General features: G+C 37.9%; 1 protein-coding gene across 1 annotated transcript; it reads right to left on the bottom strand.

Moving 5' to 3' along the window:
* Nucleotides 1-16,565: 16,565 nt before the first annotated feature.
* SPATA16 (spermatogenesis associated 16) lies at nucleotides 16,566-240,881 on the bottom strand. Its single transcript, XM_060098837.1, has 10 exons — nucleotides 240,267-240,881; nucleotides 185,575-185,720; nucleotides 142,128-142,217; nucleotides 107,206-107,290; nucleotides 86,219-86,366; nucleotides 67,083-67,229; nucleotides 65,937-66,049; nucleotides 47,678-47,842; nucleotides 44,979-45,062; nucleotides 16,566-16,796 (listed from the first exon to the last, which is right to left on the bottom strand). Exons 1-10 carry the CDS (start codon nucleotides 240,879-240,881, stop codon nucleotides 16,566-16,568), a joined length of 1,824 nt encoding a protein of 607 aa, XP_059954820.1.
* Nucleotides 240,882-288,358: the final 47,477 nt, after the last annotated feature.

A 288,358-nucleotide genomic window follows, 5' to 3' on the forward strand; every position in this document is an offset into this window, starting at 1 on the left:
AAAAAAGTAAAATATCCTGGGCTTCCCTGGTAGCACAGTGGTTGAGAGTCTGCCTGGCGATGCAGGGGACACGGGTTCGTGCCCCGGTCTGGGAAGATCCCACATGCCGCGGAGCGGCTGGGCCCGTGAGCCATGGCCGCTGAGCCTGCGCGTCCAGAGCCTGTGCTTCGCAACGGGAGAGGCCACAACAGTGAGAGGCCCGCGTACAGCACAAAAAAACAAAAACAAACAAACAAACAAAAACCCAAAAAAACAAAAAAAGCAAAATATCCTAATACTTTAAAAATACTGTTAACATTTTAGAATTATAATGTTTTGGACAGATTAGGTTAAATAAAATATATTATTAAAATGAATTTTACCTTTTTTTTTAGTTTTTTTAATGCAGCTATAAGAAAGTTGAAAATTACATGTGGTTCATGTTGTGACTCATATTGTTATTGGACAGGAATGGTATAAAGAGCAACTCCTCCTCAGAGAAGTGGTTGCTGCACCCTTCCGTCTTGGCAGTTTTTCAAGAGGGTCTTGCCTTCAGATACTAGGTGCTGTTACCAGACCGTATGTTTTCATTTTATCTTCAGAAAATATAGTCCCAGTACCACTTCATTGCTGTGGCAGTAGCCAACTCCTTGAGAAGTCGTCTTGTCTACCACCTTGTGGTACAGCCCTACTGCAGCCCTGAGAAGGCAGGAACCATGTGCTTAGCTAGTCCCTGCAATACAGCTGCACAGCTGAGGACACTGTGGTTTGAAATCTTGACTGACCCCCTTGAAAACTTCTCATGCCCTGGTGCAAACATTTATTCCCAATTCCAAGTAGGCCTTAGTCAGCTGGTGATTCTCAGTAAGCCTGGTCTGATTATTTCCTAAGACCCATGAAATCAAGGGAGACAGTGATGTGAAAGAGCACGGGACCAAACTTAGTTGCTGTCTTTGTGATTGTTAGTAACAAAATCTTATCGTTGTTCATGAGAATGGAGAAGAACAGAAGCAGAGTCCCAAATTATTTGTATTGGAATTTGCCTGTGTCCTGTGATTTGGGGAAGGGGCAGCAAAGGAAAGTGGATTGCCCCTACTTAATTAATTTTAATTTTACTTAATTTTGCTGAGGCCAGAACTAACGCTGCATTCTATTTATTTATTTGTTTTTGGCTGCATTGGGTGTGTTGCTGTGCATGGGCTTTTCTCTAGTTGTGGCGAGCGGAGGCTACTCTTAGTTGCGGTGTGTGGGCTTCTCATTGTGGTGTCTTCTCTTGTTGCAGAGCATGGGCTCTAGGCGCATGGGCTTCAGTAGTTGTGGCATGTGGACTCAGTAGTTGTGGCTCACGGGCCTAGCTGCTCCGTGGCATGTGGGATCTTCCCGGACCAGGGTTGGAACCCGTGTCCCCTGCGTTGGCAGGCGGATTCTTTTTTTTTTTTTTTTTTTTTTTGCGGTATGCGGGCCTCTCACTGTTGTGGCCTCCCCCGTCGCGGAGCACAGGCTCCGGACGCGCAGGCTCCGGACGCGCAGGCTCAGAGGCCATGGCTCACGGGCCCAGCCGCTCCGCGGCATATGGGATCCTCCCAGACCGGGGCACGAACCCGTATCCCCTGCATCGGCAGGCGGACTCTCAACCACTTGCGCCACCAGGGAGGCCCTGCAGGCGGATTCTTAACCACTGCGCCACCAGGGATGTCCCCCGTGCATTCTCTTGACACACGTTTTTTTCTATGCCTTTGTTCTCTCCTCTATCGAGTATGTCCTTTGCGCTGTCTCCATTTGGAAATGTCCTGCTCATTCCTCAAAATCCAACTCAAATAGTATCTCTGTTAAACCTGCCTGCTTGGGTCTCCTGATACAGAATTTTATTTGTACCCAAATTCCACCACTTAACAAACAGTGCTTGTAATTTATCTACTTCTCTCCCCACTAGACATATGCTCTTTGTGGGAAGGGACTGTCTCTTTATCATTTTTGTATATCCTATGCCTGTTACCCTCTCACACTGTCTAGTGCATAGTAGAGTCAATGTTTGTGGAATAGATGAATGGATGAATGAATGAGTTAATTTATTGTCTGAGAAGAGTAGTGATTGGTAAAAGAAGTGGGTGACAAGACTTTTTTTCAAATACTGCTTGCCAAATTTACATGCAAATGAAGAGCAGAGTGTACATTTCATTTACATTTATATAATGACCACAATTAGAACAACAAACAAGAGGCTGTTTATGTATCCAACTGGAATTCCTGAGGCTTCCATATTCATCATAAAGCACTGTGTGGAAATGCTTTCATGAGCTCCTAGATAAGGCACATGCGACATAATTTACCCCAAGCTTTGCAGCCTCCCAGGGGAAAATCCCCACAGATCCCAGCTGTCACCTGTGTACAAAGCCACCTAGATGAAGTTGGAGTATGATATATGTGATAGGGATAGGGGTACAATTCCATAAGATTAGGTCAGCAGGGGGCATACTACCAATTTCTAATTCTCCATAGATTTTCTATGCTATAAAAGGCTAGGCAATCTAGCTGGATCAAGAGTGAAAAAAATAATCAACACAGAGAAGAAAAATGAATGTTTCCTTTTTAATTTAGAAATTACTGGATTTTTATGTCCTTTTATGTCCTTCCTGCATTTACCCAACTGGGGGATTTGAGTAACATCTGAAAAATTGTAATCCATGTCTTTCTTTTTTTCATTTTTTTTTGCATTGGTGCAGCTACAGTTTTCCAGATGGTCACACATATAGCACGATAATACAGCTGGGTGTGCACTGTGATGGCTCTACTGTAGGCCATAATACTTAATAGCCAGGCTACAGCCCAGATGCACTGGTTCTAAAACTTTTGCATTTGTTTCTTTGCATATGAGGTTCAGTATGTTTGCACTGTATTTCATGAATTTCTAGAAAAATAGAGAATTTGGTTGCTATAGAGGTTCTTATCAATTTTATAGAAGTTTCTATAATACAAAGGAAAACAGACTGAGCTGAAAAAAAGTCTCTCCTGAGGAGTAAAGGCCATTCTGTTGTAGGAGAATTTTATAGGGAAGGGAGGGTAGACATTTCCGCCGGGCTTACTGACATATAAACTACATAGGGCCAGAAAGCATTAGAAGAAGAATGTCATTTTAAAACAATTCGGGAAGAGCCTTGCTTTGTGCCATTTCTTATGAAACAGTCTGGGACCCTGGAACAAGATATCAGAATTTAATGTCCCAGCTAGTTTATGAAAAGCACTGAGTAGCAGGCTTTTGCATTAACCTTTAAAAATTTCCAGAAGCTCATTGTCCAGACCATCTCACCCTTCTAGGTTAATGAGGTAGCTAAAAGGCCACAGTAGAAAACAGGTGCCCAATCAAGTTATGACAAACAAGCCAAAAAAAAAAAAAAAAAAAAAGAGAGGCCTGAAGTTACTGAAGGCTTTTATTGTCTTTCAAAGAATGTAAGAATGTACAGCAGCATCATCATTCTGTTTTTCCTTGTGATGGACTGCAAAATGAATCAGAAAAGACACAGCATGAATCTGCTCTCAGGACAATGCTTGTAATCAAAATAGGAAATGGTACAAATGTAAGCCATTCTCCTTGCAGTTTAAAGATTATAAATCCCTATTCACCTGTTACGATCCAGAGCCTACTTGTGATTTTTATAGTTCTTTATATGCACAGAATTTTAAAACCTCAATGTAAAGGGGCTACAGCTGTTCTTTTTCCGATTTGGAGGTTTAATCTGCGCTTGGCGCGTGGCACCCTGGTCTCCGCTCCCTCTGCCCATCTGCAGCCTGAGCCTGCTGCTGACGCCTCGCGCAGTTCAGCCCACCAGTCTCTTCCACTCCCAGGGGTTAAAACACAACACTGACTCCTCCAAGGGGCTCTGAAAAAATTTAGGAGCACTTGTCAAAAGTTTTGTTCTTTCTCAGAGAATTGAACCATCCTCATGTTCGTTATGCAATTTAAAATGGAAGTGGGAGTTACAGTAGGTTTGGACCCAGAAGACTTGGATTTTTATCTTCAGTGTGCCTCTTTCTAGGAGTTTGACCTTCTTTCTCCAAGAATTTGTTTTCTCATCCAGCAAGTAACTGCACTACCTATTGCATGGGGCTGTGTTGAAGATCAAAGGAGCTAATGTGTATGATCGTGCTTTGGGAACTACGACCAGCTTTTATTTGAAAATTTAATATTTGTTAAAGTGGTGTTCTGAGACCAGTTTCGACATGTAGGGAGGGGAGAGTTCCCCATAGCAGCAAACGTGCTCCAGACACCAGCTGGGTGTCCTCCAGTTTAACTGAATTCTGACACTGTGTACCTGGAGATGGAATCAGACTCCACAAGTGAAGCGTTCGGTCCTATGAGACTGCCCCCTACCCACCGTATCTTCAGATGCCAGTCACAAGCCCGAGATTGTTACCTGTACTTCTGACCAACTGGTTATACATCAGAGTTTCTCAAGATTCCCTCCTTGGGTTTGATTAATTTGCTAGGGTGGCTTACAGAATTTACTAGGTTATGGGTTTATTATCAAAGGCTGTAACTCAGGAGGAGCCAGAAGGAAGAGATGCTTAGGGCAAGGTATGGGGAAAGGGTGTGGAGCTTCCATGCTCTCTCCAGACTCACCACTCTCCCTGACCTTCACGTGTACATCAACCCCATAGCTCTTCAAATAACATCCATTTTGGGTTTTTATGGAAGGTTTATTACATAGGCATGATTGATATAATCATTGGCCATTGAGTCAACCTCCAGTCCCTTCCCCTTCCCAGAAAGTCAGGGGGTGGTGCTAAAAGTTCCAACCCTCTAATCACATAGTTGGTTCCATTGGCAACCAGCCCCCATCCTTTGGTGCTTTCCCTAAGTCACCTCATTAATATACCAAAAGACACTTTTATCACTCTCCACACTTAGGAAATTCCAAGCATTTTGGGAGCTGTTAGACAGGAAATGTGGATGCAGACCAAATATATATTTCTTATGAATCACAACATCACAAATGTAAAATGTTGTTAGTATTGATATTGGCAGTGTGGTGAAAAAGCCACATGGGAGATAATAGTCATAGTGATTTGTGACCGTGTAGATTTCTTAAATACACTGAAAACTTTGAGCTAGATTTTTCTTGTTTATAAAAGACTCTTAACAGTGAATGAAGTCCCTTGGGAGACCCAGTTCTTCTTCTCGTGCACTTGGGTGACGTTGGGTGTAAGAAAAAATATTTCCTTAGCTGTGTCCTAGGGGACAACAGAGGTGATACACTCTCCAAGGTGCTCAGCTTATACCCAGGAAGAATCTTTGTTGGATATTTTGTTCTCACATACATTTTTCATTGTTTTTTCAAATTGAAGCTCTCCAGGGATGACCAAGATAAATATTCACATCCCCCAAATATTTACAGATACAATGTATGAAATGTTATGCTTATTATCTCAACACTTCTCAATTTGAAGTGCTTTCTATTCATCACTATAGTCGTATCTTGAAAAAGACATCGAGGCTTGCCTATTAATACAAATTTATCAAAAGGATCCTTTTCCTATGCTTTGAGGAGCCCATTTCCCTCTGAAGTGACCATCCTTTCAACGTTATTGTATTTTTTGTCTACTGTGACTCTTTCTCATGGCAGGTACCTTGTTGGCAAGTAATTCACGTTTTTGACTGTGCTGTGATGTCACAATTCCTGTTTTCTAGTCACAACCCTTGCAGTTGTGCCTTCCTTCATAACCCATGCGGTCTTCCCACTCCAGCAGAACTTCTCATTCCCATGGTCACTGCTGACCAAGAGTCCAATACTCTGAACTGTGGGCATCTTTGAGTTGGATATCCTGACACTTCCACATTTGGAGAGCACATTTTATTTTGTGGCTATTTTGATTTTGCATTTTCTAATTTAATTCATTTCTGATTTCTTTCATTTCTAATTTCTATGGAGGGAAAAATAGTTTTAAACCTCCCTTTTACCAGGTGGTCTCGTGATTTTAAAGAATCTTCACACATTAAAATCCCATTTTTATGTAATATCATTTTAACAGAAATGCTCATTTTATGGAGGGAAAATGATAAAAATTTGAATGATTCTTAGGAGCCCCTTATACCCTTTTTATTGCATTTTGATATGGCTTAATTCATTAACAAAGGGGGATGAGTTGGAACTGTGGCATGTTTTTATCTCCTATCGTTATTAAGAGAATATTTTTTCAATAAAAATTTTAGAGCAAATTTCCAATTTTCCTTTTCTGAAAAATACATTTTTAAAAACGGAGTGACCTTGGACTCAGTTCAAAATTGGAATTTTACAGGCACTCTTTCAACTTATTTGTTCCTGGATCAGTACCAGAGAGGTAAGATCTACTATTAGTATTTGTATTTCTATTTCGCAGTTTAGGTGAGTGATAGAGAAACAATGTGGGTTGTCTTTGGTCACAGCATAGCTACTTCATCTGTAGGAACTAGGCTAAAAACCAGTTGTGTTGAATTTTAAACCCAGTTGCTAAACATCCCCCTTCTCTTTCATCACCCCTATTTTTCTCCTCTATATAAGATTTTTGGAGAATTCACTCTCCTAGACACTTTTGTGGTACGCGGGCCTCTCACTGTTGTGGCCTCTCCCGCTGTGGAGCACAGGCTCCGGACGCACAGGCTCAGCAGCCATGGCTCACGGGCCCAGCCGCTCCGCGGCCATGTGGGACCTTCCCGGACCGGGGCACGAACCCGTGTCCCCTGCATCGGCAGGCGGACTCTCAACCACTGCACCACCAGGGAAGCCCCTCCTAGACACTTTTAAAGAGCTATTGACTAGCTGCCCTGATTTTATAAGGTGATATCTTGCCCAGTCCCATCATTAAACTAGGGATAAAAAGAATCTCCCTTTCCTTTAAAAGTCCATGATGTAACTGAGAAAAATAATGTGTATACAATTCATTCTAGTATGATATGACTGGAGTTATGCTAGTGATATGAACAAAGTGTTATGTAAATGTTGAGAAAAGCGTGATAGTTTGCCGGGGGTTGGAGCCAGGAGAAGTGAATGGATGAAGGTTTTAAAAAATAAGCGACATTTTGAGCTGAGGCTTTGAAATCCAGGTAGATGAGAAGGGAAAGGTTATAGGGAAGAGTACGAGCAAGGTAACAATGGCAGGAGATTGCCAAAGTGTGGTGCCCAGCATCTCTGAAATATGGGGTGGTCCAGGGTAGGACTGTTCAAGAGGTGGGGCAGGAACTTAGGCAGGACTGGGTCTTGAAGTATGTGCAATCCAAGTGGTCTGGCTTCTGTAGAAATGAGGAGCTGCGGATGGTGGGAGAAGCAGTGCAGTGATCAACACTTGTAGGATTCTGAAAGATTGCTGTGGGTCCATTGTGGAAGATGTATTGAAGTGAGGGGGAACTGGGAGAATGGGGCCCATCAGGAACAATAAAAACTCATGAAAAATGAGAAAAAAATCTGTAACCAAGGGACTGGGATGGGGAAACTTATGATTTGGAGCTGTAATAATTAAAAAAAAGATGCCTAGTTGCAAAGTATAAGGGGAAAGACATGTTTCTATTTTACAGAAATCTAGAATTCTGGTAAAACATGAACACATTTAGCTTAAAATTGTGATTATTTAGAACACAGCTCATTAACTACCTCAAATAATTGGTTTTTCTATGCTAAACATTTATGAGAAAGGCAAATGATAAGAAAACAAGCTGAAAGCAATTTTATCTTCAAGGAAGCAATTCCTACTTTTTGTCCTGGGATCATATCAGTTCAATTTCATACATGTTCTGTGTCATATTCCTGCCCTCTCTTGCCTCTGAATATCCACTTTCTGGTTGTCTTGGATTCACAGGCACATGCATCAGTGGCCCCCCCTTTCATGTAGAGGTGCATAATTACACCTGGGCTACAGTGCTGCTCCTTTGGCTATAGTATTAATTCTTTCATGGCAGGGACTGTTTTTCGCTCTTCTGTCTCTCAGCAGGAGAGCACTGAAAGAGTCTTTACTATGTGTCACACACTGTCTAGGCAATTAAAATACATGATCAATTTAAGGCTCACAATACCCATATGAGGATTGTTATCATTTTTTCACAGATTAAGAGACTGAGACACAGATCTCATCATGAGAAAGCCAATGCTTTTTATATTATTTCACTTTACTGTCCTAATGTCTACCCCACTTCCTGTCATATAGTCAGATGTTCTCAGTAGATGTTTAATTAGCATTTAAAGAGAGGTGGATTTTCTCATCATTAGGTAGACTTTTGTCATGCTTGCTTGTGGATAGGGATTCCCCTGTCCCTGGAATATATAAATCATATTGTGCTTTAGCTTTATTCTGGGTTAAATGCAGTATTATGTCTTAGTACAGGAATTTCACTTTGCTGCCACTTATATTTTTATGGGATAATGTGACTCAGGGGACTGACACTGGTTACAGATGTAACCAGTATGTCCTTGGCTTCTCCTGTGGTAAGTACACGTGTCACATTTACAATAAGATCACACTTCCGTGCTCTTTGAGTATCTACCTTCCTATTAGCATGAAGTTCATTCTTTTCCTAGGATCCCAGGAATCCCTATTGGGCAAGGTGGGTCCCTTTGTGGTCACCATTTGTCAGGAGCCAAGCCAATTCTATAGCTCTATGAGTTAGAAAGACTTAGGGAAACTTCAAGCAAGGTTCGACGAGATGTGGTATACATGACGTCCACAGAAAGGAGCGCTGGCTGTAGGGCGTTATGCTGGACACACCGGGGGTGTACATTCCAAGAGCAGGACCTGCCTCCTTGTTGATTTCTCATAGGGCAAACATGAGAGCAAACTCATGAAAGGGGGGATACCGCTGGACTCCAGGGCTTTCACAGCCAGTTGTCTGGGAAAGCTACTTGCTCTGCCTCTGGGAACCTTGGGGGCTTACAGCCAGGGTAGGAAGGTCAAGATCCTGTTTAGCCCCTTCTGCTGGGAAAAAGCCCCTTCCTCATTCCAGCTGAGTTATTGTTCAGGCCAGTGCTGGCCAATAGAAATATGTGAGCCATATACACAATTTTAAGCGTTTTAGTAGCTACAGTAGAAAAAAACAAAACAAAAAAGTAAAAAGAAACAGGTGAAATGAATTTTTAATAATACATTTTCTTTGAATCACTTTATCCAAAATATTATCATGTCAACATGTAATTAATAGAAAATTTGTTATTGAGACATTTTACATTTCTTTTCTGAAATGCTCAATTTTAGTACAGATCCTTTTTAAAAAAATTTTTATTGGGGTATAGTTTATTTACCATGTTGTGTTAGTTTCAGGTGTACAACAATTTTTTTTTTTTTTTTCTTTTTTGGCTGTGCTGCGGGGCTTGAGGGATCTTAGTTCCCAGACCAGGGATTGAACCTGGGCCCAGGGCAGTGAAAGCACGGAGTCCTAACCACTGGACAGCCAGGGAATTCCCTACATTCTTTTATAATACTGAGTCTTTGAAATCGGGTGTGTTTTTTACACTTACAGAACCTCTCAATTTGGATGCTAATTTTTCTTTGGGTATACTTGATCTTTGTTTTGATTTCATAACATTTACAGTTAAAAAGTAGATTTTCATATCCAAATTGTTCCAACTATATTTCCAAGTTTTCCAAAAACTGAACTGTGTCCATTTTTTTTTTTTTTTTTTTTTTTTTTTTTTTTTTTTTTGCAGTACGCGGGCCTCTCACTGCTGTGGCCTCTTCCGTTGCGGAGCACAGGCTCTGGACGCGCAGGCTCAGCGGCCATGGCTCACGGGCCCAACTGCTCTGCGGCATGTGGGATCTTCCCGGACCAGGGCATGAACCCGTGTGCCCTGCATCAGCAGGCGGACTCTCAACCACTGCGCCACCAGGAAGCCCCGAGAAAGTTTGAAATATTTCAGGAATTAGTGAAAAGTGACACAGAGACATGAAGTGAGCAAATGCGTTAGAAAAATGGCGCTGATAGACTTGCTTGACACAAGGTTGCCACAAGCCTTCAACTACAATGTCAAGTCCGAACTCTGGAGTAAAGCTGCCTGGGTTTGAATTGGAGCTTTGTTACTTTCTAGCTCTAAGGAAGTACTTCACCTCCTGCTCCTCAGGTTACTTATCTGTAAAAGGAGATAATAACATTTCCTGTCTCAGCACTGTAGTGAGGACTAGAGGGCAATGCCTAGCTTATTGTGAGTTGTCAATAAAGGCATTATTGCGTCAGTGTTTAAAAATCATTTCATATTTCATTATCTTATTTGCTCCTTACTGAGACCTCATTAGGTAGGGAAAAAATTATTATCCCTCATTACAACACAGCCAGGACTGAAACCCACGTCTTCAAAATCAAAACCCGTTTTGCTTTCCATGTCATGATTACCACCATCGTCAGCTAACTTGAACTGAGCAGTACCTGTGAGAGGTACTTTTCTTAGGGCTTTACGTTTAACAGCTGTACTACACCAACTTCCCCTTCTGGTTTTAGGGAATAACCTGACATAGCTATTCATATCTGTAAACCTACTGAAGAGAAAGACTGGCTTGTTATCAATATCAGGGATTTAGTCTTCCCGTTTCTCAATGAGTATTTACCTTTCTACTTCCCCAAACACTTATTTAACAAGAAAGTTAAAGTCTTGACTATTAATGCATATTAGTTCTGCACATTGCCTTTGATCAGTAAAGGATCACAACAAAGGAGCATATCCAGTATTTAATTTTCAAGTTCCCATACCATTTATTAAATAATGTACATAGAGAGTAATTTTAATCTCTATTTCATGCAGTCTGAGTGTTTCTGGCTTCTTGAGGCACAAGCTGGATATGCTTACATTTATAACTTCTGATATGCTCTTTGGGTCTGTTTTCTGATTTTCCCTCCCTTTGATGACTTGTCAAAGATAGGTGCCTGCACCAGGTGTGTCATTACATTCTATTACATCTTGACAATCTGCTGCTTGTCAAGGCTGCACAGTAGTCCTTTGTATCCATGTCCCGAGAGCCCAGGGAACTGCTGAGTGGATCAGGCAACTTGTGAAATATCTGACTGAACTTGGACTCCATCACCCCATCTCAGTGAATCAAGCCACTATAAATCAAAGCTTTGCTCTGCCAGTGGTCTCTTAACCTTCAATATATTTTGTTTTAAAGGACTTTGGTCTGTGATCATCTCATATTTTATAGGGTGATATCCGGTGAGTACAGGGAAAGAACGAAACAAAACAATCAGGAGAAAGTTATGAGGAACACAAGCAAGGGAGATAAGGACAACTCACATGTGGTATCAGTTATTAATTAATTAATTAATGTATTTATTTATTTTTGGTTGTGTTGGGTCTTCGTTGCTGCGCACAGGCTTTCTCTAGTTGAGGCGAGCAGGGGCTACTCTTCGTTGCGGCGCCGGACTTCTCATTGCAGTGGCTTCTCTTGTTGCAGAGCACAGGCTCTAGGCGTGTGGGCTTCAGTAGTTGCAGCACGCGGGCTCAGTAGTTGTGGCTTGCAGGCTCTAGAGCGCAGGCTCAGTAGTTGTGGCGCCCGGGCTCGGTTGTTCCGCCGCATGTGGGATCTTCCCAGACCAGGGATCAAATCCACGTCCCCTGCATTGGCAGGTGGATTCTTAACCACTGCGCCACAAGGGAAGTTCCAGTTTTGTTACTTTTAAAGGCAGGTAAAACACCATAATTGGTGCTCTGTGTAATAGTTACTTCAGTGACCTTCTGGACTGTGTATCCCATGGATGTTTGGTGGAGGTAGTTGTAAAAATTTTTATGCCACAAAGAATTCTGCAAATAAAATGTTTCCACTGGCCTCTGTCTATGCAACAGCAATTATCTGAGATGCAAGTTTTCAGAGTATATAATTTTTTTTCTGTAAACAGGCAAAGAAAAGCTGATATGAATTGGTCTTTCTCTGCAGAGTGATACTAAATAATAATATTTAAGATTTTTTTCTTATTATCAAGGAACATATACTTATTGTATAGTATTAGGGAAAAGATAATAAAATCACCCAGAACTGTCTCCACTAAAGATAACCATTTAAAATATCTTATTGTATGTCCTTCCAGTCTTTTATATGCATATATTTTATAACCTAGTTATAATAGTGCTTATATAGTTTTATATCTTACTTTTTTCTTTTAACATGATAAAATTTTTACCTGTGATTAGGTTAAGCATTGGATAGACTGTCATTAATCATTTAGTCTATTACCTATGTTGGAAAATTTTGGTTGAGTTCATTTTATTTTTCTATTTAAAATAACCCTGTGATGAAATAAACTTTTATAACATGTATTTGATTATTCCTCTAGTATAGTTTCCTAAAAGTAGAAATGTTGGGGCAAAGGCTGTAAACAGCTTTAACGCTCATGATACACACTGACAAATTGCTTTCTAGAGAGGTTCTAAAATTTATCCAATTTTCTGTTCCATCAGAAGCAAATAGAAACAACATACTATCAATAGCATGTAGATACCAAGGTACACCTGGTTCTCTTCAGAGAAGTCACTTGGAAAGCTCTTCTTATTTCAGTGCAGTTGCCTTTGTGCCTGCCATTACTTCAGAGAGGCACACAGTCTTGGACACAGAGTAACATTACTCAGTTGACCATCTACTCTAGTCACCGATTTGGGTTCTGAGTAAAATTTGGATGTTTTCAAAAATCGCAACATCTGTTCTCAAAAAGGTTGGCCATCCTTGAAGATACAAAAAAGTATGAATTACCAGTTCTGAGGCTGTACCTTGCCAGCAAGTAACAAACAGCATTTGTTACTTACTTTTCGTTCTTCAAGAACCCTGCCCCTGCTGAATGCTGCTGTGATCATTAAAGCAATGCTCCAGAAAGGCCGGCAGGGAGGAGGAAGACAGGGACAGTGTGGTGTGTGTTGTCCATAGCCACTTGCCCCAGCAGTTTATAAGTAGCTGTGCTCACTTGTCTGATTTGATGCAGAGAACAAATGTAGACCTGCAAATGGGGGATTAACATAGTGTATTCATGATAAGGTAATTCTACTAAAAGGAGCAATTTGGTTTTTTATGGAATGTGTTTTACTTGATGACAGAGAGAGAGAGAGAGAGAGAGAGAGAAGGGGAGAAGGTGAGAGAGAGACAAGGAGCAGAGAGAATGCAAATGCACGTGAGACAAAATGTTAATAATTGGGGAAATCTATGCTAAGGGTATATCAGGTATATTGTACTGTTCTTGCCACTTTTCCATAGGTTTGAAAAATTTGAAACTGAAAAGCTGAGAAAAACATCTGTAGGGGAGGAAAAATAATTTTCCTTTTACCCTTCTAGGTTATTGGTTCACACCCACCTGTAATAAAAAGACAGATTAGCAGGAGAAAAACATATTTAATTTACGTATGTATGTGCAGGAGCCTCACCAAGATATGAGACTCAAAGAAGTGACCAAAGCAGGAAGCTTTTGTACCTTTTAGACAAAGAAACAATAAATTTGTTTATAATTACCAAGGCAGAGGTGTTTGGGCTGGGGTTAGTAAACAGTGAAGAAATAACAAGGTTTGTTTAATATAGCCTTTTATGGCCCTGATTTCCCTGTCTCTGGCAGTAAGGATGTCTTTTACCTCCTTTTACAGAGAGGGTACCTTTCATATGGGAGATTTATTTCCTGCTTTCGGGGGACAAAGGAAGTTCAGAATGTTCTTCTTGCATTGGCAGTTTCTCAAATACCTTTAATTCAAAATAGTAAGTATGCCAATGTTAGCATATTTTAGGATGACATATTCTGAACCCCTACACATACAAACAATACCAAAGTGCCTTGAAGGATGATGAAGGAATGACTGAGAATGATCAAGTACCTGACATTAAGGAAGACATGGATCAGAACACACAGGAGTTTCATGTGATCATAGGTGGCCTCCTTTGGGATTCCTCCTCTGGGGGTGGGACTGCTGAACTTGAACTATTTCTTACAGAATAATACCCAGTGGCAGTCTCCCCAAATACATTTTATGGACAGAATTGATCACCCTGTTGTAGACCAGTTGGAAAGAATCTGTTTAGATATTTTGAAAGATAAGTTGCCCCTAGCTCTAGAGATCAGCAGAGCTCTGCTTCCCATCTAGATACGTCAGTAAATGATGGAGTGCCATAGGAGAAATGATAGGGGAAGACGGAGGAAATGATTGAAGCATTTAGGTCATGGACTAGCTATACAGTTAATAATATTTAAATTGGTCTGATCATCAAGTGTATACCACTTCTTTTCGGCCCATATATCTTCCTTTTGTTTTGCTTCATGTTTTTGAAATGTTACAGAATAAAATCCTATCTATCTTAGAATAAAATGGCAGAGGAAAAACACATTTTCTATAATTACCGAACTTTAAATTTTTCGTTCTTTTGGTGCATAAACCTTTGCAGAAATGATCATATTAGGAAATATTTTTGGACCAAAACCTAAGAGTAGCATATCATCAGGCCCTGTGTCATGTTAACTTTGACCAGACCGGAAAATATTTTCCAATATGGTAAAAGAGCAATTCTCAAACTTTAATGGGCATATATAAATTACCTAGGGAGCTTGTTAAAAATACAGACTTTGAGGTAGTAGGTTTGGGGAGGAGTTTAATATTCTGCATTCCTCATGACTTCTCTGGTGATGCTGGTGATCCTGGTTCATGGACCACATTTCAAATAGCAAGTATGGGACAGAACAAGTCTTTAGAGTCAAGCATTAATTAACCTCTTTGGGTGTTGGTTTCTTCAATTGTAAAGGGAGAAAATGCATACATGAAGAAATTCTTATGAAGTTGATATAAAATAAACATTCTGAAAGTACTTTGTAAACTTTGCTTTCTCTGGTATTAATTTTTTTTAAACTAATATCATATTGCTTTACAAATCCTTCATCTGCATTATTGCTATTCAAGGCTCTTGACACTAATGTTGAAACAATGAGCAAAATTCATTCCTATGGACATTGCTATTATACCTATTAAGAATTCTAATTATTTGATACCTTGTTGAAGAGCTATGAGTGTTGATTAGTTTTTTCTGAAAAAAAGTTTCTTTTGAATTTTTTGGATTTCCATTTTATATCATCCTTCCTAAGACCAACTAGAACTGCCTTCCTTTCCCTACCCAAGCCCCAGCCAAAAACAACCAATGGATATTTAGTATTGGATGTGGGGGAAGTGGTCAAACAGTGAAACCATAATATAATCATTGTAACTATATTATTTTCAAATATAATCTTTTAGCACTGTGGAATGAGAGAACACTAATTTTTGAAGAACAAAGATAAAGCAATTGAACAGCTACTGAATATCAACAGGGCTTTCAGAAAACAGGCAGTGCTAAGATTCCATCCCAATTAAAAAATTAATTAAAGTATTACAGAACATAGAAATTCTTTTGGAAAATAAAATTTTAACACTGAAGTTAAATTCAAAGCTCAACAAGCTTTGTTTCCTAGAGATGTTACAAGGATATATATATATATATATATATATATATGTGTATATATATATTTATTAATAGGAAGTTCCTGGACAGTGGTCAAAAGGGATAACAGCAGAACTGGCTGGATGGGAGGCTGAGCCATTTATCTTAGACTCCCACATTTGGTTACAGACTCAAGTGTCCATAGAAAGAAATTATTTTCCAGTACTTATGAGAACAGAACTGAGATGCCTTGCTGGTGTGAGTCTAGAAACAAAAAGGAGTTTCTTAAACGCCCCTGTCTTTAACTGACTACCATTATATTAACAACTAACCTGAGGGAACATGATGGCAATGATGATGATCTCTGGGTGGAGTGGGGTAAAAGAGGAAACTATTTGATAAAGGTAAGAATTAAGCAAATGGTCCACAGGGAAATCAAGGTCGTAATTTATTTCAAAGTTTCAAAATATTTATATCTTGCATAATTACGACTACACAAATCTAACATATATGTAAGGCTAAATTATTGATTCCTTTACAATCTCACTGTATAATGAAAAATTCAGCACTGAATATTTTATTCCCTTTTTTCCTTTTCATGTTATTAATGTACTCTGAGATCTTATTTTTCCATTATTTTTAAAATTTACATTTTCTTGTTTGTTTTACTCTGTATATGGGTCCCCTCTTCTTACTCTATCTTCAGCCCTCCTTGTTGTTGTTCACTGAGGTCTTGAGTAATGGCTCTTGACTCATTATCTTGTCAAATACATGCCTTTGTGTTGAGTCATTTAAGGGGAGGGGATATGAAGGATCCAGAGGAAAGAATACAGATGTTAGTGAAATAACTGACGATATCAGCCATACCACATAGGACTGTCTCTATAAGGATTGAGAAAGTATATTATCCATTTTATAATTTTAAAAATCTACATTTATATTATCCATATCTGTATATGGTATGTGACTAATCCTTAGTGAATACACATGAATATGCACATATACTGTAAGTGGACTTGGATAGACCTGGTATACTTTAGTCAGCGTTGAAAGAGCAAGACAGGTGAAAGAGTCAGCAATGGTTGTTTTATAAGCTATTTAAGTAAGACGAATTTGAGCAAGAGTCAGGTCAGACTTGCTGAGAACATTTATTGCTTCCAGCGGAGATTAACGAAGCGTAGACCGTCTTCGCCAAGAGGAGCACCACCTCATTCTTTGGGCGCAGGCCTTTGTGGCTGGGCTGTCACAGTCAGGCTGGCGGGGTGCCATTGGCCCTTTTTTCTGGAACGTCTCGGTGGTGTCGCCTGCTCCCCAGGGACTCGCTTGGCTGCAGTTTGAAGCTGCTTCATGTTTCTTTTTTGCCTTCGAGCAGTTCTCTGTTGTTTAGTTTTTAAGAAACGATCCTCTAATTTGTATAGAAAGTCTTCAATTCGTCCAACCTAGAAGAAATAAACAGATACAACAAGATTCGTTGTTGTTTCCCCAGGTTTTGTGTGCTTAGGAAAATGGTGAGGAAGTTAAAAGTAAATGGCACATACAGGTCCATGTTGGAACAGAACTGGCGGAGACAGTTAAAATATAAATATAAAAGCCCCCTTTTTGTTTTAATTTCAGGGTCCTTTGTTTTAGGAACGTGAAGCAGACATGCAGGAATTTGCTTTACCACTCAGTCCTATGTATTGGGGATGGGACTGGGGATTATCATGACCTGCTGTCTTTACTGGTCCGTAAAACCAGGGATTTCGAAAAGGAATAAATGGTGAAAAATTATTCAATTTTCTAAAAGAATAATGAAACAAAATCTACTCCCCTCAAAACCAGAGTTTCTAGCACTGGTATACCCCTGGCCAACTTGGAAGAAAAATGAATATTCCACATTGTCTTAGCAAGAGCCATTTCTCTTTTAAATCAAAAGTTGAAATAAAATTAAATAACGATATACAAAACAGTAGTTCTTAGAAATAAATTATTTGTCTTTCTCCAAAGAAAACTTATCATTATTCAGTGACAGTTGGTTGAATGTATTATACTATTTGTCAGAGCAAAACAGTTTACATATATGCTGAGTTGGGCTTTCATGATGAAAAACAATTCATACTTAACCTTGATTCCCGAGACCTGCATATTGTATTAGTCTAAAATCACTCACTGAAGAACCTGTTGTCTTAAAGTTAGCTCAAAGCTAGAGCACTTACTCTTCAAGGTATATTAACATATCGTCTACTTAAGATAAAAGCACTTACAAGTTCAATTTTCCAATTTTGAGCTCTACTTTTAAGTCACTTGATTTATCATTCAGAGTAATATCCAAAAGATAATTCAGGTTGTCAAAAAGAGAGTAATAAATGGTAGCACTCATTTATATGTTATATTTAGGTCTTACATCACACAAGGTGATGAAAACTGTCCATTGGTTTCCTTAAGAAAATAAGATAATTTATGTGAAAACAATTCTTTTTGAAAACCTAAAATTACTTCAGGTAAATTTTTCCAAAAGTACATATTGTTTATGATATCTGATTATTGCAGCAATCATCGAAGTGATTTGACAGAATATTTTTGGATCCTGTCATGAAGTCAATGCATTATTCTATGTATTCCATCCATTTATACTATCCAACTTACACCAAAACCATAAGTAAAAAATTAACACAGAGCACAATCAAAATAAACACGATGGATGGCACTTTACTGTTACTTCGATAGAGTTGATTACTCACTCATGTTATTTGTGCTGAAAATGTATGGTTTAAATCAAAGCTCTTTACAGTGATAATGTTTGCAGTTAGTCCAAACACAGTTACAATTACACCCCTAATGCAACAAAAGAAGCTTCCTTCAATGATACAGAAAAATACTTGTTTTAAAATATCCATTAGGTGGCTGCTATCTTTTTTTTTTTCTACATCTTTATTGGAGTATAATTGCTTTACAATGGTGTATTAGTTTCTGCCTTATAACAAAGTGAATCAGTTATACATATACATATGTTCCCATATCTCTTCCCTCTTGCGTCTCCCTCCCTCCTACCCTCCCTATCCCACCCCTCACAAAGCACCGAGCTGATCTCCCTGTGCTATGCGGCTGCTTCCCACTAGCTATCTATTTTACGTTTGGTAGTGTATATATGTCCATGCCTCTCTCTCGCTTTGTCACAGCTTACCCTTCCCCCTCCCCATATCCTCAAGTCCGTTCTCTAGTAGGTCTGTGTCTTTATTCCTGTCTTACCCCTAGGTTCTTCATGACATTTTTTTTTCTTAACTTCCATATATATGTGTTAGCATACAGTATTTGTCTTTCTCTTTCTGACTTACTTCATTCTGTATGACAGACTCTAGGTCTATCCACCTCCCTAACACCATACACAAAAATAAGCTCAAAATGGATTAAAGACCTAAATGTAAGGCCAGAAACTATCAAACTCTTAGGGGAAAACATAGGCAGAACACTCTATGACATAAATCACAGCAAGATCCTTTTTGACCCACCTCCTAGAGAAATGGAAATAAAAACAAAAATAAACAAATGGGACCTAATGAAAAACTTCAAAGCTTTTGCACAGCAAAGGAAACCATAAACAAGACCAAAAGACAACCCTCAGAATGGGAGAAAATATTTGGAAATGAAGCAACAGACAATAGCAGCTCATGCAGCTCAATATCAAACAAACAAACAACCCAACCCAAAAATGGGCAGAAGACCTAAATAGACATTTCGCCAAAGAATATATACAGATTGCCAACAAACACATGAAAGAAGGCTGCTATCTTTTTTAAAGATTGGGTTTATTAAGAGCAGTGTTGACTAACTGGTTTGCCTTTCATTAAAAAAAGACAAAGAAGAAACACAAGCTATGTCGTTGGAATAGAGAGTACTGCTGAATTAAACTGGGAGGTCTAGAGTACAGACTATGTACATGTCTCACCTGGCCTAGGTGTTCACCTCCTGCCTGGTCTGTCTACATGCTATCCTTTTAACCCATTCTCCTAATAATACTGGAATGATCTTTTTAAAATGTATATATGGTCACATTTTCCCCTGCTTAAAATGCCTAAATGGATTCCCAAGCCCTTAACATGATCTACACAGCTCTGGGTGATCTGGTTACACTTCTGTCTCTAATTCTGTCTCCTGTCACTACATTTGCCTTAGCCCTGTGGTACATCTCTCAGTTTTCTAAACACAACCGTGCAGCATTCTCTGCACCCTTGATCTTCCTAATTCTATGCCCTCTGATGGAATACTCCCATTGGAACCCTTACATATCCTCTGGATTTCAGGTTCAACATCAGTGCCTCAGGGACATACTTCTTAACCCAGACCAGGTTGGGGCTCTCAGTAACATATTCCCACAGCAGCCGATTCATCTCTTTGCATATTGTAAGTTTTTACTTAATTGTTTATAATGATTTATATAATATCTATCTTCCCATCTGGGTTTGCTCCATAAGGCAGGCAGCTAGGTCCATGGTGTTCACTATTCCCAATAACTAGGATATGGTAGACCCTCACCAATCCTACTCTCTGATAATAGAGCTGAAGACATCAGTGTGTTCAGAAACCAATGTGTTTTTCCATACTCAAAGTGATGACTGGTATGAAGCATATCAGAAAGCTTTCTTTTCTCTTAAAGATCAATCACTTTCATATCCCATCATTCTATTACCATTGTTTAGCTTTGAGTCTAGGCAAGGTAATAACAAGGTGTGGTCTCCATACTTGAAACAGCCAAAAGTAGAAAGGGCACTGGGAAAAGAGTCAGGAGTGTTGAGTTCTGCTCTTGGCCTGGCTTATAATCTTGATCTGTGACACCAGAAAAGTCACTTGGCCTTTCTGAGCTTCAGTTTTCACCACCCTTTAGTGAAGAAAGGGTTAGCCCGGATAATTTCCAAGGACACACCAAGCCAAAAAATTCCATGACTTGTACTCACATCAGATTTAAGTTTGTCCAGTCTTAAGATGTGCCCTTACAATTTTCAAACCAGAGGTTATTCTCTTAGATTATACCATTATAATGACAGAACATGCAGTAAAGTAAGTCAATTTTAGCTTCTGTACTTACTGAAGTGTAGGAGAGCTGCAACATGTTTTTAGTAAAGCTGGTTCTTTATTTTCTTTTTTTAAGTCAAGGAAAGAAAAATGATGGTTGAAGAGAAAATAGATTCATATAACTAAGAAGAACAGATTGCAAATGATAGAAATTTCTATAAAGCCCTTAGGGAAATAAAACACAAAGAAATATGTAAGCATGTAAGGAAGGAAATGAGCCAGTTTTTGGAGCAGAGACCTTATTAGACCTTCTTTTTAGTATAGGGTCTACTTGCTTAACTATATCAGATATTCTCCTTGGTCCTTCTGGGTCTAATTTTCCCATTTGCAAGATGGGCAGATAACATTTTCTTGTCTGTCTATGCGCCAGTGCTGACTTGGCATTACTGAGATGTGGATATCAGACCAAATGAGTTTGTAGAGAATTTGGGGAGTCCAGATGATTGAGGGGAACTGAAGTTTTCAGTAAAAGGGCAGATTCTCACCTATCATATGGTTGTCAATCGTAATCCTCATCAAAGAGTTAGGAAATTGTTATCGACAAATTTCTGAGGATTTTTAAATTCTTATGCACAAAAGTCTGTCAGTCATGACTTACTGTGGAGTCAAAAGTTCAGAACAAAGATGACTTTGAAACCATAAAAGAGAAGGCAGCCTGAGAAGTACAGGAGATTTCAAAGTTGAAATTCTAACAGTACAAAAAAAAAAAATAATACCAATTAGGAAGAAATGTGGAGGTAACTAAACAGACCAATACGTATTACAGGAAAATTTCTAGTCAGCTCAGATCTCAAAGGAAGTACTTTCATTCTTTCATGAAAATATTTATTAAACATCTACTGTGTACAATATTTGGCACTGTACTAAGGTGATAAGCAAAAATATCGAGATGGTTGTTTATGAGGAACTCATATTCATGTAGGAGAGGCAGTTAATGAAAACATGATTGTAACAAAGCATGAATGGTTATATAAGAATTACGTACAAAAAGTTCTGTTAGCAAAAATGTCAGAACAGTGAGTTCTATCTGAAGGAATGTGGAGGTGTATTGGAGGTGATAGGAGCTGGGTCTTTGCCAGGACAAGAAACTCATTCCAGACAGAGGAAACAGCATCCATAAAAGCAAGGTTGTGAAAGAACATGGGCTATTTGATGGGGTGGGTCACATAACATAGATGTGGGCATGGGGGAACAAAGAGTAGAGATATACACAGCAGGAAATATAGATTGGGGTCAGCTTATAAAAAGTTGAAAAATACTTAGCTATGTGGTTAGGAAGATGAATCTGGTGCATTGTGTGGGGTGGAATGCAGCCAGGGAGACTAGAAGCAGGTGGATCAATTAGGGCCCAGTGCAATATGATATGAAAAATATATTGGGGCCTGCATCAAGGATTTAAGAGCTATTTGGGAAGTAAGAGCTATAGTCTTGATGAAAAATTCTGTGTTGGGGTTAGAAGGTGAGCAGAATTAGTAATGACTATGAAGTTTCTCCTTTGAGACATTGATGGTATCTTAATGAGGTAAGGAATAAAATTCAATGGACAGTTTTAGGGAAAAAGGATGAGTTTGATTAGAGACAAATGTAAGAGGTAGAAAAAGGTCCCATAATCAGTAATGTGTTAAAAAAAATGGACCTATAATAATAGCCTAGTACTAGGCTAAAAGTCAGAATGATGAAAACTCCTAATAGAAAAGAAAAAAACAACCTACTATTTTGTAGTTTACCATGTGAAAAGCATTTTGGCAGTTAAACAGTCCTAAGAAAGACAAACAAAAAATGACGCTTTCAGTTATTCAGAACAAAAAGGTGGTCATGGCAGAGAGACAGCCTGCTGGGTCGAAGTCAGATATATCTGGGTTGGAATCCCAGCTCCAGCATATTCTTGGTGACTTTGGGGCAAACTTATTTAATTTCTTGGAACCCAAGTTTCTTCATCGTCAGTTGCTTCACAGGGTCCTAATGAGATTAAATTAAACAATTTATATGAAGTATTTGCATAGGTTTGAATTGCTATTATTTAGTGGTAGTATTAATACTTGGGAAGTGTATGCCCAGTAAATAGAAAAAAAACACAAATAAATAAAACATACCTATAAAAGTAAAATAAAATTAAAAGCTAAACAACTTTATCTAATAGTCCTTGTGTTTTTGACCTCCACTCTGTGGAGATTGCTGCCTTAGTAACTGTGCTAAGTGTAGGTGTTTGACATACTTTAAAGTCTTGTGATTAGGTCTCAAAATTCTACTATATAACAGACAAAATTAAGAGGGGGCAGAGAAAGGAGTGGGAAGATATGAGTTTCTGACAGTACATATTAGCTGCAAATTCAATGTAAATCAACAGTATTCCCTGGTTACCCAAAACTGATCTCATTATAGACTACAATATTTAAAATGTGTCTCAAAGGGGGCAATAGTTTTTTCCCTTTTCTGGTCAGGTCCTGTCTCATCTGGCTATCATGCTCAGTTCTGGGTATGTCCAGGGTGTTAACTCCAAATTGTATGATGAAACGTTGGAGAATCTGGAGTTGTTTACTGGGGAGAAGAGAAAACATAACAGGAATCTGTGATATCTTTAGGTATATCAGCATTGTTATGTGAAGGGGTGATGCATTTGTTTTGTGTTAGTTTATACATTTGAAAGAGTACTATCTAGAATTGCGAGTTTGATTCCCAGTTCTTTCACTGGTGATGTGACTTAAATTCTGAACTTTAATTTTCTCATCTCTAGTGTAAATAACAAATTAATAATCAGAGTATATTTACAGGGTTTTTGTGAGGATTAAATAGCTTGATGTTTGTGGAAAGCTCTTCATAAATGTCTGTCCTCCACAAAGATTGTGTAGTGCCTGGTGATTTCATAATAGGTTCTCAATAAGTATTTGTTGAAGTGATAAACAGCTGAATGAGTAGTTAAATGAGTAAAAAAGTAGATATTATATTAATATTTTCACAACTGTATAAAAAATGGAAGGGGTTTTAGGGTAAGATATAGTGACCCTCATCACCAGAGATTGGAAATCAAACATTAGATGACTTTTTTGGCAGGTATGAATTATTTGGGTCATGTGTGAGCCAGGGGTTGGATTAAAGAAGCTTTTAATATCCATTCCAACTTTAAGGTACTACTTTAATGATGTTTAGTTTGGCCTGGATTCACTCTACAGAAATGTGCTCAGTGGAAGAAGGACACATTGCAATTTGCCTTGTACCACATTGGAGAAGCACTATGGAAATGAGAGGGATCCAACCACTTCTTTTGTAGTTTTGTATATAATGAAAGGTATCGAATTGGTTGATATAAACACCCATGGATACTAGGGTTCTCAGTACTTCGTTATATTTTACTTATAAAATGATCATATCTATAGGACCTATATCTTTTTCTCCAGATGTATCAATATTTTATCTTGCATCTAAAGAACCCCTATTACGGATTAGCTTAACACTAGAAGGTAGTTTATAGCACACTTTCTTTCTTACCCTATTAACTTCTTCAGATTCTTCAATCATCAGATTATTCGTTTTCTCAGTTAATGATTTTTTACCATATCGAAACTTAAGATTTTTCTACTAGATTCCAGGATAAAACACAACGTTTTTACAGATTAAAATGTTTTCCCACATAAAACCGCTTCGTAGTCACTTTCAGTATAGGCGTGATAAAAAGTACTTGAATATTTTCTCCAATAATCTTTTACTATAAAATTGGTTTGTATCTTATGTGTAGGTGGGAAGTATGGGGATGCCCTGAGGTCAGGAGACCCTCTGTTCACTTGAGAGCTTTCTTGTGAAGGAGGATTGCTACTGACTCACTCTCATTTTGTGGGGCTGACTGAGGCTTCATTTGCACATTTATCCAACTTATTTTCATTTGGTAATTGAAGGCATGTGAGCCAGAGGTGAAAGCAATAGTACCAGTTTCCATTTCTCATGCAAAGGCTGGCCATGAGACCAAGGGCATTGCTGGGGGAGAAACTGAGTTTTAGAACATAGAGAGTTAGAAATGGGGACAAACTAAGGAAAAAAATGACAAGAAGCTCCACACAAGCAAAGCTGATGAGAGATGATAACAGAAAGGGACACACAGCCATGGCCTAATAGAGCTTTGGAAGGGGAGTCATTCAGATGTGGTGAGGGGAAGGAGAGTCACTGTGAAGATCTGGGTGGCCCTTTCCCTCCCAGAGTCATTTAAAATGAAACACTACTGGGATGAGTTGAATTTCGTGTGCTCACAATTTCTGTATTGAGGTCTTAACCCCCAGTATTTCAGGATGTATTCTTATTTGGAGATAGGATTTTTATAGAGACCATTAAGTTAAAATGAGGTCTTTAGGGTGGGCCTTAACCCAAAATGACTGGATAATGGGATATTTGGATACAGTCACTCACACAGGGAGACTAACTTATGAAGATGAAGGCAGTGGTTGAGGTGATGCTCCTACAGCCAAGGTATGATAAAGATTGCCAGCAAACCACCAGAAACGAGGGGAGAGGCATGGAACTGATTCTTCCTCACAGCCCTCAGAAGGTACCAACCCTGCTGACACTTTGAATTTGGACTATCAACGTCCAGAACTGTGTTGATAAACTTCTATTGTTCAAGTCACTCAGTTTGTGGTACTTTGTTACAGCAGTCTTAGCAAATTAATACAGCTATAGACAGTCCCTGACTTATGATGGTTCGACTCATAATTTTTTGACTTCATGATGATGCAAAAACGATATGCATTCAGTAGAGACCGGGTTTTGAATTTTGGTCTTTTTCTGGGCTAGCAATATGGGGTCTGATACTCCTGTGATGCTGGGCAGCCGCAGTGAGCTGCAGCTCCCCGTCAGCCAAGTGACCCGAGGGTAAACAACCCATACACTTATTACCATCCTGTCCCCATACAACCATCCTAGTATTCACTTTCAGTACAGTATTCAGTACCGTAAATTACATGAGCTACTCAATACTTATTGTAAAATAGGCTTTGTGTTAGATGATCTTGCCCAACTCTAGGCTAATTTAAGTGTTCTGAGCACATTTAAGGTAGGCTAGGCTAAGCTATTATGTTCAGAAGTTTAGGTGTATTAAATAATTTCCAACTTACAGTATTTTTAATTTATGATGGGTTTATTGAAATGTAACCCCAATGTAAGTTGAGGAGATCTGTACTAAGCCATATAGCTCACTTAAGTTCTAATTTTCCCCTCATACATAACTTTGATCATTTCTACCTTTCACTTCTGTCGGTTGATGTTCCCTACTTTGTTGGTGCCCCCTGCACAGGCTTAGTATATACCTTGGGAAACAGTGTAGTTTCTTTCCAATAATGGCAATTAGAGGAGGTTGATCTCAAACATAAATGCATGGGTAAATTACACAGAGAAGGAAGACACTGGGCTTGAAATGGGACTTCCTATTGGATTTCATGTAGTCTGGATTTAGGAGAGAAGATTAGGTATGTTTGTACATGTTCATGCATCAGGAATTGGGTGCACAAAGGATTTTTTTTTTTAAACAAAGCTTTTAAAGATGTCTTTTAAGAAGACAAAAGATAGATGAAATAAGAATTGGATCCTCAGGAATAAATATCATGTTTCTATGACTGTAGTGGTGGTTACAGAACGAGGATGTTTTTCCAGCGGTTAGCAGTGTGGACCACAGTGGATTTGATAACATTAGTTTCCTTGCTCTGTTCCAGTTTAGTTTCCAGACCAAATGCTTTTAAATATTTATCATCCAAAATGGTTTGAATTTTAATTCTTATTAGAATGACAATTGTTTTCAAACAGGCTTGAAATTAATTTCTAAAATAAACTTAGTTTCTGAAACGGAGTTGTTTCTGCTATTCATAATATAGCAGTTTCCTTTAGCTTTTGGCTAGCATTCAAACAGACAAACAAGCCTCATATTTCTCCATTTAAATTTAGTGAATTTTGTATGTTAGTTGGTATTTTAGTCATAAAAAAGTACAACGTGGAAATCTAAGTCATCTACCTGTGATATGCTACAAAATGTGCGAAAAAGTTCCTGCTAAACTGTATTACCAAGTCCTAATTGAAAATTCCCATAATGATAGCACTTTAAAGAAATTATGTTTAGTATACAGTTAAAGTGCAATTATGAAACCTTGCTATCACTTCATTCATGAAACAGTGTATCATGGCTTTTTAAAATTTTAGTTTTTGGGACTTCCCTGTTGTTCTAGTGGTAAAGAATCCGCCTTCCAACGCAGGGCATGCAGGTTCGATCCCTGGTGGGGGAACTAAGATCCCACATGCCGCGGGGCAACTAAGCCTGCGCGCCACAACTACTGAGCTCTTGAGCCTCAACTAGAGAGCCCGTGTGCCGCAAAGTACAGAGACCACGTGCCCTGGAGCCCGCGCCACAACTAGAGAAGAGAAAACCCACACGCCACAACTAGAGAGAAGCCCGCACGCTGCAGTGAAGAGCCTGTGTTCCCCAATGAGCGCCGCAACGAAAGATCCCATGTCCTGCAACGAAGATCTTGTGTGCCGCAATGAAGAACCAACACAGCCAAATAAATAAATATTTTAAAAAATAAAATAAAATTTTGTTTTTCCACATTTAATGGCATAATTTATTTGAAGGTTTGAGTATATATATATATATTTATTTTTATTTTTTATTTTTTTTACGGTATGCGGGCCTCTCACTGTTGTGGCCTCTCCCGTTGCGGAGCACAGGCTCCGGACGTGCAGGCTCAGGCGCCATGGCGCATGGGCCCAGCTGCTCCGCGGCATGTGGGATCTTCCCAGACCGGGGCACGAACTCGTGTCCCCTGCATCGGCAGGCGGACTCTCAACCACTGCGCCACCAGGGAAGCCCGAGTATATATTTTTTAAACTTTTTATTTTGAGATAATTTCAGATTCACATACATCAGTAAGAAGTAATACAGGAAGAATCTGTGTATTCTTTATCAGTTTGCCCCAATGGTAACATCTTGCAAAACTTTGATAGAATATTACAGCCAGGATATTGACACTGATACAGTCAAGATATAGAACAGTTCCATCACCACAAGATCTCTTGTGTTGCCCTTTCATAGCCACACCCACTTTCCTCCTGGCTCCACCTCCTTAACCCCTGGCAACCACTAATCTGTTGTCCATTTCTGTAATTTTTTCATTTTAAGAAGGTTATATAAATGGAATCATATAGTATATAACTCCATGATTCTCTGGGGATTTATTCAGTTTGTTGTGTGTATCAACAGTTTGTTCCTTTTTATTGCTGAGTAGTATTCCATGGTATGGATGCACCACAGTTTAATGATTCACTCTTTAAAGGATATCTAGATTACTTCCAATTTTTGGCTATTATAAATTAAGTTGCTATGAACATTTGTATACAGGTTTTTGTGTGAACATTAGACTTCATTTCCCTGGGATAAATAAATGCCCGGGAGTATAATTGCTAAGTCATTTGTTAGTTGCATAATTAGTTTTTTGAAGAAACTGTCATAATGTTTCCCTCAGTGGCTGTATTGTTTTACATTCCCACCAGCAATGTATGAGTGACCCAATTTCTCTGCATTCACACCAGCATTTAGTGCTGCTACTAATTTTTATTTTAGCCATTTTGATAGGTGTGGAGTGATTTATCGCATTGAGGTTTTAATTTGCATTTCCCTAATAGCTAATGATATTGAATATGTTTTAATGTGCTTATTTGACATTCTCTTTGGTGAAATGTCTGTTCATGTCTTTTCCCCACTTTCAAATTGAATTAACTTTTTAATTTTTTACTGTTGAATTTTGAGAGTTCTTTGTAAATTGAAATACTTGTCTTTTTTTGGGCATGTGGTTTGCAAATATTTTCTGTCATTCTGTAACTTGTCTTTTCATCCTTTTAAACAGAATCTTTCACAGAGCAAAAGTTCTCAATTTTGATGAAGTCTAATTTATCAATTAGATTTTTATGGATCATACTTTTGGTGTCAAGTCTAAGAATGCTTTGCATAGACTAAGATTCCAAAGATTTTCTCTTATGTTTTTTCCTAAAAGTTTTACATTTTGAGTCAATTTTTGTATCAAGTGTCAGACTTAAGTCAAGTTTTTTGTTTGTATTTTGGTTTGTTTTCACCTATGGATGTACAAATACTCTTGCACCATTTATTGAAAAGCCTATCTTTGCTTTATTGAATTGCTTTTCTTTCAGTATTTGAAAAATGTGCCACTTATTTTTGGCCCCCATATATTTTACTGAAAAATCCACTGTCATTCAAATTGTTTTTCCCCTATAGTTAGTGAATCATTTCTTTTTTTTGCTGCTTTCAAGATCTTTCTTTGTCTTTAAGGTTTAGAAGTTAGACTATGCTGCATCCTGGTGTGAATTTGAGTTTATCCTGTTTGGGATTCACTCAAATTCTTTTTTTAAAAAAAAATAATTAATTAATTAATTTTTGGCTGTGTTGAGTCTTCCTTGCTGCTCACGGGCTTTCTCTAGTTGTGGTGAGCAGGGGCTTCTCTTTGTTGCAGTGCGTGGGCTTCTCATTGTGGTGGCTTCTCTTGTTGCAGAGCGTGGGCTCTAGGCACGCGGGCTTCAGTAGTTGTGGCTCGCGGGCTCTAGAGTGCAGGCTCAGTAGTTGTGGTGCATGGGCTTAGTTGCTCTGTGGCATGTGGGATCTTCCCGGACCAGGGTTTGAACCCGTGTCCCCTGCATTGGCAGGCGGATTCTTAACCACGGCGCCACCAGGTTAGCTCCTCAAATTCTTGAATCTATAGTTTTCTGTCTTTTGCCAAATTATGGAAGTTTTCAGCTATTATTTCTTTGGGTACTTTTTCATTCCTGTCCATTTTCTCCTGTCCTTCTGGGATTCTGTTAACATGAATATTAGATTTTTTGTTTTAGACTCACAGCTCCTTGAGGATCTTTTCATTTTTTTTTCAGTCTATTTTCTCTGTTGTTCCAATTGGATAATTTATACTGTCTTATCGTCAATTCATTGATTCTTTCCTCTTTCCCCTTCATTCCGATGTTGAGCCCCTCCATTGAGTTTCTTATTTTGGTTGTTGTATTTTGTAGTTCTAAAATTTCTATTTGGTTTTTCTTAAGTCTTCTATTTCTTTGCTGAGATTCTCTATTTTTTTAATTAAGGTATAGTTGATTTACAATATTATATTAGTCTCAGGTATACAATATAGTGATTTGAAATTTTTATGGATTTTACTTCATTTATAGTGTAAACTATTAGCTATATTCCCTGTGCTGTACAATATATCATTGTAGCTTATTTTATATGTAGTAGTTTGTACCTCTTAATCCCCTACCTCTATCTGACCCTCCCCACTTCCCTCTAGTATGTTTTCTATGAGTGTGTTTCTTTTTTGTTATATTCATTTGTTTTGTGTTTTAGATTCCACATATAAATGATATCAGACTATTTGTCTTTCTCTGACATTTCACTAAGAATAATACTCTCTAGGTCCATCCACGTTATTGTAAATGGCAAAATTTCATTCTTTTTAATGGCTGAGTGGTATTCCATTGTTTGTGTATATATATACACACACACACACACTCACACACACCCCCCATATCTTTCTTATCCATTCATCTGTTGATGGGCACTTAGGTTGCTTCCATATCTTGGCTATTGTAAATATTGCTGCTATGAACATTGGGATGCACGTATCTTTTCAAATGAGTGTTTTCGTTTTTTGGGATCTATACCCAGAAGTATGGAATTGCTGGATCATATAGCAGTTCTACTCTTAGGTTTTTGAGGAACTTCCATACTGTTTTCCATAGTGGTTGCACCAGTTTACATTCCCACCAGCAGTGTACAAGGGTCCCCTTTTCTCCACACCTCACCAACACTGAACACATATTTGTGTTCAAAAAGAACACAAATAACATTCTGACAGGTGTGAAGTGATATCTCATTGTGGTTTTGATTTGCATTTCCCTGATGATTAGTGATGTTGAGCATCTTTCCATGTGCTTGTTGGCCATCTGTATGTCTTCTTTGGAAAATGTCTATTCATGTCTTCTGCCCATTTCTTAATCAGGTATTTTTTTTTATATTAAGTTGTATGAGCTGTTTATATATTTTTGGATATTAACCTGTTATCAGTTATATTATTTGCAAATATGTTTCACTTATTCAGTAGGTTGACTTTGTTTTGTTGATGGTTTCCTTTGCTGTGCAAAAGCTTTTAAGTTTAATTAGGTCCCATTTGTTTAGTTTTGCTTTTGCTTCCTTTGGCTTAGGAGACAGATCCAAAAAAATATTGCTACAATTTATGTCAAAAAATGTTCTGCTTATGTTTTCTTCTAGAAGATTTGTGCTTTCCAGTCTTATATTTAGGTCTTTAATCTATTTTGAGTTTATTTTTGTATATTGTGTGAGAAAATGTTCTAATTACATTGTTTCACATGTAGCTGTTCCAGTTTTCCCAGCACCACTTTAAAAAAATTATTTTAAAAATCTTTATTGAAATATAGTTGATTTACAATGTTGTGTTAGTTTCAGATGTAAAGCAAAGTGATTCAGTCGTACATATATATGTATAACTTTCAGATTCTTTTCCATTATAGCTTATTACAAGATACTGAGTATAGTTCCTTGTGCTATATAGTAGGTTCTTGTTGGTTATCTATTTTATATATAGTAGTGTGTATATTTTATTTTATTCTTTTTTTTTTGCGGTACGTGGGCCTCTCACTGTTGTGGCCTCTCTTGTTGCGGAGCACAGGCTCTGGACGCGCAGGCTCAGTGGCCGTGGCTCACGGGCCTAGCCGCTCTGCAGTATGTGGGATCTTCCTGGACCAGGGCACGAACCTGTGTCCCCTGCATTGGCAGGTGGACTGTCAACCACTGCGCCACCAGGGAAGCCCAGTAGTGTGCATATTTTAATCCCAAACTCCTAATTTATCCCTCCCCTCTCCTTTCTATTTAGTGACGATACATTTGTTTTCTATGTCTGTGAGTCTATTTGTCTTGTAAATAAGTTCATTGGTATCATTGTTTTAGTGTCCATATATAAGTGATATCAAATGATATTTGACTTTCTCCATCTGACTTACTTCACTTATTATGATAATCGCGAGGTCCATCTATGCTGCTGAAAGTGGCATTATTTTTTATGGCTGAGTAATATTGCATTGTGGATATATATATATATATATATATGTATATATATATATATATATATATATATATATATCCCCCACATCTTTATCCATTCATCTGTTGGTGGACACTTAGGTCACTACCATGTCTTGGCTATTGTAAATAGTGCTGCAGTGAACTTTGGGCTGCATGTGTCTTTTCAAAGTATGGTTTTTTCGATATATGCTCAGGAGTAGGATTGCTGGATCATATGTTAATTCTGTTTTTAGTTTCTTAAGGAACCTCCATACTGTTCTCCATAGTGGCTGCACCAATTTACGTTCCCACCAGCAGTGTAGGAGGGTTCCCATTTCTCGACACCCTCTCCAGCATTTATTATTTCTAGACTGTTTGATGATGGCCATTCTGACTGGTGTGACATGGTACATCATTGCAGTTTTCATTTGCATTTTCTAATAATTAGTGATGTTGATCATTCTTTCATGTGCCTATTGGCCATCTGCGTGTCTTCTTTGGAGAAATGTCTATTTAGATTTTCTGCCCAATTTTGGATTGGGTTGTTTGTTTTTTTGATATTGAGCTGTATGAGCTGTCTGTATATTTTGGAAATTAACCCCTTGTTGGTTCCATTGTTTGCAAATATTTTCTCCCATTCTGTAGGTTCTCTTTTCATTTGTTGATGATTTCCTTTGCTTGTTATTTATTAAGTCCCGATTTTTTCTGGCTGTGTTCTTGTTTCTTTCTGACTCTTTAGAAGAGTTCTCTGCAAGTTCCTCCCCTTATTAGCCTCTTTCTCTCAAAAGAAGATTAATAAAAGGAAGTCATCTTTAGAACAGTGGCTGGCTCTCTGTGCCAGACACATCGAGGAACATGTGAGTCAAGGGTGAGGGTCGTCTTGACTCCAAATCCGGATACTAGCTCCTTAGACATCGTACCAGGGATGTGGAGTGGGTGTCTCCTTGGGTGTCAACCTCAGTCTCTCAGAGGTGGCTGATGGGCTGGAGGACTTGGGAGCTTAAAGCTCAAATCAAGTCAGCTGGGTCCAAGCCCAGATCCCATTTCTAGGGCAAGTGGTGGTGGTTATTTAGGAGACTGGAGAGATGCAGGAAGCAGAGGACAGCTGAGATGGGGGAGCTGACAAGCCTGAATGGCAGTGTGCATATCCTTCACTTGCTGAAGCCTCCACGGACTGTGACCCATGGAGACGTTGCTGCCATGAGGTCGCAGAGGCGGAGATGTGGGGAGGGGTTCACCGCTGCCTCAAGGCCTGAGCACAGCTGGTGGGTGGCCATGGTGAGGGCTCTGGGGCTCCATGGGACACAGCCCTCAGCCTGTCCCCAGACACCCAGCTCACCTTGTGGCTCCAAGGCCAGGGGGCCTGGAGGGCCTGGGGAGAAGGCCATGGTTGGCCTCTCACCCTGCTCTCTGCCACAGGGACCCCCAGCACCACTTACTGAAGAGACTTTCTGTTCCCCATTGTATATTCTTGCCTCCTTTGTCATAGATTAATTGATCATAAGTGTGTGGGTTTATTTCTGGGCTCTCTTTTCTGTTCCATTGATCTATGTGTCTGTTTTTGTTCCAGTACCATACCGTTTTGATTACTATAGCTTTGTAGTATAGTCTGATGTCATATTTTAAAATTTGTTTTAAGATGTCTCTAATTGCTCATTAGAACATTTTTATGGTGGCTGCTTTAAAATCTTTGTCAGATAATTATAATAGCTCTAACATCTTTGTGTTAGCATCAGTTGGTTGTCTTTTTTTTTTTTTTTTTTTTTTTTTTTTTGCTGTACGCAGGCCTCTCACTGCTGTGGCCTCTCCCGTTGCGGAGCACAGGCTCCGGACACACAGGCTCCGCGGCCATGGCTCGCGGGCCCAGCCGCTCCGTGGCATGTGGGATCTTCCGGGATCGGGGCACGAACCCGTGTCCCCTGCATCGGCAGGCGGACTCTCAACCACTGCGCCACCAGGGAAGCCCGTGTTGGTTGTCTTTTATTATTCAGTTTGAGATCTTCCTGTTTCTTGGTATGATGCATGACCTTTGATTGAAATCTGGACACGTGGGGTATAAATGTTATGAGAGTCTGGATCTTATTTAAGCTTTCTGCTTTAGCTGGATTTTCTGACACTGCTATGGCAATAGGTGGGAGGGACATTGCCTCATTACTGCCAGGTGGGGATAGAAGTTCAGGTTCCACACTCAGGCTCCATTGACACTTGAGGGAGGGGTTCCTCATTACTTCTGGCTTGGCATGAGCATTCAAACTCCTCACTTGGTTTCCACTGATACCTCTCCAGCAGTACCTCATCACTGCTCCCCATGTGACCTCCACTGACATCACAACGAGGAGGCAGGCTCATGATTGTTGGTGGGTGGTGAAAATCCTGACTGTCTACTAGGCCTCCTCTGACACCACACCCAGTGGGGACGAATATCTAGGCTCCCAGTTAGTTTCTTTGACACCACCCTTTTCAGGTGGGAAGGTTGAGACACCTTACTATAGCCCAGTGAGGGAAGAAGTCTAACTCCTCACTTGGGCTTTGCTGACATGGCTGGGGTTGGATCACCATCTTTTTTCTGTGGTGTTTGGCTGGAGTAGGATGATTATTGCCTAAGAGCTTTCTGTCTTGCTAGGCTGCCTTTTTCCTTGTCCTTTGGCTGGAGGGAGCTGGATTTTGTTGGTTTTTTTTTTTTTTGTCTGCACATGTCAGTGTTTCTGGGTTACCGGGTTTCGTCATCAAGAAGTGTGGAATGTACGAGGCAAAAAAAATAAGTTAAAAAAAATCCAGTGAACTCATCACCATGTTATTGCTCAGGTCCCCATGTGTCTAGGTCATTTCCCTTTTCATTCCACCTTTCAGAGTCTTATATTTGTACATAATGTCCAAGGTTTCACTTAATGTGAGGAATAGGGAAAAGCATGTCTCCTCCATATTCCTGAAAGTGGAAGCCCTCTATCACGGCTTTAAAAAATGATTTCTGACCTCTGTTCCTCAGGGAGATGTACTTTTATTTCTTGTATCTATTTTCCCAGTTGCTTCTAAAAATCATCATCAGTATGATGAAGTGAATCAATGAAGCTGAAGGGGATCTCCTCTCCATAAGAGGTATTGGGAAGTTAAAAGCTTCTCGAATTCCTTTCAATTCAGTAAGAAAGAAGCCTAACTTTATCCTATCTCTGGGTTAGGATCTCTAACATTGGTCCATATGCATCTTTTCACCAGCCACCTCATATTCTTCTCCAGAATCTCTTCTCCAGCAGAAAGCTATATTAGCAGAGTACACATATGTGTTACACATCCAGTTTTAATGATGCTAAGAGATATGGGCGTGTTGGTGCTTATGGCATTTGTATGTGTTTTTGATTACAGTCTTGTTCCCTCCTCCACATGCACCATTTTAAGAAAGTCATAATCGAAATGATAAATGACCCCATACCTTCCTTTAGGGCTGCATGTAAAGGTACTTTTATTTTTACCTTTCTCCAAAAGATGAAAGATATAATGAGTACACTATAAATGACTGAATGAGTGACAAGTCAATTGCTCTGAACTCTGTATTAATCTCACTTTCAATATAGAATGAGAAGATGTCCTATTGTTCATTTAGCTACCAAGTGGTATAAGCTGATATTTTGTTTTTCTTTAGAATTACAAAGGATTGCAAAACTTAATGTATAAAACACATGCAGTAAATTCTGGGCTGCCAAGTAAAAGAGATACTAGGTAATTTAGAGAAAGTAACTTTTAGAATGAACAGCAAACTCACTCTTTAGTTCAAAATGAAATTGAAATATATGCTCCCCTCCCTTGCCCCAGAATATTTCACTGAACTTGTGAAAGATTCATTTTGAAAAGCCTTTACAGAGAGAAAAACGCTGATAGGTTTGGAGTCATCTGAGCATTTCCAATTTCTGTTTTAGTCACCTCCCTATATTATTAGCTCCCTAGTAGGACAGGCAGGGAGGGGGTCCTGGAAATGGAGGAGTAAACAGTGTGCTGTCCAGTCCTGGCCACAAGGCCTCTGTGCTGTGAGGTAAGCTGTGGAGGGATTACAGTGATATGTGCTTCTGAAATTATGTTTTCATTGAGATCCTGGTGCATTTCAAAATACTTATTCAGATATCTCACCAGAAAGTGACCCTTGGAGCAACAGTAAATATATTACAGGAATAACGAGACTTCCAAGCTGTTTTCTTGGGGTGCTGATGTTGCAGGAAGAAGGAAAATGGTGACCTGTCAAAGCACCCTAAACAGATATGTCTATAAAGGGAGAGGTGGTGAAGGAGGACAGTAGGAGTAGCATGATCCAGGGGATAGTGGGTGCCAGGGTTCAGATTTGGTCAGGCAGCTGCTGCAAAGTGGTCTGGGTAAGTCGCCAGATGGGTCTGTGAGCTGTGATCTAGAGAAGGACAGATGCCTGCAATGCTCCTATCCCACTCACTGCTGAGAAGCAGACTCAAAGATCGTCTCTTTGGTTGTCTTATGGAAACTGAGCTTGGGTCAGGCAGTGTTCTTTGTGCCATTGACTTTTAGTAGCTGCATTTGTGGTTTACTATAAGTGTGCTAGCTAATGACTAGGAACAGAGACTTTGACCCGGACAAACCTGATTCAAAACCAAATACTGTCCCTAACAAACATAGGCTTGTTTCCTTGTTAATTCTATGAAGCTCTTTTCCTCGTCTTTCAAAGGAGAGATAATGACATATCTCTCATAGGATTGTTGCAGTCATTAAATGTGATAATTAAAAAAAAATTTTTTTTAATTAATTAATTTTTGGCTGCATTGGGTACTCATTGCTGCGCACAGGCTCCCTCTAGTTGTGGCAAGCGGGGGTTATTCGGTGTGGTGCGCGGGCTTCTCATTGTGGGGGCCCCTCCTGTTGCAGAGCACGGGGCTCTAGGTGCGTGGGCTTCAGTAGTTGTGGCACACGGGCTCAGTAGTTGTGGCTCGTGGGCTCTAGAGCACAGGCTCAGCAGCTGTGGCGCACAGGCTCCGTTGCTACGTGGCATGTGGGATCCTCCCGTACCAGGGCTCGAACCCGAGTCCCCTGCATTGGCAGGCGGACTCTCAGCCACTGCGTCACCAGGGAAGTCCTTGTGATAACTTCTTGAAGTGCTTGGCATATACTAAGAGATCAGTAGTCATCACTGATGATATTTGTCATCACATTATTAATTTTTTATCACATTAAGTTAATTATTTACCTGAAATAAATTTTTCTATAATATGTTTCTATTGTGATAGTCATTCAAAAGCAAACTTCAGACTAACAGAGTTTGATAATTTGTTGGATATCACCGTATTTTATTAAGTATATGAGCACCTAATAAATGGCTGATTAGTTTTGTCTGCCCCTTGATAGCTCCTGGTAAAAAGACACAGTTCCTGGATTCATGCTCCCTAGATGAGGGCCATGCTAGATCTGACTCCTGCACAGAAATGCTTCTGCTGCAGAAATTTCCTGCCAAATCATCAAAGTTTTAGAATAATTTCAGCCAACAAAGTATATAAAAGAGGTACTCCCAGTTTTGGAGGAGAGGCCAAGTACAGGTGGAAAGGGAGTAATTAGCAAACGCAGCTGTTGAAAATGTTTAACAAATGAACTACATATTTTTTTCCTTTAAGTCAGAGGAGAAAGATATTGTTTGGTTTAGATGGTGATTGAAATTCAGCATCGGTTTGGAGTGTTGCACAGTGGCCAGGGGACATGGCCAAAACCAAGGCTCTTGGCTTTCTCCACTCGCCAGGCTAGACGTGGCTTTGCTGTCCATGTGAGGATGAGGTCCTCCCTCCAGGTCTGACAGCCCCAGGGCTCAGCCTCTGACCGCAGTCAGGAGGTTCTGCCAGGGCTTTGGCCGGTGGCTCCTCCACTACGATTGCCGGCTTAGAAGCCTACTGGCACAGACTCATTCATCCCCGGAACCTCAGTCATTTATCCCGGCACCTGGCCTCTTAGCCCCTTGGGCCTTGCTTCCTTGCCCCTTCCCCTCGGCCTGGTCAGCAACAAGACCACTTTGGTTTCTGTGCATGATGATCTGCACCATGCCACGGATGGAACTGCTTAACAGTGCTCAGAGCACATACTCTAAAGGAATTTGGAGATATGCTAACGAGGAAACCCATAACCAGAAGCTGGGAAGATTCACAATCAAATTGCAGTAAATCTGTGGAGACTCCTTAAAGAACAAGACACACAGGAAAAGCCTGGTTGCTGGACAACCTGCTTTGCAAATGAGTGGTGCGGTTGCTGAATCTTTGAAAAGACAGCAGCACTGTCAGAGACACAACTGCAGCCCCCAACCGCGTATTAGTCAGCCCAGATGACTGGCTGATGAATGATAGTGCCACATGGGCAATCTCTCTCAGCGGAGCTCCTGGAAGGACTCAGGTTTGAATGCTGATGTGGAAAGTAAATAAAATGTTCCAATTTGTTCTTTCGTCTTCAACCAACTGCCCCAGCCCATATCTGAATTTGTACTCTCCACTTCTTGCTCTGCCTATGGCAGCAGCCTTGCACAGAACAGAGTTAAGTGACATACAGTTCTATCCCATTTTTATCTTAAAAGACCAAATTACTATATCAGTGAATGTCATTCCTGTATGACAGTGAGGATGAGTATGATTTATAAGTGAAGATTTCAAGAGATAAAGGAACCCCAAAAGCTAAATCATTTTGAATAAGTTCATATGGATGGTTTAAAGATATCTACCTTAACTCCATTCATTGGACTTATTAAAGATTATGATGTACTGTGTTATATTTTAATATTTGAAGAAATTGTAAGGTAGCATTTCTTCTCATGAAAATTCATAGGATAATGATTAGATGCTGAAGTATTTCTCTCACTACTTGTGAAGTAACAAAGTTTTATTTCTCTTTAGTCTCAAATCAGAGATCTAGAGGCGGATCAGAATAAGACAGTATTTTATGTCATACCAGATTAAATTCTGATCTTTGCAGTGTGAAATTTAGACTTTGTAAATTAAGAGCCAGCAGCTTTGTCTTCTGAGTTGTAGACAGTGTTGCTTAAATGTTTCTCTAAACTGAGTCTCTGGTGAGAAAAATAAGAATGTTCCAACTTAACAGTTGGCACGTTTTTTTTAAAAGACTCCTTTTTCTAAAGATTCCTTTTTCTGTTTCTCTTCAGGCTTAGTTCATAATGGGCCTTAGGATTCAGTGCTAAGTAACCCAAAATCATAGGCTCTATAGGTGGTAAGGGTATGAACACACTGTATTTCTCAGTAGGCTGTGACTTGCCCAGGGTCCCACAAGTGGGAGCTGAATTCATGGTCAAGATTTTGTAGATTGAGACTCTGTATTCTTTCTGGTTAGAGATGGAAAACTAAGGTACAGAGGAGGAGGATCCTATATGGGTGGATCACAAAGGTAGACTAAACCGAAAATTCTTTAGTGACTTCTTTGGCTCAGATAGAAAGAACTTTATTTTGAGAATTGAAGACAGACACACTGGGCTAGTTTATGGCCAGATTCCACTTTGCTTGGAGGCCATCATAATTCCCCATTTGGCTTCACACCTGAATGCTCAGCCATATATAAAACAATGGTGGTCAGTTGGGCTTTTTCAGGTTGCACAAAGCTTGGGCTTCTATCAAGAAAGAGATTAGTCTCTAAGGCCAGATCAAGTCCTGGTTCTACCACTTACTGGCTGTGTGACTTTAGGAAAACTGGTAAACTTCTCTGTTTAATAAATTATACCTTTTATCTTATGTGAGGGTTAGTGCGTTGGTGTATTTAAAGTGAATAGGAGAGTGTTGACCCATATTAAGAGCTCAGTAAACATTAACTCTCCTTTTGATGATCTGGCTTTCAAAAGACCCATTTATTCAGAGCTGGGAGGGGATTTTGAATCTTCTGGCTCAATATCTTTATTTTACAGATGAAAAAACTGAGGCCTAGAGAAAGGATGTGGCTTCTGAGCTAATCTGTGACAGACCCAGGTCTCTGAATCGCTAGTTCAGGGTGCTTTTTACTGTACTAGCCTCCCTGTAAATAAGTCTTTGTTCTTCTTATGGATAGAAGACAGAATCAGACCACTTCTCATGTCCACTGCCACTATCTAGGTTCAAGGTTCAAGCCACGCAACCTTGGGTTCCAGCCATCGTTATCACTCTCTGCTATCATTGCAGTAACCTCCTAACTGGTCTTCCTGATTCCACCCATGCCCCCTTCCATGTCTTCTCACCTGAGCAGCTTAGAGTGTTTTCTGTTTGACAAAACATTACCTCCTCTGCTCTCTCACTTCATCTCGTATTACTCGTGTCATTCTACTCCAGTCACCTTGCCCTCCTTGCAGATCCTTGTACGTGCCAGGCACCCTCCAGTCTCAGGGTTTTGAGTTTGCTGTTTCCTTTACTTGGAATGCTTCTCACCAGATATTTGCATGGTTTGCATTTCTTTCAGATATTTGTTCAGTTATCAGCTTGGTGAATCCTGCCCTGATTATTCTATTGCAGTTGCAGTCATCTTGTACTTTCCATTTTCCTTTCCTGCTTTCTCCAGCCATGGCATTTATTACTTATATTCCATATTTCTTTAGGTAGTTTATTGCCTACTTTTCTCTAGCAGAATGCAAACATCATGAGGGCACTGCTTTTTCACTGCTGTATGTCCAGCATCTAGGACAGTGTCTGCCCCAATCACTGAATGCAGGAATGAGCAGTGTGATAACAGGACCTGTGGGATATTCAGAAGGGTGTGTTTTCTCAGGTATTTTTGTTACAGGCTAAAACTAAGCAAAGTGTGATACTCTTATTTAAAGAGTCCTGTCATGGCATGGGACTTTCCAACACAAGAAAATTTATCCTTTTTTTGACACAATCTGCTTATTTTTGTATTTGCACAGCTAAACCAACATACATATATCTTTCTGGAATTAATTACTGGAAAGCCAATACTCTGTAAAGCCAAACAAAAACAAGAGCCACTTTCCTAAAACTCTATAAAGAATACACAGTATTTTAGTTCTGGTGAATCAGGAAAAAAGCCCAGAATTTTCTCATTCTTTCTCTTTCTGGGTTCTTAGAGAAATCTCAAAGATAACAAAATATAGACAGGAGGTCAGCACTCATGAATCAGGCTTCATCTTGACAGTCTTTTTATAGACCTGTAACAAAGTGGAGCCCTGAAAATTGTGTTAGGTAATAGGGATTGTGACAAACCCTTTAACTCCGTGGAACTAGGAGGTGCTGCTATAATTCTGCTTCAGATGAAAATTTCAAGTGTTTTCATTAGGTACAACAGCTGTTTCTATTACAGATAACAGATCTCAGAGGTGGTGATGCTGATATCAACTTCTAGTGGGCTCAGAACACGGTGTAGCTTGTACAATTAGCTTTTTATAAAAATTATTTTTTTTTTCCTGCACATGCAAATTAACTCTGTAGCAGTAAAAGGAAATTACTTACTTGCTACCGGAACCATCTGAAAGTGATACGATCATGCTTTGTAGAGTCACACTGACCAAATTAAAAGCCCTTGGGAAAAATTTGGCACCGCGTTCCTTCCCATTCACATCTTCCTAAAGACCTCTCAGGAGCTTCCATTTAGAAAGCTAAGATCATTACCAGGGCTTTTAATTTGGAAAGATTGGCTGCTCACCAGTAAGTCTTTCTAGATACGCAGTGGTTGGGTTGAGTGGCTGTGACGTGTTCCAGTCTCAGAGGCCTTGACTTGACTATTCTCCTGACTCCTGCTTGCTTGCAGTATGTTTTCCAGCCCGGGGCCCTGATCCATGGCTCTACTGCTAAAGCTCATCTCCAAGATGGATGCTATCATTTCATTCTTTCCACAAATGCACATATCACTCCTCCTTGCAGAATTGGAATCTGTTTCTCCAATCCCCTGCTTCTGGGCTGGCCTGTGACTGCTTTGACCGATAGAATATGGTGGCAGTTGCCATGCCAATTCTGGGCCTAGCCTTTTAGAGGACTGGTGGTTTTTCAATACTTCCCTTTCTCTCGAGATGCTTCCTCTTGGAACCCAGCTGTTGTGCTGTGTAAAGCCTAATTCACATGGAGAGGCCACATTTAGGCACTCCAGTCAGTGTCTCAGCTGACTAGTATCTGCTGTCACCACATGTGTGAGCCATCTTGGAGTCCAGTCCATTTTAGCCTTCAGGTGACTCCTCCAGTCCCAGGCACAGAAGCCACGAGATTGAACTGCATGAGAGACACTGAAGCAAGAACCACCTGGCTAAGTCTAGTCAACACATAGAACTGTGAGAAATAACGTTGTCATTCTAAACCACTATATCTGGGATGATTTTTAACACAGCAATAGATAACTGCAATAAGGGCAAAGCGGGAAGCTGCGGGCTAAATGCTCCTATGAATGTGGGCATCAGAACACTAGTGTAGGGTGAGGTGAAACTGGTGGTTGTCTACAAGATGCAGACAGGTATAGACGAATGTCAATCACTCTTCCACCTGTTTGGCTAGTCCTTGGAATTTCATAATTGGACTATTCTGTTATCTCTTGGATTTGCAACTATAAATATTTACTGTGCAAATGCAAATATTTCTGGGGGGGATAATGCTTTAAACCAGGGTATAAGGGTACAGAAGACTTTTTGTGTAGGGTCACATAGTAAATATTTTAGGCTTTGTGAGTTATATGGTCTTTGTGGCAACTACTCAACTTGGCCAAGGTGACATAGGTGATACTTAAGTGAATGGCATGGCTGTGTGCAGTAAACTCTATTTACAAAAATAAGTGGTTGGTTGGTATTGACCTGTGAACTGTAGTTTGCTACCCCCTGTGCTAAACAATTATTTCTATAGTCAGCAGAAATATTTAATTATATCGCTTGACTCTCATGCGCATTGGATTTCGTTTACCTCTAGCTCCAGTTCGTCTTGCCATTCCTTCTTAGCCTCCTCCTAAATTTGAAATGTGCTCCCCAAGCCTCTCTTCTTCTTATACGCTCTTTCTCTGCCACGTCATCCACTCAAATGATTTCAGTTACCACCAATTTGCCAATGACTTAGAAAACTCTATCTCTATTCAATTTTCTATTCAGAACTCCAGACTCCTGTACTTCACCTTGGATATCTTGCCGGCACCCTAAGTTCAGTGCACTTTTGGGCTAGTTATTAGCCTATTGTCTCTTAACTCCAAACCCACCCTTCTGTAATTAGCTCTTTGATGCTGGGACTGGAACTCTGGAAACCCCATTTCTGTTTTGCCAGCTCTTTGTCTCCATCAGTAGGGGTCGATTGAGGGACACTGTAAAACCCAAGGAGAAAGGAGGGACTTGCTGCTTCCTGGTTATTTGCTGCAGACTTCTGTCAGCTTGGAGTTCCTGTGAGCATCTATTCAGCAAAGTTTCTTTGCTCCAGAAACATACATTCTTTTCTGTAGTAGCAGTGGAATTTGGCTTTTCCAAAAGTTGTCAGATTACCCCCATTAAAACTGCCTTCTTTCACTCCCCATCAGCACCAGTGAGTTAGTGCCCATTCCTCAGAAGTCTAAGTCTCAGCCCTTCACGACCCCTCCTCCAAGTTCAGGGACACTAGCACCAGCTAAATATAGCACCTCCTAGTAGGAGATCTGAGTTTTGGCCCAGCCAGGTCCCTGCTCCAAGTTTCTAAGTTTTAGTAATTGCAACCTCTTCTCTTTGATTCTCCAGCCCTAGGGGGTGGTAGCTGTTTCCTTTAATTGCTTCCTTGGTGATGAATTATTGTTTTCCTTTTCAGTTACCTATTTCATACACAGTTAACCATTCTGTATATTAAATTCCCTTTCAAATACCTGGTGTGGTTTCTGTGGACTCTGAAAGAGTTTATGTTCTCAGCCAAAAGCTGTTTCGTTGAAGTATTTCCTTCCTTCCTTTGCACCAGCGAACCTCTTCCTATTCCCCGCCTAGTGGCTCAAGCCCAATGTCTGGGCATCATTCTAACCTTTTCTTTTTTCTTAACTCCCATATGCAATCGGTGAATAAGGCCTGTATATTTGCTTCCTGAATATTTCTTACATCTGTCTGCTTCTCTCCGTCTCTGTGCTCACCACTGTACATCAAGTCACCTCCTTATAACTGACCTCCCCAAATTTCTGTAGCCCCGATCTGTTTTCCCACTACAGCCCTAGCGATGTCTCAAAAATATTTATCAGATAAATATTAATACTTCCCAAAACATAGTTTTTAGGACCAGATCCTTAAAAAATCCTTAATGTAATTTTTAACACCTTCTGTGATTTGACTTCTGCCTTTGCACTTCATTTTGAAATATGTTCCTCGTTCCTTTGTCAGTTTTTGAATTTGCCATGCTTTCTTAGCATTCTTGGTACAAACTTACTCCTCTGTGTAGAAATCTCCCTTTTCATCTGGATAACTACTACTATCCTTTAAATGTTTTATAAATATCACTTTCTCAGAGATGGATTTTCTGATCTCTCAGACCAGATTATATTCCTGTCTTTGTTCCCACAGATCATTGAACATCCACTTTTTAAATATAATAGTAGACTTATAAGTAGCTGTTTAATAACTGTCTTCTTTCCTAGATGGGTAGGCCCATATAGGCAGGGGCTGTGTTTGTCTTGTCCAGCACAATATCCTTAACATACAGTGTTCTTTCAGGCACAGTAGATATCCAACAAATATTCGCTGAGCTCAGTTGATTTCTGTTCTATTCATTTATCATAGGGCCTCTGAATTGATTACAGAAGACACACATTTCTGCAGATGCATTGGAATCCCTCATGGCTGACTTTACCTCTTAAACTGAAGGCTTCTTTGGTTTGTTCTTCTCACATCTCCTGACACCAGTTCTCCCTTTGTGGATTCTTACCGTGATTGGAGGAGACTGAGTGAGGAGTAGATTGATCAGAATTTATCACCTTTAGCTGGACTGGAGACCCAACACTACTTACTCCTTCCTGCATTGCCAGAGGGGCCTGTGATATCACACAAGTCTCCTGAGTAGCTGGGGCCAGGTGCATCTCAGTGCTTGTTTTGCATAACTCGGGTAACCAATGAAGGGATGTTCTATTTCTAACAACCCGTCTGCTACTCCTTCACCCCAAACATCAATGTGCTAGTTCATTTGTAGTTCCCTGAAATGTAGCTATTATTCCTCAAGTGACAATTATGGGAGAAAGGGTTGGGGAGCAAACTAAAACATTGATGAAAGGGCTTTAAAAATATCTATAATAACCAATAATGAAGGAGCAGATAACGAAAATACAATATGAACATGAGCGTGATAAGAGACCCATAAAAGCATATGACCACAGTCAGAAAAGCAGCAGACCTTAGGAAACAGATGAAATAAATCCATATTTGATTTTGGCTACACTTCCAGGGAGAGAGCTGCATTTATTTTAAAAAGAAAACAACCAATAAAACAACCCCAGGAATTTCCTTTTCTTTTTATCTTTTAAATGGATTTGACCCAAGATGGACATTTCCTTTGAGAATAATATGTCTTTTTCCTTCAGCTGAAAGTTTTACCTTTTGAATTGTATTCCACACACGTTCTTTATCGTTTCTTCTTCCTTCAAGGGTGTCCATAGCATCTGCCATTAGTGACTGCAGCTGTGGCACCAAGATAAAAATTATCAGTGTGGAATTCACACAGAAATAACTTCTCTAAATACACAGATTAAAACCTAATTAAAAAATCATTTGTACGCTGATGATTTTATTACTCAACTTTCCGACAACGAACACTGCCACCTCATCTCCGCTTCAGTCATTACCAAGTATTATTGCAGATATAAAATACTGAAACAATGGAAAGATTCTTGAAAATTTGTAGAAAACATATAGATTTTAATGTAGTAAGTGTTGATGTTTTGTAAAAACGGATTTGGGTTATAAAGAATGAAGGTGGTAGTTAATTCTCTCAGGAAATGGCATGTAGTACATGAACACATTTTAATATTTTCTCCTGAGGCCAATGTATCATAATTCTAGGCATCATGCAAAAGCTCACCAGAGGACCATACTAAAATTGTGTTGTTTTATTGCCTCTTAAAGGATCTAGCTCATTTATGTTCTTTTACTATGCTTTTCTTTTCTAAAATTTCAAAATAACCAGGATTACTTTTTTAGGTTCCGTTTCAAAGGCAAGTTTAAAACATTCCACCCTTTGCCCCGAACTGCCATATTCCAATTTAAAATAATCCTATACACACACTTTATATGTGGCTGCAAAGTAATGAGGCCACATGAAGCCATGTGATATTCAAAGCTAAAAAAGAAAGTTCTCTAAAAATGAACATATACCAGCTCAGTTCACCATGGCGTCAAACATTATGAACCCTTAGATAATCTTTCTGTTCTTTAGATATTGCAGAGCTTAAGCAGGAGGGTAGAGAGTCGAGTCACTCAAAACTCTTTTACTGAGTAGTCAGTGTTTATATAGCATCATAAAAGGTGTTTCGAGGATTTGTATCTAGGTTAACCTATGCTTGGAAGCTGGAAAGTAAAATCTATTACTTAAGGTGATGAACCCTTGCAAGATACATGATTTTTAAATATTTGGCTTGCACATATACATCCCTATACATTTACTTTTTTTCTAGTAGGAATATAAATTATGAAAATATCCCATGAAATCCTGTTTTCCAAGGTTTCGGGTAGTGGAATGTTGCACTAACACATTAGTTAGCGATGTTAATAATGCTAGTTTTGTGCTCTTTGTGTATATTTAGAAATATAAGAATTTCCAGAAAAAAGGGGGCTGCAGATGTGTGGTTAAGAAGACCTAAGTGCAGAAAACTCTCTTGTATTTTTCATTTAAATCTTGAATGTGCTTTTCAGGAAGACAGGATCAACACTGTGCCAGCTTCTTAAATTAACATTTTCTTCGCTTTCTTTTATCTCAGAGGAGCATTAATCATCTAAAATTGGCTATAATATGCACTTTGAAAGCTCCATACTTACTGCACTCCTGAATGCCTTATGAATGGTAGGATAAACAGCCTTTTAGAAGGTGTTCTGTGCACAAAACCATACAGCTTTAGAAAGTATTATTGCCAGTTTTGACTTAGTAAATTCTTGACTAATAGACTTTTTTTCTCATAGTTTTAATGTTTAGTATGTGGAGTTTTATTATTTTATTATATAAAATATTATTTATTATATAAAATATTTTATTATTTATTATATAAAACTACTCAGTTTTATATGCTTACTTTGAATATCACTATTTATTAATATACTTCTACAGGTTCAGATGAACATTATAAATGTTGGCAGTTCATTTCTTGATTAATTTGTAACAATTCTAAAAGCTCAAAGAGGGGAGGGTTCCTTTAGTTATCTGAAAATTACAGGTGATGAGTTTGGGTTGTTCTCATCCTTGCTATGTGAATTCAATTCAGGTCTATAATTAGTTTTCGCTACATTCAATTAGAGCCTCAAAGAGCCCTTCCCAGCAACACATTAGGAGCTTTATATGGAGTGAATTTTACCTTTCCTCGAATGGCCAGCACACTGATTAATAATTGTTTTTCAGATGAGGTGCTATTGTTTCTAATATAAATTATGGTTATAATATACACACCTGTTTGGAGATTTGTTCTATAAGATATTTCTTGAACTAGTTTTTGACAGGCTCTGTTTTCTGAGTTAACTGGTAAATTCAGTTAAAAAAAAACACCCCTCCATTTGACTACATTTTCCCCTCAAGACAGCTCTCTTAACTAAATGTACGTATGCGTGCGAGTGTTGGCACTGCCAGCATATATGTGACATTAGAAGTAAATAAGAAAATTCTATGGATGATTTTGTAGGGTCAGTTTTCTATCCAACAATTACTGTTTTTTCCTCTTACTTTTCCATTGAAGAGAATCCTGTATTAACATATCTTGGAGTTAAGAAACAATGTATTAAAATTTCACTTTGCTTGAAACAAAAAAGCCTGACTCAAAATATGAATAATCAGCCCTCTTCCATATTTTCATACATCACAAGGGTCTTGCTATTAAAAAAAAAAAAAAAGGAAGCTAGTCAGGGTGGGCAAGTAAAACACATACACACACACACATTTCTACATTCTCCAGTTTCTTCATTAGAATGCTTCATGAGGGTTGGGGAGTTTGCCCTCGGACTGCATTTATTGTCACATTCTTTTTCAGACCATATCACTCTTTTATTGGCTCAGGGCTTGTGAAAGCCTTAAACAAAGAAAAACAAATGCTTACCAATTCCGCCTCCTGTTGACTGATGTCCTGTAGGTAGGGAATGGTTGCTAGCTCGGCCATTGCTTGATTGATCACCTGGGACTGCTCCTTTACTCTCTGCAGCTGGCTGAGGAGGCTGGCATATTGCAACTTCTCCATCGCACCTGAGCACGCATGAAAACTCCCCTAGTCTCCCAGTAGAAGGAAATGTTTTAGAACAAAACCACAGAAATAACCTCTCTCCGGGGATTGAAGTCAGGTCAGCTAAATAATAACATATTTAACTCCTCTGAAGTAACGGTATCTAGTGCAAATAAATGTTCTATTATTTTAGAGAATTGTCTGTACCCTTCCTTCAAACAGATGAATGTCTTGATATATAAAAGGGAACGCTTGGCAGGACTGTTGAGAAGGATTTGCAGGTGGCCCTGCCTAAGGAATCTGGGATGAGGGGAAAAGAAGGACTGAAATTGAACCTGAGCTCCCCTCTCCCAGTGGGGATCCCACAGAGCTGTGTCCATTGAGCAGGGGTGATTTTATCTATGTCACCAAGGCATCATAAGAGTTAAGAGTTGCCCACTGTCTTGTTTATACAAAGGAAGGTTTCTTATGCAAGTTGAATCCTGAAATATGTCATGCAAGTGGATTTCTGTCTAGCCCAGTGGCTTACATTAAACCTCCAGCTTTGCTTTTATCTTCAGTTCTCATTGGATGGCCATGGACTCTGGCTCCTCTCCTTGTGACATTTTAGTGATTTATTCTGGGTCCAGGACCATTCCAGCAACTGACATGATCCATCTTGAAATAGACTGTTGTGCACTTGTAAGGAACACCAACCCCCATGAACCTACTGGTATTTTGGGCTTTCTTAAAATGGGGCACACTTATAATTAAGGTGGCCTACCTCTGTGTTTGCTACTGCCAGCCATAGAGAGGTCATGTTACCTTCTCTAAAAAGTTTAATACAGATTGTACTGCTTGATAGGTGAGACAAAGTTGATCATAAAATTCTCACATTTTTTTTTTTTTTACAAATTTAATCAGTTATACATATACATATGTTCCCATATCCCCTCCCTTTTGTGTCTCCCTCCCACCCTCCCTATCCCACCCCTCCAGGCAGTCACAAAGAACCGAGCTGATCTCCCTGTGCTATGCGGCTGCTTCCCACTAGCTATCTACCTTACGTTTGGTAGTGTATATATGTCCATGCCGCTCTTTCACTTTGTCACAGCTTACCCTTCCCCCTCCCCATCTCCTCAAGTCCATGCTCTAGTAGGTCTGTGTCTTTATTCCTGTCTTACTCCTAGGTTCTTGATGACATTTTTTTTTCTTAAATTCCATATATATGTGTCAGCATACAGTATTTGTCTTTCTCTTTCTGACTTACTTCACTCTGTATGACAGACTCTAGGTCCATCCACCTCATTACAAATAGCTCAATTTCATTTCTTCTTATGGCTGAGTAATATTCCATTGTATATATGTGCCACATCTTCTTTACCCATTCATCCGATGATGGACACTTAGGTTGTTTCCATCTCCGGGCTATTGTAAATAGGGCTGCTATGAACATTTTGGTACATGACTCTTTTTGAATTATGGTTTTCTCAGGGTATATGCCCAGTAGTGGGATTGCTGGGTCATATGGTAGTTCTATTTGTAGTTTTTTAAGGAACCTCCATACCGTTCTCCATAGTGGCTGTACCAATTCACATTCCCACCAGCAGTGCAAGAGTGTTCCCTTTTTTCCACACCCTCTCCAGCATTTATTGTTTCTAGATTTTTTGATGATGGCCATTCTGACTGGTGTGAGATGATATCTCATTGTAGTTTTGATTTGCATTTCTCTAATGAGTAAAGATGTTGAGCATCCTTTCATGTGTTTGTTGGCAGTCTGTATATCTTCTGTGGAGAAATGTCTATTTAGGTCTTCTGCCCATTTTTGGATTGGGTTGTTTTTTTGTTATTGAGCTGCATGAGCTGCTTATAAATTTTGGAGATGAATCCTTTGTCAGTTGCTTCATTTGCAAATATTTTCTCCCATTCTGAGGGTTGTCTTTTGGTCTTGTTTATGGTTTCCTTTGCTGTGCAAAAGCTTTTAAGTTTCATTAGGTCCCATGTGTTTATTTTTGTCTTTATTTCCATTTCTCTAGGAGGTGGGTCAAAAAGGATCTTGCTGTGATTTATGTCATAGAGTGTTCTGCCTATGTTTTCCTCTAGGAGTTTGATAGTGTCTGGCCTTACTTTTAGGTCTTTAATCCATTTTGAGCTTATTTTTGTGTATGGTGTTAGGGAGTGATCTAATCTCATACTTTTACATGTCCCTGTCCAGTTTTCCCAGCACCACTTATTGAAGAGACTGTCCTTTCTCCGCTGTACATTCCTGCCTCCTTTATCAAAGATAAGGTGACCATATGTCCGTGGGTTTATCTCTGGGTTTTCTATCCTGTTCCATTGATCTATCTTTCTGTTTTTGTGCCAGTACCATACTGTCTGGATTACTGTCGCTTTGTAGTATAGTCTGAAGTCACGGAGCCTGATTCCTCCAGCTCCATTTTTCGTTCTCAAGATTGCTTTGGCTATTCGGGGTCTTTTGTGTTTCCATACAAATTGTGAAATTTTTTGTTCTAGTTCTGTGAAAAATGCCAGTGGTAGTTTGATAGGGATTGCATTGAATCTGTAGATTGCTTTGGGTAGTAGAGTCATTTTCACAATGTTGATTCTTCCAATCCAAGAACATGGTACATCTCTCCATCTATTTGTATCATCTTTAATTTCTTTCATCAGTGTCTTATAATTTTCTGCATACAGGTCTTTTGTCTCCTTAGGTAGGTTTATTCCTAGATATTTTATTCTTTTTGTTGCAATGGTAAATGGGAGTGTTTCCTTGATTTCACTTTCAGATTTTTCATCATTAGTATATAGGAATGCCAGAGATTTCTGTGCATTAATTTTGTATCCTGCAACTTTACCAAATTCATTGATTAGCTCTAGTAGTTTTCTGGTAGCATCTTTAGGATTCTCTATGTATAGTATCATGTCATCTGCAAACAGTGACAGCTTTACTTCTTCTTTTCCCATTTGGATTCCTTTTATTTCCTTTTCTTCTCTGATTGCTGTGGCTAAAACTTCCAAAACTATGTTGAATAAGAGTGGTGAGAGTGGGCAACCTTGTCTTGTTCCTGATCTTAGTGGAAATGGTTTCAGTTTTTCACCATTGAGGACGATGCTGGCTGTGGGTTTGTCATATATGGCCTTTATTATGTTGAGGAAAGTTCCCTCTATGCCTACTTTCTTCAGGGTTTTTATCATAAATGGGTGTTGAATTTTGTCAAAAGCTTTCTCTGCATCTATTGAGATGATCATATGGTTTTTCTCCTTCAGTTTGTTAATATGGTGTATCACGTTGATTGATTTGCGTATATTGAAGAATCCTTGCATTCCTGGAATAAACCCCACTTGATCATGGTGTATTATCCTTTTAATGTGCTGTTGGATTCTGTTTGCTAGTATTTTGTTGAGGATTTTTGCATCTATGTTCATCAGTGATATTGGCCTGTAGTTTTCTTTCTTTGTGACATCCTTGTCTGGTTTTGGTATCAAGGTGATGGTGGCCTCGTAGAATGAGTTTGGGAGTGTTCCTCCCTCTGCTATATTTTGGAAGAGTTTGAGAAGGATAGGTGTTAGCTCTTCTCTAAATGTTTGATAGAATTCGCCTGTGAAGCCATCTGGTCCTGGGCTTTTGTTTGTCGGAAGATTTTTGATCACAGTTTCAATTTCAGTGCTTGTGATTGGTCTGTTCATATTTTCTATTTCTTCCTGATTCAGTCTTGGCAGGTTGTGCATTTCTAAGAATTTGTCCATTTCTTCCAGGTTGTCCATTTTATTGGCATAGAGTTGCTTATAGTAATCTCTCATGATCTTTTGTATTTCTGCAGTGTCAGTTGTTACTTCTCCTTTTTCATTTCTAATTCTATTGATTTGAGTCTTCTCCCTTTTTTTCTTGATGAGTCTGGCTAATGGTTTATCAATTTTGTTTATCTTCTCAAAGAACCAGCTTTTAGTTTTATTGATCTTTGCTATCGTTCCCTTCATTTCTTTTTCATTTATTTCTGATCTGATTTTTATGATTTCTTTCCTTCTGCTAACTTTGGGATGTTTTTGTTCTTCTTTCTCTAATTGCTTTAGGTGCAAGGTTAGGTTGTTTATTCGAGATGTTTCCTGTTTCTTAAGGTGGGATTGTATTGCCATAAACTTCCCTCTTAGAACTGCTTTTGCTGCATCCCATAGGTTTTGGGTCGTCGTGTCTCCATTGTCATTTGTTTCTAGGTAATTTTTAATTTCCTCTTTGATTTCTTCAGTGATCACTTTGTTATTAAGTAGTGTATTGTTTAGCCTCCATGTGTTTGTATGTTTTACAGCTCTTTTCCTGTAATTGATATCTAGTCTCATAGCATTGTGGTCGGAAAAGATACTTGATACAATTTCAATTTTCTTAAATTTACCAAGGCTTGATTTGTGACCCAAGATATGATCTATCCTGGAGAATGTTCCATGAGCACTTGAGAAAAATGTGTATTCTGTTGTTTTTGGATGGAATGTCCTATAAATATCAATTAAGTCCATCTTGTTTAATGTATCATTTAAAGCTTGTGTTTCCTTATTTATTTTCATTTTGGATGACCTGTCCATTGGTGAAAGTGGGGTGTTAAAGTCCCCTACTATGATTGTGTTACTGTCGATTTCTCCTTTTATGGCTGTTAATATTTCCCTTATGTATTGAGGTGCTCCTATGTTTGGTGCATAAATATTTACAATTGTTATATCTTCTTCTTGGATTGATCCCTTGATCATTAAGTAGTGTCCTTCTTTGTCTCTTCTAGTAGTCTTTATTTTAAAGTCTATTTTGTCTGATATGAGAATTGCTACTCCAGCTTTCTTTTGGTTTCCATTTGCATGGAATATCTTATTCCATCCCCTTACTTTCAATCTGTATGTGTCTCTAGGTCTGAAGTGGGTCTCTTGTAGACAGCATATATATGGGTCTTGTTTTTGTATCCATTCAGCCAGTCTGTGTCTTTTGGTGGGAGCATTTAGTCCATTTACATTTAAGGTGATTATTGATATGTATGTTCCTATTCCCATTTTCTTAATTGTTTTGGGTTCGTTATTGTAGTTCTTTTCCTTCTGTTGTGTTTCGTGCCTAGAGAAGTTCCTTTAGCATTTGTTGTAAAGCTGGTTTGGTGGTGCTGAACTCTCTCAGCTTTTGCTTGTCTGTAAAGGTTTTAATTTCTCCATCAAATCTGAATGAGATCCTTGCTGGGTAGAGTAATCTTGGTTGCAGGTTTTTCTCCTTCATCACTTTAAGTATGTCCTGCCACTCCCTTCTGGCTTGTAGAGTTTCTGCTGAGAGATCAGCTGTTATCCTGATGGGGATTCCCTTGTGTGTTATTTGTTGTTTTTGCCTTGCTGCTTTTAATATGATTTCTTTGTGTTTAATTTTTGACAGTTTGATTAATATGTGTCTTGGTGTATTTCTCCTTGGATTTATTCTGTATGGGACTCTCTGTGCCTCCTGGACTTGATTAACTATTTCCTTTCCCATATTAGGGAAGTTTTCAACTATAATCTCTTCAAATATTTTCTCAGTCCCTTTCTTTTTCTCTTCTTCTTCTGGAACCCCTATAATTCGAATGTTGGTGCATTTAATGTTGTCCCAGAGGTCTCTGAGACTGTCCTCTGTTCTTTTCATTCTTTTTTCTTTATTTTGCTGTGCAGCAGTTATTTCCACTATTTTATCTTCCACCTCACTTATCCATTCTTCTGCCTCAGTTATTCTGCTATTGATCCCATCTAGAGTATTTTTTATTTCATGTATTGTGTTTTTTTTTTTTTTTTTTTTTTTTTTTTTTTTTGCTGTACGCGGGCCTCTCACTGCTGTGGCCTCTCCCGTTGCGGAGCACAGGCTCCGGACACACAGGCTCCACGGCCATGGCTCGCGGGCCCAGCTGCTCCGCGGCATGTGGGATCTTCCGGGATAGGGGCACGAACCCGTGTCCCCTGCATCGGCAGGCGGACTCTCAACCACTGCGCCACCATGGAAGCCCATGTATTGTGTTTTTAATCGATGCTTGATTCATCTTTAGTTCTTCTAGGTCCTTGTTAACTGTTTCTTGCATTTTGTCTATTCTATTTCCAAGGTTTTGGATCATCTTTACCATCATTATTCTGAATTCTTTTTCAGGTAGACTGCCTATTACCTCTTCATTTGTTAGGTCTGGTGGGTTTTTATCTTGCTCCTTCTCCTGCTGTGTGTTTTTCTGTCTTCTCATTTTGCTTATGTTACTGTGTTTGGGGTCTCATTTTTGCAGGCTGCAGGTTCGTAGTTCTCGTTGTTTTTGGTGTCTGTCCCCAGTGGCTAAGGTTGGTTTAGTGGGTTGTGTAGGCTTCTTGGTGGAGGGGACTACTGCCTGTGTTCTGGTGGATGAGGCTGGATCTTGTCTTTCTGGTGGGCAGGTCCACGTCTGGTGGTGTGTTTTGGGGTGTCTGCAGACTTTTTATGATTTGAGGCAGCCTCTCTGCTAATGGGTGGCGTTGTGTTCCTGTCTTGCTAGTTGTTTGGCATAGGGTGTCCAGCACTATAGCTTGCTGGTCGTTGAGTGAAGCTGGGTGCTGCTGTTGAGTTTGATATTGTGTGGAGCTGGGAGGTCTCTTGTGGACCAGTGTCCTGAAGTTTGCTCTCCCACCTCAGAGGCACAGCACTGACTCCTGGCTCCTCAATTTGGGATGATTTGTTGTCTATTCATGTATTCCACAGATGCAGGGTACATCAAGTTGATTGTGGAGCTTTAATCCGCTGCTTCTGAGGCTGCTGGGAGAGGTTTCCCTTTCTCTTCTTTGTTCTCACAGCTCCTGGGTCTCAGCTTTGGATTTGGCCCCGCCTCTGCATGTAGGTCGCCGGAGGGCGTCTGTTCTTCGCTCAGACAGGACAGGGTTAAAGGAGCAGCCTCTTCGGGGGTTCTGGCTCACTCAGGCCGGGCGGGAGGGAGGGACACGGAGTGCGGGGCGAGCCTGCAGCAGCAGAGGTCGGCGTGACGTTGCACCAGCCCGAGGCGCGCCGTGCGTTCTCTCAGGGAAGCTGCCCGTGGATCCCGGGACCCCGGCAGTGGCAGGCTGCACAGGCTCCCGGAAGGGCGGTGTGGACAGTGACCTGCGCTCGCACACAGGCTTCTTGGCGGCGGTAGCAGCAGCCCCAGCGTCCCACGCCCGTCTCTGGGCTCCGCGCTTTCAGCCGCGACTCGCGCCCGTCTCTGGAGCTCCTTTACGCGGCGCTCTTAATCCCCTCTCCTCGTGCACCAGGAAACCAAGAGGGAAGAAAAAGTCTCCTGCCTCTTCGGCAGCTCCAGAGTTTTCCCGGATTCCTTCCCGGCTAGCTGTGGCACATTAGCCCCCTTCAGGCTGAGTTCTCGCCGCCAGCCCCAGTCCTCTCCCTGCGCTCTGACCGAAGCCCGAGTCTCAGCTCCAGCGCCGCCCGCCCCGGCGGGGGAGCAGACAATCCTCTCGGGCTGGTGAGTGCCGCTCGGCACCGCTCCTCTGTGCGGGAATCTCTCCGCTTTGCCCTACCCAGGTATGTGGGGAGTTTCTTGCCTTTTGGGAGGTCTGGGGTCTTCTGCCAGCGTTCAGTAGGTGTTCTGTAGGAGTTGTTCCACGTGTAGCTGTATTTCTGGTGTATCCGTGGGGAGGAAGGTGATCTCCGCGTCTTACTCTTCCGCCATCTTACCCGGAAGTCCAATTCTCACATTTTTGTTTAGGAAAAAGTACTTCTGACATAAGGGGGCATCTAAGGGTTCCTGTCATGTTTGGAGGGTGATGAGAAATGGGAAGTCACAGGAGGATTTAGTTTGGTGTTGGCATTCTGAATCTTGGTGCTTAGAAGTGGAAGCCTGGATGAGCGGCATCCCTTTATGAGGTTGGGGAGTGGAGGTTTCCTCTTTGACCACTTGCACCAGAATTACTAGGCTTGTTGGTTAACTAGGAAGCGTTCTGGACCTTACTCAGTGAATCACAATCTCTTGATATGTGGCCCTAGAAATACGAATTTTAGCTGTACAAAAATTCAAATATTCAAATATCAAATATTCAAATATCTCAAACAGAAGTTGGAGAATAAACTACTACCTTAAAGCTTAGTATCTGCACAAGGACTATTTTAGTTTGTGCTAAACAGATTTTCTCCCAGAAATTAGAGAAGGCAGGTGTGACTTTTCCTTCTTAAAATATTCTCTTCTAAGGAGAAAGATTATTAGAAACTAGCATTACTAAAGAGCATCGAAATTTTAACTTGAATTTAGAAGGCAGTCCTTTCTGAAATGTCATACACATATCTTGATTGACACCAACCTCTAGAATTTGGCACTTTCCTAGAATCTTGGTAATAAAGAAAGTTGAGCACTGTTGCATTGTATTTGCTGTATTTCTTCCTAACATCTCTCTCTGCCATTTGACTAATGTCTCTTTATCCCTGCTAATTTGTTCTTACCAATTAATCATTTATCTGAAAACCTATAAACCTATAGGAGCAATGACTGCAAATTGTGGATTTGAGATCCCTTCTCTGAATTGAAGAAATAGCTAGCCTACCCGCTGAGTTTAAACATGTAGCTAAACAATGGATACTGTCAAATAGAGGAAAGCAAGTTGCAGGAGAAACAGTTTTCTTTCCGAAGAAAAATTACTTTCTTTGTCCTTCTTTAAAATAAACAGTGGGGCTGGTTGTAGGAAAGTGGTATAGTGACCCAACTCCAAAGTGCAGAAACAACTGCGGCCTGCTTGGAAACATAATCTATCAGTGTAATTTTCCAAAACATCAGGACAATAAAAATAGTGGAAGGCAGTGGTGCTTTGTTAGCTTGATTGTTGGATGCATAGCAAAACAGGAAGTGCTCCTTATGAATAGGACACTAGGGAAAGGATACAGTTGACTGCTAATAGTCCTCCCCCCACCCCCACCGCAAGCCAAATGCAGTTTTGGTCATCAGGAAACTAAAGATTAATATTTTACCTATACAAGATTAGGGCTTTTGAGAGATAAAGTGAACAAGAAATAAAAATTAATAAATGCCAGCAGGAATGCTTTAAGAAAATCAAGGAAATAATGAAAAATGAAGGAATTAGCTCACATCTAATGCTAGCAAGGGCTAAATCTAAAGGGAAGTAGCCCTCTCAATGAGACTTCAGAAGTGATCAAAGAGCTCCTTAGCTGCTGGAGAGAGTGTAATGAAGTGGCCAAGATTGAAGATAAAACCTCACACAGGTACAATGAAGGTTAGGTAAATAGCAAGTTCAAATGAAAGCTTCAGCCAGACAATTGTCTAGATTTAATAGCAGGTATGGATGAATGTTTGGAAAATAAGTGGCACAGCATAATACTGCTGAAAAGCAGAGCCCAAGTATTGGGAATGTATTTCCGTTTGACATAACATATAGAAACATTAATTGCAAAGAAAAGGGGTAGGAAACACATATTATTGTTCATTTCCAATGTGCATATATAAACAATTTTTGTGCTTCACTTGGAGGAAATTAAAAGTAAAATTAACAAGGTATTCAAAACCTGGTTAGTTAGGTCATTTTTTGGCAAGTCAGCCTGTGAAGGAAGCTTCATGCCTGGCAAGAGATTTTATTATTTTAACTCTTTAATACCCCAGGAAGCACAGTACATAAGGTGCAAACTGACAGCAGCCAGTAAAGTTAATGAATGGAAAAGCACAGCAGCATTCAGTAGCACGTGAAATAATTAGTACAAAGATCCAGAGAAGAAAAAATACCATTAGAGCAGAGCTACTGGTTGAATGGGGTTGATGTTCAGTGAGATTAAAAGACACCAGATAGGAAGGTGGGAGAATATTTTAGACAATAACTCTGAAAATGCCAGAATCATTCTTGTCTGGCCGTGTGCTGTGTGCCTAACAAAGGAATCTATAAAGGTAAGGAAACTGGTGTCAGAGTGTAAGGAGAATTATTTTCTGAGAGAAACATTATACCAGGAATGTCTTTGTCTCCTTCACCAACTCTTTCTACCACCTCATAGCAAGAGGTGAAAATTCATGTTCCCTGGCAAGCCCTACTGTGGGCAGTAGACCTACTCCATGGCTAGAGATGACACCTCTAATCCTGCCTTTGTGAGGAGATCTGAGTGCATCAGTGATCTAAGGAAAAGAATTCAAAATCCACAGGACACTTGCACAGGCTTCATTTTAGAAGAGTATGTCATTTCAAAGTATACAGCATTTATAAAGAAAAAGGGTCTATAAAACAGTCCTTTTGTCATAGCAAATGAAAACCAATACAATTAATTAAAACTTTAAAAATTCTTAATACTTTACAAAGTGTTTCAATGTGGATTATATACTTTTGGTCTCACAACTCTGGGAGGTGAGCATGGCAGATAACAGTTTATTTTATAAATGAGAAAAAAACAGCTCAGAGGTTAAGTGACATCCTAGGGTTACACAGCCAGAGCACAGGCTTGGACAAAAGTCTTCATCTATAGGTGTCACAAGCTAGGGTCGCAGCTAATAAGGACAATGCAATGCTTAAATACTCAAGTGGATTTTATAAAATACTTCATGGACACATAGAGATACATGCATATACACATTTCTAAGTGGCCAGAATGCCCTTTGAAACGTGAAAAGAAAATGTGTTAGAAGCATTTAAAAAGTGCATGATGCCTAGATTGGCCTAACCTGCATTCACAACACACTGGGAGATCTGAGCTGGCAACAGATGATGATGTGGCAGGTATCGCCCCAAAGAGCCAGGGCACAGACAGATTACCTCCCCAACATCCAGCATGCTGGCACTGCAAGGCTAACCATGTGCAGATGAGGTGAAATAATACTATATGGTGATGGTTCTTGCTAGTGAGGCTTCCACTGCTTGGTGAAAGAGCCTGATGATGACAGTGATGATGTGTGTGTGTGTGTGTGTGTGTGTGTGTGTGTGTGTGTATATCTCTAATTAGGATGGGGTGGTTGGTTAGAGGGTGTGTGTGTGTGTGTGTCTGAAAGAGGTTGTGAATTGGAGAACAAGACTCAAAATTTGCAATAGAGCCAATGAGATCACTATAAACTGAATGTGTCCACCCAAAATTCCTATGTTGAAGCCCTAGTGACCAATGTGACGTATTTGGAAATGGGGCCTTTGGGAGGTAATTAGGGTTGGATGAGGTCGTGAGAGTAGGGCCTGATATTGGGATTAGTGCTCTTATAAGAATTGACACCAGAGGGCTTGCTCTCTGCCATGTTAGGACACAGAGAGAGAGTAGCCAACTGCAAGCCAGGAAGAGGGTCTTTAGCCAACTGCAAACCGGGAAGAGGGTGTTTGTCAGAACCTGACCATGTTGGCACCCTGATCTCAGACTTCTAGCCTCTAGAACTGTGAGAAAATAAATTTCTGTTGGTTAAGTCATCCAGTCTATGCTATTTTGTTATGACAGCGCAAGATGACTAAAGTAGAGATGGATTTCTTAGTAGTAGTAGTATAGGGGAGATAATTGAGTGGAACATGGCTGTGAGGAAGGGGAAAGAAGCTATGTGGTAGGAAAATCAGTAAAAATGTGCTTTTGGATTTGTAATGCATAGAATTACAAATCATGCAAATAAATTAAGGGTTTTATAGCTTTTCTAAAATGCTGAATAAAGTTACTGAGCAGGTAAACTGCTGAACAGATGTTAAGTAGCTGTTTGTGATAACCCCCTTGGTTCCCCTTGTAAGGTAAGAATATCAAATCAACGATGTAATACTAAAACGACAAAAAAAGAATTCTTTAAAACTTCCAGCTTAAAGGCCTTTCGAAAAATATTTTAAAAGGGGAAATCTGCAGCCTTTAGAGCCCATTAATGAGGAGTTCCCTTTATGTACTTTCAATACAATAGCTTAAATTTTGTAAAATAGCACAGCATAAATCAGGCCTTATTTTGGGCTTTTTTAAAGACTGAAAGTAGAAAGGGCATATTTTCCCTGGGTCAGAGAAAGGGATTAGATAATTTACCTTAAGGGTATATAAAGATCAATTGCCAGGTGGAGGGAAGAGTCAAGATGGCAGACTAGGACAATGCAGGATTCGTGTCTACATACAATTAGGGCACCTACCAGGCACTGGTGGGGGACCACAGACACCTAAGGGGATGGGAGGAACCCCAGCGACTGGCTTGAAGGGCCTTGGTTCCCAAGCCAGAGGTTGGGGCCAAGCTCCTGTGGTGGGAGCTCTGAGTCCAAATTGCTGGACTAACAGAGAACCTCAGACCCCAGGAAATATCAGTTGGAGTGAGGCCTCCCAGAGGTCCTCATCTCAGCACCAAGACCCAGCTCTATCCAACTGCCTGCAAACTCCAGTGCTGCACGCCTCAGGCCAAACAACCAGTAAGACAGGAATACAGCCCCACCCATCAAAAAAAAAAAAAAAAAAAGAAACGACAAAAAATATGTCACAGATGAGGGAGCAAGGTAAAAACCTACAAGACCAAATAAATGAAGATGCAATAGGCAACCTACCTGAAAAAGAATTCAGAGTAATGATAGTAAAGATGATCCAAAATCTCGGAAACACAATGGAGAAAATACAAAAAACATTTAACAAGGATCTAGAAGAACTAAAGAGCAAACAAACAGTGATGAACAACACAGAAACTGAAATTAAAGATACTCTAGAAGGAATCAATAGCAGAATAACTAAGGCAGAAGAACGGATAAGTGACGTGGAAGATAAAATGGTGGAAGTAACTTTCAGGGAGCAGAATAAAGAAAAAAGAATGAAAAGAATTGAGGACAGTCTCAGAGACCTCTGGGACAACATTGAACACACCAACATTTGAATTATAGGGGTCCCAGAAGAAGAAGAGAAAGAGAAAGCGTCTGAGAAAATATTTGAAGAGATTATAGTCGAAAACTTCCCTAACATGGGAAAGGAAATAGTCAGTCAAGTCCAGGAAGCACAGAGAGTCCCATACAGGATAAACCCAAAGAGAAACATGCCGAGACATATATTAATCAAACTCTCAAAAATTAAATACAAAAAAATATTAAAAGCAGCAAGGGAAAAGCAACAAATAGCATACAAAGGAATCCCCATAAGGTTAACAGCTGATCTTTCAGCAGAAACTCTGCAAGCCAGAAGGGAGTGGCAGGACATATTTAAAGTGATGAAAGGGAAAAACATACAAGCAAGATTACTCTACCCAGCAAGGATCTCATTCAGATTCGATGGAGAAATGAAAACCTTTACAGACAAGCAAAAGTTAAGAGAGTTCATCCTCACCAAACCAGCTTTACAACAAATGCTAAAGGAACTTCTTTAGGCAGGAAACACAAGAGAAGAAAACGACCTACAAAAATAAACCCCAAACAATTAAGAAAATGGTAATAGGAACATACATATCAATAATTACCTTAAATGTAAATGGATTAAATGTTCCAACCAAAAGACATAGACTGGCTGGATGGATACAGAAACAAGACCCGTACATATGCTGTCTACAAGAGACCCACTTCAGACCTAGAGACACATACAGAATGAAAGTGAGGGGATGGAAAAAGATATTCCATGCAAACGGAAATCCAAAGAAAGCTGGAATTGCAATTCTCATATCAGACAAAATAGACTTTAAAGACTATTACAAGAGACAAATAAGGACACTACATAATGATCAAGGGATCAATCCAAGAAGAAGATATAACAATTGTAAATATTTATGCACCCAACATAGGAGCGCCTCAATACATAAGGCAAATGCTAACAGCCATAAAAGGGGAAATCGACAGTAACACAATCATAGTAGGAGACTTTAACACCCCACTTTCACCAATGGACAGATCATCCAAAATGAAAATAAATAAGGAAACACAAGCTTTAAATGACACATTTAACAAGATGGACTTAATTGATATTTATATTACATTCCATCCAAAAACAACAGAATACACTTTCAACTGCCCATGGAACATTCTCCAGGATAGACCATATCTTGGGTCACAAATCAAGCCTTGGTAAATTTAAGAAAATTGAAATCATATCAAGTATCTTTTCCAACCACAACACTATGATAGTAGATATCAATTAAAGGAAAAACTGTAAAAAATACAAACATATGGAAGCTAAACAATACGCTACTAAATAACCAAGAGATCACTGAAGAAATCAATGAGGAAATCTAAAATACCAAGAAACAAATGACAATGAAAACATGACGACCCAAAATCTATGGGATGCAGCGAAAGCAGTTCTAAGATGGAGTGTTTATAGCAATACAATCCTACCTCAAGCAACAAGAAACATCTCAAATAACCTAACCTTACACCTAAAGCAGTTGGAGAAAGAAGAACAAAAAAACCCCAAAGTTAGCAGACAGAAAGAAATCATAAAGATCAGATCAGAAGTAAATGAAAAAGAAATGAAGAAGACAATAGCAAAGATCAGTAAAGCTAAAAGCTAGTTCTTTGAGAAGATAAACAAAATTGATAAACCATTAGTTAAGCTCATCAAGAAAAAAAAGGAGAAGACTCAAATCAATAGAATTAGAAATGAAAAAGGAGAAGTAACAACTGATACTTCAGAAATGCAAAGGATCATGACAGAATATTACAAGCAGCTATATGCCAATAAAATGGACAACCTGTAAGAAATGGACAGATACTTAGAAAAGCACAACCTTCTGAGACTGAACCAGGAAGAAATAGAAAATATAAACAGACCAAGCACAAGCACTGAATTTGAGACTGTGATTAAAAATCTTCCAACAGGGGCTTCCCTGGTGGCGCAGTGGTTGGGAGTCCGCCTGCCGATGCAGGGGACACGGGTTCGTGCCCTGGTCCGGGAGGATCCCACATGCCGCAGAGCGGCTGTGCCTGTGGGCCGTGGCCACTGGGCCTGCGCGTCTGGAGCCTGTGCTTCACAGTGGGAGAGGCCGCAACAGTGAGAGGCCCACGTACCGCAAAAAAAAAAAAAAAAAAAAAAAATGTGGTAAAAATCTTCCAACAAACAAAAGCCCAGGACCAGGTGGCTTTACAGGCGAATTTTATCAAACATTTAGAGAAGAGCTAATACCTGTCCTTCTCAAACTCTTCCAAAATATATCAGAGGGAGGAACACTCCCAAACTCATTCTACAAGGCCACCATCACCCTGATACCAAAACCAAACAAAGATGTCACAAAGAAAGAAAACTAAAGGCCAATATCACTGATGAACATAGATGCAAAAATCATCAACAAAATACTAGCAAATGGAATCCAACAGCACATTAAAAGGCTCATACACCAGGATCAAGTGGGGTTTATCCCAGGAATGCAAGAATTCTTCAATATATGCAAATCAATCAATGTGATGAACCATATTAATGAACTGAAGGAGAAAAACCATATGATCATCTCAATAGATACAGAAACAGCTTTTGACAAAATTCAACACCCATTTGTGATAAAAACTCTCCAGAAAGTAGGCATAGAGGGAACCTACCTCAACATAATAAAAGCCATATATGACAAACCCACAGCCAGCATCATTTACAGTGGTGAAAAACTGAAACCATTTCCTCTAAGATCAGGAACAAGACAAGGTTGTCCACTCTCACCACTATTATTCAACATAGTTTTGGAATTTCAGCCACAGCAATCAGAGAAGAAAAAGAAATAAAAGGAATCCAAATTGGAAAAGTGGAAGTAAAACTGTCACTATTTGCAGATGACATGATACTATACATAGAGAATCCTAAAGATGCTACCAGGAAACTACTAGAGCTAATCAATGAATTTGGTAGAGTACCAGGATACAAAATTAATGCACAGAAATCTCTTGCATTCCTATACACTAATGATGAAAAATCTGAAAGAGAAATTAAGGAAACACTCCCATTTACCATTACAAGAAAAAGAATAAAATACCTAGGAATCAGCCTACTTAAGGAGATGAAAGACCTGTATGCAGAATACTATAAGACACTGATGAAGGAAATTAAAGATGATACCAACAGATGGAGAGATATACCATGTTCTTGGATTGGAAGAATCAACATTGTGAAAATGACTATACTACCCAAAGCCATCTACAGATTCAATGCAATCCCTATCAAGCTACCAATGGTACTTTTCATAGAACTAGAACAAAAAAATTCACTATTTGTTTGGAAACACAAAAGATCCCGAATAGCCAAAGCAATCTTGAGAAAGAAAAATGGAGCTGGAGGAATCAGGCTCCGTGACTTCAGACTCTACTACAAAGCTACAGTAATCCAGACAGTATGGTACTGGCACAAAAACAGAAAGATAGATCAATGGAACAGGATAGAAAGCCCAGAGATAAACCCACGGACATATGGTCACCTTATCTTTGATAAAGGAGGCAGGAGTATACAATGGAGAAAAGACAGTCTCTTCAATAAGTGGTGCTGGGAAAACTGGACAGCTACATGGAAAAGAATGAAATTAGAACACTTCCTAATACCATACACAGAAATAAACTCAAAATGGATTAAAGACCTAAATGTAAGGCCAGACACTATCAAACTCTTAGAGGAAAACATAGGCAGAACACTCTATGACATAAATCACAGCAAGATCCTTTTTGACCTACCTCCTATCGAAATGGAAATAAAAACAAAAATAAACAAATGGGACCTAATGAAACTTCAAAGCTTTTGCACAGCAAAGGAAACCATAAACAAGACAAAAGACAACCCTCAGAATGGGAGAAAATATTTGCAAACGAAGCAACTGACAAAGGATTAATCTCCAAAATATACAAGCAGCTCATGCAGCTCAATAGGAAAAAAACAAACAGCCCAATCCAAAAATGGGCAGAAGACCTAAATAGATATTTCTCCAAAGAAGATATACAGATTGCCAACGAACACATGAAATAATGCTCAACATCACTAATTATTAGAGAGATGCAAATCAAAAGTACAATGAGGTATCACCTCACACCAGTCAGAATGGCCATCATCAAAAAATCGACAAACAATAAATGCTGGAGAGGGTGTGGAGAAAAGGGAACCCTCTTGCACTGCTGGTGGGAATGTAACTTGATACAGCCACCATGGAGAACAGTATGGAACTTCCTTAAAAAAGTAAAAATAGAAGTACCATATGACCCAGCAATCCGTCTACTGGGCATATACCCTGAGAAATGATAATTCAAAGAGTCATGTACCACAATGTTCATTGCAGCACTATTTCCAATAGCCAGGATATGGAAGCAACCTAAATGTCCATCAACAGACCAATGGATAAAGAAGATGTGGCACATATATACAATGGAATATTACTCAGCCATAAAAAGAAATGAAATTGAGTTATTTGTAGTGAGGTGGATGGACCTAGAGTCTGTCATACAGAGGGAAGCATGTCAGAAAGAGAAAAACAAATAGCCTATGCTAACACATATATATGGAAGCTAAAAAAAAAAAGATTCTGATGAACCTAGGGGCAGGACAGGAATAAAGATGCAGATGTAGAGAATGGACTTGAGGACACGGGGAGGGGGAAGGGTAAGCTGAGACGAAGTGAGAGAGTGGCATGGACTTATATACACTACCAAACGTAAAATAGATAGCTAGTGGGGAGCAGCTGCATAGCAACAGGGAGATAAGCTTGGTGCTTTGTGACCACCTAGAGGGGTGGGATAGGGAGGGTGGGAGGGAGAGGCAAGAGGGAGGGGATATGGTGATATATGTATGCATATAGCTGGTTCACTTTTTTATACAACAGAAACTAACACAACATTATAAAGAAGTTATACTGCAGTAAAGATGTTAACAACAGAAAGATCAATTGCCAATGTTTAGAGTAGCATCCAATGTATCAGTTGATGTGGAGGAGCTAGCTTTCAGTGTTCTGAATTCTTATGTAGGCAACAAAATGGTTATATGTAATCCAAATGTATGAAATAGGGAAAGCACTGTGTTCACTAAAATATTGTTACTGATTTGAAGCAAGAGATTCAATTCAGCCTTCAGTTAGATATCAGGAAGCCACAAAGAAAAGGCTGTAGCCTGAGAAATGCTGGAAATTATGAAGGCGTAGCTTTATGATTAATATATTTTAAAGTATAAAAGGAATAAAATTATTAGGTAAACTTTGCTTGGTTTTGCAAATAAGATTTACTGTGAAAGTTTCTGAAATCCTCCGACACTTGCAATATTTACAAAATAAACTTTCCATACTTCTAGAATTGTCTGATATTTATATGTTGAAAAAATATAAAAGACTTATATACCTACATTCGATTGGGTGCTTCTAATAAAATCCAGTATTGGCAAGATTCGCTTCCCCATTGTCTCCATGTGTCTCACTGTGTCTTCTCTTGTCAGCAGACCGAAGGGAGTTTTATGTTCTAAAAATTGTAACAGTAAACTTTTATACTTTTTTTCCCCAGACTTCCATTTCAAAATGCTTTCCTTAGCAAGCTATAAACAGATATCTCAATATTAATAGATATGAAACCTTTAGCATAGAAACGAGTCCCATCTCAAAGACCAGAAGTATAACAGTGAAAGATCTATGAGGAGACACTGCCCTTTAGAGACTATCATTTATTCCTTTTGTTGTGTTTCTTGATTGAGAGATCCACGGGACAGCCTATAACAATTCATGTCTCTCTGCAGAATATGCTTTTCCTGAGTTGTGAAAAAAATGTCATCATAAATGTGTCTGATTCTTGTCTTGTTCCTCTCAGGTATTATTCAGGTGTGCAGATTGCACTGACTTTGAATGTAGCTCGAAGCTGTGATAAGCCTCAGAGGACAGAGTGCCAGACAAAACACAAATCCTTAATTATGTGGGTATAGCTGAAGGGATAAATTCAACCTGGTCATGAATTCAGCCCATAAGTATGAGACTTCAACTCCACCTGAATGTTTACTTGATTTTTGAAAGTTTCAACTAGAATTACTGAGCACCATTTAACTATAATACTCTTCAGGAGATCTGAGATCTTGTTTAATTACATAAGAAAAGAGTAGAACAGATATTAATACAGTGGCAGATAATCCAAGTGATTTAAGGTAGTCATTGGCTATATGTTTGATTTCATACAATAGTTTCGTTGCATGATTTTCTTCTGTGTTTGCTGATGGATAATGACAAAAGCTTGTAATCTTTAAGTGCTCCATGATCAGGCATGGGTGGTAGTGTGGTTGCAGTGAGATGGTTAGAGTGAGGGAGGTGGGCACCCCTGGGGCAACCAGAATTCCAGGTATTGTTAACTAACCCACAAAGAAGATTGGAAGGAGTTAAGTATGACCCAGCAAATATTTTGGTGCCCAGGCCCTACTATATGCTAGGCTTGTGATGAATAAAGCTTAATGAATAATGCACAATTCCTAATTTAAAACAGTATTGAAAGATAACAAGTCCAGGTGACTTACCTGTAAATGTTGGTAACTTCCTACTTGATACTTTTTCCAAAAACTCCCCATCCTCTTTGTTTTTGAACCCAAGAGTCAAGAGATACTGTTGAGGAGGAAAAGATGACCAGTCAGCTGTCTGAGGCAGCACGTGGAGTCCTTGAACGTCTGAAATATGACAGAAAAAGAACTAAAGAATTTATCATTTTATTGTTTTCAGGGTATTTCCCCCCCAGATTTCAAGAATTATACTCGGAAAAAATTAAGGATACAAAGTAAAAGTATGTGCATCAAAAGGTCAAATAGATGATATATCAAAATCATACTTTATCCTTCATATTTTTCTTAAAATATAAACATACACAAAATATAGCAATAGAATATGGCTAGGTTATGGGTTCCTTTTCCCCATATTCAAAATAATACAAAATTCAGGACCAGGTTGCAGGCTTAATATTTTTCTGTGTGACACCTTTCAAGAGAATTTGATTTTTCTGTTCACAGTTTGTTTAAGAAAATAACGTTATATGAAAGGAAAGAGAAAAATTACCAAGTAAGAATTAAAATATAAGGCTAATTAATTTAATTGCTATCCCTCCTATAGTTGAAGGAAATTTAAAATGATAAATGTACTAACTTTTGTAATTAGACTTGGAAATGACTCGTGTCAAGAAAATGGTTCTAAAACAAACTGTTCTTAATGACTAGAAGAGCTAATATTTACTTAGTACTTATTTTCTACCTTCCCTTGTTCTAAACATTTTGTGTGCATTCTGTTAAAAATTTTTTATTGACATATAGTTGATTTACAATATTGTGTTTCAGGTGTACAAAAAGTGGTTCAATTACATATATATATATATATATATATATTTTTTTTTTTTTTCAGATTATTTTCCATCATAGGTTATTACAAGATACTGAAAATAGTTCCCTGTGCTATACGGTAAATCTTTGTTGCTTATCTATTTTATGTATAATAGTTTATATCTGTTAATCCCATGCTCCTAATTTATCTCTCCCTTCCTTCCCTTTCCCCTTTGGTAATCATGTTTGTTTTGTGTGCATTCTCTTTAAATCCTCATGATACATTCACATAATTGGTGCTATTGTCCTCATTTTACAAATAACTGGGAGGTTGAGGTACACAGATGGAAAGTGACTTGTCTGGAAACACGCATATAAGTGGACAAAGCAGGATTCACACCTGGGCAGTCTGACTCCAGAGACCGTGGGCCTAACCACTGCACTCTGCTTTAGGCTTGCTTGACTTTGGATTACTTTTGGGACAGGGACAGATGTCAGCCATGGGGTCTTGGAGGCCAGATTTACTTCATTCATTTTCATTCTGAGTAATAATGCTTTGGTTTATTACAATAGACTTCTCAAATGAAGGATGATGAACAGAGGGTTTAATGAGCCCTCCCTATTTAACACTGCCAGAAAGGGAAAAAGATGAAATTCCAAATATCCTTTAATTATGATTTAAATGCCAATTTTTAATCTAGAATCAGAACTCAAATGGCAGTGTTTCAAATACAGTCTTTGCTATCTGTAGTATTTCTTTAAAAAATAATAGACACAGTAAACCATGAGTGTTTTTATCCACCCTCTCTGACTTCCCTGCCCTGATTTTTAGCTGCAGAACCCTTTGTTCAAACTAAAATTTACTGAGAAGCCCAATATTTAAAGTCGGTAAAGGTAGAGCTGTTCCATTTGAAGCCTGGATCACTGACCACTCACTCTCATCACTGAACCCCATTCTGTATACCCCACACACAATGGCCACCTTGAACCCCTCCACAGAATCCCAATTTTTCAAATCACAGTTTGGAAAACACTGCAGTAAGCTATTTGGCACATTTTGGTTAAGTAAATAGCATACGGCTGTCAAACAGAGAGTTAACATGTATGCTGATAATTAAAAGAAAATATTACAAAATATCTTTTAAACACAAGCACAGAACAAAAATATATTAAACATGATTTAGTCTTTGGTGACAGGATCTGGTAACCACTAAATATTATTGAGGGTTAACATTTATGTGACAGTTCTTCTGTGCCATACACATGATCAGGATTATCTTTCTCATTCAACAACAATGTAGAGCAGGACACATTATTATGACCACCTCACGGATGACCAAACTGGAGCTTCAAGAAATTACAAACTTGCCCAACACAGCAAATGAAGGGACCAGAATTGAGAGTCAGGCTGCTGAACGTTGAAGCACAGGGCTTAACTCTCAAAACGATGCTACGACAGTGACCATCACTCTGACAATCAGTGGGAAGCATGTTACAGAAGCAGGGCAACGTCAATACGTAGATGGTTTTAACAGACACAATTCTATATAGAACACTTCCTTACTCTATCTAGAAAAGTACAACAAAGGCTCAAGTGTTCTTAGAATTAATAACATAACCTTTAGGCACTTTAAAAGCAGATTGCAGTATTAGATGCTTCTTTAGTTGGTGTTTGCCTCTTTTTAAAAGGATGGCTCATTTCTAGAAACAAGGTAACATGTGATTTCTGCATCTCCATCTCAAGAGTGCAGAAAGTTTCTTTACTTTTGAAATCTGCAGATACAGACACACCCAACCAAGAGTTTACCAGTTTTACTGAAGTTGCCAATAACCAGATCATGTGAAAAGGCATTTAAGTAAAAGTAAAATGGACACTAGCTCATTCTCCTGATAATCGGTCATAACATTTTTTTTTTGATTGTGGTTATTCTTTAGCAGTCTCTAAGATGCTGGCATGTCTAAATTGTCAGTATTTTCAGGAATTAGCATACTCTGGAGGTGGAGGGCAGGAGAAGGTATGTGTTCCCTGACTATGGTTTGCTCTTTAATCTGGTTTTGCTCCCTGACCTAGAAGGCCCCAGTGCTCCTGGCCATGCTGGTGGTGAAGTCTGGGGCCATCCTCTGGGGAGAGCCTTGGCTTTCTGGGTAACTCTGGATGCCTAGAGGCCCCCTGAATGGGTATGGGTAGGCGTTATGGACCCTCTGACTTCCCCACAGACCCAGAGTATATGTAGCTTGTTGACATAGAAGCCGCTGGATCCCAGGTACCCTGAAGCCTCCTGCCAGCACCTGCTTCCAGCTCAGAGAGGGTTCCCTGTAGGACACCTCTAGGACTTTAAGGTCTACATTAAGGTGCTCTTGGAGGCCCCGGAGTCCTGAGGTTCAGAATAGTTTAGGGTGTGCTGTGCATGGGCTGGTGTTTGTGGTGAGTCGCAGGAGGCATCTTGAGATCTGGCATTTTCTGATGCCCCTCTGTTGCCAGAAGCAGCCGATGTTTGAGGGCTCTGTTATATAAATAGCACAAAGACTTTGAGAGGTTGACCGCTTCTTGCTCTTAAATATTTGATGGATAAAGAGGAGACCTATATTGTTAGTGACAGTGGTTAGACGAACTAGAGAAGCTAATATTAGCACTATAGCTAATTTGTTATAAAATTTACTTGCAAAAATGTATTTTCTGTTCCTTTTGATGCTGTATGTTTCATCCTGTTCAATCCGTTGTTCAATTCTAGTCAAAGTTTTGAAATGAGAGAGGTCCCTACATACATACTGTTAAGTTAAAAAATATTTTTAAAGTATCATTTTTATTCCATTTGTATGCAGAGTAAATTGCAGTTGTATGAACATTTAGCCTAGCAAGTGGTCTATGACCCAAAATGATGACACACTTACCAGATGTTGAATCTCATGTAACATTAATTTGAGTGCTAATTGTTCTCAATTTTATGCTCATAAACCTCTACCTATGTCCAAAAAGCCCTGTGCCTCTGATAGATGTAAAGTTAACCAGAATATATAGTCCTTTGGTAAGAAAGTTGAATTGATTAAAAATGTCTTCTTTGCTCCTGTCACGTGAGAAGAAAACTTGAGAGAAATAAATCCCTTAATGCATCATTCCTTTACAATTTATCACAATTGCAGATGAAATTTAGATGACTAGGACCAAATTTATTATTAAAAAATCAATTTGCAGGTATGATGCAGTTCCAAATTTGTACCATTAGGGAAGCAGATGTTTTAAAAAAGAATATCAAAGATAAATTATGCAGATTAAGTTTCTTGTAGAAACATGATCTTTCAATTCTTTATCCTCCAAATGAAAGATGTCCAACTCTCAGCAAAAGAGGGTAATGTTTGCCCTTTATCAAGAACCTTTTATTGTACCTCAGGAGGCTGGAGCTGACCAGCTTTCAGGTACTCAAAACATTCATACTCTGTGACCTTCTGTATGTTCCTTCCTCCCTCCCTGAAGTCACCTCCCTGGAGTTCAGTGACAGTCTCTTCTCTTTCTCTCTCTGTCTCTCTGTTTCCCTCTCTTTGTCTTTCTCTCTGCCTCTTTCTCTGTCTGTGTCTTGCCATCTCTCCTACACATATACATGCTGCTTCCTCTTCCTCCCTTTTTCTCCTGCATCTCATTCAGTACACCTCCTAGCTATCTCTGGCTCACTGATATGTTCTTCATATTAAAACTCTCGGGGGAATTTTCCTATTCTTTCTTTTTTAAATTAATTAATTAAGTATTTTGGGCTGAGTTGGGTCTTTGTTGCTGCACACAGGCTTTCTCTAGTTGCGGCCAGCGGGGGCTACACTTCATTGCGGTGTGCGGGTTTCTCATTGTGGTGGCTTCTCTTGTTGCGGAGCATGAGCTCTAGGTGTGTGGGCTTCAGTAGTTGTGGCACACAGGCTCAGTAGTTGTGGCTCACGGGCTCTAGAGCACAGACTCAGTAGTTGTGGCGCACGGGCTTAGTTGCTTCACGGCATGTGGGATCTTCCCGGACCAGAGCCCACTGTGCCACCAGGGAAGTCCAATTTCTCTATTCTTGTGGCATTCACTATTACTTCGAATCTAGCAGTCCCCAACCTTTTGGGCACCAGAGACCAGTTTCATGGAAGACAATTTTTCCATGGATGGAACAGAGGATGGTTCAGGCGGTAATGCGACCGATGGGGAGCAATGGGGAGCGGCAGATGAAGCTTCACTCGCTCTCCCTATCGCTCATCTCATTCTGTGCGGCCTGGTTCTTAACAGGCTGTGGACCAGTACCGGTTGGGGGTTGGGGACTCTTGTTCTAAATCAAAAGACTAGGCATCCAAAGCCATAATCTCATCTGCAAAATTTCCCCAATTTCAAACACAGCATTTCCAAATGCCTACTGGGACATTGCTATTTGCTCACCATTACAGACGTTACCTCAAATACAGCAAATATATTCCTTGAAAGTGATTTTTTAAATGTCCACAACATCTCTCGTCCCTACTTTTCACCAGCATATTGAAGGAATGGCCATTATTCACCCAGTTATTCTGGCTTAAAATTTTGAAGTCATTGTTAATTTTTCTTTCCTCTTATTCCCTGACATTTAGTGAACCTCAAAAACTCATTAAATCTGCCCACTGTAATACAACTCACATTAACCCTGCTCTTTGCATTATCATTGGTACCACCCTGGTCAAATTTCTGATCACAAAGCATCGGGATTACAGAAAACGTTTCCCAACAAGCCTCGCTGCCACCAGTATGATTTCACACCAATGTATCTCCACACCACCGCCCAGTGAATATTTCTGTAATATCACCTTTGTCATGGTTACATCACTCCTCAGGAATTTCAGTGCTTCTTTCCTGGTATTCAGGGCTCTCAATTGTGTGGATGTGTTTCACAGTCTATTCTTCATTCCTATGTTTTCTCCAGTATAAACCTTTCTCATCAGGTCTGCTGATTTCACTAGTTTGTACTAGCCTGTGCTCATCCTGCCTCTGAATTTTTCTTTGTGCTTTTCCACCCAGAAACATCTACCTAATCTCTCAATATTTCTTTTATTCAGTCGATTACTGTACTTCCAGATGTGCCTAATTTAAGTCCCACCTAGTCCATAAAGGGCTACCTGAGTATTTCAGTACTCCCCCGACCCAAACTCCTAAAGAACACCCAAACTAAAAATAGAACTACCATATGACCCAGCAGTCCCGCTACTGGGCATATACCCTGAGAAAACCATAACTCAAAAAGAGTCATGTGGGGCTTCCCTGGTGGCACAGTGGTTAAGAATCCACCTGCCAATGCAGGGGACACGAGTTTGAGCCCTGGTCCAGGAAGATCCCACATGCCACGGAGCAACTAAGCCCGTGTGCCACAACTACTGAGCCTGCGCTCTAGAGCCCGCGAGCCACGACTACTGAAGCCTGTGCGCCTAGAGCCCATGCTCCGCAGTAAGAGAAGCCACCGCAGTGAGAAGCCCACGCACAGCAACAAAGAGTAGTCCCCGCTGACCACAACTAGAGAAAGCCTGCACACAGCAACGAAGACCCAACGCAGCCAAAAATGAAAAACAAAAAATCCCCCAAAAGAGTCATGTACCAGAATGTTCATTGCAGCACTATTTACAATAGCCAGGACACGGAAGCAACCTAAGTGTCCATCGACAGATGAATGGATAAAGAAGATGTGGCACATATATACAGTGGAATATTATTCAGCCATAAAAAGAAACGAAATTGAGTTATTTGTAGTGAGGTGGATGGACCTAGAGTCTGTCATACAGGGTGAAGTAAGTCAGAAAGAGAAAAACAAATACCGTATGCTAACACAGATATATGGAATCTGAAAAAAAAAAAGGTTCTGATGAACCTGGGGGCAGGACAGGAATAAAGACGCAGACATAGAGAATGGACTTGAGGATATGGGGAGGGAGAAGAGTAAGCTGGGACAAAGTGAGAGAGTGGCATGGACATATATACACTACCAAATGTAAAATAGATAGCTAGTGGGAAGCAGCCACATAGCACAGGGAGATCAGCTCGGTGCTTTGTGACCACCTAGAGGGGTGGGATAGGGAGAGTGGGAGGGAGACACAAGAGGGAGGGGATATGGAGATATATATATATATATATATATATATATATATATATATATATATATATATATATATATAGCTGATTCACTTTGTTATACAGCAGCAACTAACACAACATTGTAAAGCAATTATACTCCAGTAAAGATGTTAAAAAAAAAAAAGAACACCCATACCACTCACTCTAGAGTGAATCTCCTAATGTTTCATGGAGGTATGTCTCATCTCTCCAATAAGTTTTAATCCTCTTCAAGATCACATCTTCACGTATCTTCATGCCCCAAGCACCTAGTAGGTGCTCAATCAATGCTTGAGTTGAATATAAAAACAAAGTTTTCTCAATCCTGAATTTTTAATCTTCCAAATAAGAATAGAACTTCAAAAAATCAAAGCTAATGAAATTTCAGAGCTTCTGAGATTGGATTTCTTTCTCTGTCACTAAACTTAGAAAAGAATATCACACAATCTTTGTTTTTTTTTTATTTTACCTAAACTTTAAGTGGTTTCTGTTTAATTTACGAAGGGTGAGTGAGGTAAAATAATATGTATTAGGTAACTCAGTGGAGTTGATACTCAAATGAACAGAGCAGCTTTGCCTAGATTGAAAACTTAGTTTCACGCTCAGGTTGGGCCCTTGCTGCAGCTTGTTCTCTGGGAAATATGGACCCTTAGTCACAAAGAAGATTGGATTAGCAGAGAAGCTGGCTTAATGAAACTGTCAGCAGCACCAGAAAAGCATCTGCAAAAATGTGAACTGTTGATTGTAGATCAGCGGACTCATCTCTATATATGAGGGACTGCTTATTTTTTATGAAGTTAAATATCTGTAAAATAAAATATGAGCTCTCTGGACATAAAGTAGAAAACATAGATACCACCATCATCAGTATTTTCTGTTGGACACCTCATCATAACCACAGTCAACAGACTGTGGATAAACTTCTCAAAGCAATTTTGAAAAAAGAAAAATCATAGAGGTTTTAAAAGTCTTTTAGAAATATGCAGATTTGTTAGGGTTCTCTCATCTCCTTTCTCTGTTTCATTTCCTTCTCTATTTTCCAGTGTCTATGTCATTTCTCTGCCCTTTGTCCATAACAAAATGTTCTGACATTTTGGGCTAGAGCAAAATCTCATTTCTAAAGGTCCCAGTTGTTCAGTGTGAGATGGGACCATGTCAGTTTTATATGACTTCATCTTAGTGATCAGTTTCAGAGTTTAGCTTCTCCAGTCCCTTCATAATGCCAACACTTTGTCATTACTTCTTTCCCACCCAGTCATTTTCTGTGTTTTATCTTGTTCACTTTTTAATGCCAGTACTTCTATATTGGAAGTTATCCACAAGTTCACATCAGCAAGAAAATAGCAAAAGGCAGCAACTTTGCAGCTAACATCATTATTGCCCCCATAAATAATAAAACAGTTTCCACTTTAAAAACATAGATAGCGTATTTTGATTTTTGCATTTGATGTGTGAGAAATCTATTTGTATAATGAATCTTTGTATAGTAAATTATATTTTCCCTTTGACCGTCATTATAATTTCAGAGTTATAGATGCAAGTGAAAAACATTGGTTTTCATTCCTAAGATTCCTAATTTTCCCTTCAGACTTCTGCTCTACTTCTCCAAAACTTATCTACGTATATATAAGTTGCCCCTCATAACCCATTTATAAAGTTTTGAAAAACAAATAATTACACAACATTTTTATAGATAGTTTATTTTTGTTTCACTTGGAATTCTTATTGATTCCAAAGTTTTATGTTTAATCAGCTGTATTGTATTTATTCTGGGGCAGTTCCTTAATTCCATCCCCAACAAAGTAAGTTTGAGACAAACAAACATGAAAGATACTGCTCTTCCCTTCAATATTTATTAAATTCACAGTTAGTGAAATAATATATTGTTGATCTAATGCCCTTAAGTGGCTGTATTTCTGCAGCCATTGGAATGGACATTGGTTGGTTGGATACCTAACATGCATTCCCACCTTCCCTCATTTTTTTACCCTTGGAGAATTCTCTCCTTCCCTACCTACTCTAAGAGTGAGACCTATTTGTCTTAGGCAAATCAATCCACGGCATTACCTTGACCTGTTTTGGTTCAAGTATAAGCATATAATGTAATTTGGGCCAATGAGGAAGAGTGAGTCCCAGGAATTGGGTGGAAGAGATATTCACTGCTTCTTGGGACAGTGTGATTTTAAGTGTGTAATGACATTTGGGAATTTTGCTATGACTCAAGATCCTAGCACTTGAGGGCATGGTACAGGTGATGGAATACCAGGTAGAACTTGAGAAGAAAGCTGACTGTAGAAAATAGAGCAGTGAGTGAACTATTGGATCAAGCTGTACTTAAAGGTAGTCCCCCTGTAGTTGTATTATAAATCAATGTATTTCATGCCTCCTCCTACCCCTTTAAAACTTAAATATACTGAAATCAGTTTAAGCTGTGATTCCTATTACTTGAAACCAAAGATTTCTGATAGAGGGATTTAGCTAGTAGTTTGGTATATCTACAAATACTGTGGAATCCTTAAAATATCATAGCTGAGATGTAAGACATATTACAAATTTTTCAAGTTGACTATCTGAGAAGAAGAATTGCCTTATTTAAGAAACATATTAGTTTGAGGATTAAGAATAATTAATTTTTACAGCTAGTATAAAGATACCAAAATTGACTGTCTTAGTGATGCTATTATTATAACATTATTGTAATGCTATTACTAATAACTAGACTTAAGTATATGAGATAATAATAAAAAATAAATGTTTATATTTGTATGGAAATATGTTAATATAAATGTTTCAGACATTACATGAAATTTCTAAAAATCTTATGTTCCGGTATAATGTTATAAGTCATAATTCTAGTTATTACTTTAAAATGTATATCTCAGAAATAACTAAAAAAAATAAATGTTTAGCATCATTTTTCTTGATCTATATCATAATTATGATTTTTTTCACTTTCGATTAGATTCTATATTTTGCAAAAAGTGACCCTTGGGTAGTTAACTAATACTGCATAATAAAAGTCTTACATAATCTGAAAGCCTTAGTTTTCCTTACTATCTGGACTGGTAATCTACTTATTTGTTTATATCTCACTCTGGAAGTGTGATGACTTGCCTGAAATAAATATATACAGCATAAAAAATGTGTAAAAGAGTGCTTGAAGAAAACAGATCAGAAGGAAAAGTAAGAGACCGGTGATGAAGCCATAGGTGAGATTAATACACAGAATGTATTTTATAAGCTCCTGTATACTTTCTAGAAGTAAAGAAGATCAACTATCTCATTCACAATGTTCCCAAGATAAAACAACAACAATAACAACAACAACAAACTACCATCCCAGAGAAGCACAGCAATTTCTTTTCCTGAGACCAAAGATTTTCTTTTGTTTTCTGTTGAAATTGGTTTTGGAGTTCTAAAGTTTTTAATTTTTTTTTTATTTTTATTTTTTTGCGGTACATGGGTCTCTCACTGCTGTGGCCTCTCCTGTTGTGGAGCACAGGCTCCAGAGGCTCAGGCTCAGTGGCCATGGCTCACGGGCCCAGCCGCTCCGCGGCATGTGGGATCCTCCCGGATCGGGGCACGAACCCGTGTCCCCTGCATTGGCAGGCAGACTCTCAACCACTGCGCCACCAGGGAAGCCCCTAAAGTTTTTTATTTAATAAGTGCAATTGTTGAAGACAATTAAAAAACAAAGAATTATCATGATTATCATGTACAAGAACTATTATTACTCATGAATTATCATGGCTCATGAGCAAATGATCTTATGGTAATGACTCAGTAATTTCCTATAGTTAATATATAAAATTTGAAAGTCAGCAAGGCTTTGGTTTTGTATTTGATAAGTTATTGCTTACATATGGAAATCTAAAAGAGGAGATTATCTTGATTATTAGGTATTACTCTTTACTATTCACTATTAGTAGTCAGTTTGGTTGTGGTGAAACTCCTTTTAATCTGTTTTATTCCTGTTAAACTCAGAAACAAAATGACTGCCTTTGACCACTATTATTCTCTATAGCTTTGGAATTTCAGGCCAAAGGAATAAGACCTGAAATAAAAATGAGAGATACTAATTTTGGAAGTGAAGAGACCAAATGGTCATAACTTAAGAATAGATGGTTATTTATATAGAAAATCCAAGAGGATAAACTGAAAATCTATTAGTATAGACAAGAGTTCAGTAAGGGATCAAAAAAGGAAATATACAAACCCCCAAATAAACAGATATAAGATTTAAAAAGGTCAATCAATATATATAGGGATAATAAAATATACAGTATAATGAAAATAATGGTTTAATCCATAATAGCAACAAAATGATGAAATATTAGAAAGAGTCTTAATAAGATATATAGCTTAGATGAAGAACTGATTACCTAATTTACCTGAAAAATATTTATAGGCTCCCCTTACCAGAGTCTATATAAATGTGTCAGGCATTATGATAAAATGGTAAGATAATGAATGCCATGGTGTTGCTTACCATTTGGTGCATGCAGTAGACAAACAGTCAATTATAATATAGCATGGTGCATTCTTAAACAAAGGTGAGACTGGGGTACCAGTGAATGATGGAGATAAAAGAAAAATCCAACCATTGATGAAGTTAACAAACTTGTCTGACTTATCTGGGGCCTGGAGTAGGATTCTTTTTCCTCTCTGGGAATTTTAAGTCTAGGCATAAGGTTTGAATTTATACTACCTAGATGGCCCAGGAAATCTCAGCTCTAGAAGTAGAGGCTCTCTGGTTGGTAGTACTCCATGTGGTTTGGAAAAATCAAAAGAAAATCTTCTCTGGAAGGATACAAAATCAACCCAGATTGTACTGGATTCTCACAGATAAAGCCATGCTGAATAGTGGTCTGCACCCAAGAGTAAAAAACACAAGGATATTATCTCTGATGAGTGAGAGATGGTGTGGTATCATAGAAAAATAGTTGGTCTTTGTCCCCAGTTCCTGGCACAGAGCTTCTATAACACTTGGAGTTTCCTAAGTGATAGAGGATGGTAGGAGTGTCTTTTGTTCTAATGAGGTGACTCTTGGCAGGCCCCTAGATAGCTTCTGTCAGGATGGGGGCTGGTGTCAAGAAAAACCAAGGCTTAATTAGAAAACTTGGAACTTTCAACCCCATTCCCCAAGCTCTGGGGAGGGGAGGCAGGCTGGAGATTGAATTAATCACCAGTGGCCAATGATTTAGTCAATCATAATGAAACCTCCATAAAACCCCCGAGATGATGGGGTTTGGAGAGTTTCTGGGTTAGTGAAGTACAGTGAGGTGCTGGGAGAGTCGTGCAACCAGTGAGAGCACACACACACACACCCACACCCCACCTTATTTTGCCCTATGTATCTCTTCCATTTGGCTGTTCTTGAGTTGTATCCTTTATAATAAACCAGTAATAGTAAGTAAAGCACTTCCTGAGTTCAATGAGTCATCCTAGAAAATTATAGAACCTGAATTGGGGGGTCATTAGAAACCCCCAACTTGTAGCTGGTTAGTCAGAAGTACAGGAGGCCTGGGACCTGTGACTGGCATCTGAAGTGGTGGTGGGGCAGTCTGGTAGGATTGAGCCCTTAATCTGTGACGTCTGTGCTAACCCTGGATAGTGAGTACCAAAGTTGAACCAAAGTTGAACTGAATTGTTAAAACAGCAGTTGGTGGCTGAGAGCTGGAGAAGTGGTGTGGAAAACCCCACAGATTTGGTGTCAGCAGTGTTGTGAGGAAAAGAAAATCCCAGAATCGGAGTCAGAAGTGAGATTTGCTAGAATGGTCCTGGCTTATGGAAACATGTGGTTTGGGAAGAGAAAGGATAACAGGGTGGAGGGTGAGGAATCTTTGATTCCTGGGTGGCCACCCATGGTGTGAAACTGCAGCTGTGCTGTGATCAGTTACTAAAGGTACAAATTATCGATTGTAGAGATGAATCCAACTCCTGGGAAGTTGGTTCACTGGATGCATTAAGAAGTACAGACTAACAAGAAGAAAGCAAAATAATACAATCCCTTGGTTATTGTTACCTGTTACAGCTAAAATGAAATTAAAAGAGAGTTATGCAATTAAAAGGAAGAATGCAATCATAGATGGTAAGAGACAGTAGATGAGGGAGACCAAAGGCAAATGGTGTTGTAACCTGCTACTGCAAAGGACAAGTGAGCTGCTCACTGAGACATGTTTACTTTGATTAGATAGAACAGTGCCAGAACACCACACTTCCCATTGGGAAGACCAATGTTTTAATATTTTAAGAACAGAGACTTTAGCCCCATATATGAGGAATTTCTTTTCTTTGGGAATGATTCTCTGTTTCTAAAAAGAATTCTGTGGTACAAATACGAGATGATTTGTCATCTTTATAACCAACCTAGCCGTAACACTTTCATAATGATATTGGGGATATAGGCTCTTTAATTCTATAAACTTTTCCATTTGATAAAGTGAGTTAGAAAGAGGAAAATAGTCTAATCTTGGAAACTCTTGATCATGGTAAAACTGTAACATTTTAAAGAAGAAAGAATAAAATAAGAAATTTTAACTTTATATTTTAGAGAGCATAGAATGTATTATCCTTACTGGTAAATGATGACTGAACAAGAACAAGGTTATAACTTTCAGTGAAAAGCAATTTTTAAAGGTCTGTTTCAAAACAGTATATTATTCTTCTGAACATACATATTTACTCTTGGGAGTTAAATTGCACTGGAGAGACAAAATATGACTCTATCTACCTAAGTGTTAAAGTAATTGATATCTGATCCAGAAAACTTTTCTATTAAACATTACTAAGCACAGATCCATTACTGAATATTTATTTTATTTAGCAAATAAATCTTGATATTTTCATCAAGTGGAGACAGGATATACTTATTGTATTACTTTATTATTAAAATACAATCATGCAAGAATAAGAACTGTACAGAATTGTGTTATTTCATTGGATTATATGAATAAAAATCTCAAGCAAAATCTTTGTAAATGAAAACATAATAATTCTGGGGCTGGTGAATTATTATTTGTTTTATATACTCTGACTACTCTGCATGAATCAAAGTGGATTTTTCCTTAAATAAGAAAAATGGATAGCTACACTGCTAAAAATTCAGTAATTTTTTCCTCTGTGAAACATAATACAGTATAGCTCTATTATAATATGGCTTTAAGATTTTGGTGGGTCTTACCACATCCCCAAAATAGCAAAGTATGCACAGTGAGTTCCTGAGGATATGTAAGCCTGGTTGTCCTACAAGGCAGATTTGAATTTTAACCCTCCCTTATCAGTCTTGTAGAAGTTATAAAGGCAGTATAGTCCTAGTGCCTGCCACTGAGGGTGAAGTGGATTTTTCTCATAATAAATCACTAATTTAGTTGGTCCAGTCAGTAAAAAATTAAAAATACTTAGATCTCTATACATTTCACAATGAATTCATTTTTATAGTTTTTTCCCTTTGCATCTATTTTTCATGTGGAAATCCATGATCAGGATGACTGTGAATTAGGGGCTAGCTAAAAAGAATACACTGCCTGGGGGATCTCTATCATGAATATTCTTCCTGCTCATCACCACCACCTCTGCCAGCTATTACTGGGCTCATGACACTGTCACATGACCAAGGAGTAATGAACTCAATACTATCTAGGCTTGATGAAGGTGACCTGGAGTTGGGCAGAGTTTCTGTGTTGGAGGGTTGTCTGCCAGCCTCTGCTGGGAGAACTAAATGTATTAGTCTCCAAGTTTTAATGATAATACCTACTTATCCAGCAGAACTTTGATAGGTAGGCTTTTCATCCAAGATCTTCAAGGTACAGATTTTCTGACCTTCATCTGTTGATTGTTTATTTAGATGATTTCTGTAATTCTTATTTATGGCCTCAATTTCTCTTGCTGCAACGAAAACGTAATTGTGTTCTGTCTCCCATGGGAAATCTGTGTCTATCCTCAAATGTTCCGTGAGTGGGTACAAACACATATGTATGAGAACATTTACATGTAGTTGTCCAAGGAAGGATGAGTGAACGGGAGGTAGAAGGGAATGTACATAAACTCCGAGTGTTTCTGAGGATGAATTTGACTGCACATGGAGGAATGTTTATCCGTCCTCCCCTGAGTTCACATGAATTTTATTGTGTACACTGCAGATGGAGTAGGAAGCCGCCTACTTCACTGATGTAAGGCAGTATATTAGAGTAAAGCTACCTGATTTAACAAAGAGCCTCCAAATCTTAGGGATCTAAAGCAAGAGAATTTTGGTTTTTGTTTGTGTGGGTATTCAGTGGGTTGCCTTCCACATGGTCATTCAGGGATCCAAGCTTCTTTTGCCTTGTAGCTTCTTTAGTTCCGCAGTCCTATTTTCTTAGTCAGTGGCTAGGGAAAGAGAGTTCTGCATGGCAGAGATTTATGGGCCAGGCCTGGGAGTGTCGTACTCCCAGGTTATTTCTGTCCACATTCCGTTGGCTGTTACTGAGTCACAAGCCTCACTGAACTGTAAAGGAGGCTGGAAATGTATTCTAGTTACATGCATGGGAGGGGGAAAGAGAATAGTTTGGTAAACAACTAGCCAGTCTTTGCCACTTTCGGTGGCAAGGACTTCTATTCCCAAACTGCTCCTTCATCTGTTTTCTCCTCCATCATTCTTTTAATTAGACTCAGCTTTCCATTCCACAATTAGAGCTTAGGTTTTAAGTGAAGTATTCTCTAGAAGACAGGAAAAATATAGTCCAATTTTCACCTTGAAGTATAAATTACTAGAGTCATATTCTTTCTTAGAAGCAGATATATTCTAGCACTACCTAGTATAGTGCCTGCACAATAAATGTTTGATGACTAAATGAATAACTGAATATACCACCCATCTCCATTGTAGATCCTCTTCTTGTCCTGAGGATATTGGGATTCTGAAGCATGGAGAAAAGGAGAAGAGAAATGGCAGAATAACATAGCAAGTTGGAGAGAGGACTAAAATGACTTCCAGGCTCCAGTGGAGTAGAGAGGATTTCTAGAGTAAGATCTAGAACTCCGCATTCTGGCAGGGAGAGGGAATCTTAGAAAGTAGTTCTAGTCTGGTCCAACTTGTGTGGTTGGGGTGGTTGGTGTACATGTAAAGAAGCATTTACACCAGGAGCTAGCATGGGGAACTCATATAGGTGCCCTTGGGTGACCTAATGTGTCACATAAATGAGCCCATCAGGTCCTGCTCAAGCCAACAGAGCTGTCTCAAGTTGCACTAGCCATATAATCAGCAGCTGTGCCAGCCTGCACAAGACTTCCAAGAGGACTCTTTCCTCACATGCCCATGGGCTTCTTTGGACCCTTGGGTAGGCTCGAGCTCTGTGAAAGTTGAAACCAGACTAGGAGAAGAAGAAAGTCCTGTGGAAAGGGGGAAAAAGCTGGTGAATTTGATTAGATAGTTACTGAAGACAGACTAAATTTTAGAAATGATTGGGTGGGATTGAGTCCTTTGGGGTGGGATAGAATATATTTTTGCCTCTGGACAGACCAAAGATGAATATGTATAGGTTAAAAAAAGTCTCATGTTTGCACACATTTGCTGTGTGATTGTCCAGTCACACCTGCTGCATGACTGTTGAAATAAATAACTGAATACATTTTTGGCAACACAGAAGCTTCTTAAATAGAAGGCAGATAAAAGGAGTATCCTGGTATTTGGGACGTGCCAACAAAACAAGGTCACTCCCCTCCTAGGCCCTATCTCTCTTTGTGTAATTCACTTTCTAGCTACTGCCTTTGGCTACTGATGCCTGCCCAAATCACCACTCTGCACCTCCTGTGAGAAATATCCAGAAGCTAAAGATCACATTTGACCTGCCCTCTTCCTCACCTTGGAATTACCTGGGGGGAGAAGAAGAGATGCCACTAAGACTTGCACATATAGTTAGTAATAGTGGTTTCACCGTCATTCCAGCAATGGCTTTGGAGTGACCCTTTAATCATTTGCAACAGAGGCAAATAATGTCATCAGTGTAATAGCCTGTTAGTTCAAAGTACCCATTCTATAGAGCGAAGGACCTAACGACTCCTAATGAAATCTAAAATTGGAGATTGCCTTCACTACCTCCCCTTCTCCTCCAGAAACTGTCTTTCTTCTCTCTGTTCTCATATAGCTCTGTCACACTCCAGCAATTAGTAATTATAAAATGATAGAAACAATCATCAGTAACTTATAATTATCTTCTCTTCCAAAGTATAAGATCCTTTAGCATGAATCATCTTGCCAACCGATCATAATTCATCTTGATAACAGGTTTGATGGAGTTACATGAGATGTGAATCTGGCTCATTAATGTTATTGTTTTTAAACCCTCAGTGGCAACAGTGCTTCCTAAGTATTAATTAATCTTCATGACTTCTCTGTGAAGTAGGTTAAATATAACTAAACTTACTCTACCAGTAGAGAAATTGGCAAACTGGTAATCTCCTTAATGAATCTCTCTTTATTACCAGTGGACCTGAGAGTAGATATGGAAATAGCTGAATTGGATTAATTTTCCATGATACTAGATTGACATAACTTTTGTGTGGTACTGATTCCCCTCTCTGCTCCCCCCAGAAAAACCCTTGAAGATATCCATAACAAAATGATAAATGATTTATAACAATTAGCAAAAATTGTGAGTTCTGAAACATTTTAATCTACTTCCTTATAAAATGCTGGAACTAAGTAAATCAGCATCCATGTTCATTATAGCATGCATGTGATTTCTTCTCCTCCCTTTCTCTGCCTTAAATTTTCATTGTTCCTTAGGGATTCACTATTTAATCATCCCTAGTTTTATTTTATTTTATTTTATTTTATTTTATTTTTTTGTGGTACGCGGGCCTCTCACTGCCATGGCCTCTCCCGTTGCGGAGCACAGGCTCCGGATGCGCAGGCTCAGCAGCCATGGCTCACGGGCCCAGCCGCTCTGCGGCATGTGGGATCCTCCCTGACTGGGGCACGAAGCCATGTGCCCTGCATCGGCAGGTGGACTCTCAACCACTGTGCCACCAGGGAAGCCCCCTAGTTTTATTTTTAAAATATATTTCTTCTGAAGAGCTTGAAGCATTGTGGAAGAAATAAGGATTCCATAGGACCTAAATTTAATGCTTCCGTCACATCTCGGCTTCTATCAGATGGAAATAGTGTAGTTCAATGCGAGGATATAGGTTCAAATCCAAGGCCTGCTGCCACTGATTTTCTGATTTGCTGTGTATCTTTGGAAAAGCTGTTTTCTCTGGTAGCTGTTTTCTCATTTCTAAATGAGAATCATCTTACTCACTTCTTAAGTTATGGGAGTAACAAGAGATAATGAATGTAGAGTGCCTGGTACCTTAAAAGTGATCACTAGTGGAGTATATTATTAATCATATAAATCAGTGACTTGACCCCAAAACCCTGACAAAAGGAATGCAGGGGCCTTAACAGGAGGATGTGATACTAGATGTGTGTATTTAGAGATTTTGCTTAATATGGTAGTCATTGCTGATTGTTAATTTATTCATTTTGAAAATAACAAAATACTCTTTAATATTGTTTTGACTCAGTGATTTAAAGACAGTAAAACAGAAACAACAAAAGCTTTTGACAACTCTTAGTACCTTAGATAAATGGAAATCTCCATCTCCATTAGAGATTGGCTCAATTTAGTACAAGAAAATTCTTGTCTTAATTCAGAATAACATTTGAAACATGGTAGATAGTAAAAAGTATTTGGAATGAATGAATGAAAGCAAGTGGCTTCCAAAGACAAAAAGAGAAAAAAAGGACACCACTAGTGTTGTGTTCTCTGTGTACACTTGGCTGGCTATCCAGATCTCACTTGGATACCAGTGGCCCAAGAACATAAAAAAAGAGGGACGTTTGAGGTGTGAGATAGATGGAGGAAGGAAAGTAGAAATACCAGGGATTGGAGAAAAAACATCCATATTCAGGAAAATACTATAATCACCTAGTTTACTGATGAAGTATATGGGGAAAGGTGACATTTTACTACAGGTTATTCTTCATTTTTTATTATCTTAGAGTTTCTCGGTTTTACCTCTTATCTTAAAAAAAGAAATATGATGGCACAAGGAATATTATGCTAGACCTATAGGGCTAGCTCTACTTAAAACCTTAAAATAACTTTCCATTTCAACTCATCAGATTAAAAAAAAATCCCTAAAACTGAAATAATCAACAAAAAATCAGAAACATGCCTGTATTTGTTTTTTATGGAAATAAGTTGTTAGCTGATACTTTGAAGATATTGAATCTTACCTGTGTAGATATATTTCACATATGCAGGATGAGTTTTTATGAAAACCTCTTTTACTTTTTCTATTTTATCAGCTCTCATTTCTGTTGCAAGTGGTGTGTACATAACTGAGAAAGATTCCGTCCTGGTGATGGCTTCTTCAATCATGGCCTGAGAGAAAGCAAACAACCCATTTGGCCTCAATAACAGTACATGACTTAAAGAATATAAAAAAATATGATTACCTTTATGGATGATTTAAAAATCTATATACTGTACTGCAAAGATAACGTATTTTGGTCTTGAATATTCATTAGAATGAACTTTTAATTAGTTCTGGAAATACTATTTCATATTAAGAAAACCAATTAAATGAAGAAAGTTTGTAAACAGACACTTCTAAACTGAGCTTGCTTTAAGATAAAAATAAAAATCCTATTTTCTGAGGTGTCATTTTTAACTTGATCTTAAAAATCAAATTCTTAAGTCTAACATAATTATCTTATGAACAGACACTGATGAGCAATTTTACTTTAAAAAATTGATTAAAATATCTAGATTTAAGTATTGTCTATAAATAACATGACAAACTAGACAAACTGTATATTTTTCTTCTTCCAATACATGGCAAAGCCTTTTGGAATTGAAAAAAAAAAAAAAAAAAAAAAAAAAAAGAAAACTTTCTCAACGTCCTCCTAGCAAAGCTTTCCTTCCCTCCAGATCACAAGAGCCATTTGAGATGGATTCAGCTATTTAAGAATTTCTTTAAATTTTCTTTGTTCATGCAAGATACCATTCTTCATAAAGCCTGCCATCACCCTGAACTTCCTGCTTTAACTAGGTCCATTACTATTTGAAACAGACCAAAAGGAAAGTTATGTGAAGTTTTAAAAGGAATTTATTCCTTTCCTACAACTTTTCTTTCTAACAAGGCTTGAACATTGAATAAAAAATAGAAGTGTCTATAGTTATATCATTTTTCTGAAAATAGCATAAAAGAATATTATAAAAGTCCATATTTAGTTATAGGAATGATTCTTTCCCTGACAACTAAAAGTTGTCAACAACCAATAAGGAAAAATAATAGATTCGAAGTTTCCGACAAAGAAAAATCATTTAACAAACATCAATTTATATTATTACTGGTATAGTATATTGTAAACAAGTTTTAGACTAATATTAGCAGCAATAAGGAGTTGATTTTAAACTGAGAAACTGAATTTCATATGTTGATTGCCTGCTTCATTCCTCAGTGACTTCAAATGGCCCTTATGATCAATTTTTTAATTTATAATTAAAAAAAAATTTTCTTCTAGAAACATTTTAATAAAAATTGGCCAGTTCCAAGAAATACCCACTGCATGCCCACCAATAAAAGGGAACCATAACAAAACAGAAAATTTACCATATGGCTATGATTTAAAGAAAAATAACTAGTGCACACTCAAGCACACCAGCAAAGTCCAGTATTAAAGTCACATTCTTTCTTATGGGCTATGATTAGAATTCTGAATAGACACTGAAATAAAACAATACAAATGCTGAACTATTCAGGTCAAAGGACCTCTAAAGAAGCATCTGTCCTCAAAGGCATTCCAGTTTTAATTTATAATTTAAATTTGGTGTGGGACAAATTTCTGAATGGCTGAGGGAAAGAACTTATATGTCCACAATGCTGTCCTTTCCAGGTCTGAGGAACTAGAAGGGAAAGAATATGATTGTGATGCCAAACCCGGAGCCAGCACTTAGATGGAAGTAGTCATGGATTATGCAGCAGTTGATTCTGAGGGTGCAGCAGGTCTGGGTGCTGAGGCCTGGATGCTACTATGAAAGGCAAACAGTGGCAATGCAGGCAGCAGGTTTGGAATTCAGAGATGTGGGTTAAGAACTCAAGCTGTTTAGGTACCAGGTTCTGGTCCTCCAAAAGAAAGTAAAGATCCTTTATATTGAGTAGAAGAATGTTTTCTCCATCTTGGTGCTTCATTGTTCATTGCTGGAACATGGAATATGCTAGAATACATTTATTGCTGGAACCAATCCTGGGATGGCCTGTCCAGACCAAAAAAGTAACTAGCTGTACCTGTGTGTGGAGTGAGGTGCTGAAGAAGGGAGCTGTTCTAGACCTCAGTTCTAAGGTCTTGATCTGACTTTACTGCCTTTTGTAAGCTGTTAGTTCCTGTATGAGTTTGCTAGGGCTGTCCTAACAAAGTTTCACAGACTGGGTGGCTTAAATAACAGAAGTTTATTTTCTAAACACATGGGACCTAAAGAAACTTCAAAGCTTTTGCACAGCAAAGGAAACCATAAACAAGACCAAAAGACAACCCTCAGAATGGGAGAAAATATTTGCAAATGAAGCAACTGACAAAGGATTAATCTCCAAAATTTATAAGCAGCTCATGCAGCTCAATAACAAAAAAACAAACAACCCAATCCAAAAATGGGCAGAAGACCTAAATAGACATTTCTCCAAAGAAGATATACAGATTGCCAACAAACACATGAAAGAATGCTCAACATCATTAATCATTAGAGAAATGCAAATCAAAACTACAATGAGGTATCATCTCACACCAGTCAGAATGGCCATCATCAAAAAAATCTAGAAACAATAAATGCTGGAGAGGGTGTGGAGAAAAGGGAACACTCTTGCACTGCTGGTGGGAATGTGAATTGGTACAGCCACTATGGAGAACGGTATGGAGGTTCCTTAAAAAACTACAGATAGAACTACCATATGACCCAGCAATCCCACTACTGGGCATATACCCTGAGAAAACCATAATTCAAAAAGAGTCATGTACCAAAATGTTCATAGCAGCCCTATTTACAATAGCCCGGAGATGGAAACAACCTAAGTGTCCATCATCGGATGAATGGATAAAGAAGATGTGGCACATATATACAATGGAATATTACTCAGCCATAAAAAGAAATGAAATTGAGCTATTTGTAATGAGGTGGATGGACCTAGAGTCTGTCATACAGAGTGAAGTAAGTCAGAAAGAGAAAGACAAATACTGTATGCTGACATATATATGGAATTTAAGAAAAAAAATGTCATGAAGAACATAGTGGTAAGACAGGAATAAAGACACAGACCTACTAGAGAATGGACTTGAGGATATGGGGAGGGGGAAGGGTAAGCTGTGACAAAGCGAAAGAGCGGCATGGGCATATATACACTACCAAACGTAAGGTAGATAGCTAGTGGGAAGCAGCCGCAGAGCACAGGGAGATCAGCTCAGTGCTTTGTGACCGCCTGGAGGGGTGGGATAGGGAGGGTGGGAGGGAGACGCAAAAGGGAGGGGATATGGGAACATATGTATATGTATAACTGATTAAATTTGTAATAAAAAAATAAAATAAATAAAATAGGAAAAAAAAAAAAAGAAGTTTATTTTCTCATAGTTCCAGAGGCTAGAAGTCTGAGATCCAGGTGTCTGCAGGGTTGATTTCTTCTTAGGCCTCTCTCCTTGGCTTGTAGATGGCCAGGTACCTTCTCCTGTGTCTTCACATGGGTTTCCCTCTGGGTGTGTCTGTATTCTAATCTCTTCTTATAAGAACACCAGTCATATTTGATTAAATCCCACTTAAAGACCTCATTTTAACTTAATTACCTCTTTAAAGACCCTATGTGCAAATACAGTCACAATCTACAGCCTCTGGTTAGGACTTCAGCATATGAATTTTGCTGGGGGACATGATTCAGCCCGTAACACTTACTAACATCCAAATAGCTTTCCTTGTGGTGTAGGAGGGTTCCCCTTCCTCCACACCCCCTCCAGTATTTGTTGTTTGTAGATTTTTAATGATGCATGAACAGTCTAATATGTGCAAATTGAAGATTTTAAATTTAAATATTTTTAAAAACATATTTTGTAAGAATGATAGATATTAAAATATAGATTTTAATTTACTTTTTACTATCAGTCAAAGATTTTCTTTTGAAAATCTTTGAAAATAAAGAGAACAGATGAGAAATTGCAGCTTGTAAAAAAGTAAGCTTCACTGAAAATGAAGGCAGATTTCAAATGATAGTTTTTAACTTGACAAAAATTTTCTGCAACTGAGTCATTCTTTCCCAATGTGTGAGTTTCTCTGGTGTCAATCAATGTTGCACATGTGCAGAGAATGGGGAAAGCAATCAGTCCAGGTGTCCTGTTGTTAAGTGTACATTGCTATTAATTATGCTTTCTTTGCTGCTACACAAAAAAGAGCTTTGAAATTAGGTGTTTACATTTGCAAGTCCTACTAACTCTCTATTGTTATCCTCATGTTAGCAAGTTTTAAAGCTTATAGTTACATAAACCAAGAGTGTCTGTGGGCAGCTCATTTCCTCTACAAACAGTAACATAATAATTTCTCCTTATACTTCAGCTAAGCAAAAAAGAGCCCTTTGCTACCTCAGAAATCAACTTGCCTAGGATAATTGTAAACCAGGAAAGACTGGGAGAGACTGGGGAGAGCTACTCCATTAAGAGTAAAGGAAAAGCAAAGTAGAGGGAAAAGGTGACTAGCAAAAAAGAAAAGAAACAAAATTTGTCTCCTTCTAAACCAGGGGGGTTGATCCTTCCTGGTGAATTTTTAAGAGCACCCAAAGTTCTCAGGATAAATCTTGCAGTAACCATAAACCTCAAACATTTCCAGGATGACAGGATCATGAAATTTTTCCCCTATCTTTTTGCTGGAGGATTTGGATAAATTGTAACTTTTAACAATGTGTCCAATGATGGTGAATCAGTAAGTAGAATTCCTGTTATCACTAATTAGAAAAAGTGATAAAATTATTATATATTATTATCAAATTATTCCTTTAATGCTCTCAGTATCTGGGTTGACCATAATTGCAGTAAATTGCTTTACTTACAAGATTAGATCTGGAAGCAACCTTGGGAATTTTCCAGCTCAATTCACTGAATTGCAGATGACTTAAGTGACTTGGAGAGGCATAAGTGACTTTTCTAAGGATTAACAGCTTTTTAATTTTATGGAATTTAGAATTAGGGTCTCAAATATTATATTTCACTTTCCCTTTGGAAACTTATCTTTTTACCTTCTGGGCTTTACCCTCCTGTTTAAAAACAGTCATAATAAATATAATTTTAAATTCTGAAGTATTTAATTTAGTTTTGCAGTATATGCGAGTGCTACAGAATTTTAGAACAATTTTATAATATATATATATGTGTGAGTGTGTGTGTGTGTGTATATATATATACACACACACACACACTCACACATATATATCCTGTACACGTGGTTAGGCAGTTTCCCTTGCAGTTAGGTGTGGCCATGTGGCTGAGTGAAGGCCAATTTGTAGGCAGGAATGATACTCTTTCCAGGCTTAGCCCATAAAACCCTGTCTAGAATAGAAACCTCTTCTGTTTTCTTTCCTTATCAGCTGCCTAGAGAGGAAGACTCCCAGGATATGGAGGAAGATAGAGCTACAGGATGGAAGGAGGATGGGTTCTCCTGTTGCTGACTGGAGGAGAACCAGCCAGGAACACCCACATTGGACTATACTGTGAGTGAGAAATCAACGTTTATTGTTTTAAGTTACTGAAATTTTGGAGTTGTTTGTTGTAGTAGTTAGTCTACCCTAATATACAATAATAAAGGAAAATTGGAATCTCTCATAATCCATTTTTTTCTACTAAGCCTTATGTGTTATAAAAAAAAGTAAAGAAAGAAAAGCTACTTTAAGATAAAATAACTTTCCATATAGCAGTGTGATAAATGCTTTTATATACCCTACCCTTTAATCCTCCTGAAGTCCATCTAAGTAAGTATTCCTAGTGGACAAATATGATTGTATTGTTTTATCTTCAGAATTGACATTATTAGATTCAAAGGAAGCAGTGCTATACTTGAAAGCTATAAATGATTGAATGGGAACCTTTAGCCCTTAGTGGTTAATATGGCTCTTTGTTATTATATTAATAATGATGAAAATTTGAATGATACCTAGAATTTTCTAGAAAATGGAAAAATAAAATTTTTGAGCAATATTTTTCAAACTTAATCCCTTTGAATATATATGGATTTAATTAGAAAGATTTCAATTTTCTTGAAATTTAGATTTAACCTGAAGAGCAGATTTTCCTAAGGAACAGAGTGTCTTACTTTGAGACTTACCTATAAACCTCTTCCTAGTATCATTTATGAAATAGCCTGGATTGACATTTTAATGATAATTTTATTAATATAGTGATATGTTGGAATAAAATATGTAATAATTGATTGTTTGTCCCTGCCTTGATAATCAACATTTTAATGCTGAAATATTTCCTTGGATTTATGAGAGTTCTTTTATTAAACAACCTTCACTGTAAGTTCCATATTTTTCTAATATAAAGGAATATTTTGCAGCTTTTCCATTGCATTTATTAGCCCAGTGATATGAAAGTTATAAATATTGTCATGCAGTGTAAATCAAGGTATTTAAAATTTTATTTGCATTTTCTGAAAATTACCAAATATTCTATGGACAGGTTACTTGTATGAAGGTAAGCAAATTTTTATATAGCTGTTTTGAATTCTGTACTTTGCAACCTGTCCTGTTTAAAAGTCACAATAAATACCATTTTAAATTCTAAAGTATTTAATTTACCTTAGTTTTGCAGTGTATAGAGTATTATAGAATTTTAAAACATATATATATATACCACATATTGTGTGTGTGTGTGTGTGTGTGTGTGTGTGTGTGTGTGTATGTGTATGTACTCCACTGTTCACTCGCCAATCGGGTTAGGGCTAAGGTTTTGATTATATATGAGGCTTCCATTAGCTGAATAACTTCAGCATTTAATGCCCAAAATTTACCCTGTATTAATTTTTAATCATTTAGATTTTGTAGGAGGATTTTATTTCCATGCCCCTTCAGCATGGAACTAAAGAGATAGAAGGGACCTAAGATATTATTTTAAAATCACTTAACTTTATAATCAAGGAAACTGAGGCTTGGTAGTTCTGGTGACTCACTTGAGGCCACAAAATTAGAGATGGAAGCAAGACAAGAACACAAGTCTTTGAACCAATGCTTTCTCTTACACTGAAAGAATTTTCATCTTTGTAATTAGATTGTTTCCTAGAAGTATAAGATCAAGTATTAGTTTCCATTTTCTTTTTTCATGACTGTCTAATTCCTGTCTTCAGAGACAAGGAGAATTTGACTCTAATGCTAACAAAGAAACAAATGGACCACATCAAAACTAAACCAGGTCAAGATCCTCTTCACAACAGTAATCCTAACACAAAAGAGAATATTCATCCTTCACTCCTACTGGCCATAATGAGACTGTTTTGTCCACCAGCCGCTCATAAGATTTAGGATATGTATCAATTAGCATGCCTCTCTCAAAGAGAAACATTTACAAAAATTAAACGAAAGGCTTCTTGATGGGGGAAGTTAATAATGTGCTTGGGTTGGTCTAACTTATTTAATGGCAAAGCACATATAATTTGGAAATAGAATATAAAATATATTCTTGTTCTAAAGACCCTGAATAATTTTCTGCTTGCACATTGGGGAAACACTAGCTGATAGAAACTCAGAGCTACAAGTGTGAGTTTCAACAGCCTCCAGACTCTTTAGGATGCCACAGAGCTTTTATTCTTGATGACTTAAAATGAATCACCAAAAGGTATCACAGGAATACATAGCTGTATTACCAGTAATTATTTCATAAGCACAACTGGGTATTACTAACAAGCTTTAGCCCGTGTTCAGTGGTAAATGCCAACACAGTTTAGGACCCTTTTTTTGTGGTTGTTGCGCATTTCATCTCTATACTTTGTTTAGTTATCTGAAAGTAGGTATTCCTTTTGCTAACTGTATGTATGTTGTTTTCTGATTGTATTTCTTTTTCTTTTATATTTTACTTATTTATTTATTAAAAAAATTTTTTTTGGCTGCATCGGGTCTTAACTTCTGCACGCAGCATCTTCGTTGAGGTATGTGGGATCTTTCCTTGTGGCGCATGGGGTTCTCTCTAGTTGTGGCGTGCAGGTTGTCTCTTCTCTAGTTGTGGCGTGCAGGCTCCAGGGCGCATGGGCTCTGTAGTTTGCAGCATGCGGCCTCTCTCATTGAGGCGTGTGAGGTCAGTAGTTATGGTGCGCAGGCTTAGCTGCCCTGTGGCATGTGGGAACCTAGTTCCCTGACCAGGGATGGAACCCACGTCACCTGCATTGGAAGGTGGATTCTTTACCACTGGACCACCAGGGAAGTCCCTGATTGTATTTCTTGACTGGTGGTCTTAGGATATGGATGGCTGGCACCCACAGCATGGTAAGATTGGGACAAGAACTGGGTTCCCAGGCTTGTACTGCTTTTTCTACCAAGAATTTGTTTTATCTCTCGGACTGCTATGCAAGACAACTTTGAGTGGAAAAGTCAAGGATGCCCTTGAAAAAAGTGTATATTGTAGAGAAGTTGAAAGAATCCTAGGATGTTTAATTTGAAGACAAGACATAGGTTGTATGAACTGACTCGTCACCAGAGAGCAACCTGCTCTTGCACTCTACCTATGTAGATTTTGTTTAATTCATTGATAAATCTGGAAAGCTCATTTATTAATTAAGTGTGTTCACTGGACATTGGCTAAGTGCTGTAAATAAATTCTGTTTATTTGTTAAGGCAACACTGGAAAACAAGCATTATTATCTCACGTTACAGATGAGAAAACCTCAGTGAGAATCACCTCACACCGGTCAGAATGGCCATTATCAAAAAATTTAGAAACAATAAATGCTGGAAAGGGTGTGGTGAAAAAGGAACCCTCCTGCACTGTTGGTGGGAATGTAAATTGATACAACCACTGTGGAGAACAGTATGGAGGTTCCTTAAAAAACTAAAAATAGAACTACCATATGACCCAGCGATCCCACTACTGGGCCTATACCCTGAGAAAACCATAATTCAAAAAGAGACATGTACCCCAGTGTTCATTGCAGCACTATTTACAATAGCCAGGATGTGGAAGCAACCTAAATGTCCATCAACAGATGAATGGATAAAGAAGATGTGGCATATATATACAATGGAATATTACTCAGCCATAAAAAGAAACAAAATTGAGTTATTTGTAGTGAGGTGGATGGACCTAGAGTCTGTCGTACAGAGTGAAGTAAGTCAGAAAGAGAAAAATAAATACCATATGCTAACACATATATATGGAATCTAAAAAAAAAAAGGTACTGATGAACCTAGTGGCAGGGCAGGAATAAAGACATAGACATAGAGAATGGACTTGAGGACACGGTGGGGAAGGGGGAAGCTGGGGTGAAGTGAGAGTAGCATCAACATATATGCACTACCAAACGTAAAATAGATAGCTAGTGGGAAGCAGCCGCATAGCACAGGGAGATCAGCTCAGTGCTTTGTGACCACCTAGAGGGGTGGGATAGGGAGGGTGGGAGGGAAGCTCAAGAGGGAGGGCATATAGGTATATATGTATGCATTTGGCTGGTTCACTTTGTTGTACCACAGAAACTAACACAGTATTGTGAAGCAATTATACTCCAATAAAGATCTATTAGAAAAAAAAATCCGTGAGGAAAATACAATCATATGACTTCAAGAAAAGAGGAGAATTTATTTTTAATTGGTGTGCAATACCATCAAAAAGATGGCTGAATATAAATAAAAACATTAAAAGCTTTGAGCTTACAGATTATCTTATACCTGGGTGAACACAGCTTAAAAAATTTCTTAATTTCATGGAATAGTTATTCCACATCTCCAACTGCTAAAAAAATGTGACCTCAATTTATCAGCAAGCTTGTAAATCAATAACCCATAAGTATCTGTGGGAAATATGAAAGATAACCATAAACCCCTCTAAATTTGGTTTTGCTCATAACAATTTTTGATTTTTGGATGCAAACAAAAACAAAGAAGGAGTCAACATGTTCACAAATTTGAACTGGAAGGCACAGCCTCTATGTATCAATAAATAAAATAACCTCATGGCAGCCGAGCAGAATAGCCACAGGACTTCTGGGAATCAAATAGTTATACCTAAATTTGTTCAGGTAAAAGAAGGCCCAAATTGCCTTAGATCTCTGAAACCCACATCATTCTCAAATGAAGGAAAATGAAAAGAAATTTAGAAGTTACTTTTCTTTTCTCCCGTAAGAACTGTCAGACACCCAAAAAACTTTTTAGGAGGGAAAAAAAGAAAAGGAAAAGCTGACTCTGTTTAATCACCTATGGATATTACTGCAAAAGCAAACCAGCACCATGAAAAAGATACACACACACACACACACACACACACACACATTTCTGAAGAAGAGTACTAAGTAAATATTTCTTCGGGAGTGGCTGAGGATTAATTTTCTTGCTTGGTAGATGTCACTCTTTGAAGGAGCTTGAATTATCAACTTGCAGATAGATTGGGCTGATGTACAAGTGAAGTGTGCTGCCCCCTGCAGGGCACATTCTGAGGCTCTGTCTCCACTACACATTCTTTTTTTTTTTTTTTGCGGTACGTGGGCCTCTCACTGTTGTGGCCTCTCCCGTTGCGGAGCTCAGGCTCCGGACGCACAGGCTCAGCAGCCATGACTCACTGGCCCAGCCGCCCCACGGCACGTGGGATCTTCCTGGACCGGGGCACGAACCCATGTCCCCTGCATCGGCAGGCGGACTCTCAACCACTGCGCCACCAGGGAAGCCCCTGTCTCCACATTCTTTGTTTTTTTTCTTTTTTTTTTGTCTCCACATTCTTGTATGATCAGGATGCCTGACTTGTTTTAGCAGGAGACAAAGCCGTTTATTTCTCAGTGAGAATTAGGGTTTTAAAGGCAGACAACCTCCGAAAAGGTGGCACTTTGACTAGAATTCACACTGAGGTGAAGTAATTGAGTGTTTGACTCAGTTTTCAAAGAAGGCTTTTCCTCTTCACATGTACATGTGGGACTGAGGAGGAGGGACAATGTGGGGAGAAGGGAGGGATGGGGCAGGTATAAAGCAACCTTACCTACTTGACAGTCTGGTCAAATCAATGCCATCAAATATAGAGTACTGATATGTATGCATGAATTTAATATGTGTATGGTTGAGGCTCCTTCCTCCATCCCTCCCTCCCTGTCTTCCTCCTTCCTTTCTTTCCTTACTTCATTTCTTCCTTCCTAGTCCCTGGGACACTCACAGAACATCAACAGAAAAACTATGCAAAACTATACAAACAGAAAGTAATGTCACGGTCACTATCTCCTTCACGGGAACACTCAACCTTGGATCAAATACATGCCTCAATTACATCTTTCATTTAAAAGTGAACCTCTTTTACTGGCATACTACCTCAAATAGCATCAAAGCAAAATGAAACACAGGCAGCATTTAACAACGCTGGTAACCATAGAAACATATCATTAAAGAATATATAAACAGGAATGAATAATTAGATGAGAAATTCGTTTCTACATTTATCTAAGACCTAGGAAAAAAGCTTTCTTTTACCTCTCATCTCAATTTGGACACTTCCTCTTTAGCCTGTCTTCTAACTAAAAAGTAGGAGAATTCATAAAATGAGAATTTTAATATTGCCTAGCTTAATGGACAAATCTCTTTGTAGGCAAGTGACTAAAAAATATTGCAGTGCCCATTGTTGTCCAGATGTAACACTGAATGTGGGAAAGGATCCTGATGCAGCCAAGGAGTCTACTTTCAGGATGGGAGGTGGGCAAGAAAACCTGACTGACATCATGGTGAGAGGGGCAGAGCAGTTCTTGATCTTTAAAAATGGGAAGCACAGTTTGCCTCATTTACTGGAGGCATCTATATATAGTGGAAAGACTGAGGGAGGGAAGAATCTGGGGCTTATGGATTATATCAGTTACATTGTCAGGTAGGCAGCATCACCTGTGCAGGTCATCTGCCACTCTACCTTTGCACCTAGGGAAGCCCTACATAAACTCTATGGTAGGCTAAGTTGGTTATTAGCTTAAAAAAATTATAAATGGTCTTAGAGACCATCTAGCACATGATTATGCAGCAGAATCACCTAGTAGGGGGTCAGTAGGCAAATATGATTTTCAGGACCTCACCCAACTCTAAGGATCTAATGCTTCAAATGTTTTCCCAAGTGCCTCTGATGCAGCTGGACCAGTGTTTGAGAACCATTTACCTAAGCCAGCTTCCTCATCATATAGTAGCAGAAACTAAAGTCTAGAGCAGTTGTGGTAGATTGCATTGCTGGTCTCAATTTCCCCCCTCCCTATAGCAATATCATATCAATAGCTTTGTCACGGCTTTGCAGTAAGCAGAAGAATCTATGTCCTTGGGCTTGACCACATGCTTTTCTTTGGCTAATGGAATGTTTCAAGCATGGTATGAGCAGAGGCTTGAAATGTGCTTCTGTGGTTTTGCTTTCTCTCTTAGAATCCTGCATTTTGCCATAAGAAGAACAGACATCAGGTAGCCATTGGTCTAAAGGAGGATAAGAGACATGTGGATCACACTTGGGCCTCTATGCAGATTAGAGCTAAGCCTAACCACGCCCAGCCAAGGCCAGCCTAGATCAGTCAAACCCAAGTTAACCTGATGATTATTATAAGTCACTGAGTTTTAGAGTGATTTGTTATATAGCATTATTGTATCAGTAGCTGACTAATACAGAAATGAAGTGATTTACCCAAAATTGAATCCTAGCATTGGAACTAGAAGTTATATCTTGTGAATCTGAGGTTTGACCTCATTCTACTGCTCTATATTGCCTGTTTCCTTTTGCTTCCTTTCCTTCACAGAGTGAAGCACAGATATCCATTGCTTCCATAAGATCTCTCTGCTCAGTCTACACTTCCTATATTCCAGAACGTTGTCACCTTTCCTCATCAGAGCTTACCTTTCCTTCCGCATCTTGTTCCTTCATCCTGTTTTCATGTTTCCAAAGAAATGAGGAAAGTCTCAAACTAATTCCCACATCTGTGTCTAGGGGTCACCCATTAATGAGTTAAGCACTTCTAGATAAAATTTCTTTTTCATATTACTTGGGGATGACTAGAGACTTAATGCCAAATGGTGGGAATTTAAGCATAATATATGGCAATTGATAGGGAAAATATTTTTAGGTTAGTAGCTTTGGTGTTTCTCAAATTATATCTAATCCAAATACTGTAAGCCCTAGGGACTTCCCTGGTGGTCCAATGGTTAAGGCTTTACCTTCCAGTGCTGGGGGTGCTGGTTTGATCCCTGGTCGGGGAGCTAAGATCCCACATGCCTTGCGGCCAAAAATACCAAAATATAAAACAGAAGGAATATTGTAACAAATTCAATAAAGGCTTTATTGAATATATTTATCAAAAAAATATATATATATAAAACAACAACAACAAAAAAAAAACAAATGCTATAAACCCTAGATTGTACTCAGACATGCCTTGTCCAAATATTTTATAAACTCTCTGTCTGACAGGCTAAATAAATAAATAAATAAATAAACTGTAAGTACAGGCCATTTAAGAGAAATGCTCATATGGTGTTTCTATTTTGTTCCTTCTGTGGAAAAAAATTTCACAAGAAGAAATCTTTAGAGAAAACACATTTTTTCTTCTCCAGAATATGTAGGTGTTTTGTTAAAGATAATAAAAATTTTGTGGTTCCTTGACCTTACTTTGCCTGTAATTTCACATTAAAGATTTTATTTTTATTCTAAGGTTAAGATATCATAACTTTTTTACCAGGTAAATGACTAATATTGGGATGATTTTGCAATATCAAGAAGAAAAACAAAGAACTGGAGGGTAAAGTTAAGTCTAAGAGGTCAACTTCTGTTCAGTGTTAAGGTAGCCTACATCATTCTCTGGTTAGTGCAGAGAAGTCCTTTAGCTTGCTGCTACCTTGATCACCACTTTTGAAAGAAGAAGCTAATAGCTAAGACCTTAGAATTTGCATGAAGACACCTGTGAGCACAGAAACCAATGAGACAAAAGACTCTTGGAAAACTGTAACCTTCTCCAAATATTCCTATGAATCCCAAACTCAACTAAAGCACAAAGGTTGTCTGCAATTCTGAACTTAAAACACACACACACACACACAAATACTTGTTGAATTAACATAAGCTCTGAATTTTTAAATTGCAAACAAAACAACTATACCAAACTATTCTCAATTTTATTGGTTTGAGTTTCATGTCAAACCATGATGGTTTTTGGTACTTTGACGGTATTGTGGAAGAAAAACAGATTAAGAAGTGATGTCTACTTTAAGTCCCAGTTGTTTTTCTTGGTAAGTAATTTGCACTAGAATATGTGCTTTTGAAGACAGGGTGATGTCTCTTTCTTTCACTGCTGTATATCCAACACATAGCACAGTGCTTAACACATGGTCACTAATAAGTGCTTGATAAATATGTGCTGAATGAGTATGAATGACAAATACAATTTGAAAGTAAAGAAGGCTATCCACTAACTTAAGAGGAGTCTGGAGACACTGGATTGGAAAGGTTTCAAGCTTGAATGTCTACAGTGCAGTCTGAGGAGGCACTATATGACACTAACATTCTGGGTGCTATTTTTTGCTTTGAGTGCTGGAAGCAGTAAATGTCTCCTGTTAGGCCCATTACCAAAGTGAAAAAGGGCTGTTGGAAAGAGGAGGAGTAGTGCAAGTGCCTTATCCTATGGTCTGTGAACCCCTGAAAGCCATGGAAGGGCTGTAGGGGACCACAAACTGTGCACCATCTTCCTCAAGCATGTGCCTGGGGAAAATCTTTTGTCTCTCAGGGCAGCCAGCTGCTGATTTTGTCCCTTGAAAGTAGACTAATTACACCAAAAAAGATTTCTTTTTGGTGAGCCCACCTTGGAAACCATTTAGGCCACTGATATCTTTAAGATGGTGCACATTTCAATGCCAAGTACATCTTGAATTGGATGGGAAGTCTTGGTATTCTCTGCACAGATGGAGGACCCGAGAAGTTGGCACTTCCTCAGCCTCTGCTGCTTCACTAGGGAAAGATGCTCCACATGTCAGGCTTTTTACATGGGCCCGTGTTGGTGTCAACAGCCCTTCCAACAATCCCCGAAGAGGTTCTTCTACTGCTGTGAAAGTCTTCAACTTCCTCAGAGCCAAGAACTCAAATCATTGCCTTTTCAGTAAATCTTTGTCAAGATATAAGAGCACACCATGAGATTCTTTCCTGTTAGAGAAGTGTGTTGGCAATCCAGAGAAGAGATTTAGGAGATATTTGGTTTGGTTAAACCTTTTAACTTTTTTTAAAGAGAAAAGAAACCCCTTCTTAGAACAAATTGGATGTGAGAAGTTCATTCCAGGACTAGCTTTAAAACAGCTCATATCTTAGTTACATAAATGAGGCAAATCTTTTGATCAAAATGCTGAATTTACTATTAGAGATACTGCTGAAGAATGATGACTTTTTTTGGTCGAGCTGCTATTCTGAATGAGGTTGGTGGAGTCAGACAGAAATCTGAATTTTCTAATATTGGAGGTGAGACTGATAAAGTCTGGAGAGTTTCTAGAGACAAAAATCTACAGATACTCTGCAAATGACTTATGTCTTATGAAGGTCATTTTTTGTCCAGATGACTTTAGAATGGAAACAAATTGCTGACATAGATAGCCTTGATAATATGAAGTTAACAACGATAATCTCATTGACTTGAGGACAAAGGAAATGATGTAATATGAATTTAGGTATTTCTTGACACATGCCCCATGTGAGATATTGTGAGCTACAGGAGCTCTGACTCCATTTGCTATCAGACTTTGTGAATCAGAATTTTACCTCTTATTGCCATTAAATGAAACATTGACATTGATGCAATGTCAAATATGTTATTTCAGTTTCTTATTCCAGAAAAAGTGTACAACCTTCTCACAAGTGTGAGAAAGCCATAATTCCTTGTCAATGCTGTTTTGTTAACTATGTGTAGATCAATTTCCAGTGCAATGAGATAAATAATAAGCACATTTTTTTCTGTTTATGTGTTTATGAGTATGTTTTTAAGTGGATGCTTATCAGTTGAATCAGATTCTCAGAGGGGTTTATGACTCGAAAGAAAGAAAGAGAGAGAGAGAGAGAGGGAAGGAAGGGAAGGAAGGAAGGAAGAAAGAAAGAAAATAGAAAGAAAGAAAGAAAGAAAAAGAAAGAGAGAAAGAAAGAAAATTTAAAATGAGCAGTCAAGGTAGGGAATGAACTGATCAGGCAGCTTGCTACTGTTTAGTGGGGTTCCTCTATACTCGTTTCATGGGAGTTCTGAAACAAAAGTAGCTGTTATCGCCTTTTCTCACTCCACTTTGCTGAGTGATGCAGACCAGAGTTGGCTCTGTTCCTCACATTGCAGGAGATAAAGCTGCACACCAGATAACTCACGTGTCTGAGAGCATGGCTGAAAACGAAGGCGAGAAAACAGGAGAGGGAAACAGGAGTGGAAGAGGAAGCCTTGTTTGTTTTTACATTTCCTGATGCTATTAAATCTAGCTCAGCTCCTGATGCTATTAAATCTATCCTTGGATCTAAGGGTCAGGGGGCTTGGGAGGTAGACTAGAGTTTAAAGTTCTTGGAATAATTTTATTACTTTAGGAACAATATATAAATACACAAGAGTCGTTGCTTCAAAATGGCTAATTCCCAGCCTGACTAGGGACTTCCCATTTTGCTAATTAGTTCAGAATTGTGATGAGGTCTGGGGGTGTTTGAGAAGAGGAGGCTGGCTGGTAACAGAAGATGAGTATCAGGTTGTAGAAGTATGAATGCAGGTACGGTGTGAGAAGGAATTTCCAACTCTCTCTAGCTCTGAAGAGGTGATACTATTATAGAATAACGGGTGCAAACACTTTTAATGAAAGTGATATATCCCAGTATGAGCTGTCATATAGTGTAGAGCTTTATGCCTTTTTTCCTTGCTGAGTTGCTGACATGAAAAGTATTCCTAATGCAATTAAAAGGTGTTCTTGAGCTCACCAAAGCAAAGGTCTGTTCTTCTGCATCTAAGAGATTGTAAGTCAATGATCTGTGAAAGTAGGTGTAGATTTGTTCTTAAATTTTTACATTCTGAAATTTTCCATTTCCTGTTTAACATCTCTAAGAGAATAACTGACCAGGGTGGTAGGGATTTTATGTGGTTGAAAGGCAGATACATAGTAACTTCTCCACTTACCAAAGTAGGGAAAATAGCCCCTATCTCTTCAGCCTTAATGGACGTCTACAAATGTACATGCAGACATAATTTCTAGTCTGTGATGTGTGGGGCATTCTTACATTCAACAGTGTAATTGCCATGGTGGTTTGGGTAGTGGGACAGTCCTATCTTTAAAGTTGGCATGGACTGCATACTCTCTGGCACTGTTCCAAAAACCCCTTTTGACTTAGAACAGAGTAAGGTTTGGGGGAAGATGTATGCATTTGAATTAAGATTGGGGAGAGGGTGGCTAGCAGAAGGAAGTATATAACTATTGAGATACTGGTGTGGTGTGCTGATGTTGAGGCAGGTTAGAGGGGTTTTGTTTATGGAAGTTATCTGCAGGATGTGTTTTGTAATCATGTTACTTTTTTCCATAACATGATTACATTTCTAATTATGTTACAAATTTCCTTAAATTTGTGACATCATATTTGTTTTTTTATTGAAGTATAGTTGATGTACAATATTATATAAATTACAGTTGCATGATATAGTGATTCAAAAATTTTAAAGCTTGTACTCCATTTATAGTTATTATAAAATATTGGCTATATTCCCTGTGTTGTACAATATATCCTTGTAGCTTATTTTATACATAATAGTTTGTATCTTTTAATCTCATACCCCTATATTTCTCCTCCCCTCTTCCCTCTCCCCACTGGTAATCACTGAGTCTGCTTCTTTTTTGTTATCTTCACCAGTTTATTGTATTTTTAAGATTCCACATATAAGTGACATCATAAAATATTTGTCTTTCTCTGTCTGGCTTATTTCACTTAGCATAATGCCCTCCAAGTCCATCCATGTCACAAATGGCAAAATTTCATTCTTCTTTATGGCTGAGTAGTATTCCATTTTGTGTGTGTGTGTGTGTGTATACACCACATATGTATATATACATATATGTGTGTGTGTGTGTATATATATATATATATATACCACATCTTCTTTATCCATTCATCTGTTGATGGACTCTTAGTCTGCTTCCATATCTTGGCAATTGTGAATAATGCTTCTATGAACATTGGGGTGCATGTATCTTTTCAAATTAGTGTTTTTATTTTTTTCAGATATATACTCAGGAGTGGGATTCCTGGGTCATATGGTAATTCTATTTTTTTTTTTTTTTTTTTTTTTTTGCTGTATGCGGGCCTCTCACTGCTGTGGCCTCTCCCGTTGCAGAGCACAGGCTCCGGACGTGCAGGCTCAGTGGCCATGGCTCACGGGCCCAGCTGCTCCGCGGCATGTGGGATCTTCCCGGACCGGGGCACGAACCCGTGTCCCCTGCATCGGCAGGTGGACTCTCAACCACTGCACCACCAGGGAAGCCCTGGTAATTCTATTTTTAGGTTTTTGAGAAACCTCCATACTGTTTTCCATAGTAGCTTCACCAATTTACATTCCCACCAACAGTGTATGAGGGTTCTCTTTTCTCCACATCCTTGCCAACATTTTGCTATTTGTGGTCTTTTTGATGATGGCTGTTCTGACAGGTTCAAGGTTATATCTCATTGTGGTTTTGATTTGCATTTCCCTGATAGTTAGCAATGTTGAGCATCTTTTCAGGTGCCTGTTTGCCATCTGCATGTCCTCTTTGGAAAAATGTGTATTCAGGTCTTCTGCCCATTTTTTAATCAGTTTGTTTGTTTTTTTGATGTTGAGTTGTATGAGCTGTTTATGCGTTTTGGATATTAACCCCTTATTAGTCATATTATTTGCAAATATTTTCTCCCATTCAGTAGGTGTATGGCATCATATTTGGATATACCTGAAAACTTGAGGTTTTAGAGCTAAGATGGGCTTTAAGAATAGACCTTCTCAAATGTCTTATGCTAGTTACCTCTTATTTTCTACTTGAAGCACCTCTAGAGACTAGCCTGTTTTAGGTTAGATGTTGGTGTTAGAACTTGGACTGAGTCAGATCTGACTTCCAGACGAGGACCATTTTTCAATATACCATGTTGCTTCAAATTAAAGGAGAAAAAGAGAATACAAGGGCAAATAGGTTTTTGTTATCTTTTATTAATGCAGAATAGTAAAATAATAGTATTCTTTTTATTCCTTTTTTGTGTAGCAAACATGCACGTATTTGTAAGTGGAGATTATTTTTAGTAAAAAATTTTATTTTATTTTAGGTAAATAAAATAGGGATATTAAAGCTCTTTGAAAGCTAAAGAAAACAGACAAAAATTTATTTACAAAAATTTCAAGCTCTTAACCTATCTTAGGTTGCACCAACATTGAATCTATTTTTTCCTAGTTCAATTAGATAAAACAGTAGGTACTCAATATATGTTTGTTTAATGAATGAATAAACTGAAACAAACATTCGTTTGAGAACTAGTAGATGCCAGGCCTGCTGAATATCATCTAACCCTCAAGATTCAACTCCTCTCCCACCTTTCTTCAAAAGCCTCTGAAATACTTTAATAAAAAGCCCTTTTCTTTTTACTATATCTATGTAGTAGATATTATTTGCTTATTTTTCATGTCTAACAATTTTTTTTACAACTATTTACTTACATACATAAGCAACTACTACTATTTTGCATGTTCCAGACTCCCCTAGGAAAGTCTTGCACTTATTAGCAAATGAATAATTTTTTGAAATAATAATAATTTTATCTACTTTAAGGTCAATTTACAGGTGTCAAGTATATTAGGACTAATGTAAATCTTTATTTTTAGGTAAATTGAGCTCCAAATATTTAGACAGAACCATATAAATTAATGAGAATTTTATATGATAAACCTAATACTTTATTGTTTACTGAAGACAACATGTGATATAGAAACAGAAAACTAGGGGCCAAGACACAATAGTGAAAATGTGGGAAAAATCAGGAAGTATCAGAAGACTGTTGACAATGATTTCTCACTTTCATATTAGTGTTTTAGCAGATCTTATTCTAGTTGGTTGAAGAGGTTCATGTTCAATTACATTAAACCATCTTGAAATACAAAGAAAAAGAAGGCCACACACAGTTTGGAGATGAGAAGATTTGGAGGAGGGAGTTGGCTTCTGTACTGGATTTTCAAATATTTGAAAATATTTCGTTTGGAAGTGGGTTTCCATTGGGTCCATGTGGCCTCACTGGGAACTACTTGATGGAAGTTTTAAGGGAGTAGAAATCTATTTTGATGAGGAAAACAGTTTAATAATTAGCAAATTAAATGTTGTTTTTTGGGGATAAGTGAGCTCTTCACTTTGAATATATTTCATCAGAAAGTCATTGACAATTTGTGGGGAGAGGATAGGATAAGAACAGATTTGTATGTTGCGAAGGAGACTGAACTAGTAAATTCTAAATTTTTATAATTCTAAGAAATTCTGACTCTCGTCTTGACATCTAATTGACCTTTGGTATGACTTCTTGCTGCCATTTTGAGTAACAAATAAAAAAAGATGATCTGCAGTTTATTACTGGTTAAGTGTTTCAAATACTACGTTACCCCACAAATACAATGGATCTTTGTATTTTCCTTTATTATGTAATTGGTAGTACTTCTAGCATCTGCTTTTACAGGTCATAGATTAAGAAGAATCTATGAAAATACAGTGTTCATTTTTTAAAGGATCATGTCATTATAGTAGCACGCCTGGGAAAGTAGTTCCTGGGATGTCTAAAATTTATATTGGGTTGTAAAACTGAAGTATGGGCCAAGGGTTAACAACCTTGAATTGTGCCCTTAAAATTAGTCTCAGAAAATCTACTTCATTATAAATACATTACTACTGAGTAGTGTCCTTCTGATTGATATGCCCAGAGCTACCTTTTTCAGCAGTCTTTTAAGCACCAATCCTTCATGTTGGTTCTAAAAATGAAATGGGCTCCTCCTCCCTAGTTGGGACATCAATTTTTACCTGCCAGTATAGTTTGATGAGCTTGCTTATAGACTGTTCACTTCCTCCACAGAGCCAGAACATGTAGTCAGCAATCATGGCACTCCTAAGAACAAGGACAGATTTTTAAAAAAAACAAATTTATAGGACAGAAGGAAAACTATAACAGGCTGTATATATAAATACTGAAGAAGAAGATTTTGTAATGTATAAATTTGACTAGACTAATATTAAGCAAAGCATAAGGCACATTTTAGAATGTAGAAAGTAGGTCTTTTTTTTTGGTACCAAAACTAAAACTGTAAGAGAAGCAACACACCATTTGTCTTCTACATTGCTTTTCTGTTTGTACAGTATAAGAATATTTAAAGACTATGAGAGAATGCTTTGTTTTGGTTACCTCTTATTAAGCTTCAAAGCATTTATAGAGTAACATATATTTTATAGACTCTAGAACACCTTTAAACCTAGCATAGCATATATAGCTAACTATTATACTGGTACTAAAGCATATCTCAGACTTTACCTAAGTTGAAGATTATTCACCTCTGATTAAAGTAGTCTCCTTAAAATTGAAAATAAGAATTTTCCAATTTAACAAACACTCCCCTCCCCCAGCCTTTGTGTTTAATTGAATTAGTTTTGGAATCTAGTGTGTACAACCACTGCATTAGTTTTATTAAGCTGAGGGCATATTAAAAACTATTGTGCAATGGATATTAATTCATTGCTTAGCACCCTTTGGAAAAATAGTTTACTTTTATGGCTGTTTCTCTGCTAGGCTTCTCTTTTCTCCAGAGATTCCAAATCCAATTAAATGTGACTGGAAGTAATTCCAAATTGTCACGTTGGCCAATTAGACATATAATAATCCTGTGTACCTAATCACTAGTACCAAAAGTTTATTTATTTAAGCAGATGTATCACTGTTTACCCTGAATGTTTTTCTTATCTTTGCCTGAAGATACGTGTTGTTTCCTGACATAATTGTAAATTGAATTAGAAATTTTCCTTCCCTAAATATATATGTTGTCTAAGGCAGAGCAGCTATAAATTTACTATGGTACTCCACTGAAGAATTAGAATGTTTAGATTCTCGCTCAGGACAGACATAAATTAGGACTCTAAAGGTTAACAATGGGAAAAAATACCACCATTTGAAGGATTACGCAGCTCAGCGTTTCTCTTTTTACACATGTGGTATTGGAAAGAAGCTATCCATTGACATTTCAAACTAACTGGCAATAATTTAAGAATAACTTATCTTTCAGAAATCCTTTTATATTTTTCAAAGCCCTAGTTTAATGATAAGATAAAGCGAGCTAGGAGGTTTTCATATTGCATGAACATGTACGGGGTAGAAAACAAATTATAAAAATCAGACTAGAGAGGGGCAAAGTAAATTTCAAATATTTGCATTTTGATTGAAACACTTGTAAAAATTTTCTTCCCCTGACAACCTAAAAAGGAAGTCTACTTGACATGTAGATGCCTGTCGCCTAATAGAAATCTATTTTATAAATTGGATTTGTAAGAAATCAAGGAAGAATGTAAAGTCTCACTGCCAAGGACAGCGCACACTGTATTCAAACAAGCTGGGTCCTCTGATGTGATAACTTGATTCTGCACTCTGATTCCTCCTTCCCTCAGCATTGGATATGTAAATATGACTCAAGCAAACATTGCTTAATGAGGACACCAGCTATTAGTTAAACCAGGGGTGAGCAACCTCTTTCTATAAAGGGCCAGATAGTAAATATTTCAGGCTTTGTGGGCCATGACTACTCACCTTTGCCTTTCAGAAGCAGCTGTAGACAATAAGTTAAAAATAAGGGCGATTGTGTTCTATTAAAACTTTATTTACTAAACACATGTGCTGGGTCAGATTTGGCATGGTTTGCCTAACTCTAAGATAAACAGATTATTAGGTTGAGCAACAGGTGGCAAGCATTGAAGTAAATTGTCAATCAATAGTCAGATGCCAGCTTCTATACATTCTGGTCACAGGCCTCCTTAAATATTTCAGGGACAACATACATATTGTACTAAAATTACTGAGCAGAGTTCAGAAGAGAAGCTTTACAATTTTGAAACATGCAAAAACTGTTAAAGATAATCCTGGATCATAGACACAGTATCTTGAGTTAAGCAAAATCTGAGTCGATCGTTTCTATTATATTAGTTATTGCCATACTTGGATTGGAACAATTGTGAGAGAAGAGAAGGTAGGTCATGACAGTGGGCTTCTAGGGCTTTCCTGCATTTGTAAAGCTTTTGGTGAGTTGGTTTTGAGTTCACCACTGTAAAATGAGGAGTTTTAGCATTTTTATTAATGTTTTCCAAAAGTTGCTTTTTCTATTATAATGTGTTGTCAAATTGCTTTCTTTTTCTTTAAATTTTATTTATTTGCATGATTTAAAAAAATATATTTATTTATTTTTTGGCTGCATTGGGTCTTCGTTGCGGCTTTCTCTAGTTGCGGGGAGCAAGGGCTACTCTTCTCGTTGCGGTGAGCGGGCTTCTCATTGCGGTGGCTCCTCTTGTTGCGGAGCGTGGGCTCTAGGCGTGTGGCCTTCGGTAGCTGTGGCTCGCAGGCTCTAGAGCGCAGGCTCAGTAGTTGTGGCGCACGGGCTTAGTTGCTCCGCGGCATGTGGGATCTTCCTGGACCAGGGATTGAACCTGTGTCCCCTGCATCGGCAGATGGGTTCTTAATCACTGTGCCATCAGGGACGTCCACCAAACTGCTACTTTCTGAAGTATGATTTTATGCCACCTGGGGGCTCAAGTCTTTTTCCAAAGGAACACATCTCCAAATTTATATTGAAATAAGTGAGGAATTAAGATTCATTGAAATTTGCTACCTGCCCTCAGTGAAGCACAATTATTATAATCATAAAAAGATACCTGTGTTAAATAACAAAATATGGTTTCATAGAGCTGCATGTTTGCTGGGATATTTTTCATAAGTATAGTGTATTTCTTCCAGTACCTGGCACAGAGCTGTGTTCATATTAGGAACACAATTCAGGTTGTAGTTGCTCCAACCCCATTTTATTCCCAGTGGAAATGGCAGTTATACTTTTACCAACCACGTTCCTTTGTCTGGTTCCCTACCATGGTTCTGTCCTACAGCTTAGCATTTATGTATCAGTGTAAAAATCAGTGGAAGGACAGGAAAAGGGCATGGAAATAACATTACGTATACCATGCAATATTTGTGAGGCAAGAGTAGCGGTTTTTCATCATGCTGAATTTTTAAAGGGCAAAGATAATTAATTAATTAACCCAGAGTATCTACAAGGAGTCAAGTACCTGTGGGATCCTGGTTTTGGCTAACTCACCTCATGAGTCAAAAGGAAACAGTAACCTATCACTCTTCCTACTTTTCTTCAGGTATCTTTGTTTACCTTGAGACCAATATCCTAGATGCTAGTCAGTATGATTCACTGTTGCTTCTAAATGTCCTCCTGTCATCATCTTTATTCTATTCAGCTTACTTTCATTAATCTACTGAATGTTGTAGCTGCACTGGAACTGTAAGATCACATTAGCCAACCCTCTTTTTTTTTTTTTTAACATCTTTATTGGAGTATAATTGCTTTACAATGCTGTGTTAGTTTCTGCTTTATAACAAAGTGAATCAGCTATACATATACATATATCCCCATATCTCCTCCCTCTTGTGTCTCCCTCCCACCCTCCTATCCCACCCCTCTAGGTGGTCACAAAGCACCGAGCTGATCTCCCTGTGCTATGCGGCTGCTTCCCACTAGCTATCTATTTTACATTTGGTAGTGTATATATGTCCATGCCACTCTCTCACTTCATCCCAACTTACCCTTCCTCCTCCCCAATGTCTGCATCTTTATTCCTGTCCTGCCCCTAGGTTCTTCAGAACCATTTTTTTTTTTAGATTCCACATATATGTGTTAGCATATGGTATTTGTTTTTCTCTTTCTGACTTACTTCACTCTGTATGACAGACTCTAGTAGTTTAATATCTGTGGGTTTTGAGATTTACTAAGTGCTGAGTGAGTACCATGATAAGCCCTTTACATGCAGAATGTGAATCCAGCCCACCCACAGTTCTGCACCAGATCGCATCCTGTCTTGCCCACCCATGGAAACTGCTCCAGCAATTCTCTTTCTCTTTCTCTCTTTCCCTCTTGCTCTCTCTTTAAATTTCTCCTTTTTTCCTGGGGCTTTTCTAACACACAAAAATGCTGTTCTTTCTACCATCTTAAAACAAAACAAGATAGCCCCCAAACCTCTCTTGATTCCCTTCCCTTCCAGTTAACTTAATTCTTTCTCTTAAAGAAAACCCAATCAAATGAAAGAACAAAAACTCCCCTCAAAAAAACTCACTCCAACAACTTATTCCTCCCACTTCACTGAAACTGCTCTTGTCAATGCTACTAATGGTCTCCACACTCGTAAACACAGTGGCTCAATTCTCAGTCTTCATTTTACTCATACTCTCAGGTGTAACTGATGCGATTGTTCTCTCTTCCAGTACCTGCTTCCCACTGGGCTTCCACAGCTCTGCTCTTTATGATTTCCCTCCAATCTTACTGGTTGCTCTTTTCAGTCTCCTTTGCTGTTGTCTCCTCATCTCTCTGGACTCCTAAACTTGGAGCTCCCCAGGGCCCAATGCTTGGACCCATTCTCTTTCTTTCTGTACTTAATCACTTGGTGATCTCACCAGTTTCATGGTTTTAGACACCATCCTTTGGTTGACAACTCGCACATTTATACCCTGAGTTTAATCCTCTTCTTGGATCTGCAGACTCTTACAAAAGCTGCCTTTTCAACTCTCTACTTGGATACCTAATAGGTATTTCAAACTTATTTCCATACCTGAGACCCTGATCTTCCTTTTTTCCTCTTCCCCAAGCTCTAGTAGTCTTCTCCATCTATCCAGTTTCTCAGGCAAAAAATTTTGGAGTCATCATTGATTCCCCTCTTTCTCTCACATTTCCCATCCAATCCAAGATAAAATTCTGGTCAGGTTATCTTTGACCTATTTCAGAATCCCGCCTCTTCTCACCACCTCCAGCATTACCATCTGGTCCATCATGTCTTACCGGGATTATGGCAACAGACTCCAAACTGGACTCCCTGCTTCTCCCTCCGTCTATTCTCAACACAGCAGGCAGAACAATCCCATTAAAATTAGTGCACCAGAGTAGGTCACTGCTGTGCTTAAAACTGCAAAGTCTTCTGTCTCACTCAGAGTGAAAACCAGTCTTTAAAATGGCAGTTGAGCCTCATGCCATCTGGTCACATATTACTTCTCTGATCTTATTTCCTACTTGCTCCAGACTGTCCACCTGCTTTCCTCAAAAAGAATAGGTACTCTATTGCCTCTGGGATTTTGCACCTGACAGTCCCTGTCTAGAATGTTCTTTCCCTAGACACCCCCTGACTCTCTTGCTCATCTCCTTCAGGTCTTTATCAGGTGTTATTTTCTCAGTAAGGATTACCCTGACACACTCCAATACCATCCATACTCTTGCTTGTTTTTGCTTTTTCCACAGTATTTATCGCCATTCCACATAGTGTTTATTTTATTATTTTTCATCTTGGTGGTGTTTATTGTTGTCTTCCTCTACTATGGGGGTCAGCAAGCCATGGCCTGTGGGCCAAACCTAGTCTGTCACTTGGGTTTGTTAATTAAGTTTTAATGCAACATAGCAATGCTCATTCACTTGTGCATTGTTTACATTTTGCCTATGGCTGCTTTGGTGCCGCAGTAGTAGAGTTGAATAATTATGGCAGAGACCTTATAGCCCACAAAGCCTAAAACATTTACTACCTGTCTCTTTACTGGAATGGAAGCTCCCAGAGGGCAGAGGTTTTTGTCTGTTTGATTCACTGCTCTCTCTGCAGTGCCTAGGATAGTGCCTGGCACTATATAGTGTAGTCGTCACTCAGTAAATATTTGTTGATTAAATGATGAAGCATTATTTAATTTATTTATTTAAACTAAAATCATTTAATTCTCATTACAAAAACCCTGAGGCCTACAGAGTTAGATTGTAACACAAGCAGTCTGGCCCTAGGTCTACCTCACTGTCTGTATTTAACAGAAAGCTTTTGCACTAGAGGTGACATGGGAATGGAGGGACAGACTGGGCTTTGTCAATTTAATTTGTCCAATGTAGAATGCAATGCAACATTCAGCTCATATGAGAGCTTAATAAATGCTAATGGATGCTGATGTATTTATTACATAAATTAAAGAGGAAAAGTACCAGGAAGCACAGTGTCTTAATGTGTTAGATTTAAGTTTATTATTATTTTTTTAAAAATTATTTTATTTTATTTATGTATTGTTTTTGGCTGTGTTGGGTCTTTGTTGCTGTGTGTGGGCTTTTCTCAGGTTGCGGTGAGCGGGGGCTACTCTTCGTTGTGGTGCGCGGGCTTCTCATTGCGGTGGCTTCTCTTGTTGTGGAGCATGGGCTCCAGGTGTGTGGGCTTCAGTAGTTGTGGCATGTGGTCTCAATAGTTGTGGCTCATGGGCTCTAGAGCTCAGGCTCAGTAGTTGTGGCGCACGGGCTTAGTTGCTCCATGGCATGTGGGATGTTCCCGGACCAGGGGTCAAACCCATGTCCCCTGCATTGGCAGGCGGATTCTTAACCAATGCACCACCAGGGAAGCCCTAAGATTATTTTTAACATGATGTCTTTAGAAATGTGTCAACAATTATTGTTTTTCTGCAAGCAAATCTACCATTCTTTTTTTTTTTTTGGCGTTATGTGGGCCTCTCACTGTTGTGGCATCTCCCGTTGCGGAGCACAGGCTCTGGATGCGCAGGCTCAGCGGCCATGGCTCACAGGCCCAGCCGCTCCACGGCATGTGGGATCTTCCTGGACCGGGGCACGAACCTGTGTCCCCTGCATCGGCAGGCGGACTCTCAACCACTGCGCCACCAGGGAAGCCCTACCATTCTTTTGATACTGTATTTGAATTCATTTAAAAACATTTTTTCTGAAGTCACATTTACTTAATACATCTGTTAAATGTAAAAGGGTCAGAATCTGGCTTTCAAATATATATGCATCTAAAATAAAAGATTTTTATGTCATGAACTCAGCTTATTGTGAATCAAATCCTATTTCTATTAAATAGCAAATACAATAAAATAATTTGACATGTTATTATTTATACGATAAGTATCAGTGTTCTGAATTAATACTGAGAAAGGATCACTATGTACAATATAAAGATATTCATGCCAGGTGACTTTACACATTGAATATTTCTAAACAGACTGTGCAATTCTAAAAGTATGAAAATTATTGACATTTCTCAAGGCCTATGTTCAGATTCAAAATTTATAGCATTTCTACTCAGTGTGGCCACATGGTGGTGTAAAACAGTAAGATATGGGTAAACAAAAGAAAATCATAGCACACCATCAGCTGCGTGGTCTCACTGGGCTGACTGGCTGGGACCTTGAAAAGTCATTCCGTTCAGCACCTTGCCTTTGGGCAGTATCACACTTAAACCTTTCAAATGAGACTGATGATGAGAATCTATTTGTTTTAAAGACCTCCATGGAAGGATATTACTCTGCTTTCCTCACTGATTCCAGAGTTTCACAGCCATAAACAGCATCTTCTGCAGTTTTAGTCTGAAGGCTTCAGCTTTCTATCCAGTGATACTTGCAACCCCAAGTAGACTTTATCCTCTGAATAGCAGTTTTACATATACTCACAATAATTTATTAATCTTCTCTTCCCTAGGTTAATTAATTAACTCCAATTGCTTTAATCTTTCTCTGTGGGTCCTCTTTGCTTGACATTAGTCAGTTTCATGGTTGTCTTTTCAACTTGTTTCAAATTCCTCCTCCTTTTCTTTCTTCTACAACCAGAAATTGACCTCTCTCAAGAGTCCAAGGACAATCTTATGGAGTTTGTATGCAGCTATTTCATTTATGTAACTGGTATAGGTACTTCTTAGAAATGTATCTATTGGATAGTTTTAACTACAGAATTCTTCTTTATTTTCAACATATTTAACAGGTTGTTTCCTTCTTTTTGTACTTAAAATAGCTGAAGAGTGTATGTATATACATACCATTACTTTCACATAAATTAACATTGAGGCAAAGTGCATATTCCTTTTGAATACAAACACACACTCGTATTAAAAAGATTATATTCTGTTTGGGAGGAGAGCCAAACTAGCAAATTCACTCAAGCAAACACACACACACACACACACACACACACACACACACACGATGCATCTTTTTGCAGGCTCATATATTTTCCACGCAGCAGTCAGCCACAATGATCTTTAAAAAATGTAACTGTAAGTTACATCAATAAAATCCAAGCTCCTATGGTGGCCTCCCACTCTTGTAATAGGCTGTTCTTGTTTTCCTCTTCAACACATTTTCCATCATCCTCCAGTCAAGTATGGCTTATTCAGTTGCTCAAAGCAAATATGAAGTTTCCTACCTTGGGACATTTGTGCATGTGGTTCCTCCTGCCTGGACTCTGTTTCCTCAGTTATTCATCTGGCTGCTCCTTCTCAAGAGTTAGGCCTTTAAGCTTTAGCTTAAACATTGATAACGTCTTCAGTGAGGCCTACTCTGACCATTTTATCTAAATAAGTTCTGCCCTACCTCAGCCAGAGCCTTATCCTTTTCCTGCATAAGTCTCACATTGTGTAATTACTTGTTGGTTTACTTGTTTATTACCCTCTTTCCCTAGACCTGTATTATCTGATATGGTAGCCACTAAGCCATATGTGGCTATTTATATCTAAATGAGTTAAAATTAAAAATTCAGTTTCTCAGGTACACAGGTACATTTCAAGTGCTCAATAGCCACATGTGGCTAGTGGCTACTATGTTGAATGACACACAACATCTCCATCAACACTGGAAGCAGCTCTAGACTAAACCACAGGAAACTACCATTCTAGTGCCTCTTACAGTACCTGGTAAATAGTAGGTGCTTGTGGGGTTAATTTTAAGTATCAACTTGACTGGGCTATGGTGTGCCCAGATATTTGATTAAATATTATTCTAGGCACTTCTGTGAGGATGTTTGGGGGTGAGATTAATATTTAAATCTGTAGACTGAGTAAAGCAGATTGCTCTCCCCAGAGTGGTGGTGGTTCATCCAACTTGTGGAAGGCCTGAATAGAACAAAAAAGGCTGAGTAAAGGAGAATTCACTTTCTGATTGTCTTCAAGCTGAGACAGGTCTTCTGCCTTTGGACTCACACTTGGGTTGGAATGTACATCATTGGCTCTCTGGGTTCTTAGGCCTTTAAACTCAGACTACAACTGTAGCCCTGGCTCTCCTGAGTCTTCAGCTTGCCAGCTACAGATCATAGGACTCCTCAGCCCCCATAAATGCATAAGCCAATTCTCTCACAGGCTCCGGACGCGCAGGCTCAGCAGCCATGGCTCACGGGCCCAGCCGCTCTGCGGCATGTGGGATCTTTCACGAACCCATTTCCCTGCATCGGCAGGCAGACTCTCAACCACTGTGCCACCAGGGAAGCCCTAATTGCTTAATTCTTTGAAAGTTGTCCCCAAGACCAAGTCTCTACCTTTTGCGGACCAAATCTAATTAATATATTCCTACCTTGATTATCATTCCAGATGTGGTTATTATGGAGTTCTAGCCATGCTTGCTCCTGCAAGATTGTCCAGTAATGGATGAGAGTTTTTCTTGAAGTTCACTGTCTGCCTACTAGCCTGGAATTTCAAATATTGCCTGTCTCTAGATTCTCAGTTGATAACCATCACACGCAACAACAGTAATAGTATCGTTATTTGTAACAGCAACCAATATTTCTTGAGTGCTTACCATGTATACAGTAATTGCTTTTACATCTCATTTAATTCTTAGAACCAAGCTGTGAAATGAGGAAACTGAGGTTCCTCAAATTGAGGAGACTAGTTTTCCAAAAAAGCAGTGAAAGGGTCAGAATTGAAACAGATATGTCATCAAAATTTGGCCTCTTAACTCTGGTAATGTACTATTTCCATAATGCCATTCTTTTCTTGTGCATCTTTTACAAGACTTTATTAACTTCTTTTGGAATTCCTTAATGCTAATTTCTTGCCAAATTGTTGACTTCCCTGGTGGCACAGTGGTTAAGAATACGCCTGCCAATGCAGGGGACACGGGTTTGAGCCCTGGTCTGGGAAGATCCCACATGCCGTGGAGCAACTAAGCCTGTGCGCCACAACTACTGAGCCTGTGCTCTAGAGCCCGTGAGCCACAACTATTGAAGCCCCCATGTCTAGAGCCCATGCTCCACAACAAGAGAAGCCACTGCGACGAGAAGCCCGCGCACCACAATGAAGAGTAGCCCCCGCTCGCAGCAACTAGAGAAAGCCCGCGTGCAGCAATAAAGACCCAACGCAGCCAAAAATAAATAAATAAATAAATTTAATTTAAAAAAAAAAGGTTGATGGAACAGGTTTTCAATTTTTTAAGGTTGTCTTTTACTTCATAACATTTCTTAGTCGAGACTACATTATCAAGAGCATTTTTCCTTACCGATCTTGAGCAGGATAAATTTTTGTCTCCAAAATGAAACAAAAAAGACAAGCCAGAAGAAATCTGCCCAGTGGTGGAAGAGTGTGTTCGTCTTAGAAAAGGTTCCCTCAGGTGTAATAACCTAAGCACCAAATAGTGAGGGAGAAAAGGAAAGGGGGAACGTTGCGTGTGTGGTCCTATGTGAAGGCTGAACCCAGGTCATGGGGTCATGCCTCTTACTCTTTTAGAACATGCTTGACCTTGGACAAGTCACTTAATCCAAGTCTTCCTCCTAACATTCTATGGTCCATTTCTAGAATGAAGATGATTTTTAATAATACCTATATTCTGGAAGGGTGTGTGTGTGTGCGTGTAAAAGTAATAATATTTGTAAAACGGTTTGAAATCTATGAAATGAAACCTACACATTTTAGGTTGATACCATTGTTGTTAACATTACTGTTGTCAACCAGAGGGTGAATGTGGTGATGGTGAGGGTCTCAAGTTGAATCCGATGCTCCCAACTCAGGCAAACTTGGTTTCTGTACTGAAAGGATAGGAATGGTGTGAAAGGTCAGAATGAGTTGAATGTAGAGCTGGGAGAGAGGTAGCTTATACCTGGGGAACATCTGTTTATGGTCGAAATTGTTACACAGGACACTTGTGACCCAAGGAGAATGGATCTTTAAAAACAATTTTATGTGTAGCATTCTCAGTTTAATCCAAATAGAAGAACCACCTTAACAAAACACCACTGCTAAAAACAAAACCTATTTGTGAAAACCTCACCAAGATACAATAAAGAATCTGTTCTCCAAGTGTTAACAGCTCACTGGTGGAAGACTGGCGCACTCTTCCAAGGTAGCAGAAGGTTATACAAGTAACATAAAAGCATTTGTTGATTTTTATGCGTGATATGTATTCAGCGAGCATATTAGGCAAAATTATGATGTGTTCAGATTTGCTTTCTGCACTTTTCTAGACCCCTTTAAATAGTTCATGCCTCTGTTCTGGCATCTCTTTTCTTTCCTTCCACTGTATTCTGTTTATATTTTGGCCACCAAAGATCCCCCACGATGAAAACCACCTTCCCCTGGCTTCGGGTCAGTACTATAGCATTCAGTTTCTGCCTTTCTCAATACCTTCCTTCATTCAAGCATATAATTTTTTCAAGGCAGCGGTACATCTCAAAATAAGTAGATAATTTGTGAGGCATCAAAAAATCTCCTGTCCCCAAAATGTTTCCCTCAATGACTTAAGGTACCAAAAAATGACACATTAGTCACTTCTTTTGGTTGCAGTATTAAATGGTCTTGTACATTTGTGTCTTTTCTGAAGATGAAGGCATTATCTTCATTGATAACTTTGAAGAAATTATTTTCATCAGATTAAGGGAGAGGCAATCCAGTGCAGGGATTGAGAGCTCAGATGTGGGAGCTGGACTGCCTTTGTTTGAATCTCAGCTCTGCCGTTTGTTCTCTGTATAACTTTGGACAAGTGACTTAATCTCCTTGTGCCTCAGTTTCCTCATATTACCTTGCAGATAATAACAGTTGCCAACTTCATAGGATTGTCAGAAGGTTTAAATGCGCCATTATATGTAATGCACATTGAGCAGTGCCTGATACTTGGGAAGCACTCAATTTGCAAATTATTATTCTGCCCAGGCACTAACACTAGTATTTAGGAAAATGAAATACACATTGCTTCATTGAGGAGCTTATATCCAAACTGGCTTATTGAGACTGCTTCAAAAGTGTATTGATTTTCTCATTATCAGTAAAATTATTTCTTTTTTTTTTTTTTGCGGTACGCGGGCCTCTCACTGCCGTGGCCTCTCCCGTTGTGGAGCACAGGCTCCGGACGCGCAGGCTCAGCGGCCATGGCTCACGGGCCCAGCCGCTCCTAGGCATGTGGGATCTTCCCGGACCGGAGCATGAACCCGCGTCCCCTGCATCGGCAGGCGGACTCCCAACTACTGCGCCACCAGGGAAGCCCCATATTTCTTGCACTTGAAAACCTTACAGAACCTTATAACTAATATAGGTAGTATAGTTTTGTGAGAGTGTAATGAGAGTGTCACTTTCTTCGTGCAGCCTACTTTAACCGTTACTGCATTTAAATGTTCTTTATTCTTGTCTTCCACCCTGTCATAACACTTTGCTTTTCTTAGAGCCCTTTAACTATCCCTTGTGAATTAGCTATTGGTATTCTTTAAAGGCATCTCTGATATAGTACAGTTTTGAGGAGGGCAGAGATCACATCTCATTCGTCATTATGAATTCACTAGAGACTGGCTACACGATTATCAAGTGAATGAGTTGAAATATCCATAAGGACAGAGACTTTTGAAAATTTGCTCACTGCCATATCCCCAAGCATCTAGAACAGTGACTGGCACATATTAGGTGGTCAGTAACTATTTGCTAATGATTTTGTTAAATGAAGGGAGGCACATATGTGCTGTTGAAGTTAAAATGGGATTCTACATGTGAAACCAAATTTTCCGCTGAATTACATTAAATATTTTGAGATCTATTCCTTCAGGAAAAAAATGTGCATTGGGGAAGCAAACTATGGCACACATGCTAGGATATTTGCTTGCTCCTTTGGATATTTCTGTGCAGGTAGAGGAGGGTAGAAAAGCTCTATTCTCCTGTCTCTAGGCATAGCTATCACCTCATTTATCTACTCATTCATTCAAACAAAAGCTATTGACCACTCAGTTTGTGAAAGGCACTGTGGGTGCAGTGCTCTCACCCATTATAAATAAAGTGTGATGGTCTCATCCAGTCCACTTCTAAGAGAAAATGAGCTGGATGTGCCTCCTGGTGAAAGAGCAGGTCTTGGTGATTCTGATCCTCTTTGATCCTCTTTCTGTATGGACCAGGCTGGGCAGTCAACTTTTACAGACAGTTGAGGTCACCCAGGCCAAAAAGTGCATGACTAGCAATGAGAGATATATAAGAACTAGGATATTTAAAAGAGAAACAGTCAGTAGAAGGAAGAGAATAGATTTTTAAGGAACCTCCATACTGTTCTCCATAGTGGCCGTATCAATTTACATTCCCACCAACTGTGTAGGAGGGTTCCCTTTTTGCCATACCTTCTCCAGCATTTACTGTTTGTAGATTTTTTTTTTTTTTTTTTTTTTTTTGCGGTACGCGGGCCTCTCAGTGTTGTGGCCTCTCCCGTTGCAGAGCACAGGCTCCGGACGCGCAGGCTCAGCGGCCATGGCTCACGGGCCCAGCCACTCCGCGGCATGTGGGATCTTCCCAGACTGGGGCACGAACCTGTGTCTCCTGCATCGGCAGGCGGACTATCAACCACTGCACCACCAGGGAAGCCCTACTGTTTGTAGATTTTTTGATGATGGCCATTCTGACCAGTGTGAGGTGATACCTCATTGTAGTTTTGATTTGCATTTCTCTAATAATTAGTGATGTTGAGCATCTTTTCATGTGTTTGTTGGCCATGTATGTCTTCTTTGGAGAAACGTCTATTTAGGTCTTCCTCCCATTTTTTTGATTGGGTTGCTTGTTTGTTTGATATTGAGCTGCATGACAGCAATCTGACTCCTGTGCATATACCCTGAGAAAATCAGAATTCAAAAAGATACATGCACCCTAATGGTCATTGCAGCACAATTTACAATAGCCAGGACATGGAAGCAACCTAAATGTCTATCGACAGAGGAATGGATAAAGAATGTGTGGTACATATATACAATGGAAAATTACTCCGCCATAAAAAGGAATGAAATTGTGTCCTTTGCAGAGATGTGGATGGACCTAGAGACTGTCATATAGAGTGAAGTAAGTCAGAAAGAGAAAAACAAATATTGTATATTAACGCCTATATATGGACTCTAGAAAAATGGTACAGATGAACCTATTTGCACAGCAGAAATAGAGACACAGATGTAGAGAACAAATGTATGGACACCAAGGGGGAAGAGGGAGGTGGGATGAATTGGGAAATTGGGATTGACATATATACACTACTATGTATAAAATAGACAACTGATGAGAACCTACTGTATAGCACAGGGAACTCTACTCAATGCTCTGTGGTGACCTAAACAGGAAGGAAATCCATAAAAGAGGGGATATATGTATACATATAGCTGATTGACTTCTCTATACAGCAGAAACTAACACACCGTTGTAAAGCAACTATACCCCAATTAAAAAAAAAAAAGGAAAAGAATAGAAAAACAAAGTGATCTCCACTGCTTCTAGGTCCCCTGTCCTTCATCTTCCTCTACACTTTAGACTGCCTTGATGGATAAACATCTTGAGAGCAGTATGTTTGCTTGGGAGGAATCCTCAGGATAGAGTGGTCAGCACTGTGATGCCTACGTTTTTTTTTTTTTTTTTTGGCGGTACGTGGGTCTCTCACTGTTGTGGCCTCTCCCGTTGCGGAGCACAGGCTCCATATGCGCAGGCCCAGCGGCCATGGCTCACAGGCCCAGCCGCTCCGCAGCATGTGGGATCTTCCCGGACTGAACCCGTGTCCCCTGCATCGGCAGGCGGACTCTTAACCACTGCGCCACCAGGGAAGCCCATGCCTACGTTTTTGACTCCATGCTTAAGGTGAACATACACCTGGGTTTTCCCAAGACAGTCCTAGTCTATGCCTGTTGTCCTAGGGTAATTAATAGGGCCTCTTTCACTCTCAAAATTTTCCTAATTTAGATGGTAAATGATGTGATCTCCTATTATCTCAGGGGAAATGTTTTACAGCATGAATGCATTGTGGCAGGCCACCCTCCATAGTTCAATGAACCTATTTAAAACTCTGTAGAGAGAATTGTTTACCTTTTCTCCAGTAGAATTGTAAGCTATTCAAGGACAAGAATCTCATTTTCTGCTTGTTCTATGCCTTCTTCCAGGCACAGCTGATTATATAGTAGTCTGCAATAGATTCTTTTTTTTTTTTAAGACTTTATTTTTTAGAGCAGTTTTAGATTCACAGTAAAGTTGAGAGGAAGATACAGAGATTTCCCATATACCCTCTGCCCCATTATTAACATTCCCCACTAGACTGGTACATTTGTCTCAATTGACGAACTTACACTGATATATTATAATCACCCAAAACCCATAGTTTACCTTAGGGTTCACTCTTATTGTACATTTTATGGGTTTGGACAGATGTATAATGACACGTTTCCATCATTACAGCATCATACAGAGTATTTTCCCTGCCCTAAAAATCCTTTGTGCTCCACCTGTTCATCCCTTCCCTCACCCCCACCACTGGCAGCCACTGAACTTTTACTGTCTCCATAGCTTTGCTTTCTCCAGAATGTCATATACTTGGAATCTTACAGTATGTAACCTTTTCAGATTGGCTTCTTTCACTTAGTAATGTTCTGCAATAGATTCTTATAATTTGATTTAACTTTTTCCCTGACTCAGGAGTCTATGGAAAAAATGCATATACATGTGCATTTTTTTCTATTGGATATATATTTTCTTAGAGATACCTGTATTTATCCTCAGACAGCTCGCTGTATGACTTTCTTATAGAATTTTTCAGGAGATGTAATCCATAGAAGCCTTGATTTGTGCTGAAATGGTGCTTTCCAAATGCTCATTTTGTAGCTTTTAATTTATAGATTGGAATCAGAAAGGCTGGCTAATAAACACTGATGTATTTTCACTACTTCGTAGATTATTCAACACACACAAACAACTACATTAACATAAAGTGAAATTTCTATTGACTGTTCCTTAGATAAAAAGAGAACACAGCAAGGTTGAAGGAAAATTAAAAAAAAGAGAGATTCCAGGTATGACGAACAGCATAAGGAAAGCAAAAGAGTTGGGAATTAAAGTGGTCTGCATGTTAAAAGCAAACAACTATTTGTTTATTGAGCACTTATTATGTGTCATTTAAAGTAGTATTTATATTATTGAGCTTTTGGGATAGAATGCATGGAAGACCTTAGAAGGGAGATGTTAGCTTCTAGCATGGCAGATGTTAAGTTTACAAGATGATCACCCTTTCATTTTCAGGAGAAGCTTTTGCACCCCTGAACTTGTTCATGGTATTGATTTGAAGCATTTACATTTCTCTGGGGGCACAGTACACTGTCCATCTGTTTATTTAGATGTTTGCTTGAAGGGGGTTTAATATAGGCAGAGACAATGCTCTCTTTTTTTATTCCAAACCACAGTTTGCCTTATTTTTTAAATTGTGTTTTTGCTTTTGCAAATGTGCCCATAGGTGTTAAGTAATGGTAGCATATTTATAAATTTAAAAATAAATAATTTCAGAAGGCAATAACAGCTGGCAAGTATTTTTTTCATGTGAGTTGTTTTTGAGGAAAGAAGGAAACAGTTCTGTGGGCATGGAGAACCAAATCATACCAGTTCACAGAAGAGTAGACTGTAGCAAGAACATCTTAAAATTCTAAATTTCATGAAAACCTTAAGAGAATAAGTGTATCCATTGAAGGAAGGTATGGGGCTCTAGGTGTGTTGGCAGGGAGGAGTGAGGGCCAGGGTGGTTCAGTGTGAATTATAAGCATCTAATATTCACAGTGAGTGTAGTGGAGACCCTGCTTCGTATTGCACTCATGTAATCCACTTGATTCTGGGTAGAAGAGATTTAATAATAAGCCTGTTAATGAACTTCTGAGCTGCTACTACTGACCTGGGGATGATCAAAAGGTGAGACACAAGAGGTCTCAAGGCCCTGTACAGATGGGATCCATTTCAGCTCTTCCTGTTTCAGGAAAGGACTCTTCCCATCAAAGGGTTAGAGCTTGCATCCCTGATTGAATGCATGCAGTCATTCGTGCAGGAGAGGCAGGGATTTAGGAACCTAGTGCCATGGCCAGGATTTTACAGAATTTATTTGAGGAAAGCAAAATCTTTCACAGAAATAAATTGTTAGAGACCCATGACTCAAAGATATTCTTTTGAGCAATTACACTTAGAACACAACAAACCTAGGAAAAGAATGTTATGGGATCCCTAAGGAAGTATCCACATTATGCTAGCAGATAGAGAGTTCCTTTAGCCCCTGGGGTTGGAACTTGTTCCCAGTTCCTTGGTGAGGAACCCAGAGACTCAAGACTGATATGAAACCCCAGTAATAGCAAGGTCACATTATGCGTGCATTTAACCTAGTTGGATTCCAAAATATTGGTCAAAAGATAAAAGGAAAGATGAAGATTTAAATAGAGCCCAGTGTGAGCTCACCATTTTATTCAATAAGCTTAAGCCCACAGGCAGGGAATGGAGTCAGTCAAATCAGCAATAATCATTGCAAGTTTGAAACCTATTTTTAAAATGTGAGAAAGATGTAACAGTTTCCCTCATCAATGGCAAAGAGATCAAACATCTGCCTGGCAAGTGGGCAGTCCTCCAAGCCTTACAGGAAAACCTTAGATAAATGAGGGCTAAGGAAGAGTTACATGGACTGATAAAGTCATCTATGGAAGATGGAATGATGAGGATGAAAAAGAAGGGCCAACAAAGAGAATCTTCATTAATTTGCTGAAGTACTCCAAGCAGAGATATCCTTGAGTGATGGTTTCTGAATATATTATCTCTTTGGAATTATATACTGAACATAACAATAAACATTACATATTTTGTGAGCATATTCGTATATATGTTGTATACGCAAAACCACGTACATGATGATAGTGGACAATAGACTTTGAAGGATATTTGACTTTACCTCTTTTTTTGGGGGGGTCTTAGATAACGACATTAAATGCTAACCTCTTCATATCATGTTATTCAACTGTATCCTTTTTCTGGAGAGCATGTGAATCAGTTTGTAAGAATCCCAAGTAAGTTGGGGGAGAAGTAAAGTCTTATATTATGCAGGTGGGGATATAAGCCAGTATATTGAGTTGATGCCATTATTATGGTTTGATTTGTGTTCATGAGTTGATAAGGCTTGGGGAAACTCAAGTCATGTAAGATGTAGATAAAAACCATAAAGTTTTCATTACAGAGTCTAGGTCAAATTATTCCCAGTAAATTTTTTTTTTGGCTTTTATAAAGTTTTGGAAGATGGTGCCTCTCTTTTATTCTGTATTTTTATATATAGACATCTGGTCTAAGGGGATCTTACCTACTTTACTATTAGATTCTAGATTTTGTTAATCTAGGTAAGAAGCGCCCTCTGGAAGAATTTGTTCTTTGTAATGCTGATTAAAATGTCAGTTGTTACAGCATGAATTTAAATAGCAATAATACCATTTTTCATTTCAGATCATTCTATTTGTGATATGTGCTTTCATATGCATTCTAATTTCAGTTCCACGAATATTTATACTGTGACTAATGTGATTGAGTCGTGAAGATGGGTAGTGAAGGTACGAAAGGTGAATTGGTCAGTTCTCCATCTTCAAGAAACCCATGGTCTTTTAAGATAAATTGACATTTAAGGAAATAGTTATGACATAAACTATGCACTAGTAGCTGTAAAAAGAAGGCACAGAAATAGTACAGAAAAAAGAATAATTGATCCTATTTGGAGAAAATGGAGACAAGGAAACCTTCCCAGGGGTGTGGGCCCCAAGAAGGGCTTCAGAGGTGACCAAAGAGGGAAAAGCTGTTCTGAGATAGAATATGAAAATGCACACAAGCATGAAACAGCATGCTGTGCTTGGGTACTATGTTAGTATTGAAAAGTGTGTGCGCGTGTGTGTGTTTGTATGTGTGTAAAGGGGTCTAGAGAGATAAACAGGGTCTTAATTACGAGACCGTTAATTTTTTGCCAGGATTTATTTTGTAGATTATGGAGAGCCATTTGAAGTAATTAGTCTGGAGAGAGATGTGTCCAAATTTGTTCTTTAAATAAAGCATACTACACACATTGTTTTTTAACCTGCTTTTAAAAATGAATGATATGTTGAGAATATCTTCGCCACATTAGTAAATATTATCTGTCCATTAATTAAAATGGTTGCATTGTATTCTGTGGGTATTTTCACTATTTAATTAGTCAGTCCCTTATGTTCAACAATAAAGTTACTGGAGAGGTAAGTTTTTGAGAGCAATAAAGTGTTCAGTTTTAGAGCATGTTTTGATTGAGATGCTTATAATACAGCTAAATGGGGATAACCAGAAGGTGCTTGAATATATAAATATGGAAGCTGGGAGCAAGATATGAGAATGTAGGCATGAATTTTGGAGTCATTAGTATATTGATTAGTTGAAGCCAGGAGAGGCGATTGACTGGCCAAGGAAAAGAAAATGCACAATTTTAAAAAAGAGTCAAGGGGATAGAACCTTTGAAAATACTGATTTTTAAGCAGTGGGTTTAGGAATAAGAGATTGGGAAGGAAAAGTTAGAGAAATGGGAAAAAATTTAGAGACTGTGATGTCAGGGAACCTGGGGGAAAAGAGAAAGTTGGTTCTCATAACAGCTTTTAGAGACTTGAGTCCAGATACTAGCATTATTATTATCCTCATTCATAGGGGCTAAGGGTCTTGCTGAAGCCAACGCAATTCTAAGTGATAATACTGGCTTGCTGATCCTGATTGTCTAACCCCAATTCTCATGAAGTTATTAGCACCTGATTTTGTGATTCAGGTAGTTAAAGAAAAGTATAAAAGAATAGCAGAATAAGCTTCAGAAGCTAAAATTAAGATGGATCTGTAGGAGATATAAAATGTAGAAAAAGAACATGTTCTTAAATTATAGCAGGCAAAGGATATCCCAAAATAGGCTGGGAGAGAAAGATGATAAATATGTCTTTAAAATGTTAAGTCTTGGCTTTCAAATTTGGGACTATGGTGGATAAGATGATCAGAGAAACCCTACTCAGAACAGCTGATACTCTTAAACAACACAGACTGAAAACAAACATAACAAACAGGTGTTTTTAAATTTTTTTTTTATTTTGAAAGAATTTAAAATTTACAGAGAGATTGCAAAAATAGAACAGAGAGTTAACATATATTCTTCCACCCAGTGTCCCCTAGCTTTCTCTAATTTTAACAACTTACATAACCATATTACAATGAATAAAACCAGGAAATTAATACTGGCACATTGCTATTAACTGAACTACAGACTTTTCCAAATTTCACCAGTTTTTTTCCTTCGTGCTCTTTTTCTGTTCTAGGATCCAATCAAGGATGCCACAATACATTTAAGTTGTGTTTCCTTAGTGTCCTCCAGTCTTTGATATTTTCTCATTCTTTCCTTTCCTTTTTTTTTTTTTTTTTTTTTTTTGTGGTACGTGGGCCTCTCACTGTTGTGGCCTCTCCCATTGCTGAGCGCAGGCTCAGAGGCCATGGCTCACGGGCCTAGCAGCTCCACGGCATGTGGGATCTTCCCGGACTGGGGCATGAACCCGTGTCCCCTGCATTTGCAGGAGGACTCAACCACTGTGCCACCAGGGAAGCCCATCTTCTTTTCTAATATATGTGTTCAAGACTAAAAATTTCACTCTAAATACTGCTTTTGCTGCACATACACGTTTTGATAAGTTGTATTTTCATTTTCTTTTAGTTGGAAATATTTAAAAATTTCTCTTAAGATTTCTTATTTGACTCATGTGTCATTCAGAAGTGTGTTTAACCTCCTAGTATTTGGAGGAGTTTCCAGCTATGTTTCTGTTTTTCTTTTCTAGTTTAATTCCACTGTGGTCTGAGAGCAGACATTGTATGATTTCTGTTCTTTCAAATTTGTTAAGGTGTATTTAATGGCCTAGAAGTGGTCTATTTTGGTGAATATTTCCTGTGAGAATGAGGAAACTGTATAATATGCTGTTGTTGGATGAGGTAGTCTATAGATGTCAATTTTGTCCAGTTGATTGATGGTGTTGTTGAGTTCAACTGTGTCTTTACTGATTTTCTGCCTGTTGGATCTCTTCATTTCTGATGAAGGGGTCTTAAAATCTCCAGCTATAATGGTGGGTTCATCTGTTTCTCTTTGCATTTCTCTAGTTTTTGTCCCATATATTTTGATCCTATGTTGTTAGGTACATACACATTAAGGATTGTCATATATTCTTGAAGTATTGATCCATTTACCATTATGTAATGTTCCTCTTTATCCCTGAAAACTTTCCTTGGTCTGAAGTCTGCTCTGTTTAAAATTCATACAGATACTCCCACTTTCTTTTGATTGGTGTTAGCATGATATATCTCTATCCCTTTACTTTTAATCTGTATATGTCTTTATATTTAAATTGAGTTTCTTGTAGACAGGATATAGTTAGGTATTATTTTTTATCCACTCTGACAATCTCTGTCTTTTATTGGTATATTTAGAGCATTAACATTTAAAATAACTATTGATGAGTTGGATTAATATCTACCATATTTGTTACTGTTTATATTGCCATTTTTCCTATTTTTGTCTTCCACAATTTTTCTGCCTTTTCTCTTCTTGGTTGAGCATATTATATGATTCAGTTTTTTCTTCCATTTTTAGCATATCAATTATACTTTTTTTTAAACTTTTATCAGTGGTTGCCCTAGAATTTCCAATATACATTTACAACTAATCCAAGTACACTTTCAAATATGCTAGTACACTATACCATTCCACAGATAGTGTAAATACCTTAAAATAACAAAATATTCCTAATTCATCCCTCCCATCCCTTGTATCATTGTTGTCATTCATTTTGCTAATCTGTAAGCATGCATAGGTGCCTATATACATAGACACAAGCATTCATAATTGAATATATTGTTGCTATTATTATTTTCAATAAGCTTATCAGTTAGCTCATTTGAGAGTAAAAAAAATTAAATTTTTTTAGTTTGCCTTCACTTATTCATTCTCTCATGCTGTCCCTTTATTTATGTATTATAGACCTGAGTTTCTGACCTATATCATATCATTTTCCTTCTCTTTGAAGAACTTTTTTTTTTTTTTAACATTTCTTGCAAGGCAGATCTACTGGCAACAGATTATCTAAATTTTTGTTTGTCTGAGAAAGTTTTATTTCTCCTTCACTTTTTTTTTTTTTTTTTTTGCGGTACGTGGGCCTTTCACTGTCATGGCCCCTCCTACCGCAGAGCACAGGCTCCAGAAGCGCAGGCTCATTGGCCATGGCTCATGGGCCCAGCTGCTCCACGGCATGCGGGATCCTCCTGGACCGGTGCACGAACCCGTGTCCCCCACATCGGCAGGCAGACTCCCAACCACTGTGCCACCAGGGAAGCCCCTCTCTTTCACTTTTGAAGGATACTTTTGCAAGATACAGAATTCTAGGTTGGTGTTTTTTTTTTTCTCTCAACACTTTAAATATTTCATCTACTTCCTTCTTGCTTGCATGGTTTCTGAGGAGTAGTCAGATGTAATTCTTATCTTTGCTCCTTTATTTGTAAGATTTTTTTTTCTTGTGGCTTCTTTTCAGAATTTTTTCTTTATCTTTGAATTTCTGTTATTTGAAAATGATATGCCAAGGTGTAGGTTTTTGGCATTTGTCTTGCTTGGTGTTCTCTAAGCTCCTTGATCTGTGTTTTGGTGTCTAACAATAATATTTGGAAATTCTCAGTCATTGCTTCAAATGTTGCTTCTGTTCCTTTCTTCTCCTTCTTGTATTTCCATTACATATATGTTATACTTTTTATAGTTTTCCCACAGTTCTTAGGTATTCTGTTTCTTTTTTCATTCCCTTTTCTTTTTGCTTTTCAGTGTACTATTTTGGAAATTCTTATTGTCATAGCCTCAAAGCTCAGAGATTCTTTTTTTTTTTTGTTAAATATTTTATTTATTTATTTATTTTTTGTGGTATGCGGGCCTCTCACTGTTGTGGCCTCTCCCGTTGTGGAGCACAGGCTCCGGACGCGCAGGCTCAGCGGCCATGGCTCACGGGCCCAGCCGCTCCGTGGCATGTGGGATCTTCCCGGACCGGGGCACGAACCCGTGTCCCCTGCATCGGCAGGCGGACTCTCAACCACTGCGCCACCAGGGAAGCCCCCTCAGAGATTCTTTATTCAGCCATATGCACTCTACTAATGAGCCCATCAAAGAGGTTCTTCATTTCTGTTGCATTGTTTTTGATCTCTAGTATTTCTGTTTCTTTCTTAGAATTTTCATTTCTCTGCTTACATTATCCATCTGTTCTTACATGTTTTGTTTTTTTTTAAGCCCTTAGTATATTAATTATGTATTTTTAAAAGTTCCCATTGTGATAATTCCAACATTCCTGCTACATATCCTTCTGATTCTGATGCTTGTTCAGTTTCTTCAAACTCTGTCTTTTAGCTTTTTAGTATGCATTATAAATTTCTGTTACAAGGGGGACATGAAGTATGGGTAGTTCCTTAGGTAGAAGGAACTGCAGTAAATAGGCTTTTGGTATGTAGTGGTGAGGTGTTGGGGGAGGGGAAGCATTCTGAAGTTCTATGATTAGGTCTCAGTCTATGATTTACATTAGGTGAACCTGTGCTCCTGGACTGTGAACTTCACCAGTGCTTCCCAGTTTGTAACCCCATTTAGGTGTGACGCAACGGCAAAAAAGGACTGGAGTTGGGTATTCCTCTTTCCTCATTTGGAAGGCTAGAATGAGCTGGAGCTTGGTATTTCTCTTCCTCCAGGTGTGTCAGGCTCTGGTAAAGTAGGTTCACTTGAAGGCAGGACTTGCTAAAGAGAACAGAATGCTCTGGCATATTTCAAAATGGTTTCTTTTCCCTTCCTTCTGCTGGAAGCATGGTGGAATTTTCCTCCCATATTCACTGTGAGGACCTGGTAGAGCACCTGGAGATAAAACTCACAAAAGTGTAGGGGTCTCCCTATGACTGGAGCCCCCTACACACCCTGAAATTTTTAACCTCTCAAAGTTTTCAACATTGAGCCTCCAGAAATTTGTCAGTTACAGTTCAGGTTTTCCTGTCCTAGCACTGGTTTTCATGGAGGTTTCTGCTCAGAGATTTCTCTTCCAGTAACTTAGGATTCTCTTTTTCTGTCTCTCCTATTTTGGGACAGCTGGTTTGCTTGTGGTTAATATTTACTGGTCTAGTAGCTGTCTTTTAAGAAGACATGTGCATAGGGGAAAGGAGACATAGCCTGAGGTCCAAGCATAGTGAAGATTGAATAGAAGACCATCTGCATAATGGTTTCTTTAAGAGATAACATTTTCCATGAAAGAGTTAAGAGAAACTCTTACAGAGCAAAATAGTGGAACTGCATGCCAGTCTTGACCTTGAATCCTGGTGGAGCACAAAAAAAAGTAAGAAAGTCTTCCTTGGGAATTCCTAACCAGAAGTTACCCTATCCTGGTTTGGAATTCAGATTCACTCTTTCTGCCATTTTGGTGGAAGAGTAAAAGGCCAATAATAGATAAAACATTCTTGAAAAAGAATCAGTTGGGGTGGTTTGCTTTACTAGGTATCAAGATATATTATAAAACCATTCTATGTAGGATAGTGTAGTCTTGGCAGTGCAACAGACAAATAGATGAATCAGTAGAATGCAGACCAGAAATCAGCATATTCATATGTGTAAAACTGATCTAGACAGAATTAACGTTGAAGATCAATAGTGAAAGGATTTAGTAAGATAATGTCAAGATAATTGAATGTCCATTGAGGGAAAAACATGATAATAGATTCCTACCTCACACCATACATAAAAATCAATTAGCATTGGGTCAAAACTTTAAAGGCAAAGAGAACACTTAAAAAAATTTTTGAAGACAATACAGGAGGCTATCTTGATGAGCTTGGAATAAAGGAATATTTCTTAAAACTCAAATGGTGCAAATCATAAAGGAATTTGATACATTTGACTACATTAAAACTAAATCTTCAGGCTTATTTTTTATCAAAAATATCATGAAGAGTATGATTATACAAGCCATAAGTTGGAAAAAATTACTTGCAACACATATTACCAAAAGTTATTAGTATACAGAATATATAAAGCTTCCTAAATTTAATGATAAAAAGACAATTCAAAGAAATGAGCAAAAGATAAATACACAAATGAACATATCACTGAAGAGGAAACATGATTAACCAATAAATATTAAAAATGCACAGGCTCATTAGGAATGATAATAAAAAAGAAAATGTGTATCACAATAAGGCAGTGCCATTTCAAACTTACCCAAATGGCAAATATGAAAAAGTCTGAGAATGCCAAGTGTGTTTTTTTGTGTGTGTGCAGGAATAGGCATTTGATGATAAGATTAAGCTCGAATTTCAGATTTGCTACTTATCAGTGGTGTGATCTCTGACAAGTCATTCAAACTGTAGCTTAAGTTTTCTCACCTAAAAAATTCAGAGTATAATTTCTTTGCAGAGTTGTGAGGAACAAAGATGATGCAAGACAAGCATCTGACATAAAGTTTGGCAAAGAGCAGGAGGTCATAGATGACAGCTGCTAAAATGGAGATAAACTGGGGTAGTAGTTGAGTAGTATAATGTTTATACCAAAATTTCACTCAATAGAATTAATTCAGAGTGAATGTATTAGGATTTTAAACCTCATTCTTCAAAGTTTGTAACAACAATAATTAATTGAGGACTTATTATGTGCCAGGCACTGAGTTTAGTGTTTTATATTCATTATTTTATTTAATCCTTATGCTTACTTTGTAAGATAGTATTATTATCTTCATTTTATGGTTGAGGAAATTGAAACTCAAAGAGCTTACTTAATTAACTTGCCCGTGGTCACACACAGCCAGTCATTTGTAGCCCTGGGAGTAGAACACAGTTCTTTCTGCCTTGACTGTAATTCTCTAGTGTAGATGATTCCTCTTTAGCAGACAGATACAAAATCAGAACTTTTGACTTATAATCAGTTTTCACAATTAGTGGCATCAAAATTAATTTATGTGCAAAATAGCGTGATGGACCAATGTGGGTATTAAAAAGAAGGGTGAAGAATTTCAGTTTCTGGCAGTGTTAGTTATTTCCAGCCTAAATCTTTTGTCAAGGTATTGCTATTTTTGACAGAAATGAGGAAAGGAAAAAAGGGAGAATTGGCATAAAAACCAGGTGACTGAACACTTCTCTTTCTCTGTGTGATTTAAAGTTCCACCTGCCAACCCCAGAGACCTCCACATTGTAACTCCCTTAAAGAATAATTGGAATATCACTCAGACTGAAACAGGATGCTAAAATTCATAATATATTCATACACAAAAATTTTTTAAAGTCACAATCTTGCCTCTTTTAACTCCTTAAAGCAGCGAGAATCTTGTCCTTCAACCCCTATGTTAACAGTGGTCTTTCCAAAAACACAGCTATGCTGACTCAGAGTGAGATGGGATCAACTAGTCTTGGGGTGCAAGCTCGTCTCTCATAGTGCAGTACTTCAGCTAAAGGACTGCTCAACAAATTCTGGTTACAGTGTTGAGAAACTCATTGTCTCTTGAGGTAGCTTCAGCTATCTTCAAAGAGCTCTAATTGTTAACAACAAGAGAAACAATGACAATAGCTCATTTTTTATTGAGAGTTTATGATGTGCCAAGTACTGCGCTAAGTGCACAATATAAATTGTCTCATTTATCCTCATAATAACCTCTGTGACACAGATGCTATTATTATCTCCAATTTACAGTTTAAAAACATGGAGCTTTTGATCCATTTATCATAATTTTAACATTTACAGACTATACTCTGATTCACTTGGCAGCACTTAGATATTAGAAAACAGCACAGAACTCTGAGTTAAACTGTAGCTCCTTTGGATTAAACTTTTGAATGTTTAATTGGTTTTCTACATTCTGTTATTGTAGAAAATATGGAATCAGGTGGATGTCTGATTGAAGGGAAGAAGGGAGGGAAGAGATCTTTATTTCTTCATATTTTAAACGTGACACTCTAGGGCTTTTCTGCATTCTCTCTTACATTATCTTCATTGCTTCACCCACTTTTTAAAAGATGCAAGGTTGGATCTATAGCAAAAAAGAGAAATCTTTCTCTGTACTCTGCTACATGTTTTCTAGATCAATATTTGCAGACAGTGCACACAGTCCAAGAATTGTGCATTTCTAAATTATTTTAGAAATGTTTAAAGGTAATGCAAATGCATAGCATACCATTCAAAAGAGAAAAGGGACAAAAATACCATGATAAACATCAGCAAGATGGAGAATTCACAAAATCAATGTTTATTTTTCTCTGATGGATTTTCAGATGTTGTTGTTAACAGCCTGACGTAAAATCTTTTTCTATATTTATGTAAGATTATGTGTCCTTGCAGTAATTTACTTATAACTTGGATCATGTCCAAAGCTTTTCTTAAGGCAACAGAACTTTTTAAGCCATCTGATATCATTATAGCCTTACATTTAGCGTTTTATGGTAAAATTAGACATTTATATATCTGCAATGTTAAATCCTTAATACCTAATAGATGGCTAGAATCTTGAAGCTGTAGTATATTTTCGTGTTCACTTTTTTCCTTGAAATCACAAACACTACACCTTACACATATAAAAATTGGGTGTGCTGTAGTCTTATATTTAACCTAAGTCATGTGAAATGACTAAATAGCTCTTTATTAATGTCAGTTTTAGAAATTATACATAAGGAAGCAACATTTTCACAGTGCTTAGGGTTCATGCAGCTTTGTCATATGTAGGGAAAAGGAAAGTCAATTTAGTGGTGGAATGATCATGACTAACTGTATGTTACATATGACTGACTAATGCCAGACCACACTGAAGCTGTTCTCGCAGTGGTGAACTGCCTCCAGTAAAAAGAAAGAAAGCCCTTCAGGCAGATGGCCAATTTAAGAATAAAAATTAGCCTATAGTCTTCATTTAATCTATTTGTGGGCATAAATGAGAACTTAACTTTAACCAAAAAACCCTGTGATGTATTTTTAGCATCTTGCATGGTGAATGAATGGATTTTACACTTCCAGTTGAATCAGAACTGTTAAAATAAGCTCCCAATGCTACTATCATCTCTTCAGAATCACTTGTCTTGAGTCTGCCTGTCAGTATATTCTCCTCCCTTGCAAGATAGCTAATAATCTCATTTAAAATCATAGAGTTCCATGACACCAAAAAAACTGACAGTTTCTTCCTTGTTGCTACTGTACTACCACCCCTGAGTGACTGCTTATCTACAGCAACACCACTGCTTTATGTTACCAGATTTCTGAACAAATACTTCAGTTTATTTTGGGGTCACCCTTTTCTTTTGACAGATTGTGATTTATATATACATTATTTTCCATTTCCAGTAGGACCAACTTACATAAGAAAACAACAACAAAATCAAATCCCCCAATCCCCTGCTGGGTCTCAGGAAACTTAACCTACTCCCACCTCTACTAACCTCTACTGTTTGGCTTGTCAGTGAGGGTAGCTATGAATTCATGCATCTTGAAATATCATGTTTTGATTTGGCTTAACAGTAACATACTACCTGGCAAAGAAACATCCCTAGAACATCCTGATACCCATGCAGAGCCCAGACCTTAAGTGTTTAAACTAATTCTCAAACATTGATACTCTAATGTGTCACACCTTAGCTATAGCTGACAACTCATTTCTAAAAGAATCTGTGTTTTAAGGAATTTATTGTTTGAGATTTTCATTGTACATTCATCCATAGAGCAGATTTCTTGAAAATTCAAATATTTTAATTTGTCTCAGAGTATCAAAAATAAGATAAAGCAAAAACAAATGTAACCACTAATTAGTTAAAACAATGGCAATTACCAAGGGAAGTCAAAGTCTTACAGAATGAATGAGATGCTTGGAGAATGGCTTATTAATGACCAGAAGCAAGGGGATACTCACAAAGAAGGGACTTTTATTTTTTTCAGAAAAGGTAAGCATCATGAAAGAAGAAAAAAGGCAAGGAGGATGGGAATAGCAGGTAGCCAAAATGATAAAATAGGAGTGAACTGAAAGGCACTGTCAGGGGTCAAGAGTGAGAGAGGCAAAGCTGAGAAATAGCTGTGAGGGAGAAAATTCTTAGTGTATTAACAAGCAGACAGATGCAACTCGGTGGCCTCTCACCAATTTGTTTTTTTAATCCTGAAAAGCACATGTAATATACAATAGCTCTGAAATCCAGTGTGTCATTTAGTGCAGTACTTTAAGCAGGGCAAAGATTAAAAAAAATTTATACTACATATTGTATTATTTACTCTATTTCTCACAATATTACATACATTACACGGCACTAAATAATATTATTTCAAAATATGGAGCAGACCAGATTTGTTGTAGATAGTAAACTAAAGCTGTTGAACTCTGTAAGGTAACACCTTTTTCTAACAGTGGACTGCTGTTCTTAGACTAAAATCTTCCCCCAACTGCCCTTGCACAAACTTTGATGTGGGAAGGAATCCTCATGCTGGTAGGAGGAAGCTCAGCCTTTACTGTTGAGGAATTAAACTCCAGTATTCCTTTAGAGCTGGAGAGAGGACTTGACTTCCCAGCTTCAAATCTGATGATGTGGCCCACAGCCTTCTGTGGGCTCCTGGTCAATTCATCAGATGATGAGTTTGTCAAATGACCCATTTGTTAAATTTATAAATATGCTTATCTACTAAGACAGCTTATTTTAACTCTTTAAAAAAATTGTGTTAATCCTACAGATGGATTCGAAGGAGCCAGGGCTCCAGGGTTCTGCGGCCTGTGGTTTCTCTCTGTTCTTCAGTCTCCCCTCTGTGGGATCCACAGCCCAGATTTTGCTGTGTTGCTCGCTGTTCATTTTCCCTATCTTGGCTTTTTCTAGCTTCAAGAGATAAAATAGAATGCTATTAAAATCTCCTCATTAAATACAAGTTGTTGTAAATGCTATAAACAGTTAAAAATACATTTGATCACACAGGCAAATTTGCTTACTCTCCAAAAATTGGGGAATGGATCTTAAAAATGATGAAATGTTAAAAACAAAAAAAATGGCTTTTAAAATATGAGAAGGAAATTAGTATAAATTGTTAAAATTCCATATTAAAATTTTGATTATGTTAATAAGAAGAAAATAGTCATAGAATATTCAAGAATAGTAGAGTAATAATCATACACACAAGAAGAACATATTTATGAGAATAAGTCATTCCATAACCTTAGATTTTAAAAACTGAAAATTTTCAAAAATTAACAAGATTTGCTGAATATATTCATGAGGAATATGTACATAAGAAAATGTATTCATATTAATTTGTCAGTAAGATTATTTCTTAAAATAAGGTTCTAGTAAACTTGAAATTTGGTGAATTCTGCAAATTGGTCACCTGGCCAATTGATTCTTCAGAGAATTACATTTTCATGAATGGGACTACTTCAGCTTTCTTATGATGACACTGTGTTTGAAAAACTTGAAGTAATTGCCAACATTTAAAAGTCAAGAAATTTCTTGGAAAGCTCTGAATTATTATACTATTTCTTGAAAAATCTGCAACACTGAACCTATATTTCTATACAGCAACATTAGCTGGACTTGAATAAGGCTACTGCCTTCAGAAGGGCCAGGGGTAGGGTGACCATATGGCCAGTGTGCTAATGATAGTCCTGGTTTATGCCTGTTTTCCTAGTATAATTCTTAAATGTGCCCACTTTCACTCTCACAGTGTTCAGTCTGAGAGAGAAATTGTACAGTCACTCTAGTTAGTGAGCTCCAGTCTTCTGTAGTTCATACAACACCCTTTTGTCTTATAATTCACACACCATATGCGTGGGCTTTGTAAGCATTTGCATGTGTTATTCCTGTTCTAGTGTCTCCTGGTCTAGTTCACGTATGTAGAAACACACAGCTAATTCTTCCTTAGTGATGGATAAAGAGGCTTTGTTGTGTTTTTTCACTTAGTGTTACCTTCTGTTTGCTTCCTCTTACACAGACTGGTCTTAAATAAAGATTCAGTGCAATGTCATCTGTTTTTTCCCTCATGAATCTTCACTGTAGTAGGCATGACCCTATCACATGACTTTACTACTATGTGCACACTCTTATATTTATTTTTCAACCAGGGTTGTACCAAGAAATTCATGTAATATCTCCTTACTGATGCAGCTAAATGGTTAGTAATCACAAACTCAGAAACTAGCTAGTTTAATTTGTAAACCCCAAACTTGGTTTGTGCCAAGGCCTGTGCTAGTCAGTGAGCATACAGAGATGAAAGACATTGTGCTGTTCGTATTATCAAGTTATTAGTTCCTTCATAAGATAGTCTTGACTTTTGTTTGTATGCTTTTTTACATCTCTGCATATTGTTTCTTGGCTTATCATCTTTCTTATGAAAGTAGGCCAAATGTGTGTGTGTGTGTGTGTGTGTGTGTGTGTATTGGAGGAGGGACAGATTTGAGCAAGAACATTTTATTTCAACACGTACACTTTTATAGGCACGGAAACAGAGCAATGTTAAAGAGCTAGGCTACTGGCGATTTCAGGTAAGGCCTCAAAGGTTGGCTGTTTCTTGGGGGGGGTTACAGTACTCTCAATTGAGATTTATGGTATGAAAATGTGATTTCATCAAATTAACTGGTGCCAAGTGTCTTCTCAAGGGTGATCAGCATCCCTGCAGAGCTTATATCAAAATTAAATCTCCTTATTTTTATTCAGCTTCCTACCATTTATATATTCAGGCTCTTTCTTCTGGTATGATGTTTCTGAAAAGATATTGACCAATAAAATAAAAGGACCTGCCCATTGTCGTAATACCTGTCGTAATCAGTCAATACGCCCATTGACTGATATCCTCTATTCAATCACATTTCCTATAGCCTCTCTGGTTGAGAATCTGGGATTTTGTGAAGCTGTCCTGGAAATGTTTTCTGGACTGTTCTCTACGAATTCCTTCCTGGGTAGAGCTGGTTAGGCTCAGAAAATTTTAGATAACCCAGTTTCCAGAGACTGGTTGTAAATGCACTGTCTTGGACCAGATGGAAGATGATCTACTTCACTGGGAATCATGGTTTTAAGACTTCCTAAGTTACATGGTAATGGCATTCTTTGGTAGGTGCTTCTCAATCTCAGAAACATGACTGATTGGCTTCTTAGAGGAAATAACCTTGATATGTGGGCTTTTTCAATTAGTTTTAATATAATGTGCTTGTAAGAGACCTGAACCAAACTACCTAAGTATCCAAGCAATTGATTGATAAATATGAATGCTTAACACATTGATTTGTGTTTAGTGTTTTACACTAGAAATCAAATAGCTAAGAGACACTAAGATATTCGTGTTCATGGTTCATAGTATTCTTTCCCTTGAGGGGAAAAGAGGATGACTAATACTCTGTATTAAGGATTATAATTGCCAAGGAAACCAAGATGGAAAACACTTGTATCTGCTTCTCTGTTGGAAAGTCCACACCAGTATAGCCAACAATTATCAGGAATTTTCTCAAGGATTATTGTCAAGTTAGTCATCAAATGATATTACACAGATACACTTATTGCACTTCAGGGATATACATGTCAAGGTAAATGGATATTTAGTACCAATATTACATGATAAGTACTGACAAATTCCTAATTTTCAAGTTCTCATTGTTTATTCATTTATTTTAGGAACCATAAAGAATTTTTATCACCACTTTAACTCAAGCAGTTAGGCTGATACAATTAAGTTACAGTCAATGATCTACTGGTATCTGGCTCTCCCCCAAACTCCAAAATCCTGGGCTTGTAGCATTTGCCAGTTTTCTTTTTTTTTTTTTTTTTTTGCGGTATGCGGGCCTCTCACTGTTGTGGCCTCTCCCGTTGCGGAGCACAGGCTCCGGATGCGCAGGCCCAGCGGCCATGGCTCACGGGCCCAGCCGCTCCGCGGCATATGGGATCCTCCCAGACCGGGGCACGAACCCGTATCCCCTGCATCGGCAGGCGGACTCTCAACCACTGCGCCACCAGGGAGGCCCTGCCAGTTTTCATAGTGTAAATTCTCCCAGCAATGCTAATTTCTCCTACAGGTAACAACTGGCTCTCCCAATATTCCTGAATATTTAACAGTGGGCTCTCTAGAGTCTATACAAGCTAACCCAGCACACTACTAGCAGTTTTAACTAGTTACAATCTAGTTCTGAAGTTGCATCTAGCTTTCTCCTGTTATCTTTTGATTAGAGTCAGAAGACACATTAGTGAACCACCTCTTAAAGAAAACTATTTTACAGATAACTGTATCTGTTTATGATGAGCTTATTAACTTCACTTGTAGCTTGTGACCTTTACAAAGCATGGGACAGAAGGAAGCTTACTATCATCGCTTAAATTCCCTCTCATTTGCATAGTGTGTGTGGGAAGAGAGTAAGCCACAGGGACAACTCAGTAGACAAAACGAAAAGTAGGACTTAAAAAAAAAAACAGTAGGAAGAAGTTATTTGTGGGTAATGTAAGATAAAACATTCAGGAAAAGAGTATAAGGAAAAATAGAATGTAAAAATGCGATTGATAGAGACGTATTCTAATTTGTAAAAGTGGACACTAACACACAGGTAAATAGATATTGTGTCATATTGGTTGGTTGACTGCAAAGTGAGAGTAGTTGAGATTAATTTTGCCTTCCATATCCATCATTTAATTGAGTTCAATCATAATTCCTAAGACCATCTTATAAAATGGAATTCATGTCAAACTCATAGTATCAATTTTATGGAATCATTCTCTTATCTATTTAAATTTCTTAAACGTCATTTTCCAAGAAAGTGTTATTTGCAAATGTTCTAGAGATAGTAGCCACCAGCAACCTAGGCTCCCCATTCCTATTACTGTGGCTTTCTCCCTAGGAGTTATGGTTGGAGTATGTATAGAAACCACTCACACATCCTTGACAAATTCCTGGGGTGGTAAAGTGGATGGGTAAGAAACAATAGGTACCTATACATTGAGAGATGAAGAAAATTCTTTGAGAGAATTTATGAAAGAGAAGGGGAGTCTGATATGGTGATCTTGACTCAGGAATAAAAAGCATTGGTTGTCACAGGTGCAAAGGAATTCTGAGTGTAGCATTGAGGCTGTTGCACAAATCTTGCAATTCTTTGCCTAAGTCTAGGTTCTGGGGATGAGAATATCAGCAGCTTTTTCACCAGGTTTTTATGAAACATATTGTGGGTCCGAGAGACAACACTTTAGGACACCTCTAACAACCTTTGGTGTTATAACTGATGCCGTCTTCTCTAGAAATGGGCAGCTGGTATCCTTTTTGTGTGGGTTGGATTTTATTTCCAGAACTCAAGAAAGAGATAGCCACAAAATTGTGTCCTTACAACCAGGATCAGGAATGGACTTGAGAGCAAGAGGTCAAGTTCATTTCTAATCTTCCCTGGAAGTTTTCCCATCATTATCAGTGACCTCATGGCTGGAAAGTTTGAATTTTACTAAGAGCTATGAACACAGAGTGGCTTTAATTAAAGAAAAAGATAGTCAATAATTGTTGGTTTGACATTTATAAGACAATAATTCTGGTAAAATCATATTCCATGTGAGAAATGGAAAGTTCTATTACGCTATTACCAGAAGCTGAGAATAAAATTAGTTTAACTCGAAATAATTCTTCATAAAAGTTATAACAAACATACCGGGCAGCTTCTGAATATCTCTCCAGACATCTAAACACTGCTGCCTGACGAAGATGATTTCGGAAATAGGCTGGGTTTAAAACAATGCTCCTGAAAAGATAAAAGAAATGCAAATGTTATTAAGCTGATTTCTAGATTTTTCTTTATTGCATATAATTGTTTTTCTAAATTTTTATAGCTGTAATGAAAATGTGTTAAAACTGACACTATAATACATTTTTTTGGTTGATCTTTAAAAAAAAAAAAGTCAATTACCAGAAGTGTATAGGAATGAAATAACATTCATTCAGTTTTACATACTATATATTTTAAAAGATACTAGTAAATGGATCATTTGTCTTCCTGTAATTGTCAGTTAAGACAAATAAACAAGCATTATTGAAAAATTAAGTTTGCATGATAAAAGCAATTTTATTTCTAACACAGGCTAACTTTTATAGATATAACAATGGCAACAAATTTGAATCCAACTTATATTACATGTAAGACATGGTGTTATTTTATTTGTTATATATTTATAAATCAGGCACAGATCACAGGTAGACATATTTATAGTATGTCTACCTATAATGAAGGAGGAGATTGTTAGCTGCTGAATTTCAGTTAAAAGAAAGGAACTGGAATTTGAGTGACATGTTTATTTGCACTCCACATTGGGTTCTGTGTCTTCCCCCAGCTGGACAATGTGGTGGAATGGAAGGAGCCCTGTACCATTGGCTAAGGAATCTGGTCCTGAACTTGCCACTTTTGGTAAGACCCTTGTTCACTTTGGGTTTCCATTTTCTTTTATTGAAATTACAAGGCTTGACTTTTGGATAAGATTATCTATCCTTGCTGATTTTTTCATTATCTCAGAGTTCTGCAGTCTCAGTTCCAGCTCAGATGAGATGATGATCACTCCATAGCTGCCCTCTTCCTCCAGAGATAAACTGGCAGCCATTCCTCTTCCTTGCTTCACTGAGAACCAGGCACTGTTCAAGGCATTTGATATAATGAGGTGAACTAGACAGATATAGACCATGATTCATCACTGAATGAGGAGACAGCCATTAGTTAAAGTTTAAGGTGTAGCTTATATCATAATAGAGTGTTGTGTTATTGATGTAAGATACAAATGTTACAGAACCAACACAGGATTATTAAGCAATCTTTTTGTGAGCCTGTTTTTACAAGTTGATGAGAATCACTTGGAATTAGTTCATTATTGAAGTAAGTGGTTCTTAATCTTTTGGGGAGGTTCACAGAGCTTTTTGAGAATCAGATGAAAGCTATGGATCTCTGTCCAGAAAAATGCACATAAACATGGTTGCCCAAATTTAGGTAATTCATGTGACCCCTTAAGGCTATTCATGAACTCCAGACTAAAAAAAATGCAGACAAGAATAATTCCATTCCCAGAACCATTGCTTATAGAAAGAATAAAGTAAAAAAAGAGGCATCTATCTGATGTACATAGAATCATAGAATTATATGACGATGAGATGGATTGACTGAATAATTCAGCTCACTTTAAACACAAAGGAACAGCATCTAGAGAGGCTAAGGGACCTCTCTAAAATCATAAACTAGTTAGTTGCAATGTTGCTTCAAGTTTATTATTATGTTTCCTATCTCTAGCTACAGCAATTCATATTTTACCTTACTCCTTCTCTATGATTTCTGAATTAGCGGAGCCTGAGTTAGTAAAGTTTCACTGCATTCTATGCTTAGTAGTTTGTACAAATGAATACGTTAATCTCCCAAGAACACAGACCATTTGCTTTGTTGATTTCTGATTAAAATATTGGAAATTTAAAGCCTATTACATAAGTTTATCCCACATCCATACTGAGCTATTAATATCTACTACTAATACTTTATATTAATTCAGGAAAAAGTACATTTATAAAGCATGTTTGTGTATTTTATCCGTGTAAAGGTAATCTTGTAAAATTAGATCAGAGTGAAGAGAACAGTGCTCTGTCTAGGGGCCTGGGTCTTCCGACTCTGACCAGAACTTTTTCTTCCACATTGTAGTTAATCTTTCCTTTTACTTTGTAATCTTTATTCACTTATGCATTTTTAGCAAATGTCTGCAAATGTGATGAGACAAAATCCTTACTGAATGACCATTTCTTGTCTTTGACATCTCTTTGCCCATGATGTGGTATTTTGGTTTTGCTATGCTGTTCTCCAAAGAATCTCGCTTTGCCAGATGTGTTTTGATAAAAATGGATTAGGCTGAAGAAAAGGATGGGGTGTGGTGGGCAGGAGGAGTGTGAGAGAAGGGTTTAATACAATAGAGGGAGAAGGGAGAGGAGGAATGATCAAAGTGGCCTTGGTGGAGGAGGAGATTTTTGTGGGTAGTGAGGGTTGATGAGATAAACACTGTTTCAGTGTAATTTTTAAAAAGAATAGATTTTTAAAAAATTTCTTGTAATTACAAATCCTTTCTTTGGTGCTGAAGAAATACATTAGAGGACATGAGTTTAGAAATCACTATTGCTAAACTAGACTAGGCTCTCTTAAACCATAACACCACCCTATACTAAGCCACATAAATCACAGCTTCAGAAGAGGGACCAAAAAGACCAGGACCCAGTCTACCCTGACAGATGGAAGTCTACTTATAAAAGAAAGTTTAGAAATTTGAGATGAGATATTATATTTGGCAGTTTATTACTTTTGGCTCCCTTATAATTATTGCAGCATTCACTGTGTGCTTATAATATGTGCAGTTATATATTTGGCATGAAAATGCTAGTGCTGATTGTAAAGCCTAGTTTTTATCCTTTTATTGTTTTATTCAATGCTTTCTAAAATGACATACCCTTTTTTTTTTTTTTTTTTTTTTGCGGTATGCGGGCCTCTCACTGTTGTGGCCTCTCCCGTTGCGGAGCACAGGCTCTGGACGCGCAAGCTCAGTGGCCATGGCTTACGGGCCCAGCCGCTCCGCGGCATGTGGGATCTTCCTGGACTGGGGCATGAACCCGTGTCCCCTGCATCGGCAGGCGGACTCTCAACCACTGCGCCACCAGGGAAGCCCCATACCCTTTTAAAAAATTTTTTAAATTTTATTTATTTTTTATACAGGAGGTTCTTATTAATTATCTATTTTATACATATTAGTGTATATATGTCAATCCCAATCTCCCAGTTCATCCCGTCACCACCACCCCCAACCACTTTCCCCCCTTGGTGTCCATATGTTTGTTCTCTACATCTGTGTCTCAATTTCTGCCTTGCAAACTGGTTCATCTGTACCATTTTTCTAGGTTCCACATATATGTGTTAATATACGATATTTGTTTTTCTCTTTCTGACTTACTTCATTCTGTATGACAGTCTCTAGGTCCATCCACGTCTCTACAAATGACCCAATTTCGTTCCTTTTTATGGCTGAGTAATATTCCACTGTATATATATACACCACACCTTCTTTTTCCATTCATCTGTCAATGGGCATTTAGGTTGCTTCCATATCCTGGCTATTGTACATAGTGCTGCAATGGACATGGTGGTACATGACTCTTTTTGAATTACAGTTTTCTCCGGATATATGCCCAGTATTGGGATTGCTGGATCATATGGTAATTCTATTTTTAGTTTTTTAAAGAACCTCAATACTGTGCTCCATAGTGACTATATCCATTTACATTCTCACCAACAGTGGAAGAGGGTTCACTTTTTTCCATAGCCTATCCAGCAGTTATTCTTTGTAGATTTTTTGATGATGGCCATTCTGACTGGTGTGAGGTGATACCTTATTGTCACTTTGATTTGCATTTCTCTAATAACTAGTGATGTTGAGTAGCTTTTCATGTGCCTCTTGGCCATCTCTGTGTCTTCTTTGGTGAAATGTCTATTTAGGTATTCTTCCCATTTTTTAATTGAATTGTTTGTTTTTTTTTGATATTGAGCTCCATGAGCTGTTTGTATATTTTGTAGATTAATCCTTTGTCTATTGTCTCATTTGCAAATATTTTCTCCCATTCTGAAGGTTGTCTTTTTGTCTTGTTTATGGTTTCCTTTGCTGTGCAAAAGCTTTTAAGTTTCATTAGGTTCCATTTGTTTATTTTTGTTTTTATTTCCATTACTCTGAGAGGTGGGTCAAAAAAAATCCCGCTGTGATTTATGTCAAAGAGTGTTCTTCCTATGTTTTCCTTTAAGAGCTTTATAATGTCCAGTCTTACATTTAGGTCTCGAATCCATTTTGAGTTTATCTTTGTGTATGGTGTTAGGGAGTGTTCTAATTTCATTCTTTTACATGTAGCTGTCCAGTTTTCCCAGCACCACTTATTGAAGAGACTGTCTTTTCTCCAGCCTATATCCTTGCCTGCTTTGTCATAGATTAGTTGACCATAGGTGTATGGATTTACCTCTGGGCTTTCTATCCTGTTCCATTGATCTATATTTCTGTTTTTGTGCCAGTACCATATTGTCTTGATTACTGTAGCTTTGTAGTATAGTCTGAAGGCAGGGAGTCTGATTCCTCCAGCTCTGTTTTTTTCCCTCAACATTGCTTTGGCTATTCGGGGTCTTTTGTGTCTCCATACAAATTTTAAGATATTTTGTTCTAGTTCTGTAAAAAATGCCATTGGTAATTTGATAGGGATTGCATTGAATCTGTAGATTGCTTTGGGTAATGTAATCATTTTCACAATATTGATTCTTCTAATCCCAGAACATGGTATATCTCTCCATCTGTTTGTGTCATCTTTGATTTCTTTCATCAGTATCTTATAGTGTTCTGAATACAGGTCTTTTGTCTCCTTAGGTAGGTTTATTCCTAGGTATTTTATTCTTTTCGTTGCAATGGTGAATGGGATTGTTTCCTTAATTTCTCTTTCTGATCTTTCATTGTTAGTGTACAGGAATGCAAGAGATTTCTGTCCATTAATTTTGTATTCTGCAACTTTACCAAATTCATTGATTAGCTCTAGTAGTTTTCTGGTGGCATCTTTAGGATTCTCTATGTATAGTATCATGTCCTCAGCAAACAGTGACAGTTTTACTTCTTTTCCAATTTGTATTCCTTTTATTTCTTTTTCTTCTCTGATGGCTGTGGCTAGGAATTCCAAAACTATGTTGAATAATAGTGGCAAGAGTGGACATCCTTGTCTTGTTCCTTACCTTAGAGGAAATGCTTTCAGTTTTTCACCATTGAGAATGATGTTTGCTGTGGGTTTGTCATATATGGCCTTTACTTTGTTGAGGTAGGTTCCCTCTGTGCTCACTTTCTGGAGAGTTTTTATCATAAATCGGTGTTGAATTTTGTCAAAAGGATTTTCTGCATCTATTGAGATGATCATGTTTTTTCTCCTTCAGTTTGTTAATATGGGGTAGTACATTGATTGATTTGTGTATATTGAAGAATCCATGCATCCCTGGGATAAATCCCACTTGATCATGGTGTATGATCCTATTAATGTATTGTTGGATTCTGTTTGCTAGTATTTTGTTGAGGATTTTTACATCTATATTCATCAGTGATATTGGTCTGTACTTTTCATTTTTTGTAGTATCTTTGTCTGGTTTTGGTATCAGGGTGATGGTGGCCTTGTAGAATGAGTTTGGGAGTGTTCCTTCCTCTGCAATTTTTTGGAAGAGTTTGAGAAGGATGGGTGTTAGCTTTTCTCTAAATGTTTGATAGAATCCACCTGTGAAGCCATCTGGACCAGGACTTTTTTTTTTTTTTTTTTTTTTTTTGAGGTATGCGGGCCTCTCACTGTTGTGGCCTCTCCCGTTGCAGAGCACAGACTCCAGACACATAGGCTCAGCGGCCATGGCTCACGGGCCCAGCTGCTTGGCAGCATGTGGGATCCTCCCAGACCGGGGCACAAACCTGTGTCCCCTGCATCGGCAGGCAGACTCTCAACCACTGCACCACCAGGGAAGCCCTGGACCAGGACTTTTGTTTGTTGGGAGATTTTTGTTTGTTTGTTTTGCGGTATACGGGCCTCTCACTGTTGTGGCCTCTCCTGTTGCGGAGCACAGGCTCTGGACGCGCAGGCTCAGCGGCCATGGCTCACAGGCCTAGCCACTCCATGGCATGTGGGATCTTCCCGGACTGGGGCACGAACCCATGTCCTCTGCATCAGCAGGCAGACTCTCAACCACTGCGCCACCAGGGAAGCCCTGTTGGGAGATTTTTAATCACAGTTTCAATTTCATTACTTGTGATTGGTCTATTCATATTTTCTATTTCTTCCTGGTTCAGTCTTGGAAGGTTATACCTTTCTAAGAATTTGTCCATTTCTTCCAGCTTGTCCATTTTATTGGCATAGAGTTGCTTGTAGTAGTTTCTTAAGATGCTTTGTATTTCTGTGGTGTCCTTTGTAACTTCTCCTTTTTAATTTCTAATTTTACTGGTTTGGGTCCTCTCCCTCTTTTTCTTGATGAGTCTGGCTAAAAAGGTTGATCAATTTTGTTTATCTTCTCAAAGAACCAGGTTTTAGTTTTATTCATCTTTACTGTTGTTTTCTTTGTTTCTATTTCATTTATTTCTGCTCTGAGCTTTATGATTTCTTTCCTTCTACTAACTTTGAGTTTTGTTTGTTCTTCTTTTTCTAGTTCCTTCAGGTGTAAGGTTAGATTGTTTATTTGAGATTTTTCTTGTTTCTTGAGGTAGGATTGTGTTGCTATAAACTTCCCTCTTAGAACTGCTTTTGCTGCGTCCCATGGGTTTTGGATCGTCGTATTTTCACTGTCATTTGTCTCTGGTATTTTTTGATATCCTCTTTGATTTCATCATTGATCTCTTGGTTATTTAGTAAGGTATTGTTTAGCCTCCATGTGTATGTGTTTTTTACACTTTTTTCCCCTATAATTGATTTCTAATCTCATAGCGTTGTGGTTGTAAAAGATGCTTGATATGCTTTCAGTTTTCTTATATTTACTGAGGCTTGATTTGAGACCCAAGATGTGATCTATTCTGGAGAATGTTTTTTGTGCACTTGAGAACAAAGTGTAATCTGTTGTTTTTGGGTGGAATGTCCTATAAATATCAATTAAATCTATCTGGTCTGTTGTGTCATTTAAAGCTATTGTTTCCTGTATGACACTCTGCATTATTAATTTTTTGTCTGGATGATCGGTCCATTGGTGTAAGTGAGGTGTTAAAGTCCCCCACTATTATTATTATTATTATTATTATTTTTTGTGGTATGCGGGCCTCTCACTGTTGTGGCCTCTCCCATTGTGGAGCACAGGCTCTGGATGTGCAGGCTCAGCGGCCATGGCTCACGGGCCCAGCCGCTCCGCGGCATGTGGGATCTTCCCAGACTGGGGCACGAACCTGTGTCCCCTGCATCGGCAGGAGGACTCTCAACCACTGCACCAGCAGGGAAGCCCCACCCCCCACTATTATTGTGTTACTGTCGATTCTGTCTTTATAGGTGTTAGCATTTGCCTTATGTATTGAGGTGCTCCTATGTTAGGTGCATATATATTTATAATTGTTATATCTTCTTCTTGGTTTGATCCCTCGATAATTATGTGGTATCCTTCTTTGTCTCTTGTAATTGTCTTTATTTTAAAGTTTCTTTTATCTGATATGAGTATGGCTACTCCAGCTTTCTTTTGATTTCCAGTTGAATGGAATATCTTTTTCCATCCCCTCACTTTCAGTCTGTTATGTGTCCCTAGGTCTGAAATGGGTCTCTTGTAGACAGCATATATATCGGTCTTGTTTTTGTATCCATTCAGCGAGCCTGTGTCTTTTGGTTGGAGCATTTAATACATTTACAATTAAGGTAATCATTAATATGTATGTTCCTGTTACCATTTTCATAATTGTTTTGGGTTTTTTTTTTTTTTGTAGGTCCTTTTCTTCTCTTGTGTTTCCCACTTAGAGAAGTTCCTGTAGCATTTGTTTTAGAGCTGGTTTGTTGGTGCTGAATTCTCTTAGCTTTTGCTTGTCTGTAAAGTTTTGATTTTCCAAAGGATCTGAATGAGATCCTTGCCCGTAGAGTAATGTTGGTTGTAGGTTCTTCACTTTCATCACTTTAAATATATCATGCCACTCCCTTCTGGCTTGTAGAGTTTCTGCTGAGAAATCAGCTGTTAACCTTATGGGAGTTCCCTTGTATGTTATTTGTTGTTTTTTCCTTGCTGCTTTCAATATTTTTTCTTTGTCTGTAATTTTTGTCAGTTTGATTACTGTGTGTCTCGATGTGTTTCTCCTTGGGTTTATCCCACCTGGGACTCTCTCCGCTTCCTGGACTTGTGTGGTTATTTCCTTTCCTATGTTAAGGAAGTTTCTGACTATAATCTCTTGAAATATTTTCTCAGGTCCTTTCTCTCTTCTCCTGCTGGGACCTCTATAATGGGAATGTTGGTGTGTTTAATGTTGTCCCAGAGGTCTCTTAGGCTGTTTTCATTTCTTTTCATTCTTTTTTCTTTATTCTGTTCCATGGCAGTGAATTCCCCCATTCTGTCTTTCAGCACACTTCTCCGTTCTTCTGCCTCAGTTATTCTGCTATTGATTCCTTCTAGTGTATTTTTCATTTCATTTATTGTATTGTTCATCTCTGTTTGTTATTTAATTCTTCGTGGTGTTTGTTCTTTAATTCTTCTTGGTCTTTTTTTTTTTTTTATTTTACAAATTTAATCAGTTATACATATACATATGTTCCCATATCCCCTCCCTTTTGCGTCTCCCTCCCACCCTCCCTATCCCACCCCTCCAGGCGGTCATAAAGAACCGAGCTGATCTCCCTGTGCTATGCGGCTGCTTCCCACTAGCTATCTACCTTACGTTTGGTAGTGTATATATGTCCATGCCGCTCTTTCACTTTGTCACAGCTTACCCTTCCCCCTCCCCATATCCTCAAGTCCATGCTCTAGTAGGTCTGTGTCTTTATTCCTGTCTTACCCCTATGTTCTTGATGACATTTTTTTCTTAAATTCCATATATATGTGTCAGCATACAGTATTTGTCTTTCTCTTTCTTTTTTTTCTTTTTTTTTTTTCTTTTTTTTTTTTTTGCGGTATGCGGGCCTCTCACTGTTGTGGCCTCCCCCGTTGCGGAGCACAGGCTCCGGACGCGCAGGCTCCGGATGCGCAGGCTCAGCGGCCATGGCTCACGGGCCCAGCCGCTCCACGGCATATGGGAACCTCCCAGACCGGGGCACGAACCCGTATCCCCTGCATCGGCAGGTGGACTCTCAACCACTTGTGCCACCAGGGAGGCCCTGTCTTTCTCTTTCTGACTTACTTCACTCTGTATGACAGACTCTAGGTCCATCCACCTCATTACAAATAGCTCAATTTCATTTCTTTTTATGGCTGAGTAATATTCCATTGTATATATGTGCCACATCTTTATCCATTCATCCGATGATGGACACTTAGGTTGTTTCCATCTCCGGGCTATTGTAAATAGGGCTGCTATGAACATTTTGGTACATGTCTCTTTTTGAATTATGGTTTTCTCAGGGTATATGCCCAGTAGTGGGATTGCTGGGTCATATGGTAGTTCTATTTGTAGTTTTTTAAAGAACCTCCATACCGTTCTCCATAGTGGCTGTACCAATTCACATTCCCACCAGCAGTGCAAGAGTGTTCCCTTTTTTCCACACCCTCTCCAGCATTTATTGTTTCTAGATTTTTTGATGATGGCCATTCTGACTGGTGTGAGATGATATCTCATTGTAGTTTTGATTTGCATTTCTCTAATGAGTAAAGATGTTGAGCATCCTTTCATGTGTTTGTTGGCTATCTGTATATCTTCTGTGGAGAAATGTCTATTTAGGTCTTCTGCCCATTTTTGGATTGGGTTGTTTGTTTTTTTGCTATTGAGCTGCATGAGCTGCTTATAAATTTTGGAGATTAATCCTTTGTCAGTTGCTTCATTTGCAAATATTTTCTCCCATTCTGAGGGTTGTCTTTTGGTCTTGTTTATGGTTTCCTTTGCTGTGCAAAAGCTTTTAAGTTTCATTAGGTCCCATGTGTTTATTTTTGTCTTTATTTCCATTTCTCTAGGAGGTGGGTCAAAAAGGATCTTGCTGTGATTTATGTCATAGAGTGTTCTGCCTATGTTTTCCTCTAGGAGTTTGATAGTGTCTGGCCTTACATTTAGGTCTTTAATCCATTTTGAGCTAATTTTTGTGTATGGTGTTAGGGAGTGATCTAATCTCATACTTTTACATGTCCCTGTCCAGTTTTCCCAGCACCACTTATTGAAGATACTGTCCTTTCTCCACTGTACATTCCTGCCTCCTTTATCAAAGATAAGGTGACCATATGTCCGTGGGTTTATCTCTGGGCTTTCTTTCCTGTTCCATTGATCTATCTTTCTGTTTTTGTGCCAGTACCATACTGTCTTGATTACTGTAGCTTTGTAGTATAGTCTGAAGTCAGGGAGCCTGATTCCTCCAGCTCCGTTTTTCGTTCTCAAGATTGCTTTGGCTATTCGGGGTCTTTTGTGTTTCCATACAAATTGTGAAATTTTTTGTTCTAGTTCTGTGAAAAATGCCATTGGTAGTTTGATAGGTATTGCATTGAATCTGTAGATTGCTTTGGGTAGTAGAGTCATTTTCACAATGTTGATTCTTCCAATTCAAGAACATGGTACATCTCTCCATCTATTTGTATCATCTTTAATTTCCTTCATCAGTGTCTTATAATTTTCTGCATACAGGTCTTTTGTCTCCTTAGGTAGGTTTATTCCTAGATATTTTATTCTTTTTGTTGCAATGGTAAATGGGAGTGTTTCCTTGATTTCACTTTCAGATTTTTCATCATTAGTATATAGGAATGCCAGAGATTTCTGTGCATTAATTTTGTATCCTGCAACTTTACCAAATTCATTGATTAGCTCTAGTAGTTTTCTGGTAGCATCTTTAGGATTCTCTATGTATAGTATCATGTCATCTGCAAACAGTGACAGCTTTACTTCTTCTTTTCCCATTTGGATTCCTTTTATTTCCTTTTCTTCTCTGATTGCTGTGGCTAAAACTTCCAAAACTATGTTGAATAAGAGTGGTGAGAGTGGGCAACCTTGTCTTGTTCCTGATCTTAGTGGAAATGGTTTCAGTTTTTCACCATTGAGGACGATGCTGGCTGTGGGTTTGTCATATATGGCCTTTATTATGTTGAGGAAAGTTCCCTCTATGCCTACTTTCTGCAGGGTTTTTATCATAAATGGGTGTTGAATTTTGTCAAAAGCTTTCTCTGCATCTATTGAGATGATCATATGGTTTTTCTCCTTCAGTTTGTTAATATGGTGTATCACATTGATTGATTTGCGTATATTGAAGAATCCTTGCATTCCTGGAATAAACCCCACTTGATCATGTTGTATGATCCTTTTAATGTGCTGTTGGATTCTGTTTGCTAGTATTTTGTTGAGGATTTTTGCATCTATGTTCATCAGTGATATTGGCCTGTAGTTTTCTTTCTTTGTGACATCCTTGTCTGGTTTTGGTATCAAGGTGATGGTGGCCTCGTAGAATGAGTTTGGGAGTGTTCCTCCCTCTGCTATATTTTGGAAGAGTTTGAGAAGGATAGGTGTTAGCTCTTCTCTAAATGCTTGATAGAATTCGCCTGTGAAGCAATCTGGTCCTGGGCTTTTGTTTGTTGGAAGATTTTTTTTTTTTTTTTTTTCTCTTTTTGCGGTATGTGGGCCTCTCACTGTTGTGGCCTCTCCCGTTGCGGAGCACAGGCTCCGGATGCGCAGGCCCAGCGGCCATGGCTCACGGGCCCAGCCGCTCCGCGGCATATGGGATCCTCCCAGACCGGGGCACGAACCCGTATCCCCTGCATCAGCAGGCGGACTCTTAACCACTGCGCCACCAGGGAGGCCCTGTTGGAAGATTTTTAATCACAGTTTCAATTTCAGTGCTTGTGATTGGTCTGTTCATATTTTCTATTTCTTCCTGATTTAGTCTTGGCAGGTTGTGCATTTCTAAGAATTTGTCCATTTCTTCCAGGTTGTCCATTTTATTGGCATAGAGTTGCTTATAGTAATCTCTCATGATCTTTTGTATTTCTGCAGTGTCAGTTGTTACTTCTCCTTTTTCATTTCTAATTCTATTGATTTGAGTCTTCTCCCTTTTTTTTCTTGATGAGTCAGGCTAATGGTTTATCAATTTTGTTTATCTTCTCAAAGAACCAGGTTTTCGTTTTCTTGATCTTTGCTATCGTTTCCTTCATTTCTTTTTCATTTATTTCTGATCTGATTTTTATGATTTCTTTCCTTCTGCTAACTTTGGGATGTTTTTGTTCTTCTTTCTCTAATTGCTTTAGGTGCAAGGTTAGGTTGTTTATTCGAGATATTTCCTGTTTCTTAAGGTGGGATTGTATTGCCATAAACTTCCCTCTTAGAACTGCTTTTGCTGCATCCCATAGGTTTTGGGTCGTCGTGTCTCCATTGTCATTTGTTTCTAGGTATTTTTTAATTTCCTCTTTGATTTCTTCAGTGATCACTTCGTTATGAAGTAGTGTATTGTTTAGCCTCCATGTGTTTGTATGTTTTACAGCTCTTTTCCTGTAATTGATATCTAGTCTCATAGCATTGTGGTCGGAAAAGATACTTGATACAATTTCAATTTTCTCAAATTTACCAAGGCTTGATTTGTGACCCAAGATATGATCTATCCTGGAGAATGTTCCATGAGCACTTGAGATAAATGTGTATTCTGTTGTTTTTGGATGGAATGTCCTATAAATATCAATTAAGTCCATCTTGTTTAATGTATCATTTAAAGCTTGTGTTTCCTTATTTATTTTCATTTTGGATGACCTGTCCATTGGTGAAAGTGGGGTGTTAAAGTCCCCTACTATGATTGTGTTACTGTCGATTTCTCCTTTTATGGCTGTTAATATTTCCCTTATGTATTGAGGTGCTCCTATGTTTGGTGCATAAATATTTACAATTGTTATATCTTCTTCTTGGATTTATCCCTTGATCATTATGTAGTGTCCTTCTTTGTCTCTTCTAGTAGTCTTTATTTTAAAGTCTATTTTGTCTGATATGAGAATTGCTACTCCAGCTTTCTTTTGGTTTCCATTTGCATGGAATATCTTATTCCATCCCCTTACTTTCAATCTGTATGTGTCTCTAGGTCTGAAGTGGGTCTCTTGTAGACAGCATATATATGGGTCTTGTTTTTGTATCCATTCAGCCAGTCTGTGTCTTTTGGTGGGAGCATTTAGTCCATTTACATTTAAGGTGATTATTGATATGTATGTTCCTATTCCCATTTTCTTAATTGTTTTGGGTTCGTTATTGTAGTTCTTTTCCTTCTGTTGTGTTTCTTGCCTAGAGAAGTTCCTTTAGCATTTGTTGTAAAGCTGGTTTGGTGGTGCTGAACTCTCTCAGCTTTTGCTTGTCTGTAAAGGTTTTAATTTCTCCATCAAATCTGAATGAGATCCTTGCTGGGTAGAGTAATCTTGGTTGCAGGTTTTTCTCCTTCATCACTTTAAGTATGTCCTGCCACTCCCTTCTGGCTTGTAGAGTTTCTGCTGAGAGATCAGCTGTTATCCTGATGGGGATTCCCTTGTGTGTTATTTGTTGTTTTTGCCTTGCTGCTTTTAATATGATTTCTTTGTGTTTAATTTTTGACAGTTTGATTAATATGTGTCTTGGTGTATTTCTCCTTAGATTTATTCTGTATGGGACTCTCTGTGCCTCCTGGACTTGATTAACTATTTCCTTTCCCATATTAGGGAAGTTTTCAACTATAATCTCTTCAAATATTTTCTCAGTCCCTTTCTTTTTCTCTTCTTCTTCTGGAACCCCTATAATTCGAATGTTGGTGCGTTTAATGTTGTCCCAGAGGTCTCTGAGACTGTCCTCTGTTCTTTTCATTCTTTTTTCTTTATTTTGCTGTGCAGCAGTTATTTCCACTATTTTATCTTCCACCTCACTTATCCGTTCTTCTGCCTCAGTTATTCTGCTATTGATCCCATCTAGAGTATTTTTTATTTCATTTATTGTGTTTTTAATCGATGCTTGATTCGTCTTTAGTTCTTCTAGGTCCTTGTTAACTGTTTCTTGCATTTTGTCTATTCTATTTCCAAGGTTTTGGATCATCTTTACCATCATTATTCTGAATTCTTTTTCAGATAGACTGCCTATTACCTCTTCATTTGTTAGGTCTGGTGGGTTTTTATCTTGCTCCTTCTCCTGCTGTGTGTTTTTCTGTCTTCTCATTTTGCTTATGTTACTGTGTTTGGGGTCTCCTTTTTGCAGGCTGCAGGTTCGTAGTTCCCGTTGTTTTTGGTGTCTGTCCCCAGTGGCTAAGGTTGGTTTAGTGGGTTGTGTAGGCTTCTTGGTGGAGGGGACTACTGCCTGTGTTCTGGTGGATGAGGCTGGATCTTGTCTTTCTGGTGGGCATGTCCACGTCTGGTGGTGTGTTTTGGGGTGTTTGCGGACTTTTTATGATTTGAGGCAGCCTCTCTGCTAATGGGTGGCGTTGTGTTCCTGTCTTGCTAGTTGTTTGGCATAGGGTGTCCAGCACTGTAGCTTGCTGGTCGTTGAGTGAAGCTGCGTGCTGGTGTTGAGATGGAGATCTCTGGAAGATTTTCGCCGTTTGATATTATGTGGAGCTGGGAGGTCTCTTGTGGACCAGTGTCCTGAAGTTCACTCTCCCACCTCAGAGGCAGAGCACTGACTCCTGGCTCCTCAATTTGGGATGATTTGTTGTCTATTCATGTATTCCACAGATGCAGGGTACATGAAGTTGATTGTGGAGCTTTAATCCGCTGCTTCTGAGGCTGCTGGGAGAGGCTTCCCTTTCTCTTCTTTGTTCTCACAGCTCCTGGGTCTCAGCTTTGGATTTGGCCCCGCCTCTGCGTGTAGGTCGCCGGAGGGCGTCTGTTCTTCGCTCAGACAGGACAGGGTTAAAGGAGCAGCCTCTTCGGGGACTCTGGCTCACTCAGGCCGGGCGGGAGGGAGGGGCACGGAGTGCGGGGCGAGCCTGCAGCGGCAGAGGTCGGCGTGACGTTGCACCAGCCCGAGGCGCGCCGTGCGTTCTCCCAGGGAAGCCGCCCCTGGATCCCGGGACCCCGGCAGTGGCAGGCTGCACAGGCTCCCGGAAGGGCGGTGCGGATAGTGACCTGCGCTCGCACACAGGCTTCTTGGCAGTGGCAGCAGCAGCCCCAGCATCCCACGCCCGTCTCTGGGCTCCGCGCTTTCAGCCGCGACTCGCGCCCGTCTCTGGAGCTCCTTTACGCGGCGCTCTTAATCCCCTCTCCTCGCGCACCAGGAAACCAAGAGGGAAGAAAAAGTCTCCTGCCTCTTCGGCTGCTCCAGAGTTTTCCCGGACTCCCTCCCGGCTAGCTGTGGCACATTAGCCCCCTTCAGGCTGAGTTCTCGCCGCCAGCCCCAGTCCTCTCCCTGCGCTCTGACTGAAGCCCGAGCCTCAGCTCCAGCGCCGCCCGCCCCGGCGGGGGAGCAGACAAGCCTCTCGGACTGGTGAGTGCCGCTCGGCACCGCTCCTCTGTGTGGGAATCTCTCTGCTTTGCCCTACCCAGGTATGTGGGGAGTTTCTTGCCTTTTGGGAGGTCTGGGGTCTTCTGCCAGCGTTCAGTAGGTGTTCTGTAGGAGTTGTTCCACGTGTAGCTGTATTTCTGGTGTATCTGTGGGGAGGAAGGTGATCTCCGCGTCTTACTCTTCCGCCATCTTCTCTTCTCGGTCTTTGTTAAACCTTTCTTGCATCTCCTTGATCTTTGCCTCCATTATGTTTCCAAGGTCCTGGATCATCTTCACTATCATTATTCTGCATTCTTTTCCTGGAAGGTTGCCTAGCTCCATTTCATTTAGTTATTTTTCTGGGGTTTTATCTTTTTCCTTCATGTGGTAGATAGCTCTCTGCCTTTTCATTTTGTCTGTCTTTCTGTGAATGTGGTTTTCATTCCACAGGCTGCAGGATTGTAGTTCTTCTTGCTTCTGTTCTTTAATTCTTGTCATTAATCTCTGGAACTACCTAATGATCTCTTGGTGAAAATATTGATCTAATATGGCATATTTATTCTTTGATGAACTTTATAATCTTCATTTTTTAAAGTTGCAACCCCCCCACATTTAGTGGTTTTCATTGGTGTTAAAGGCATTAAGCAATTTTAGGAAGAACACACATTTTTATACTATTGTCTTCCAATCCAGGAACCTGACATTCTCTTCATTCAAATATTCTTTTATGTCTTCCAGTAATATTTTAACCTTCCTTTACCTTTTTTAAAATAGAGGTTTTATGTAAAATAGATAGCTAGTGGGAAGTAGTTGCATAGCATGGGGAGATCAGCTAGGTGGTTTGTGACCACCTAGAGCGGTGGGATAGGGAGGGTGGGAGGGAGGGAGATGCAAGAGGGAAGAGATATGGGAACATATGTATATGTATAACTGATTCACTTTGTTATAAAGCAGAAACCAACATGCCATTGTAAAGCAATTATACTCCAATAAAGATGTTAAATAAAATAGAGGTTTTATAAATTTCTTATTAATTCTAAAGTTTAAAAATTATCAATGGGAATTATACCTGATAATATTCGTGTGTGTGTGTGAGCGTGCACGCACGCACCTGGGAGCTCACTAGAAATGTAAAATCTTGATCCCTAAACCTACTGAATCTGCATTTTAACAAGACCCTCAGGTGATTTGTATGCACAGTAAAGTTTGAGAAGCACCACACGTATGTCTGATAAGAATGGGATTTTTTCTATTATACTTCCTAACTTCTTATTGCTAGCATTTAGATATGTATTTTAAAATTACTTAGTTTTGTATCTCTGTTTTTTAATATTGCAGTAATTTAGTTTTATTCACATCATCTGCAAATAATGAAGTTTGGTACTGCTTTTCAATATTTACATTTTTTTTCCTTCTCTTACTCCATAGGCTAAAATTTTTTTAAAAGGAATTTAAATAAGTGAGGTGATCTAGGGATGCTTTAGTACTTCACTGATAATTATGATTATGAATTAATTTGAGAAAAAGCATTATTTTCCAATTATCAGAAATAAATGCTTAATTTTTTTCATATATCCTCTGGATCTATCAACATGATTGTGGCCTTTGTCCTTTTCTTTTGTAGGGATGACTTGGATTAATTACTGATTCAAAAAAAGCATTAAATTGATAAACAGAATGTTAAAGTCAAGGATTAAGATAGATACCTTTACTTCACTCAAGTTTCTTGGGAGATCTTTCTAGACCTAAGTTTTAATGGTGATTATTACCATTTCAAAATTCAGTTTGTTTTTAAAGGCAATATTGATTTCATGTTCTTTTTTTACATCTTTACATTTATTCTCTAATTTTTAGAAAATTAACTTCTTATTTTAATGTACTTTTATTTAAGTCAATTTTATTGAGGTATAATCTACATATAGTAGTATTCACCTTTTTTAAAGTGTACAGTTTGATGCATTTTGACAAGTTTATAACCATCACTACAATAAAGTTATAGACTTTTCCCAACCACATCCAAAAGTGGCAATGGAGGCAGGAGAATTTCATACCTGTTGCCCCAGAGAAAGATGTGTTTTGCTTCTACATCTCAATCAGAAGCCTGAAATCTGTGAGTGAGAACTTTAGTTATCACTACTTCAGGGGCTTAAGGCTTTAGCCTTTTTATGAGATCAGGGATCAGGGAAGCAATTTCTTATTTAGGCGAAGATGCCTAAGTTCAGTTTCCTTTACCTTGCTTAGTCATTAGCAAAGTAAACTAGCAGTGACTCATTCTCCTGAATGATATTCTTTTTAATATATTAGTGAAATGCTGACATATTCTTTTAGAAATAGTTGGTAGACCTAGAGAACGCCAGGGATATGAAACATTTTTATTTCCCCAAAGCATATCATTGTGGAATAAGATGGTGATATTTATGCTGGATAATGGCATCATTCAATAGATTATAACTTGTTGAACAACTGATCAGTACTATTAAAGTATAGTTAGATTATTATGAAAGTTTAATGGCTTGTCCTTAGCCCTTTTTGTGGATAATATTTCCATTAGTGACTAAGATTAAGAGATTGAAAGGATGCCTATAAATTTTTTAGATGGCATAAATTTTACCTTACAAAGAATAATATCACTGATAACAGAAGGAAAATTCAAAATGATATGGGCAGGTTAAAAATCTTATGTTATGGATTCTAAAAATCAGTTTTACAAATATAATCATGGCTTGAGTGTGGCCATGTGGAAAAAATTTGAATATTTTAACTAATCACAAGCTAAACATGATAGGACAATATGATAGAGCTATAAAAACTGTACATAAAATTTATGTTAAATAAATCAAAGGCATTCTGTACAAATGATAAATGATATTTCCACTGAATTCTGCTTTAGCTATATAGACACATCTGTGGGAATCACCACCATTTTGGGTTGTGTCTAGAGTGTCCAGTGGATCTAGAGAACATAGTGTGTGAAGAATATAGAATGAAATTGATATGTTTAGAGAGTAAAGTAAGATTAGTGGAGACTAAGTAAGTACTTTCAGATACAAAGGCCTGCCATGTGGAAGACAGAATAATTATTCTATGTGAAAACAGATGAGATCTGGCCAAACCCAGTATTATGGAGTTACAGATGGTTCAGTTCAAGATAAGGAAGGACTTAATAACCAGTGATGCAATAGGTTTTGAGAAGAGTTTCCGTTTACTGGAATCATTGAAGTGATATTTAGAATGCCATCTGTCAGGATGTGTAGAAGAAATTCTTGACTGAGTGGGAGATTAGGCTAAATGACTTTCAAGGATATTCACAAAAAATCTCTTAGAATACATTGTTGATCACTGTGAAGCCTCTGAGTTTCCCCCCACTTCCAGGCTCACAAGTTAACATGACATAGTTTCATGGGTACTTGTAGAAGACCTGAACCTCCAAGGCTAGAGACAAAGGACAGTTTCTTACTCATAGCAACAGCAGTAGCCAATGTATCAGTCTTTTGTTGTACTGGTTCCTTGAGCTGAAATTCCCAGATAGCAATGCAGAGAAGTCCAGGTGCAGCCTTCATATTTCAGTACGTTGCATTATAGGAGAGGAATCCTGAACTTAGAGAATACAGATGTTTTATAATGGATTGTAAGCATGCCTGTTTACAGGTCTAGAGGGAGACACTATCTTCATCGTTCAAGCCTATAAGCAAACTTGCCTTTTCTTCCAAGGTTGTTTATCACACAGTCCTATTTGAAACGATAGTTCAGAGCAAAGGCTAGTCAATGCCTTGTTTACAACCCAAGGAGAATTGTCTCCCTACATAGATAATTTTTGTTCAGATAGGCAAGCAGTGTTTGTTACATTCATACCATTAACAAATAAAAAGAGTTCATAACAAGGTCCAAAAAATAAAAGTATCGTAGAAAAATCTCAGAATATCTAATATTGAAGAATGAGTGATTATTTTATTATCTATTTATGTTCTGCTTTAGGTAGATTTTAAGGCAGCTTATAGAATATTTATGAAGTTAAGTCAAAATAAATGTACATTTAAAGAATGGGTAAGATGGTAAATTTTACATTACATGTGTTTCATCACAATTAAAAATAAAACAAAAAAATAACTGAATGAGGAAAGCAAGATTAAATGTAGGGAAGTTAAGCTGACACCTAGATGACGTTAGTACATAAAAGATGTGTCACAAGATTCTAAGAGTTTGGTTGACATGGACTACATGTTTTCTTCTAGGTTTGCTGGTAGCTAATGGAAAGAAGGGCATAGAGTTTGTTTTAAATAAGCCAGTTGCTCACTTCAAATATTTTTTGTAGCACAACCGGAAAGATCACCTTATCCAAAGATGTCCTATAATGTAACAATCTGTGTTCTAAGTAACGTATTTACAGAAAGATCAACAATTGTTCTATGTGGTTGCTTCTTAGAACTTCTTTCCCCATGGACTGTTGGTATAGTACCAAATCTCAATCTAGTAACCAGAATTCCTGGGTGGGTGAAAGGAATAGGAATGTAAAGGAAACTTAAGCAATAGTGCTGTCACTACACAAGGATTCAATGAAATCTTAGTGGTTGTGTTTTATTTGGTCACTTGCTTCACTACAAAAGATTGATAATTAGAATTAAAAGCCAAAATAAAGTATAACAGTCCTTAACGAATTGAGAAGAATCGAGAAGACCATGTACTCTCTTTAAATATCTTACATTGACAAGCAAGACAGAACAATGAAATGACCCAATTTAATTTACATGGGAGAAATGGAACTATTTTATGAAGTATTAGAGCATAAAATTAGAATTAAAGGCATTGGTTTTTGAAATAAGAAAATTACAGTAGATTGTTGTCAAATAATGCATATAGCTCTGCCAAATTAGTGGCAAAGCATGTTTTTGCCAGAGTATGAAAGCAAACTTAACTCTTTAGGGAAACAACAACAAGAAATCATTCTCAACTATTTCTAGAGATCCCAGAATGTACATGGCACAGCAGAAGAAAACAAATTTAAAGAAGAAGCCAAATAGGGGAGTAACTTGAATATCATCCCTGATGTTTTACCCCCCAAATTACAATTAATTATATGTGGAAAATATTGAATTATGGAATTACTCAAGTGAGCAACAAATACCTAATTTCTTGACCTGACCAAGAGTCAATAGGATAAATATCTTAAAAAATTGCTATATTGTCACAGTTCTGAAAAATATATAGTTAGAAGGGAGATGTTATATTGTATGTCCTCTTTATAAAGCTAATAGTGAATACACATTAAATAATGACTAGGATCAATGTTTAAGTATATTTTACTTTAGAATTTGAGAATGAGATTTCCTTGTTTAGAAAACTAGAGTGAAGATTAAGGGAATAAAATAACAGATTTAATGGGTCATCAATACCAAGAAATAGGAACCTTTAGAAGGAGCTTTTAGGGCTTCCATATTTTTCCATATTCATTTTAGTCTTCCATATTCTTCATCAACATGAATATCATCAGCTACCATATCAAATAATCATCAAAAATACGGCACCCTATTGGATCTTTAGAAGTGTGCAATGATACGCCTTTTTTGACCAATGGAGACCATTCCTTTTTCTCGCTATTTCTTTTAGTTTTCTCACTCTATTATTTACTCTGTATTGGAGACCGCTAGCAAATTCATGACACATAATGGGCATTCAATGAATGTTTGTGGAATAAAGCAATGTTACTGAGTGACTGAACACAGTCTTCCTCAGGAGCCACCAGAGAACCCAATCTTATCTAAGATTCGCTGGGAGATCTACATGTGTTTTGACCTGAATATACTCAGGTCTTCTCTCCACTGACTTTTGCACCTATATGCCATTTGAATGTCAGCTTTACACAATTTCATAATCCCTACCTGTATGCAGATGTGATGGGGAATGAAAGGCAGTTTATGTAATAAAACAATGTAGAGATATAGATAACTAGACCCTTTGAAAAAAATTCCCACTACAAAATTAGTTTTCATAATTTGAAAACCTGAAAAAAACCCCACATTTTTGTAGACTGTAATTGTGTCTTCCCATTTTTTCCTCCATCTGTCAAATGCCTAGATAAAGTAAACATGAAACGGATTCCCATTTATTTTTCATCTACATTGTAAGCCAAAGACTGTCCAGTAAAAGCTGTTAGTAAATCACTTGGTCAGTTCTCCCAACAAAACGGTCTTTAAGTAATACAATATATCAACCTATCTTTTGACATTTTCAGTTTTTGTTCTTGATGTTTTCTCTTAAAAAAGAATACGGTATTGGCCCTATTATCTTTTCTGTAGGGTTCATGAGCCAAATACCAGCTATCAACTCTCTTGTAGAAAAGCTATCAAGATTCAGAAACCAACGTTGTAGATGTAAAGCCCTGTTCATCTGTCTGTGTAATATAGAGTTGGAGTAGTGGTGGCGGTGGTTCAAGAACAGCATGACAAATAGCACATGTTTTTTTCTATTCTCTGTGTTACTTGGGTGGGCTGCATTTTAGAATGATTGCTTTGAAAAGTACAATTACTAAATTCCCCTCTGTTCTAACCTACCAGAAATTACTTATGATTCATTCAGCAACAATTATTGAGAGTAAACCATGTGCCAGACACTGTACAGGTTCTAAAGAAAAGAACCAGAAGGGTAAATACATACTTAAACTAATATTTTGAGTAGACCCATTGTATGGAAATAAATGTCTGCCTGCATTCTATTACTTTTCATGCTGTCTTCAGCCAGCAATTATGCAAGAATCTTTAAAATGAACTGAAATAAATTATAGTGAATTCTACTATATTGTTTTACTGGATAATGAAATGGGATGCTTATTTCTTTTAAAATATGAGAATTAGAGGGATTTTTGATAGCACAATCAAAACTATTCATCTATTAAGTATTAAAATTGTTCATATTGACATCATGATTTTTTGATCTGGAGACTAATAAATGTCTTCCAGGAACAGTATTTTACCTACGATAAAACCCCCTTTTGCTCCTATACCAAAGGATAAATATTAATGGGACTCATGCTTGATGAAACATTTGGACTTCTGACAATTGCATGTGATTTTCCTTTGTTGAATTAACAAAATTAGTGGAAATGTACCACAACGAGCATTGCATTTATGTATAGGGTGACCATTCCAGCCAAACCCTTAGTTTATATACTGTATTATAGTTTACAAATTGAAAGCCGAATTTGAATTGGATATGGACTTTGATTATGGGAAAGCCTCTTGATTTTGGATACAATGTTTATTTATAGACCAAATAAGTGGAGTCACCACTCAAAGTGACTCCAGTTAGGGAAGTCTACTAATTACTAATACTGTAAATGAGAATGTTAATGGTTTCTCTTTGAAATTCAAAGAGGTTTTCTAATATGTTTATTAACTCTTTGTTGACAAAGGTGACTAAATCTCCTGTCTTGATATCCAGTTCTCTTTGGCTGGAAGTACTGTGTCTCAACCTGTTGTGACCTGTGCCAAAAAAGGTGTCATCTCACATTACTTTGGAAAGAATACATTTTCCAGATATCTTTAAAAGTGCTGCCATTTCTGTGAATATAATACAACAGTATATATTTGTTTGTTTGTTTGTTTAAAAAGCTATGTTAGGTTCTAAGCAACTAGCCTCCAAAAGAAGTCTTAATCCAATTGTGAACAATTATAGAAATACACACATAACCAACAGTAAATAAAGTGAAACTTGAAACAGTTGTGGGCACATGAAAGCAATGGAAAAAAACCAGAAGGTTTGTGTAGAGGATCTAAAATGACAGGAAACTGCAAACTTTGGAAAGACGTCAGGACGAAGTGAGTCTTGAGCTGCACTTTGAAGTGATCACATCTAGGGAAGAGAGGTAGAAAACCCAAATTGGAAGAGTGGCCCCCAAATGACTTGGTGATAGAGTATGGTAAACTGTGATAAAAAGTGCCATGTAAATTTGCTTAGCTAAAGTAATAAATTCACTCAGGGGAAGGCAGAATCCTATTAAGGATTTGTTCATTCGTTAAAAGATTTTTAATTTTATGGAAGAAATTACTAAGGCTTTAGGGATTACTAAGCAAGCACATGATAGAAACTTTTTTTTTTTTTTTTTTTTTTTTTTTCTTTTTGCTGTATGCGGGCCTCTCATTGTTGTGGCCTCTCCCGTTGCGGAGCACAGGCTCCGGATGCGCAGGCCCAGCGGCCATGGCTCACGGGCCCAGCCGCTCCGCGGCATATGGGATCCTCCCAGACCGGGGCACGAACCCGTATCCCCTGCATCGGCAGGCGGACTCTTAACCACTGCGCCACCAGGGAGGCCCTAGAAACTTTTTTTTTAACATCTTTATTGGCGTATAATTGCTTTACAATTTTGTGTTAGTTTCTGCTATATAACAAAGTGAATCAGCTATACATATACCTATATCCCCATATCTTCTAACTCCTGTGTCTCCCCTCCCACCGTGATTATCCCACCTCTCTAGGTGGTCGCAAAGCACCGAGCTGATCTCCCTGTGCTATGTGGCTGCTTCCAACTAGCGATCTATTTTACATTTGGTAGTGTGTGTATTTCCATGCCACTCTCTCACTTCGTCCCACTTTACCCTTCCCCCTCCCTGTGTCCTCAAGTCCATTCTCCACGTCTGTATCTTTATTCCTGTCCTGCCCCTGGGTACCTCAGAACCACTGTTTTTTTAATTCCATATATATATGTGTTAGCATACGGTATTTGTTTTTCTCTTTCCGACTTGCTTCACTGTGTATGACAGACTCTAGGTCCATCCACCTCACTACAAGAAACTCAATTTTGTTTCTTTTTATGGCTGAGTAATATTCCATTGTATATATGTGCCACATCTTCTTTATCCATTCATCTGTTGATGGGCATTTAGGTTGGTTCCATGTCCTGGCTATTGTAAATAGTGCTGCAATGAACATTGTGGTACATGACTCTTTTTGAATTATGGTTTTCTCAGGGTTTATGCCCAGTAGTGGGATTGCTGGGTCACATGATAGTTCAATTTTTAGTTTTTAAGGAACCTCCATACTATTCTCCGTAGTGGCTGTATCAATTTACATTCCCACCAACAGTGCAAGAGGGTCTCCTTTTCTCCACACCATCTCCAGCATTTATTGTTTGTAGATTTTTTGATGATGGCCATTCTGACTGGTGTGAAGTAATACCTCATTTAGAAACACTTTTAAAGAAGACAGTCATTGCAACTATTCTGAAGAAAGATGAGTGATACAAAGGCTGGGAGGATCCTAAGTATGTGTGCTATAAACTGGTATAGTGGTTCTCAAAGTGCGGTCTTCAGATTGCCAAGGGGGGTGTTACAATATTATTATTATTTTTATAATAATGTTAAGATATCATTTTCCTTTTTCACTGTGTTGATATTTGCACTGATGTTGCAAAAGCCATGGTGGGTAAAACTGCTGGCTCTTTTGCAGGAATCATATCAGTGATAGCAAACTGTTGTAGTAGAAATTGAGTGTATTCTTCACCATTGTATGCACTTGCCACCCCCAAAATTACATATCTCAACCCTTGAGTATGTGTCTTCTTAATATTTGGTGTGATGAGATGGGACATATGCAGAAAACCCTTCTGTCCAGCATAACAAGCTATGATGGCTGCCTTGAGGAAAAGCACTTGTGCACTCATGCCATTGTTTGCATCTGTGAGTTGACCTAGATGCTGTTTCCATGGAACATCATGTTTTAGTTGGAAGAACAACTAGCAAACTATGATTATCAGACTTGGAATTTGGCAGACATTTCTTGAAAATGAAATGAGTGTGCCTGTCACTTAAAGGAACACAACTGACAGTATTTATTGCCAGTGCTAAAAGTTTGAGCTTTCAAGCAAAAATTAGAATTTCGGAAAACTTATATCTGTCACTGTGAGCTTGACAGCCACCCAATGCTTAAAGACTTTTCTGATGATACTGGTGATATTAACATGTGGGATTTTTTGAAATTTACTATTGCATAATAGAAATCTGCAAGTGATGCATTATTTCCCACATAACCAATGTATGATGTTACTAACTCATGCATGGGTAAACAACCCATTCAAAGTGTAAGGAAGACCAATGGCTTTTAATGAAGCAGAGTACAAATTGATCGATATGATTTCAGAATCCTCATTGCAATTAATTTTTAAGAAACTACTGCTTGTCAAGTCTTGGTATAGTATCAAAGAAGAATATTCAGGATTATCTGAAAAGTCTATTAACATTCTCTTTCCTTTTCTAACAATACGTCTTGTGTCAGACTGGATTTCTTCATATATTTTAACCATACTGCAACAGATTGAATGCAGAATCAGATATGAGAACCCAATTTTCTTTTATGATGCCATATATTAAAGAGATTTGCAAAAATGTAGAACAATGCTACTCCTGTGAGCATTTAAAAATATACTTATTTTTTAAAAAGTAGGCATTTTATGTTAGCATATAATGGGTTTATTGTTATTAAATTAGTAACTATATATTTTTAAGCTTATAATTAAAATTTTATTTTTTAATATGATAAGCCTTTCTAAATATAACCTACATAAAGCAAAAAAAATCTCTGGGATCCTCAATAGTGTTTAAAAATATAATGGGGTCAGAAGACCAGTTTCAGGACCACTGTATAAGTAAAATTTGCGTGAAGGCTTTAACTACAAGAAAGAAGACGAAGAGGCAGATGGGACATACTTGTTTAATAATTTGCATTATATCACACTATCCTTTTGCCCTCTGTCTTAAAACCAAATACCTTTCCCCCTTCTTTTTTGGGGTCTGTATATGTGATTTATCAATGTTATTCTCAGTTTCTTGCAGCAAAAACCAAAAACTGCTTTCTCAAAGCCTTCATATATTGAACAGGTTCTATAAGGAAAGTTTATGGGAAATAAAAGTCTAAAAAATCAAAAAGAATGAGGTTAAATACATAGTAAAGTTATATTATTAGATTTCTTTCTTTTCCTAATCTCTTATTGTGAAACACTAAAAAATCCCAAATACTGCTGTGAAATTAACTGTCTTCTGTGGGAAAGTTATCTTTCCTATTAAAAGCTTAATAATTGTTAATATCATAAGACCATGTATATCTAATTACCAAATTATTTTGCCTCAGGTGACCTAGGAAAGACACATGTTCTGCATTTCCTCCAGTGAATAAGATTCTTAAGAAATGTATATGTCACAGCTCTGACCTGTGAGCAGAGCATAGGCAGTGCCACTAAGGAGTCATCTCTTCTTTAATGGTTGTAACTTAACATATGTCTGCTCTTCAGACTTCTATGAAAAATCAGGAAAGGTCACAGGATGAACATGAGGAATTCTTGCTATAGCAACAAAAGAGGAAATGGAAAGGGTTTGGGTAAATATAGCAGTAACAGTACAATCTCAGAATCTGCAAAATGCTTGTTGAGGCTAGTACTCTGTTGTCAATGATATAAAATATTAATGGAATATCCATGAAAATATCCATATCCATGAAATACACATTTGTCAGTTGTGAAAGGTAAGATGGATAGGAGAGTTGTACTTTTATTTGTAAGGTAGTCAGCTCTTTTAAGGTAAACTGTGAGAGTGAGAGCAAGTCAGGCTCACCCAACACGAGATTTCTATCTGGAATCCAAAGAAGTAAAGAGAAAATTTTAAATATCAAACACAGGCTGGCAAGAGCTGTGAAATGAATAGGGGTAGGCATCTAGGCTATGTTTTTCACCTTCTCCAACAGAAACTGGCCTGTTCCAGGTTTCTGTCTTGCTACTTGTAGCCCTATGTGTAATGGCCTATTTTGTGACTTCCCCAACCAAGGATCCCCAGAAAGACCTTTGGGACTGAGAGTGTGAGAAAACATTGAAGGAAGTTGCTTTGAGAATAAGATCCAAATGTCAATTTTACATTTTAGTCTATGGGAAGCAGAATCAGTAGGGATAAGCTTTAATCCCTTAAAATGGTGTTGGTTGAATTTGGAAATGTGGATAGTCCTCCATTTTCCCTCAAAGTTAATTATTTCTAACATTTTTTGGAGATCTAATATTCACCAGGAGCTTGTATTTCGCTAGAATTCCTCCCTTTTAGTATTGGTCTTAAACTAGTCCATTTTTTAACGACTTGTGTGGAAATCATTTTGCACATAAAGGCAACAAATTAGGAGGCTAAAAACAACCACATGAGGACTATCAAAATAGTTTTCACTTTGTTGATGAACACTCTTAACTAGAGCAAATGTGCTCATGAAAAAAAGTTTGTGAATTCTAGAATCCTGTAAAATTTTAGGTTAGTCACGTGATGTGTTTGAAAATAAAACACAATGGTGACTTTAAGGTTAAGATTTGCACAAACAGGAGGAGCTTCAAGATGGCAGAAGAGTAAGACACGGAGATCACCTTCCTCCCCACAAATAGATCAGAAATACATCTACACGTGGAACAACTCCTACGGAACACCTACTGAACGCTGGCAGAAGACCTCAGACCTCCCCAAAGGCAAGAAACTCCCCACGTACCTGGGTAGGGCAAAAGAAAAAAGAAAAAACAGAGACAAAAGTATAGGGACGGGACCTGCACCAGTGGGAGGGAGCTGTGAAGGAGGAAAGGTTTCCACACACTAGGAAGCCCCTTCGCAGGCCGAGACTGCGGGTGGCAGAGTGGGGAAGCTTCAGAGCCCCGGAGGAGAGCACAGCAACAGGGGTGCGGAGGGCAAAGCAGAGAGATTCCCGCACAGAGGATTGGTGCTGACTGGCACTCACCAGCCCGAGAGGCTTGTCTGCTCGCCCGCCGGGGTGGGTGTGGGCTGGGAGCTGAGGCTCGGCTTCGGTCGGATCCCAGGGAGAGGACTGGGGTTGGCGGTGTGAACACAGCCTGCAGGGGGCTAGTGCGCCACAGCTAGCTGGGAGGGAATGTGGAAAAAGGTCTGAACTGCCGAAGAGGCAAGAGACTTTTTCTTCCCTCTTTGTTTCCTGGTGTGCGAGGAGAGGGGATTAAGAGCGCTGCTTAAAGGAGCTCCAGAGACGGGCATGAGCCGTGACTATCAGCGGGGACCCCAGAGACAGGCATGTGGAATACCTGAATAGAGCAAGAATCACCCCAAATTGAGGAGGTGGACTTTGGGAGCAAAGATATATATATTTCCCCCCCTTTTTCTTTTTCTGTGAGTGTGTATGCATATGCTTCTGTGTGTGATTTTTGTCTGTATAGCTTTGCTTTTACCATTGGTCCTAGGGTTCTGTCTGTCCGTTTTTTTTTTTTTTTTTTTTAGTATAGTTTTCAGTGCTTGTTGTCATTCGTGTATTTGTTTTCTGGTTTGGTTCTCTCTTTCTTTCTTTATTTTTAATTACTTAAAAATTTTTCCTTAATAATTATTTTGTTTTTTATTTTAATAACGTTTATTTTATTTTATCCCTTCCTTCCTTCCTTCCTTCCTTCCTTCTTTCCTTCTTTCCTTCCTCCCTCCCTCTCTCCCTTCCTTCCTTTCTTCCTCCCTCCCTTTTCTTCTGAGCCATGTGGATGACAGCCTCTTGGTGCTCCAGCCAGGCGTCAGGGCTGTGCCTCTAAGGTGGGAGAGCCAAGTTCAGGACACTGGTCCACCAGGAACCTCCCAGTTCCATGTAATATCAAATGGCAAAAATCTCCCAGAGATCTCCATCTCAATGCCAAGACCCAGCTCCACTCAACGACCAGCAAGCTACAGTGCTGGACACCCTATGCCAAACAACTAGCAAGACAGAAACACAACCCCACCCATTAGCAGAGAGGCTGCCTAAAATCATAATAAGGTCACAGACACCCCAAAATACACCACCAGTTGTGGACCTGCCCACCAGAAAAACAAGATCTTGCCTCATCTGCCAGAACACAGGCACCAGTCCCCTCCACCAGGAAGCCTACACAACCCACTGAACCAACCTTAGCCACTGGGGGCACACACCAAAAACAACGGGAACTACGAACCTGCAGCCTGTGAAAAAGAGACCCCCAAATACAGTAAGTTAAGCAAAATGAGAAGACAAAGAAACATACAGCAGATGAAGGAGCAAGGTAAAAACCCACCAGCCCTAACAAATGAAGAGGAAGTAGGCAGTCTACCTGAAAAAGATTTCAGAATAATGATAGTAAAGATGATCCAAAATCTTGGGAATAGAATGGAGAAAATACAAGAAACGTTTAACAAGGACCTAGAAGAATTAAAGAGCAAACAAACAATCATAAACAACACAATAAATGACATTAAACATTTTCTTGAGGGGATCAATAGCAGAATAGCTGAGGCAGAAGAACGGATAAGTGACCTGGAAGATAAAATAGTGGAAATAACTACTGCAGAGGAGAATAAAGAAAAAAGAATGAAAAGAATTGAGGACAGTCTCAGAGACCTCTGGGACAATATTAAATGCACCAACATTCGAATTATAGGGGTCCCAGAAGAAGAAGAGAAAAAGAAAGGGACTTAGAAAATATTTGAAGAGATTGTAGTTGAAAACTTCCTTAATATGGGTAAGGAAATAGTTAATCAAGTCCAGGAAACACAGAGAGTCCCATACAGGATAAATCCAAGGAGAAACACACCAAGACACATATTAATCAAACTATCAAAAATTAAATACAAAGAACAAATATGAAAAGCAGCAAGGGAAGAACAACAAGTAACACATAAGGGAATCCCCATAAGGTTAACAGCTGATCATTCAGCAGAAACTCTGCAAGCCAGAAGGGAGTGGCAGGACATATTTAAAGTGATGAAGGAGAAAAACCTACAACCAAGATTACTCTGCCCAGCAAGGACCTCATTCAGATTTGACGGAGAAATTAAAACCTTTACAGACAAGCAAAAGCTAAGAGAATTGAGCACCACCAAACAAGGTTTACAACAAATGCCAAAGGAACGTCTCTAGGCAGTAAAAACAAGAGAAGGAAAAGAGGTACAATAATAAACCCAAGACAATTAAGAAAATGGTAATAGGAACATACATATCGATAATTACCTTAAATGTAAATGGATTAAATGCTCCAACCAAAAGACACAGGCATGTTTTATATTCCTTTTTAGGGCTGAAAGGAAAACTTGGAGTGTTTAATACAATCTTCAGTGAAAGCATCTTTTTATTGCATAGGTAAGTATATTTTTATGGGGGTAAAATAGAAAGAGACATAAATGTACTAATGATTCATACAGTATTTTAATATGCCTAACTTCTCAAAGAGGCAAAGTGCCTACTTGCTAAAAGTCCAACCAGATATCCTTAAAATGGCATGCCATGATTTCCCCTTGTTTTCTCCACACTTGCAAGCTCATGCAAACATACAAGCATCCATGGGCACACAAACACATACAGACTATGCTTATTTCATTCAACTGAAAGAAACAACCTGTAATTTAGGGATCACAGAGGATAGGACTAGGAAGAGCAGGGATATTTAAACTGAAGCCCTTTCCTTAAGAGTTTAGAAAAACAGCATGGATAATGTAATGTCTTTTTATGAATGGCAATGTCATCAAAATAGTCACCCATATGTTTTCTCAAAGCAAAGCATTGTGAGGTACCCAGGGTTTTGTATATTTCAGGTAAGATCACATCTTTTTCTTTTGTGTTTCCTATTATTATCCTCCTATAAGCAGTATCAACACTGATACTTAGTAGCCTAAACATTTTTTTTCATATCAAGAAACTGGCTCCAGCAATGTCCTCTTTTGTTTTACTATTAGTATTGTGGTTTTAAGTTCACCTAAGATGGTGAGAATTGTTTTGTTTCATCGAATGCTGTTGACTTGTTGAATTTAATGGCCACTTTTTTTTCTTTCAGCTTAGCTATCTTAATTTTAATTTTCCCCTAAGTTATATTGAGGCATTCTTGCCAAAAACTGTATGTATTCAAGGTGTAAAATGTAATAGTTTGATACACGTATACATTGTGAAATGACTACTACAATCACTTAACACACCTATCACCTCACATCTCACATAGTTACCTTTTTTTCCCCCCCAGTGTGGTGAGAACTTTCAGCATCTTTTTATCAAATTTCAAGTATACAATATACTATTATTAACTATAGTCACCGTGCTGAAAGTTTATGCCCTTTGATGAATATCTCCACATTTTTCCCACCTTCAGGCCCTAGCAACAAATATTTTACCCTCTGGTTCTCTGTGTTAGACTTTTTAGATTCCACATATAAGTGAGATCATACAGTGTTTGTCTTTCTGTGTCTAGCTTATTTTACTTAGTTTAATGTCCTCCAGGTTCATTCATATTGTCACAAATTACAGGATTCGCTACTTTTTTATGGCTGAATAATATTGTGTGTGTATGTATCTATTTCACATTTTCTTTATCCATTTGTCTGTCAACAGACAGATTGTTTTACATCTTGGATATTGTGAATAATGTTGTAGTGAACACGGGTGTGCAGATGTTTTTTCAAGATACTGACTTTGTTTCTTTGGCTATATGTCCAGCAGTGGGATTGCTGGATCATATTGTAGTTCCTTTAACATTTTTTGAGGAGCCTCCATATTGTTTTCCATTTTGGCTATAGCAGTTAACATTCCCATCAGCAGTGCACAAGGGTTCCCTTTTTCCGCATCGTTACTAATACTTGTTATCTTGCCTTTTTGATAATAGCCATTGTAACAGGTCTGAGGTGGTAATTCATTGTTTTGATATGCATTTCTCTGATGATGAGTGATGCTCATATATCTGTTGGCCATTTTAATGTCTTCTTTGGAAAAATGTCTGTTCCAATCTTTTGCCCATTTTTAAAATCAGGAATTTTTTTTTTTGCTATTGAATTGTAAGAGTTCCTTATATATATATATATATTAATTTTTTAACATCTTTATTGGAATATAATTGCTTTACAATGATGTGTTAGTTTCTGCTTTATAACAAAGTGAATCAGCTATACATATACATATATCCCCATATCTCTTCCCTCTATATTTTGGATATCTAGCTCCTTGCCATGGTTTGCAACCCCTAATATATGGTTTGCAAATATTTTCTTTTATTTCATAGGTTGCCTTTTCATTCTGTTATTTTCTTTGCTGTGCATAAGTTTTTAGTTTGACGTAGCCCCACTTGTTTATTTTTGCTTTTGTTGCCTGTGCTTTTGGTGTCATATCCAAAACATCACTGCCAAGATCAATGTCAAAGAGATTTTCCCCTATGATTTCTTCTAGGAGTTTTATAGTTTCAGGTCTTAATTTAAGTCTTTAATCCATTTTGAGTTGATTTTTGTGTATGGTATAATATAAGGGTCTAATTTCATTCTTCTGTATGTGGATATCCAGTTTTTTCAATGTCATTTATTAAATAGACTATCCTTTTCCCATTTTGTATTCTTGACATCCTTGTCTTAGACTCATTGACCATATACATGTGGATTTACTTCTGGGCTCTTTATTCTTTTCCATTGGTCTGTGTGCCTGTTTATATACCAGTACCATTATGGTTTGATAGCTTTGTAGTATAGTTTGAAGTCAGGAAGTTGATGCCTTCAGCTCTGTTCTTTCTCAAGATTGCTTTGGCTATTCAGTTTTTTTGTGGTTCCACATGAATTTTGACTGATTTTTTTCTACTTCTTTGAAAAATGCCATTGAACTTTTTTATATTTAGTGTATAAATCTATACTAAATCTATAGATTTCTTTGGGTAGTATGGAATTTTAACAATATTTATTCTTCCAGTCCATGAATACAGGATACCTTCCTATTTATTTGTGTCTTCTTCCATCTTTCATCAATGTCTTACAGTTTTCAGTGTACCGGTATTTCATCTCCTTAGTTAAATTTATTCCTAAGTATTATTTATTATTTTTGATGCTACTGTAAATAAGATTGTTTTCTTAATTTCTTTTTTGGATAGTCACTGTTGTGTATAGAAATGCAAATAATTTTTGTATATTAATTTTGTATCCTGCAACTTTGATGAATTCCTTATTAGTTCTAACAGTTTCTTTGTGGAGGCTTTAAGGCTTTCTATTTATAAGATCATATCATCTGAAAATAGAGACAGTTTTGCTTCTTCTTTTCTTATTTACATGGCTTTTATTTCTTTTTCTTGCCTAATTGCTCTGTATAGGACTTCCAGTACTATGTTGAATTAAAAATGCCAAGAGTCAGAATCCTTATCTTGTTCCTTATCTTAGAGGAAGAACTTCCAGCTTTTTACTGTTGAGTATGATGGTCATATGTTGTCTTTATTATGTTGAGGTACATTCCTTTTATACCTAATTTGTTGAGAGTTTTTATCATGAAAGAATGTTAAATTTTGTCAAATGCTTTTTTCCTGCATCTATTCAGATGATCATATGATTTTTATCTTTTATTTTCTTAAGGTGATATATCATGTTTGTTTATTTGTGTATGTCCTGGGAACCTTGCATCCCAAGAATAAATCTCACTTGATTATGATGTGTGATCCTTTCAATGTGCTGTTGAATTTGCTTTGCTAGTATTTTCTTCAGGAATTTTGCATCTATGTTCATTAAGGATATTGACCTGTAATTTTCCTTTCTTGTAGTGTCCTTATTTGTCTTTGGTATTAGAGTAATGCTGGCCTTGTAAAATTAGTTTGGAAGTATTTCCTCCTCTTCTATTTTTAAAAGAGTTTGAGAAGGACTGGTGTTAATTAAATGTTTGGTATAATTCACTAGTGAAGCCATCTGGTCCTAGTCTTTTCTTTGTTGGGGGGCTTTTTATTGCTGCTTCAAAATGCATACTTATTATTAGTCTGTTCAGATTTTCTATTTCTTCATGATGTTTTTCATGGCAGGTTGTATGTTTCTAGGAATTTGTCCATGTCTTATAGGCTATCCAATTTGTTGGTGTATAATATTTCATAGTAGTCTCCTATGATCCTTTGTATTTCTGAGATATAAGCTGTAATGTCTTCTCGTTCATTTATAATTTTGAGTCCTCTCTCTTTTTTTGGTTAGTCTAGCTAAAATTTTGTCAATTTTATTTATCTTTTCAAAACATCTTCTAGTTTTGTTGAGTTTTTACATTGTTTTTCTAGTCTCTTTTTCATTCGTTTTGCTCTAATCTTTATTCTTTCCTTCCTTCTGCTAAATTTGGGCTTAGTTTGTTCTTCTTTTTCAAGTTCCTTGAGGTGTAAAGTTAGGTTGCTTATTTGACATCTTCCTTTTGTCTTAATGTAGTTGTTTACTGCTATAAATTTCCCTCTTAGAACTGCTTTTGCTGCATTACATAAGTTTTTGGTATGTTGTGTTTTCATTTTTGTTTGTCTCAAGATATTTTCTGATTTCTTTTTTTTTTGATTTTTCAGAGTATGTTGTTTAATTTACATATATTTCTGAATTTTTCAATATTCCTCCTATTATTATTCCTAGTTTTATATCATTGTGGTTGGCAAGGGATACTTTATAGGATTTCAATCTTCATTAATTTGTTAAGACTTGCTTTGTGGGCCAACATATGATCTATCCTGGAGAATGTTCTGTGTGTGCTTGGAAAAAAAGTGTATTCTTGTGCTGTTGGATGGAATGTTCTGTATATGTTAATTATATCAATTTAGTCTATAGTGTTATTCAAGTCTGTTTTTTCCTTATTGATTTGCTGTCTGGGTAATCTATCCATTATTGAGAGTGGGGTATTGAAGTTCCCTACGATTATTGTATTGCTGTCTATTTATTCCTTCAGTCTGTTAATATTTACCTTAAATATTTAGGTGCTCCAATGTTGGCTTCTGTTGGTTTCCCAGGCTGATGGGATTACCTGCAGAATTACAGAATTACAGCTGAGATGGATTAGAGCTAGGTTACTTGGCTGTTGCTGTGTTCACAATGGGCTCTGTGTTTGGTGAGCCTGTTACCAGGGACTTGGGCTGGTGTGGATCCTATTTGGTCCCTGGATGGACAGAACTGCCTCTAGAACCTTGAATAGTAGGGCTGGTGCTGGGACAAGGTTCCACTTCAGGGTCTGCGGTTGGGTCTGCAGACAGTGGTCCTGTTATCAGGTATGTGGAAAGATATGCCTCTCTTTGAGTCCTTGGGAGGGCTTCTACTGGCCACTGGGTGGGTCCCTGGACAGACTGGCTGGCTCTGGACTATGGTTGATAGGAGCTGGAACGGAGGCCCAAGATTGCTTCAGGGTACACAACTGGAAATGAGATCTGAAGTCATAGCTCAGAAGGCATGGATTGTCATGTCTCCCACCAGATCCCTAGGTGGGTAGAACTGTTCCTTGACTGCAGTGGGGAGGGGCTAGAGCTATGTCACAGGGACATTTCAGGATCTCTGGGGATGCAAATAAGTATGTCTCCAGCCAGGTCCCTGGGCTGGTAGGACTGCTTATGGAAGGTGGCTGAAAGGGGATGGAGTCAGATCATGAGTTACTTCAGTGTCCATTGCTGTGGGTTTATTACTGAGGCATAGGCAGGCATGGCTTCTCCTAGGTTCCTTGGCATCTTGTGCTGGTGGCAGGACCAAGGTCAAATGGGGCTATAGCCAAATCCACAGGGGTCAGAACAGTTTCTGAGTCTTGCTAGGGACACTATAGGGGTGCCATCCCCCTTGGTTTGGGCCTGCTTTATTAAAACAGACTTCCTTGGTCGTGGGCCCCCCTGAGGTTTCACAGTGTCCTACCTGGATTCCAAAGCTACCACAAAGACACTTTTTGACTATGAATGGCTGCCAAGTTATTGTTGCCAGGGGATGATACAAGCTGGGAACCTCCTGTTCTGCCATATCTCTGATGTCACTCCTGGCCAAACTTTGAACATTCAGTTGTGGTAAAGAGGAGCATGTTGTATTTAAAATATCTCATTTCATGAGATCTGCAAGAAATTTTTAAAATTTCTGTTACTTCTATTATGAACCAGTTTATTCTAAAACTCATGAATATCTATAATGCTTTAAGCTTATATCACCTCTGAGCATTTTAATTATCCTCAAAGTTATAAATAATGATGCCCCCCAAACTTGTATTTTCATAGAATATTCCAAATTGTCTACTTTATTGAGTATATCTTGGGTTCAAAAAGGGTATTTTATTTTATCTTATTTTTTATTGAAGTATAGTTGATTTACAATGTTGTGTTAATTTCTGCTGTATAGCAAATTGATTCAGTTATACACATATATACACTCTTTTTTTAATATTCTTTTCTGTTATTCTTTATCCCAGGCTATTGGATATAGTCCCCTGTGCTATACAGTAAGACCTTGCTGTTTATCCATTCTATATGTAATAGTTTGTATCTACTAACCCCAAACTCCCAGTTGATCCTTCCCCCACCTCGCCTTCCCCTTGGCAACCACAAGTCTGTTCTCTCTGTCTGTGAGTCTGTTTCTGTTTTGTAGATAAGTTCATTTGTGTCATATTTTAGCTTCCACATATAAGAGATATCATATGGTATTTGTCTTTCTCTTTCTGACTTACTTCACTTAGTATGATAATCTCTAGTTGCATCCATGTTGCTGCAAATGGCATTATTTTGTTCTTTTTTTAATGGCTGAGTAGGGTTCCACTGCATATATGTACCACATCTTCTTTATTCATTCGTTTGTTGATGGACATTTAGGTTGTTTCCATGTCTTGGCTATTGTGAATAATGCTGCTATGAACATAGGGTTGCATGTATTTTTTTGAATTATAGTTTTGTCCAGATATATGCCTAGGAGGGGGATTGTTGCATCATATGGTGATTCTATTTTTAGTTTTCTGAGGAACCTCCATATTGTTTTCCATAGTGACTGCAGCACATTCCCATTACCACTAATGGGAATGTAGGAGGGATCCCTTTTCTCTGCACCCTCTCCAGCATTTGTTATTTGTAGACTTTTTAATGTTGGCCATTGTGACTGGTGTAAGTGGTATATCACTGTAGTTTTGACTTGCATTTCTCCAATAAGTAGGGATGTTGAACATCTTTTCACATCTAATGGCTATTTTAAAAATAATAGTGTCCTCTATGCATATATAGAGTTTATTGCTGTTATTACCATTGAAAATAATCTGCATTTGTTATTGGGGTGGGATTGAAACAAAATACAAATCTGATATATTTTAAGATTTAGGAGTGATTTTAACCAGTTTACTTAGATTTAAAGATGAGAAAACTGAGGCAAAGTGAAGTTAAGTTACTTGTGAAAGTCAAAGCTAGTAAGTGATGAAGCAGAAATTCAAATCCATGCTTTTGTTATTTTATTTTCTTATATTTTGACTGATGGGTTATTTAGATGTGTATTGTTTAATTTCCAAGTATTTGGAGGGGTTTTTCTAGATATCTTAATGATTTCTAATTTAATTGCCTTATAGTCAGAGAAAAAGCTCTGTCAGATTTCAAATTTTCAAAATTTTGTTTAGTCTTATTTTTATCCTTGGTAATACTCCTTTTCTTGAGACCTACTTTGTCTGTTAGTAACATAGCCAAGCCTGACAGAATAACAGATTTTCATGTTTACTGTATGGTATATCATTTTCCTTCCTTTTACTTTCAAACTGTGTCTTTTTGTAGATAGAACATAGTTGAATCTTGTGATTTAATCCAGACTGATGACATCTGCCTTATAATTGGATTGTTTAGTCAATTAGTGTAGTATGTTTAATGTAATTATTAATGATTTTGTTCAAACCTGTTGTTTTGCTATTATCTTCCAGTGTCCCATCCATTATTTGTTCTTCTCTTCCTCCTTTCTTGACTTCAGTTAATTAAATATTCTTTAGTATATAATTTTAAGTCCATAACTGGCTTTCTAGCTATACTCGTAATATTTTTAATAATTACTCTAGGGATTATAACATGCATTTTTAATTTAACACAGGCTACTTAGAGTTAATATTGTACTACCTCATGTAAAAACTTTAGTAATAAAATTCCATTTATGCCTCCTCCCACAGGTTTTTGTGATACTGTAGTCAAATATTGCACGTCAAAATATGTAATCTTATTATTTATTATTTTTGCCTTAGATAATATGATAGAACACTATTTTTTCCTTAAATAGTCATTCATCCTTAAATAAATTTTGAGAAGAAATATAGTGTTTTATGTTTACTCACTTATTTACCATTTCTGATGCTCTTCATTCCCTTTTGTAGATCCAAATTTTACTCTGTCATTTACTTCAGCTTGAAATATCTTATTTATCATTTCTCAAAGTGCAGATCTGCTCAAGATTAATTTTTAACTTTAGTTATTTAAAAATGTATTTATATCTCACTCTCATTTTGAAGAATTTTTTTGCTGTTGTTGAATTCTTGTTTGACATCATTTTTCTTTCAGCACTTTAAACTTCCTGTTCCATTGTATTTTGGTCTCCATTATTTCTGACTAAAAGTCACCTGTTATTTGTATCATTGTCCCTGTGTGTAACATGTTGTTTTCTTTTATCTGCCTTTAATATTTTCTGTCTCGAGTTTTCAAAAGTTTGCTTATGCTGTTTCTAGATGTGGTTCTCTTTGTATTTATTTTAGTTGGGGCTAACTAGATTTTACTTTTTAAAAACCAAATTTGGAAAATTTCTACTAATTACTTTTATGCCCTTTTCTCTCTTTCTTTTCCCTTTGGGACAGTTACATGTATGCTAGATTGCTTGTTACTGTCTCTGAGGATAGGTCACTGAAGCATTGGTTAATTTTTAAAAATATCTTTTGTTCCTCTGTGTTCATATGGAGTAATTTCTACTGATTTGTCTTCATGTTCACTAATCCTTTCTTTAGTATTAAGTCTTCAATCTGATGTCAAGGTCAATCAGTATATTTTTATTTTAGATATTTCATTAATCCATGCTAAAATCTCCATTTGGTTTTTTTCTATAGTTTCTATTTTTCTGTTGAGATTCTCATCTCTTCACTTATTATGATCATCTTTGCCTCAAGATCCTTGGATCTATTTTTTGTAGCTTCTTTAAAATCTTTTTCTACCAATTCTAACATCTGGGTCATCTTGGGGTCTGATTGTACGGACTATTTATTTTCTTAAATATGAGTCTCATCTCCCTATTTCTTTGAATGTACAGAAAGTTTTAGTTTTATGCTAGACATTTTGGATGAAACTTTGTAAGGAATTGAGATTATGACATCATCCCTGCAAAGTTGTTGAATATTTTTCCTATCAGGCAATTAAATGGAAAATACTCTTGTTCTTGTCATGCATGGTTTTAGTCTCTATTAAAGCAGGTCTGTTTTGCCTTTGAGTTTAATCCTAAGGAGTGGTCCATTCTGGGGATCATGGTACTAACTCTTAAAGCATGGGTCTTTCTGGGGTTTGAGCTGAATGCCTTAGGTACTCAGTGAGGTCTCTTCACACTGGTACTTCAGTATCTCCCATCACTACAGGTCCTCTGGTATTTTCACTTAGCACTTAGTCCCATAGCAGGCAGTCTCTGCTACATGACGTGTCACTTCTTATATTGACCAAGAACCTGCAGCAAATCCTCATGCAGTCTTCTAACCCCAACCCACTCACAAAGCTATTTCTCCTTTGGTCACCTGCCCTGTAAATTACAGCTTTTTGGGCAGCCTCGTATTCTAATCTCTGCTTCCTCAGCCCATTGAGATTTCAGTTTAACATTTAATGTGATCTCCAACTCCCTGAGTGAGGGCAGGAAAACAACCCCAGCAAAAAGCTAAGAAAACTGTGGGGCTCACCATGTATACTGTCCTTCTCTCAAGGATCAAAGTCCTGCTATGACCATTTTCCAGTGCCTAAACAGAGTCGTCTCATATATTTTGTCCAGTTTTATACTTATAGCAAGAAGGCAGTCCCAGTACCAGTAACTCTATCATGGGTGGAGTAAAGAATCTATGGGTTTATGTTTAATTTTCACAAAACCTTGTGATATAGTATTTGTGAAGTAGGTAGTATTATTATAACCTAATTTTATAGAGAATTAAACTCAGGCTAACTGGTGAGTGGGGGAGTCAGAATGAAACCCTGAGCAGTCAGATTCAGACTCCATGCTCTGATTTAACATACAATGCTGCCTCTGCAACTTGAAATTATGTTATTACCTTCATTGCATTTATACACTCTCTTTTTTCTCATATTTATTAGTATTTGTTTGTTTTTTAAACTTTGCTACCTCTTCTAATGTGCATAAACACCACATATTTCCTGTTTACAACTGCCACCCCCACTGCCTAGCACAAGCTCTTGGTCAGCATTCACCATATTTATTGAATGAATGAGTGAATGTAGATGACACCATTACAATTTTGAAAAGAGGCTCATTTCCACATATTTGCTATTTTAGACTTCATCTTGCCTGCCACCTTGTGGCATCAAATTTCTGCAGCAAAAACAAGCAAACAACAGCAATATAAAGGTGGGAAATATGCAAAAAAGTTGATGCGCATCATTAGAATCTTTACAATTATACAAATAAACATATAATTATATGATAGGAAAAGAGTTATAGCAGGATTTCTATTCTTGATAAGATAGCAGTAATTAGAAATCAGTCTTAGGAATGTTCAAGACACCACTGATAAACAATAATACTAGTTTGATGAAGTGAGCAGAGTTGATATGTTTGACTGATGAGTCTAGGCATCACTTTTGCTGGAAGCAAAAAAAAATGATATCCATATTTGCCACTTTGGATATATTATTAAAGAAAAGAAAAACTTGTTAACAGTTGTTTCTAAAGCCTTTGTATTACTTATTATCATATTTTAACTGTCAACACTTGCCTAATTAATTTCAAAATGTATCTTTGTTGAACCTAAAACCATAAAGTTATGGTTCTTTTAGTCTTCTACATGACAGAACAATATGAAGTTACTTTTTATCAGAAGCAAAACTGTGTGATGGTTTTCAAGCTAATTTTTGTGTTAACAAATCTCCTAAAGATATGCAGTAGACCTCACATTTACATAAAATTAAAGAAAGGATGCTTCAGCAAATGCAAATAAATGCAAAAAGGGAATATTTTAATTTTGATCCATGATTAGTATCAAACATCACAATGTGGTAATAATACAAAAGCAAGATTCTGCATTCAGTGTATAACTGAATGTATAATGGTGTATAATGGTTGTAGGCTATTTATAGACTGAGTATCCTGATTAATTAATTTATTTTGAGAAATATATTTATGTTTCAGGCTCTACTTTAAAATCTGAGATCTTCAAAAACATTTAAATACTAGAATCGTATGCACTGTCTTCTGCAGTTCTTCAATATGACATTTTGCTGGGTAGCAAAATGATTTATTTCAGTTGGTGCATTATTAATTGTATGAATTGACTGTTTAACCTCTATTGATTTCCATTTCTTAATGTTCAACTTAGAAAAAGAAGCAAAAGTTATTTTACAATAGAATAAAAAGGATACAAAAGTTAATCCTAGCATAATGAGGAAGATTAGTTTACTATTCATCATTATATATCCTCTCTTCAGTAATTTTCAAGGTCTTGAAAGAGCATGCTTAATTTTAAAATAAAAGTTTCTAAGCCTAAATAGTGAATCTATTTGAAACTAATCCTTGCATCCTTGTTTCTTATAGTATAATTTTGATTAATGTTCATTACTTATTTTTATAACACTGAATTAAATATTGACATGACCATACCATTTAGAATCCTTTCATTATTAAAAATGACTTGAAAATCCATCAAACCATTCTAATATCCAGGAGATAGTTTCCTTAGTGTGCTGGCCATTTTGGTGGCACTTTTTATGTGTAGTGAAAACCGTGGAGAAGGTGATAAATAATTACTTTCAAGTGCATCTCAATTCAGTATTGTTTATGTATGCCTATAGATTTTCTGGGCTATTCCCAATTTTAAATATTTTTTCCATTGAGCTCACAAGTCACCCAAGTGGCTTTTTCCTTTCAAATTGAAATGGAATGAAATTCTTTGACATAACCATATGTCCTGATATTGGGTTTGAAAACGATGGTTGCATAAGGTGTTTCCAGAAACTATAGAGTCTAATTTTCTTTGTTGTCAAAGAGAATCTGTGTTTAGGTTCTGCAGTTTACTTAAAGCAAGAAAATTTCTTTCAAGCAGGTTATCTTATGAATTTAAAAGTGGTTTTGTTGTCCTTGATGTCAAGCTTAAGCCTACAAGCTTGAGGTCTCCTTAGAGCCATGAAGAATCTTTGGCGGAACTTTTACATCATTGTGGATGTAGAGTTGTAAATGATTTTTAGCATGTTGGCAGATCTCCTGCTCACGTAATGAGTATTAATATAATTGATAATTGTGTTTCCTCGTGGTTATTAACAGGGCAGGCATTATGTTTTCACATTGATATTAGTTTTATTATTTATATCCAAAAGAAGTACAGGATGTGTGATATCAGAAAATGAACAAGACTAAATATTTAGGTCAATCACTCTAAGCCAGGCAGGGAGGGGAAGAGGCATCATAGTTCTAAGAAAAGAGTTATTTGAAAGACATAACATAATCACTTTATCTTTGCTGTAGATTAAAGTGAATATTACCCATGATAAGAGCAAGGCCTTTAGGAAACAGGACATTTTTATAGAAAACAAAGATAGGGCTGGGTAATCCTGAGGATTCTAGGAAGCCACAACCTAATACAGAGTTCTGAAGAGGGATAGAAATGTATAAAAGAAATCTTTAAGGACATAGATTAAAAAGTGTTTTACACCTTTGGACAGCTGTCACACTCACCCCTGCATAGCATCCTTTGAATCAGCTATGCTATCTCCAAATAAGCGATAAGCTTTCGAGTCTTTACTCATGTTTCACAGTTGGAATTTCCTTCTACCATTCTCTGTATTTTGGGCAATTTTGGAAATCCTTCTCATCTTTTTTTCATCCCTTACTTAACCTTATTTGTTCCCTCCTTTCTTCCTGCTGTAATTTGCTACTACAGTTATCTGCCTTTTTATTTTGTCTGGCTTTATGGATAATTATTTATGGCTCTCTTTCTTCCATTAGGTTTTGAGATGCGCTTTGTGATCTCTATGATTGCCTAGTTTAACATAAATCGAGTAGTAAAGAAATGTTTTTTGTTTTGTCTTTACATTTAAATGGAATCTAAGTTAATCATACAAGCTCACATAATACCCTCTGCTTGCATGGATAGTACTTACTTGTAGTTATTAACACTTCATTTTACCTGTGCGCATGATTCAGGGCAAGGTCAGGTTTCCTCATCCGTAGATAGCATGTAACAAGCTTTGTCTCAATGAAACTTGTCACACTTGCTACATCTTCAGCAGACGCTTCAAATGGTTTTCTCAGAGCTGCTCCTTTGCCGCAAAGCTTTAAAAAAAAATACAGTGCTTTAAATTTTCTAATAATCTTGACATATAATTGATCTTTTAAACAAGCAAGACATATATATGTACATGTACTTTTTCCAAACTACAAGTCAAATATTAACATTTTGATTGTAAATTAAATAAATTGTTCCTGTTCACTATTAAGTGACTGTAATATAAGTAACATATTTTACTGTAAAATGCTTCCTGTAAAATATTTTTAAAGTATGATATATTTTAAAGGGGTGCCATTAGCTAAGAATGTCTTTTAAAAATAAAGCACACAATAAACAAAGATATTAGCAGAAAACCAGATATAAATCATATTAAATATCAGTGCTTTTATGAAAACCCAGCTGAGCAATGATCTAGCACACTATCAAGTTGATTTAATATAATAAGAGGTATCGGAAGTAAACTCCTAGGAGCCATTAACATGATCAGTGATTAATTTGAGTCTGAATCATATTCTCTAGGATGTTATTGAAAGAAAAGAAGTGAAAATTTATTAGAATTTATTGGCGGAGGCCACAGTATCTGAAAAACATGGCAGGAATGTGGAATTCTTAATAAAAATTCCAGGAAGTCAGTGGTTTCTGGGCACCACAGATAAACTGTAGAAGAAGAAAATAATTAATTTTGGGAGGAGAAGCCCAAACATTAAGAAGTGTCAATAATATGACAAGGATAGATCGGCACTTTTTTTTTTCCCCTCAGAGTTTTCTACTGTGTCTTAGAATCAAGGCTGATGGGGGAGGAGAAGCTCCACCTCTGTTTAGTGACCTTATTCAGATAATCTGCTTCTTTGCTCTTTTCTATATCCTCTATGCTTTTCTTACCAGGGATAGTAATATTTGGAGTTAATATCCATTTATATATACCTTAGTGTAAAATTTCTTGTATTCTAAATCCTTTTTATTTAAATGATATTATTTAAACTAATTTTTCTGTTTTTAAATTTTCTTGGTTGCGTTGGTTCTTCGTTGCTGCGCACGGGCTTTCTCTAGCTGTGGCGCATGGGCTTCTCATTGTGTTGGCTTCTTTTGTTGCAGAGCACGGGCTCTAGGCGTGCGGGCTTCAGTAATTGCAGCACACCAGCTCAGTCAGCTGTTGTGGCTCGCGGGCTCTAGAGCACAGGCTTAGTAGCTGTTGCGCATGGGCTTGGTAGCTCCGGGGCATGTGGGATCTTACCTGACCAGGGCTCGAACCTGTGTCCCCTGTATTGGCAGGTGAATTCTTAACCACTATGCCACCAGGGAAGTCCCCTAATTTTTCTTTTATAGAGTAAGTTGAGGTTGCCTTGCAACCTCATTTACATTAACATTGTTGTCAATTATATTTTAAAGTGCAAATGGGTTGAGAATGACTACATTCTGTTCAAAAATGTATTTCTCTTCTTAATTTTATCCAACAACTATGAGCTGAAGGTGAATCTAGATGCTTAACATCCCTAGTTTGAATTGGTAGTTACCTGGTGCTACTATCTTTTGCCTGGATATCCTGTCAAGTCTGAGAATTCATATCATTTTTAAAAGTCTTTTCCAATTTGATGGGAGAAATTTGTTACTATAATACATACATTCAGTCAATATATAGTTATTGAGTAATTACTAGTAATTGTCAGACAAAAATTACTGCCCTTACATTTGAATTTGCATTAGATAGGTCTTTTAAATAAATTTTGGCTATTTTTAATTCCATGTAAATTCCTGGTTTCTATTCCTTGCCTATTTCCATAATCTTTTTCTTACTAATTATAAGAGCTCTTTAGATATGTAATCTATTATTCCTTTTCCTGAACAACTATATGCCCACAATCAAATGTAAAAGTTTTTCCCCTCAAATTATCCTTAGAAAAGAGTCAAATTCTATTCATGTTCTTATGAGGATCCTCAGAGTACAGTTCTCAATTATTTGGAGGGAAAAAAAAGCAAAGACTCTTGTGGAAGATACAAAGGAAATGACCTCAGTCAATGTTGTCTGGTTGCTTTATAAAGATTACCTGATAAAACTGATAATAAAAGAGACAAAGCATTTAACACTGATTTAGTAACTATTCCTGAGAGTCTGACCTCACGAATGTCAACATAGTTGGAAACAGACCTTAAAATGTCATTTAAGAGAAAGTGTTATAGTTTGAACATGACAGCTTGAGACCGCACCTCTCCTCTGATCCTGTAGGGCCAATCTGATCCTGTAGGACCCAGAGATACCTAAAGCAACAGTTTTTCAGGGGGAAAATAAAAAGGTTTTTGGATGACATAGCTCTTTATAAAGCCCAAATCAGTAGAAAACAAAATGAGTAGAAATTACGTAGTTTTATTTGCCAGCATATCATCATACTAAAATTCTAGAACCTCTTGATTAATTTTATCCTCTAAATTAAATCAGCATTTTTTTTCAAGTCTTAAATGCTCACATCTCATGGATTTTTCACATAAAATCTTAAAGAAACAAAAGAGAAACAAACAAGCCCCACAGTGTATGTGTCCTTTGCCCCTTCCTCCTCTGTGTCCCTCTCTGTTGCGGTGGAGCAGGCATGTCTCCTTTCTCAGGCACACTTTTTGTGGGATGAATATGTGGGCCATTCAGGGAGTAGTGTCTACAAGGACACTCAGATCCTACGTGGTAAGAGGAAGCTGACCTTCAGATTTAATAATATTAAAGACTTCGTCTATGAACATTGAGATAAAGTGAAGAATAAATGCCTGATCTAATGTCTTCAATATTCTCTACTTCTGTGAGATTCAAGGCCAGAAAAGGAATAAAATGATCAATCTTAACACACTAAAGAGTATACTTTATGAAGCTAAACTATAAGAAAGCAAGGAGAGACAGGGATAATTTTTCAGTTCACATTAAAATGGGAGAACAGGCAGCCTGCTGGGTAGGCTTATGTGTATTTGTGGTGATCTTGGTTTATCAGTCAAGTACTCTAAGATAGAGTACTTTCTGATTTTATCAAAGGTTGCTTTATTTGTTTGCCAAAGTGGGGCATCTTTGAAATAAGCTTTGCAAATTGTTATAAATATGTTGAAGTTAAAGGTAGAATTATAGTAAATATAGACAAAGTACTGGTGTCAGGATTATAAAGAACATTCCAGATATTTTGCTGAATTTTAAAATTTTCATGCAGACATTTGTAGAGACTGAGAAGTTAATTCTCTAGAAGATGAAGAACTTTAATGTGAGATGTATTTGTTTGAATGTAGGAAGGGTGACTTAGTTCAAATTATATTTGTCTAAAGCTATACACTTTACCTTTTTGGTGAAATAACTCATGGAGATAAGGCAATAAAACCTTTTAAACTACCTGATATAGTATATCAGTGAGAAGACTTTGAATTAAGAAACAAAAATTATGTGTTAGTTTTTTGTTTTGAAAAGAAGCCTAAAATATTTTTGAATGAAGCATGGACAAGTTAAAAGCATAATATTTAAGGGAAAGTGCAGTGAAGACTCGTATGTGTATTGTTGTTTTCATGAGAAGGTAGATTAAAATGAAATTTCAGTAGTAAATTAGAATCACAGATCAAATTTTAATAAAAAATACATATTTTACAAAATATATTTGATAGTTTTCTGAAAAGAGGATGGCAATACTTCAGAGTTATAAAACCTTTTTCTAAGGTATCTCAAAGTTCTTTTAAGAAATAAATATCAAACCTATTTTCAGAAATTGTGGCAAAAAGGAATTTCAAGTTTTGTTTAAAAACAGATAAAACTAATATAAAGCCCAATAATAGCAGAAATAACCAAGGTTAAATATTGCATTATGGGTCCCATTCTTAAAAATACAGCCACACATTTTTCTTTAATTTGTATCATCATTAATAAGATTGATATTGCTAATAGATTCTCCCTTATTAGAATATTGTATGGTGAGTGTTTGCCCACCATATTCCTGAGACATAATTTTGAGTGATCCCTGAAAGTCTAGGAGAGAACAATAAATCTTGAAATATGTGGCATTATTTGAGTTATCAATTAGCTACAAATAAGAGTATATATCATTCATCCAATCAGAAATTTTTAAGCTTTTTATATTGCTTTGGAAATTACAAAAAAATCTAAAGATGGAGAGTAAGTTACCCATAACCCTATCACCATGTATAATTGCCATTAATTTTTTACATATTTCCTAACATCCTTTTCATGTTTTTATAATAAATTATGTATCATATATAATCTTTGCATTTCTTTTTCATATGCTCTGCTTCTTTTTATGTTTTCAATTAAAATCTAAAACATATTAAAATATACTCATGTTATAATTATAGTTGGATATTTCAATATCCCACTCTCAGCAAATGATAGAAATACCAGAAAGAAAATCAGCAAAGATCATAAAGATCTGAGCAACACAATCAACCAATGGTAATTGACATATATGTAAAACACTCCACCTAACAACAGCAGAACACATATTTTTCTCAAGCACCCATGGAAAAGTCACTGATATAGAGCATATCATGGGCAATAAAGTACACGTCAACAAATTGAAAAATACTGAAATCATTCAGAGTATATTTGCTACCATAATGGAATCAAAACTCAACAGTTAAGAAAAAAAAAAAGACTCCAATTTGAAAGTGGGCAAGGACATGAACAGATTTTTCACTGAAGAGGACATGCAGATGGCAAATAAGCTCATAAAAAGATGTTCGACATGTTTATTGTTTGACATCATTAGTCATCAGAGAAATGTAAATTAAAACTACAACGAGGGGGCTTCCCTGGTGGCGCAGTGGTTGAGAGTCTGCCTGCTGATGCAGGGGACACGGGTTCGAGCCCTGGGCTGGGAGGATCCCACATGCCGCGGAGCAACGGGGCCCGTGAGCCACAACTACTGAGCCTGCGCGTCTGGAGCCTATGCTCCACAACAAGAGAGGCCGCGATAGTAAGAGGCCCGTGCACTGCGATGAAGAGTGGCCCCCGCTTTTATAAGGGAACAGATTCTCCTCATGAGGGCTCCACCTTCAAAACCTAATCACCTCCCAAGGGCCCCACCTCCAAATACCATCACATATACGATTAAGTTTCAATATATGAATTTGAGGGGGACAAGCATTCAGTGCATAGCACTCATTACTCATTTTACAGATGAGAAAACTGAAGTTTAGAGAGTTATGTAATCATCTCAGGCTACACAGTAATTTGGATTCATACCTAGATGTCTGGCCCTAGAGTCTGCGTGTTTAATCACTACACCAGTGCTACAGTGTCAGTTCATGAGCTACTGATCCATGATGAGATAAGCACAGAAACAGAGTAAGCATTTAGAAACTTTCATAGTAGTTTGATAGAGAAATATTATATTTGTTGAATTATAATAAAAATTAGCTTTTGTATTATTATTATTTTTTTTGTGGTACACGGGCCTCTCACTGTTGTGGCCTCTCCCATTGTGGAGCACAGGCTCCTGACGCGCAGGCTCAGCGGCCATGGCTCACGGGCCCAGCTGCTCCACAGCATGTGGGATCTTCCTGGACCAGGGCACGAACCCGTGTCCCCTGCATCGGCGGGCGGACTCTCAACCACTGTGTCACCAGGGAAGCCCTAGTTTTTGTATTTTTATGTCATATTTTTACTTCATTGTTTTCTAGTAATTTATTTTTACTCTGTTTAATAAAGTATCATTCCACAACAGATTGGGACAAAACCAACACCAAAGAGAATTGGTTCTTTAACACAGATAATGAAAAGAACTGTACTAAACTGTTAGAAATTTAGATAATTAAGAAATTATAAAGAGAACAAAATTCACAATTCTATTATTAAAAAATGACCACTGTGTTAGATATTAGATGTTGGTGTGGATATATCTATCTTAGCTAGTTCTCTGTCTATCTATCTATCATGTCTCTGTCATCTATCTATGTCTTTCTCCTTCCATTTACGAAAATGATATTATTCATTATCCATACTATTATGTTTCTTTCTTTGACTGTATCTTGGACATTAATAAATATAGATTTATACCATTTTTTAAATGGCTGCATAATTTTACCAGATCCCCATTTACTGTTTTTCCTAGTGAGAAATTTCTCCAGAGATACTGAAAGTTCTTAATGTCATAAATAAGGTACATTGAACAGCCTTGTATATACATCTTTGCCCACACATTTGATCCATTTCTAATTTTTCATATTCTATCTGTTATAATGTACTCTTACATATCTGAATTGATGAGTCAGGCATATATATTAGAACCCAAAAAACGTATTTTAGAAAATATACATCATGAAAGTGGTCTCCAGAAAAGTTTTACACTTTTACCAACAAGGTATTTAAGTTCTTGTTTTTCTATATCCTCACGCACACTAGGTATTAGCAATCTTTTAATCTATTTATTTTTTGCTAATCAGATGAGTAACAAAGGCACCTCACCTTAATTTGATTACTAAATCAACGGCACATGTTTATTGGCCATGTGTATGTGTATACTGTTCATGAATTTTATTAATTTTAAAATTGGGCTGTTCTAATTCATATTGATTTATTTTCAATTACTAGATATATAATTAGATTTTTTCCCAAATATATAATTTATTTTGAGTTATGTTCATCACGTTTTGGTGTCAGGCTTATGCTAGCTATATCAAATAAATTGGAAAGATCCCCGTCTTTTCAATACTCTGGAACACTTGGAAATAAATAGTTAAAAAAAGTTTCAGCCCAGCTCATTTCACCTCTTTTGTTTTCTTATTTGATTATTGTACTGTGTAGGTTTTCAGTGTTTTGTATCAGTTTGGTTAATTTATATTTTCCTAGAAAATTACCAGTTTCATTCAGACTCTAAAGTCTGTCATTACAGTGAAGAACATTATATTTTTAGAACATTTTAAATGCCTGTTGTACCCGTGGTGTCATTCCCCTTTTCACTCTTGGTACTGCAGAGTCTTGTTTTCTCTCCTTGTTTCTTAATTAGAAGAGCAGGGTTCTGATTATTTTGTTTTTTTAAAAGCAACACACTCTTAGATTAATTTATTAATTCTCCTATTCTGCTTCCTAATTCATTGATTTTGGTTTTTATGTTGGCTTTGTTATTTTCCCCCCCCTTCTTTCCTAAGGGTTTTTGGGTTTTTCCTTTGTTTCTCTGTAATTTTTTTTTAAACTAGTATCTTTAGTTAATACTTAATTCATTTTAGTTTTTCTTTTTTTAACATCTTTATTGGAGTATAATTGCTTTACAATGGTGTGTTACTTTCTGCTGTAAAACCAAGGGAATCACCTATATGTATACATATATCCCCATATCCCCTCCCTCTGGGGTCTCCCTCCCACCCTCCCTATCCCACCCCTCTAGGTGTTCACAAAGCAATGAGTGGATCTCCCTGTGCTATGCGGCTGCTTCCCACTAGCTATCTATTTCACATTTTGTAGTGTATATATATCCATGCCACTCTCTCACTTCATCCCAGCTTACACTTCCCCCTCCCTGTGTCCTCAAGTCCGTTCTCTATGTCTGTGTCTTTATTCCTGTCCTGCCCCTAGGTTCTTCAGAACCATTTTTTTTTTTAGATTCGATATATATGTGTTAGCATACAGTATTTGTTTTTCTCTTTCTGACTTCCTTCACTCTGTATGACTGACTCTAGATCCATCCACCTCACTACAAGTAATTCAATTTCATTTCTTTTTATGGCTCAGTAATATTCCATTATATATATGTGCAATATCTTCTTTATCTGTTCATCTGTCGATGGACACTTAGGTTGCTTCCATGTCCTGCCTATTGTAAATAGAGCTGCAGTGAACACTGTGGTACATGACTCTTTTTGAATTATGGTTTTCTCAGGGTATAGGCCCAGTAGTGGGATTGCTGGGTCGAATGGTAGTTCTATTTTTAGTTTTTTAAGGAACCTCCATACTGTTCTCCATAGTGGCTGTATCCATTTACATTCCCACCAACAGTGCAAGAGGGTTCCCTTTTCTCCACACCCTCTCCAGCATTTATTGTTTGTAGATTTTTTGATGATGGCCATTCTGACTGGTGTGAGGTGATACCTCATTGTAGTTTTGATTTGCTTTTCTCTAGTGATTAGTGATGTTAAGCATCCTTTCATGTGTTTGTTGGCAATCTGTATATCTTCTTTGGAGAAATGTCTATTTATATCTTCTGCCCATTTTTGCATTGGCTTGTTTGTTTTTTCGATATTGAGCTGTATGAGCTGCTTGTAAATTATGGACATTAATCCATTGTCAGTTGCTTCGTTTGCAAATATTTTCTTCCATTTTGAGGGTTGTCTTTTCGTCTTGTTTATGTTCTCCTTTGCTGTGCCAAACCTTTGAAGTTTCATTAGGTCCCATTTGTTTATTTTTGTTTTTATTTCCATTTCTCTAGGAGGTGGGTCAAAAAGGATCTTGCTGTGATTTATGTCATAGAGTGTTCTGCCTATGTTTTCCTCTACAAGTTTTATAGTGTCTGGCCTTACATTTAGGTCCTTAATCCATTTTGTGTTTATCTTTGTGTATGGTGTTACAGAGTGTTCTAATTTCATTCTTTTACTTGTAGTTGTCCAGTTTTCCCAGCACCACTTATTGAAGAGGCTGTCTTTTCTCCATTGTATATTCTTGCCTCCTTTATCAAAGATAAGATGAACATATGTGTGTGGGTTTATTTCTGTGCTTTCTATCCTGTTCCACTGATCTATATTTCTGTTTTTCTGCCAGTACCATACTGTCTTGATTACTGTAGCTTTGTAGTATAGTGTGAAGTCCGGGAGCCCGATTCCTCCAGCTCCATTTTTCATTCCCAAGATTGCTTTGGCTATTCGGGGTCTTTTGTGTTTCCATACAAATTGGGAAATTTTTTGTTCTAGTTCTGTGAAAAATGCCAGGGGTAGTTTGATAGGGATTGTATTAAATCTGTAGATTGCTTTGGGTAGTATAGTCATTTTCACAGTGTTGATTCTTTCAATCCAAGGACATGGTATATCTCTCCATCTGTTTGTATCATCTTTAATTTCTTTCATCAGTGTCTTATAGTTTTCTGCATACAGGTCTTTTGTCTCCTTAGGTAGGGTTATTCCTAGATATTTTATTCTTTTTGTTGCAATGGTAAATGGGAGTGTTTCCTTAATTTCTCTTTCGGATTTTTCATCATTAGTGTATAGGAATGCAAGAGATTTCTGTGCTTAATTTTTGTATCCTGCTATTTTACCAAATTCATTGATTAGCTCTCATAGTTTTCTGGTAACATCTTTAGGATTCTTTATTTAAAGTATCATGTCATCTGCAAACAGTGACAGTTTTACTTCTACTTTTCCGATTTGGATTCCTTTTATTTCTTTTTCTTCTCTGGTTGCTGTGGCTAAAACTTCCAATACTATGTTGAATAATAGTGGTGAGAGTGGACAACCTTGTCTTGTTCCTGATCTTAGAGGAAATGGTTTCAGTGTTTCACCATTGAGAACGATGTTGGCTGTGGGTTTGTTATATATGGCCTTTATTATGTTGAGGTAAGTTCCCTCTGTGCCTACTTTCTGGAGGGTTTTTATCATAAATGGGTGTTGAATTTTGTCAAAAGCTTTTTTTCTGCATCTATTGAGATGATCATGTGGTTTTTCTCCTTCAGTTTGTTAATATGGTGTATCACATTGATTGATTTGCGTATATTGAAGAATCCTTGCATTCCTGGGATAAACCCCACTTGATCATGTTGTATGTTCCTTTTAATGTGCTGTTGGATTCTGTTTGCTAGTATGTTGTGGAGGATTTTGCATCTATGTTCATCAGTGAAACTGGCCTGTAGTTTTTTTGTGACATCTTTGTCTGGTATTGGTATCAGTGTGATGGTGGCCTTGTAGAATGAGTTTGAGAGTGTTCCTCCCTCTGCTATATTTTAGAAGAGTTTGCGAAGGAGAGGTGTTAGCTCTTCTCTAAATGTTTGATAGAATTCACCTGTGAAGCCATCTGGTCCTGGGCTTTTATTTTAGTTTTTCTTATATAGAAGTGTGTTTTGTGCTTGTGTGCTTTACTCAGGAAAAGAATTCATGGCTTTTACTTCCATCTTTCTTGCCAGTAACTCTTTAAGAAAGTGTGGGCTTCTTATTATTCTTTAAAATGTTACCACCTGCTTTTCTTAGTTGCTTGTAAGACTAGACCTTTTTTTGCATATTTGTTAGTCATTTATATTTCATTATTTATGGATTATCTGCTCAGATCCTTTACCATTTGTCTTTTATACTCTTACTCTTTTTCTTGTTAATTTCTATGAGATCAGTCATGGATGCCTGGTGTTTTGGCATGTTCTGCATTTCTTTCCCCATCCTAGTACTGAATTCTGAAAATGTTCCCTTGAATCAAAATAGAAAAGATAATTTGTAAAGGTAGTATACATTTGTTATTTTGAAACAGTGAGATTAGGGAATTGAAGAAAATAAATTATAAAGAAATCAAAAATTAAATTGCAGCATACTTTTAAACTAGAAGCAATAAGAATCAATAAGTGATAGTATCAAATCAGAAATACAGAGGGCAATCTGTAAAACAGGAAAGATATTAAAGACTCCATTACTCATGAATTTAAAAAATTTTTAAGACATTTTCATGTATATAATTACATCTAACTGTTTAGTATCTCCACAAAGTAGATAAAACAAATTTTCCCATTTGACAGGTATTAAAACCTGTGGGTAAAGAAAGTCAACTGCATGGTGATGGATGGTAAATAGACTTGTGCTGTTGACCACTTTGTAGTATACAGATGTTGAATTATAATGATAACCTCCTGAAACTTATATAATTAAAAAAAAATCTTGTGCTAAGAGAAGTCTAGTGATTTTCCCAGTTAACAGGGGCTAAAACTGATTTTTTTAAAATGGAAAGTCCTCTTTCCTCCATATCAGGCTCATTGTCCTAAATTATTCTGTTCCCGAATTTTCTTTTTTTTTTAAATCTTAGTACCTAACACCTCTGTTGGACATTCAGTAGAACTGCTCATGAAAACTTCCAGTGGTTTTCTCTTGGAAAACATGACTTCAGTATTCCACCTGAGTTTAATGCTTCCTTTTTTTTCTTTTTTTCACGATGTAGAATCTTTCTTTCTTTTTTTTTTTTTTTTGCTGTACGCGGGCCTCTCACTGCTGTGGCCTCTCCCGTTGCGGAGCACAGGCTCCGGACACACAGGCTCCGCGGCCATGGCTCGTGGGCCCAGCCGCTCCGCGGCACGTGGGATCTTCCGGGATCGGGGCACGAACCCGTGTCCCCTGCATCGGCAGGCGGACTCTCAACCACTGCGCCACCAGGGAAGCCCTAGAATCTTTCTTAAGGTCCGACTGCACAGGAGCCTGGTCCATGCCAAATGTTTACTAGAGACTGGGTTGGTAGCTTCTTCTTGGTTCTCCTTGCAGCTCACCTCTGTACTGTTAGAACTTACATATAGAACTTTCTTTGCTGGAACAATTGTAAGGAGAAAAAACCAAAAACCAAAGAAACTTCAACCTCCAGAGTTCACTGCTCTTTCTTTCACCACCTCTTCTTCTCATTAACTTCATATCTCAAGGTGAAATAAACCATTGCTTGTCCATTTCCATTTCCTAAATGTTGAAAGGATTAACATTTATGCATAGATACAAAAAGAGAGTACTAATACTGGAATTAGGGGATGAAATAGTACTTAGAGCCCCAGAAATGAGTCCTTGAACATGAGTCTCTGAGTTGGGCATGCAGTAGATATAGGTGATAATCTACTTTTCATCATCTGTTCTTCCTTGAGGGTTTGTTTTTTGGAAATTCTACCTGGTGTCTGGCAGGACTTTGCGATGATCCTACTTTTTAGAAACTTCTTCCTGTGGGTTACTGCAAATAGAGGGTTGGGCTTTAGGCACAATGGCTAACCACCATCCTATCCTGCAAATTTTTCAATGGGATCTTTACAATCCCTTTTTAGATACGAAACTAAATGTTCAGACTGCAATGGTCTCATAACTAATAGTTTTCAATTTTAATAAATATCTTTTTATACTCCCTTAACAGAGTGGAAAGAATATCTCCACCATAGAATAACACCCATTGGTTTTAAATTTTCTCTCATCTTGTTACATGAAAGAGGAAAGAATCAGAGAGCTTATCCCTTGTAACTTTCCACATGGTGCCACATAGATCTACTAAAGTGTCTCCCTGGGAGAAACAGAGTATGTGGAGCTAAGAGACACAGAGAATTATGTTCACACATCAGCGGACTTAAAAGTGCCATCAGGGTTTCAGGAGCAATGCTTTTCAGCCAAGTAGGCCAAGATGTGACCGCTATTAAATTTATAGCAGAATTGGAGAAATGAGGTTGCTCCCTGGGTGACACACTGTTGAATGACAGTAAAAAGTAATTAATCACTTCTACTCCTATTTGTTAAAAGAGCTATGCTTCAATCTTTTTTTTTTTTTTTCCTTACAGGTAGCCTTAAAATAGAGGCGTGGCCATAGTGAGTTCATTCCACTGTGTTTCACCTTGATCTCACCAGCCAGTAATTTGCTTATGCTCTGAAGCATGTAAATGATACACATTAACCTTCAGGTTTTTTTTTTTTTTTCAGGGATACCCCTAAACTCTAGCTATCTGATGTGTAAAGCAGATTAGAAACATGGTGGGAGTGAGATGAATTAATATAATAAATCTTCCTTCCTTCTTATCTCTGCATTTCAGCTCATAAAGGTAGTGATTTTAAAATGAGGATAATGTTAATAGTGTGCTTGTTTCAAGGTATTTATATTATAAAGTAAATATACTATCACTTACAAACTCAGCTCTTGTACAATAATTATAATAGCTAGCATTAATTGAGTGCTGGCTGTGTGTTTGGCATTGTGCTAAGCTCTTCATATATAGTATTCCATTAAATATTATCTTTTATAGATGGTATCCTATTAAATATTATTACTCCCCATTTTCAGGTGAGGAAATTGGGTTGAAGAGAGGGTACTAACTTATCAGACAGTAAGTTCTTTTTTTTTTTTTTGCGGTACGCGGGCCTCTCACGTTGTGGCCTCTCCCGTTGTGGAGCACAGGCTCCGGATGCTCAGGCTCAGCGGCCATGGCTCACGGGCCCACCCGCTTCGCGGCATGTGGGATCTTCCCGGACCGGGGCACAAACCCGCGTCCCCTGCATCGGCAGGCGGACTCTCGACCACTGCACCACCAGGGAAGCCCCAGACAGTAAGTTCTGAAGCTATGATTCAAATCCAGATCTGCTGTCTCACCTAGATCCTGTTTTTTTTAGAGAGTGTGTTCCTCAGCTGGCCGTTAATGTGAGTCACAGTCAAATCCTAGAAGGACAAATGTGAATCCCAACAGTTATCGTTCATGCTGGTTTCTTATTTATGACTACTTCTTTCATATTTGTATATGCAGTGAGACAGATTATATAGTAGTCTAGTGAGATACAGATATCTGTGTATGTATGTATGTATCTATCTATCTATCTGTAGCTTGCTGGACTACCATTAAGGAATTGGTAGGATAGGTAGGATAGTCAGGAAAAGAGAGAGATAGATCAATATTTGTTGAGCAACCAGGTAAGGCACTTTTACATACAAGAATCACTTAATTCCTACAATCACCCATTTTATAGACAGAGGGATGACTAGAAGCAGAGGAGTCTAGAATGTGTAGAAATGGAGAGAAGAAGGATGAGAGATGATGCACAAAAATGAAAAAAAGAAGAGAGAATGGAGGTGCTCTGGGGAGAAAAAGAGCACAGTTCTTTTCAAGAACACAGGGTCTTTGCCTGGGGTCCAGGGATGAAGGCCTCGCTGGTAGCAGTGAGGAGCCTGCTGGGCCAAAGTTTGTCATGTCAGAATGACTAGTTCCTTAGGCAGGAGAGTTTTTGATGTACTTCTTCATCCCCTTTGCTGAATAGCAGTAAAACTAAAATTAATATTTTGAGGACATTTGATAATAGTTGGGGTTTCTGTGGAATCCTTGGTTTTAATATATTAAACTGCAGATGTATTTCTTTTAAAATTTATATTCATGTCAATTAAATGTTTTTCATTACTTCATTTTGTTTATGTGGGGAAAGCTGAGCTGTCTGGGAGGGTATATTTTCTTTAAAACTGTTGGGATAACCATACTAAGAGAAATAAGATATCAAAAAATTTTATGCTTTTGACAGGACATCATTTTCAAGAATTTAAGAATAAAGGGAATTAATAAAACAATGATCCACAAATTCAGTGCCCTATGTTACATCACTTGATTTCATTACTGTGTTCTCTTTTAGCTATTATGGACATTTATAGCAGTACTAATTATTTTGGAGCAAACTCCTATGGAGCAGTATATAATTCAGCAATGCCATGAAAACACTGTAGAACAAACTGCCCCTAAACTCACTGGCATACAACAATATGCAATTATTTTTTGTCCACACATCTGCAAGTTGGCTAAGGTTGGCCAATCTAGGCTGTATTCAGCTAGGCTCGGCTCTAAGGTGGTAGTTAACTCTAGGTTAACTAGGGCTTATAACAGCAGCTATCTGAGACATGATCTTCTCACGGAAAAGGCAGGAGTAGAATAGAGTAAGACAACTGGACAAGCACATTTAAAGCCTCAATCATTTCAGGTCCACTCCCATCCCATTGGCCAAAACAAGTCACATGGCCAAGCCCCATGTCAAGGGCTGAGACTGTGGTGGGATGTGGATGAATAATGCTATGACTGGGTGGGGGTGGGAGAGAAGAATTCGAGCCAATAGTTTAATCTACTACAAGGAGAGAAATAGATTTCCTTCTCTAAATTCTAAATTATTTTTTCAAATTCCTCATCCATTCACCCTCATGTGAAGGTGTGCCCCATGGTTTATGATACAAGATAAAAATCTGGGTCTCTACTACCACTCGTTTTTTCCTTTTCTTTCAGTACCACAGGTTCCTTCAGGACAGAAACAGTTCTGAAATTGTATGTTCCACAGAAAGTTAAGGAGTTATTAGATCAAAAATGTTTCTCAGATCAAATAAGCAGGTGATATGTTAAGTAGTTTTAGTAGTTTAGAGCTATTAAAACTACTTAACATGCTAATGTATGTATACTAAGACATGCAAATATCTAAGAGGAAGATATGGCATACAATATTTTACAAACTTATTTGTCCATAGAATTCCCTTCCTGCAGCAAACTCATTTTTTTAAAAAGAACATCTTGAGGGCCTACAATTTTGTGAAATTCATTTTGGGAAATGCTATCCTAAGGCAACTTCCATCTTCCTTACTTCTTAGTTCAAGTGGGGCTGGCATCTGGTTAATACCTCAATTTTGAGATAAATGTTTCTAAAAAGAATTTGAGGAGAGGAAGAAGCAGGGTTAGCACATCTGATCAGAAGGCAATGTAGTTATATTATTGGTGTGAGCTGGTATACTCTATTTCAATGTATATGTTACTCATGTTACTATTAAGTTAGTCAAATCCAGGTATGTCTCACTGTCTTTTAAAATTCTCTTTTTAAACATTCAGAGATGTTTATGTGCATATTTAAAGCATACTAGAAATTAATGTTTGTGGATGTCAAGAGATTTTTTTTTTTTAGGCCCAGAAAGAATGGAGCTCTGGGGTCATTTAATCCGTACTGTTATATCAGGTGTAAAATTCTGGTTAGTATAAAGTTTGTTTTTTTTCTTAAATTAGCAATACCAGTGGATATTTTCCTTCTCAGAATACATGTTTAAACTAACACCTTGATGTTAGGCTATGGAGAATAAAGCTTTTAAAAAAATACCCATGAGGCTAGGCCAGTTTTAGCTCAGGAGAAAATATTTTTTTGTACCTAAAATTTTTATAGAATGTTATAAATCTGAAAAAAAATCATTTAAAATAGCTGAGATTTTATAGCCAGTCAGGGATAGTAAAAAGTTTGAAGAATATATTATATTATGTAGATGAGGGGATTATACTAATCAGTATTGTGACTTTTTAAGAGTTTGCTCTTAAAAATAGGATAAAGGAAAATTATTCACTTATCTTTCAGGTAAAATGTCAGTATGTTTTTGCATAATCCTTCTCTTATCAATATATTCGAATGTCAAAAGAAAGATTATGTGGTGTATGATGTTCTGGCAGTAGCGAACATGGCAGGGCAGTGCATGATCCCCAGTTATGAGGGCAGCAACTCTTCGGAACTTTTCAAGGGGGTTTCTGGAGAGCAGCTGAACAGTTAATCCTGTACTACTAAAAATATTTGCATGGGGATTTCGAATTTATATAACCCTTGTATACATTATCTCTTCACCGAAGCTCTAAGAAGCAGGTCAGGCAGCCACTGAGTCCCATTTTGTGGGTTATAAAACTGAGATTCAGAGAAATCTAGTAACCTTCCCAAGGTCACAGGGTTCATAAATAGCCGAGGAAGAAACTAAAAATAATTCTCATTTCAAATTCAGTGTGTTTCCCGTCTTCGTATGTTTCTTTCTGAAATGTTTTGTTCACAAGGTTTGTTTGCTGATTCCAAAGTATATAGTTCATGTTACAAATTAGACTTCATCTCTCTCTCATGACTTCAGTTGAAAAAAGGTAGAAAGGGTGAGAGTTTAGGAAAAATAGTATCGTCTCCAAGTTTAAATATTTTAGGGGAAAAAGAGGCATAAAAGCAATGATAAGAGGATCTGAATTCCTGAAAGGGACTTTAAAGCAATATTTATGGATCTATGCAGAGAAAAGTTTTTATAGTACACTCAAGTCATTCCTCCATACAAGGATAAAACTTTATTTAAAGCACAACCACTGAAGTTTCAGCGTAAAAGCAGGCATGCTGTTTCCCAGAGCAGGTGGTGAGACATTACAGAAAAGAGTACTTTTGCTAGAGAAGTTATCAGGATTTCAAGGGATGTGAGAACAGGTGATAACTTACTTTGATGGCTCTCAGTCCAAGTGCACAAGAAGGGAACGATTACTTTCTCTCTCACCAATAATACCCTTGCATCAGAGTCTCCTAAAGGCTCTGTGAAAATGTTTTCCATTTCTGAGAGGAAGGGAAAGATTCACCCAGACAAATAGGAAGTGGGGAACCTTTAACCTTGGGGAACCATTAACCATTAACCATTAACCTTGTTTGGGAAATATAGGTTTAACACAAAGACAACACTTCCCATCTCCTGTCTGTGTCTATATGCTAGCTAATAGCAGGAACCCCTAGGAGAAAAATGTACGAAGGAGAAAGTATATTTCTACCTCAATATTTTAGCTAGTCATTTGTGAGGGGAGAAAATTCATGAGGAAATGTGATAATTATAACACTTCTGTAGTGACTTATATTATAATGTAACTTATATTTGTTAATAATATTCTTATAGTAATAAATGAAATTTATTTCATATGCCATGAATTCTGCTAAGCCCTTTACTTGTATTACCTTATAAGATAGATACAGTATTATTTTCACTTGATAGATGAATTCAGGTGTAGGCAGTTTAAATAACTTCCTGAAGGTCACAAAGCCATAGTAAACAACTAAGCTTGGATTCAAATTCACATAACTGAGAGCCCAGAGGGTGTTCTCTTAACTACTGCGTTTTATTTATTTATTTAAATTATTATTGGAGTCTAGTTGATTTACAATGTTGTGTTAGTTTCAGGTGTACAGCAAAGTGAGTTAGTTATACATAAACATATACCTACTCTTTTTTTAGATTCTATTCCCATATAGGTCATTACAGAGTATTGAATAGAATTCCCTGTGCTATACAGTAGGTTCTTATTAGTTATTTATTTTACATATAGTTAAAGTACTGCATTTAAAAATAATCTAGTACTATTTAAATGCTGGCTACTACAGTGCTGGTACTATAGTGCTGGGTCTCAGACAGGAAATGTGTATATCTTTCTATAGGAATCTGCCCCTTATCAGTCATGGCAAAGTTAAAAGGACAAATGTATTGAGGGAAAAAAAAAAAACAGTTAAAAGCAACACATCTTTAGGATGGGGAGTTCTCTGTATAAAAACACACCAGTTGGTTAGATATATTTGAAGGCTGAACCAACTAGAAACATGCATTGATTCTGATTTTCATTGTTGACACATCATATTTACTGTGGACCGTACCTGAGTGATTCTGACCATGTAAAATCATTTCAACACTGAAAATAATATTCAAAATAGCACAGACACCAGATGACCAGAAGGGAGAGATGATATCAAGTACTACTTTAGCTCATCGACTTCCCAATTGTCAGATTTGCACATTATCTTAGTCTCTTTTTACTGCCAAGAAATGATATCAGAACAAGCCAAATGAATGAGAACTGCTTTTCCCCGAATTAGTATTGCAGATCTTCCTTCAGGGTCCTGGTGAGCCCTGATGCCACATCACTTTCCAAAAATACCCATTGAGCAGCTGCAGACTCTCCAATGCCCAACCTTTAGGCTATCTTTCACGCTAGCCTTTGGTGATGATGAATAGAAGGAAACAGGTCTGCAGATGAGAAGAAGGAAATCTTGCCATTATTTTCCATCTACTATGGTCACACTAATTACAAGAACTTGGAAAAGTTTGCAGCACAAACCCATTTTGCATTTCTGGACTACATGTGATACCTAAAAATGTCTATCGTTAATGTCAGCCTGAAAATGTTTTAGTTTGTTGAAGAATTTCTCTAGGTGTCCAAATTTATAAAGTTACTGTCTGAAATATAATACTGTCAAAAGATCGACAGTGAGTTGATATACATAGGGCAGAAGTTCAGGTGCAATTCTCTGTATTTCTGGTGAGCTTGACAAGTCACAGATATCTTGTATGCAGTCCTCATTATGACTTGAAATCACTTCTAGGTTCAAGGAGTGCATTATTGATAATATTAAGGTGAACGTAAAAAAGAAAAAAAACATAACCATGATGAACTTCCCATTTAAAATAAGCCCCCAAATTTTAAATTAATAAAATAATCTCTAAGCTCCATCCCTAAAATGAAACCCCATCATTGATAAAATAACATTTTTTTTACCTTTGTAGAAGGTTACAAAAATTGTGTTTCTCACATTTTTAAAAATACATTAGGGAAGAAAAAGCAATGATGTTATTATATGTTTTCCACATGAATTTATTTCTTCTTTGTATGATATTTGTCTGGCAACTTTATCATTTATTTACTTTTAAATAAAAGTCTTCTTTCATCACTTAGTATTCAGAATCAACAGAAATAATTGGTGTATACAGAGATCAAGTAGTTAGTACATGTTGAAGCTATAACTCCCAATCAGTAACATAAAAGTGTAAACTAAAATCTCTCTCCTTTTCTTCATTAACATACTACTAACCAATAAAGGAAACAATTTTTCCACCCAGTGCATGAGTAGCAAATGTTATCAATGTCCTGGGCAAAATTACTACTGAAACACTATTTTAGTGAAAATGTGAAATTATTGGTCAGGATTTATGTGAAGGAAAACAAGCCTGTTGGGATTAGAGCTGTAATAGGGTTTCCAGATTTAGCAAATAAAAATACATGACACCTAGTTAAAACTGAATTTTATATACACAATGAATAATTGTTTAGTATAATTATGTCTCATGTATTACATATTCTATACCATACCACATCACACCATACCATGCCATACCATACCCTAAAATATCAACAGTGTTTATCATTGTTGAGTTATGGAATTATTTGTGATTTTAATGTTCTTTTCATTATTCATTAGGTGTGTGGGGTTGTATGCAACTTGATTTTCTAGAACAGAAATCTGGGAGGGGACAGGACACAAGCCTTGTATTTTGGCAGTGCCCTAAGGTAAGAGATTCCCTTAGGCTCAGGCCAGGGCTCCTTTTACCAGAATCCACTGAAGCACCCTGCAGAGGGGAGGGGTCAGAAAAGAAATTCCTCAGAGGATCAAGTAGTTAGTTAAAGCCTAGGCAAAGGCTGGAGAGTCAGAAAGCAGGCAAGCGCACTGCAGAGGTGAATGGAGCCCTCTCCTTCAAGGAGGAGAAACCAAGAATGGGCTTTTCATGTTGAGACTCCAAAATGCTAGGTGAAGCCACTTCAGTGCCCTTCACTTGTCATTTGATGGTTCTTACTGAGACCCGGGGCTGTAGGGGTTAATGGGAATGGAGAAGAAAGGAGGATGAGGATGGTGGGAAGTGAGGCCCAGTGGAGACATATGGGGACGCCACCATGAAGAATTTTGTTATTTTGTGGAAGCAGTATCTTGGAGATCACTTTTGTTGTCAAAACTATACTTGATGAATAATGGGAGAATCAGTTTTAGGCAATTTCTGATCTTGCCAAGATTTTGAATTTAAGCAAACAGGGTGTCGCTAGACAAATCCTGAGTGGATTCCCTGATTTACGAACTTATAAAATGGTCCTGCAGGGATGATCAAAAGCATATATCTTCAAGTCCTGTCTTCTCGTTAAAGTAGAAGAGTTTTGCAAAAACATGCTTGATGTCCAGAAAATTATCATGGGTCCTAAATTGTAGGGGAGAAGAGAATTGTATCTCATACAAGCTCGGAGTGAGATAATTTCTCTGAAAATACACTTTGAGAATAGGCAGCATCCCAGTTCTCACGTGTTCTATTGTAAAATTTGAGAGGGAGCCAGAAAGGAACACCCAAACTGCTGCTTCGTGAAGATGTCTTGTCTTTCCTTTAGTCACTGTTTAAGAACAACAATCCTTTATCAAGTATCAAAAATCAAAATCTTATCTGGGAATTTATAGTTCAGAAATACAAGAGAAAGAGACATCGGGAAAGAGAAAGACAGAGAGAATGAATCTGTAAACACAGTAGCTAACAGATGCCTGGCAGTGACCAGGCAAACAACTTTAAAAGAGACCTGTATTCTTACTCAAATTAAACATGCCATATGACTTGTTTCTATTCAATTAACCGCTTGCTCCTTGTAGCCAGCCAGGCCAGAACTTCCACCACCACACTTTTCCTGTGCCAAGTTCCTGGCTGTGTGTTAAGACTGGAGGGTAGAGGGAATGCCATTGCCTCCAGCTGATACGGGTTAATAGCTGAGACACAGGAACCATTTGGGAGAATAATGAGTCGCTTCCTGGTCTAAACACCAGCTCCAGGCAATGGCTGACCAAACAAATACAAAATCATAAGGAGGAAAATGGAGGCTTCCACTGAATCTTGAAAGAGGAAAATTTGAAATAAATAAAAGTATATTTTAACAAGCAGGTAGTAATTTTATGGAACTCGTGCCTTCAAGAGGGTATATAGACTAGCAACAACGACAAACCAGAAAAAAGGTAAAGGACTTTAAAAACGTGGTGGGGTAAATGATACAGCACAGTTCTTCTCACTTAGAACTGTTCATTAAACCACTGGAAAAGGGAAAAGAAATTAACATCTGCCCAAATGAATGAGCTAGAGATTTAACATCCATGTGAAAGAATTGAGTGATAGTTGAAATCTTGTCTTTGGTTAAATTTAAAGGGAACACTGTTGGTACTTAACATTTATATGTGATGTCAGTGTTTAATTTCATATAGATAAAGCATTTATTATGCTACCTATGTTGTTATTCTAGGGTTTTAAGTGTTAATTTGAACATGACTGTCTCTTGCATTCCATAGAATACAGTTTTGGCATTTATTAAGATGAGCATATGACTTTCCCAGCTTTAGCCTATAAATGTAGTGGTTACATAAGTGGAATATCATGTGGCTGAGCCTAGGCTCCTGAACCATGGTTTACTCTGAGAGGCCTTCTATGACACCCCCATCGAAGGTTAGATCCTCCTGTTAGGCATCCCCGTGGTACCTTGTACCAAGCCTGCCCCAACATTTGTTAAGGCCTGGGGCAAGAATACAAATGAAGGCTTACGTCCCATATGTCTAAATATTTTAAAACTATCAATCAGGCTAAAAAACATTAAATGAAATATGTTCCATCCTCCTACCTTGACAAATATATCCTCAAAACCACCTGGAAAACAGGGTTCAAATTAGAATTTTCAGAATCTTCAGAGCTCTGTGCTGGAACATGACTTTGGGGAGGAGTGGCCTAGCCCCTTGTCCTCATTCTGTGGCCACTCCTCTTTCCCTTCCCATTCCTGCCTCTGACCAGAGCTGCCAGGGGCTTCTTCTGCCTGTGTGTGGGCAACCCAGACCACACATTCAGTCCCTGTTCACAACCTTCCCCAAGCATTGTGTTTTACGCGTTCACTGGTAGACACATAAGCACAGGCTCCACATTCAGCAGGTGGCTCTAGAGAAGTCTGCTCTGGCCCTAGGAGTGAGTTTGGACCTTTTGAGCAGGGAATTCTGGCATCTCTGCTATTCACAGGAGGTTTAGTGGTTGTTGTGGGCTCCAGATGGGCATATCCAGGATGCCCCACAGATGCCTGCTGTATCTTTGCCTGGTGAGAAGGGGCATGGCTGGGGAAGGGCCAGAGTGGGGTTCTCTGAAACCTGGGGCCGAGGCCAAGGGCCCTTTTTGCCTGGGTCTAAGAGTAGTAGCGCCTTGAACCGTCCTATCATAACACTTACCACAGTTTATTCTCACTTCTTTGTTTCTTGCTAGACCTTAAACTCCATAAGGGCAGGGGTCTGTCTTGTTCATTCTTGCATCACAGGTTCCTAGCCTGGTGCCTGGCATCAATTAGGTATTTATAAATATTCTTAGAATGAAAAAAATGCTAATCATTTTTAAAAGGGGCTATGCTATGTCTTTTAAAGTATATCTGTGAAATTTATAAACATTATAATGTTTTAGGGCTTAATGAATAATTTTAATTAAAAGTGAAAATTTTACAGGCTTTAGCTTTTAACTACATTGATATAAAACTGGAAATAAATAGTATACATATAACCAAAACTCATATGCATAGAAACTGAAAAATCCTTTCAAATGATAATAGAGAGAAGGGAATATTTTTAAATTTGACAAGATATTTAGGAAGAAAATCTATATGTATGCAATATTCCTAACAGCATTTTCTATAAGAAAGAAAACTGGAAACATTTAAAATCAGGACTAATTGGGAAATGGTTATAGTATATCAAATGGATGAAGTACTATAAGCTGATGAAATTAAAATAAAGATTAATGATAATATGAAAAATATGTGCAATATAATTTTAAGTGAAAAAAGTACAATGCAAAATGTATACCATATATTTACAATAACAAAGTTATTTTTATATATGAACAAGATGGGGGGAAACAGAAGAATGATAACAGCTGCAGCAGGGTGGTAGAATTGTGGTTCAAATTTCTCTTTTAAAAATAGTTTAATGTTATTATAACAAAGCCTCTGTATAAAACAAAAACTTTAATAATACTAAATAAAACCACTTAGGTGTGAGTAGATTTTGAGTGCCAAAGTATATTTTTTCTCAGTTAAGAGAGTGCTTTTAATTAGTTTTTGTTTACTCATGCTCTATACATTGACATAACTTTATTTAGAAAAGTAGATTAACTGAATTTTATACTCACACACACATGATTATATACAGTCATATACATAAAATGTATATTTAAATGTAATTTATATCTTTACTATAATTTATCTTTTTATGTAATTTATATTTTTTATTTTTATATAATTTACTGAGATAAATTTCGACACACTGGAGAAAGCCCAGAGGAAAGGAAATGTAACTTGAATTTGAAACTTTTCCTTTTGAAAACTAAGGACTTCTAGCCTGAAGAAGACCAAGATTATATTTCATGAATGTCTTAGATACAAATTGCAGTCCTGTAGAAAGGGCCACAAACATTCATTCATTCAACAAATGTTTCTTAAGAGCCTGCTATGCTTTGGGAGCCTATGTTAGATGCTGGAGAAGCAGTGATGAATAGTACTAGACAGGCGAGTGACCATGGAAGCTACTGTGATGTCCTGATGGGAGAAAGTATAGCCAGAGGATGTAACACTCAGGAAGTCAGATTTCAGTGAACTCAGTTAAACACTTCTCCTGGTCAGAGCTGTTCAAGGATGGACAGATCGCCTGCGATGAAGCAAATTCCCTTCAGCCTGCACAACCCACTGGCGGTGATGGTATTTTTAAAAGTAGATACGTAATTGGACCAGAAGACTTTTGAACTTTGAGATTCCCCCTATCTCATGCCCAAATCATAGACAAGTGCTCCAGAGGAGACCAAAGAGGAGAAATAAGACTCAAACTACCTTGGTAGAGAATTGGTTTGGATTTAAGGGACGAACTTGCTTTCAAAGTAATAATTCACTTCAGGTTGTGACTAAAAGTTAGAGGAAACACTGACAGAGGCTGTGAAAACACCCATCTTGTACAGAGCATTCTCTTCTCCTTCAGAGGCAGGAGGCAGCATCTGATGGCCGCTGCAAATTTGTCTTGGCTTAGCTATTGAAATGTTCTTATCTGTGGATGGCTGAGGAAATCAGTACCTGAAAGGAAGCTTCAGGAAGGAACTGGGAGGGAGAGGAGGACGTGGAGTTAACAGCTGAGGAGACGGAGAGCATGATTGCCTGTATCAATGACAGCCGTAGGGGAGACAAGGATAGGGCCCATTAGTTTCTGCAGGAAATGAGGTATCTGTGAAAGTCTCTGTGACTTGAGGGGGCCTTTAGAAATGGTGGTGGCAGTTTGTGTCAGGACGTGAAATGTGAGGATGAGGAACTGTCACCGTCAGGCGTATAGCATGGTAAGCCGTGTTGCAGTCGGGAGTGAGAAAGGCACCGATGGGTCACTGATGAGCGCCAGGGAAGAGATTGGGACTCCAGGCAGGAGAGAATGGGAAGATGCCGGTAAATTGCTCCTCCTGTACTCAGTACATGCAGCCCTTTCCGCACAGCAGGCCCTAAGGCGTGGGTGCGATTGTGAGACCTGCTTGGAGATTTCTGACTTGAGCGGGTCATAAATTGTGGATTATAATCACTGATTTAAATGTACTATTTACTAAAAATATACTATTTTTACTACGTTTTTCAAATGTATTATTTGAAAATGATTTTTAGTAAATAGTACTATTTACTAAATATACTATTTTTCAAATGTACTATTTAGTGATTTTTCAAATGATTAAAAAAATTTACAAAGGTACTGTTTTTCAAATGTACTATTTACTAATGTACTATTTTTCAATGTACTATTTTTCAAATGTACTATTTTTCAAATGAACTATTTACTAAATAGTTTCAAATGTACTATTTACTGATTTTTCAAATGTACTATTTACTAAAAATCCTGTTGTTAACAGGTGCTGCTGAACTCCCTCAATGAAAATTCCAAAACAAAAATAAAACAAAGAGAATGAAATCCAGATTGAAAAAAAAAAAGTTTTACCCTTATGAGTTAAGGTGCTTCCACAAACGCCACATCATGTCACCCTGAGATCAGAGACAGGGCGTCACACTTTCATCCTTTCTTTGCAAATGAGGAAACTGAGGCTTAGAGCTCACAGAGGTCTGATGGGGAGGAGCCAGATTTCCAATGCAGGTTTTCTGACTGTGGTTCCTAAATGCCTTCCACTGAATTGCTGCAGCGTTTTACCTGTCAAGGAAAGCTGCTGCCGTTTGTCGTGCTCCTTGGCAATTTGTAAGTGTTTCTTTTGTCAGTATAGTACACAAATTGCTGACTTTAACCTGAGAGCAATGAACTAGTGAAGCACAAGGATATGGTAAAAGTAGGGATGGTGATTTATTTCAGTTTTTCAGAACCATTAATAGGATAAAGTATGAGTGGCAAGATTGTAATCACTACATATGTAGAGTATAAATATGTATATATGTAGAGTATAAATATAATATAAATATATAATATAAATATAATATATATAATATATAATATACAAATATAATCCAGTGGCTTCTCAGCAACTCTCTTTTGGGAAAAAAGGCTGCCATCTTTCCCTTGGTCTGATATCACAGTGTTGGTCTCAGGACAACTAGACAGGAGGACACTGACAACTTGCCTTATGTATTACCACTTCGAAGAAAAAGTTGCTCAAAGAGTATGTCTTATTGATATGCATCTACTACCATCATTTCTGCACATATAGGATAAAATGTATTTCATTTCCTTTTTCTTCTGATCCAGCTCATTTTTATCATTAGATACTTTAAGATTTTCCTTGTAACCTTCTTTGCCCTTAAAACTAGAAACCTATCTAATCAGTAGTTTTAACTTAAAAGAATGTCAGAAAAAGAGGGAATAGACACATTAGCAAATTCATGAATGTTGATACTTCTAATATCAAATACAATCATTTGTTTATTTAACTGGGTCTCTAACTTTGCAGCCATCTTTTGCTCCCAGAATGGGTTTGGATTTAATATGTAGAAATGAATGAATCTGTTTGTCTTCCACTTCTTAGTAAAGGCCCCCTCTCAAGTCACTCTTGTCATAGAATGACATTTCACATTAAGGTCATATTGGCACCTGGTTTTCTTCATAATTACCTGTTTGTATCAGGGCCCTCATTAGTAAATTTGCTAATATTTATTTCCTCATTATGAACTGAAGTCAAGCTGTCTTTTTGCATTTGTCATTTGTTTATTAAACTAGCCAAAAAGTCAACATGTTTTCATACAGAATTATCTGACGATAAGGCAAGGATAACAAGGAACGTATTAGGCACTAGAAAAATATTTCAATGCAAATGTATAAATAGAGGTTGACTTGAACAAGTAAAAAGTTGAAAAAATTATATTTGAAAAGAGAAAACCTTTTCACTTAAAATGTATTGATTTTAAAATGTTTTTCAAAGAACTAGTCCCTGCATTTCAGAAGCTGCAGACCAGGTTATTAAAAGCAGATGCAGTGTAGGGATATTTGTGGACAATTTTCCCAGGTTCTCTAGTTTTTTCATACATCTTGCAAACGAGGCAGTAAACACTCTTTGTTCTGGATCATCTTTTTAAGGATATTTGTATATTGAACAGCCTTGGAAAAAAGAGGTAGTGTTTCCCTCTGAAAAAAAGGGAAGGCATGCTTACTGCCCATTATAAATGATCCGGCTTCCCTAAACTGAGGTTCTTCTCCTATAACACAGTCCATAGTGGGTGTAGGTATCCATCAGGCCTCATCTGTATCACTCCTGTGGGACTTGGAGATAAGGGGAGCCGAGGCAAATGTGATGATGCTCATGCTGCTTGCTCTGCCACAAATAATAAAGTCCTTTGTCTGTGACCCAGGAGTCTCATGCCTTCTACTGCCATCCACAAACTCTGGCAGGCCATCCTATTAGCTTGCAAGCAAAGTAATATCTCATACTCCACAGTTCTTCACAAGCCAGCAGTTGATAAGGAAGCAATTTAGCATATACTGTGTTCTCCATGAGTCAGAGGGTGTGGTAGGCAGAACACAGGCTTCCCAAAGACGTTTACATCCTACCCCTTGGAACCTGTGAATATGTCATGCAACAAGGAGAGGAGGAACTAAGGTTACAGATGGAATGAAGGTTGCTAATCGGCTGCCTTCAAGATACAGAGATCATCTTGGATTATTTGGGTGGGCTCAGTGTAATCACAAGGGTTCTCTGAATGTGGAAGAGAGGGGCGGAAGAGTCAATGCCAGAGTCAGCAGGGATTTGAAAATACTACACTGTAGATATGGAGGAAGGGGCCACGAGCCAAGGACTGCAGGCAACCTCCTCTAGAATTGGGAAAAGGCAAGGGAACAGACTCTCCTGTTGAGCCTCCAGAAAGATGCAGTCCTCCTGCCAGGGCCTTAATTTTAGTCAGTGAGTCTCATTTCATCAGTGAGACGAAGGTAATAAATTGTGTTTAAGCTGGTGGTACTGTTTTAGGGCAACCACAAAACACAAATAAGGAGGGGAGAGTGTTAAACCTTCCTGACAGGGAATGTTTTGGTTTTTTTCCTCCTTGCCTGCCTGGCTTACGCTCATCCTTTGGGCCTCAGTTGAAATGTTCTACCTTTTCTAAGGAGAGCTCCTCGTTCTCCTTTTCTGAAGTGGCTACTCCTGATACTTCCTTTCAAAGCACTATGCTTCTTGTAGCACTTTCTACAAATTACAGTTAAAATCGTGTTTTGTTTTGATTTTTCTGCAGCTAAAACATTATATATACCTCAAGGTGAGATTGAAATTTCTCTTTGTCTATTTCCTATTTTTGGTGAAAGTCTGCCCTTAATTCTTCATTTTTTTTTAAACATCTTTATGGAGTATAATTGCTTTACAATGTTGTGTTAGTTTCTGCTGTATAACAAAGTGAATCAGCTATACATATACATATATCCCCATATCTCCTCCATCTTGCGTCTCCCTCCCACCCTCCCTATCCCATGCTCTAGGTGGTCACAGAGCACCGAGCTGATCTCCCTGCGCTATGTGGCTGTTTCCCACTAGCTATCTATTTTACATTTCGTAGTGTATATATGTCCATGCCACTCTCTCACTTCATCCCAGCTTACCCTTCCCCCTCCCTGCATCCTCAAGTCCATTCTCTATGTCTGAGTCTTTATTCCTGTCCTGCCCCTAGGTTCTTCAGAACCATTTTTTTTTAAGATTCCATATATATGTGTTAGCATACAGTATTTGTTTTTCTCTTTCTGACTTACTTCACTCTGTATGACTGACTCTAGATCCATCCACCTCACTACAAATAACTCAATTTTGTTTCTTTTTATGTCTGAGTAATATTCCATTGTATATATGTGCCACATCTTCTTTATCCATTCATCTGTCAATGGACACTTAGGTTGCTTCCATGTCCTGGCTATTGTAAATAGAGCTGCAGTGAACATTGTATACATGACTCTTTTTGAATTATGGTTTTCTCAGGGTATATGTCCAGGAGTGAGACTGCTGGGTTGTATGGTAGTTCTATTTTTAGTTTTTTAAGGAACCTCCATACTGTTCTCCATAGTGGCTGTATCCATTTACATCCCCACCAGCAGTGCAAGAGGGCTCCCTTTTCTCCACACCCTCTCCAGCATTTATTGTTTCTAGATTTTTTGATGATGGCCATTCTGACTGGTGTGAAGTGATACCTCATTGTAGTTTTGATATGCATTTCTCTAATGATTAGTTATACTGAGCATCCCTTCATGTGTTTGTTGGCAATCTGTATATCTTCTTTGGAGAAAGGTCTGTTTAGGTCTCCTGCCCATTTTTGGATTGGATTGTTTGTTTTTTTGATATTGAGCTGTATGAGCTGCTTGTAAATTTTGGAGATAATCCTTTGTCAGTTGCTTCATTTGCAAATACTTTCTCCCATTTGAGGCGTTGTCTTTTCGTCTTGTTTATGGTTTCCTTTGCTGTGCAAAAGCTTTGAAGTTTCATTAGGTCCCATTTGTTTACTTTTGTTTTTATTTCCATTTCTCTAGGAGGTGGGTCAAAGAGGATCTTGCTGTGATTTATGTCATAGAGTGTTCTGCCTATGTTTTCCTCTAAGAGTTTGATGGTGTCTGGCCTTACATTTAGGTCTTTAATCCATTTTGAGCTTATTTTTGTGTATGGTGTTAGGAAGTGTTCTAATCTTATCCTTTTACATGTAGCTGTCCAGTTTTCCCAGCACCACTTATTGAAGAGGCTGTCTTTTCTCCATTGTATATTCTGCCTGCTTTATCAAAGATAAGGTGACCACAGGTGTGTGGGTTTATCTCTGGGCTTTCTATCCTGTTCCATTGATCTGTATTTCTATTTTTGTGTCAATACCATACTGTCTTTATGACTGTAGCTTTGTACTATAGTCTGAAGTCAAGGAGCCTGATACCTCCAGCTCCGTTTTTCTTTCCCAAGATTGCTTTGGCTATTCAGGGTCTTTTGTGTTCCCTTACAAATTGGGAATTTTTTTGTTCTAGTTCTATGAAACATGCCATTGGTAGTTTGATAGGGATTGCACTGAATGTGTAGATTGCTCTGGGTAGTACAGTCATTTTCACAATGTTGATTCTTCCAATCCAAGAACATGGTATATCTCTCCATCTGTTTGTTTTTGTTCTAGTTCTATGAAACATGCCATTGGTAGTTTGATAGGGATTGCACTGAATGTGTAGATTGCTCTGGGTAGTACAGTCATTTTCACAATGTTGATTCTTCCAATCCAAGAACATGGTATATCTCTCCATCTGTTTGTTTTTGTTCTAGTTCTATGAAACATGCCATTGGTAGTTTGATAGGGATTGCACTGAATGTGTAGATTGCTTTGGGTAGTATAGTCATTTTCACAATGTTGATTCTTCCAATGCAAGAACATGGTATATCTCTCCATCTGTTTGTATCATCTTTAATTTCTTTCATCAGTGTCTTATAGTTTTCTGCATACAGGTCTTTTGTCTTCTTAGGTAGGTTTATTCCTATGTAATTTTATTCTTTTTGTTGCAGTGGTAAATGGGAATGTTTGCTTAATTTCTCTTTCAGATTTTTCATCATTAGTGTATAGGAATGCAAGAGATTTCTGTGCATTAATTTTGTATGCTGCTACTTTCCCAAATTCATCGATTAGCTCTAGTAGTTTTCTGGTAGCATCTTTGGGATTCTCTATGTACAGTATCATGTCATGTGCAAACAGTGACAGTTTTACTTCTTCTTTTCCGATTTGGATGCCTTTTATTTCTTTTTCTTCTCTGATTGCTGTGGCTAAAACTTTCAAAACTATGTTGAATAATTGTGGTGAGAGTGGGCAACCTCGTTTTGTTCCTGATCTTAGTGAAAATGGTTTCAATTTTTCACCATTGAGAATGTTGTTGGCTGTGGGTTTGTCATATATGACCTTTATTATTTTGAGATAATTTTCCTCTATGCCTACTTTCTGGAGAGTTTTTATCATAGATGGGTGTTGAATTTTTATTCTTCAATTTGTTAATATGGTTTATCACATTGATTGATTTGTGTATTGTGAAGAATCCTTGCATTCCAGGATAAACCTCACTTGATCATGGTGTATGATTCTTTTACTGTGCTGTTGGATTCTGTTTGCTAGTATTCTGTTGAGGAATTTTGCATCTATGTTCTTCAGTGATATTGGTCTGTAGTTTTATTTTATTGTGACATCTTTTTCTGGTTTTGGTATCAGTGATGGTGGCCTCGTAGAATGAGTTTGGGAGTGTTCCTCCTTCTGTTATATTTTGCAAGAGTTTGAGAAGGATAGGTGTTAGGTTTTCTCTAAATGTTTGATAGAATTCACCTGTGAAGCCATCTGGTCCCGGGCTTTTGTTTGTTGGAAAATTTTTAAATATTTAATCACCAATTTAAAAATTTGTCTGTTTATATTTTCTATTTCTTCCTGGTTCAGTATCAGGAGCTTGTGCTCTTCTAAGAATTTGTCCATTTCCTCATGGTTGTCCATTTTTTTTGTATCTAGTTACTTGTAGTAATCTCTCATGGTCCTTTGTATTTCTGCAGTGTCAGTTGTTACTTCTCCTTTTTCATTTCTAATTATGTTGATTTGAGTCTTCTCCCTTTTTTTCTTGATGAATCTGGCTAGTGGCTTATCAATTTTTTTTATCTTCTCATAGAACCAGCTTTTAGTTTTATTGATCTTAACTACCATTTCCTTCATTTCTTTTTCATTTACTTCTGATCTGATCTTTATGATTCATTTCCTTCTGCTAACTTTGGGGTTTTTTGGTTCTTCTTTCTCTAATTGTTTTAGGTGTAAGGTTAGGTTGTTTTTCTGAGATGTTTCTTGTTTCTTGAGGTAGGAGTGTATTGCTTCCTCTTAGAACTGCTTTTGCTGCAGCCCATAGGTTTTGGGTCATCGTGTTTTCATTGTCATTTGTTTCTAGGTATGTTTTTATTTCCTCTTTGATTTCTTCAGTGATCTCTTGGTTATTTAATAGTGTATTCTTTAGCCTCCATGTGTTTGTATTTTTTAAGATTTTTTCCTGTAATTGATATCTAGTCTCATAGTGTTGTGGTCGGAAAAGATACTTGATACAATTTCAATATTCTTAAATTTACCAAGCTTGATTTGTGACCCAAGATATGGTCTATCCTGGAAAATGTTCCATGAGCACTTAAGAAGAAAGTGTAATCTGCTGTTTTTGGATGGAGTGTCCTATAAATATCAGTTAAGTCCATCTTGTTGGACTTGGACTTGTAAGTCCCAGTCTATCATTTAAAGCTTGTGTTTCCTTATTTATTTTCATTTTAGAAGATCTGTCCTTTGCTGAAAGTGGGGTGTTAAAGTCCCCTACTATGATTGTGTTACTGTCAATTTCCCCTTTTATGGCTGTTAGCATTTGCCTTATGTATTAGGTATTCCTATGTTGGGTGCATAAATATTTACAATTGTTATATCTTCTTCTTGGATTGATCCCGTGATCTTTATATAGTGTCCTTCTTTGTCTGTTGTAATAGTCTTTATTGTAAAGTCTATTTTCTCTGATATGAGAATTGCTACTCCAGCTTTGTTTTGATTTCCATGTGCATGGAATATCTTTTTCCATCCTGTCACTTTCAGTCTGTATGTGTCCCTAGGTCTGAAGTGGGTCTCTTATAGACAGCATATATATGGGTCTTGTTTTTGTATCCATTCAGCCAGTCTATGTCTTTTTGTTGTAGCATTTAATCCATTTACATTTAAGGTAGTTATCGATATGTGTGTTCCTATTACCATTTTCTTAATTGTTTTGGTTTTGTTATTGTAGGTCTTTTTCTTCTCTTGTATTTCCTGCCTAGAGAAGTTCCTTTAGCATTTGTTGTAAAGCTGGTTTGGTGGTGCTGAATTCGCTTAGCTTTTGCTTGTCTGTAAAGCTTTTGACTTCTCCATCGAATCAGAATGAGATCCTTCCTGGGTAGAGCAATCTTTGTTGTAGGTTTTTCTCTTTCATCACTTCAATATGTCCTGCCACTCTGCTGGCTTGCAGAGTTTCTGCTGAAAGATCAACTGTTAACCTTATGGGGATTCCCTTGTATGTTATTTATTGCTTTTCCCTTGCTGCTCTTAATATTTCTTCTTTGTATTTAATTTTTGATCATTTGATTAATATATGTGTTGGTGTGTTTCTCCTTGGATTTTTCCTATATGGAACTCTCTGTTCTTCCTGGACTTGATTAACTATTTCCTTTCCCATATTAGGGACGTTTTCAACTATAATCTCTTCAAATATTTTCTCAGTCCCTTTCTTTTTCTTCTTCTGGGACCCCTATAATTCAAATGTTGGTGTGTTTAATGTTGTCCCAGAGGTGTCTGAGACTGTCCTCAATTCTTTTCATTCTTTTTTCTTTATTCTCCTCTGCAGTAGTTATTTCCACTGTTTTATCTTCCAGGTCACTTATCCGTTCTTCTGCCTCAGTTATTCTGCTATTGATCCCCTCAAGAAAATGTTTAATGTCATTTATTGTGTTGTTTATGATTGTTTGTTTGCTCTTTAGTTCTTCTAGGTCCTTGTTAAACGTTTCTTGTATTTTCTCCATTCTATTCCCAAGATTTTGGATCATCTTTACTATCATTATTCTGAAATCTTTTTCAGGTAGACTGCCTACTTCCTCTTCATTTGTTAGGGCTGGTGGGTTTTTACCTTGCTCCTTCATCTGCTGTATGTTTCTTTGTCTTCTCATTTTGCTTAACTTACTGTGTTTGGGGGTCTCTTTTTCACAGGCTGCAGGTTCGTAGTTCCTGTTGTTTTGGTATCTGTCCCCAGTGGCTAAAGTTGGTTCAGTGGGTTGTGTAGGCTTCCTGGTGGAGGGGACTAGTGCCTGTGTTCTGGTGGATGAGGGTGGATCTTGTCTCTGTGGTGGGCAGGGCCATGTCCAGTGGTGTGTTTTGGAGTGTCTGTGACTTTATTATGATTTTAGGCAGCCTCTCTGCTAATGGGTGGGGTTGTGTTCCTGTCTTGCTAGTTGTTTGGCATAGGATGTGCAGCCCTGTAGCTTGCTGGTCGTTGAGTGGAGCTGGGTCTTAGCATTGAGATGGCGATCTCTGCGAGAGCTTTCGCCATGTGATATATCGTGGAGCTGGGAGGTCTCTGGTGGACCAGTGTCCTGAACTTGGCTCTCCCACCTCAGAGGCTCTGGCCTGACACCCAGCTGGAGCACCAAGACTGTCAGCCACCCTGATGGTCTTCCTAAAGCCGGGATGCCTGCAGCAGCCTGACCAATGGAATATTCAGATTGGAAATGTTGCCTTAGCACTGCATGCTAGAGGTGATCTCCATTGCTCCATACCAGAAATAAAATGGATGGACAACTCCTCTAAGCTGGGGTTTCTGTGAAGCTAAAGTGGCTCGTCCACTGTCTCTTTCCTTTTCTGCCAACTGACGCAGAAGACTCTGAGGCTTTAGAATAGGGCAGTACTCCTCAATGTTGTTGAGGTCATGAAAAATGAGGAAAGTATGAGAAACTGTCACAGCCAAGAGGAGCCTATGGAGACATAAAGACTAAATGTAATGCTGCATCCTTGGCTTCCTGTGGCCGCCTGGGCCCGCATCCCTGGCAAGCTGCCCTTCATTGTAAGACTATGTTCTCCCCTTTATTTTTAATTTAGAATGTCCTTTCAATGAAATGATGTTGTTAGAAGGCAGTACCGTTGACTCTTGAACAACAGAGGCTCCAACTCCTGCGCAGTCAAAAATCCTCATATAACTTTGCAGTCAGCTGTCCATATCCTCAGTTCCACATCTGCGGATTCAACCACCCATGGACTTCGCAGTACTGAAGTACTCATTTAGTGAAAAACATTCACATACAAGTGGACCTGCACAGTTCAAGACCATGTTGTGAAAGGGTCCACCGCAGTGCCTTTTTTTTTTTCTATTTTAAATGACTTTTCTTGGCTAATAAAATATTGGCAACCTTTATTGACCCCCATTTTAAAAACATTTTACTCATTCATGAAATAAAAAATCTGGGAACCACAGCTTTAGATGCTGTCAGATGCCATAGCATCTCATTCTTCCTTCACTGGAACACACACCACATTTTTTTTTCATTGCTTTTTTATTTCTGAACAAGAATCCTCATGAAGGGAGAGAATATGACTGTTTTGGACTGCATTCCCAGAGCCTAATGTACCTAGAACAGGCACATAATAAAAATTTGTTGGGCTTCCCTGGTGGCGCAGTGGTTGGGAGTCTGCCTGCCAATGCAAGGGACGCGGGTTCGTGCCCTGGTCCGGGGGGATCCCGCATGCTGTGGAGCAGCTAGGCCCGTGAGCCATGGCTGCTGAGCCTGCATGTCCGGAGCCTGTGCTCCGCAACGGGAGAGGCCACAACAGTGAGAGGCCCGCGTGCAGCAAAAAATTAAAAAAAAAAAATTGTTGATTGACATTGCAATCCAAAATAAAAATTTCCCAGAGGTTAATATGTATATGATGATACTCTAAGTATTAAGATTATATTAAGCATGCAAATGCTACAAGGTAAAAACCTTCAGAAGTTATGCATTTTGAGACAAAAACAGAGCCATTGCTTTTGCTTGTTCCTAAAATTATACTTCCAAATCAATGATCTCAAAAGATATTGATACTCCTCATAAAGATTCCTACATAACAAATTTCTTTTAGAACTCAGTAGTAATAAAAAGACTATCTCTTCCTATGGGTTAGTATTACTTAAAATTAGTAAATGTGAGCTAGCTAAATGAATTCCTTTTCCCTTTTCACCTTGGCTCCTAGTAAGCACAGAATAGGTGTTCTGATTTACTTTGTTTCCTGTTTCCCATCCTACTTCCTCTGCCCCTCCCTATTTGATTCCCTTTTTGACTTGTGTTCCTTTGCTTTTATTTTAGCTATGTTTCTTTGTGTAGTAAGCCAGCACATGTGCTTTCTGAAAAGAAATTAAGGTACTAACTGGCTCAATCACTGATGTATTGAGGCTCCAATACATGAATGTTCATGATTACTAGGCTTGTCTTACACTCTTCCCTCTAATACTTGTCTGATTTTCTCACAGTAAGAATAACATCCAGTTTCCCACTGTGCAGTTTACCTGGTAACTGTTTAAATGAATGAATCAAATGTTTAAAAGCCACATCCCCTCTTGGACATTATACTCTCTACATAACATTTTAAAAAGGAAAGTAATCTTGAGCTAAAGGGGAATTGTAAGTATACAGTTGTGAACATTCAGTAAATGACCATAAAGGAGAGACATGTATTTCCTAGCAGGTATATGTATTTCCAAGCTGAAATATACAAGGACAGGTTTCCCTATGAAATTATACTAGAAATATTAGACTTAGGTCTAGTCAAAAGATTTTTTAAAGGGATTAATCTCTAGTTACGAAGAGTACAAGTAAAAGGAATATAAGCTTTTCTGTTGGCTCATGTTTTAATAAATACAGTATGTGGCTTCATGAGAGGTTTTTTTTTTTTTTTTTTTTCATTATTACCAAACCCCAGTTTCTGTGAGGTGGGAGTTGAAAGGGGAAGTGAGCATGGAATGAGCTTCGTCCTGCGATGGGCAGGCCACAGAGGTGAGTCATAGGCCCTCCATAGCCGCCTCAGAACATTTCCACTTTATTTGTCTAAATTTATTGAGCTCATATTCAGCTGTTCGTTGTAGGCATCTGTTCATTAGTGTGTGCCCTTTTTATGATTATGCTGTGATTTGGCTATGTTGATTATAAAATATTTTGAATATCACTCATCGTTCTATTTAGGATTTTATTTGAAAAGTGGCTCCACTACTAAGTAGGCAGCATTACGTAGTGGTTATAGTTACCATATGTTTGGAATCACATAGGCCTAAGTTCAGACTCTAACTCTACTGCTTACAGGTAGGGTGATCTTAAGCAAGTTCTTTGACTTCCCAGAGCCTTAGTTTCCTTATCTGCAAAATGGAGCTAATGATAATCCTACTTCCTTGGGTGGTTGTGAGAACTGAAAGAGGTGTAGTCAGTAAATCGCTGGCACACACTGACCACTTAATAAATGCTGACTTAAGCACACAAACAACAGAGCAAATCAGAGCTAAGATTATACCTGTAAGTATTTGAATGGAAGCAATTTTAGGACAATAGAAAACTACTGGTTTTTTTTTCTTTTTTTTTTTTTTGGCTGGGAAGTGTTTTTTCTCTCCTTTGTATCTTAGAGATGGAGAATGAATAAAGAGAATTTTTAAATCTACCTAAGTATCTGTAATCCATCTATGGATTTCAGGTATTTTTTTAAGAACAGTAATTCTGGAGGCAGTTGCTACTCAAAGTTCAGCACTGATGTCATGGAATAAAAACAGCCTTTCCATCAAATCACTCCCGCCAGTCAGAGGGAATTCCAAGTTGGGTATCATTATTGACTTAGCCATTATTGACCGTCTTTTTGTTTCTTGTTCTAGAGTAAATACGTAATAGGAGGAGTCACATTATTTTTCTATCTGAAATCAATGGTTTATACCAGACAGTAATTAAAATGTAACACTTTCAACAAAATTTAATACTGAAAAATTCATCCAGAATTAATATGACTGCATTACCATATGCTACCTATAAAACACATTATTAGATGAATATTCCAAGTGAAATCTACATTTAGGTAGCTGTTAACCTCTACCATGTTTATTTTTCCTCTAAGGATTTTCTAGGAGAGAACAATGCTAGACTTGATGCATTAGAAATGACATCAAAATCTAAAACGTTACAACCTCAAATAATACACAATTCCTAAAGTGCCAAAGATTTTACAGTCTCTAAATAAGAGAAATTATGCTTTTATACAAGAACCTTGCTACTAATAAAGAGCTTTCTGACTTTTATAGACTAGGAATATTTTTTCTAAATGTTATTGCTTAACTACTATCCCATTTCTTGAAAATATGAGCATGCACTTCATTTTAGAGACATTTACCTCACTCTGTAAGAAATGGCCAATCAGGTCAGCACGGGCACTCCTAAAGGATGGTAACGGAGTTCTAATGCAAGTTTATAACCTAACACAAATGAAAGGGAAGTCGTTTTCTCTTACTCTGCAAAAAATTACCAGAATTGTATAGGGGGAAACTCATTTGCCCAAAAGGTACTTTTCAAACTTGTTTTGAATTGAAAACCATTGCACTCCTAGACAAATGCCAACAACCCATTAGAAATTTGGGGTTTATAGCATAGAAGTAGAAATACACAGAAAAGCAAATGCAAATGATACTTAAACATAGGAAAAGATTCTCAACTCATACACAGTAAAAGAAATGGAAATTTATCTTCTACTGATTTTTAAAAATCTATTATTTTGGGGCTTCCCTGGTGGCGCAGTGGTTGAGAGTCCGCCTGCCGATGCAGGGGACACGGGCTCGTGCCCCAGTCCGGGAAGATCCCACATGCCGCGGAGCGGCTGGGCCCGTGAGCCATGGCCGCTGAGCCTGAGCGTCCGGAGCCTGTGCTCCGCAACGGGAGAGGCCACAACAGTGAGAGACCCGTGTACTCCAAAAAAAAAAAAAAAAAAAAAAATCTATTATTTTGGAAAAGATTAAAAAATTTGATAACACACTGGTTTGGTGAGAATAAAGAAAAATAGGTCTTCTCATACACAGCTGATGGGAGAATAACTTGGCAATATTTATTAAAATTTCAAATGTGTGAACTCTTGGATTCTAATTTAAGAAATGTGTCCTGCAGACATGCCTGCATTTGTGCAAAATGACATGCGTACAAGGTTATTAATTGCAGCACTATTTCTAAGAGCAAAACACTGGAAACAATCCAAATGTTCATCACTGGGGAATAGATATCTTCCATATAATAGAATATTATGCAATGATAAAGAGGAGGAAATATATGCTGATATAAAACAGCCTCTAAGACCTCTAAGTAAAATCAAGTTGCAGAAAGAATATCATGTACTACCATATTGCTTGTATTTATTAAATTAAAAGATAAACAGTGGTTACCCATTTGGAAATTGGGTGGCTGGAGGATAGGGCTAGAAAGGGGACTTTTCACTGCATACTATTTTATACCTCTTGAATTTCGAACTATGTGAATATATTACCTATTCAAAAAATAAGTGAGAAAGTTAAAATATATAATCCAAATACAGTGAGTGGCACACCTCCCACTTGTGATAGTCACGCTGTGTAGGGGTGAGCTGATGATTGACCTGAGATTGCACTGTGCATGTTACTGTCATCAGGATGCACTTAAGTGGAGGTCGGAAACCTATCACAGCCACCTATACCTCTCTCCAGCTTCGGCTAAGCCTTTTGGCGCTCATTTTCATTTTTTCATATTCCTCCTTAGCCTAAATTAACTAGTGGCAGTGGCAGCAACTGTATGATGCCATAAATGGACGTCACCACATGTGAGATCCTGTTCTCTGGACACCTCCTCTGACAAGAATTCTGCCTAATTCCATTACTAAGCAGTAGGGACTGTTTTAGAATGCACCCTCAGTGTTCATGCCGATAAAGTGGAGAGAAATATACAATAACTCAATTTTAAAGTATCTGTGAGGACAGCTCTCTTGTGGGAGCCAGAAACGCTGAGCCAGGCCCCTGATGCCAGCAGTGGCTTCCCATACTCTACGATGACATGTGTCTCTGGTGCTAGAGATCATAATATTTTACTTACTTCTTTTGCTTAAGTGGATACTTGATTGCTGCTCCCATAACCCATACAAATGGTAGGACATCTCCTTCATTCCTAATTTGAGATTTGTATCAGGGCTGAGCTGTTTTAAACTACTTCTGGTATTTTTTTTTTTTTTTGGTCCATTGCTGAGTGAAGTTTTAAAGTTAAAAAATGATTAAAATAAAAACAGAAGAAACAACCGGTGTGAGGTTACCAGCTTTCAACATTCACACCTTAGGAAGGCATCAGAAAGTGTGAATATTGACTGTTTCATTAGTTTTCATTTTTCACCATTATGCTTGGTATTCAAAATAGTTTATTTGTTGTGTTTAAATCCTACATGCCAGCAAATAATTATGACCCTATCTCAAAGCCAGTGCTCTAGGAAACATCCCAAATAGAGTATACTAAAAGCACAGAGTGCACACACACACACAAACACACAGTATGTTAATAAAGTCACTGAGAATTCTTACTTATCAATATTTTAAATTAATTTTTTAAGCACTCAGGTAAATTAAGGTAACTCTTTTATTAGAAAGGTGTGCTTCTCACTATATGTATTGATATGTTTCCTCCTAAACTAGTCATAAACTGTTATTCAGTAATATTCCAAATATCAAAAAACAAGAGAAAAATCCAATACATATAAATGAACATGCCAAGATATAAAAACAACCTTGCTGATTAACTTCAAAGATGTATTATGAAAGCAATCTATCATTGTGGTAATTCTAATAACCCTTACTGTTTTTTGATTAGTGCTGTACATAGGAAAAAAGGACATGGGAGAGGTATGAATAACAAAAAGAAGAAAATTATCCTTATACTTTGCTGGGTATGAAAACCCTCTTTCCTCTTCTCTTCCTTCAGACTAAGACTTGCTGAGCTTTCTATGACTGAGCACAAGTGGATACATACTTACCTTCACCTGGGCTAGACCACTGACCAGTCAGAATGGAGGGGAGGGATAATTCATACTTGCTGCTCCAAGCATGTTTCAACCCCTCTTTGAATGAGACATTCCCAAAGTCTCATTCCAGTTGTGCTCTGTGGCTTCTCTCTGAAATCTGTCCTTCCTTCCTTTCCGATCTACTCTCAGGGTCATGGTCCCTCCCACTGTAAACAAATCACCGCATACCCTTTATCAAGAGGTTCTTTCCATGTTCTTCAATTTAAGCTGGACCCTCCAAGGAGCTCTTGTCCTCTAAAGCCTCTGTCACATGGAGGTTTTTGTCCTTCCTGTCCCTTAGCACAGTGTCACAGAACACCGTGTCATCTGGCTATCCTACCCTGTCACCTAACAAGCTCTACATTATTTCCCCACATTTACTAAGAGTTGACACCTGGATTATGGTTCCTCTTTGCTCTTTGTCACAACATCATCCTGAGTGACTTCAGATATCCAGTATCCAGCTGTGGATGACTCATCTAATATCCTGGCCTCTGGGTTTCTTTTCTTTCTTTTTTTTGTTTTAAATTTCTGAACTCTTCTAATTTAGCAGCCCAAGCTCATGAAACTTACAACCTCTCAAATCTTATACTCTAGTACTACTCTTTGACCAAATCTTCTAGCCTTTCAGCTCTTTCCCTCTCTTCTCCTCAGATGCCTTTTCTTTAACTGTCAGACCCTGGGCCACTACATACCCTCTGTTCTGTCCTTTCTTACCCAGCCCAGACCTAGAGTCCACCATGGTAATCATTCTCTCATCATTAGTCACAGTAGCTCTGCCCTCTCATCCATTTCATCAAAACCTCAAGTCTGAGTCAATGAAAACTTTTGGATGCTCAGAGACACAATGTAGAAAATCACATAACTTTGCAGTTTGTTCTCACTGTAGATTCATGGTTCCTCTTCTTAGGGATCCCTGTCCTCTGCCTTAATCCTATTTAGCCTTTGTCTAATTTTTCTCTGCTATCTGTCCAATCTTTCTCAAATTCCTCAACTGCTTCTGACTCAATTAAAAAATAAAAAAATTCTTTCAACTTACCCTCAACTCATAAAAACTCTTCCTTCCTATCACAGGGGAACAGGTTTCCATGTGTTCAAATCTAACCTTTCCATCTGTTTCCAGACCCCCATCCTTTCACACTTCCTTGGAGGATCTCACACCTTCAATCATCTTTTCATTACCTTTACTCTCTCTGTCTCTAAGGGCTCTTTCAATATAATCATGACCAGTGTCCATATCCTTAAAAAAAAGTAAAAATCAGCCCTTCACTCTATATTCCCTTTGAAATACTGTTCCATTTCTCGTCTTCCATTCAAGGTAAATGTTTTAGACACTGTGCCTACTTCTTCCCTTTCCAAATCTCACCATTGCTTCTGGCAGTTAGCTCTATTGAGAAAGGCTGTGTCTTAGAAGCACACCCTTGATTACAAGCAATGAAATCAGGCATTAGTTTCAGATGATGGTTTATTCTTTTAACAGAGATTACTGAGATTGTATCAAATGCTCAACCATATAATGAGTACAAAGACTAATCATGTCACTGTGTGAAATTTCAGGGTATAAATTATGCTTGCTTAATTTTAGTCCACGTTCTAAATACGGTACATATGAACAAGGTTAGTCTAACTTTTCAGATCCAAGATACTTCATCTCCGGGCTTGCTAAGCTCATGTCCACTCCTATTCTTGCTTTCTGGTTGAGTTGCAGTGATATCCATTAAAATTGTTCTCTTCATAGACCTTTGACGGCCAAAGATTATTTTTCACTCTAAATGCTACCTTTAGAAACTCTGTAACTAGATATTTTCTTAAAGCCTCCAGTCCATGAAGAGTAACTTCTTAGAGGTCTCTATTAATTAATTTTGTCTCATTATTTCTTAATCTGAGAGGTAGTCTTTTCTTAGCTATTCACGTTTTCCAGGATTCTTTCCTCATCTCTCTTTCTTGTTACACTTCAGGTGGCATCAGGTATGGATGATTCCTCCAAATGTCTATCTTTGGTCATAAACTTTCCTCTGTGCTTCCTACCTACCTGTCTCTAGGCAACAAATGTGCTGCACCAACTGAGCTTGTCACCAGGCTTCACACAAAATACATCCAAAATTGCATTCATCTTCCTCACCTCAGGTTCCTGAGTTGGTGGCGCTTTGATACTTAGAAAATGCTTCTTTGTTTCTCAACTGCCACCAAGGTGTGAACATTTTCCTTTCTCCCTCCCTCCCTCCCTTCCTCCCTCCCTCCCTCCCTTCCTCCCTCCCTTTCTTTCTTCCTTCCCTTATTTTGGTTTCTCCTCTTTATACTTACTATTGCTTATCTGGTTCTGCCCTTTATTTTTCTCATCAAAATTGTCATGGTATAACTTGCTGATGGCCTCTAGTCTTTTCCCTCTTCAATCTGCCTCTAAACCAGTGGCTTTCAAATATTTTTGACCAAGATCCATGATAAGAAATACATTTTACATCACAACAGGGACAAACACACACACACACACAAACACACACAGAGCTAGATAGACAGCACAATTAATTTATTTCTCCTCTTCCTAGGTACATTTCTATTTATGGATAGATATAGATATACCTGGGTATATAACAGGATCAAAATTTTCACAGAGTAAAACTTTCCAGTATTTCATGAACTCTGATATTTTCTATTGTATTTCTATTCTATTGATATAAGTTAAATATAATGCTGGTCACAATCCATTAAACTGATTTCATAACCCAGTAGTAAGATATAACCCAGAGACTGAGCACTGGTTTTGTTCTCTGCATACACTAGAGTGATATAGCAAAAATAAATGAATATGTAATTGACATCATCATTCCCCACAGTAGTGCTTTTGGGAGACCTCTTGTTATTTACTGAATAATGTCCAAGATCTTGACAAGGTATGCATGGCCCCCTGGCAAACTGCTAGCTCTTCTAGGTTTATTTCTCCCTATTCTGCCCTGCACTTTCTTCCATAGAAACATTCTATGCATTCCTATTTTACCCTGGAGTTTTCTCTTTCTAGTTCCTTCACACCTTCATCCCCCTGGCTGTTTTCTCCCAAAATCAACACTTGGATCATAGCAAATAAAATGTCTGCTATAAGAACAGTATAGTTATATTATTATAGATGTAACTGAAGAAAGGATAAAGAGCTATAAGATTGAAATCTTATACTTCCTTGTAGCTCCTGTAGTAGTAACTAGCATAGTGTTGATAAAGTAGTAACTATTCAATATTTTTTTCACTGATTCTCAAGCAATCCTTCTTTTTTTTTTTCACATCATTACTTCCCTATCCAAGAACCCACTTATTGCCTTAAATACCAATTCCGATTTCCTCTGCCTGGTTTTTAAGACCATCCAGCATCTTGCTCTATCTCTCCACCTTTATTTCACAATAACGCCTTTCTCTGGCCCGCCCATCTCTTTGCTGTCCTTATTAGGTTTCATGCATCTTTCTTCAAGTTTTCCATCCTGTTAGCAATGTTTATCTCCAATATCACACTCATTTTCTGTCCCCTCTACCCACCCACTTTTCCATTCAGTTATTTATTTATTTATTATTTTTTTAATTTTATTTTTTTTGTGGTATGCGGGCCTCTCACTGTTGTGGCTTCTCCCGTTGCAGAGCACAGGCTCCGGACGCACAGGCTCAGTGGCCATGACTCATGGGCCCAGCCGCTCTGTGGCATGTGGGATCCTCCCGGACCGGGGCACGGACCCGTGTCCCTTGCATCAGCAGGTGGACTCTCAACCACTGCACCACCAGGGAAGCCCCCATTTATTTATTTTTGAGGTTCATTCAAAGCTTTAAATTCACCACAAATCCTCTCAGCATTTCTGTGAGTACTTTATGCATTTTTATCTTTTTATCTTTAATAGATAATAATAATAGTTCCCAACTCACTGGGTTACTGTGAGAATTAGAGGTGTTAGTATAGATAAAGTACCTGCCACCGAGTTCATGCTCATAAATGTGTATCACAAACTCCATCAAACATTCCTATCCTGAAGCTTTGTTCTACACGGCCATTGCACATCACTGAGCACTTGATAGATTTCTAATTTCCTTACAGTTATAGAACTTCTCTCTAAAGCTTGAATCTAAGTTCCCTGAGAACCAAATCCCTGTCGTACAATGTGATCTTACCTCAACATCACCCAACAAGTTGACAGAAAGTAGTGAGAAAGTTGTCACTTAATAATTTGTGGGGCTTCCCTGGTGGTGCAGTGGTTGAGAGTCCGCCTGCCGATGCAGGGGACACGAGTTCGTGTCCCGGTCCGGGAGGATCCCACATGCCGTGGAGCGGCTGGGCCTGTGAGCCATGGCCGCTGAGCCTACGTGTCTGGAACCTGTGTTCCACAATGGGAGAGGCCAGCGTACCGCAAAAAAAATAATAATAAAAAAAATTTGTGGTTGATTTCTTAGCAAAACGTATCCCACAAAATCAATGATTAATTACTCATAGATTAGCAGCATAATTTGAATCATCATCATATCCCAAAGCAAGTACTCCAGAAGTTATTTCTGGGTATAAAATATATTTTGGTGGCAGCCTTCAGGTATATATGAATCCAGTGTTCTCAGTACTCATACCAATTCATTCAAAGTAATGCAACCATACTGAGACAGTGTAATGAAAATTTGGTTCCCCTTTTTTATTACACCCTGCCTATCTACATCCTGTTCTCTGATAGAAACAGAATCATCTCTCAGGTGGAAAGAAAGTCTTCTCTATTTTAGTGAATGTCAAATGAGGCAACCGAAGTGTTAAACTAGATGATTAAATAAAAGTTTTCCCCTAACTTTCTTCTAGATCATCTGAATCAAAAAAGTAACCACACCTTACTCTATTGTACATTCCTGTGAACAAATTTAAGTGGACCTCATCTGCTCATTACATGCAGAGTCTGTTTGAACATCACCCTGTGTTGTGTATGAAAGCTGGAAAGGGGTAGGGGAAAGAGAGAGAGGATTGTTGTTTTAAACTTTATCTGGCTTTGGAAGCCTTGCAAGAAATTTAGAAAGTTGGATAGTGGAAGAAATGTTGGGCAACGTTATCCAATATTTGGATACGAGTCATCTTTTTTTTTTAATGTGTGTGAACCTCCACATGGAATCATCAAATTGAATTACAGTTTAGGGTTGTGTAAGACTTCAGTGAGTGAGTTGGTTGAGTTTTGATTCACAACAATGTAAACAGAGTTAACTGCATTTAAAAATACCCTAAGTTTAACTGTCATTTGAATCCAACCCCTAACGATGACCCGTAAACTATGAAAATGATCCTGCTCACTGAAAAGATCTTGCTTGGCTTCCTATAGATTAGTAATTCATTTTCTGTGAGGTCATCACTAATGGAATGAATTTAGAGACACATGCTAACTAACCACTGACTGGTGTTTAGTATCAACCTATTTATGAGTGTTAATAGAAAAGAAGTCATTGGGTTAATTTGCTTTTTAAGTGAATATGAGAAGATTGTTTTAAATGTAAATTTCCAAAGAGTACATTTTCACGACAGTGACATTCACATTTTTCTTGATGCTGTGTAATAGCTTTAGAATGTTTAGATATTACTTCTCTTAATTCCCTTCAAAAAAGCACACATGGGTTAACATCTATTGTAGGTAATTTTAAAGGAGAAGGATCTTCTGTGTGAGCAGTTCTCAACTGTTCTTAGCTGCTCTGGGAACTTAAAAATACCAGAACCCCAAGCATGGTCATTGTCTGAACCTCAGACAATTGTATAAAACTTTCTGAGGGTGGGTTTGGGCACCCGTGTGTGTGTGTGTGTATGTATGTTTAATAGCTCCCCTAGGTGATTGTAATTATGTCAAGAATCTAAAGACCTAAATAGACATTTCTCCAAAGAAGATATACAGATTGCCTACAGACACATGAAAGAATCCTCAACATCATTAATCATTAGAGAAATACAAATCAGAACTACAATGAGATATCATCTTACACCGGTCAGAATGGCCATCATTAAAAAATCTACAAACAATAAATGCTGGAGAGGGTGTGGAGAAAAGGGAACCCTCTTGCACTGTTGGTGGGAATGTAAATTGATGCAGCCACTATGGAGAACAGTATGGAGGTTCCTTAAAAAACTAAAAATAGAATTACCATATGACCCAGGAATCCCACTACTGGGCCTATGCCCTGAGAAAACCATAATTCAAAAAGAGTCATGTACCAAATATTCATTGCAGCTCTATTTACAATAGCCAGGACATGGAAACAACCTAAGTCTCTATCAACAGATGAACGGATAAAGAAGATGTGGCACATATACACAATGGAATATTACTCAGCCATAAAAAGAAACAAAATTGAGTTATTTGTAGTGAGGTGGATGGACCTAGAGTCTGTCATACAGAGTGAAGTAAGTCAGAAAGAGAAAAACAAATACCGTATGCTAACCCATATACATGGAATCTAAAAAAAAAAAAAAAAAAAAAAGGTCATGAAGAGCCCAGGGGCAAGACAGGAATAAAGATGCAGACCTACTAGAGAATGGACTTGAGGATATGGGGAGGAGGAAGGGTAAGATAGGACAAAGTGAGAGAGTGGCATGGACATATATACACTACCAAATGTAAAATAGATAGCTAGTGGGAAGCAGCCACATAGCACAGGGAGATCAGGTCGGTGCTTTGTGACCACCTAGAGGGGTGGGATTGTGGGGGGGGGGATGCAAGAGGGAGGGGATATGGGGACATATGTATATGTATAACTGATTCACTTTGTTATAAAGCAGAAACTGACACACCATTGTAAAGCAATTATACTCCAATAAAGATGTTAAAACAAAACAAAAAAGCACAAAAAAAGAATCTACAAGATTTATAATATTTTTATATGAAACGTGATCCTTCTTTCATTTGTAAATGTGATACAAATTGTACTATAGTTTTATTTGTTGAAAAATTCTCCTACTCACCTCTTCCCTCCACACTCTACCACAATGGGAAAACTTCTTGAGGGCAGGGGCTAAGTTTTATTTATATTGGTGTCATTCCCTGCATCTAGCACTATGTCAGGCTGAAACAGCCAGTGATGTTAGTGGTATTAACATACTTTTTTCTTATAGTGACAAATCCTGCTCTTCTACAGATTAGTTTTATTTAATTAGTGCTTAATTATAGGGCTATATCTAATTTTGTTCTTTTGCTTTTGAGATTGAGAGGAGCATTTGTTTTGTATTTTCCTGCTATGTAAATTTGCCAGCATTTAAAAAATATTTTTTATCATTAAATACTTAGCTATGGTGCCCCTGGATGGAACAAAGAGGGCAACAATCAAGATAAAAGCTGAAGTGTTTAATTCTGACCATACAGAGTTCGAGTCAATTTATGTGACAACTAAGAAGAAAATGAACTACTTCTAGTATAACAATTTGTGCATTTAAGTGAAAGCTCTAATTTTTTTTTTTTGTGAGAAGCAGTTAAGAATTCAAAATAGTGTTTGATTTAGTTCACTGCTTCTGAAAGGGGGAATAGAGTAAAAAACAATTATTTTGGTCCTTGCTTTGACTGAATTTCATATGTCATTAAAAGAATACTATACATTTTTAATGTTAATTAAAGGAAAAAGGGATATGGATTAAAGTGATGATAAACTACTGAATTGGTCAAAATCCTTTGGGGTGCTAAAGTTTTAAGCTAAATACATACTGTACAGGGAAATGAGGAACTTGAGAAACACAGTGACAACTTGAACATGGATTTAGAGTCCATCATGTTTCCCAACAAGCAGTCCTTTGTGAAAGCACCTTGTGTTTGGCCATTAGTTATTACCATTCCTGCTTAACAGTGTTCTAAGAGGTTCAGAAAGTTGCTCAAAGTCATACAGCAATTAGGTACCAGAAGCAGTATCCAATACAGATAATCTGACTCCAAATTCAGTGCTCTGTCCATCAGAGCTCTGGATCCTTGTGGACACCTAGGGTTATGTGGGCTAGATACGTCGAAGTGCTTACTGCTAATTCGCCAGATGGGCAATGGCAGGTGTTTGCAAACCTACCAGTGGTGTGGCATACATCTCTGCTATTCAGAGTGGTCCCTGGACCAGCGGCATGGACATCATTTGGGAGCTTATCTGAAATGAGGCATCTGGATGCTCTACCACAGACCCCATGCATTTTTAACAATACTCCTATACAACTTTTATATACATTAAAGTATGAAAAGCAATAGTGTAAAGAATTCCAGATGTGAAATCAGGGCACCTGAATTTGACCTCAGCCCTGCCACAACCTAGCTGGGGCACTTTAAGTTTTTTTAACTTCTTAGAGCATCAGTTTTTTGTTTGTTTTTGTTTTTTATCTGTGAAATGGGAATGATAATATCTGTCTTCGAGGGTTGTTATGATGATTATCTAAATAAATGGGCCTGGACCCCAGCAGGAGTTTAAGAAATGCATACTGAATCTCTATGCAAATCCACAGATGTGTAAAAAGACAGCTCAGGCATTCAGCAAATTTGGTGAACTCTTGATTTCCTGATTATGTTGGACTAGGAACTATCTATGTTAGAATCCATTTAAATTAAGCTTTCTGGGATGTCCACATTTTCATGCCCTAGAGATTTGCTACAGAATTATTCTCAGCAGAGCAATTATAGGTGAGGCTGCCCTATAATGAGATATCTTTGCTACTTCATTAAATAAACCCCCTTGGATGGGCTCCAAAATGGACCTGCCTCATACCAAATTCCATTACACTGGAAGTAATCGCAGAAGAAGGCCCTGGTGCGGGTTCAGTGGTCCTGGATACCTAATGTTTACCATAAAGGGAATGTGTTCTAGAACAGTGATTCCCAAAAGCTGGTTCTCAGACCAATACTTTACTGATCCAAGGGGCAATGAAAAAAAAAAGACAATTTAGTCAACTTTTCATAAAGTTGAATTATAATCTATTTAAAAAATATCCTTCATTCTGAGAGTATGCCCTTTCTATTTACTATCTTTTTGGTGTTCAACTGCTCCATATTTTAATTAAATAATGATGATAATAGATGGTAATTTTTGTAATGTTCTTGTACAATACAAATACAAGGTCAATCCTCTCCCCCATCCAACTTTTTTTTTTTTTTTTGCGGTATGCGGGCCTCTCACTGTTGTGGCCTCTCCCGTTGCGGAGCACAGGCTCTGGACGCGCAAGCTCAGTGGCCATGGCTTACGGGCCCAGCCGCTCCGCGGCATGTGGGATCTTCCTGGACCGGGGCACGAACCCGTGTCCCCTGCATCGGCAGGTGGACTCTCAACCACTGCGCCACGAGGGAAGCCCTCCCCCCTCCAACTTTTAACAAGAGTTTTACGGTCCTTGAAATCCCCCAATTCTGAAAATTGTTATAGAAAAAATTGCTTAAAAGGAAGTTCTTTCCTATGAAATTAGCAAGGGGCAGAGAGCATTTTCCATTGGGGACCAAACTGCACAGTTTAATTGGAGGGCAAATTTGTCCAGTGTCAGCATCTCACACAGTGAAATGCTCCTCAAACTCCTGTGTGTACCAGGATCATTTGGGATCTGTTAAAACGCAGATCCTGATTCTGCAGGTCTGGCACAGTCCAAATTTCTGTAATTCCAACAAACTCTCACTTAGATAGCAAAGGCATAGTGGTTAAGGTGGTGAGCTCTGAACCAGATCACCTTGGTTCCACTACTCCTGTTACTACCACTGCTAGCTGTTGATCTTTGAGCAAGTTACTTAACCTATCTATCCCTTAGTTTTCTCATTAGCAACAGAAGAATAGTAGTCCCATCTCACATTTTTATTGTGAAAGTGAAATGGAATATTGAACGTAAATATTCCTAGAATGTAAAATACAGTACCTGACACATAGGAAGAGCTCCATAAATGTGAGTTATTACTCTAACTTCACAGATCAGTGACTGGAGCGCCAAGATATTAAAAAAGAAAAATATTAGCACCTCAAGGTGGAACCCTCAAGGGGTTCCTACATGATGAAATTGGAATAATTGAAAGTTCCATTTGGTGAGGGATAAGTTGTGGTCTGTCTTCTTTGGCTGGTTCAGTGGGATTGTTTGAAGCTGTGAATCTTAAAGGGTGGGTATAGATCTGTTCTAATTCAAAAGGTGGAATCCTCTCAATTACTAAGATCCTATAAATAAGGTTGAAATTATGGTATGGTTTAGGTTGCATGCCACAAAATTATTAGAACCTTTGCTAACTTATAAATGACAAGAAAAATACCATTAGTACATTCCCAGACTTTAAGTTTTCCTATAGGTCTTTACTTTATTAATAATTATTCTTTTCCCCATGAAAGTACAGCTAGAAAGTTTATTAATTAATCTCTTCTTACTTTTTGTTGACAGCCAAGCAATTTATTGGAAATAGCGTGTATTGCCTAATATGCCTCATTGGCCCATGAGGCCAATGTCTTATATGTATTTATTTACTTTTTATAGAATCCCTACTATTTTAATTTTAATCCCTACTATTTGAATTTATATAGTTTTTCTTTAAAAATTATAGGTAATAGCACCTAGGCATAAAACTGTGATTTAATATGAATTTATGGTTTTTATCTTCCATTTGTACCTTTTGCCCATCTGGTATGATTTCTGCTGTGATTTCAAACATAAGAGCAAGTGATGACTGATTTTTTAAAAAATTAATTAATTTATTTTGGCTGCATTGGGTCTTCATTGCTGCACGCGGGCTTTCTCTAGTTGCGGCGAGTGGGGGCTACTCTTCGTTGTGGTGCGCGGGCTTCTCTTATTGCAGAGCATGGGCTCTAGGCATGCGGCCTTCAGTAGTTGTGGCACGCGGGCTCAGTAGTTTTGGCTTGTGGGTTCTAGAGCGCAGACTCAGTAGTTGTGGCACACGGGCTTACTTGCTCTGTGGCATGTGGGATCTTCCTGGACCAGGGCTTGAACCCGTGTCCCCTGCACTGGCAGGCGGATTCTTAACCACTGCGCCACCAGGGAAGTCTGATGACTGATTTTAACAAAGATTGATGAGTTAGTCACAGAGCTAAGGACTAATCTAACCTACTTAACTGGTTCAACTTTATATAGTAAAAAGGAAGCACAGAAAAATAAATTATTTCATCAAGCACATTTAAGTAAATGCCTCCTGTGTTCTAAAATCCTAAAAGATTAAAGTTGACTGCTTTTTGGAAGCTAAACTGTTATCTTCTGAATCACTGCATATCATTTTTATCTTTTTCATTTATAAAATATCAGAAATTTACCTGTCTAGTTTGTGACCATGTTATAAAAACAAAAGGAGTTAATACTTTGTCAAGAGCACAGGGAAACTAATGTATAAGCAGAACATTCTAATGCGTTGATTAGATAAGTTGGAAATTGTGTCTGTTAATAAATATTCACAAATTTCTAGGGCCTTTCCCCAGTTTTTACTTTCTGTTTCTTTTTTTGTGGTCTTACCTTTAACCACAACCAGTCTCCTGTATATTTCTACAGCTGATTCTGTACCACTCAGCTGCCAAGCACTTTATATGCCTCACAATGCCTCCCATGTAATAATCACTCCATGGGAGAGTTGCTAGTTACCCTTCAATAGCCATACCCATTCTCCCCTTCTTCTTCAGTAATAGGAATAAGAAAAATACGATTAGCACATTCCCAGATCTTTAAGTTTTCCTATAGGTCTTTACTTTATTAATAATTATTCCTTTCTCTATGAAAGTACAGCTAGAATGTTAGTGACCATGAATGTTAGGGCCATCGGGAATAAAGACCATATTTTTCAGCCTCCCTTGTAGCTTTGTACAGTCACATGACCAAATTCGGGTCAATGAAAAAAAGAGAAATGGAAATGGTGTGTGCAACTTCCCATCAAGTGTGCTCGGAAGGACGCAGGGTGACTCCTTCCTTTTGCCCTCTTATGGCTGGTTAGAAGGTGGGCGCGATGACACCAACAGGAGCTGGCATTTTGGATTAAGAGGTCACAGTCACATCTTGAGGAACAAAATAGAATCTGGTACCTGATGATCATACCATACCGGTGCTTGACTACCTAACATTTATATGAAAACAAACAAACAAACAAAGACTTCTCTCGCTTTAGACACAGGTATTTTGGGTTTCTGTCACTTGCAGCCAAATCTAATCCTAACTTCACACACTGAAATATTCATTGATGCATTTGTCTTTCAGGTGTGATCCTTATCATTATGCCTTGGTCTCTGTCATCCATCCTATCTTACTCAGTCATGTTAAGACCTAAGGAAAAGCAAGAGATGCTTTAAGTAATACCTGAGAACACGTAGTATTGAAGAAGTTAAATTCAAGAGAAGTTAAATTCAGGAGAGGAAAGAGCTGAAGAGGTTAAAAATCTTTTCTATTCCCAGTGACTTTGGTTTATTAAGAGACATTCTAGGTAAGATTTCAAAAGTTAACTCCCAAGGTAATTAGACAAAAGCTAGGCCAGATGTCTAAGCTAAGTTTTGGTCTCAAAATAATTACTTTTGTTAATTACCAGTAATTAGTGTCAGCATCCAACACTTTCCTAAAAACCCTTGAGGGAGGGGGAGGAGGCAGGGGGAGAGAGAGAGAGAGAGAGAGAGGGAGAGAGGGAGAGGGAATGGGAGAGAGAGAGGATGTGCACAGCAGAGTCAGAACACAAGCATTTTCCAGTACAGTTGCACATCTTGGGGTCATTAAAACCTGATTCAAATTTTACAATTTTGAACACTGGGTTTTATGGGAAAAGCGGATATTTTCTTCCAGTTACTGAAAATATCTTTTACTTCTACATAGGCTTAACTTGAATTTTATGTTCTTTCTTATTTTATGCCTTTTTTTCCCATTGCCAAAATGATTCTTTTCCTTTATCTATAAAATTACACCTTTAGCCCTGCATACCCCCCACCACCACCACCAAATTTCAGCTGAAAATAGTCCTAGCAGAAGTGCCCACGGTTCTTCCTAGAGTCTTTACTTAGCTTCCTTTTCCCAGTCAGTGGCTTCTGGTCATTAGCTCAAAGAACAGCAGAGGGTTCTCAGTGGTTTGTGGATAACTTAATTTGGGGGCACTTTTTACATAGTTCAGAAGTTTACATAGTGCATCACTGTTTGCCTCTTTGTGTAAATGGCCCTTTATAAGGACAGAAATATTTATAGATGCATCTGTTTGTGCACTGTCTCACCACTTCATGTCTCTTTGGGCCTCCTTTTTTGTGCCTAGAATTTCTTTTTAAATATTTAGGGGCACCATTGTCTAGTATTGTCCATTAATAATTCATTGTAGATGTGGTCATTTTTAACCTGCGAGTAACAGTGTAAATAATACTTTTTAAATATCCATCACAAACATCTCACATCTGACTCCTGCCCATGCCCCAGGTTCCATGGTGGATCAGTCACTCCTTTATGCCATCTCTATTTAACTGTTTACTGCTTTCTCTCCCTCACCAATTGTTAGAGGGAGGCACCTTGTCTTAACTCATTTTTTAAATCTCCAGTGGCCACCAGGCATATATAAAATGCCTTAAATTTTTTTTGTAGTTAATTAAATATGCAGTCATGAATGTTGCCAAGCCAATGGGAGTTCTAGTTACACACTTTGGTCCTTTTATAAGTTCAGTGGGTCATGAGATGGTGCAGTTTTTCCCATGACCTTTTTTGTGTTTTATTGGTGGTTCTCACATTTATTTTAGCCCATGGGCTATTTCTTTATGCCAAGATATTGACCAACTTACCTGCTTGCAGAGAGAAAAATAATTATTCGTAAAGCTCAGTAGAATGGGAAGGAAGTGAAGTTTGATGGTAAGGTAAAATGGTGTTGTTTTGTTTTTAATCAGTATTATACATAAATTATCAGCTCATGCTAAAAAGTAAGATGGTTATGTTTAATCATGAAGACTACATATCAAAAGGGGAAAATTTGTATATTCATTAACTGCCTATTTCTAGAGAATCTATACTCTACCCATCACCACTGTACTAAAACTTTATGGTTTTTATAGGTATACATCTAAATTGCAAAACCAACTGCATTTTAATATATGTTACCGACTGCAGAGTTTGTTAGAGAAAATGCATGAGATGTGCTTTTGGGGTGATTTCTGTATGTCAAGTGCACACAAGCATATTAATTTACAGGCACATCTTATTTATGTAAACTGAGAACTGCATAGTCTTGATATCATTCAATATTTTCACCCCATGATCACTGTTCATTACAGTATAATCAGAGCTGCTCAATGTAATCACAACTTTCCCTTTCACAGCTTCCCATCACCAATCTACGTTTTTTTTTATTTCCATACCTCCAATGCTGTTCTGAACTGTCCTGCTGCCACGGCGTATTTCTTTTTTCTGTAGCAAGAGCTGGCACCCTTTAAGGCTACCTGAAGCCATTTGTCAATCCGAGGCAGAAAGCTGAAATTAGGTACACGGAAAGGGTCTACTACTATTTCAGCAGCTTGGCATGTTGGCCGATTCCCAGTGGACATGTAGGACTCTACAAACTCATAGCTCACGTCCTCTTCATCAACGTAGACCAACTGCACCTCCACATCCATGATATTCTTTAAGGGGATGCGAGGCAGAGGCATGGTGATCAATGGGCTGTCAAGTTCTATTACCTTTGCCTCTTTCTTTCCAGCTGGGTTTTCTTCACCTTCTGCCTTCCGTTTAAAGGCCACTTTCTCTAAATCATTGCTTTGTTTTTCTTCGATGCTGGTTGCCATTTTTATTTTCTCAGCTGTGATTTCTACCTGTTTATCTCCACAGCTTTCCTTAATCTCTTGTGGCATTTCCAGGATGCTGGGTGGGTTTGCTAAGGTGGACATTTTGTTGCTTGTGTTTATCTTTGGAACAAGTTGATCAGGATAGACCCTATTTACTGTATTCTCCAAACTCCTACTGCTTCCTGAATCCATTGATTTTCCCCTGAAACACCTGTAGGGGTGAGAAGACGACAATTACAACAAAATTTTGAAATTCCAGTGGCTTTAATTTAGTCAGACTATAGTCAAATTCACTGAAAACACTGTTTAATTCATTATAGGTATTTGTCACTTTAAAGTAAAACTGTATGTACATCATCTGCTGACTGTTTTACTAGAGAAGTATATGTTTCAGTCTCAGAATTCACCAAGAATTTGTTGAAAACACATTTAGACAATGTCTTTAAAAAATAACCATCTATAGCTGAACAACGTTGAATGAACATTTTTTTTTTTTTTTTTTTTTTTTTTGCGGTATGTGGGCCTCTCACTGTTGTGGCCTCCCCCGTTGCGGAGCACAGGCTCCGGACGCGCAGGCTCCGGACGCGCAGGCTCAGCGGCCATGGCTCACGGGCCCAGCCGCTCCGCGGCATATGGGATCCTCCCAGACCGGGGCACGAACCCGTACCCCCTGCATCGGCAGGCGGACTCTCAACCACTTGCGCCACCAGGGAGGCCCATGAATGAACATTTTTATGGGGTGCCCAAACTCATTGAATAGGAAGAGCTTATGCATAGCCACTGAGGACAAAAAAAGGACCAAAAAAAAAAAAATCTATCTCAATATTAATTTCCTCAGGAAGGCAGGTGGTCTAGAACTCATTATAAAATATACTGTTAACCTGCATAATAGACTTGCGAGTCTAAAGAAACCACAGCTGCTTCCTCTCTGAAAGGCTTCCAGAAATGTTATGAGCACAATGTTTCCTCAATCTGTTTCTTCTATTAGGAATGGGAATCTCAAGTTTAAACAGCTTTAAAGGTAACTATTATTCAGAACGGACTTGAAAGCAGAAGAACGTGGCCTTCACCTTCTCATTAAATATGGAGTCACATATTCATCTTCAGTCTACTCTATTCATATTTTTTAGCAATGGTATAAATATTGTATTATATGAAGATGAGGCATTTTCCTAAATCACTTATGTTCAAAAAATATAACTAACAGTCTTTTGACTCAAAGGTTTCTGCATACAATTTCTGCTTCTAGATTAGTTTCAAAATATAAAATGTGTTAAGACCTAATAATGATGTAGTCAGTTTGGTTCCTATTTCTAAGACTCTTTCACCTATCATATCCTGTCCTGGAAACAACTCTGTAGGATAAATAGGAGCAAGGACCACATTTTTCAAAGAAACTAAGGAATAAAGAGGGTAATTTGCTTGTCAAAGTCACACTGTTGGTCATTAGCAGAACCTGGATTGCTATTTCCTCCCTGGGACTTCTACTCACTAACTCCTAGTCTGGGGTACTTCCTCTAAAGCATGCTGTTCTTTAGGATAGCTAATAGGAAACTCACATCAGAACACAAAGAGAAGAGAAAATGCAAGAAAGAAGGGCTGAGTATTACAATAAGATAATAATGAGATAAAAGCTAACATTCTTGCTTCTTTTCATCTACTACAGGGACAGTGCCTGACTCAAGATAAAGTCTTGACTAGCTTGTCAAATCTTATGATTTTGTTAATGTTGTTGATTATTTTCATTTGTTTGCTTGAAAAACTGGTTTGCCCCAGAAAACCTTTAAAAGACCCTGAAAGTTGAAACAGTAATTCTTAAGGAAAGTACAGGAAGATACAAAACTGTATGTATGACTCTAACTTTTGAGGCACTTTCCTCCTCCCCACCACTGTACTTGTGTCATCAGAAAAAGGTTTAGGTCAAACGTGGACGTATCGAAACATCTACTATGATGATCCAAATTATCTCATATGAAAGATCGCATTCCAAATAATTTTAATAACAGCTGTCTTGGATGTTAATTCACAAAAGTTGAATACTAGAAAAATATTTCCCCAGTGATTTATAATGATGTATTAGAGTTTTGTGTCTATGGGGGGGAAGACACCTTAAAGATTAAAAATTTTGCCAGTCTATGTTATGCTCAATATTGAAGGAGATAGCCATGACTGGTCATCATGAGACCCATTACTGAAGCTTTACTTCAGGAAAGGTCCTGTTATCTTTTCCTCTCTTGGATTCATTGCTGGCATCCAATATATCTTTTGGACCACTAGTGTGCCTACTCAGGGTGGTGAGGAAAAAACTGTCTACCATAACTCTATCTTATGTTTGCCCTTTTATGCCGCATATGGTTTAGTTTGAGAAAAGTTAGCTTCAGTCCTTGAATTAAGATCTCCAGTGGATGGACACTTGAGATATACATTTATACTGATAAGTTTCAGTACCAGAGATGCAGAAATGGAAGTAGCACAACTCCAATGCCCCACATGCATTGTATGATTCTTTTAAGCATCATGTGAAATTTTTAGTAAATTTATGTACTGCAGTGTGGCTAAGTTCCAAATAAAGCTTGATACTTATGAATACTATAGAAATTATATTCGTGTTCCCCTCTTTGTCAAATACTATCTGTATTGCAAAAGAGATGTGAAGCACTTGAGACTTGTTTAAAGCTCAAAATATCTGATTTTAAGGACCTCTGATTCATATCTGTTCTTACAATCAGCTTCGAAAATACAAACAGGAAATGTCGGTGAGCTATTTCAAAATTTTCATAGTATCTCCCACGTATCTTTTCTAAACTCTCTCCCTACTTCAAGCAGCAGTAGCTAAAATGTGTCAGAATATCTGTAGTTGGTTGTAGTTAGTAACAGTTTTAACTTCTATAGCAGCATTACCTCTCTCTTTCATATTTATTTCATATCTCTTGAACACATAAACTTATCTTTACAACCACTTCTTGTAGAAGGTAATTGTTTTTTTTTTTTCTCTCTCTCTCCCTCTTCCCCTCCACCTCCCTCCCTCCCTCCCTCTGCCTCTTTTCCTTCAAGTTCCCCTAGTCCAAACTTCCTGTCAGTTGTCTGCACCCCCATCCCAACTTTGCACCTTTTTACTTTGCAAGAAAGAAAGTTTTATTGTTTTTAAGAAACAGGTTTCTGGGTATTTCTTCATTAGTCCTTAAACCTCTCTATAGAAATCATAATTTTGTTCTTCAGTGCAGTTTTTTTTACAAGAAACAATAATAGAGGGGGAAAAAGTTTACACTGTATATATAGAGCAATCAGAGGAAAAACATTTGTAACATTTTCAAACATCTGGAAGGGCAAGTATTCCAGATTTGTCCAAGAAACACAGAATTCAGGTCCCCACAAAAACCCAGAATAAATATCCTAATGTCCAAAAAAAAGTGGTGTAAATGTACAGGCTGAAAAAGCATGGCCAAACCCAACCAATATTTTTCAGTGTTGTTCCAAACAGGGTGACTTCAGCTTCAGATTTAGAGCCTGTTCTTTATAAAAATTGTTGCATGTCTACAGAAGAGTTATGAAACTGCTCACTTACCGCTTTTTTAAAAAAATATACAACTCCATTTAAATAATTTGGAATTTAAGGCCTTTCACCAGCTAGCCCAATGTGTGTTTCCAGACTTACTTAGCACACCTTCTGTAAACTGCTCTGAAGTCAAGGGGAACTTCTTGTTACTTCCAGAAAGATACTTATTTTCAGTCTGTCTGCTAAGAATTTGCTCTCTTCCTGTTCTCACCTCATTCTACCTGTCCAAACCTAGCCAGAAGTTATCCGCCCCTCCCTCCTCAGTATACTGACGGCATTCATAGTCCTATTTTCTACATTTCAATTATGCATGAATGACCTATTTCTTCCACTAAGCTCCCTAAAAGTAGAAATGTGCTTTATTTATCTTGACATTAGTTCAGTGCTTTACATAGAGTAGACATTCAATAGATGTTGATCAATATGGATGCTGTGAATCAAGGGCTAACTTAAACATTTTAAGAGAAACAAAATTGGATTTTTTTTAAAGGTATGGTTTTGTAACTTTGTGAGAGGTGTTTCGCTAGATTTTGTTTGGTTTTGTTTTAAATTTGGTCCTGGGTAAAGTACATTTTCTTCTTTGATAGTTCAAGTGAATCATCTACCACTAGATTTAAACTATCAACCCTTCCTTTTTTTCTTTTTTTTTTTAGTTGTCAAGTTGATTAACATGACATTAGTCAGTGTTCCTGAGGCACTGAGTTACACTTTAATCATTACTTCAATAAAAATACATTTAGAGAAAACTATTAGACAATCATTATGTATGTCAAAGAAGTATTCACTGATAACATTCTATAAAAATGCCCATTCTTTCATTTAGAAGACTGTAAGATTGATTTCCTCATAGAGGCATGCCTTAAGAAAAGATCTCCAGCAAATATTGATATGAAACAGAACAATCTTGAAAGTTTTATAATAAATACAAGCACTAGAAACAAGGAGAGGTTAATGTTCAATCATTTCCAGGGGGTAACCATTAAAAATTTATTCAGTGGATTTTCAACACATTTATTTTTTTCTACAAGCATTTCATTAAGCATTCTGTTTTATGTGGGAGATTCTATTGCTTCATAGATACAATCAGTGGTTTACATGGCTGTTAGTAAAACAAATTATTTATTCGCATTTTGATTGAAATAGGCAGCTCAAACATGGGCAATCCAGTAAAAGAGAATCCTTAAAAATTTGCTCTTTGAAACATTCAACATCACAGTTGCTATGGTTTTGTTTCTTAAAAAAAAAAAGAAAAGATCTAATTTTAACTTGCTGTTAAATGTAACCAGAGAGACATTATAAGGAAAAACATCTTGCTTGTTAGTCCACTAGTACACCTTGATATTTTAAAAAACACACTACGAAAGATTTTTTTTGATCCAATAATTATTTATTGGACACCTACCAAGAGAAATGTACTGTGCTATGTGTTATAAAGGAAGCTAAGGATGAACAAGACAGCGTTCTTGGCATTCTAGAGCTCATAGCTGGGAGTAAAGGTGTAGTATGGGGAGAGGGATGTACAGATAAATAACTTTATACAGAGGAGACATTCTCTTACAAGACTGTGAACTGCTGGCGGGGCAGAAATGTATCACAATCTTTTTTCTATACTGATGTTTAGTTCCTTCAGAGCCTGGAACATAGGAGGTCCTCAATACACATTTGTTATTGATATGAGTGCATGGTTGATGTGAGTAGTATGGTAGCAATAATGAACATACTTCTGTGGGAACATGGGACTGATGGAGTTTAAGAGATTTGCTTTTGAGAGGAGGAAGAATGAGAGGCATCCCTATACAGGCGATTTTTCTTCTCTTTTATCCAGGTAACCATAAGGAATAGTTCACCATTATCAGAAGGGAGAGTGAATTGGGCTCATGACGCTTATTAAGAAATACAAAATAAAACATACTGTATAGTGTTATATGAATAATAATAGCAGCCAACAGGTGCTCCCAGTGTACAAAGTTATCTCACTGGACTATTCCACTTGTTTCTCACAGCAACTCTTTTGCATAAATATTATTACCCTTATTTTACTAATGAGGAAAGCAAGAGGTTAAACAACTTGAGGGATCACCAAGAGAATCTACCAGACCTAAGACTTGAACTTAGGACATTCGATGTCAAATTCCATAGCTTTTGGACCATAGGATAATAAATTCTTCTGCATTTCACCATCATTGATTGGGATTTATACTTTCCCTACCTTAGAAAACATTTTTAAAAGTCTGGTAACTAGGTATTCAATTCTACTGCTATTTTATTGGGTAGGATTCCTTTTAAAATGGTAACAAAATGAACTGGTGATTTATGGTTAACAAGTATATGAACCATATTTGTTGAGAAACGCATTAGAATTTAATTGTTTTTCATAAGATATTTAGTTGCAAGCGTAAGGATGGTCCTGTTGTATTCCAGAAGTCATTAAGTTCAGAAAAAAAATAATGTAGACATTACACTTCCACACTGAGTGGATTCCAGGGATTTCAGACTTGAAATTGCCAAACCATTTGCTGATCACCAAGTCACCAAATGGCAATAATGGCATCAAAGCAACTGTGCTTCTTTGTACCTGGCACACTGTGAATAATGGCAGTGTTGCATCAGAGAGAGCATTAGAAAGGTGCCTTCATTGTGGTATTACATTGTGGAAAGAACATCCAGTTTGGAGATGCAAGAAAGGTTTGAATTCTAGATTTGTTAATTATGAACTGTATGCTCTAGGAGAAGTTATTCAACCTCTCTAAATGTTATTTTCCTCCTCTGGAAACGGGAATGATTGGATACAGGAGAATCATGTGAGAATCAAAAAAGATAATTTATGTAATATGTAATACTCCCAGAAATTCAAAATTGTGTACCCCACTGTTTATGTGACATCTCTACTTGGATTGTCTAATATGCATCTTAAAACTAACAAGCCCAAAACAGGTTTCTTAAATCTCACCTCATCTTAAGTTGCCCATTTCCTAGTGTTCCACATTCCAGTACATGCCCCCACATCCATTGGCCAGGACAGAATTGTACAAGTTTTCTTTGATTCCTTTCCTTTACTTAACTCCAGTCCATCCTGAGGTCCTACTGACTCTTTCTTTCAAAGGTCCACCTCTTTCTATATTCATGATGATACCCTCTAGGCCCCATGATCTCCTGCCTAGACTATTGCAATTGTTTTCTCACACACAGCAGCCCAAGTCATCCTTTTAAATGAAAATCAGATCCCACCATGTTCTTGCTTAGACCTTTAAATGGCTGCCCACAACACCTAGAATAGAATACAAATCCCTTATACCCCTACACCCTCTGAAAATTCATCATGTATTTCCTCCCTTGTCTACTGTGTTCCAGCCACCGGGCTTTTATTCTGTTCTGCTAATTTAACAAGTTCATTCCCACCTTGGAGCCTTTGCACTAGTTGGTCTAGAGTGTTCTCTTCACTGTTTTTCATGTTACTCAGATCATAACTTAAATGTCTATTCCTAAAGAAACCTTCTCTAATGAATTAAAGTAACCACCTTCAGTCATATATCTATTTTAAATCTCACCATACCACTTATCACAGATATATTTACCCATATGTATATGTGTGTGTGTGTGTGTGTGTATATATATATATATATATATATATATATATTTCATTCATATATACCTTTTTTCCAACAGAATATAAGCTCCCTGAGAGAATGCACCTTGTATGCTAATTCACTGCTATATATTCAGAATGTACTAGACACAGAGTAAGCACACAGTTAATATTTTTTAACTGGACAAACAGATGACTGTATCTTATTTTATTGTACATTTATTGAAAAATTCAAAATTACCTCTTTTTTCCTGCTGTACCATATTACAGAAACTTAGACAGTTTAGTTGGGAGTCACCTAAATATAAGCTAGCTTTTTACAAATTGACTTCACTATGGAATGCTTCTCCAGACACTGTGGCATCCTTATTCTGTCTTTGGTTTTGTTTTGTTTTGTTTTTCCTATTTTTATTGTTTGCTACTCTCATTCAACAATATTTATGATGTGCCTATCCTGGTCTCTTTTACTTTAGTCTTTGTTGAGAAATAAATAATTTCCCTGATTCTTTGTTGACATAAAGTGTGGCTCATTCAGAGCCAAAAGCATCAGAAAAATCAGAGCTTTTTGAGGAAGTCATAATGACACAACTTGCTATCTTTACAAGTGTGGTCCATGAGGACACAACTGTACTTCTCGAAAATCCTTAATCTAATTTCATTGTAAAAACAATAACTCATTTGGTGTGGGAGGAATATGAGGGTAGGGCAAGTCATGTTTCAATGTACTTCAGAGACCTTTGGCTACATTTCTTCTTGAAACACAAATGCAATCAGCCTGCAAAATTCATTGGCATCCTGAGAGAAAGTTCTGTTTCTTTGCAAACACTGCTCTGTCCTTCTATAAAAGTAATCCAAGTTTCTATTTACTTAAGAGGCTGAGACTGTACAGATGTATAAAGAAAAAAAAATTTTTCCCCCAACTTTGGCCATCTCTTTAATTCTGTTGATATGGCTCTTACTTCTTAGACTTTAACATTTTATTTCTTAAACTATAATTCAGAATTGTAGAAGGATAGAGATGGACAGCCTTCCCAATACACTCTCATCTAATATCCTTATTTTGCTGATAAAGAAATGGAGTCTCATGCAGGTGAAATGACCTGCTCATGGTCACACAGTGAATCAGTGCTTTCAACCACATCTTGCAACTCTCAGAGTTCTTTCTACCTCACTCCACTGCTTCTCTCATAATACACAAGGTAAATGGTTATCGCAGTTGCAGTTTCCAAATGAAGAAACATATATTGAACAGTTTAGTGCTTTGTTTGCAGAAAGTCACACAATTAACGAACAGTAACCACAAAGATTTCTTATCCTTTAATTTACCCTTTAAATTATTAACTGTTCTCAAACATGTTTTAAAGTTATATCTACCCAGAGGTAGGAAATGTATCTTTAAAATGAACCAATTGAGACCTTCAAGATGGTGTAGGAGTAAGACGTGGACATCACCTTCCTCCCCACAAATACATCAGAAATACATCTATATGTGGAACAACTCCTACAGATCACCTACTGAACACTGGCAGAAGGCCGTAGACTTCCCAAAAGGCAAGAAACTCCCCATGTACCTGGGTAGGGCAAAAGAAAAAAGAAAAAACAGAGACAAAAGAATAGGGACAGGACCTGCATCTCTGGGAGGGAGCTGTGAAGGAGGAAAAGTTTCCACGCACTAACACGCAATAGGGGCAAAGGGCAAAGTGGAGAGATTCCCTCACAGAGGATCAGTGCCGACCAGCACTCACCAGCCTGAGAGCCTTGTCTGCTCACCCCCACCCCCTGGGGTGGGTGGGAGCTGCAAGCTGAGGCTTGGGCTAAGGAGTTCAGATCCCAGGGAGAGGACTGGGGTTGGCTGTGTGGAGACAGCCTGAAGGGGGCTAGTGCACCACAGCTAGCCAGGAGGGAGTCTGGGAAAAGGTCTGGACCTGCCTAAGAGGCAAAAGACCATTGTTTCAGGGTGCGTGAGGAGAGGGGATTCAGAGCACCACCTAAACGAGCTCCAGAGATGGGCGATCAGCACAGACCCCAGAGATGGGCATGAAACGCTCATGCTGCCGCTGCTGACACCAAGAAGCCTGTGTGCAAGCACAGGTCACTATCCACACCTCCCCTCCAGGGAGCCTGTGCAGCCCACCACTGCCAGGCTCCCGTGATCCCAGAACAACTCCCCTGGGGGAACACACAGCGCACCTCAGGCTTTAGCAATGTCATGCCAGCCTCTGCTACTGCAGGCTCGTCCTGCATTCGAATTATGACTGCTTTACCCCTCCCTCTCCCCGGCCTGAGCAAGAGAGCCCTAATCAGCTGCTGGTTTAACACCCTCCTGTCTGGGCAGGGAAGAGCCTTTAGGTTTTGGCAAAGCCAAAAACAAAGCTGAACCCCAGGAGCTGTGTAAACAAAGAAGAGAAAGGGAAACTTCTTCATGCATCCTCAGGAGCAGCAGATTAACTCTCCACAATCAACTTAATGAACGCTGAGTCTGTGGAATACCTGAATAGACAACGAATGTTCCCAAAATTGAGGTGGTGGACATTGGGAGCAACTGTACACTTAGGGTTTGCTTTCTGCATCTAATTTGCTTCTGGTTTTTACATTTATCTTAGTTTTTAGTGCTTGTTATCATTGGTGGATTTATTGGTTTGGTTGCTCTCTTCTTTTTAATTTTATTTTTTTTAATATTTAAAAAGATTTTTTTTTCTTTTTGTGAATGTGTATGTGTATGTTTCTTTGTGTGATTTTGTCTGTTTAGGTTTGCTTTTACCATTTGTCCAAGGGTGCTGACAGTTCGTATTTTTTTGTTGTTGTTGTTAGTTTGTTTTCTTTTCATGACCGTGTGTGTATGTTTATTTGTGTGATTTGTCTGTTTAGTTTTGCTTTTACGATTTGGATTGGGGTTCTACTTGTTCATTGTGGGTTTTTTTCAGTTTTTTTTCTTCCTTTCCTTCCAGCCATGTGGCTGCTGTGGTGTTGGTGCTCCAGCCAGGTGTCAGGCCAGAGCTTCTGAGGTGGGAGAGCAGAGTCCAGGACATTGGGCAACCAGAGACCTCCCAGCCCCATATAATATCAATCAGCGAGAGGTCTCCCAAAGATCTCCATCTCAAAACTAAGACACAGCTCCACAAACCCACTGGAGCCAGCAAGCTCCAGTGCTGGATGCCCCATGCCAAACAAATAACAAGACAGGAACACAACCCCACCCATTAGCAGAGAGGCTGCCTAAAGTCATATTAAGTTCACAGACACCCCAAAATGCACCATCGGATGTGGCCATGCCCACCAGAAGGACAAGATCCAGTCTCACCCACCAGAACACAGGCACCAGTCCCCTCCACCAGGAAGCCTACACAACCCACTGAACCACCCTCACCCACTGGGGGCAGACACCAAAACCAATAGGAGCTACAAACCTGCAGCCTGCAGAAAGGAGACCCCAAACACAGTAAGTTAAACAAAATAAGAAGACAGAGAAATATGCAGCAGATGAAGGGGCAAGGTAAAAACCCACCAGACCAAACAAATGAGGAGAAATAGGCAGTCCACCTGAAGAAGAATTCAGAGTAATGATACTAAAGATGATCCAAAATCGTGGAAATAGAATGGAGAAAATACAAGAAACATTGAACAAGGACCTAGAAGAACTAAATAGCAAAGAAACAATGATGAACAACACAATAAATAAAAATGCTCTAGAAGGGATCAATAGGAGAATAACTGAGGCAGAAGAATGGATAAGTGACCTGGAAGATAAATTAGTGGAAATAACTGCCACAGAGCAGAATAAAGAAAAAAGAATGAAAGGAATTGAGGACACTCTCAGAGACCTCTGGGACAACATTAAATGCACCAACATTCAAATTATAGGGGTCCCATAAGAAGAAGAGAAAAACAAAGGGACTGAGAAAATATTTAAAGAGCTTATAGTTGCAAACTCCCCTAACATGGGAAAGGAAATAGTCAAGTCCAGGAAGCACAGACAGTCCCATATAGGATAAATCCAAGGAGAAACATGTCAAGACACATATTAATCAAACAATCAAAAATTAAATACAAAGAAAAAATATTAAAAGCAGCAAGGGAAAAGCAACAAATAACATACAAGGGAATCCCCATAAGGTTAACAGCTGATCTCTCAGCAGAAACTCTGCAACCAGAAGGCAGTGGCAGGACATATATAAAGTGATGAAAGGGAAAAACCTACAACCAAGATTACTCTACCCAGCAAGGATCTCATTCACCTTCAGTGGTGAAATTAAAACCTTTACAGACTAGCAAAAGTTAAGAGAATTCATCACCACCAAACCAGCTTTACAACAAATGCAAAAGGAACTTCTCTAGGCAGGAAACACAAGAGAAGGAAAAGACCTACAAAAACAAACCCAAAACAATTAAGAAAATGGTAATAGGAACATACATATTGATAATTACCGTAAATGTAAATGGATTAAATGCTCTAAGCAAAAGACACAGACTGGCTGAATGGATACAAAAACAAGACCTGTATATATGCTGTCTATAAGAGACCCACTTCAGACCTAGGGACACATACAGACTAAAAGTGAGGGACTGGAAAAAGATATTCCATGCAAATGGAAATCAAAAGAAAGCTGGAGTAGCAATACTCATATCAGACAAAGTAGACTTTAAAATAAAGACAAGAGACAAAGAAGGACACTACATAATGATCACAGGGGTTAATCCAAGAAGAAGATATAACAGTTGTAAATATTTATGCACCCAACATAGGAGTACCTCAATACATAAGGCAAATGCTAACAGCCATAAAAGGGAAAATCGACAGTAATACAGTAATAGTAGGGGACACCCCACTTTAACACCCCACTTTCACCAATGGACAGATCATCCAAAATGAAAATAAATAAGGAAACACAAGCTTTAAATGACACATATAACAAGATGGACTTGATTGATATTTATTGGACAGTCCATCCAAAAACAACAGAATACACTTTCTTCTCAAGTGCTCATGGAACATTCTTCCAGGATAGATCATATCTTGGCTCACAAATCAAGGCTTGGCAAATTTAAGAAAATTGAAATCATATCAAGTATCTTTTCCACCCACAATGCTGTGAGACTAGATATCAATTACAGGAAAGAAAACTGTAAAAAATACAAACCCATGGAGGCTAAACAATATGCTACTAAATTACCAAGAGATCACTGAAGAAATCAAGGAGGAAAACAAAAAATATCTAGAAACAAATGACAGTGAAGAAATGAAGACCCAAAACCTATGGGATGCAGCAAAAGCAGTTCTAAGAGGAAATTTCTAGCAATACAATCCTACCTCAAGACATAAGAAACATCTCAAATAAACAACCTAACCTACATCTAAAGCAATTGGAGAAAGAAGAAAGAAGAGATGGAAAGAAATAATAAACATCAGATCAAAAAAAATGAAAAAGAAATGAAGGAAACAATAGCAAATATCAGTAAAACAAAAAGTTGGTTCGTTGTGAAGCTAAACAGAATTAATGAACCATTAGCCAGACTCAACAAGAAAAAAAGAAGACTCAATACAATTAGAAATGAAAAAGGAGAAGTAACAACTGACACTGTAGAAATACAAAGGATCATGAGAGATTACTACAAACAACTATATGCCAATAAAATGAACAACCTGGAAGAAATGGACAAATTCTTAGAAAAGTACAACCTTCCAAGACTGAACCAGGAAGAAACAGAAAATATAAACAGACCAATCACAAGCACTGAAATTGAAACTATGATTAAAAATCTTCCAACAGGCGCTTCCCCGGTGGCGCAGTGGTTGAGAGTCTGCCTGCCAATGCAGGGGACACAGGTTCGTGCCCCGGTCCGGGAGGATCCCACATGCCGCAGAGTGGCTGGGCCCGTGAGCCGTGGCCGCTGAGCCTGTGCGTCCAGAGCCTGTGCTCCACAACGGGAGAGGCCACAACAGTGAGAGGCCCGCGTACCACACACACAAAAAAAATCTTCCAACAAACAAAAGCCCAGGACCAGATGGCTTCACAAGTGAACTCTATCAAACATTTAGAGAAGAGGTAACACCTATCCTTCTCCAACTCTTGCAACATATAGCAGAGGAAGGAACACTCCCAAACTCATTCTGCAAGGCCATCATCACCCTGGTAACAATACCAGACAAATACACCAGACAAAGATGCCACAAAAAAGAAAACTACAGGCCAATATCACTGATGAACATAGATGCAAAAATCCTCAACAGAATACTAGCAAACAGAATCCAACAGTACATTAAAAGTATCAGACACCATGAGCAAGTGGGGTTTATCCCAGGAATGCAAGGATTCTTCAATATATGCAAATAAATCATGTGATATACCATATTAACAAATTGAAGGATAAAAACCATAGGATAACCTCAGTAGATGCAGGAAAAGCTTTCAACAAAATTCAACACCCATTTATGATAAAAGCTCTCCAGAAAGTAGGCATAGAGGGAACTTACCTCAGCATAATAAAGGCCATATATGACAAACCCACAGCTAACATTGTTCTCGATGGTGAAACACTGAAACTATTTCCTCTAAGACTGGGAACAACACATGGTTGCCCACTTTCACCACTGTTATTCAACATAATTTTGGAAGTTTTAGCCACGGCAGTAAGAGAAGAAAAAGAAATAAAAGGAATCCAAATCGGAAAAGAAGAAGTAAAACTGTCTCTGTTTGCAGATGACATGATACTATACATAGAGAATCCTAAAGATGCTACCAGAAAACTACTAGAGCTAATCAATGAATTTGGTAAAGTAGCAAGATACAAAATTAATATACAGAAATCTCTTGCATTCCTATACACTAATGATGAAAAATCTGAAAGAGAAATTAAGGAAACACTCCCATTTACCACTGTAACAAAAAGAATAAAATCCCTAGGAATCAACCTACCTAAGGAGACAGAAAACCTCTATGCAGAAAACTATAAGACACTGATGAAAGAAGTTAAAGATGATACCAACAGATGGAGAGATATACCATGTTCTTGGACTGGAAGAATCAACATTGTGAAAATGACTATACTACCCAAAGCAATCTACACATTCAGTGCAATCCCTATCAAACTACCAATGGCATTTTTCACAGAACTAGAAAAAAAATTTCCCAATTTGTATGGAAACACAAGAGACCCCTGAACAGCCAAAGCAATCTTGAGAAACAAAAACGGAGCTGGAGGAATCAGGCTCCCAGACTTCACACTATACTACAAAGCTACAGTAATCATCAGTATGGTACTGGCACAAAAACAAATAGAGATCAATGGAACAGTATAGAAAGCCCAGAGGTAAACCCACACACCTATGGCTACCTTGTCTTTGATAAAGGAGGCAAGGATATACAATGGAGAAAAGACAGCCTCTTCAATAAGTGGTGGTGGGAAAACTAGAGAGCTACATGTAAAAGAATAAGATTAGAACACTTCCTAACACCATACACAAAAATAAACTCAAAATGGATTAAAGACCTAAATGTAAGGCCAGACAGTATAAAACTATTAGAGGAAAATACAGGCAGAATACGCTATGACATAAATCACAGCAAGATCCTTTTTGACCCTCCTCCTAGAGAAATGGAAATAAAAACAAAAATAAACAAATGGGACCTAATGAAACTTAAAAGCTTTTGCACAGCAAAGGAAACCATAAACATGATGAAAAAACCCTCAGAATGGGAGAAAATATTTGCAAATGAAGCAACTGACAAAGTATTAATCTGCAAAACATTCAAGCAGCTCATGCAACTCAATATCAAAAAAACAAACAACCCAATGCAAAAATGGGCAGAAGACCTAAATAGACATTTCTCCAAAGAAGACACATAGATGGCCAAGAAGCACATGAAAGGATGCTCAACATCACTAATCATTAGAGAAATGCAAATCCAAACCACAGTGAGGTATCACTTCACACTGGTCAGAATGGCCATCATCAAAAAATCTACAAACAATAAATGCTGGAGAGGGTGTGCAGAAAGGGAGCCTTCTTGCACTGTTGGTGTGAATGTAAATTGATACAGCCACTATGGAGAACAGTATGGAGGTTTCTTAAAAAACTAAAAATAGAACTACCACATGACCCAGCAGTCCCACTACTGGGCATATACCCTGAGAAAACCATAATTCAAAAAGAGTCATGTACCACAATGTTCATTGCAGCACTATTTACAGTAGCCAGGACATGGAAGTGTCCACTGACAGATGAATGGATAAAGAAGATGTGGCACATATATACAATGGAATATTACTCAGCCATAAAAGGAAAGAAAATTGAGTTGTTTGTAGTGAGGTGGATGGACCTAGAGTCTGTCATACACAGTGAAGTAAGTCAGAAAGAGGAAAACAAATACTGTATGCTAAAACATATATAGAGAATAAAAAAAAAGCAGGTTCTGAGGAACCTAGTGGCAGGATAGGAATAAAGATGCAGACATAGAGATTGGACTTGAGGACATGGGGAGGGGGAAGGCTAAGCTGGGATGAAGTGAGAGAGTAGCATTGGCATATATACACTACCAAATGTAAAATAGATAGCTAGTGGGAAGCAGCCGCATAGCACAGGGAGATCAGTTCGGTGCTTTGTGACACCTAGAGGGGTGGGATGGGGAGGGTGAGAGGGAGATGCAAAAGGGAGGGGATATGGGGATATATGTATACATATAGCTGATTCACTTTGTTATACAGCAGAAACTAACAATACTGTAAAGCAGTTGTACTCAATAAAGATATTAAAAAAAGAACTAAAATGAACTAATTAACTTTTTGGAACTAATTTTAAATTTATAGATAAGTTGTAAGAATAATATCAAGAACTCTCAATTGCCCTTTACCCAATTTACCAATTTTAAACATTTTGCCCATATTTATAATTGTAATGTGTGTGTGTGTGTGTGTAGTGTAGTGTAGACAGGTATACAGAGACACATACACATATATCTATTTATATTATTTATTTTTTTCAGAGTTATTTGTGAGTTAGGTTGCATGTATCATGTCTCGTTACCCTTTATTACTTCAGTGCACATTTCTTAAGATCAATGAGATTTCACTTATGTAACACAATACAGTTATTAAATGCTATGTTTTCCTAGAGAATTATTCTCTTGGTAATGCTACTTTACTGGTGCTCTAAGTATGTCCATGGTCAGTCTACTCCGCTGGAGTCTGATATAGGTAGTTGGGTGACCATGCTGACACTGAGCCAATACATTTATATATTTCATGTTGCTGTCGTAAAACTGGTTCCTGGGCTGGCACTGATGAAGCAGTCTGATAGGTAGGTAGATGCTTCCTTTATCTGATGCTAAAGAAATACTTTAAGGTCTATATGCTTAGCTTCCCAAAAAAGAAGTTTATAAGGATGGACTGTTGTTAGACATTCATTCATCCATTTAGTCAACACTTGTTGAGTTCCTACTAGGGGAAAATACTAGGCTCTTTCCTGGGGGATTATAAAGGTGAATAAAATGGATTGTGCTTCATAGGAGCTTGGGAGTAAGAGCTCAGACTGCTATCTGACTTGCCTGGGAGGGTGCTCCAAGCTCAAGAATTGAAATGGCATAGTAGACAGGACCTGTGTTTTAGAGTTGAGGAGATATAAGCTCAAATCCTAACTGTTTCTTCTTTGCTGAAGAAACTTTCAGTAAGTTATTTTACTTTGATGGATCTTGGTTTTTTCATCCAATTCATTCCTCATAGGGATGACTGAAGGATTAACAAAGCAACATTTGTTAGGAACTAATGCATTATCTGACATATAATAAGTTCTCTACAAAGGGTAGCTATTATGGTGTTACATATAGTATATATACTATATCATGAACAAATTCTAAACATAATATTCATATATAAAGCATACTAATAACATTTAATGATGCTTTGCTTTACATTGTGAAGCTTTGTTTACATTCGCAGGCGCACACATACGTCATTTTTCTTCTTAAATTTCAAAAGTTGGCGACTAATATTTACATAAAAATTGAATCTCAGGATATTTATTCTCTGGGAATTTTGTGTCCTGGAGAGCAATTGGTAAAATGAGAATATCCAGACAAACAGGGATAGCTAATCTATTTTCACTGTTATCATATATAACCAGTCACACAGTGCATGATCCATAAAATGGGTGCACCATGGGTAATGCATGAATAATTAATATTTGCCACTCTTACCTCACAAATAGAACCTGAGGCATGAATATGAGACTGCTTCTAAATTATTTTCCCCTGAGGCTGAACTGGATATTTATTTTCACCTAAGATCATTATAAATCTCTGTAAACTCTTTTTTGGAGTGGGGTGGAGACAGGTAGAGAGTGAACGTAGAAATCCCCTAATCTCCAAACATATTGTATAACAGAATTATCACTATTCTCATTTTAATATTTTCTAGTATATTTACAGTGCCTTTTAACTTACCCTATACTGTCTTCTCCTTTAGAGGCTGAAGAATAAAAGGCTTTTTTTTTTACTTTATTATTATTTGTTTAACTTTATTGGAGTATAATTGCTTTACAATGGTGTATTAGTTTCTGCTTTATAACAAAGTGAATCAGCTATACATATACATCTGTTCCCATATCCCTTCCCTCTTGCGTCTCCCTCCCTCCCACCCTCCCTATCCCACCCCTCCAGTTTGTCACAAAGCACCGAGCTGATCTCCCTGTACTATGCAGCTGCTTCCCACCAGCTATCTACCTTACGTTTGGTAGTGTATATATGTCCATGCCTCTCTCTCACTTTGTCACAGCTTACTCTTCCCCCTCCCCATATCCTCAAGTCCATTCTCAAGTAGGTCTGTGTCTTTATTCCTGTTTTACCCCTAGGTTTTTCATGACAGTTTTTTTCTTAAATTCCATATATATGTGTTAGCATACGGTATTTGTCTTTCTCTTTCTGACTTACTTCACTCTGTATGACAGACTCTAGGTCTATCCACCTCATTACAAATAGCTCAATTTCGTTTCTTTTTATGGCTGAGTAATATTCCATTGTATATATGTGCCACATCTTCTTTATCCATTCATCCGATGATGGACACTTAGGTTGTAACACTTGAGAAACTAGGATAAGGTATTTTTGTATGATTTGCCTGCAGATTAATGGTACAGTGTTATATGCACTTACCATGGAACCTGGCAGAGAAGAGAAAAAGAGGGAGAGAGAGAGAGAAGGAGAGAGAGAGAAGAATTAGAATATGAACTATTTATCAACCTTCCTATGCATGCCAAGCCATTTCACATCATAAATATCTGAGCCAAAAGTAGGGTTTACCTGATTCTTTGCAAGAGTTTTAGTTTGATATTTTACTAAAGATAATTATGAAATTCTTTCAAATGGAACTATTTAGATCTTATGTATATTTGTTTGTTATTTTTGCACAAATGACTCATATTTAATTTGACTTCATTGCTCCCCTCTTGAAGCCAGTTGGCTCAGTTTACAAATCTGTGAGCTACTGTTGGTGGTGCCCTCCTTCCCAGTGAAACATACAAAGCAATAAGCATCATGTATCCTCCCCAATACCCCTCTGCTTCTGGCTCAGGTTGCCCAAAGCACAGATCCTCTCTTACCCATGTCCCCAGGTTTGAAGCACATAGCCTCATTTCAAGGCAGAGGCAGCTTCCCTCTACTTTCCTTTGGGATATAAAAAGGGGGTAAAGGGGCAAAGAGAGTCCCCTGGGCCTCTCCTCTCATCCACACTACACTGCCCCTTCTTCCCCCATGAAAAATAAAATAAGTAAAGAAAAATAATAAGTTAATTTCTTGTATAGTTTTTAGTACTATTATTTGAAGATTTCTTTTGACTCTTTTTCTAGTATAAATAATTATACTTCTTCTAGTATAAATAATTTCTCTCATAGACAAATCAATACATTTGTCTATGAGAGAAATTAATTTTGGAATTAAGCTAGAGAAGATATCAAAATAGTTTAGAAATACATTTTTTATTTTTTCAATCATGTTTCAATGACATTTAATGAAGATTTACAGGTTTACAGAGTTGAATAGTATTTGAAAACTGGTTGTATATTAATCATCCACTAATATTTCCCCACTGATCTCAGAAAAAGAGAACCATGAAATCAAAGAACTTCTTGGGGAAAAAAATAGTTTTGATGTGTATCAAACTTTTTAAAAAGTCATATTTCAAAATTACTATTTCAATAATTTGAACCTGCCAAAATATATCATTCAAACTATTCAGTTACATGTTAGCTTCTGCTTATCGGGGTGGAGTAGTTTGTAGCAGACCAGAATTTCTGTTGAGACCAAGTAGAAAAGCAGGATTAAATACCAGGTAATCAGTTGGAGTGTACTAGGAGGCAATGAGAAATGGATAGGGTATAACTTCTTCATGGATATGAGCTGACTTTTACCATTTTGTATCAGGGCAATGTTTGCCAATTTGGTATGGGGAGGGGACTGAGAATCTCAGCATTTTATTTAAGGTACTGGGTGAAACCAGTATGGTTTGGGGTAGATATCTGGGGAACTTCAAGCACAGAGACGTTTACTATCCAGAGAAAAGGCTAACTTGGGGGGCTACATGGGGCAGGATGCTAAAGACCTAAGTAGAAAGCCTCTGCAAAGCAATGCAAAGTTTTGGCAGTCTTGTGAGACCTGCAGGAGAAATGGCCTCAAAGAAACATCAGACTTACAGCTGAAAACTCTTGAGAACCAGAGTGAACTAGAGATAGACCATTTCCAGGCCTGCAACCCAGTCTCAACATGCAACAGTCCCCGATTAAATTAAGATGAATTACTGTGTTGTCTGCCTAGTGAAGGGAATGATGAATCCATTATAGAGCAGGATACATCATTTGGATCTTCTACAATCTCCTATACAAAATAGTCAACATTTAATAAAAAATTACTGGACTCCCCTGGTGGCGCAGTGGTTGAGAATTCGCCTGCCAATGCAGGGGACACAGGTTCGATCCCTGGTCCAGGAAGATCCCACATGCCGTGGAGCAGCTAAGCCCATGCGCCAAGACTACTGAGCCTGCGCTCTAGGGCCCACGTGCCACAACTGCTGAGCCTGCGTGCTGCAACTACTGAAGCCCACGTGCCTTGAGCTCGTGCTCTGCAACAAGAGAAGCCACTGCAATGAGAAGCATGCGCAAGGCAATGAAGAGTAGCCCCCGCTCGCTGCAACTGGAGAAAGCCCCTGTGCAGCGATGAAGACCCAACACAGCAAAAAAAAAACCCCCAAAATTACTAAGTATGCCTCAAACACCCCAAGAAAACATAATCAAAAATCAAAAGAAAAAGTAGACAATGGAAACACATGTATAGGTGATTGAGGTATAAGAGTTAGCTAGGAATTTAAAATATCTCTAATATGTTCAAGGCAATAGAGGTAAGACTTTCCCAAACACATGCCCTTTCCTCCCCCACCTACAATCTCTGCACTGTTTGAGAATACAAGTAATAAGGCAGGGAAAGAATCTGACAGTAAATCAGAAGGTGTTTTTCTACAGAACTCTCCAGGAGGGCAAAACCACACAAAACAAATGAAATGCAGTTCATGTGAGTGGCTTGGGAATTATTAGCTTGTGTGTAGGGTAGGTAGAGTAAAAGAGATTCTCTGCCTGTGTTTCTGAAGGCCCTTCAGAGCCTGAACAAACTGCACTGGGCATGAATGATTTGCTTGCTATCATTATCATAATTTTTTAAAGTTTAGTTATGGTAAGGGAAAAAAAATTCCTCCAGGCTTGCTTTTTTATGACCCAATCTCCCTGCAACTGTTTGATATATTCACTGGTAAATATGATGACCTGATGACCAGATCAATGAACTCAGTATCAACTGTACTGTACTTCAGGCAACACTCAGTCCTGGGGAAAAGGTGGAAAGAAGCATGTATCAATAGAGGCCAGGGAGGACTAGAGAAGGCATTGACACAAGGCCTCTTCCCATTTCGGTTGCCATGAAGGTGAGTAAGCTTCCTCTATCCTGCGTCTTGGGGAGGAGGAAGATATTTACCCAAAGAGGCTATTTTAAATCATTACTGAGTTATCTCTGATTGGTATGTAGAAATAGTCCCTTTCTGCATCCCCACTTTCCAACTTTAAAAGAAATGAGGCCTCAAGAGCTCACTCAATGAATTCTGCTACAAAAATTAATGGAATCATTTTTCCTCTGCCCTCACTTTAAAACATCTATACCTAGATAGTGGGAAGCAGCCGCAGAGCACAGGGAGATCAGCTCGGTGCTTTGTGACTGCCTGGAGGGGTGGGATGGGGAGGGTGGGAGGGAGGGAGATGCATGAGGGAAGGGATGTGGGAACAGATGTATATGTATGACTGATTCACTTTGTTATAAAGCAGAAACTAATAAAAAATAAAAAATAAGAAAATAAAACATCTATACCAGCATAGGGTAACATCTCCTGGTATGAATGTCCCAAAGTGAAGCAGTGTTCTCAAGGCTGGAGGAAGAGAAGAGTCAGGATCCTGGAGGGACATTTTTAAACTACATCTCCCTCCCCACCCATAACCCAACTCTGTCCCATTATTCTTGACAGCATATTGTAGATATGAAAGATCTGGAAGAATGAAAAATATTGAGAATTAGGGAGAGGGAGAGATAAGTGGAAAACAGAGGTAGTCACCTACTACTGGAAGATAAGACCAAAGCCAGATGACCAGTGTAGTGTGGGTACTGGTTGAACAAATTCTGTGACAACAGACAGAATAACATGAAGACCCATGGAAGGCAGAATCTCTGGGAGGAAAATGGGATGAAATGGCAACTGCATGAGAAGACGGAGTCTCTGTGAACTGCAGATTATACTTCCTTTTCTGTATTCATGGAATTGACCCATGAATGTATGGGCAATATCTGAAGGAATTCTGTACGCAGTCAGGTTGAAATGTTTACATTAATAAATGTTGTGATTTTTAACGTATATCAAGTCTTGCCCATCAGTCTGGTAATGGCTCTCATATTTAACACGGGGTTCTCTTCACTGTGAACTAAATTAGTGAATATAAAAGATGAGGGAACTAAGTGAGGTCTGAACTTTTGAGTCTTTAATTAAGCCTTGCTTCCAGTACCTAAGGACATTGAGATGCCTTCTGCGTGTTTTTCCTCCATTATCTTCATCATCTGAGTAGGATCCCATGAGCTTTCAGCACACATACACACACACACACACACACCTGCCTAAAGTAGAACAGATAAGTTACGTTTGGGAATATATGCTGAGAGCTGATTGTGGAGGCCGTGGGACTATTGCATTCCTTTTTTTGTGTGTGCTTCAACCTAGGTTTCCGGATGTCTGTTGAACAGAGGTGTGAAGTGGTTACTATGTCATAGTTTTGCTCTTTATACCTTCCTTCAAACTTAACAAATCTGAGCTGATTTCTAACAAGTTAAATGCACACTTTTTTTGGAAGGAGGGATGACAATACAATGTCTTTTCAAACTATAAGTTAGGTGATCTTCAAAGACAGCATTGAATTCTTCTGCTTGAGTTATGCTGGCTAATAGGAACTTAAATGATAACTGGTAGGAGAGCATTGAAGCATTCATGCATGTGAAATCAGATGAACGCCCAGAATTGGAATTTCCTAAGGAAAGTTATTCTAGCGGAGAAACACCACCCAGGTTGAGTGCCAGTAGCTTTTAAACTAACATGTGGAACTATCATCCTAATAAGTAACAACTAAAGGTGCCTGAAGAAAAGCAAGACCAATATTTTCAAGTCTATATTTTCAAGCACATTTTAAAAACAACAGATTAAACAGAGTTATATACAGGTCTCTTCCTTTGTTAAAGGGAATTTAATCCTACTGTCTTAATTTTGATTCCATATATTAATGCTTACCCTTGAAAGGCACACATGCAACTTAAGTAAATCTTAAGAAAATAAGTTGTATTATTTACTTTAATAAATTTTATTTATCTATTAATAATTTTAAGCAATTAATTACTATTTTATCATGTATCTATTACAGTTTAATAAATCATTTATTTAAGTAAATAGTTAGCTAGAACAACCAATTCATTTATGAAAAGAAATTGCCAAGAGCTCTGATTTCTATTGGTAATTTCTATTTCTAGCCAGTGATAATAACACTAGTCTTCCTGAAACATTTCTTTTTAAATGATCTACTTAAAACCATATCAGTTTTCCACTTGTCATGCAATTCTAGACTGCAATGTGACTTCAGCTTCAGCTTCTACTAATTAAGGTTAAAGGGAAACATTCTAATGTTTATCCTGTGTAAAATCAGCTCAGTTACCTTTCAAAGTTGCCTGAAATTTGTGAAATATTAGTGGTTCAAATACATGAATCCTCAACATTTTATAATAGACATACCTAGGTGTATACAGATGTATACCACATCATATGGTATGTAAATAAATTTACCCCTTAAGGCTTTCTAAAGTGTAGAGGTAAAGCTGAATCTTTGCCATCACACTTATTTTTCCCATCGTATGGAGAATCTGGAATGATGTTGATATCAGTAATGGCCATTGTGTTCTCAGTTTCCTCATTTACAAAATGAGTTAATGATATCTGCCTCATAGTTGTTGACAAGAGTAATAGAAGAAGGTTGCCTGGTAATAGTAAGTGCTTGAAAAATGCTGTTATACTATTGTCATCATTTTTAGTATTGTTATTATTGCTCAGCAATTTTAAAAAATTAGACAGGAAAATGCTCTATTGGACCCCTCACTCATGCTCATTCATCATGTGTATTTTGAAATTTAGCCAGAGCTGTGATAAGTTATAGTCTCTACTTCAGCTATCTTTAAACTAGACTGCTGTAATATTTTATTAACAGCCTGAAAAAAATTCAACAAGGCTTTTCATGGGTGCAAAATGTTACAACTTGAATGTTACTTTCCAGGAAGATGACTCAATATATTTTACACTAGTTGAGAGACAATAATCCAGGCTCCCTGATATAAAAGGATTTAAACACCCATAAGCATATGGTGTTTGTATGGCTTTTGTTACCATAGCCTTCCATTGTTTGGGTACCTATTCATCTATTTTCAACTGATATGTCACATAAAAGGAAAAAAAAAGAAATTGCAGTCAAATGCTATGTGGAGAGATGTGGCTTTAGTCATTGTGTTTCTTAATTAGAAAAAATTCTCCTGCTGTAAGGAATGAACTGTGGGTTTATGCCTAGAGACCATTTTAAGGTCTTGTATATCGTGATTATTATTCATGTCCATTTGTTGTTTTCTTTTAAGCTGTAATTAATTTCCAGCTTACTGGTTTCAGTGCTCAGAAGATGAACAGCTTTATGAATTTAGGGCAGATACTGTTACAAGCAGTTATTTTCCATTCCAAACTCTGACAAAGAAAAAAAAAATGGAGAGGTTATTTTTCTTGAATGGCCTTTAAAATTATTTCTCTTTGGAAAGATCTTTGAAAATGACCAGATTCGAGGTTTTAGCTATTTGGTTATAATAACAGGGTTGAAAAGGTACTTGAGTGAAAATTTCTCTTTGGGAATAAAAGAAATCTCAGTTCTATCTTGATTATGTACTTGTGTTACACACCATGACAACTCACCAGTTTACATTGTTTCTATGCACTTGAAAAAGAGACTTAAAAATTAAAAACCTCTTTGAAATACTACACAACACAGTCTCGCCTCCAGTCGTATCCCTTTCTCCCATATCAGAATCAATATTTCACTCCTTATTCAGATCAGGACAATGAAGAAAAACTACATACTGTGTGCAGAGTTAGGTGGTTAGAAGGATTCTGGCCTATCTCTTGCTTCCAGTGCATTCTTTTTCTCTTCTACCTTTATTTACCTTTCCCTTTACAAAAATCCTTGAGCTCTTGTCTCACATTAAGGGGGGGGGGGAAACCTGTAAAATGTTATAATTGGGTCCTAATTTATTTTCCCATTTGGAGGAAAACAGTCCATCTGGCCCACAATATGTAAAAGAGAGCACCTGTATGGCACCCAAGGTCTTACTGGTGACATCTGAAAGACCCACAGCCCTTTGGTGTGTATAATAACATTATTAGCACATTCATTGTAATCATAGGGGATTAAACAAAAATATTTACCATTACAAATAAGTTTTTATGCATTTATTTAAAACTAGTGGCTTACTAAAAGTGGTAAATATTCTGTTGGTGTTCCAAAAACAGAGATTCTTACTGATACCTATAAATATTTTATAGACAAGTAATGTGCAAAGCAAACTTTAAACAAGGTTGATACAATTTTTCATTGCTCATGCCGAGCCACCTTTGAATGGCAGATTCCTTTTAAAGATAATCATTCATTCAACCATTCATTCAGTCATTCATTCAGTCAGATGTATGCATCGAACATCTCGGAGCACACATTTTATACCAGGTATGATGTTAGAGTACACAAATGAAGAAATGGTCTGTGTCTTAGAGACTGTCTCTCTGACAATTGTCAGAGAGAAAATTGTGTCAGATTGTCTCTTTGCCTAAAACCATACTCAGTGACACAGGACGACTTCAGTTCCTCAGTGGTGAGTTACAGACACAGTAATATCATGAGTTAGGGAGAAAACAGGTGGTAATAAAATCTGGACTCTGAAATAGTGATCATCTTTCGCTTGACCAGAGGTAAATATCCTCATATTATACACTTTATGAAGGAATACAAGTTAGGACAAAACAAAATAAAAAGTAAAAGTCTGTTACTCGGGAACCAAATAGGATCTTGGCCTTTCCTTTCTCATCAAATGTGATAGGGGGTGCCGCGTATAGGGGACAGGGAGCCACTTTGGAGCTCCCTGTCTTCTAACTGCCTGCAGGAAATGATTTCTTGGCTACTTATTAGGGTTATCAATAGGCAACGTTCCTCGAGTGGTAAGGAAGAAAGGAGGTCCTACTTTCTCCAGCTTCCTCGAGCTTCTTCCTGAAGGCCCCCTTCCTTCTCACCCGGCCAGGGGAATTGAAAAGTTTTAACCGACCAGACTTGAATGGCCTCCTACCTACGCAGTTGTGCCTCAGGCCAGCGGGGGCGGAGTGAAGCTCCGGATTCCTCCCAGCTGCCGCATCTAGCCACGTCCGAGTCCAAACGTCCCAGTCCGAGGCCACGCTGGTCTGTGTGCTCGTGGAAGCCCAGGTTTGAAACATCACATTCGCGAGGCCCCGCCCCTCTGCACGCGCCCCCTCTCTGTGCACGCGGCCCCCCCCACAAACCCTCCCTGCCGGTGACACCTGCGTGATACCTGCGTGGCACCTGATCTTTTTTCAATTGTAGAAAGAGTTTGTATTTTTCCTTTCAGATTCTAAAAGTAATATGATTGTTAAAAATACTTCGGAACATACAAAAAGATGTACATAAAATAAAAATAACCTGTAGTCTTAAGAGAAACACTGAGACCATTCTAGTGTATATCTTTGCAATCTCTTTACCATGAACAGATAGATAAACAATTAGATCATGCTTCTTCTCTGCCTTTTTCACACACACATAAGTGCACAGGTAGGGTATACGTAAATATACTTCATAAGATTTTGTATATCTTTTCTCTTTTTAAAGAAAAACACTTTAAAACTTTTTTTGTACTCTAAAGTATACGTATGTAGGAGTTAAAGTTCTGTTGTATACATTAAAAAGTAAAAAAAATTAAAAGATCAGCCATATACCTTCCACACATTTCAGGAAGTAGAATATTATCAATACATAAGGATTGCATCTTTCTCCTCAGCAATGTTATGAATTGTATGACAAACATTCCCTTGCTTTTCTTTATACTTTAACAAATACTATATGTATCAGTTGTATTGAAGTATGGCACACGTACAGAAAAATGAGTCAACTGCAAGTGTGTTCAATGAATTATCACAAAGTGAACCCACCAGGATAACTGCCACCCAAGTAAAAGAAATAAGACATTCTTAGCACCCCAGAAGACCCTCCTAATCACTATCCCTTTTCTATTCCCCAAAGGTAATGACTATCTTCAGTTCTAACACCATAGTTTAGTTTTGCCGATTTTTGAACTTTTAAAAAATAGTCCAGTCATTGTTTTCCTGTTCAATACTGCCATTGATTATAGTTATTTTTTACAAAGTACACTCCATATACTAACTACACATATTGCAAGTCTATATCCTGCCTTCCTTACTTGACACTGCATAGAGTCATTTTGCATGTTATTTAACATTCTGCTTTTAAAAAATAGTTTTTGCCTTATAGTCTATTGGATGGATGTACCATGATTTTATTGGAAGTACAGGGTTTTGTTTTTGGCGGGGGAGGGCAATTTCTCCCAAGCATATATATTCTCTTGCATATCGTTTAATGTAAATCTCTGGGTTATTTCTTTAGGATTATTCATAAAAATGGAATTCCTAAGACAAAGAGCACTAACTTTTTTTTTTAATTTTTAAATTTTATTTTATTTATTTTTTATACAGTAGGTTCTTATTTGTCATCAATTTTATACACATCAGTGTATACGTGTCAATCCCAATGGTCCAATTCATCACACCACCATCCCCACCGCCCCGCAGCTTTCACCCCTTGGTGTCCATACGCTTGTTCTCTACATCTGTGGCTCAACTTCTGCCCTGCAAACCGGTTCATCTGTACTATTTTTCTAGGTTCCACATACATGCATTATATACGATATTTGTTTTTCTCTTTCTGACTTACTTCACTCTGTATGACAGTCTCTATATCCATCCACATCTCAACAAATGACTCAATTTTGTTCCTTTTTATGGCTGAGTAATATTCCATTTTATATATGTACCACCTCTTCTTTATCCATTAATCTCTCGATGGGCATTTAGGTTGCTTCCATGACCTGGCTATTGTAAATAGTGCTGCAATGAACATTGGGGTGCATGCGTCTTTTTGAATTATGGTTTTCTCTGGGTATATGCCCAGTAGTGGGATTGCTGAATCATATGGTAATTCTATTTTTAGTTCTTTAAGGAACCTCCATACTGTTCTCCATAGTGGCTGTTTCAATTTACATTCCCACCAACAGTGCAAGAGGGTTCCCTTTTCTCCACACCTCTTCAGCCTTTGTTGTTTGTAGATTTTCTGATGATGCCCATTCTAACTGGTGTGAGGTGATAACCTCATTGAAGTTATGATTTGCATTTCTGTAATAATTAGTGATGTTGAGCAGCTTTTCATGTGCTTCTTGGCCATCTGTATGTCTTCTTTGGAGAAATGTCTATTTAGGTCTTCTTCCCTTTTTTGGATTGGGTTGTTTGTTTCTTTAATATTGAGCTGCATGAGCTATTTATATATTTTGGAGATTAATCCTTTGTCCGTTGATTCGTTTGCAAATATTTTCTCCCATTCTGAGGGTTGTCTTTTCGTCTTGTGTATGGTTTCCTTTGTTGTGCAAAAGCTTTGAAGTTTCATTAGGTCCCATTTGTTTATTTTTATTTCCATTACTCTAGGAGGTGGATCAAAATAGATCTTGCTGTGATTTATGTCAAAGAGTGTTATTCCTATGTTTGCCTCTAAGAGTTTTATAGTGTCCGGTCTTATATTTAGGTCTCTAATCCATTTTGAGTTTATTTTTGTGTTTGGTGTTAGAGAGTGTTCTAATTTCATTCTTTTACATGTAGCTGTGCAGTTTTCCCAGCACCACTTATTGAAGAGACTGTCTTTTCTCCATTGTATATCTTTGCCTCCTTTGTCATAGATTAGTTGACCATCGGTGTGTGGGTTTATCTCTGGGCTTTCTATCTTGTTCCATTGATCTGTGTTTCTGTTTTTGTGCCAGTACCATATTGTCTTGATTACTGTAGCTTTGTAGTATAGTCTGAAGTCAGGGAGTCTGATTCCTCCAGCTCCGTTTTTTTCCCTGAAGACTGCTTTAGCTATTCGGGGTCTTTTTTGTTTCCATACAAATTTTAAGATGATTTGTTCTAGTTCCGTAAAAAATGCCATTGGTAATTTGATAGGGATTGCATTGAATCTGTAGATTGCCTTGGGTAGTATAGTCATTTTCACAATGTTGATTCTTCCAATCCAAATACATGGTATATCTCTCCATCTGTTGGTATCATCTTTAATTTCTTTCATCAGTGTCTTATAGTTTCCTGCATACAGGTCTTTTGTCTCCCTAGGTAGGTTTATTCCTAGGTATTTTATTCTTTTTGTTAAGAGCACTAACTTTTTAATAGCTTAGTATCCTGATGTCATATTGCTTTACTAAAAAATGATGCCAATTTATAGTCTTGCTAGTGGTGTGGAACAGTATCTTGTTTCAACTTCCCCAATATTTTTTAAGATTTGTTAATTTGATAAGTGAGAAATGTTTTCTCCTTGATGTTTACATTTGTACTCCTTTGATTGCAGGTGAGGTTGATTACACATGTTTATTATTAATTTATATTTTTCTTATTACGATTTATTTATACAATTTTTCCCCAGTCTCCTCAAGTTTTGACGTCGGTTTCTCCATGATTAAGCAGCTGTTGTGCTTGAGTCCCTTAGGTTAACTGAATGAATTGTGGTCCTTAAATCAACGATTGGCCTAAATCTCAGGACTATCATAGGAATTCCTTCAGGGTTCTTTAATATCTGTTGAATCCCCTGCCCCTTCCTGTAGATGACAGGATTGTGATGGATGATTTCAATTTCATTACCTCATTGCAGTAAGAAAGTGAGGAAAGTGGAGTTTCAGTACTGTCACTTTACCACTGAAGAGAGTGAGGTTGAGTCCATAGGTGTCTTGCTCAGGTTGCTGGATGGGCATTTGAACCTGTACATTCCCGCTTAGATCCTCTACCTCTGATAGTTTTAAGCTGAAAGTTTTCCCTTTGTCATCGCAGATCAAGTAGTTGAGGTTCTATTGGGTATGGTATCTGTGAATTTGAGACTCGGGGGAGGAGTTTGCAAAACTGGGCTGAGGAGGTAGTAGTTGCTGAAGAGTGTGAAACACATGAGATCACCTCTTATACTCATAATTACAGGAAAATGAGCCCCCACGGAGATGATGCCACTCTGCATGGCCATGCAGGTTGTACCTAGCACAACCCCAGAGGGGGCACCATCCACATCCATTATGACTTGAATGGCATCCCTTGGAATTCTACTGATCCACACCTGCATCATCAGCAATTTCTCAATATTTATTTAATTTTTGTAATAACAAGTGCTTTTCAAGCATAGGTCAGTGTAAACTAGAAATAGAATAAGTGATGGGGGACTAGAAACCTCATTCTGAACTTTGCTTTTAGCTGTCAAAACAATTGATACAAAAATTTGATGCATCAGTGCCATTCATTGTTCCCGAAAACATAAAATAATGCTAAGGCAAAAATGTAAAGCAACTTTGTTCCTGCAGAAATACAGTCAAAGCACTCTCTGTGGGTGTATATAAAGACTTTTCATGTGTCAAAAGAGAGTTGGACATTTCTTACAAATACCAGGCAATTGCAATGCAGATTCTGTAACAGCAGTTACCTGGCAAGCCAGCACATAGGAAAGTACTCATGTGGATAAGAAAGTGACCATGCACTTAGCAATGAGCATTTTACAGTAGAAGCCATTTTAGAGGCCTTCTTGTCTTGCAATTACCCATTGTGGTTACTTGGTCAAAGTCATTCACCACGAAGTTAGGAGGAAGGATTTGAGATTGCAGATGGCCCTAACTGAAGCCACCAGCTGAGGCTCTCTTGGGTTGCTGAAGGTAGGATTATCCAGGCTTCATAGTATTTTGCTTTTGGTTAACCTGCTTTGCCCTCACTCCACCTGAATGGTTAAATACACCTCATACTTTAATATTTTATACCCCTCAGTCAGTAGTTATTAAGTTATTCCTTTTCAGGGAAGCAGTGTATCATAGTCATAGAAAGAACACTAGTTTCAGAGCCAGAAGATTGGACTTGAGCTCTTCCATTAACAAACTAGCGGAGTTTCCTCATTTGTAGCATCTAGGCTTCGAATTGATTGATTACTATGATAATTTTCCTGCTCTAAAACAGTAAATACATATATATATATATTTTTTAATGAAGATTTTCTTGAATAATGATTTTTTAAGTATGAGTTTTTAAAAAGAAACATCAAGAAGGTTTTTACATGAGCTCAAAGTAGAAAACCCAACATACACACACACACAGTATACCATATACTTGTACTTAGTTTTGATAGTATCCCTAGTCATTATTTTACATATTCTTTATAAACTGATGATTATATTTGCAGTAGTAAGTAAAATAATTTCTCATCAGAGCAAAAGAGATGAATGCTGTCTCTTGCACATACTGGGTAATTTCATAATCAGAGTTGTTTTTAAAATTCTGTATCAAGATTGGCAAAACTTTTGGTACAGAAAATATAAGAAATGTGTTTCTTTTCTGTTCTTTGGAATAGGCTTAGCAATTATCTCCTGCTTAAGTGTAAAAGTGATGATCTGCTTGCCCATGCAAACACAGATTGTCTGAGGTTTGTCCTTGTCTTGAAGTTACAGGAAAAGCAAATTAATGGGCAATTTTGATATTGTTGAGCAAATTCAGGTGCTACCCCTGAGGATGCCAACTGAATCCCTGTTCATATATTTGGGGATTTTACTGGTGTGTGTGGGCCCTCTGGACCCTCTGGAGGCAGCTTTGCAAATTCCAGGTATAGCTCTGCTTGGTCAAATAGCTATTAGTTTCTCTTTGGAAGTGGGCAAAGTTTAACTTTACATACTTCTTGCCATTTTGGTATCTCTGTCCCACTCTCTGCCCTGGCTCCAGCAACATCATTTGGGATTATTAAGACTAAGGTTTAGAAACAGTACTCCTTATTGGACAGCAAACAGAGGATTTGAAATTTTTTTTAAAGAAAATTCAGGAAGCAAACAAAATAAAAATAAAAATGTGCATATTTACAGAGCATTGATTTCTAAATATTATGTAAAATTTACATGTTCTCTTTTCTCTACCTCAACGTAATTTGAGATAAATTGCTTAAATTTCTATTCTGAATTAGATTCAGATAGGTAGGACTTTTAAATCTGGGGAAATTATACCAGACTTTTCTTTCCAATTCTATTTCTGGGCCTGCCTCTTCTGCCTCAATGAACACATCCTTTGGCCCCAGGCCATCTTCTTTGAAGGCATCCTGGGCTTGTTGGTGCTATACCATTCCTGTCATGTTTCTTCTACTGGGTTTTAGATAGTGGGCAGTGCTGTGCATGTAAAGTGGCTCTCAGGAAAGCAAAACAAACAAACAAACACTGATTAGTAGCATTTGTCAATTTCCATATATAAATATTCCTACCATGGCCACTTTCAAACTACCAACATGAGGCACTGGGAAGAGAGGTACACAATTGGCCCCCAGAGGCTGGCCAGGGCTGGCTCCAGTACCCTGTGTATGTCTGTCTTTACAGGCACAATCTGAGTTTTTTCAGTCCTAAATGTCTCTATGGCTTTTGCACCTGATCCATTTCTCTCTGTCTTCTTTAAGTTTTATGAATTGCATTTATTAGTAGACAAGGTCTTCTTTTTGCTTGGTTGGCTAGTTCCAAGCCAGTTTTTCTGTGTGGTTTACATAGTCACTGGATCCCTCTGATCATGTACACTGCCTTTCCCTTGTGCCTGACTGTAGCACATCACTCCAGCCATCAGCACAATGTAAACCTGTTATTCCTTCTTGTTCCAAAGCATATGCTAAATTCCCACTTAGCTCACTTTCAAGACAGACAGCAGACAGGCTCTGAGCTTCACGTATTATGAGGCCTTTCTCTGCTCGGAGTGTTACTTCCATTGATTTCTTTGATGGCTGCGTCCTTCAGGAGCCTGGGTATGATCTTGAGAATCATATGTCTGAGAGTTTACAGTATTAAAATTATAGTACACCTCAAGAACACACAAGAGATGCCATATAGATGGATGTTTTATCTGTGGGGGCGTAGAGTGAAAGTTCATGAGAAGACCAGGCCCAGACTTGGACCCACAAAGGCAGTTGTCTCTAAGCATAAATAAGTTGAGTATGTTCAGATGTACATGTATCATTTTATGTTGATTGTTTTCTGATATGCCTTTACATTGATAAGTATCAGTTGTGCCACTCAAGCCCATCACTGGTTTATAAAGGCTCTTGTACAGTCCTGAGGAGAAACCATCAGGGTCCCCAGGGACTTTTCTGCTTCCTTGGACATGTAGACACCTCTAGTGCTAACTCTTTTCTGTGTTCTCTTGCTACACCTCCATATACATATTCTTATTCCTGGTTTAACCACTGGTTTGCTGAGCATTATACTGCATGCAGTTCAATTAAGTGGATATTTCTGTGACCTTTCTGCTTTCTAAGAGAGGACATAACCATCTCCCACCCAACCAAGTTTAGCTCTCTTTGTTAGTGGCATTCTGAAGAAAATGACTCTGCTTCCCCCCCACCCACAGTCTAAGACCTTTAGAATGCAAGGCTTTTAACTAATAACAACAACAATAACAACAGAAAAATGGGAACCCTTCCAGCTCCACTAGCCCATTACTGTGTGTCCTTGTTCAAGCCACTGAACTCTGAACCCCTGTCTCCTCAATGGAAAATGAGGAGGTCGGGCTTGGATCTGGACCTGAATAGCTAAGCCCTTTCCTGTTGCATCTCTGAGTTGGTAACTTTATGGTGAGGCTTTTCAGGTAAGGAGATGAGATGGTGGGAAGGGTGGGTGGGATGTGGCTGGCTAGGAAATAGAAAGTGATATTTGAAATGATCTCTTCCTGGCTTCAGCCCTCACAGCTAGGCTTTCTAGATTTAGCAAATAAAATTAGAGGATGTCCAGTTAAAATTTAATTTCATTGATTAATGAATAATTTTTAGTATAATAGAAATATTGCATGGGATATTACATTTAAAATTATTCATTGTTTATCTGAAATTCAAATTTAGCTTTGTGTCCTGTATTCTGACTGGCAACTCTGCATAACAGTAAATAACAACTTATTCTGTCTCAACAAGTTAGACTGGACAAGTAGGGCGTTACAGCAAAAAACAGAACATTAGTTTGTAAAGACAGAAGCCAGGTAGTTGTTTGATACCTATGCAGCATGGGATGGGGAAGGTGTCATTATTTCTTTTTTTTTTTGCCCAGGTTGTAATACCACTTCTATAATAAAATTTAAAAAAACAACAACTGTGTGACATTTTAGTACTGACATAAGAAGTTGCCAGGCTAATCCCTGAATAGACCTAAAGACTCTACATGGAGTGTTAGATAGGAAAAGTCTGTTACCAGAAGAAGAGAGGATGAAAGAAAAGCTATTAGACTTTTCACTTAAAGCAGAAAATACTAAAATTGTGTCTGGCTTAGGAATTGAGTTGAATACCTTTGTAGCTTGTATATTAAAATGGAGAAAGAAAACTTAGAAGAGTTGAAAATTTTAGTAAGTATTAAGTAAGTGTAACATTTAACTAGTGGGCTGTGCCGTATTTTCTTAATCTTCAGCTGCTTGTGAAAAATGATGGTCATGTGGAAGATTATTGTACTGCTCTCTTTTATTAACCTATTGTATATTTAGTAGTTAGAGCCTATGAGCTAAGATAACATGAGCCACACATTAGCTATTGTGACTGCTGACATTTCTGCCATCAATTCACTGGTTGATAGGCCTTATTACTGATGGCAAATAAGAGAGGTCCAGCTTCTGACCTGCCTGAGTTCAGCAGTCTTAAACCACATCCAGGTTTCATATAATATATACTCTGTCTCTCCCGCCTGCTGAGAGATTATCATGTTTCAACTTTCTGTTTTAAAATGAATGTACTTATTCAGCTAAGGAGAACACAAATTGTGCCTTCTCTTCCATATTTGTTTGGGAAATTAATCATGGATAAGGTATAAACACTTGTACAACAAATACCTGCTATAGGGTGACTTAATTTTTCATGCATTCAAAACTGTTTACATAATACTTACTCTGGCCTTGCTGTGATACTAGTTGGATAAAAAATAAGAGAAAATCATGATGCAGTATGCATGCTAATAAAGGGCTAAAGCACAGGGTACTGAGGAACCACTCTGAGGGCACCTAACCTATGGCAGGGAGTGTAGCAGAAGGGTTTTCTGCAGGTGATAACCTCCAAAGAAAGACTGGGGAAACAGGAAGAGGAACTACACAGAGGAAGAGGGCAGGCTGAGTAGGGAGATCCAGGCATTCTAGACAGAGGTATGGACATGTGCTAAGGCTTGAGAGGAAAGAGAACATTACTCTTGTGGGGCATTTCAAAGAATTCAGTTGGATTGGGATGGTGGGTGAAGGAACTGGCAGTGACAAGGGATGAGGTGCAGGGCTGAGGAGGGACAAGACAGTGATTTTGAATTTTTTTTTTTTTTGACCCGCCACGTGGCATCTTAGTTTCCCAACCAGGGATCGAACCAGTGCCCCCAGCAGTGGAAGCACAGAGTCTTAACCTCTGGACGTCCTGGGGAGTCCCAAGGCTGTGATGGTCTTCATGTCATGCTCAGGTTAGAAATTCCTGAGGATTATGGAAAGGGATTGAAGCATTTAAAAAGGAGGTCTGTGTTTTAAACAGTCTGGCTGCAGTGTGCGGTATGTAGGAAGGACCACACGGGAGGCAGAGAGACGAGTTGGAAGCTATAACGGTAGTCTACAGAGGATTTCCTTAGGTGCCCTCTCTCCCAGTCCCAAATTGGCAATTTCAAACATCCTCCCTCTCCTCACACCTCCTACCTCATCTCCTGATTTGTCCTTCTCAACACAAGACCTCTCCTCTCATTCAGAGAGAGACAACATTTAGATCTTTATTGCTGAGTTGTTCCTCCTCCCAAGCCTGGCTGGCCCCGGCTGGGTCCTGGACCCCAGACGTCTGGCCTCCTCAGAGAACTTGCCCTCACACTCAGGCCCTCTCCCTCCTGCTTTTGTAGCATCCCTCTTCCGCTTACGGCTTCCTTCCCACCAGCACTAACCCGGGCATGATGATGGTGTGAATTAGGCAAGCAGCAGTGGGCTTAGAGAGAAACTGACAGAATCAAGGTATATGGAGAAGGAAGAATTGCATGGATTTTATGTTTAAAGTGAAATGATATCATAAAAAATGTATACACATGTGTGTGTATGTCTGTGTGTAGATATATACATATATATATATATATATAAAAAACTCAATTTATACGTGCATACTTACATATGTTTCTGGCTTAAGAAACTGGGAGTTTGAGGTGTCATTTACTAAGCCAGAGAAATTCACAGAGAACCAGGAGAGGGTAGATGGATTTGCAACAGACAACCTGTCCCTGACCAGTTATAGTTTGAACATATGAATTTTAGGACTCTATTGCACGTCTCAGTGGAAGTATCTAGTGAGTATTTATATATATGGGTCTGAGTTTCAGCAGAGAAAGCTGGGCTATAATTCTGGAAGTTATCAGCCTATAAGCGGTAAGTTAGTCTACAGAAGTAGATTAAATCATCAAAGGACCGTATTTAACATAACAAAAGAAGCAGGCTGAGGGTGGAGCCTTGATAACCTGCCTGAAAAGGATAGGCAGAACATCTCTACTGGAGAGCTAGAAAGAGCATTGAATACTGGACAAGGAAAATCCAGAGTGTAGTATCATAGAAGATGCACAAAGGAAGAATTTTAGGAAAGAAAAATAAAAAGTATCACAGAGACTGCAAAGATCAAATCAGAGTAGGATTAAAAAGCATATATTGGATCAGTGAGAAGAGATCATTGGCAGCTTGGCAGGGGCAGTTTTGGTAGTTTGGGGATGGGGTGAGATGTTAGGAATTGGGCAATGAATGGAAGGAGAGTAAATGGAGTAACTAGTATAGGAGAGATCAAGAACGTTTATTCATTTATTTATTTATCTATCTATCTATCTATTTATTTAATTTATTTATTTATTTATTTTGTGATACATGGGTCTCTCACTGTTGTGGCCTCTCCCGTTGCGGAGCACAGGCTCCGGACGCGCAGGCTCAGCAGCCATGGCTCATGGGCCTAGCCGCTCCGCGGCATGTGGGATCTTCCCGGACCGGGACACGAACCCATGTCCCCTGCATCGGCAGGCGAACTCTCAACCACTGCACCACCAGGGAAGCCCCTGTAATTATTCTTATTAAAATGCATTTTAAAATGGTAATCAGAAAAATACTAGAGACTCTACAGTTGCTTACATCACCAGAACAAGTCACTCGGATTATGGTGGGCTGCTTTTTATTGTTTCACTTAGTTTTTCTGCATATTGCAGTGCTTTTCATACATTTAAAATGTCTCCCAGACAAAAAAGTGAAAATATACCTTGGCACTCATTCAGCCTATAAATGTAAATCTGGCTGAAGTATATTTTAATTCAAATTGCTATTTAATACCACCTGGAGTTCCATCTTTAAAAATGGATACTGTTGGTCTTCCCTGGTGGCGCAGTGGTTGAGGATCCACCTACCGATGCAGAGGACACGGGTTCGTGCCCTGGTCCGGGAAGATCCCACATGCCGCAGAGCGGCTGGGCCCGTGAGCCGTGGCCGCTGAGCCTGTGCGTCCGGAGCCTGTGCTCCGCAACGGGAGAGGCCACAACAGTGAGAGGCCCACGTACCGCAAAAAAAAAAAAAAAAAAAAAAGGATACTGTTCATATTGAGTAACCTTATTTCATAAATACCTTAGTGGTTCTAGTGTTGAACTTCATTAAGGTCAGTTAGAGCCCTACAAATATAGCCATGTGCCCAGAAATTATCTTTAAGCTGTTTCTAAAAACAAAACAGAAAGTAAATGAAAGGCATGTGCCAGTGATTGATATCTTATTCCCTGAGTAGGGCTGCAAAAAGTTTTAATTTTTCCCCAAACTCCCTTTTTACTGGGATATGTCTTCTGTTTCACATGGTCCACTATCTGCATCATAGCAGCAAATTTTCTGGAATATGCAAAGGGGACACTGTTTTGGGGAGCCCACTGGTAAACTGCTACCAGTAGGGAGGAAGATCTTACTTCTTCTTCCATAAGGCTTCCTCTCTCTATGGCTATACTACAGGGAGATATATATACACATATATACACATATATGTATATGTGTGTATATGTGTGTGTGTGTGTGTGTACATACAGGTATGGACCTTCTTCTCATCTTGGTTGAGTGTGGAAAAGGAAGAAAGTAACAGAAGGGGAGAGGCAATTGTATTTCCACCGTTAGCAGCAGACATGGGTGAGAAATAATGAAGAGGGTGAAACATGGAAAATGGAGGAGCCATGAAATCAAATGTGGTCTATCTGACAGTTTTGCCTAGAGCTAGCTTCTATCCTTTCATGCATTAGGAGCAAAAATGTAAAATCTTGGGAGCCAAACATGACTTAATATTTATGTAAGCTTTAGAGTTTACAAAGGATTTTTACACACAATATCTCTCTTGGGCTGGGCAGTAACCTAAATTACAGATAAGGACCCTGAAGCTCAAACTAAGTGAGACTCAGGTCTCATAGGGCAGTACAGTCATTTGAACTCAGATTGTTTGATCTAGAACTTATGCTCTTTGTACTACATGACAATTTATTTTAAAAATAAATGCTTATTAGTGTAGTCCAACTATAGCAAAAATTATAAATGTTAACTTCATTTAATTCTCCCCTCTTTCATTTCTCCTTTCTGCTCTCTATATTTAAGGCTTCTATATCCCAAGAGTAATAACATTTTAGCAAGTGCTGACCTCAAATTGAAAGAGGGAGAGTAAGAGAGAGACAGAGGCAGAGAGAGAAGAGGAACTTTTCTGTGAAACACTTACAAATTTGTAAGAAAACTTTTTCAATTACACATAGGTTTTTTATTTTTATTAAAAAAAAAATGTTTTCTAGGTTGTAAAACCCATGTTTTATTCTTACCCTTGCCATGAGTCATTCTCTGCCCTTGGACACCTCACTTAACACATTGTAACCTAGTAAGGTTTTCCCTTTTTTCAAAACTAAATTGTGTTTAGAAAGAGAAAATTTTAGTTTTCCTCATTGTGCTGTTCCTCTGTTTTCTTAAAGCACTTGAGAGCCTGGGTGTCCTGCTGTGACTTGTTCAAGCATAATTTGTAACAGAAATAAGATTGAAAGTTTTCTGGACTTAGAGTGAAGATCTCTTCAAAAGTCATCTTTCAAGTTGGAGTATGGCTAACCTATCATTTTCTTGTCTATTGCCTTGCATTAGGTCATCCTACAGCAAGGTAATAGGGAAAACATCCGCTCGCTGCCCAGGCCTCAGTGAGGCTGTGATGCTGTCTTACTATGCCACAAAGAGGACTTGACTACCAACATTTTAACCGGATTTTTGTTTCATGAGTGGAAATAGGATTAAATTTTGTTTTTCATTTTTAAGGTTATTTAATCATTTAGGACCCTGCTATGGTTATTTTCCTACTCATGTTCCATGTCTTTTATGACTAGCCCACTGATTTTCCCCCTCACATCTTTAGGGATGTCTGCACTTAGAAAATTAGGCACTCACAGTTGTGAAAACTAAGATTGTAAAGGTTGATCATTAAATTTGATTTTCCTATTGTATCAAGTATCTTTTCCGACCACAATGCTATGAGACTAGATATCAATTACAGGAAAAGAGCTGTAAAACATACAAACACATGGAGGCTAAACAATACACTACTTAATAACGAAGTGATCACTGAAGAAATCAAAGAGGAAATTAAAAAATACCTAGAAACAAATGACAATGGAGACACGACGACCCAAAACCTATGGGATGCAGCAAAAGCAGTTCTAAGAGGGAAGTTTATGGCAATACAATCCCACCTTAAGAAACAGGAAACATCTCGAATAAACAACCTAACCTTGCACCTAAAGCAATTAGAGAAAGAAGAACAAAAACATCCCAAAGTTAGCAGAAGGAAAGAAATCATAAAAATCAGATCAGAAATAAATGAAAAAGAAATGAAGGAAACGATAGCAAAGATCAATAAAACTAAAAGCTGGTTCTTTGAGAAGATAAACAAAATTGATAAACCATTAGCCAGACTCATCAAGAAAAAAAGGGAGAAGACTCAAATCAATAGAATTAGAAATGAAAAAGGAGAAGTAACAACTGACACTGCAGAAATACAAAAGATCATGAGAGATTACTATAAGCAACTCTATGCCAATAAAATGGACAACCTGGAAGAAATGGACAAATTCTTAGAAATGCACAACCTGCCAAGACTGAATCAGGAAGAAATAGAAAATATGAACAGACCAATCACAAGCACTGAAATTGAAACTGTGATTAAAAATCTTCCAACAAACAAAAGCCCAGGACCAGATGGCTTCACAGGCGAATTCTATCAAGCATTTAGAGAAGAGCTAACACCTATCCTTCTCAAACTCTTCCAAAATATAGCAGAGGGAGGAACACTCCCAAACTCATTCTACGAGGCCACCATCACCTTGATACCAAAACCAGACAAGGATGTCACAAAGAAAGAAAACTACAGGCCAATATCACTGATGAACATAGATGCAAAAATCCTCAACAAAATACTAGCAAACAGAATCCAACAGCACATTAAAAGGATCATACACCATGATCAAGTGGGGTTTATTCCAGGAATGCAAGGATTCTTCAATATATGCAAATCAATCAATGTGATACACCATATTAACAAACTGAAGGAGAAAAACCATATGATCATCTCAATAGATGCAGAGAAAGCTTTCGACAAAATTCAACACCCATTTATGATAAAAACCCTGAAGAAAGTAGGCATAGAGGGAACTTTCCTCAACATAATAAAGGCCATATATGACAAACCCACAGCCAGCATCGTCCTCAATGGTGAAAAACTGAAACCATTTCCACTAAGATCAGGAACAAGACAAGGTTGCCCACTCTCACCACTCTTATTCAACATAGTTTTGGAAGTTTTAGCCACAGCAATCAGAGAAGAAAAGGAAATAAAAGGAATCCAAATGGGAAAAGAAGAAGTAAAGCTGTCACTGTTTGCAGATGACATGATACTATACATAGAGAATCCTAAAGATGCTACCAGAAAACTACTAGAGCTAATCAATGAATTTGGTAAAGTTGCAGGATACAAAATTAATGCACAGAAATCTCTGGCATTCCTATATACTAATGATGAAAAATCTGAAAGTGAAATCAAGGAAATACTCCCATTTACCATTGCAACAAAAAGAATAAAATATCTAGGAATAAACCTACCTAAGGAGACAAAAGACCTGTATGCAGAAAATTATAAGACACTGATGAAAGAAATTAAAGATGATACAAATAGATGGAGAGATGTACCATGTTCTTGGATTGGAAGAATCAACATTGTGAAAATGACTCTATTACCCAAAGCAATCTACAGATTCAATGCAATTCCTATCAAACTACCAATGGCATTTTTCACAGAAATAGAACAAAAAATTTCACAATTTGTATGGAAACACAAAAGACCCCGAATAGCCAAAGCAATCTTGAGAACGAAAAATGGAGCTGGAGGAATCAGGCTCCCTGACTTCAGACTCTACTACAAAGCTACAGTAATCAAGACAGTATGGTACTGGCACAAAAACAGAAAGATAGATCAATGGAACAGGATAGAAAGCCCAGAGATAAACCCACGGACATATGGTCACCTTATCTTTGATAAAGGAGGCAGGAATGTACAGTGGAGAAAGGACAGTCTCTTCAATAAGTGGTGCTGGGAAAATTGGACAGGGACATGTAAAAGTATGAGATTAGATCACTCCCTAACACCATACACAAAAATTAGCTCAAAATGGATTAAAGACCTAAATGTAAGGCCAGACACTATCAAACTCCTAGAGGAAAACATAGGCAGAACACTCTATGACATAAATCACAGCAAGATCCTTTTTGACCCACCTCCTAGAGAAATGGAAATAAAGACAAAAATAAACACATGGGACCTAATGAAACTTAAGAGCTTTTGCACAGCAAAGGAAACCATAAACAAGACGAAAAGACAACCCTCAGAATGGGAGAAAATATTTGCAAATGAAGCAACTGACAAAGGATTAATCTCCAAAATTTATAAGCAGCTCATGCAGCTCAATAGCAAAAAAACAAACAACCCAATCCAAAAATGGGCAGAAGACCTAAATAGACATTTCTCCACAGAAGATATACAGACAGCCAACAAACACATGAAAGGATGCTCAACATCTTTACTCATTAGAGAAATGCAAATCAAAACTACAATGAGATATCATCTCACACCAGTCAGAATGGCCATCATCAAAAAATCTAGAAACAATAAATGCTGGAGAGGGTGTGGAAAAAAGGGAACACTCTTGCACTGCTGGTGGGAATGTGAATTGGTACAGCCACTATGGAGAACGGTATGGAGGTTCCTTAAAAAACTACAAATAGAACTACCATATGACCCAGCAATCCCACTACTGGGCATATACCCTGAGAAAACCATAATTCAAAAAGAGACATGTACCAAAATGTTCATAGCAGCCCTATTTACAATAGCCCGGAGATGGAAACAACCTAAGTGTCCATCATCGGATGAATGGATAAAGAAGATGTGGCACATATATACAATGGAATATTATTCAGCCATAAAAAGAAATGAAATTGAGCTATTTGTAATGAGGTGGATGGACCTAGAGTCTGTCATACAGAGTGAAGTAAGTCAGAAAGAGAAAGACAAATACTGTATGCTGACACATATATATGGAATTTAAGAAAAAAATGTCATGAAGAACATAGGGGTAAGACAGGAATAAAGACACAGACCTACTAGAGCATGGACTTGAGGATATGGGGAGGGGGAAGGGTAAGCTGTGACAAAGTGAAAGAGCGGCATGGACATATATACACTACCAAACGTAAGGTAGATAGCTAGTGGGAAGCAGCCGCATAGCACAGGGAGATCAGCTCGGTTCTCTGTGACCGCCTGGAGGGGTGGGATAGGGAGGGTGGGAGGGAGACGCAAAAGGGAGGGGATATGGGAACATATGTATATGTATAACTGATTAAATTTGTAAAATTTAAAAAAAAAAAAAACTATAATGGAAAAGAATATGAAAAAAATGTATATAACTGAATCACACTTCTATGTATAACTGAATCACTTTGCTGTACAGCAGAGATTAATACAAGATTGTAAATCAACTACACTTCAATAAAGTAAATTTTCAAAAAAAAAAAAAAAAAATTTGATTTTCCTAAAACTTCTTTATAATTCCATGTAAACTTTGAAAGTCAGTCATCACTGATTTTTATTCATTTCTGATTTTAATTGATGTTTTTTGTTGGGATACCAATTTTTCATACATTTGAGTACCCGAAAAAAGTTTTATTTTGTTGGAATACAAAAAAAGATTCATTAATACATTGAGTAGGTTAGACTTCAGATGGCTGTAGGTTAAAAGTAGATTTAAAGGTGAAAGTTTTCATTTATTTCTGTATAAGTTAATGTTTCAGATGGTTTTTTGATTGACATCTATATGCTAGGTACACTTTGGCTGGTGTAAGTATTCTGTAAAACCAATTCCTGCTTTTGAGGTACTAATAATCTAGCTGAAGAAATATTATATTTACATTAAATATCAGTGGGAGTTGAAAGCAATATTCAGATAAGAGCTGCCACAAAATAGTATGTGCTTAACTGTCAAATGACTGATATAGGTAATAAAATGTCACTCTATGGGCTTGGAAGAAGAGAAGGCGTAGATAGAAGAGATGGAACAAACCAAATCTTGAAGGATTATGAGACTATTTGTTAGGAGGCTAGAAACAGGGAAAGCTAAGCATGTAAAATAACTTGAATAAAGATAAGGAAGTGGCAAGGAATAAACCAGTTAAAGGACAGATTGTTTCCTAGCGGGGGAGAGGAAATAAGGTTGATCAAGTAGGATAGATCAGGGGAACAGAAGAAAGGTTAGAAATAAAGAGCTAAAGAAAGCTTTATGGAAGAGGAATTGCATGATGAAAATATCATGTAAGCAGGAAAGGTAGTTTAAAGGCGTACACATAAAATAGGTAGAAGAGGTTCGTGGAGGGCAGTTCAGTCGAGTAACATAGTAATAAGGACTCAAGGAAAGATATGTCAATAATAGTGGTAAATTATTTATATAAATCCAAATTTCTCTGTTAAAACTTATATACTTTTGTAATTGTGGTAGGCAGCTTATAAAATAGCCCCCAATGACTTCTGCCTTCTATTCCTTGTGTAACCCCCTCCTTTGAGTGTGGGCTAAATTTAATGACTCTCTTCTAAAGAGTAGACTATGACCTACGTAATAGCATGCCACTTCTGAGATTAGGTTACAAAGAGATTGTGGCTTCCATCTCATCCTTGCTTGCTCCATCTCTGGTTTGCTCTGAGGGAAGCCTGCTGTCAGGTTGTGGAGAAGCCCATGGGGCAAGGGACTAATGAATGACCTAGGCTACCAGCCAACAGAGACCTCAGTGAGTGAGTGAGCTTGGAAGCATATCATCCTCCAGCCCAGCCTTGAAATAACTGAAGCTCCAGCCATCACCTTGATGGCAGCCTTGTGAGAGACCCTGAGCCAGAGACACCCAGCTAACATCCCGATCCCATGTTGAATTCTTGACCCACAGAAACTGTGAGCTAAGAAGTATTTGTTGTTTCAAGCCACCCAGTTTTGGGATAAGTTGTTACACAGTAAGAGATACCTAATAAATCATTAAAGAATTTTATGTTCTTCTACCTCTACTAGCACAGCTGACTGAAAACTATGAAGGACTCTCCCACAATAATACAACAATATTCAAGCTAAAATATACATTTTTTTAATGTACTACTTGAATCACTAACATCACAGAAAATAAGAGATACTTCTAAGGACAAAATAAACTAAAACCTATGCATGGAAATCTTCCCCTAAGATAAATATCGACTTGTTTCTGGCACTAGGAGACCAAGACTGGGTTTCACTGCAAGACAGGAGACCAGAAAAAATCCTTAAATGGGACTCATGAGGCTCCAGAACAATAGTGCCCCTGAGAAGTTTACCCAATTCAAGCCTTTAGGATAATCCTTCCAAAGAGTTAGATTAAAAAAATATGAACTCACAAAGAAAATAAAACCAATAGCAAACAAAAGGCAATAAGCAACTTGATGTGGAAGGAACATCAATATGTAGACCTTCAAGGACTTCAGTGATTGGAATTATCAGATAAAGTGTACAAAATTTGTGTACAAAAATTGTTAAAAACTTTCAGTTATTCTTAAAAAAGAAAGAAAAAGAACTTTTAAAATGTAATTATTGAAATTAAAAAGTTTAAAAAAATCCAAAATGATAGAGGTTATATGATGAAAATGAATAGCTCCTTTTTTCTCTTTCTTCACCTAATTGCTAGAAAGAATAGACTGTATCTGTTGATTCCCCACCATTAAAGAATTCAGTTCAGTTGGTCTGCACTTTCTCTTCTCCCTTTGCTCCATCTGTATATTTCTGCTAGTCGTGATTTTCCTTTTAGGTCTTATTAAATTTAAAGATTCATTTACCATCTTAGTCTTTATCATCTGCCAATGTTAGACAGCACTGCTTGCATTTTGAGACTGTAAACTTAGGGAAGTAGTGCCCTTATATATTCCTTCATCTTTCCATGTTCTCTCCAATTCTCAATTGCCTATTACTACATCTTTATATTTTTGTTGTCAAGGGTATTATTACTCACCTTCTGTTCCATTACTGTATATCAGTCTTCCTTGCTAAGCTTATAGGTGGTATCTAAAAACAGAAACAATAGCCAACATATATAAAATCAAAATTATGTAAATATACACCATAAAACAAAAGTGAAATTTAATCTTTTAAAAGAAGATGGTGTGCTCCTACTTCACAAAACCTGTGTTGCTCAGAAAGAAACATAGCTAACACACATGGTGGAGGTGGGAAGAGGGACAGTGGGAGAGTACATATAATGCATTATAATTACTGTATTTCATTCATTTGAAGATGAACTTTTTGTTTTTAACATTTGAACACTTCTAAGTTTGGGATGCACCTTATAATTATTGTTGGCCAGGCAGTGGTCAGTGATCTAGTGGTAATTGCCTACTTATATGAAAACTTGATCACAGTTGCTCATAATATCATCATTTCAATTGAATGATTCACATTGTTGGTACTACACACATTGAGTTTAATTGCCATTTAAAATATCATCAGGAAGAGTACATTATGATTCAGCAATAATACAAAGAGTTATTGTGTACGTAGAAAGATGGGAAACAGCAGTGGATATGTGCTAAAATGCATATATAAATAAAACTTGAAAAATTAATACAATAAGTATAAAATAAAAATTCTAAATAATAAGAAAGCATTGTGGCATAGTTTAATAGGAAATTTTCTTAGTGGTTATAAGATAGTGGTGCATCTAATAATCATTTAATTGATGGCTTTTTAAAGTCAATGAAATATGATATTAAAATGTGTATGCTCTTTCAGTAAAGTCTTTCATTAAGATCGTCAGCTTCCTTAATGTAGTATTTGTTATAGGGAATCACTTTCTTCTTGATGTTTATATAGAACCTTTTAACAGTCTGATCTAATTTGGTTTTCAGGCCTCTGTGGTAGAAGCAGCAGCTGTTTCACCCCTCCAGTCCTCCTGTACATTACCCCTTTCTAAAGGAACAGTGGTTTTTGGCTGAACACATTTCCAGTCTCCCTTACAGCTATGACAACGTGACTAGGTTCTGCCCAAGTGATGCAAACAGAAGTTATATATGCAATTTCTGGCTTGCGCATCTAGAATAAAAAGAACTTCCTCCACTTCTCTATACTTACATTCTTCTTGCTTTCCCACCTCCCTGAGTTTGGAGTGTGGATATGGTGGGGAACCATCTTTGACAATAAATCCAAGGACAAAAGAAACAAGAATGCAAAATAAGAAGAAAAAAAAAATCCCTAATGCCCCTGAGTCATCCTACTAGCATTGGACTATCTTTGCTTATCCATATATAGAAAACATAATTTTTAATTTTGTTTAAGTCAGCATATTTTAAAAGACAATAAGATAGCTATGTTAACATGAGGTCGGTTCACAAAAGTTTGGAGGATTCACCTTAAAGAACAGATGAGATATACCAAAGTCTAACTTCACCTTTTTAATAACTTTTTCTGGAGAGAGTTACTGAGAATTAATCCAAAAATTATATTACCTGGTAAATATTATTAAACTCTAATTTTGCATATTAGGAAATATGAAAATCATAATTCCATGTGTGAGTATAGAGACCCAAGAATCACAGGGTGTGGGAAAAGCAAAAAGGTACCTGTATTAGTTAAGGTAAATGCTAGATATTGCAGTAGATTCACCCTGAAAGCTCAGAGACTTAATAATTGTTTAATTCCTTGCTCTTGTCAAAATACAGTGTATGCCAGTGGGCTGAGGACTCATGTCTTCTAAGTCCTGCCAGTCATTTCTATACAGTAGGGGAAAGGAAAAAGGAGTGAGGATCACACATGAGAAGTTCTAGTGGAAACGTCACTCATCATTTCTGCACATATTACCTTGATCAGAACTCAGAAACATAGTGTTAGCAGTCAGAGCCCCATCAGATAGAAAGAAACTACTTTAAGGATCTAAAATAAAGAATTTGTTACAAGGAATTTAATGCAGAAA

This window comes from Mesoplodon densirostris, chromosome 5, assembly GCF_025265405.1.
Source record: "Mesoplodon densirostris isolate mMesDen1 chromosome 5, mMesDen1 primary haplotype, whole genome shotgun sequence".
Classification (NCBI taxonomy): Eukaryota; Metazoa; Chordata; class Mammalia; order Artiodactyla; family Ziphiidae; genus Mesoplodon; species Mesoplodon densirostris.

Excerpts from the sequence above, each read along its gene's own strand:
- SPATA16 (XM_060098837.1), bottom strand. The coding sequence starts at position 240,881 with ATGGATTCAGGAAGCAGTAGGAGTTTGGAGAATACAGTAAATAGGGTC. Across the intron at positions 185,721-240,266 it reads AGTTCAGAACAGCATTGGAG|CTTTGCGGCAAAGGAGCAGC; the intron begins GTATGGAAATAA and ends TTTTTTTTAAAG. Across the intron at positions 66,050-67,082 it reads GAAGTTACCAACATTTACAG|AACATAAAACTCCCTTCGGT; the intron begins GTAAGTCACCTG and ends TACAATTTTTAG.